The 252,314-nt window shown below is 44.6% G+C and overlaps 8 protein-coding genes and 6 non-coding genes across 16 annotated transcripts; 4 read left to right on the top strand and 10 right to left on the bottom strand.

Annotated features, from left to right (window-relative positions):
- Positions 1-62,207: 62,207 nt before the first annotated feature.
- On the bottom strand, positions 62,208-67,514 carry CMTR2 (cap methyltransferase 2). Of its 2 annotated transcripts, none has more exons than XM_060234939.1 (3): positions 67,326-67,514; positions 66,351-66,443; positions 62,208-64,619 (listed from the first exon to the last, which is right to left on the bottom strand). In XM_060234939.1, the coding sequence occupies exons 2-3, from the start codon at positions 66,395-66,397 to the stop codon at positions 62,318-62,320; spliced, it is 2,349 nt and encodes a 782-aa protein (XP_060090922.1). In that variant the 5' UTR covers positions 66,398-66,443; positions 67,326-67,514; the 3' UTR covers positions 62,208-62,317. The 2 variants fall into 2 exon arrangements, with proteins under 2 accessions (XP_060090922.1, XP_060090923.1); XM_060234940.1 differs by having other exon boundaries at positions 67,397-67,514.
- Positions 67,515-70,282: 2,768 nt separating this feature from the next.
- CEP295 (centrosomal protein 295) lies at positions 70,283-121,544 on the top strand. Its single transcript, XM_060234938.1, has 29 exons — positions 70,283-70,401; positions 71,596-71,796; positions 73,121-73,242; positions 76,525-76,618; positions 78,560-78,673; positions 79,699-79,839; positions 83,595-83,778; positions 85,165-85,308; positions 86,545-86,767; positions 89,105-89,213; positions 89,846-90,064; positions 94,479-94,579; positions 94,859-95,849; positions 96,455-96,457; positions 99,438-99,624; positions 100,497-100,649; positions 101,598-101,816; positions 103,298-103,407; positions 104,571-104,724; positions 104,902-105,135; positions 107,790-107,935; positions 108,701-108,845; positions 109,316-110,019; positions 111,619-111,786; positions 115,084-115,195; positions 118,362-118,562; positions 119,433-119,532; positions 119,799-119,898; positions 121,237-121,544. Exons 1-29 carry the CDS (start codon positions 70,294-70,296, stop codon positions 121,273-121,275), a joined length of 5,526 nt encoding a protein of 1,841 aa, XP_060090921.1. The 5' UTR covers positions 70,283-70,293; the 3' UTR covers positions 121,276-121,544.
- On the top strand, positions 104,199-104,287 carry LOC132569216 (small nucleolar RNA U2-19). The gene has a single exon (XR_009555257.1). It is a non-coding gene; the product is annotated as a small nucleolar RNA U2-19 (small nucleolar RNA).
- A 6,725-nt stretch (positions 121,545-128,269) lies between the features above and the next one.
- Positions 128,270-128,400, bottom strand: LOC132569214 (small nucleolar RNA SNORA18). The gene has a single exon (XR_009555255.1). It is a non-coding gene; the product is annotated as a small nucleolar RNA SNORA18 (small nucleolar RNA).
- Positions 128,401-129,374: 974 nt separating this feature from the next.
- On the bottom strand, positions 129,375-129,450 carry LOC132569209 (small nucleolar RNA Z40). Its single transcript, XR_009555250.1, has one exon. It is a non-coding gene; the product is annotated as a small nucleolar RNA Z40 (small nucleolar RNA).
- Positions 129,451-131,033: 1,583 nt separating this feature from the next.
- Positions 131,034-131,170, bottom strand: LOC132569211 (small nucleolar RNA SNORA1). The gene has a single exon (XR_009555252.1). It is a non-coding gene; the product is annotated as a small nucleolar RNA SNORA1 (small nucleolar RNA).
- Positions 131,171-132,174: 1,004 nt separating this feature from the next.
- On the bottom strand, positions 132,175-132,312 carry LOC132569210 (small nucleolar RNA SNORA8). Its single transcript, XR_009555251.1, has one exon. It is a non-coding gene; the product is annotated as a small nucleolar RNA SNORA8 (small nucleolar RNA).
- A 2,704-nt stretch (positions 132,313-135,016) lies between these two features.
- Positions 135,017-145,030, bottom strand: TAF1D (TATA-box binding protein associated factor, RNA polymerase I subunit D). The gene is made up of 7 exons (XM_060234937.1): positions 144,893-145,030; positions 141,086-141,554; positions 139,684-139,859; positions 139,429-139,483; positions 138,088-138,149; positions 136,010-136,156; positions 135,017-135,082 (listed from the first exon to the last, which is right to left on the bottom strand). Exons 1-6 carry the CDS (start codon positions 145,015-145,017, stop codon positions 136,150-136,152), a joined length of 894 nt encoding a protein of 297 aa, XP_060090920.1. The 5' UTR covers positions 145,018-145,030; the 3' UTR covers positions 135,017-135,082; positions 136,010-136,149.
- Positions 135,637-135,708, bottom strand: LOC132569218 (small nucleolar RNA SNORD5). Its single transcript, XR_009555259.1, has one exon. It is a non-coding gene; the product is annotated as a small nucleolar RNA SNORD5 (small nucleolar RNA).
- A 1,786-nt stretch (positions 145,031-146,816) lies between the features above and the next one.
- C3H11orf54 (chromosome 3 C11orf54 homolog) lies at positions 146,817-165,298 on the top strand. Of its 2 annotated transcripts, XM_060234936.1 has the most exons (9): positions 146,817-146,990; positions 150,969-151,058; positions 153,437-153,535; positions 154,485-154,558; positions 156,112-156,213; positions 158,695-158,871; positions 159,623-159,772; positions 161,386-161,499; positions 163,133-165,298. In XM_060234936.1, the coding sequence occupies exons 2-9, from the start codon at positions 151,001-151,003 to the stop codon at positions 163,304-163,306; spliced, it is 948 nt and encodes a 315-aa protein (XP_060090919.1). In that variant the 5' UTR covers positions 146,817-146,990; positions 150,969-151,000; the 3' UTR covers positions 163,307-165,298. The 2 variants fall into 2 exon arrangements, with proteins under 2 accessions (XP_060090919.1, XP_060090918.1); XM_060234935.1 differs by lacking the exon at positions 146,817-146,990 and having other exon boundaries at positions 150,932-151,058.
- Positions 165,299-168,461: 3,163 nt separating this feature from the next.
- MED17 (mediator complex subunit 17) lies at positions 168,462-188,870 on the top strand. Its single transcript, XM_060234934.1, has 12 exons — positions 168,462-168,739; positions 171,244-171,410; positions 173,987-174,206; positions 175,279-175,415; positions 175,493-175,577; positions 176,201-176,353; positions 177,147-177,277; positions 178,377-178,561; positions 179,753-179,890; positions 183,888-184,005; positions 185,640-185,799; positions 187,031-188,870. Exons 1-12 carry the CDS (start codon positions 168,487-168,489, stop codon positions 187,237-187,239), a joined length of 1,956 nt encoding a protein of 651 aa, XP_060090917.1. The 5' UTR covers positions 168,462-168,486; the 3' UTR covers positions 187,240-188,870.
- Positions 188,871-188,987: 117 nt separating this feature from the next.
- On the bottom strand, positions 188,988-202,307 carry VSTM5 (V-set and transmembrane domain containing 5). Its single transcript, XM_060235192.1, has 4 exons — positions 201,995-202,307; positions 193,961-194,284; positions 192,836-192,973; positions 188,988-189,398 (listed from the first exon to the last, which is right to left on the bottom strand). Exons 1-4 carry the CDS (start codon positions 202,059-202,061, stop codon positions 189,355-189,357), a joined length of 573 nt encoding a protein of 190 aa, XP_060091175.1. The 5' UTR covers positions 202,062-202,307; the 3' UTR covers positions 188,988-189,354.
- Positions 202,308-210,372: 8,065 nt separating this feature from the next.
- On the bottom strand, positions 210,373-218,680 carry LOC132569136 (high affinity choline transporter 1-like). The gene is made up of 6 exons (XM_060235319.1): positions 218,673-218,680; positions 217,730-217,910; positions 215,901-216,044; positions 214,756-214,909; positions 213,113-213,330; positions 210,373-210,918 (listed from the first exon to the last, which is right to left on the bottom strand). The coding sequence occupies exons 1-6, from the start codon at positions 218,678-218,680 to the stop codon at positions 210,373-210,375; spliced, it is 1,251 nt and encodes a 416-aa protein (XP_060091302.1).
- A 15,912-nt stretch (positions 218,681-234,592) lies between these two features.
- Positions 234,593-248,603, bottom strand: LOC132569006 (transmembrane 4 L6 family member 1-like). Its single transcript, XM_060235191.1, has 5 exons — positions 248,425-248,603; positions 242,447-242,512; positions 240,909-241,054; positions 238,531-238,717; positions 234,593-234,726 (listed from the first exon to the last, which is right to left on the bottom strand). Exons 1-5 carry the CDS (start codon positions 248,596-248,598, stop codon positions 234,706-234,708), a joined length of 594 nt encoding a protein of 197 aa, XP_060091174.1. The 5' UTR covers positions 248,599-248,603; the 3' UTR covers positions 234,593-234,705.
- Between the last annotated feature and the right edge of the window lie 3,711 nt (positions 248,604-252,314).

Below are 252,314 nucleotides of genomic sequence, written 5' to 3'. Positions count from 1 at the left end.
CACTGTGTTATGAAAAAAGGAGGGGGAAGGGAGGATGTGGTCAGTTGAGTCACTTCCCATGTTTCAAACCTTGTATGAGGAGGAGGAACTGAGGGAAATCTGTGTTTTAACCCTGCATTCTGTTTGCGAGTTTATAACAATAGCCTTGTTCTCAAGTTATACTGAGTGGGTGTGCAATCCATATGCGCTGTACATTAGATTTTTCCTTATATATGCGTTGGGTAATTATGATGTTACAGTTGGGTGTGGTGGTTAAGTGTGCAGATTCTTATCTGGGAGAACTGGGTTTGATTCCCCACTCCTCCACTTGCAGCTGCTGGAATGGCCTTGAGTTAGCCTTAGCTCTAGCAGAGTTGTCCTTGAAAGGGCAGCTTTTTTGTGAGAGCTCTCTCAGCCCCACCTACCTCACAGAGTGTCTGTTGTGGAAGAAGATGATAAAGGAGATTGTGAGCCACTCTGAGGCTCTGATACAGAGAGAAGGGCAGGGTATAAATCTGCGTTCTTCTTCTTCTACATTCAACTCATGCGCAGGTGAACGTGTGATTGAAACCCTACCTTTATCCTGGTTACCAGTCCCCGGTTTCATTTGTAAAGTGAACCCATGCTGGCTCTTTCTTACAAACAGGTATACGCACACAAGCTGCAAGTTACGTATATGTGTGTTCACCGTAATGTGGGAACAGGACTAGAATCTCCATTGGACAGCGAGAGATTGGGACAAAATGTGGTAGGAGAATTCAGGACGCAGGTTACATTTCAAGCTCCTATCCCAGCTCTACACACGAGCACCGATTTGGAAGGAGACTGGGAGCGTATATAAAAGTTCCATCAAGTCTCAGCCACCTTATAGTGACTTTTTTGGGTTTTCAAGACAGACATTCAGAGGTGGTTTGCCATTGCTGCCTTCCCAGTAGCAGCTCTGAGCTTCATTGGTGGTCTCCCATCTAAGTACTAACCAGGGCTAATCCTGCTTAGCTTCCAAGATCTGATACAATCAGACAGAAGCAGGCTACACCTTATAGTACAGTTGCTCCACTGAGAAACTTAATTAGGGCTTGCGAAGGAATAAGCCTGCTTTGACTTGCAGACCCTGCTCTGCCCACTCCTCCTGGGCATTGCCAACTCCTGGAAGGGATTACTTCTTCCTCCCGCTAGGGCACGTGTGGCCAAACTGCAGCTCTGGAGCCATGTGCATCTTTTTCACACATTCTGTGCAGCTTCCAGAGGTCAAGGAGGAACTTAATGCAGGCTTACTCTCAAGTACGTGTGAGATCTCAGTCAGCCTGTGAGCACTGACCCATAGGTAGGCAAGTATTTCGGCCCTGTGTGAAGTGGGGAAGGAGGGGGAAATAGGCGGGCTTGCAAGCTGTTCTCCACAATAGAGGTCACCTGGAGACTTAGAGCAGGGAAAGAGCGCAAGAGCTGAAGGGACCACTAGAAGGTGGGACAGATTTAAAGAGGTGACACAGGGTTCCCCCTTAGTTTCATAGCTCTTGTAGGAGCTGTATTTACCAGCTTTGGTGTCAAGGCAAAGAGAGATGCATAATGATGCAAACAGTGGTCAGTGATATGGTAAATCCCAATGCATGTAAATAAAAGATAACTCCCTAACCTTTCCCTATGCTGCTCTTATGGAGACTGTTATTTCCAGCTTTTTTTTTTTTAACAAAGTCTCTTTCTAGCATGTTGTCAAGTGCATATATATACACATGTATTTTATTTTTCTGTACAAAGAAAGTATTAAAGGGTTTTAATAAAGGTGTGCATGTAATATTTGTTTATGCCTGCCTTGTGGCTCTCAAACATCTGACATTTATTCTATGTGACTTTTACATTAAGCAAGTTTGGCCACCCCTGCACTAGGGTAACTAGCTGCCATCACCTGCTCTTTGGGTAGGGTTTCCTGCTAGGAGGGACAGGGCTGCTAGCTCCCCTTCCCAACCTATGTCCCAACCTGGTCATCACAGAGACCAATTACAAGTTTGGGGCTCTCCTGAAGAAATAGCCACATGCAAAGTGACAGCTTTCCTCCCAACCCAAGGGCTCCTCTTGCACTAGCATGTCCAAGATGGTAGGGGATCTAGGTGGTACCAACCTCCAAAGTAAAAAAAAAATATTGAAAATATTTGAAACATAAATAAACATGAAAATATTTGAACATATGAAGCTGCCTTATACTGAATCAGACCCTCGGTCCATCAAAGTCAGTATTGTCTACTCAGACTGGCAGCGGCTCTCCAGGGTCTCAAGCTGAGGTTTTTCACGTCTATTTGCCTGGACCTTTTTTTAGTGGAGATGCCAGGGATTGAACCTGGGACTTTCTGCTTCCCAAGCAGATGCTCTGCCACTGAGCTACCGTCCCTCCCCTCCTTGCATGCACACTATTTGCATGCATCCTTAAGCACAGGACTAGATCAGCAAATGGATTTCAAAAGAAAATTGGTCATAAATGCAATCCCATTCCCTAATTGATGTTACAACAGGGCAGGCACTAATAGTCTTTAAAAGTTACAAGGTTCTTATCTACGTCCCATTACCTGGGAGACCACATGGTCAAAAAAAAAGATGGCTGCCTGCTTGCAGACCAGAGCACAGCATCCTCCTCAGCCAAGCATCCCAAGGGAAAAAAGGCCCACCTTCCCCTTGTAAGGAAGTTTTCTTAACCCCCCTGTCTCCACCCATTTTATATCACTTCCTCCATCCCCTTGACCCGGTCCATCCAGGTCACAGGTGCCTCCTGGAAGGAGTAATGTAATGCTGGACAACACATCCAATGACCATGTTAGATTGCACAGAAAAGCCATTGAAATCCACAAACAAAAACAATTTCAACAGGAAGGAAGAAAGTTTAAAAATGAATAGGGCATGGCTTCCAGCCTTGAAAAACACAAAATGCCCTACAGTTTACAACAGCACTACAGATAAGATTAGAATTTCAATCACCAATCCATGTACAAAAGAACCCCTTCAGGTAAGCTCCTCATAGCCCAGGAAGCTCCCACAAGGTAATGACACAGCCCTACCCCACCTGCCAGAGTAGATATAAATTACCTACCTACCAACATCTCAATTTGACCCAGAGAGAACTCCAGCTTTTCTGGATTATGCTTCTGAGGATGCCAGTCATAGTTGCTGGTGAAATGTCAGGTCTCAATGCCAAGACCACAGCCACAGCCTGGAAAATCTACAACAAGCAGGAAGGCATTCTGGGAAATATCCAGGAATCTCCTGGAGACTGCTGGCACCAAATTTCTTAGTAGGTTTCCTACCAGGGTTATTAGCATATGTATACATGTAATCTAGCAGGCCATTGAACTGGCTCCCTGCCACTTTCAGAGAGAGAGAAAACATTTTTAAAATTTGGAAGTCTCCACATGGGCCTGTTCATGTTACAAAGTCCTCGTGTCTTCCAAGTGGTCACCATGCTGACTTTCAATCGGCTATACTCTGGGGGTTCGGTGCTTGGAGCTTAATTTCTAGGTGCACAAAGGCTCAATTCAGATTGGGACCCTGGAGCACAGTGCAAAAACACTTAAGCCCCAGTCCCCCCTGCCACACAGTATCCCAAACCTTAGGTTGTGGGGAGCCCCTTTTTGCCCATTAGAGGAATTTACATGTACTGATGGCGGTGCATAAGTTTTCTCAAGGGAGTCAATAGTGATTTCTGGAATCCCCTGGTCCTGATCCAGAATTGGTCCCTGTACACTTGGGAATTAAGTTCTGAGCATGGAACCCCCAAAAAGCATTTAAAGGACTTTTAAAGACAGCCGGTGTGGTGTAATGGGTAAGAGAGGTAGACTCCAGTCTGGAGAACTGGGCTTGATTCCCCAGTCCTTCCCATGAAGCCTGTTGGGTGACCTTGGGCCAGTCTCAGAACTCTCTCAGCCCCACCAACTCTCAAGGTGCTTGTGGGGAGCAGAAGGGATGGTGATTATAAGCTGCTTTGAGACACGAGGCCTGCTGGGTGAGCTACTCTCTCAGCCCCATCTGCCTTACAAGGTGGCTGTTGAGGGGAGAGAAGGGAAGGCAATTGTAAGCTACTCTGAGACGCATGCTGCCTGCTGGGTGACCTCACAATTTTTCTCTCAGAGCTCTCTCAGCTCTACCTACCTCACAAGAAGTCTGTTGTGGGGGAAAGGAAGGGAATTATAAACCACTTTGAAACTTCTTAGAGAAAAGTGGGGTATAAAAAACTATGCTCCTTTTTTTCTTCACTTCTCCATTCAGATTGGTGTAGTGATTAAGTGTGTGGACTCTGATCTGGGAGAATCAGGTTTGATTCCCCACCTTTCCACATGCACCTGGTGATGTGACTTTCGGTCAGCCACAAGTTCTCTCAAAGCTGTTCTGAGAGCAGTTTCTGTTAGAGCTCTCTCAGCCCCACTTACCTCACAGAGGGTGTCTGTTGTGGAGAGGGGAAGGGAAAGGAGGTTGTAAGCTGCTCTGAGACTCCTTCGAGTAGTGAAAAGCGGGGTATAAATCCAATCTCCTCTTCTTTGTCATCTTCTTTCAGTTGTACACCTCAGCAGAGAAAGAAAATAAGAGGAATGTGGGGTTTCCAGGCAATGGATGCTAGCGCAATCACTGCCACATCTGCACTTTTGCACAAGCGTGATGGGGGCCTCTTGCTGCTGCTGCTGTGAGCAGAAGTGTGTTTTCATGCCCCCTGTGTGGAAGCAGCTCAAGAGAACACAACAGTCTGGTGTTTCACCCTGTTCAGACGAGAACAACCTGCGTTTTTTTGGGAATCGGGAAACCCAACAATATCTGAGCCCCCTCCCTGTACGAGCAGAGGAGGGAGAACACGAGTTTGAGGGTTTCAGAGACTCATTGTCATAATGAACAAACCTAATCTCAGATATGTATAGGAGGATTAGGCGTGAGGGGAACATGCTGGGTGAATATTTATAATATTTCATAACCTGCTTCCTGAACTGACATCTGTTCTTTTAAGTCAGGTTGCCGGGGGCACATTTACAAGCTGCAGGGTTGTTCCTAACTGGGATCTACATTACTGCAATCAACAATAATAGTACGGGTATATGTAGGTGTTTCCAGGTTCACAATCCAGTGTGAGTCAAAGATCAAGACAAGAGGCGGCTGAGTGTTTCAGAAGTGGATCTAGTGTGGGTGAAAGACCAGGAGAAGAGAGAGCTGAGGATTTCTGTTTCCGTACCGAAACCACCAAACTCAGAATAGCTCTGTGTGCGACAACGTACATCAAAAGGCAGTTGTGCGCAACCAGAGTATGGTTCCAAAAGATCATCATGCCTGTAAAGTTAACTGGTTCATGCCTTCCCTGCAGGAGAAATGGGTGGGGTCCAGATGCATGAGCAGCTCATGGTAATTTCCCCTTGAAGCAGACGTGCAAGTGTTTTGTTTTGTTAACGTAAGAATGTCTGTTGAGAAGTGGGAATTGGACTAAATTCAAATATTCATTTTTTTATGACATGAGCTAGAGCAGGATTTGGCCACCCGTGGCTCTGTTCAAAACTGAACATGCCTCCTTTAAGAAGAAGAAATATTTAAATTCAGTTCCTTCAGAGGGGTAGGTGGGATGCTAAAGTAACCACCATGTAAAAGGAAGACGTCGCCCTGTGGGTCAGTAACAACCCGGTGCTTGCATGGGGGACTGCCTTTACCCAGGGCTTTTTTTTTTTGTAGCAGGAACTCCTTTGCATATTAGGCCACACACCCCTAATGTAACCAGTTCTTCAAGAGCTTACAGTAGGCCTGATAATAAGAGCCCGGTAAGCTCAGGGGTGTGTGGCCTAATACGCAAAGGAGTTCCTGCTACAAAAAAAGCCCCCTACCTTTACCTTTTTAAAGGGAATATTCCCCTCACCTGATGACCCATGCTAGCCCAATCTCATCAATTCTTGGAAGCTAAGCAGGGTCACCCCAGTTAGTATTCAGATAGGAGACCACCAAGGAATGCCAGGGTTGTGACAAAGAGGCAGGCAGTGACAAACCACCTCCGTTCATCTCTTCCCTTCACCATAAACTGGCTCTGACTTGATAGCACTTTCCACCACGGAAGGGAACGGCAGGCCAAGATTTCGATAAATCCAAAGGGCAGACGCTTTACAGACAGATGCTTTCTGTAGAGAGATGCTTTGCAGAAAGAGAAATCGCTTAGGTGAATGGTTGCCAGGAACCAAAGGGGGAAACATGCTCTGATTTATGCCAGTGCACTAATGCAATGAGCATAAGGTATTATTTTATATATTTATGACTTATTGTGAGAACTTGTGTTTGCTGCTTCCTAAGAAATGACACACAACAACCAGTGTTTGCATCGTTAATGTTAAGCTGTGGAGTTTGCTGTTAAGCTGTAGAGTTTGAGTTATGCAAATAGGCATTCTTAGACTCACTCTTCGTTGATATCTTGGTCTGAATTTTGACGTAGTTTGTCTCTGTAATTATAAAAAGTTGCTGATTGGCTGTGAACTCTGAAGTCTGCTGTTAATAGACTGCCGAGAAGATGATAAGTGGAGGAGAGGAGGGTGCGCACAGCCTGCAACAACCAACCACAGTTTGTCATTGCATATGAACAGTGCCAGGGATATAGCTATGCTTGAGTCCTTAGGCAGAGTATTGCTTCACATTGCAGAGCCATACCACAACTTCTAAAGCTGGGGTGGCCAAACTTGCTTAACATAAGAGCTGCATAGAATAAACTTCAGATGTTTGAGAGCCACAAGACATGAACATCAGTTGTTTGAGGAAGGAAGGAAGGAAGGAAGGAAGGAAGGAAGGAAGGAAGGAAGGAAGGAAGGAAGGAAGGAACATAAGAACATAAGAGAAGCCATGTTGGATCAGGCCAATGGCCCATCCAGTCCAACACTCTGTGTCACACAGTGGCCAAAAATACACACACACACACACACACGCACACACACTGTGGCTAATAGCCACTGATGGACCTCTGCTCCATATTTTTATCTAAACCCCTCTTGAAGGTGGCCATGCTTGTGGCCGCCACCACCTCCTGTGGCAGTGAATTCCACATGTTAATCACCCTTTGGGTTGTAAGGAAAGCCCCCTACTTTTCATACATATGGACATCGTGATCACCAGTATGGTTGCCAGGGTGCCTGGAGATTTGACTCTCATACATTTGCTCTAAGAAGTGGACTTTGCCCACAGCTTCTAAGGCTTATGTGGCAGCTTTGCATTCTACACCTCTGGATGCGTGTTAGCCAGAACTCTGCTCCTTGTGTGCCCAGTCTTGGCCGCTGCAGTGGAAGAAGCCAGGCCACCATGTTTCCAGCCTGTTTCCATGAACCAAAGGCTAACACCACCAGAATCCATCTTGCTTTCCTGATTCCATCTCCAGCATCTGCTTCAGCTTTTGCATAAGGCGATCAAGCTTATCCAAGCATACCCTGCCAGACCACTCAAGCCTTTTGTCTAACGAAACCCAGAACAAAGACTGCTGCTCAGAAGATGATGAGAAAAGAGGAAGAACATCTCCTGTCACAACTAAGTCTTTTGTCCACACCGGGGATACCTAGGTCAATATTTGATTCCCTATTGTCACCTTCCCAGATAAGCCCACTTAATCCCAAGTACCTAGCCATTTCCATACTGACACCCTTGGAGCCGCCCCAGGCCTTGTCGCAACCTGGAAGTTTCCAGGTTGCCCAGGACGAAGGTGAAGTTCATTGGTCAAAGCAAACACCCAATTGGGTGTCACCACGGGACTCGCCATTGGCTCTGCTAATGTCCAGCCTTCATGGTCATCACAGAGCCTCCCATTCCTCCTCCCCGTTGCCTCCCATCCCCTAAGGGCTCAGGTGAGGCCTTATAACCTGTGGACTAGCTACCCACAGGTGTGCTTCTATCAGCAACCCACCTTCCGCTGCATAGATCCATCCCCGATTCCTGATCAGTTTCGGGTCCTCCCCCATTCCCTCAACTGTCGCCACCAGAGCCTTCCTTGAAGTCTGCGAGAGGTAAATATTACCCTGTCTGTTTATCCTTATATGTTCCCCTATCAATCTATCTGTGTTTCTTAGACCTGTGTGAATGTGTGATTGTTTTGTATTTTTATCTTGTGTGGAAGAACTATTATTCTAAATAAATTACAATTGGGTTTTATTAAATTAGAGTCCTTTTTTATTGAGCAATACCCTCTGGATGGTTGAGCCTGGTATACATTGGTAAAAAGATTCCTAGTGAGCCAGGTGCCCACCTAACTAATTCCCCAACCTCGTTTTGAGGGCATTTTGGCTAACACTGTATCGGCCTTAAAGATGCCACTGGACTCAAACTTTGGTCTATATAAAACAGTGTGTGAGTAAGAGACCTGGGTTCAAATTTCTACCTTTGCCACAAAGGACACTGGGTGACCTTGGGTCAGTAACATACTCTCTACCTAGCCTACCTCACAGGGTTGTTGTGAGGATGTCATTGAGGCAAGAAGGATGATATATGCGGCCGGGAGCCCCTTTTAGGACGGACAGGGTGAAAATGTATTAAACCAGTAAATCACATTTCTCTGCTCTAAGAGCAGCTTCCAACCTTATTATAAAAAGTGCCTCTATTTGGTGATGTTTCTTTAACTGCAGCCAAAACCCGCTCTGAGAAGAAGAAAGATCTCTCTGTTCAGCTGTTATGATGACCTGTCCTTTTCCTTATCGCTGCAAATTTAACATTCAGGTGAAGAAGATTACATAGATTTTATGTCAACAAGGCCTTGTGACACCAGGGCAGACTCAATTATGAGACATCAACAGACCCAGGGCTGGCCTGTTCTCACCAAACACTCCGCAGGGTCAAACTGGATTTTCCAGCCTGATGTCAAACGGCAATAAATGTGACTAAAGACATAAATCTCTTGGCTTTCTCCGTGTACTCAGCTGAATTGCTTGCATTTTATCAACCAGCATAAATCTGATGGTCAGTAGAGAAAGCCTTGGTCCCAGAGCAGAAGGGGAGAGAGAAGAAATAGATTTGATGAAAGAAATAGATTTGATGGTTTCTTGGAAACAAGGGGGGGGGGGGGTTTGGAGCGAAGTGATAATGTGTGACCTGTTCTGTCTGCTGGTCAAGGTCTCCATTTAGTTTTATCAAACTGAGACCAGAAGTAGGGAAATGTGTTTTGTGAAGGCCGCATCCATGGGACCGTCTCATGCGGCCTTCATTAGTCAAAAACTGACACGAATTCCTGAAACTTATGCTCAAGGGCTGAGGGTCATTAACAGGCATTGAAAAGAGTGGAGTAGGGGCCTAGGTACATTTTACATTTCCCTCACAACCTCCCTGGATTCTGGTGATCAGATATAGGGCTGCCAGCCTCCAGGTGGGGCCTGGAGATCTCTGGCTTTTACAACTGATCTCCAGCTGGCAGAGATCAGCTGCCCTGGAGAACATGGCTGCTTGGAAGGGTGGACTAGGGCATTGTACCCTACTGAGGCCCCTCTCCTGGCTCCACCCCTAAAGTCTCCAGGTATTTTCCAACACAAACCTGGCAACACTAGATGTAAATGCCATGATCAATTCCAAGATATACAAGGAAGGATTCCACTTGGAGGACAGGGGCCTAAATTTCCCCCAATCTTGTTTTCCTGACTGGAAACAGTACCAGGGAGCCTCTGTTTGCCCCGTTGGGTAAACTGGGTACATACTGATTGGCTTTCACTTGAGCTCCAAATTGGTTTCCCCAGCGGGGCAGAGAGAGGCTTTTTGGGACAATTTCAGGTCAGAAAACTGCGAGGATTGCCTTGGCTACCCTGATCTTGTCATATCTCAGAAGCTAAACAGGGTTGCCCATGGTTAGTATTTAGATGGGAGACCACCAAGATATTCTAGGGTCGCTGTGCAGAGACAAGCAATGGCCATGCAGTGCATGGGAGTAGGTCAAGTAGGTGGCCGCCTAGGGTGCCACCTAGCCTAGGGTGCGCCGCAAGGTGCTTCCTCTCCTCACGCACAGCATCTGTGCTCCTTGGAGCCTGCCTTCCCCAATGGACAGCGCCTTCATATTGCACTCCTCGGAGCCCAGCAGGGATAAATTATCCAATTGTAAAAGCTGAAGAAGAGCCAATTACAGTTTCTACAAATTGGCTCCTTTTGAAGTTGTATGCTGCCATTCATCTTTCCTACTTTACTTTAACAGAGCCATGGGGTGGGAGCTGTAGCTCAGTGGTAAAGCTATGGTCTTTCTCACATGTGTAAGGTCTTGTCCCTGGCACCTCCAGCTAAAAGGATCAAGTAGTGTTCTCACAATTTTTACTGCTTAATCTCACATTTTAAAAAAATAAAACAAAAAAACCTGTAAATTAAAAATGTAAATAGTTTCAAGTTTCTTCATTTATCCTACAATTCTCTGGGTTTTTTTAATTGGGAGGGGTGTGGGCTAGTGGACGGCTCACCTAGGGCAACAAAAACCCTAATACCGGCCCTGGCAATGGCAAACCACCTCTGTTAGTCTCTTGCCTTAACAATCCTACAGAGTTGCCATAAGTCAGCTGTGACTTGATGGCACTTCACACACATCCAGTAGGTGATATGGAAGACCTCTGCCAGGGACCCTAGAGAACTTCTGCCAGTCTGAATAGACCAGGGGTGTCAAATGTGCAGCCCAAGGGCCAGATCAAATCCTCAGAGAACTCCTATCAGGCCCATGAACAACTCACTGTCATCTGCTTCCTTCTATCTCTCTTGCTTCCTTCCGCATCACAGCTTCCTTTGCCAGGCTTTCTTAATTGCACAGGAGCTACAGAGCAAAGCCTCTATTTTCTCCATTGACTGACCAGCATGTGAAGCAACTTATGACCGAAAGCTCACAATGCCCAGCCATTTCATGTTTTGCCCTGGGTCTTAGGCTCAAAGCACTGACCATGACATTTCTGTAATGAATGTCAAGGAATCAAAATTGGATTTGCAACTTACAGCCACACTCCTGAACAACATACTCAAGATTGCTACAGCAGAGAAATCGCCTCCAGACTTTGATGCAATAATTCAGAGCAAGAGGTGTCAGTCATCAGAAACTGTTAAATGCATGGGCCAGCCCAACAAGGTCTCATTTATGTCAGATCTGGCCAGCCCCGTAGCTAGGGGCCGTAAGGGGAGGGAGCCATGGGGGAGGGCTACAGGGGGAGGAGGCCATTTAAATAATTCAGGAGGCTGGTGACTGTTCCCACCACCCATCCAATGCTATTTGGACCCCACCAATCAGCTGATTTGTGGGCCATTTAAATGGCATGGGAGGGGCAGCGGCTGCTCCTTGGTGCCCCTCCCACCCAATTTAAATTGCACAGAAGAGAGGGGCAGCCTGGGGGTGAGGGGCCCCCCCCAAACTGTCAGGGAGCCAGGCCCCATGGGCTCCTGGTTAGCTACGGGGCTGGATCTGGCCCTCGTAACCAATGAGTTTGACAGCCCTGGAATAGACAATACTGACCTTGATGGACCAATGGTCTGGTTGGGTAGCTTTATACCTGTGACTTGTTTCTCTGTCCAAATTTATGTCAAAGTTGCCTTCTCAAACATCCAATAAAAAAGAAGAGTACTGCCCATGCATTTCACACACCAAAAACCACTCATTCACGTCGCGGACTGTGTTTACGGGAGAGATGTTGTTGCTCTGAGTTGGCATTAATGCAATTATCTTCTCCAACGGGCCCCGCTACTCTCTGCATTACCTAATTTTACCTTTTATAAACTCTCGCTGTTGTTCTGTTGCCATGAGACTTTCTTTGTATTCGGATAAGGGGTGGGTGGGATTTGTATTGTTTTCTGGAACAGCCACTGGCTAGAAAGGGAGACGTGCAAGCTGTTGTCATGGGAAACTTGAATGAGCTGTGCAGTACTATCACTAGGAATGAAAAAGGGGTTGAAGGGTGGCCAACCTGTTTGTGTTGTAATATGCTGCATGTGCTTGTCATCGCTTTTTGCCGTCCATCAAATAAAGGGAACTTTCTCCTACAAGGTTCCCCGGTGTGATTTTTTTTTTAGAAGCAAGCCAACTCTTAAAGGCATCTGCTAACGGTTTGCTGTCTTTAAGCATTTCTGCTTGAATGCAAGTCCCATCATGTTCAAGGATCTGAAAGAAGGAACTCATCAGGCCCGTGGGAATGGATCCATTTGCAACATATTACAAACCCATAAGGTTGGGATGTTGCAGCTGGTATCTCCCCAGCAATTCCAACATACACCTACACGCCCAGCAATTCAACATACACCTACACACAACATACACCAGTGTATCAGGAATTTAATTAATTCTTTGTTTCTCAAAAAAAAAATCACATAGGCTAATATAAGAAGTAGAAAAAGAAGACGATATTGGATTTATATCCCACCCTATACTCTGAATCTCAGAGTCTCAGAACGGTCACAATCTCCTTTACCTTCCCCCCTCCACACACACAACAGACACCCTGTGAGGTGGGTGGGGCTAAGAGAGTCTTACAGTAGTTGCCCTTTCAAGGACAACTCCTATGAAAGCTATGGCTAACCCAACGCCATTCCAGCAGGTGCAAGTGGGGAATCAAACCCGGTTCTCCCAGGTAAGAGTCCACACACTTAACTACTACACCAAACTGGCTCTCCTACACCAGTTTTCTTCAATCAAAGGACTTCTCTAATCTGTAAATGTAAAGGTAGTCCCCTGTGCAAGCACCAGTCATTTCCAACTCTGGGGTGATGTTGCATCACGACGTTTTCAGGCAGACTTTTTACGGGGTGGTTTGCCATTGCCTTCCCCAGTCATCTACCCTTTCCCCCCAGCAAGCTGGGTACTTATTTTACCGGCCTTGGAAGGATGGAAGGCTAAGTCAACCTTGAGATATAAATCCAATATCTACCTGAAACCCAGCTTCCGCTGGGATCGAACTCCGGTCATGAGCAGAGAGCACGGACTGCAGTACTGCACCTTTAACACTCTGCACCACGGGGCTGTACTATGATATATATGCAGGCTACAGCAGGGTGTTTAAAAAAAAAAAGCCCAGCAGGAACCTGTTTGCATATTAGGCCACACCCCCCAATATCACCATTGGTTTGCACAGGGCATCTTAGGTCATGCCCCCTGACACCAAACCATCTGGAACTGCATTCCTGTGCGTTTCTGCTCAAAAAAAAAAAGCCTGCATTATTAACAGCATCATAGTCTCCCAGGTATTCCTCCCTGGCTTCAAATATAAGGCAGGGTTAACACTGAGACTTGGGAATATCGTTTTTGCATGCGTATGTGCAGAAGTTCTTTATTGCTAGCCTCTAATTTTCTATGAAACCATAATTGAAGCCCTAGATCACACCAAAACCACACAGGGCTGCCCGCCTTTATCTGGGGTCTGGAATTCTCTCAAGATTACAATTAAGCCCCAGAATGCAGAGTTCAGTTCCACTGGAGGAAATGGCGGCTTCACTGCGTGGAACCCACAGCATCATGTTTCCACTGAGCTCTCTCCCATCACCAAACTTCCTCCTTCCCAGACTCTGCCCCCGAGCCACAGTTGTCAACAGTAAAACCTCATGAACTGCCAGCTGCTCTGCAGGCATGTGCATAGAAGTTGTGGCATACTGATCTCTATTCTTGATGGGTCTGTCCTTGACTGCTGTGAATTGTATAAACAGCCCACTGAACCATATGCATCTCCTCTCAAACTGGGCAGACTCTCTGGATTGTGTCTTGCAAACCGCTAGATTCAAGTCCAGTAGCATTTGAGAGAATGTGGCGGGCGACTCAGAAATGAACTGCCTGTGAGGAGGAAGAAGAAAAAGATGATGATGATGATGATATTGGATTTATACCCTGCCCTTCACTTTGAATCTCAGAGTCTCAGTGCAGTTTACAGTCTCCTTTACCTTCTTCCCCTACAACAGACACCCTGTGAGGTAGGTGGGGCTGAGAGAGCGCTTCCAGAAACTGCCCTTTCAAGGACAGCTCTGTGAGAGCTGTGACTGACCCAAGGCCATTCCAGCAACTGCAAGTGGAGGAGTGGGGAATCAAACCCAGTTCTCCCAGTTAAGAGGTCATGCACTTAACCACTGCACCAAACTGGCTTTCAATATTCAGTATTCTGAACCATGAGAAACTGAGTCCCACACCAGGAAAGCTGAATCTCCTGATGACCTACACAAGATATGCACACTAGGCATAGTTCTCTTTATATCCCTGGAAACTTGGAAATGTGTGTGCACACAACGCCATGCCAAAGGAAACAGGAATTGTGATTCACTAGACTATTCATCATGGCCGATACCTGACTGGTGACAGATGTTCAAACAAGAAGTTTACAAGTGTCCCTTATCACCATTGTACATTCTTTCCCTGCTTAGTATTCATCAGCTGCCCAGAGCTCAGTGGCGGGGGGGGGGGGGGGTGACAGTTAATCCCACAAGGTTCTTTCGCTTGTTTGTTTGTTCTTTAGGGGGAGAAAAGGCACTTGGTTCTAACACTTGGCTATGAGGTTTAAGAACATAAGGGAAACCATGTTGGATCAGGCCAACGGCTCATCCAGTCCTACACTCTGTGTCACACAGGGGCCATCAGGAGGTCTACCAGTGGGGCCAGAACTCCAGAAGCCCTCCCACTGTTGCCTCCCCCAAGCACCAAGAATATAAAGCATCAACTGCCCCAGACAGAGGCTGATGCCGCACTAACCTTGCTCCATGCCAGGCTTCCATTTCTCTCTGGAGCAAGCTAGCGATTTTGCACCAGCTGCTCTGCACCATCATTTTGCGCTGGGGCAACCTGCGATTTGCCATGCCATGGTGTAAACCAGGTTTACGCTGCGGCATGGCAAATTGCGGGTTGCCCTGGCGCAATATGGCGGTGCAGAGCAGCTGGTGCGAAATGGCTAGCTTGCTCCGGAGAGAAACGGAAGCCTAGCGCAGAGCAAGGTTAGTGCAGAATCAGCCCTAGAGTTCCATCTACACCTTATAGCTAATAGCCACCAATGGACCTCTGCTATATATGTTTATCCAGTCCCCTCTTGTGTTTTAACAATTTATTAATAACATATGGTTACAATATTTAATTATCTCTTTTCTATACTAACCCATATGATATTTCAACCCCCCCTCCAATATTTGACTTCCCTGAAGTTATAAATTTAAATTCAATTATAAGGTACCACTAACCAATCAAAGTTCAATACTTTTCTTTTCTCATTAATACTAAAAAATTGTCCAATGTCTTTTTACTTTCCACTCTTTCTCCATATATCCTTTAAATTTCTTCCACTCCTTTTTGAATATATCTAAATCGTAGCCTCTTAAAGTTTTAGTTAATTTGTCCATCTCACTCCACGATAAAACTTTCACAATCCAATCCCATTTCTCTGGTATTTTTCCCTGTTTCCACAGCTGCGCATACAATGTCCTAGCAGCTGAGAGCAAATACCAAATTAAAGTCCTGTCTTCCTTTGGAAATTTTTCTAATTGTAATCCAAGCAAAAAAGTCTCTGCAGTTTTCTTAAAATCATAACCCAAAATTTTGGAGATTTCTTGTTGTATCATCTTCCAAAACACTTTCGCTTTTTCACAAGTCCACCACATATGAAAGAAAGAACCTTCGTGTTTTCTACATTTCCAACATCTATCCGACATCTTTTTACTCATCCTAGCCAGCTTTTTCGGAGTCATATACCACCTATACATCATTTTAAAACAGTTCTCCTTAATACTCTGACAGGTTGAAATCTTCATCGAATTCTTCCAAAGGTGCTCCCACGTATCCATTTGTATTTCTCTATTCACATTAATTGCCCATTTAACCATTTGAGACTTTACTACTTCTTCTTCTATAGACCATTTCAATATTAGTTTATATACTTTTGATATTAATTTTTCATTATCTCCAAGAAGGACCCTTTCCAGTTCTGTTTGCTCACGTCTAATTCCATCCGATTTAATATCATTTTCCATCTAGCTTTTAATTTGTTGCATTTGAAACCAGTCGTACTTATTTAACTCTTCTGCAGATTTTAATTCAATTTTGTCTCCTTGAATCTTGAACAGTTGATTATATGACATCGCTCTTTCTTCATCAGATTCAGCTGTTATTTTTATTACTTCTGCTGGCACTATCCAAAGCGGTTTTCTCTCGTCACCATATTTCTTATATTTTATCCAAGTGTTTAATAAACTATTTCTGATATAGTGGTGAGAAAAAAACCCGTCCATCTTATTCTTCCCATAACACAAATACGCGTGCCAGCCGAATTTATTCCCATGAGCTTCTAACCATAGAGGTTTTTTATCTAACAGCATTATCCAATCTTTGATCCATGTCAAACAAACCGCACCATGATACAATCTTAAGTCCGGGAGCTGAAAACCACCTCTCTCTTTGGCATCTATTAAAATCTTCATCTTAATCCTTAGTTTCTTTCCGGCCCATACAAAATCAGAAATCTTCCTTTGCTGTTTATTTTTATCCAGTCCCCTCTTGAAACTGTCTATGCTTGTAGCTGCCACCATTTCCTGTGGCAATGAATTCCACACGTTCATCAGTCTTTGGGTGAAGATATACTCCCTTTTATCTGTTCTTAGCCTAAAAAGGTAAAAGGCAAAGGTAGTGCCCTGTGCAAGCACCAAGTCGTTACCCACCCATGGGGGTGACGATGTGACGTTTTCTTGGCACACTTTTTATGGGGTGGTTTGCCATTGCCTTCCCCAGTTACCCCACTGCTCATCAGTTTCATTGAGAACCCATAAGTTCTTGTATTTTGAGAAAGTGAGAAAAGTACTTCTTTCTCTACCTTCTCTATCCCATGCATAATGTTATATTCCCTGCACAATTCCATGATGCATGTCACCCACCCTTTCTCTCAGGACTGTACAGAGGCATGTGGGGGGAGCATTAACAGGCCCAGTGCTAGGGGTTCTAGCGTCCCAGGCCAAACCCCGTGCCCCCGCCCCTTTCTAATGTTACATCACCAGAAGTGATGTCATCGGGCCACGCACGCATCTTGCGAACACTCAGCCTGTCCCTCTCCCACTTCAAAGGGAGGTGAGAAGAGACCGCATCCTTCTTTTATGTGAAAGAAGACCGTGAAAGACCGCATCCCCATGAGTTGGTAAGGACTCGGTGCTTGCACAGGGCACTACCTTTGCCTTTTACCTTTTTAGGCTTAGAACAGATAAAAGGGAGTACAACTTCACCCAAAAAGTGATGAACGTGTGGAATTCATTGCCACAGGAAATGGTGGCAGCTACAAGCATAGACAGCTTCAAGAGGGGATTGGATAAACATATATAGCAGAGGTTGCTGGGCTTCAGAGGGTCCTGGAAACGAGGCCGCCTCCCTCTTTCTTCACAAGAAAGAAGGAGGTGGCCTCTTCCTGGCTTCGTTTGAAGCAGGAGAGGGGCGAGCAAGGAGCGGGGGTGTGCCAAGCCGTGTGCCGTTCTCAAAGAAAGAATGTATGGCCTGTGGCCGCCCCTCACCTGCCCCTACCCCACTTCAAAGGAAGCCGGGAAGAGGCCACCTCCTTCTTTCTTGCCTCTTCCCGGCTCCCTCTGAAGCCAGAGAGGGCCGGGCAAGGGACGGCATGAACGGGGACAGGGCACCCACCTACTTCGCCGACTCCCACGTTAACGTCCCTCTGAACTTGGTTGTGGTGAAATGCATTGACTGACTGATGCTACTGTTTCGCTTTGGAGTTCAGGTTTTCCTGGCCCCTGCCTCTTAGGTGAAGGACCTTCCCTATGAAGAAAGGTTAAAGAGGTTTCCATGCATTCAGCACCACTTTATATCTTTTGCAGCTGTCAGGGATAGAACCCAAGACCTTCATCATTCTAGGCACTTTCCCTGATCCAGAGCTACAGCCATACCTCTTTGACTGTGTCCAAATCCATCAAAAGCATCTTGATCTGTCTCAGAGAGTAGTTTGAAAAGGTTTATTAAAAGTGCTGTTTCATCTAACCCTTCGGTGCCCAGATTACTATATTTATGGGACTTGCTTGAGATAATATTTTATTGATTTATCCCAGGGGTGGCCAGACTCCCTTAATATAATTGCCATGTAGAATAAACGTCATATGTTTGAGAGCCACAAGTCATGAACATCAGATGAGGGAGGGAGGGAGGGAGGGAGGGAAGGAAGGAAGGAAGGAAGGAAGGAAGGAAGGAAGGAAGGAAGGAAGGAAGGAAGGAAGGAAGGAAGGGAGGGAGGGAGGGAGGGAGGGGAGGAAGGAAGGAAGGAAGGAAGGAAGGAAGGAAGGAAGGAAGGAAGGAAGGAAGGAAGGAAGGAAGGAAGGAAGGAGGGAAGGAAGGGAGGAAGCGAAGGAAGGAAGGATGAAAGGAAGAAAAGAAGGAAGGAGGGAAGGAAGGAAGGAGGGAGGGAAGGAAGGAAGGAGGGAAGGAAGGACGAAAGGAAGAAAAGAAGGAAGGAGGGAAGGAAGGAAGGAAGGAAGGAAGGAAGGAAGGAAGGAAGGAAGGAAGGAAGGAAGGAAGGAAGGAAGGAAGGAAGGAGGGAGGGAAGGAAGGGGTTATAGGTGCAAGGAAACTGGGAAGGTAGGGCGATGGGGTGGGGTCTGAGGCAGAGACCCCAAACAAGTGATAATGGAATCTGAATTTCACATCCTAATTTTAACTAGCCACTAAGTAGATTGTTGAATGCAGGTCCTTAGGATATTGTACTTTGCTATGAACGACTGTAGGCTACATTACGCGGTGGGATGTTCATAGCACTCACTGTGCAGCAAATGGGTTCTCAAAGAACTGGCATCAAAAGTCCTCCAGCTGGCCCAGTTGTTCCACGGCTCGCAGCTGTGAAGCGGCCTCCTTTCTCACAACATGAAATCGTTCTCTAGAGGAGGAGGCAAACTTGGTTCGGCAACAATTTTTCAGCCGATTGCTTAAAGTGATATATTTGCCTATGGAAATGAAACAAGACCGGCCTCCGCTTATTTATTACTTTAGCAAGATCAATGCAAATGCTCTCCAGATTTATATCAACAAAGGGAACCATGTACAGGGTTTTTTTTAAAAGGGAAAGAGACAAAATGGAAATGAAAGAGGAAAGTAATTAGATGGAAGCTTGAATATGTTTATAATTTCTCTAAGGTTTTTTTTTTTAACTGCTTATTCTGGATATGCAGTTCTAACCAATATGGCTCCTGTTTCTTTTCTCGCCTTCTCTCCCTGCCCTCGTTTTCTGTAAGGGCTGACTGATACAAACCAGTGCTGGATTAAACCCTGTGGAGGCCCTTAGGCAGTCAAAATCTTGGGGGTCCCCTCACAAATTATCTCAGAGTCTGAGCGCCCGGCCCATGGCCCACGGCCCCCGCTGCAGCCTGCAGGCACCTTCTTAAAAGTCCCTTCTACTAAGCTGCAGGGGAGAGACAGAGAGAGGCAAACTTGGCAACAACGCCGGCAGCCGTACCAGGCAAGTCGGGCAAAGAACAGCTCAGTTGCTGACTGTGCATGCAGGTTGGAAGGGCTGCAAGCAGGGGGGAAACCAAGGGGAGGAAGGCAGCCCAGGGCCCCTAAAGGTGTGGGGGGCCACAGGCCAATGCTTACTTGGCCTAATTGTTAATCCGGCTCTGGTAACAAACATACACCTATATTGCTTAATATATCACTTTATCTGGATGGCCTAGGCTAGCCCAATTTCATCAGATCTCAGAAGCTAAGCAGGGTCAGCCTTGGTTAGTGCTTGGTGAAATAAAGGGAGTTCAGCCAGTTCTAAATCAACCAAGAACACTTTATTGCAAGAAGAAGCAGTCACAAAAAGCACAGGTACTTCACTCATTACATACACTCTGACCATGGTTAACCATGCCCCCCTAGCAGGCAACAGTTACTCCTATTGGCTCACTCCAGAATACTTCATTTCCATCTCTTTGTTACAAGTTGTGGCATGCCTAGCATCCTGATTGGCCAGTTTTTCCAGGATTCAGGATCCTGGTTTGCAAGGAGTGCCTGTCTCAAGCTCAGGCAACAAGAACCCAGTGAGATGCAATACCTAACACTTGGGTAGGAGACCATCAACAAAGTCCAGAGGGTGCTATGCAGAGGCAGGCAATAGCAAACCGCCTTTGAATGTCTCTTGGCATGAAAATCCTACAGGGTTGCCATAAGTCAGCTGTGACTTGATAGCACTTTCCACCACCACCACCAATTAGCAGCTGAGTGTACTCCCCCCCCCTCCCCGTTGCTATATAGTTTTGATGAATGTCTAGCAGAGTTCTGGCAGGATGGAGTTTGAGGGTTGTTTGTAAGATTACTAGCCTCCAGGTGGGACCTGGAGATCTCCCGCTTTTACAACTCATCTTCTGCTGGCAGAGATCAGCTCCCCTGGAGTAAATGGTTGAAGGGTGAACTCTATGGCATTGGACCATGCTGAGGCCCCTCACCGAACCCCTCCCGTTCCTGGATCCACCCCAAAGCCTCTGGTATTTCCCAACACAGACCTGCAACCCTAGTTGTTAGGCGTATCTGCACAACTGGTTTCCCAACCTCTCAGTTCCAGTAGCATCCAATGAATTAAATCAGAGCCCATGCAACCTTGTTTTTGGTATTCACAGGCTCAACAAGTTCGGGGACATCAAATAAAGAGTTCTGAGGAACTTAAAAAGATTGTATGCTGCTTTGCGATTTTCTGGTTAGTTACACACTTTTTTGTTTTGGAAATTGTCTTCAGACCTGCAATCCCTCCCAGTGATTTTATGTCCTTTGGAGCAAAAACCACAAGAGTAGGAACAGATTTCCTCCTTGGTAATCAATTGAGAGAGGAGGAAAGGTGCCTTCGTGTATTCCAGTCTCATCAGATCTTGGAAGCTTGGAAGGAAGACCACCAAGGAAGACTTTGCAGAGGAAGGCAATGGCAAGCCACCCTGCTTCTCACCTTGAAAGCCCCTTGCTGGGGTTGCCATAAGTTGTCTGCACAAACAATTAGTTGAGTAGAACATTGCCATGGGTCGAAAGCTATTGGCTGACAAACAGCAGAAGAGGAAAGGGGGTGGAAATGACTTTTGATGAATACTCTTAACCAGGGCTGTTTTTTTTGTAGAAAAGGCTCAGCAGGAACTCATTTGCGTATCAGGCCACACCTCCTGACACCAAGCCAGCCAGAACTGTGTTCCTGTGCGTTCCTGCTGAAAAAAAAAAGCCCTACCATTAAGTGACATCAATACACCAACATTCCCACTCTAGGACTGGCCAAAACTCCATAGTATAAGTAACCATAAGGTTTTTGTCAAATTAGGATTGCTAATCCAACTCAAGAAATATCTGGGGACTAGGACTTCCGGGGTTGGAAAATGCCGAGCTAAACTGCTTCTCAGAAGGGGAGCAGGCTGGAACTTCTGTTCGGGGTAGTGGAAGGCAATCTAATGCCTACTGCCTACTTTACTCAGTCAGAGATCAGTCCAAGATATGCACAGGAAACTGAGGAGATTTACCTTGGCTAAAAGGGAGTCCCGGGGGGGGGGGGAGGCTCCTTTGAGGCTTTGAGGGATCTTCGGAGATGAGTTGCATTTTCATCATCTGCAGAAGTTTCCAGAGTCATTTATTTGACTTAAGATCGACAGGATCCTAATCTTCTTTGATACTGCTGAACATCTAAAGCTATACAAGACCGGTGTTGATCTGGATAACTACAGAAAAGGTACAGATTGCTATCTTTCATTCCGGGACTAATTAAAGTTAAACAAAATAAAATCAGAAGGTGGGAAATTGAAATCTAGAAAGCTTGGAAGGGGAGAAGGGGCGAAATTTGGACTTTGTAAATTTAAAGGACAGTGCTAAAAAATGGAAAGGAATTTATTGTTTTGTCTACTTGTGGTTTTGGAGGAAAAGTCCCATCATCATAGACTTGCAGCACCCACAGCCAACACAGGAAATACGTCAAGTATCGTGAGATCTCTCTACCAGCGAAAACGGGATTTGGTGACAAGCAAAGCAGGAAGTATCGGATGGAAAAGGGAAATCATTGAAGCAGCCAGCCTACTCTAGGACTATAATATCATAGAAAAACATTGGCAGCCATTGCTAGGAGGCTAAAAATTAAATAAAATTTTTAAAGTGTTCAGGACATTAAAAATTGGGGAGCCGACAGAGGTGACGATTATAAGATAAATACTATTGGACGTTACTGTTAATAACCATTTTAGAAGCCTCTAGAGGAAAAAGGAAAAAAAAATTAAAGTGAGGCAGAAAGTCGTGACCACCATTTTGGAAAAAATAAAAACTTTAAAAATTAATATCTGAGCCCAGGAGGCTCTGAGAACAGCAAAATTAGGCTTATTGAAAAGAGCAAGCCTCACTCTTTTAAATCTGATAGTTGAAATTTAATGTGGTGAGGTCAAAATGTTCAGTGTTTTTGCATGTCAGACCATAAGCAAACCCGTGCAAAGACTGCTTCACTGGAGAAAATGCAGGACCAATTAGATGCCATGGAAGCCAGGATAATGAAAGGGATGAAGGAGATGATAACTGCTTCCAAAAAAGAAATTACAAAAGATATTGAAGAGCTAAAAAAAGATATAGAGGATCTCAGAAATGAGACTGTGGTGACATCAAAAAAAGTGCAAGAGGTGGAAGGAAGAGTGAAAGTACATGATTCCACCTTGTTAAAAATACAAGAAAAAGTGGCAATTCATGACTGCAAATTGATGGAGACCCAGATACGTCTGAGAGGAATACCTGAGGATTAAGAAACTTTTTTGAAAGAATATATAATAAAAATAATTGCAGAATTTTTGGAGGAAGATCCTGAAGGGACTAGAAACATGTATGACTATATGAATAGAGCGAACTCACTATATGCAAAAAAAAAAAAAAATCTACGAAGAGATGTGGTTATAAGATATATGACAAAAGAAATGGTGGGAAAAATCATGAATAAAAACTTTGAAAAGACATTGATAGTGGGAGGCAGCAGAGTAAGAATTATGAAGGAGTTGCCAAGACAAGTGATAAATGACAGAAGAGCATATAAGAAATTGACAGAAAAATTACGGGACAATGAAATGAGGTATAGATGGATAATACCTGAAGGTTTGAGTTTTGAGCTACAAGGAAAAAGGATTACAATTACAAGCACACAGGAACTGCGTGGATTTTATGAAGAACATAAAGAATTTGCACCATGATGGATTACAAATTATTATCTTGGAATGTAAATGGACTAAATTCACCACAAAAAAGGAAGGCAACATTTCATTGGATTAAAAAGCAAAATTGTAATATAGTTTGTTTACAAGAAGTACATATCAAACAAAAGGATTACAAATTTTATGGGATAAGCAATTGGGACTAGAATTTCATTCATTGGCTGAACAGAAGAAAAGGGGAGTGATTTTTTATGTTAAACAAGAATTGGACCCGAAACTAGTGTTTAAAGATAAAGATGGAAGATTTGTAGCGGTAGAAATAATATTAAATGCAAAAAAAATGTTGTTACTGGGACTGTATGCACCAAATAGAGCAAAGGATGCTTTTTTAAAAGACATTATACCACAATTTGATGAAGTGACATATTGTCACGTCTGCAGATTCAATAACGAGTCGATGTAGATACAAAGAAACTAGTTTATTGATACTAGATGCTTGCGGCCTGAGCCAGGGCTTGAAGAGACTGAAACCATACAGTAAATACATTGCATATAAAGAGTACTTCAAAAGCATTCCTATGGGCAGGGAAATTGTGCAGGGGACATTCACACATAGATGTTACTAATACATTCTCATGTTGATTAGGCGTAGTGGCCTTGATGTTTTACCAGGCTCCTAGAACTCCCCTGGGGCCTGAGCTGAGAAGGTTCAGATAAGACTTTTCACACATCACCATTTCAAAGCAGGGAGAGTTTCTAAGAAAGGGAGGGGGAGAACAGCAGAGAGGCACTAGCAGCATTTGGTTCTACTTTGGTTCTACCCAGCATGCTCTTTGGTTGAGCCAGAGTTATATTCAGACTTGACATATGTGATCAAGTTTTGATAATGGGGGACTTTAATGGAACAATTAAGAACACACTGGATAGGTCTGGGGGGGGGGGGGAAATAATAAGAAAGGAAAATTGCCAAAGTTTTTTTTTTTTTAATTGGTCAAACAAGAAAACTTGGAGGATATATGGAGAAAATGTAATCCTGAAGTGCGGGACTATACCTTTTTTTCAGCAAGACATAAAACTTTTTCCAGAATTGACACGTTGTGGGGTACTAAAGATTTAGACCTTATAACAAAGAAAATAGAGATTTTACCTAAAATATGGGCTGATCATAACCCAATAATGTGGATTACAAAATTGTCTAAAAAGTCGAGACGATGGAGATTGAATGAAGATTTACTACAGAATAAAGAAATAGTGACATCTCTAGAAAATTAAACTAAAGCTTTCTTCCAAATAAACGATAAAGAAGATATAGAATTTCAGATGGTGTGGGATGCTTATAAAGCAGTAATGAGAGGAATATTGATTACATTGAATAATAAAGACAAGAGGGCAAAAGAAAAACAGATGCTGGACATTCAAAATGAATAAAGAAAAAAGAAGAGGAACTGAGAAACAGGGAAAAAGAAAATTATGAGGAAGATTACAATATTACAAACACAAATGAGACATTTGTTAAATAAAGAACTGGAATGGAATCTGAAAAGATTGCAGCAGAAATCTTTCGAGGGAGCAAATAAACCTGGAAAATATTTGGCCTGGCAACTGAAGAAAAAGAGAGAAAGTAAAATCATTAATAAAATTGTGGTGGATGGAAGAGAGGTGGTAGATCAAGAAGGAATAAAAAGAGAATTCTTTAAGTATTATGCCAAATTATTTAAGGTTGTTAAAATAAAGAAAGAAAAGATGGAAGAGTATTTACAAAAGATTAAAATAGGGAAAAGTCTTGAATGATCCAATTGAAAAAATAGAAATTGAAGCAGCAATTAATGCAATGGAAAATGGAAAAGCACCTGGGCCAGATGGATACACAGCTAAATTTTTTAAAACCTTCAAAGAGGAGTTAATACCGAAACGTCAGAAATTGATGAACATAAGAATAAAAGGGAAAATACCAAATACATGGAAGGAAGCTATTATTTCGTTGATTCCAAAGGAAGATAGAGATGTCACAAATGTAAAAAATTATAGACCACTCTCACTATTAAATAATGACTATAAAATATATACAAGAATCTTGGCAGAATGGCTTAAACAACATTTGATAAATTTTATAAAGGAAGATCAAGCGGAGTTTCTCCCCAAAAGGCAAATAAGAGACAATATCAGTTGTAAATCTTGTAGAATATTATGAAAGACAGCCAGAAAAGGAAGTAGCATTATTCTTTGCGGATGCAGAGAAAGCATTTGATAATTTAAATTGGGACTTTATGTTTGCTGTAAGGGAGAAAATGGAGTTGGGGGGAAACTTTATAAGGATGATAAAAGCAATATATACTGAACAACGTGCAAGGCTATGTATAAATGCAGATCTTACAGAAGACATGATAATTAGCAAAGGTACAAGACAAGGCTGTCTGCTTTCCCCACTGTTGTTTATAATGACTCTTGAAATCTTACTGATGCAAATCCAAGAAGATAAAGAAATAGGAGGATTAAAAGTAAAAGGATTTACTTACAAATATAGAGCATTTGCAAATGATATAATTTTTATAAATGAAAATCCCATACAAGTCACACCTTTGTTGTTAGCTAAAATACAAGAATATGGGGAATTGGCAGGACTGTGTATTAATAAAGAAAAATCAAAACTTCTATGTAAACATATGCAAGTAAGCAAACAAAAGGAACTGCAGAAGATAACGGGATGTGAAGTTACCTCTAAGGTAAAATATTTGGGTGTGGAGATAACAATGAAGAATATTGACTTGTTTAAAAACAATTATGAGAAGCTATGGTGTAAAATGGATGAAGATATGATAAAATGGAATAAACAGTCATCATTGATTGGCAGAATAGCTGCAATTAAGATGAATATTCTGCCAAGAATAATGTATTTGTTTCAAACTATTCCGATTGTGAAAGACAGTAAACAATTTAATACATGGCAAAGGAAAATTTCAGAGTTTGTGTGGGCTGGGAAAAAACCAAGGATCAAAATGAAAATTTTAACAGATGCAAAAGAGAGAGGAGGATTCCAATTACCACATTTAAAAGTATATCATGAAGCAGTTTGTTTAGTATGGATAAAAGAATGGGTGATGCTGTTAAACAAAAAACTTTTAAGTGTTGGAAGGTCATGGAAATAAATTTGGCTGGCACGCTTATATGTACTATGGAAAAAAAAGGATGGATGGTTTTTTCTCTCACCATTATATAAGAAACAATTTGCTAAATACATGGATGAAATATAAGAAAAAGAGTGGAAAATAAAAGGACATTGGACAATTTTTGATAATGATTAAGTTTTAGAAGGAAGAATAATATTAATCTTTGTTTTTATTAGTTAAGGGTACCTTTAAATATTAGTATTTTAAGTAAATAACAACAGCGGGGGTCAAGTAACGGGGGGAGGGGTGGTTAGAAAGTAATAAATGGGATAGACAAAAAGAAGTTATTAAGGATGCAAGAAATAGATATTGTTACCATATGTTACTAAATAAAATTGTTTTAAAACAAAGAAATATCTGGGGACTTTGGGGGTGGAGCCAAGAGCAAGGTTGTGACAAGCAGGACTGAACTCCAAAGGAAGTTCTAGTCATCACATTTAAAGGGAAAGCATGCATTTTAAATGCCATCCCTCCTTTTGGAAATAAGCAAGGACAGGGGTACCTTCTTTGGGGGCTCATAAAATTGATTTCAGCCATTTTCTCCTAGTTATGTCTTTGACCTGCCCTAAGCTCTAAGGTTATGCTGAGTTAATGCTTTAGAAGTCTGTCCCTGAGCAACAGGAAACCAAGAAGAAGAAAAAGAAGAATAGGTTTTATACCTCACTTTTCTCTGTCTTAAGGAGTCTCAAAGCAGCTTATGATAACCTTTCCCTTCCTCTCCCCACAACAGGCACCTTGTGAGGCAAATGGGGCTGAGAGAGCTTGGAGTGACCCAAGGTCACCCAGTTGGCTGTGTGTAGAGGAGTGGAGAATCAAACCCAGTTCTCCAGATTAGAGTCCACTGCTCTTAACCACCACCAGGGTTGGAATTCTAGCAGAAGCTCCTTTGCATATTAGACCACACACCCCTGATGTAGCCAATCCTCCAAGAGTTTACAGGGCTCTTAGAACAGGGCCTATTGTAAGCTCCAGGAGGACTGGCTACATCGGGGCGGGGGCATAGCCTAATATGCAAATGAGCTCCTGCTAGAATTCACCCTGTCCACCACACCACACTGGTTTTCCTTCTCTGATAGGGAAAGAAATGGTTCCTATGGTACTGAGGGAGCTCTGGGGGGATGGAGGAAACTTCAACCTGTTGCACTTTCTGGAGCTGGCAAGTATGTAATAAAAGGAAAAAGCTCACAAGATCAAAGTGATTTTGTTAAAATGAGTGTTTTATGTGTCAAGCCTACTCAGAAAACTGAAATTGCTTTGCAGGGTAATATGGACAATAATGGTCATTAGGCATCATTGGCCTGTTTCCTAGGCAATTTGCACTCTATACCTACAGTTATATTGTGGTGGCAGTAAGCTTTTTGTTTGTGTCACTTGACCAGAGGTTCCCAAACTTATTTGGCCTAACACCCCCTTTTCAGAAAAAAAAATTACTCAGTGCCCCCCTGGAAATCTACCTTCAAGAAATGGACTAAAAGATGCAGTGACATATTTGCACACAGGGTAAACAAAGATGTTGTAAAGAAGACACTTTGAAGCTTGAAATTCTAAAATTATTTTATAAAATCAACCATAGTAACATTTGCATACACAGAGAATTTTTGAAATTTCTTTTTAATTATTATTCCACCCTCCCTGCAAGTGGGCTCAAGGCAGGTAACAGCAGTTGAAATATAGTATACAATGCATCACTTCCATCATACAGAACAATGCAACAAAACCAATGAAGATAAAATATGCATGTAGCAGTAAACAGGAAAAGCAACAGGCAGTCTGAGTTCAATTCACCAATTAGTTCTGGCTTGCAAAACGTTGTGTTCAGTTAAGTCCTACTTCTCAGTCTTGCTCATCCACTTCTCTTTCAAATAAATTCAGTTCCAACAAACTGGGAGCCTGCAGTCTCCAACTTGAAAAGATATACGCACAGAAAATTGAGATAACAAAGGATAATATTAAAATAAAAATAGGGTATAATGGAGAATTGATCCATGGCTATCTGGGGCTCTGAGAGGGCTGTTTTTTGAGGTAGATGCACCAAATGTTCAGCATAGCATCCTGTGCCGCTACTCAAAACATCAAGTTTCAAAACAGTCGAACCAGGGGGTCCATTTTTATGAGGCCCCAAAGAAGGAGCCCCTATCCTTCATTGTTTCAAATGGAAGGAAGGCATTTAAACAATTTGCAGTCATTTTAAATGTGATTGCCAGAACTCCCTTCAGAGTTCAATTGTGCTTGTCACAACCTTGCTCCTAGCTCCACTCCAAAGTCTCCTGTCTGTACCCCCAAAATCTCCAGATATTTCTTGAGTCAGACTTGGGAACACTATCCCCACATGAAAAGTTGGGAAAAGGCCACCTTTGCAATTTCTTTAATTTTGAAATCATTACTTACCATCAGCAGTGCAGAGATTAGAGTAGTATCTGAAGCAGCAGCTGTTTATCTCTGTTTATCTCAGTCAGCTCCATGGGAAGTAAGGTCAAAGCATGGGATACATAATGAATGAAGCAGGTGACAGTATCCTATAACTTTAAGGCTTATCGGAACTGCTAAAAGGATTGTGTAACTCTTGCATACAGGTGTTTAAGTGTAAGCATGTGAGTATCATGTGAATGCCATTAACCGATGAGCAATGTGATTGGTTAAGGGAGATATAAAAGCAGTAGCCCAATGTCTATCTGGTGTGGAGTTGATCAGACGGATAGAGCGTGGCATGCTGTTGGATTGATGATAAAGGACTGTGACTTGACTATTCTATTTGGACTGTGTATCTGTACCTTTGCCTGGCTGGACTGATTGTAAGTGAATGATTCTTGGACTGTGACTTGACTAAGATATATGCCTAACCCCAATACAACTCTGTTGAACCGGCTGTCTTTGTGACTGTCTTCATTAGAGCGACAACTGAGACTGGTCTGACCAGAGTGGCCCTGAAGGACGCTTCCACTACTACTCTGTCAGCAGCCAGCCAGCAGTGGGCTCCTGGCTTCAGGCAATTCAGGAAACCCTTAACTGCTTCCAGAATGACATGAAAGAATAAGGAAATTTCTTTGAAGAGGCTTTACTACTATGGAGAGAGAGAGAGAGAGGCTTCTTTGATGTAATGCCAGTTGGGTATTGCTTAGTTTTTTAATGATTGTGTCATAGCTACAGGATTGGGTTGGGAGGGCAGACTAGATTGCCATGATGCCCCATCCACAAGTCGCAGAAGCCGCCTGTCAAGAAATTGAGTGTTTCATCAACCATGTGTGCAAGTGTTTGTCTGTATCATTACCTGGAAAATGACAATGCCCAAGTTCTAAGTGTTTGTGTGGGTTGCTATCAGCTTAAGTAAGCCTAGAGACCATGTTCTTAAGGGTAAACACTTGTAAAATAGTAAACACCTGTGAACTGTCAATTCCAACTGACAGGAGGCCATCTAGTTTGACAGGTATTTGACAGGAGAAGATCTAGATGGGCCCAGCTAAATTGGTTGTTTTGTTCCAGTGATTGATTGCACAATTCTAGCACTTTGACAGCCGGTCAGGGATATGTGGATTAGTGAAATATCAAAACTCAAGAAGAGGAGCAAAAGATCAGGGGCTAGGGGTTCCACCATTCTAGGCATGCCCCTCCCCATGTACTCCTAAGTGGGGGGGGGGGGTCTTCACACACTGGCAATTACATAATTGCACCATCCAGAGGCAAGCTGAGAGCCCTGGCAGCACACACAAATGCTGCTGCATCACCACTTTTCTTCACAGGGCAAACATTGTCTGTGCTTGTCAGAGGCTTCGAAGGAAGCCTCCAAAGAGTGCCCCATTTTACTGCTGCCCACTGCTTTTGGGTTGAAGGCGGCTGGGCAGGCAGCACCTTCCCATTGCACTCATCAGCTGTGACTAGTGCAATGGGAAGCTGCTGCCATCCAGATGCTTTCAACCTGAAAGCAGCAGGTATTGGTAAAATGGGGCTCTTTTTGGAGGCTTCCTTGGAAGCTTCCAACAAGCACAGGCAACATTTGCCTTGAAAAGAAAAGTGGCGGAGCAGCAGCGCCATCCGGGGCTCTCGGCTTGCCTGTTGGCTGGCGAGATCGTGCCACATGGGAAGGGGAAGTAAGGGGACGCCCAGCAGCGACGCTGGCAGGGTGGGCCCTAGGTGGTTGCCTAACCTGCCTACTCCCATGTGCTGCCCCTGCAGAAGACACTGTTGTATCTGGGGCATTGCAGTTGACTAAAATCAACAGAAGCAACCACCTGGTAACCAGAGGACTGCAAGAAGCTTGAGGCTCTGAAGAAAACCTTGTGAGGAGAAAGCTGCAGGTTGGAACTCTTCAGAGAAGTTTGTGCAATTGCCTCAGTGCTTCCACTGTCCTGACTTGAACTGTATTGCTGAGAGAGAAATTGCAAGCAACCTTGAGAAGCTGCTAGCTGTAGCAAATATTGGCTAGCATACCTAGTAAGGTTTTTAGTTTCTGTGTTTTGTGTTTGTCTGTACATCTCTATTTTTTTTTTATTCTGTCTTGTAAATAAATTGCATCCTTCTTATATTTTAAGTGGAAGGAGTTCTGGTTCTCATTAGTAGTCTAATTGGGTGAATTTACACTAAGTAGCAGACAAAAGAGAACCCTCTATTTTTGTGAATAGGGATTTTTCTCTAAATTAGAAATTCTGGATACCTCCCAGAAATGTGATGTTTTGACACCTACCACCCTCTCCTCTCCTCATGCTTCCACCACCCCCTTATTTTTATTCACCGCCCCCCCAATTGTACCCAAGGCTACTACCGCCCTCCTGGATTGTTCCAGAGCCCCCCTGGAGGCAATAACGGCCACTTTGGGAAACACTGCACTAGACAGACAAATGGTTAGATTGTCCATCATTTAAACAGTAACAACCCTACTTACTTTCTGGCCCAGCTCAGCTCTGCCCACAGACTTTGCCCTGAGCACTGGACCTTTTGAGTAAAAAAGGAGCCATAAATTGCCTTGCTTTGCATCCGGAGCATGTGAAGCTGTCTTATCCTCCATCAGACCTGTGGTCCATCAAGGTCAGTGTTGTCCACTCAGCAGGGCTTTTTTTGTAGAAAAAGCCCAGCAGGAACTCATTTGCAGATTAGGCCACACCCCCTGATATCACCATTGTTTTGCGTGGGGCTTTTTCTGGGAAAGGCCCTGCAGGAACTCATTGGCATATTAGGCCACACTCCCTGATGTCATCATTCTTTTGCATAGTTGTTATAGTTTCAGTTGTTACAGAGTTTTGATGAACATCTAGCAGAGTCTTTGAGCTGCCCTAAGTTTATTCTGTGTTAATGCTTAATGCAGGAATTCATTTGCATATTAGACCGCACCGCCTGACACCAAGCCAGCTGGAATTGCGTTCCTTTGTGTCCCGGCTCAAAAAACCCCGTTACTCATATCGATTTCGCACACAGCTTACCCCATGGTCACGTTCCTCTTCTCTGCGCAGCGTCTGTCAGATTTACCACTATCTGCGCCGGAGTTACAGGAAGTGTCGCGGCTTTCACGTAGCAAACATAAACCGCTAAAACCCAGTTTACGTTTGCTACGCAAAAGCCATGGCACTTCCTGTAACTCCAGCGCAGATAGTGGGAAATCCGACGGACGCTGCGTAGAGAAGAGGAACGTGACCGCGGGGTAAGCTGTGTGCGAAATCAGTCTCAGACTGTTTATTTATTTATTACTCTGGTTTTCTATCCCGCCCTCTAGTCTTTTACATCACTTACCACCTGATTCTTGTAAGTGGAGATGCCAGAGATTGTACCTGGGGCCTTCTGCCCATCAAGCAGATGCTCTTCCACAGAGCCATAGCCCCTCTACTAAAAAGAGGACCTCTTCTCATGTGAACACACACGTGAACACACATGTGAACATATGAAGCTGCCTTATACTGAATCAGACCATTGGTCCATCATGGTCAGTATTATCTACTCAGACTGGCAGCAGCTCTCCAGGGTCTCAGCTAATGGTCTTTGCTGTCACCTACTACAACACCTCCGACCTGATCTTTTTACCTGGAGATGCCTTGGATTGACCCTGGGATCTTCTGTGTTCCAAGCAGGTGTTTTGCCACTGAGCCACAACCCCTCCACTGGAAGGAAGTGAGACAGGATCTTGTTTTGTTCCCTTTCCAGCTCAATGATCCTGGGGTGGTATCTGGTACGTTCGGTTCTCTCTCTCTCTATAAATGTTAAGTGGCAATTATATTCCCACACTAAATTGGAGCTCGCCCAAACAGAAAAAAAATCTGAGCATGTCTCTAATAAAAACGAGGACATTACTGAAAATGGCAAGAAGCGCCATGCTGCCCTTTCAGTGTGGGGGTAAATATGACATTTTAATAGGTTTCCAACTACCCTATGATTTAAGTAATCTATCGAAGTCACAACCTAGCAGACAATCAGATCTGTCAGTAGACATCAACAAAGATTATTTGCTATTGATCTCGCTCCCAGACTTCCTTGGCCCCATGAAGATCCAACCGTGTTCTACTCTGGTTTTGGCAAAGACAGACTTCCTAAGTTCAGTCTTTGTTCCTTTACATTGAGATTTAAAAGACTCGTGCTATAGTACCAAGCTTTGATTTCTCCCTAGCGTTGCCAACTTCCAGGTGAGGCCTGGCAATTTCCCAGAATTTTGATTGGTCTTCAGAATACAAAGAGTGGACCTCCTGGAGAAAATGGCCGCTTTGGATGGTGGACTCCAGCAGGACTCCTTAATCTTTTCCAACCTGTGAGCACCTTTGGAATTCTGACACAGCAGGGTGGGCAGGACAGCAAAATGGCTACCACAATACAAAATGTCTGCCGCAAAAGGTGGAGCCAACCTCAAAATGGATGCTGCAGCTTACCTTCAGTCAGACAGCGAAGATCCTTGTGTTCTGGTGTGGCAGCTGCTCCCATAGCAGTGTTGATAAAAATCTACCCAGCCAAACAAATCCCTATCGGTCGATCAGGACTCAGGAGCCTTGCAAGGCAAGAGTCCCACCCAGTCCTGCCCCACTGTTATATATTGTGTTGTACTGGGGTCTTGTTGCCTGAGCCTGAGACAGGGACTCCTTGCAAAACAGGATCCTGAAGCCTGGAAGAAGTGGCCAATCAGGATGCTAGGCCTGTCACAACTTGTACCAAAGTTATGCAAATGAAGATTCTGGATTGAGCCAATAGGACTAACTGTTGCCTGCTACAGGGGCGTGGTTAACCATGGCAAGAGTGTATATAATGAGTGAAGTGCCTATGCTGTTTGTGACTATTTCTTCTTGCAATAAAGTGTTCTTGGTTGATTCAGAGCTGGCTGAATTCACTTTACAATACCCACTTTCTAAAAATACTTTGTGGGTGCCAGGCAAGGTGGCTGTGGGTGCTGGGAGAGCAGGATATAAATTTGATTAATTAAAAAAGTGCCCGTGGATATCACGTTGGGGTACCCTACTGTACAGCATAATATCTCTACTGAGCTCCCTTCTCAAATTCCACCCTCCCCAGGTTCTGCCCCCAAATTACCAGGAGTTTTCCAGCCCAGAGTTATCACCCCTCCTTTCCCATAATATGCCCCAAGATGCCTTTCCTGCCCACATTTCCAGTTGTCAAATATCAGTTCCCCTGGAGAAAAAGGTTGCTTTGAAGGGTGGATTCTGCAGTGGCCCCCAACCTTTTTGGCACCAGGGACCGGTTTTGTGGAAGACAATTTTCCATGGACTAGTGGGGTGGGGGTGCTGGGTTTTTGGCTGCCCCAGGCTGCCCCCACCCCATTCCTGTCCCCCATGGAGGTCTTTAAATAAGGAGTTAGGTGAAGGTCTCTGCCTCACTCGGTGGCCTGGTTGCCCACAGGCCATGGACCAGGACTGGTCCGCGGCCCAGCGGTTGGCGACCCCTGCTCTATGGGATGGTACCATGCTGAGGCCCCTCCTGGATCCACCCCCAAAGTCTCCAGGTATTTTCCCACACAGACTTAGCAACACTACTGACTAAGGAGGGTCTCCATACATTTTAACGAAAGTGTCCCCATTCTTGGAGCCGTAAAATGGAGTCAAGGTTTCCCCCCCACCACCACCGTTTTAATTTATCATTCATTTAGACGCTGGCATTTACCTCCAGCTCCGCCATGCTCTTTCTGGCTTCATTAACTGCAGGTCAAATCACATGATAATCATTTTAATGACAAGGCAAGAAAGGAGAAAGGTATCAGGTCGGTTGCTCCGGCTATTGATGGCGGCTGTTATGGAAAGGGCCCGACACTTTGGTGCTGCATTAGGCGAAATAGGCTCTTTAAGGTCTTTATATAAATGAAACGCTCTCCATCTGCATCATTCAGCTCCAGCCTTTTCTATTTTAAGACTCCTTGCCCCAATCTTTGTGTGTGTTTAGCAACCATTTTCCAGCCGCTTGTAAATCCTGCGGTGCTAATCAAAGCTTGTGCGCACCCTCCCTCAATTCATTCCCTTCGTAGGCGCTGGTCCCTAATTGCCCCTATATTTTTTTTAACAGTCCTCCGATATACTCATGCCTCTTCTTATGTCCTGGATGCGTCGTTTCGTTTGAGATTATGTGTTTTTACAGTCAGAAAGCCTGGCAGGAAGGAAAAGCAATCAAAGCCACATTGTCTAGCATAGCGGCAGGAGAACGGCCACAAGCTTGGGTGAAAAGCTTCGTAAGAGCCTGCTTTTATATTTTTTAAAAAATTGCATCCGCATAAAAACAAAACCAGGGAAAGGTCATGTTGAAAAGGACCATCGCTTGTGTTATTTTGCAATGATACCTACAGGGCAAACTGGCCCTCCCTTTGCTGCCACAAAGCAAATTGGGACTCGATTGGACTCCCAGGAGCTTTCTTCATTCTTCAAACAAGAAAGGCTCTCAAATATGTATCAGCTCCTCCATGAATGTTACAGTCCAACTGTCCTACTTGTTGTTCAGTCACACAGTCGAGTCCGACTGTCATGTATTGAACATAAGTTACCAGACCTCATGGCGTTGGCAACTAAAGGAGACCCTGGGGTCCCCGGATGGAGCTCGCCTGAGGCCCCGCCCATCAAGATTTGCGGCGGGGGGCTGTACCGGGCGATGTATATAAGCGGGGCCCGGCCTGCGTGCTCTCTCTCTTGTGCGATGTACTCTGATTAAACTATGTTGCCTTCAAACCGTCTCGGTTCTCAGTACATTACATCAGTTCTCAGTACAGTACATCAACCTCATGGACCAAGTCACGCTAGTCCCTCCTGTCTTCCACCATCCTCTGAAATCTGCTCAAATTCATGCTAGTTACATCAGTAATGCTGTCCAGCCCTCTCATCTTTTGCTGTCCCCTTCTTCTTTTGCCTTCTGTCTTTCCCAGCATCAGAATCTTCTCCAGTGAGTGCTCCCTTCTCATTTGGTGGCCAAAGTATCTGAGCTTCAGCTTCAGCATCTGACCTTCCAGGGAACAGTCAGGGTTGATTTCCTAGGACTGACTGATTGGATCTTCTTGAAGTCCAAGAGACTCTCAAGAGTCTTCTCCAGCACCACAGCACTTGTCCTACTGAGTCGTCTTTAATGTACATTGCAATGTGATCGAAAATCATAACCGCAAGAAAGGAAATTTGCAATGCTGCTTTAATAAGCCACTCTTATGTTCTTAAGATATAACAAAATCTCATTTACTAACCCATGTAATATTCATGAGGACCAGCAGCTTTGCTTTTAAACGCATTTTCTTAAGACCACCTAGGGTTGTCAGCCCCATTTGGGAAGTACCTGGAAATTCTGAGGGCGGAGCCTGAGGAGGGGGGGGGGTTGGGGAGGGGGGGGGACTTTAATGGGCAATAATGTCATAGAATCCAAATCCAAGTGAATTGTTCTTATAGACAGCTTCAAGAGGGGATTGGATAAGCACACGGAGCAGAGGTCCATCAATGGCTATTAGCCAAAGTTTATCGTTGGAACTCTCTGTCTGGGGCAGTGATGCTCTGTATTCTTGGTGCTTGGAAGGGCACAGTGGGAGGGCTTCTGGTGTCCTGGCCCCACCAGTGGACCTCCTGATGGCACTTGGGGTTTTTTGGCCACTGTGTGACACAGAGTGTTGGACTGGATGGGCCATTGGCCCGATCCAACATGGCTTCTCTTATGTTCTTAAGCGACCATATCCCAGCCCTTGTCAAAAACAAGTTCTCCCCAATCAGGCAAGCTCTGCTCACTTCTTCCTTTCTTGGAAGGAACCTCTGTTCAAGCCCCAGGAGCTGGCCAGGAAGGTAGGAGGTAGGGTTGCCAGGTCTGTGTTGGAAAACACCTGGAGACTTTGGGGGGTGGATCCAGGAGAGAGAGGGGGGTTTGGGGAATAGCGAAATATAGAACCATGTGCAGAGGTAGCCTGTGAGCAAAAACTGTGATTTTTTTGGGTATCCAGGTTTTAAAACTAAACCATATGAATTACCTTGATGTCCTGCCAGGGCCAGTCCCATCACTAGGCAAACTAGGTGGTTGCCTAGGGTGCAAGTCTTCTGAGGTTGCCAAAATGGGTGCCTCTCACATGACTCGGTGATGTTATCAGCAATGCTCCCTCTAAGCTGCGGAGTCTTGTGAGCAAAAAAATCTGCTTTGTGAGCTGCTGGCATTAAAGTTGTGAGCTACTGCATCAATTAGTTTGCTCTGGGGCCATCCTTCCTGAGCTAAGACAAAAATGTGTGAGCTGGAGGCTAAAAAGCTGTGAGTTAACTCACACTAACTCAGCTTAGAGGGAACACTGGTTATCAGTGCTGGGTGTGGGGGGGGGGGGCAGAAGTTTGCCTTGCCTAGGGTGTCATGCAGTCTGGGGCCGGCTGCCATGGGCAATGCTGAAAGAGAGCTGCCAGTCACAGCAGAACCAGCAGCTCAGCCCTCCGACAGCACAGCAGCCGGTCCCTCAGAAGAAACTGACAGTTGGCCGCTGCCGCCCTCATTCCCTGCAGTTGAGCGGCCACAAGCACAGAGCCCCCCCGACTCACCCCCGTGGATGACTCGTCTTCAAGAGAAACTTCGCCAGGATTGGGCCACCAGTACCGAGAAGCGGAGGCAAGAGCTAGGCATTCCCTTAGATCTGAGTTCTAACAGGAGCCTGGCTGCTCGTTAATTGGAAACAGCAGTGGCAAGCTATTTAGCTCTCTGCTCTGGGCAGATTCCTCTATGGAAGCAATGCATCTCATCTTGCGAGGTGCATCCACCCCAGCTTGCTTTGAAACCTGATCCTCGGCTTCTGGATGCCCAGCTACGAATGACTCTGCTTTCGGTTGGTGCGTTTTGGACACTGTTTTTTTTATTGGTTCCTGTTTTGATTGGCTGTGACCTCAGACTGGCTTCAGACTCTGTGCTTTGGACGTGCCCTGGTGGTTCTCCCTCTGCTCTTCAACGCATACCCTGTCTGGGATTGGGTCTTGTTCCCTGCCTGCACACCAGGATGTGACACTGGCCCTGTCCTGCAGTCTTCAGGTTCACACCCAACAACAAGGCTTCTGGGTGTTTTCAAAGCCTTAGGTGTGTCGGTCAGCCTGCACTGTCAACCTTTTCTTCATAGACAGATTCTCACCCCTACAAAGGGCCTTTTCATTCTAGGAGCATTTGGTACTTTGTTCTGCAACCTTGTGGCGCAGAGTGGTAAGCTGCAATACTGCAGTCGAAGCTCTGCTCACGTCCTGAGTTCGATCCTGGTGGAAGCTGGGTTCAGGTAGCCGGCTTAAGGTTGACTCAGCCTTCCATCCTTCTGAGGTTGGTCAAATGAGTACCCACCTTGCTGTGGGGGGAAGTGTAGATAACCGGGAGAGGCAATGGCAAACTACCCCGTAAAAAGTCTGCCGTCAAAATGTCGTGATGCGACATCACCCCAGAGTCAGAAACGACTGATGCTTGCACAGGGGCTACCTTTACCTTTTTTTTTTTTTTAATCCAGAAGAGGACATGGGAGGCTATCCCATTACATGGCTGCCTCCACAAAGAAGTCTCTGCTCCAGAACGTAGGTTCAGAAGGCACATTTATTCACATATGTAAAGACATTAGGGTTGGCAGCTCTGGGGAAATACCTGGAGATTGCGTGTGTGGGGGGGTGGAGCTAGGGATGTCATTCCCTGGTTGGGGGCCAGGGACCCCCCAATTTTTCAGGCTCCTGTCTGCTGCTGGCCAGTGTGTGGGGGGGAATCCTGCTTCCAAATGCCACATGCTGACATCACACAGAAGTGATGCCATTATGGTGGCAATGTTGCATGATGACGTTCTAGGTTTTGGTTCTGTTTTTTTTTTTGTCCAAAACTCGATGGTTTAAGGGTGGTTGTACTATAGGAAAAGGAAAGGAAAGGTCGCCTGTGCAAGCACCAGTCGTTTCCAACTCTGGGGTGACGTTGCTTTCACAACGTTTTCACGGCAGACTTCTGATGGGGTGTTTGCCATTGCCTTCCCCAGTCATCTATGCTCCCCCCACCCCCTCAGCAAGCTGGGTACTCATTTTATTGACCTTGGAAGGATGGAAGGCTGAGTCAACCTCGAGCTGGCTACCTGAAAACCCAGCTTCTGCTGAGGATCGAACTCAAGTCGTGAGCAGAGCTTAGGACTGCAGTACTGCAGCTTTAACACTCTGAGCCACGGGGCTCTTTGGTTGTACCATAGAGCATTCCTCAAAGAGCAGTGCATTGCTGTGTGATGTTGCCAATGTGATAATATCACTTTTGTGTGATGTTAGCATGTCACGGCATTCCACCTACACTTTTGGGAAGTCCTTCCACTTCCCCCGCTGGTGCAACCAGTGAGCCTGGCAACCCTTGGGGGTGGTAGGATTTGGGAAGGGGCAGGTCCTCATAGGGTACAACTCTCCAAAGCAGCCATTTTGTCCAGGGGAAGTGATCTGTTTTTTGGAGATCAGCTGTAATAGGAGGCGATCTCTAGGTGCTACATGGAGGTTGACAACCCTAAAAAACATGGGGAGGTTCATACAGGAAGAGAGGTTCTATGAGGTTCTATGAATATATGAAGAAGATCGTAGATTTATACCCTGCCCTTCACTCTGAATCTCAGAGTCTCAGTGCAGTTTACAATCTCCTTTACCTTCTTCCCCCACAACAGACACCCTGTGAGGTAGGTGGGCCTGAGAGAGCTCTCACAGAAGCTGCCCTTTCAAGGACAACTCTGCAAGAGCTATGGCTGATCCAAGGTCATTCCAGCAGCTGCAAGTGGAGGAGTGGGAAATCAAACCTGGTTCTCCCAGATAAGAATCCGCACACTTAACCACTACACCAAACTGGCTATGTGTACACTAGGTGGGAAATTAGCCTTGAGCAGGGTAACGGACTCATGTTCAGTTCACCACTGTAAACTCCTCCACTGGTCTGCCCTAGCAAGGTAAAAAATTAGCTAAAGGTATACTCTTGCAAACACTAACCCAGGAATAAGACTAGGTGAACTCCATAGGACTTACTTAGGAGTAATCACACGCCAGACCATTCTGCCCACCATCGCTCCATCTCCCATCCTTTTCACCCCGATTTGATTTTTTGCGACGGAGCTATTTCCATCCTCTGGCTTCTATTTCCACGAGAAATGAAATATCAGAAACAGGCGGCAATCTCCAGAGGTTCTGCTGAAGTCCAAGCAGATTTAATTTCCCAACCCCAAGAACGCCGCGCAATCAGTTTTGCATAATTGGTTTTCTGGAGGAACTTACACAGAGATGGCATCGGATGTGAAAGGGATTTTCTATTACTTTGCAAGTAATAAGTCTGCAGTTTTGTCTGAACTACTCCCATATTGAGGTTTGAATGCAGGGGTGGGGGAAATGAGCAGAGGAGTCCTATATTTAACTAAAACCTGAACTGAGGGATTACTGCCGCCCTGCATGTCATTTGGGAAACGTCTATTATAGCGTCTCTGCATTTCTGTAAGAATTATGAGTTGCAAAGGGCATGTGTTAGACCAGAATCCAACTTTCATTAAAAATTTGGCATAAGGCAGAATTGGATTATGACTTCCATTTAGGCCTGCCAGTTGCCCGCTTATAGGAGGCAGACTCCCAGCTATGTTTTCCAGGCCTCCACCTTGTTTAATATGCCAGTTTGGTATAGTGGTTAGAAGTGGCAGACTCTAATCTGGGAGAACTGGGTTTGATTCCCCACTCCTCCACATGCTCCAGCTGAGTGACCATGGGGCAGTCACAGTTCTCTTAGAACTGCTTCTCTCAAGAGCAGTCCTCTCAGCGCTCTCTCAGCCCCACCTACCTCACAGGGTGTCTGTTGTGGGGAAAGGAAGGGAAAGGAGATTGTAAACTGCTCTAAAACTCTGAGTGAAAGGCAGAATATAAATCCAATCTACCTCCTCCTCCTTCATGTAGTGGTTAAGTACATGGACTCTTATCTGGGAGAACCAGGTTTGATTCCCCACTTCTCCACATGCACCTGCTGATGTGACTTTGACTCAGTCACAGGTTCTCACAGAGCAGTTTCTGTCAGAGCTCTCTCAGTTCCACCTACCTCACAAGGTGTGCGGCAAAGGGAAGGGAAAGGAGATTGTAAGCCACACTGAGAGTCCTTCAAGTAGTGAAGGGTGGGGTATAAATCCAATCTCTTCCTCCTCCTGCACCCTAGCTCCTTCAGCCTTTCCTCATAGGACTTGGTCTCCAGAACACACACCATTTTCATTGCCATCCTCTGAACATGTTCTAGCATGTCCTTCTTGAATTCTGGTGCCCAAAACTGAACACAATACTCGAGGTGAAATCAAAGCAGAGTAAAGGGATATCATCACTACACGATCTGGACACTATATTTCTGTTGATACAGCCCTAGATCTCATTGGCCTTGTTCACCAGAAATCATAGAGATTGGTGGAATTCCTACAACTTTACTAGACAGTGACCTCACATCCTGGTTTTCACCTAGAAGTGAAGCTGTGCATCATGCGACAGCTTTTCTCCAGTGTCCTGCCCCAAAAAGTCTTCCTGCCATTCCAAATGAATTTTAAAAGCAGCCATGTTAATTAATAGGGTTTTGATATACCGTATTATTTTGTAGATTTCTATCCTATTTTTCAGCCTGGAGGCTCCCTGAATGACTTCTGATCATAAGCAATATAAAAACAGTACCATACAAATTAAAGCTCATTGCATCATAACAAGCCAAAACAACTAGTTTTTCAACATTAAACTGTCCAGTCATCCCTCTGCCTTAGCTGGTTGGTCTTAGATGTGGTATTGAGAACTCCAAGTCTTTCCATTCTGAGGTTACCTTGTTGGGAGTGACTCAGGATTTTAATGGTTTCTGTGACAACCATGGGCTGGTCTTGGTCCCACACATTGTGTAGAGTACACTCAGGCCTTGAATTCAGCAGCAGCTCACAGGAGTATAGCTCCTGAACCTTTCTGACAGTGCCCCTCCTCGCCACCTACCTTGTGCATTGAATAGTAGGTGCAGCTGCATGACAATCCCTGGATTAGGAGAGCGGCAGGCCAGTCAGCCAGCCCCCAGGAACTTTGCCACACTCCCAGCAACCCTCATTAACCCCCGGAGAAGCCTGCATCACACTTTCTCCACTTCTTATGTGGTTTTTGGCAGTGGGTGGCTTGCCGGCCTTTTGAATGTGGAGGGGCAGCGGCCAAGGAGAGCCCATGTGTGAGGCCTGTTTGGGCTGGCTGGATCTCTAGCCAGCCCAAGCAGGCCTCACTCACCCAGGGCTCTCCCTTCTTGCATCTGGTTGCTTTTGGTTGTTTGGTGGGGGGGGGACAGCATATGCTAATGAGTTCCACCACCTCTTTTTCTACGAAATGACCCCTGGGTACATTCATGATCTTGTGCTTTGTTCTGGGCAGGAAGAAGGGAATATGAAGGTGGGGAGACTGAAGAAAATCTCCTTGTCATAGACAGATCACTACTGGCTGGGGTTTAGGTTTACAAGGATACCAAGATTTCACAGGAATGAATAATCAATTAAGGTGATCTGCCCCATTGCCTGATGGAACAAACCTTGTTTTCAGATGGTATTATGTGATTTTCCTGCTGATATGTGCTCCTGTTGATGCCCTGGCGGACCTCTAGAATGAGGAAATTACCCAGGCGATTAACCTGTTCCCTGGGCAATTAACGTGATTGCAATTAGGTGCCCTTTCTCAGGTCTATGATACCAGGTAGCCCCTTGGTTTATGAAGTGACTGCAGATGATGAAAAAGCAAAGGAGGCAGCTAGAAAGACTCAGGATGACTCCAACGTAAAGGGTTGCCAACCTCCAGGGGACACCTGGAGATACCTGCTATTATAATTGATCTCCAAGTAACAGAGACCAGTTCCCCTGGAGAAAATGTCTGCTCTGGAGGGTGGATTGTATAGCATTATACCTTGCTGAGGTCCTTCTCCTTCCCATACCCTGCCCTTCTCAGGCTCCACTCCCAAAATCTCCAGTAATTTCTCAGCCAACAGATAGTAACCCAAAACAAGATAAGCTGGAGCTTATTTTAAAACTTACTCTGTGGCAGTGATGGTGAAGAAACAACATGTCTCCACTACCACTGCCAACCAAACCTACGAGGAGACCGCAAAAGAAACAAGAAGAATGGCCTGCAGTCGTAATTACTGCACAACTGAAAAAGAAATTTTAACAACAAAAAAGTGTGTATTTTTATATAATATCAAAGTGACTCTCATAAACATTACTCACAATGTGAGTAATCAATGTCTTGACCCAAAACAAACCCCGACATAGAGGGGATGAACGTGTCACAAAGACCGCTTAGACGTTCAAATAGAGACCAATCAAACATTCAGGGGGGGAAAGTCTCTTCACAAGCGTCCAAAAATGCAAATTCATGAAGTGTCTCATGTGATCCGGCTATACCATTCCGGCCTGGAACAGGGACCACATATGTAGTTTCTGTGCAGAACATGAAAGATAGGTAAAAACCAAACAAAAACCTCTACAATATGAAAATCAATTTTAACTTGAGACTTACCACCAGTGCCGGCCCTAGGGCACATGGCACCCCAGGCAGGCTACCTGCCCACCGCTGCCACCACCTCCCACCCTCCCTTTGCAGTGCCCCCTCTCTCTTCCTCAGAGAAGTGCAATGAGGCTGGCCCTACCGGCTTCAAGGCAACCAGCATCTACGTGTTTTTCAAAGAGATCGCTGGAGGAGGCTTCTCCTCCCTCCTTTCCAGAACCGGAAGTGAGGGGGGAGTGAAGCCTCCTCCGGCACTTTCTTTGAAAAACATGCAGATGCTGGCTGCCTCAAAGCCAGCCTCGTCGTGGCGAGCTTCTCTGAGGGGGGAGCCAGGTGGAGTGTGGTGGAAGGGAAGGGTCTGGCGGCAGCAGTGGCGGAGGGGAGAGAATCAAATTTAGGCAGTTGTCTTGGGTACCAGGAGTTTGCCTAGTGGGCGAGCTGGCCTTGCTTACCACAGTCTTTTTATAGTCAAGCAAAGCTGGCTTCCCCTGAAGGCTCAAGGAGAGCAACAGGAGATCTAATGAAGCTTACTACAATCTTTTTATACCTCCACATACATGTCAAGCAAGGCTTCTCCTGAAAGCTCAAAGAGAGCAACACTGCCTCTACCATTGCATCTGCACCTTTGGAATTGTTCTGGTTGGGCAGGGGCCTATTGGAGCCAATACTGCGAGAAGAGGTGGGCTGCTTTGCCGCCCCATTGTGGCCATTTTGCTGAACACGTTGTAGATAAAATATCTCAGATCTACTCAGACTTGAACTCTACGTTGGCAGTGACAGGATCTGATGGTTCCAGGGTGGCATCCTGGTCAATTGTGTGAGATACCTTTGGTTTTGTCCACCCTGAGGACACGGACAGGATTCTTGGAAGTTCATAACATACCACCTGCAAGTAGGACCCTTCCCCTTCATTATGAGGCCTCCTTTGACTTTATTTCATTAAAGAGTAGGGTGGCTACCTCCAGGTTGGGAAAGACCTTGGAGATTTGGGGGATGGAGATTGAGGAGGGGACAGTTTGGGGAGGGGAAGGTCCAACCCTGTAGCTAAGAGTCACAGGGGGAGGAGGCCACAGGGGGGCCGTAGGAGGGGGGCATGGGGGTGAGAGCAAGAAGCTGGAGAGGCTGGGGGCCGCCCCTCCCCCTTCCAATGTGATTTAAATTGCTTGTAAGTGATTCCCACGAAAATGGACTTGGTGGGGAAAATTCTGGAAATAGCAGAGCTGGACTTTCTATCCCAGCTGTTGGCTGGGAGATCAAAGAAAGAAGCAAGAAAATACTGGATGAAATTTTATGCCTGGTTAGACATTCAAGACTTTTAAGATTCTCTGGTGTGAACTTATTTCTCCCTTTTTTCCCTGTATTTTATATTACAAAATTGCCTTTACTGGAATTGTCAAAACTAATAGATAACTTAACCAAAAGATTTGTAGTATAAAATTTTAAAATGTTGATGATGTTTAGTATAGAGATAATAATATGGGACAATTTATGTAAAGAAAGTATTGTAGATGTAAGCTTGTATTCTTTGAAAATATCTTTATGCAGAATAAGGTTAAAATGTATTGTGCTCTCTATTCCCTCTATCCCCTACCCTTACTCTTTCTGAAACTAATAAAACTTTTTAAAATTGCTTGTAAGTGCTGATTCCCCTTCTACCTTTCCTGGAGCTCAGTCTGCTGTGATCAACTTCCAATTCCGAAGTTCAAAAGAAGGCTGATTTGTATCTCTGCACTCCCTCCCCATTTCCCTGCTTTCCTGCGTCCTTCCCCAACTTGGAGCAGCAGGAAACACGTGTGGCTTGTACATGCTGGCTGGGCGAGACATGTCCTGGCCGCCCTCCTCCCTCCCTCCCTCCCCATGCCGAAAGGACTCTAGCTGCCCTTGAAGCCTGTACAGTCTAGGGGCCTGTCCTCCCACCCAAGAACTTAATGTTGAGGCTCATGGCGGTGGAAAACAAAGCAGCACATGGAGCCTCCAGCTCTTCATGGCAGGACTAAGGTCTGCTAGGAGCAGGTGGTGGGGTTGCCTGCCCACCTACCCTCCCAGCTTTCGGAATCTGCCCACCCACCCACCCAACTCTGCTCAGAGTGCTTCAGGGGAGAGCTTGCCAGTGCCGCTATCTGCTTCATGTGCTGAGGCAATTGGAATGAGGGGTCCCCAGGGGGAGGGGGGGACCCAAGGCTTGAGGAGGGGGCCCGTAAAATCCACAAGGAGGCTGAGCCCTGTGGGCCTCATGAGCCACTACAGGCCTGGGAAGGACTTTGGTGGGATATAATGCCATAGCATCCACTTTCCAAAATGGCCATTGTCTCCAGGTGAACGGATCCGTCTTACCTGGACATCAGTTGTAATCCCAGGAGATATCCAGCTACCACCTGGAGGCTGGCCACACTATTCAAGAGTCAACTAAAAAACCTTAATAAGATAGAGTTTTTCTATGGTCACTGGATTGTAGGGTAGCTGGGGTGACAGATACAAGTGGGTAGCAACACAAAAGAAACATTTTCTTCAATCAGGTCTGCAAATTCAGTTCTATTAACAAACATCCATGCATTATGTCTGTTCTGAAACACACCATGGGGATTATGGAATAAGTATAAAATTAAAAACGCATTATGGCTATTGACATATAAATGAGCACACGCCCACCCACTATCCCACTGTGTTTCATGCTCCAAGAGAAGGGGCATAAGGAAGGGTTTAAAACAAAATAATATGTCTGCAAACGACATCTAATTTTTCTCCTTTCTAAATGGCAATGCCTAAAAGCTTCTTCTTTAATCTACAGAGGAAAACTATCCACTTCTATTCAACTGGAATTTTATAGTTATATGTATTTACTTCACTTATCACATAATTTTTCCATTGATACTCAAGGCGGATTACAGAGTTATATAATGCTCTTTATTGCTTTGTTCTGTACAATAAACAGTGCATTAAAACTGGATTATAGCTTTCCATATTTTGTTTTCGCAGGCTTTGACTTCATTAAGAACAGAAAAAAAATATTCTCTTTTGCCACAATTTCTCAGCTGTGGTAAAATTATAGGAAAATAATGGCCTTAACAAAGTGAGGGTCAATTTTGTTAGGACTGGGGTCCGCAAACTTTCTGACTTTGTGAGCACCTTTAGAATTTGGACACTGGATAGAGGAGGAGGAGATTAGATTTATATCCCACCCTTCACTCAGAGTCTCAGAGCAGCTTACAATTTCCTTCCCTTCCTCTACCCAAAACAGACACCCTGTGAGGTAGGTGAAGCTGAGAGAGCTGCTCTTGAGAGAAACAGCTCTTTCAAGAACTGTGACTGACCCGAGGTTACCCAGCTTGCTGCATGTGGAGAAATGGGGAATCAACCCAGTTCTCCAGATTAGAGTCTGCCACTCTTAACCACTACACCAGACTGGCTCTCAGTAGGCGCAGCTACAAAATGGCTGTCGCAAGAGGCAGAACGAACCACAAAATCTCAGGGAGTGAGCTAGTATTTGGATGGGAGACCACCAAAGACACCCATGGTTTTGAAATGGAACCAGGCAATGGTAAACCACCTCTGAATGTCTCTTGCCTTGAAAACCCTACAGGGTCGTCATAAGTCAGTTGTGACTTGACTACACTTTCCACCACCAATGGTAACTCTTCAGTGTTTCAGGCAGAGGCTCTGTTTAACAGAATGCCTTTTTAAATTGACCTATTGTTCAAAATATTTCACTTTCACCTGCTGGGGTGCCAGGAAAGGGCACCATGTTGGGGAACCCTTACCCTGGATTAGCTTGTACAAACTTGGCTCTGTAAAAGAAACTTGGGCTGCTTTCACATTACCATCCTAAACCAGATGTTATCCATTGTTGGCCCAGTTGTGTGGGAAGCAATACAGGGATGGAAGTTTCATCCTAGGGTTAGGGTTAGGGTTGTCAGCCTCCAGGTGGAGTCTGGAAATTTGCTGTTACAACTGATCTCCAGCTGGCAGAGATCAGCTCCCCTGGAGAAGATGGCTCCTTTGAAGGGTGGACTCTATGGCATTGGACCACGCTGAGGTACCTCCCCTCCCCAGACTTTCAGATCCACCCCAAAGTCCCCAAGTATTTTCCAACGCAGACCTGGCAACTCTGTTTCATCCAGTGAATTTCATTTTGTTAATAAGCTGCCTTTGAAGCGATCTAGCCATTTCAAACAGCACTGCGCTTTTCCCCTCACCCTTTTTTTTTTGCCACCAAGGCATCTCAACGGCACTGCTGTAGCGCTGAAGAACTATATCAGCCTAGTGCTATAGCACTCAACTTAGAACATTAAAAAAAAAAGTTTGAGTCACACAACAAAAAAGGGCAATGTGAAAGTGCAACACTATTGGAAGTGCTCCAGATATTTTAAACAGCACACTACAAAACATAAGAGAAGCCATGTTAGATCAGGCCAATGGCCCATCCAGTCCAACACTCTGTGTCACACAGAAATTCAGACGCTCAAAGAAGAGGTGAAAACATTACCTCAAGGACAGCTTGACCATGTTTTGCTAACCAGAGGCAAATGGCTTGGAAAAGAAAGGTAAATAAAAACTGTTAGCAGCCAGTTGCTAAAACAGTTGTGTCTGAAATTATATAATTTTTTTTGTTAGCAACCGAAGACCAAAATGGATTATAAAGGGTGTTTGAAAGGGTAAAAAAAACCTGTTACTGGAACACTTAAAGCCATTTGTTCAGAGTAATTCTCTTACCTGATTTTGGTAAGGACATATTGAAATACATTTTCGGCTTTCATTTATACTCCCCTGTAGTGTGCTTTCATATTATGAGCTTCTGTGAGGAAGAACAGAGCAGACATCGCAAATACCTCAGGAAACTTCAGATTTACCTCAGCAAGTCAAGATCACCTGTGTGGAATTCCTCACTTTGCGCCCCATCCCTACCCCATGTCTGCATCCTAGCCGGAGAGTCTGGAAATAAGCAGTCTTGCCTCTGCATTGCTCAAAGGTAATATTATTACAGCTAAAAGTATCTTGCTGCTTTCCAATAGATCTGTTCAGCATTCGTTTGCCTCATTATTTCTGCAGACAGGTGAGAAATCACGTTGCACTAGGAAACCCTAAGGCTAAAGCTGATGTTAAGCAGGTGGGCAGAAGCACAGCCAAAAGGCAGGAACCGATGAAGGCATTAATGACGTTTTTTGTCTGCCCATTGGTGCCCCCTAGGAAATCTTGAAAGTCTGCGGGAGGAAAGAAAAAAACAAAAACCCAGAGATTGTTGCAGTTGGTGCTCTTCTGGATCACATTCACTATCTGGCACCCAAGACAAGGCCAATTTCTGGTGCCCCCCCTCCCACTGATAACATCATCAAGTCATATGGGGGGCACCCAGTCTGATGCCCCCAGAAGGCCGGCACCCTTGGCAGTTCAACTGCCTGTATTAGCAGTCTTTCTTCAAATGAGAACTAGGGTTGTCAACCTCCAGGTGGAGCCTGGAGGTCCCCTGCTGTTACAACTGATCTTCAGACAGCACAGATCAGTTCCCCTAAAGAAAATGGCTGTTTTACAGGGTGGACTCTATAGGAGTGTACTCTCCCCTCCCCTCCCCCAACTGTTTTCCTCATGGCTCATCACACAAATCTCCAGATATTTCCTAACTAAGATAGCTTTGCCAATCGCCAGGTGGGGCAACACAATGGGAAACCACAGCAGATGGGTTTATAAAACACAACAAAACTGCTTGTGAAATGATTCAACCATTCATTAATGACACCTTATTATTACTGAATTTCCAACACTTTCCAGTGGACCTTGGAAGATTGCCCGCTTCAGTTTGCAAAAGACAGCAGTCAACTGTCAAGAAGAAAGCGGAGTTGGCAATGTGATTTTAGATGCATAGAATGGACATTATTGGGACTGTCTCTTTAAATCAGAAATAGTATACAGAATCCTCCGGATGTAATTGTATTATTATTTTGAAAGGATGCAAGAAATGTTGTTTTGATGAATAAGGTGTTGGAAATTCAGTAATAATAATAAGGTATAATTAATGAGTGGTTGAATCATTTCACAAGCAGTTTTGTTGTGTTTTATAATCCCCAGGTGAGGGCAGGGAATCCCTGAGTTTGGAGGTCCTACCTCCACTTCAGGGTTATCAGAAAGTGGGGCAGGGAGGGGGATGTCTGCTGGGCATTCCATTATACCCTATGGAGGCCGATTTCCACAGGGTATAATGGATAATTGATCTGTGGATGAAGTTCTGGGGGGGTGTCTGTTTTTTGAGGTAGAGGCACCAAATTTTCAGCATATCACCCAGTGCCTCTCCTCAAAACAACCCCCAAGTTTCAAAAAGATTGGACCAGGGGGTCCAATTCTATGAACTCCCAAAAGAAGGTGCCCCTATCCATTATTTCCAAAGGTGTGCAATCCATTTAAATGTGATTGCTAGAACTTCCTTTGGAGTTTGGTTGTTCTTGTCACACCTTTGTCCTGGCCCCACCCCCAGAGTCTTCTGGCTCAACCCCCAAAGTCCTCAGGTATTTCTTGAGTCGGACCTGGCAACCCTAATTCCTGAGCAGGAACATATGGGAGAAGACAGTCCCAAGCTTTAAAGGTCAAAACCAACACCTTGAATTGAGCTCAGAAGTGGACCAGTAGTCAGTGTTAATTGCTGTATTATCGGGGTCACATGCTCCTGAGAGGTGGTCCCTCTTGCATTTGGTCCTCCAAAACCAAGCCTCTGAAAAGAACTATCATAAAATCTACCTGGTGGCGATTACCCTGCCAGCTGCCAGGTTGGGAAACAACTGGAGATTTGAGGGGAGTGGAGCTTGAAATTTGGAAAGGGGAGGAATTTGGAAAATGGGGCATAAAGCCATAACAGTTAAGATTGGCAGGTCTAGGTTGGAAAATACCTGGAGATTTTGAGGGTTGAGCCTGATAGGCGGGATTTGGGGAGGTGAGGGACTTCAGTGGAGTATAATGTCATACAGACCATCTTCCAAAGCAGCCATTTTCTCCAAGTGATCTCTGTCGCCTGGAGAGCAGTTGTAATCAATACTCCCTCTGAGCTGTGGAGTCTTGTGAGCAAAAATTCTACCTTATGAGCAACTGCCATTAAAGTTGTGAGCTATTAGATAAATTAGTTTGTTCTGGGGCCATTTTTCCCAAGCTAAGACAAAAATGTGTGAGCTGGAGGCTAAAAATCTGTGAGCTAGCTCACAGTAACTCATTAGAGGGAACACTGGTTGTAATCCCAGGAACTCTCCAGCCAGCACCTAGAGGTGTTCTTACCTTCCTCTCCAAAAAGCAAATGTAGCAAAATTAAGCCTGAATCTTACCATCCCCACAGGAATAAAAGTATATACGTCTTATAATTGTCCCAAAATGATGCTTATGATAGGGGAGAGAGCAATAAATGAAGCGGAGAATAATCAGGCAATCTTCTGTAATGGATACAGTGCCATTAACATCTATAATGCTTCACAGAGCCATATAATAAGATGCGTTCATTTTTTCCAAGATGATGCTGGTTCTTTTTTTTTAATTATATGTTGTGTGGTTGTATTGTTGGGATTTTATTGCTATTTACGCTGCTTATCTTCTAAACCATTTTGAACTCTGGAGAGGTGCTACAAAAACAAGTAAATTAATAAGCAACAATGCTCGTTCTAACCCTACAGCCTAAATACTGTATAGACAGTAGGGGAAAGAGTGAAAAGGAATAGGAGAAATAAGGGGTCGGTTCAACTGAGGGGGAGGATTAAATCAAAGGCCTCATGAAAAAGCAGGTTTGGGGAAGGATTTGAAGGAAGAGCGAGCTCCTCCCAGGTGTTTAGGAGAGTTGTGGCCCTGTAGTTTTGTATTATTTATTCATGAAAGAGGTTGATTAAATTATGTATGATATGGAGAGAGTGGATATAGAGGCCCCCCTTCATCTCCCACAGGATTCAAGAGCATCCAGTATAACTGATGTACATTCAGGGCAGAAAAAATAAACAAAGGTTGATGGACAGCAAATTCTTGAAATGATAGTTGTGCGGTATTAAGATCAACTGACCAAAAACATCATAAAACATACAGCCTTACAGTTTGCTGAAGGGAGGTGACTATCGAAACCTTATACCCCTCCAAATTTTTTGCTGGTCTCTAAGGTGCTTCCCTGACAAGTGTTTGTTCAGCCTCAGCTTAAAGACTGCCACTGAGGGGGAGCTCACGAGAAAGAACTACTTTTCTCCCTTTCTCACAATACAAGAACTTGTGGGCACTCAGTGAAATTGCTGAGCAGTCAGGTTAGAATGGATAAAAGGAAGTACTTCACCCAAAGGGTGATTAACGCATGGAATTCCCTGCCACAGGAGGTGGTGGCAGCTACAAGCATAGCCAGCTTCAAGAGGGGACTGGATAAACATATGCAGCAGAGGTCCATCAGTGGCTATTAGCCACAGGGTATAGATGGATCTCTCTGTCGGGGCTGTGATGCTCTGTATTCTTGGTGCTTGGAGGGGGCACAGTGCAGGGGCCTCTAGTGTCCCGGCCCCACTGATGGACCTCCTGATGGGACCTGGGTTTTTTGGCCACTGTGTGACACAGAGTGTTGGACTGAATGGGCCACTGGCCTGATCCAACATGGCTTCTCTTATGTTCTTATGCAGCTGATTCCACTGTTGAATACTGTAAAAAAGCTTTTCCTAATATCCAGCCGGTACCTTCCCACCCTTAATTTAAACCCACTGTTGCAAGTCCTCTCCTTTGCTGCCAACAGGAACAGCTCCCTGCCCTCCTCTAAGTGACAGCCCTTCAAATACTTATAGAGAGCCATCTTGTCCCCCCCACCCCCCTCAACCTCCTCTTCTCCAGACTGAACTTTCACAGGTCCCTCAGTCTTTCCTCATGGAGCTTAGTCTCATCATTGGCTATTGAAGTGTCCTTGTGCTATGTATTCAGATGGGAGACCATCAAGGAGTGCCAGGGTTGCGACACAGAGGCGGGGGATGACAAACCACCTCTGTTCATCTCTTCCCTTGAAAACCCTGCAGGAGGTTCACCATAAATTGGCTCTGACTTGACAGCACTTTCCACCATGGAAGGGAACGCCAGGTGAAGATTTCAGTGGGACCAAAGGGCAGATGCTTTACGTAAAGATCAGAGAATCACTGAGTTGGAAGGGGTCATGCAGACCAGCCAGTCCAACCCCCTGCTCAATGCAGGATCAGCCTATAGCAGGGGTGGCCAATGGTAGCTCTCCAGATGTTTTTTGCCTACAACTTCCATCAGCCCCAGCCAGCATGGCCAATGGCTGGGGCTGATGGGAGTTGTGGGCAAAAAAAATATCTGGAGAGCTATCGTTGGCTACCCCTGGCCTATAGTATCCCTGACAATTGTTCATCCCGTCACTGCTTCAAGACTGCCAATGAGGGGGAGCTCACCACCTCCCTCGTAGCTGATTCCACTGTTGAACAACTCGTATTGTAAAAAGGTTTTCCCTAATATCCAGCTGGTACCTTCCTACCCTTAATTTAAACCCATCCATGCGAGTTCTTTCCATTGGGGGGACTTTACCAGTGGCAGTTGGGGAAAGGCCTGGCCCTGCATGGCAGTGATGTCACTGGTGACATGGCGATGTCACTTCCAGCATGAACTAAAAGTGACATCATTCCACTCCCAGTGACACAGGACACTCTGGTATTTGGACAACAATTCTGTGGTAAAAAAAAAAATATTGCCCAAATACCAGAGCATCCTGTGTCACCAGTGATGCAATAACATCACTTGCAGAGCACATCAGAAGTGATGTCACTGTCACTATCACCACCACACCGGGCTAGGTCTTCTGCTGCTGCCAGTAAATTCCACCCACAACCCTATGATTCCCTGACTTGTCTCCCTTTCCCTACCCTCCCTGCTCAGATTCTCTGTTTCTTCCATTCCATCACCACTAAGCTCTGTGGTTGCCAACCTCTAGTGGTGGCTGGAGATTACAACTAATCTCCAGGAGACAGATCAGTTCCCCTGGAGAAAATGGCCACTTTAGAAGGTGAACTCTGTGGCATTATACCCTATTGAAGTAGGGTTGCCAATCCCCAGTTAGAGGCAGGGGATCCCCCAGTCTGGAGGCCCTCCTTCTGCTTCAGGGTCATCAGAAAGGGGGGGGGGATGTCTGCTGGACACTCTATTATTCCCTATGGAGACCGATATAATGGAGAATTGATCCACAGGCTCTGGGGGGACTGTTTTTTGAGGTAGAGGCACCAAATTTGCAGCATAGCATCCTATCCTAAAAGACTCTCCAAGTTTCAAAAAGATTGGACCAGGGGGTCCAATTCTATGAGCCCCAAAAGAATGTGCCCCTATCATTCATTATTTCCAGTGAAGGGAAAGCATTTAAAAGGTGTGCTGTCCCTTTAAATGTGATGGCCAGAGCTCCCTTTGGAGTTCAATTATGCTTGGCACAACCTGGTTCCTGGCTCCACCCCCAAAGTCTCCTGGCTCCACCCTCAAAGTCCCTGGATATTTCTTGAATTGGACCTGGCAACCCTACATTGAAGTTGCTCCCCTCCTCTCCCCAGACCTCCTCAGGTTCCACCTGTGAAAAAAATTTCCAGGAATTTCCCAACCTGGACTTGGCAGCCCTTCTAAGCCCTCTTCCTTTCTCCCTTATCCTCGTTCTCCTCCCCACTTCACCTTGCTAAATGCACATGGACCAATGAGGTGGGAAAGGATTATACAATTTCTAGCCAAGTCTCCAAACGTTAGCGATATTGTCAGTCTCTCTAATTCCTTCACATAAGATTCATGGTGGGGATGGATATGTTCCAAATATGATCTGTAGCATACAAAGATTCGGGCTCTTGTTGCCTTGCCAAAAGGGTATCTAACTCAAGTGTCCACATCTGTTAGATTAATACGCTTCCCAATGAAATCAGCCCTGACAGCAGGAAACTCGTCTATTGGAGGAAATAATTTAAAGGATCAAGGAGTAGCTTGTTAAAAGCAATAAAACGCTGGCAGATATATCAATGTTTATTGGCATTCTTTTATTATCTCGGAGGTGAACTGACAAATTAATGAATGCAGCATGCAGGATCATTTTTATTATCCGTGCCTTGGGTTTGACCATAATAAATCGAGATGAATTAAAGCAGGTAGGTGGAAAAAACCCCCCCGGCTTTGACAAATTCAAATGTAGAAATACTCTAGCTCTTCTGCTGAGGATGACCTTATAAAAGCAATAGTTGGCAGCCTCCAGAGGGGGAGCTAGAGAGCAGGAACTTTGCAAACAGCAGTCCCCAACATGGCACGTGGGAGTTTTGCAGTGGCCACCATGAGGAAGGCTGGGGCTGTTTCTTCTTGAATTTTGTGGATAAAATTCAAGGTGTCTTGAGCTTTGGTTTTCTCTCTACCAGCTGACCTACCAACAAAGCAGTGAACTCATCATGGTCAGGTATACTAGAATTACATGCCCTCAACTTGGCCATAGATGCAAACTTTCTTATGATTCTGGGGTTGGCAACCTTTCCCATGGAGAAAAGCTTCCCCTTTCCTTGGAAACTAAACCCAAACATTGTCTCTTCCTCAAAGCGAACACTGGATCCTGGCTTTCCTGTATCTCCTCTAAACAGGAGTGCTTTAGAAGATCTCATTAGGTGTCACCTTTGCGTCTACAGAGAGCATCCCTTCAGAAACACCTGTCCCCATTACAGGAGGAGTTCTTGGCTTGGAATGCCCCAATATTTTGTGATTGGCCGTGTTTCCATTGGCCTCTGATAGGGTTGCCAGGTCTGGGTTGGAAAATACCTGGAGACTTTGGGGGTGGATCCAGGAGAGGGTGGGGTTAGGGGAGGGGCCTCAGCATGATACTATGCCATAGAGTCCATCCTTCAAAGCAGATCAGTTGTAAAAGCAGGAGATCTCCAGGCCCAGCTGTATTGATGCCTATACCATAATTCAGTGGCTCCCAACCTTTTTGGCACCAGGGATTGGTTTTGTGGAAGACAATTTTTCCACAAACTGGGGGGGGGGGGAGCACTGTGGTTTTTGCTGCCTTAGGCTGCCCCCCTGCCCACATCCCTGCCCCCCATGGGAGTCTTTAAGTGGGAGGGAGGCTGGGGCTGTTTCTGCTGCTTCCCCACTAGGTAGCCAGGTGGCAGAAGGCAATCTGCCTCCCCCTACCATTTTAAAAACCCCGCCCAAGCCTGCACTGCATCTTTCATCTGCCCAGGTCCCGGATGGGTGGGGCCGGTGCGGTGCTTCTGCCTTGCTTCGCAGCCCGGTTGCCAGCAGGCCACGGACTGGTACCGGTCCATGGCCTGGTGGTTGGGGACCCCTGCCATAATTGATCCCTAAGGGGGGGGGGGAATCCAAGATCAGAAACAGGGTAATATTACCTTCATTTGGCCAAAAATATCACACAGGAGCAAGCAAACCATAAATTTTATCAGAGGTGCAGGCTAGATTAGGAGGACTTGAGCTTTTTGCCATGCCCAGTAACACACACAGCCCTTTTAAAATCCTGATTAACATTTACACTAAAGACTTCTCGCAAACAGAAAAACCTGCTTGCTACTCTGTAGTTGTTTAGTCAGGTCTAATCTACCCACCATGGCTATCCATGGATTCCAGAATGCACATACACTGCAATGATCACAATCCTGGAAAGTGCATTTTTCTCCTCTTCCCTGTTTTCCTTTTCTCCTCCCACACGGCCCATAAAACTTTCTCGAGCTGCCTTCTCTCCGGGTGCCAAATAACTATCACCTCCTCCTAATTAAAGCACTTCCTCCGTGAAACCCTGTAACGATTACCCGTCTGTGATGGAACAACATGTAGTGCATTTTAAAGGAGATCAATATATTTTTGAGTCTGGGTTTGGCTTGGGGGATGTACTCAGATGGCTATATATTATGGCTACATCAAAGACTGTAAGACTCTTGGCCCTAAAAAAAAAACAAAACCCATTGTATCTTAATGTACTTGGAAAGCCATTCATTTTAAAAGCTGTCCACTTCACCTGTGCTTGGTGCTCAAGAAAGGCTCTCAGAAACTCTCACAAAGGACTAAAATTCTGACATGGAACATTATTATTTTTCATTCCATTCGAAAACATTTGTTATTGAGTCCTGAAGTGTGTCCAAGTGGACATGTTTTAATAGGCAAACTGACTATATTCTGGGTAAGCCACACCTGCCAACAGGGCAACACACACAATTGTTCAAACATCTAAGTACAGTGACAGAGACTGAATTATTGTTGGGCAGAGCTCACAGGACCTGACAAACAAAACAAAAAAAGCTTAGAAACTACAAGCCTGTGCAAAACAGATTATTTCTAGTTCTCCTAAAGGCCTCCAACCCTCTTTACTGTCGAGAAGTCATCAAGATGCTTAATGCCAAACCTCAAAACCCTTTAGGATCCTTGGCCCAACTCACCTGGAGAAAGACCCAGGTGCGCGGCCATGTTGGTCTGAAGCAACAGAACAAAGTAGGAGTCCAGTAGCATCTTTAAGGTCAACAGAGTTTTATTCAGACTGTAAGCTTTGTCTGATGAAGTATGCATGCATACGAAAGCTTACATTCTGAATAAAACTTTGTTGGTTTTAAAGGTGCTACTGGACTCCTTAGTTTTATCGCCTGAAGAAAAATTGCTACTTGACCCACAAAGAGGCAACCAGCATTTCCCTGGACATGTACAAAAGGGCCACAAGAACTAATCAGATGCGGAACGGATCAGCTGCAGAGAAATTCACTGCATCCCCTTCCTAAAAACCACACACTGCGCAGACGCATGATACCCCTGAACATCTCTTTGCTTCAAAGAACACCTGTCTAAATAGAAGTTTACATTCTCCCAGGTGGGAAACATCTGCATGACCTCTCTCAGTAGGTTCCAGAATTGTTTCTCCCCCATATTCTAAATTTAGACGCCCGTGAGCCCCAACAGAATGCAGTGCCAAGAACCATAGTTAAGAAAGGCTCCTGAGCAGCTGCCGGCACAATGGACTGAAAGTTAATTAGCTTATTTATTGCAGATAATTATGCATATTATTATAATTGAGGGAGCATCCCTTTTATGGCTGTGATGCAGTTTTCCCCATGCCTCAAGGTTGATTGGAGTGTTCTGGTTGTAGAAACACGGGGAGGCCTGCGTGAAATAATTAAGCACGTGCTTTTGATTTCTGAAGTTCTTCTCGCCAGCCTTCAGAGACCAAAACTAGCACATTTATGCACAGCTTTTCTTTCCAATGACACGCTTGAACATTGCTCAGATACACTGGCTTTGAAACGGAGAAGACTAGGTGTGAAGAAATGCATATTCTCATGAGAGGGATGCAATCCGCAAAACCACCACTTTGCGTTTTAACAAGGTTTCCCCCCCCCCTTCTGAGTAAAGAACAGGCAGGAAGGGGGGAAAGTCAGTTTGATTGTACCTCAGTCCACCTTCATAGAAATACTAATAAATGTAGCAAGATAGATAATAGCTGGGTAAGCGCTTCCCGTTCCCAAAGCAGGGGACAGCGATTTGGAGGAATAGAACACTAGTCTGCAGGGAAGTGATTCCTGGAGATCTCCAAGAAGCGCCTCTCTAACTGGCACGGCCAGGGTCAGTGGTGGAAGAAACAGATGTTTTATTTATTTATTTAGGATTTATATCCCGCCCTTCCCACAAGCGGCTCAGGGCGGCTTCCAAAAATTGGTCAACATAAAATTAAACACTTTTAAATGTATAGGCAATTAAATATTGAAAACAGTTAAAACCTTAAAACCAATAAACATTCCAGTTACATATAAAACAGATGTCTGGTAAGCTACATTGAGTTCTCATCTTAGCTAGGTGTAGGCTAACCGGAAGAGGGTCGTCTTACAGGCCCTGCGGAACTGAACAAGGTCCCGCAGGGCCCTCACCTCCTCCGGCAGCTGGTTCCACCGTGTAGGGGCCATAACGGAGAAGGCCCTTTCTCTGGTGGATTTCAAGCGGGCTTCTTTTGGCCCAGGGATAGTGAGGAGGTTTTGTGTTCCCGACCTCAGTGCTCTCTGGGGAACGTGTGGGGAGAGACGGTCCTTCAGGTAGGCAGGTCCCAGGCCATATGACAGGAACTCTATGCAGAAGAAAGGAAGTCTCTTTCCTTTGGGTGCTGCATCCAAGAGAGGGCACTCCACTGAGAAGGCTGCCAATGACAGGTGCTCCTCTAGAGCTGGAGAGATCTTCAAGGTAGAGATCTGTAACATCCTAAGCTATAGGAGCCTGTTCTATATTTTAACATCTGATAGGGCAAGTATAGAGAGGAAGACAGGGGATCCTGGTGCTGTGCTAAAGGTATGCTTGTAAACATTTTCTTTTTAATAAACGCTTCATAAATTTTGATGCTGGTCGGTGGTTCTCTGTACCACATAGACCATGCTATTTTAAAAGGAGCTTGTGGGGACACCATCAGTTGGCAAGCAGCTGTTCCTCCAAAGGGCACACAAGACAGTAAACTGTCCCCATGGCAACCAGGAACTGGGCAGTGAGACACACAGAGGCAAGGCCTCTGAACTTGGAAAGGAAGCTGGGAGCCACCCGAAGGTCAGGTGGTGGTGGTAGTTACTGGAGAAAGAAAAGCCCCTCCAGGTGTTAGGAAGGCAGGGCAGGATAGGCCCTGCAGGCCCATTCTGCCACACTATGCAACTGAAATGAAGAACTCACCCTCTGCCATGTAAACTCACTCAGAACCATTGGGCTGGTCACACCCTCTCAACCTATCCTCCCTCACAGAGTTCTTGTGAGGATAAAAGCAGTGCATGAGCCTCAAAGTTGTAAACCTTTTATACAAGCAAGTCTAGGGGTGAGCTCAACAGCAGCCCCTTCTGAGTCTTCTGCACCTGGGTAAAATAGGCCGAAGAGATTGGATTTATATCCCACTCTTCACTCCGAGTGGTTTACAATTTCCTTCCCTTCTTGTCCCCACAACAGACACCCTGAGGTAGGTGGGGCTGAGTGATCTAGTGAAGTCAAGAACTGTGACTGACCCAAGGTCACCCATCAAGCTTCATGTGGAGGATTCAAACCCAGTTCACCCAGATTAGGATCAGCACACTTAATCACTACACCAGACTGGATCTCTGCACCAAACCACTACGCCAAACTGAAGCATCTACCTACCTGAAGGAAGACAACCACTAAGGCTATTTGTCCAACACCATCAGATATTTCAGCCTACTCTGTAGAAGGAACCTTTCCCATTAGATTGAACCTGTGTTCTCAGGCTTGCTTTAAAAAACCCAAGGAAAACCTCAGGATAATCCTGACATGCTTACATTCCTAAATTACATATCATATTCACCCACTTAGGGGACAGACTGTAGCTCAGTTGTAGGGCATTGGCTTGGCATGGAAAAGGTTCCAGGTTTAATCTCTGGCATCTTCTGTTACAGAACCTGGCAGTAGGTGATGGGAAAGACCTCTGAATTAGACCCTGGAGAGCTGGTCTGAGCAGAGAGTACTGACTTTGATGATCAGAGGTCTGATTGAGCATAAGGCAGATACCATGTGTGTTAATCAAATCTTGTAGCAATTTAAGCTGGTGTTGTTGGTTAAGAACCAGAATAAACCAGAGTGACACAGCATAGTTTTATTTTCCAAAGTAGAAAAAAAGTTGACGTTTTAGAACTTCACTAGGTCAAAGTTTTCATGCTCATAATTTCCAGCGGTTAAACAAAAATGGCCGGTTCAAAGGATTAGCCACTGAGCTTTGTGCCCTAAATTCCTAAATACCAGCCATCTTTTTGATAGCTGAAAATTTAAAATAAGAAAACAAATAATTTACAAACTGGGAAAATAAAGAATTTTAGATAAGCAAAGCATTTAAGGAAAGTTATCGATCCACTTGGAACCAGCAGTGGAAATATTCATACACCTGAACATGCCCGTTACACTGGGCTTGCCCTGTGAAAAGGAATTAAACCTAAAAATGAAAGGGGAGGGGAGCAGGGATAAAACAGAAAAGACATTCTGTCCCTGAAAAATTTCTTTGCAACTACTTCCCCTCCACAACCACCTCTTCCATCCACTTCCCCCCCACCCACTGCAAAAAGCACATCTACAGGAGCTGTGGTTAGTGAAAGTATTGCTGAAAGAGGCGGCTGCAGAAAACAGTGGCAGGTTGAGTTAAGCACTCCTCTTTCTACCCACCCATTCTTCTCTGCAAGTCACCACCCACCTGTGCCCTTTTTTACAATTGTTCAGTAACAATCAGGGGTGGAGAGGGTTCCAGACACTCCTTTGCTTCCACACATCTACAGGATTGACCACCCTTCACCAGGAAGTCCAGTCTAAGGGCGGGGGAGAATTATATACTTCTGCACAGCTGCGTTCCCTGCGGGAGAACTTCTAGACCCACACGGTGCTGTAAGTAATTTGAGGCTATTTTTTGGCTTCCCAGCAGGAGAATTCTCCAGAAAAAAGGCCACTTCTGCCACCAGAAAGTCCTCACTGCTGGGTATCCATGTGATACAGAATCCCATGCACGTTTTAAAATGAACTGCCTTGACCTGCTGTTTACAGAGAAGGAAGGGGAAATGGGGAATACTTAACCCTTGACCTGCCAGCTGCTTTTTCTCTCAAAAAACTACCTCTCCCTAACATTGGGGGGTGGAATTAGAAATCATTTGGAGCTTGAAAAAAAAGCGATTCTTGGGAAAAGAAAAAAGCCAGTAAGGAAATAAACCAGCATCCCCCCCACCCCACTCCTTTCTTCTACTAGCTGCTTTTCATTTGGGGGCAGTGGAACAGCATGTAAAAGTGTAGTCTGGTCCAAGCTCTAAGAGCAGCTTAAAATCCTGCCACTTGGACATACCATACATGTTTGTTCACCTTTGCAACAGATTCCCACTACTAATTTTGCATTGAATTCCTAGCCTACATCACTAAGCTTCTGTAAATCTATCAGTACAATAACTATTCTGACAGGCATGGAAGACGCAACTTCTGGTTGGCTGTTAGCACTGTTAACAAAAGAAAATAAGATGCACTGAAGACGTGTAGTATATCTTCCTAGGCATTGTTGCAGCTAAGCTGAAGAAGCAACAGAAAATCAACTGCATATACTCAGCGCAAATAAAAAGACAGCGCAAATTTAAGGACGTGGGTCTGTTCAGCTGCTCTCCACAATGATCAACAAACTGCGGAGAGATGTCAATGTGAACTAGGGGGTATCCTCAAGGATTTACAGGCCTACAGCAATGAAGGTGATGGCAGAAAATGGCTGCCAGATTCCTCACGTGTAAAGCCTGATCTACATTAAGCACTCTGTGTAGCTGTGTTCCACCACACGACAGAACCTACGCAAACCACACCAGGACTCAGAACAGCAAGAGCCGAAAGAACACTTTAAGATGCAGACACTGGCCGTGTAAGCCGAATATTGCCATGGTGCTTATCTTCCAAAGGGGAAAATTAAGGGACTCTGTAGGACATGGGGAGGGGGGTTCCCCAATAAAGAACAAGCTGTAGATTATGCTGATCTGGATTCCAGGTGGGGTTGAGAAGTAGACCTACTACACTGACTCATGCGTGAGAAGTCCCTTTCTTACAATAAGCTTGCAAAGGCTACATCCAGTTTTTTTTTTTTAATGTGCACAAGCACAAAAATTTCCCTGGCATCTCCCTCTACTCCCTTCTTCATGCAGAGGGTGATGAAGGAATGATTGTGTAATTCTGGCTACCCCTAATGAATGGATACAGGTTAATTAAAGCTAGCTTCTCCCCCTACTCCAGCATAAAGCAGGATTCTTAAAGCAGGCTTTAATCCCAGTTTAGGATACCAGTTGGTAGATGCAAAAATGAGCCCTGGGGAAGACACACACGTGTTCGCAGGTCATGGAAACCAGGCTCGACATTCAAGCATCCTTGCTTCTTATGGAAGGGAGAGAAGCCAGGGGGATGCAAACCTGGGACCAGCAGGGTTTGTGTATGCGATTACTAAATGGTGGTCTGCTCAAGGCGTCCAAAGCAAGGTGTGTGCAAGCAGAACTGCAAACCAGCAAGGTAAACATACCAAGGTGTGTGCAAGCAGAAACGCAAACCAACAAGGTAAACGTACCAAGGTGTGTGCAAGCAAAACTGCAAACCGACAAAGTAAATGTACTAAGGTGTGTGCAAGCAGAAACGTAAACCGACATGGCAAACGTATAATAATAATTTTAAAGTCATATTAAAATGGGGAGGGATATTTCCTATGGTTTAAAATAATTTTTTTAAGGAAAAAGACAAGACAGTTTTCAGTCTGGTGCTTACAAGCTAAAGGGGCATCATTTGTTGCAGCTCAGCCTGAATAATCAAATGCAACTGCCTCTTTGCAATTGCCGTGTTCAGGTCCCAGAGGAACTCCAGCAGCAACCCTTTCAGGACATTTTCCATCGGCACAAACTGCAAGATCTGCTGTGGAGAGTCTGAGTCCAGCAGAGAGTTCATAAGCTTATTCACCTGCTGCAGGTACTGGAGAACCAGGTCTGGGAGACCCTGATAGCCAACACACAAGAGAACGGCGCTGGTCCTTAAAGGCTGTGACGATGTGGGACAAACAAAGGAGATGCGCTGGAAACCGTGGTGCAGTATGAACACTAAGCCTGCCATGAAGCGAGTGAAACAGGACAGGATGGGCAGAACAAGGGCGTCTCCCTTCTGAAGCTGGGGAAGCGACTGCAGAAGGCATTCCAGGAACTGCTGCTGGTATTTTGGCTCTCCATCGTGAAGCAGAGAGCACCTGAAAGTCAAGAGAGGCACCGACTCGAGAAGTTTAACTTCCAAGCAGCGCTGACTGTTGGCATCACAAAGAGCTGGAAAGCCCGCGACCAAACACTTGGTTCGGCCACGGCAGCTATCCTCCAGAGCCTCTTCAGGATACTCAATAAGGTGTGACAATTCAGACAGTACTGACGGCTGCGTGACAACGCAGGACTGGCACTCTGGCTGAGTCCATCCCAGGAGGGAGTCGAGGCTCGCTCTGCTGACAAAAGACTTTTCGAGTGCTTCGTTGAGGGCCTTTAGGACCTCACCATCGCAGAAGGGAGAGCATTTCACTCCAGGCAACCTCTGGCCCTCCAAGATGTACCATAAGTGACATTCCAGGTCACACAGTTCCCCTTCCAAAATGCAGCTGCTCCCAGTGTTAGCAAGCGAGTGCTCTTCAGCCCATTTATTGAGGCAGCCCTTGGCCACCTTGTCCTCCCACGAGAGCGATTCCAGCCACTTCCTTTCATTGTACGTGCAAAAATATTTGCTCCTCTGTCCGCACCACTTGGTATTCATGCTGCAGCCAGCGCGAGGCCTCTTCACAATCCAGTTGTTTCTGGCAAGGGGTTTCATCTGGAACCTCTTCAAGAAGAAATCCACGGCACAGTCCCGTAACAGGTTCAGCCTCGCCTGCTCCGCCTCCCCCGTGCCCTCAAACAGCCGGAGGTTCTCGGAAATGGTCTCGACTTGGTGCCTGTGAAAGAAAGAACAGCATTCCTCGTGTACCTTAAGGAAAGATTCCGGAATTAAGTGCTGTGGAAAGAGGGCTTTCTCAACCACCGCTGTCCCAAAGTTTTGCAGCATCTTGGACAAGAGCGAATGGATAGCCTCTCTGCCGAGATAGTGGAGGCAGACCACGTACACTTCCGAATTCCCCGCTTTGCTCGTGGCCGGCTTGAAGACGTGGACCTCTTCAAACGCGCAGTTCAGGAGGAAGAGCAAATTGACTGAACAGTGCTCGAACAATGTGAACATCTTCAGGACAAAGGAGCCCCCAAGGCCAAGAGTCATTAGAGCAGTGACCGCTTCACAGTAGTGTAAGGAGGACACGAGCGCTTCTTGTTCGCCGGGATTTCCTTGGCAGTCAAAGCTCCCGTCGGCAGTGACCAGGTGAACGGTGGCCATGTTGCTTATGAAATGTTGCAGCCCTGTCAGGTGCTTCAGGGTCATGACATCCCCGGTGTTGTCAGGACCAAAATACCACCAGGGCAAAGTGTTGGCGATAAGCCTGTCATCCATAATCATCATGAGAGTATCATTGGCTTCATGGTACGGGTTCAACGTATTGGCGACCCAGCTCCAGTCGCAAGGGATATGGTGAGACTTGAGGTAGTGGTTGAGGCTGGCTATAAACGCCCCGGGAGCTTCACACAGATGGATAGTGTTGAGTTCCCCATTCTGAAGAGCGTCACTAGGAAGCAAGGGAAAGCTGCCCAGGATCTCATGGAATTTGCACCAAGCTTGGGTACACAACTCTACATTGGCAGACTTCTTGACGGATGCAATGATTTTGCCCGCTTTGTTGGTGAAGGAGGTGTGTTGGTGCCATTGGTCCAACTTCTTGTCACTCAACAGGTTCTTGACATTGTTCAGGGAGTCCTTGAGGGCGACGAGGGAGCTGAAGTCCTTGTGATCGCAGGTGAACACCTGGTTGGGATCCGGCAGCTGCCATTCGTTGTTGGGTGGTTTGGTGTACAGGAACTTCTTCTCAAACAGATTTGCCGTTTCAGCCACGATGTCAGGGCTGAACTGGTCAACGTTTATGATTGGCACATCATACATCTTTTTCTGTTTGTTCATTCTCAGACTGAAGAGTGGGGGAGAGAAAGAATGAAGAGAAACCAAAGAATAAATGACCGAAGTGTAAAGCTATGTATTTATTTTAAACATTACTTGCCTTTCTAGCTTATAGGACATCAAGGTGGCTAACAATGTAAATAATAACAAAACGTAACAAAATACATACAATACATAAAAACTGTAAGACCAATAATTTAAAACTGCCAGTTGGCCAAAGAAGTAACCAAATGCCATCATAAATAGAACTGTCTTCAGCTGCCTCTTAAAAGATCAAAAGTGAGGGGGTCAGACACACCTCCTCAGGGAAGTTGCTCCATAACCATGGGGCTGCCACTGAAAAGTCCCTGTCATGACTCCCTACTTGAGCTTCTCAGGCAAACTATGGTCTTCAAACACAGAGATCCCCCTACACAAAGAGCTATCATTTTGTTAAACTGTTCTTTAGAAGATCAGTGCTACTGTGCATCCCTAGAGAAAGTAAGGGCAACAGACTTCCGGTCTCCCTTTACATATGCAGGGTTGCCACTAAATTTTTTATTTTTCATTTCCCTGACTTTCCTTGACCAACATCTGTCAAGTTCCCTGACCACTATTCAAACATAACCACAAGTTAAAAAATGAATAGGTTGTGTTGCATTAATGCAAGGCTTATTAAAATGTTCCATACTACAAGTACACAAGTCTCAACTGCAAAAATATATGTCCAAGTAAGAGATTTAAGAACAGTTTCTTTCAACATTAACTGCAGAAACATCTGTTTTGCAACTGCACCAAAAATTACACCAAGATACAAACTTCAATTCAAGTAAACTCTGAATGCTAACAAGTAGGAACTTTCCAAAGCAGGCAAAGTTTCACTTTCAGGCTCCAGAGAGTGTAATGAGCAGGTCAGCAGCAAGAAAGGAGGTGGAGTTTCTGCAATCTAGGGAAGCAGACAACCCTCACTTGCAACCTTTATGCATGCAAGAAGTCAGGGAAGTGGATGAGAGAGCTGGTACTCTGTAAACTCCAGCAGGAACAAAATTTACTTTGCATGTTGCAGAGTACAAAGTACTAGTTCTCTGTGAAATCCAACAGCGGCAAAATTCATTTGAAACTCTGTGCTGGGTTTAGCAGGAGACAAAACATCCATTCCATACACAAGCATGACCCAAAAACATGCTTATCTTTATATGTAAGTTAAATGCAGTACTAGCAGGTAGGGATGAAAACAGTTAGATGTTCAAAGTTTGCATATTTTGCTAAACGTTTAAAATGGCCTTGCTTTGCAAATGCTACAGGCAGACCTTGGAAATCATGCAGGGACAGAGCTCAACAAACACATTAAGATGGTTGTTAGGGGTGGAGCCGAGAAAAGTGTGGGAAAGGAGCTGGGAAAGGGCATAATTTAGGTTTACTTGTATTCTGCTACTTCTCTATTTCAGTTGCCACAAGAACAGATCATGCTCTTGCAGCAGCAGGTCAAAAATCCACTGCTTGGATATATTTTAATCACAATTTCCCTGACTTTCTCTGACTTCAGACCAATTTCCCTGACCAATTTCCATTTCCCTGACTTTCCAGAAAGTGGCAACCCTGCATATATGCTATGAGGAGCAGCAGAAGGATAAGGATACAAAGATGTTGTCTGTTTCCACCATAGTTCTTGCATTCCTGGAGATCACTCCATGTAAACACATTTACAGTTACGACTATGACACCCCAATGGGGCTGTAACCTTAAGCAGCATCTTGCTCACCTATCAGAGGTTATGCAGAGATTCCTGCTGGCAGTTCTTTTGCACATGCTGTAGATGGATCTCACCTTATTATAGGCACACAGTCCAACACTTCTACAAGAGACACGCATAAAACCATATCACTTCATAGCACTTTTGTTACCCTACAGTGATAGCTTTCCAACTGTATTATAGAGAACACATCTCATAGTATATTTCATCATAGCATCTTAAATCAAGAAAATCAGAAACGCAGCCTTCCCTGAAGGATTGGATTATTCAGTGCGTGCACAATCTCCAGTCATGTGCAATATTCAGTGTGTGCACAGTTTCATTTTATGCGAGGCAACTGAGAAGTTCAGCTTTCTGTACCCAAAATAAACTAACACTAGACCCTAGAACACTTCCCCATTCTTTATACAACATACAGGCATGGAGGGTCTCAACACACCCGCGTCAATAGAAGGGTTCCTTGAGGTGATTCCAGGGACTCTTAGCCTGTGGCACGAAAACTAAAATGCAGCTCAGCAGTACCTTAAAGAGACGACTAACAGAATTTATTCCAGCAATAAATGTTTGTGAGACACAGTTTTAAGGTAGAACAAAGTTCGAGTCCAGTGGCACTTTTAACAACAACGAAGTTTTATTCAATACATCTATAGGTTTTATTCAATAATAAATAAAACTTCGTTGGTTTTAAAGGTGCCACTGAGCTATGCCGTTTAACTTCCCTTGAAGGTTAGAAACTTTTGCATGGAATAAAAAAGAGCAACAACCTTCTACTATGCCAGGCCTCGCTGCAACACAGGCGTCTCTTCCAGCTTCAGAATCAGAGCAATCACAATACGAATGCCCACTTCCAATTGCAATAATAAGAAAAAAAATAATGCCCACTTCCACACTGGTTCTGTGCACTGACAAAAACACATTTCATAATACACCGCCCCACACACCTCCCAGAAATATATATTTAAAGAGAGAGAGAAAGAACTCCACCTTTGTCATAGCTACAAACGGCGTTCCATGAAAGAACAAAAAAAAACCCCTTCAAGCGCACCAAAACCAACCTCTAGCTGGTACGCATGCGCCCTAGCCTCCCTCTTACTATCAACGGGAGCGGGGACAGCTTTTACGCATGCGTACATCCTTTTCCGTTCATCCTTGCCCGGACCTGGGCGAGATTTTGCTCCTGCGAGCTTCCAGCTCTCTTTCACTTCTTGGGGGCGTGGCAAACTTTTCCGCATGCGTATTGTCGTCTTCATTTCCTCCAATGGGTGAGCGGAGAACAGGCCAGTGCCCAAATAAGCGCGGCGCGCTTCGGTCGCTGAAGCCCGCCTGCTTTCCCGCTCCTTTTTTGTTTCTTTCAGAGTTCCACGGCCGCGAGAGCGGCGATTGCTGCGCGCGCAGAGGCGGACGGTTTGAAGTGGCGGATGTGACGTCAGAAGCGGCGGCGATGGCGGCTGAGGGGGAGGATAAGGCCGGTCTCTCTTTTTTTGGTGGGGCTGAGGGAGAGGGGGCTGAAGCCTTGTGGAGTTAACTGTGTATTTGCGCTGGACTGAAACGCCTTTGGTTCTGTGGTTATATTTCACTATTGATACTCTGCAGTGAGTGTATATGCATCCCAAATTTGTTTCTGTATACTACGTTCTGAGCTTTTATTTGTCTTTTATGTATGCGGTTTTTAATATTAATCTTATATTTTTGTGCACAGTGCACAAAAGTGCACATAAGCATTTGCATTTTATTTCATGTTTTAGCTGCTCGACCTTTAAAGGTCCTAGCCTAAAGCACCCACCCAGAGTTTGCCTGTAGTGTCTCTGCATACTGTTACCTTGGACTGCTCTAATGAGAGTCTAGGTGGGGGCAGGGAATCCCGCTTTATAATGATTCAGGGTCATTAGAAAGTGGGAGGGGGGGAGAGGAAAATGTCTGCTGGGAACTCCATTATTCCCTATGGAGACTTATCCCCATAGGAAATAATGGAGAATTGATCAGCGGGTATCTAGGGCTCTGAGGAAAGCTGTTTTTTGAGGTAGAGGCACCAAATTTTCCATATATCATCCAGTGCCTCTCCCCAAAATACCCTCCAAGTTTCAAAAAGATTGAACCAGCGGGTCCAATTCTTTGAGCCTCAAAAGAAAGTTCCCCTATCCATTATTTCCTATGGAAGGAAAGCATTTTTTAAAAAAAGGTGTGCGGTCCCTTTAAATGTGATGGCCAGAATTCCCTTTGCAGTTCAGTTATGCTTGTCACACCCTTGCTCCTGGCTCCACCCCCAAAGTCCCCAGATATGTCTTGAATTGGACTTGGCAACCCTAAATTTGTTATTAGAGTTCTTGGAACGAACTTGCAAAGGGGGGAGCAGCACAAGGAATATTTCGTTATGTAAAAACCTCAAAAGTGGGGGATGTAGAGCAGCAAGAAGTAGGTTGATATACAGCCTTTCTCCCTTAGTTTTGGACTTGTTGGGAGTTCTTCACATGGGGATAGTACAGAAAGGCAGTCTTGCAGCTGGAGTCTGTGCATTCAGTCGCTTTGGGATTTTTCCATTTTGTCCTGTGGTGTGCCTAACTGTAAGAACTTAAACGGTGCCCTGTTTTGTCAGACCAGTGGTCACATGTAGTATTGTATCTTTTTTGCATGCACAGAACCAGCCAGTTACCATGGATGGAGGGCCAACAAACATAGTTGCCAAGGTCTGATGTTGCCTCTAAGCACTAGCATTCAGCAATGTACTGTCACTGAAGGAAATGCCTTCTAGTCATTGTATATTCCTGCATTACACAGAATTCATGGTAGCTAATGTTGGTGCACAAACACAGTAAGTAGAAGTTTTGTGAAAGTAAACTAGCATGGTATGAATCGGGTTGCTAATCAGTGTTCCCTCTAAGTTGCAAAGTCTTATGAGCAAAAATTATATTTTGTGAGTTACTGGCATTAAAGTTGTGAGCTACTGCATAAATTATTGTGCTCTGGGGTCATCTTTCCCGAGCTATGACAAAAATGTGTGAGCTGGAGGCTAAAAATCTGTGAAATAGCTCACGCTGACTCAGCTTAGAGGGAACGCTGTTGCTAACATTCATGCCTACTGCTGTTCTGACTACATTTTTATGCCGTGTGCCATTGAAAATAGGATGGGTCTAGAATGGGTTCCTGTTTAACAATAAAATCAATGTTTTAACCCAAAGCATGCTTACTGCAAAATGAGTTTTATAGATTTCAGCAATGCATGTGTGTATTGATGTTGTTTCACTTTCTAATTTTGAAATGGACTGCTTTTTCTAACATTATTTAACAAAATAAGACAAGTTCTTTAAAAAGCTGCATTTAATTGAATATTGTATAGAAAGCAACTGGCTAATAAAGGAATTCATCTAGTAAAAAGCCGCCCTGAGCCATCCGTGGGAAGGGCGGGATATAAATCCCAAATAAATAAATAAATAAATAAAAATACCACTGAGTGATGTAAGGTTAAAATATAAACACATATTGATAAGAACTTAATGGACATGAATATTTATGTCCTACAACAAAACATTTTGATATGAAATAATAAATAAGCTTTGTACTTCTGAGGATCCCCAAGAGAGACTATAATAAAGTCATTAGTGAAAATTCTAGGCGCCATGGCAACCTGTTGCCTGGGTTAGAGTCAGTTAATCGTTAATTCATGCCCCCACCCCCCCATGCCACGGAGTTTTAGTTCCTTGGGGAAGTAAAAAGGGTATTTTTTGCATCAAAGCAAGAGAGAATTATGTTTTGGGAGATAATAGTTATTTATGAAGAATCACCTCAAAGTGACTTTTTTTTTCTCTTCAACACTGTAAGCTGAGGTTAGGGAGCATCAATTTAGTCTTATCTCAGTGCACTGTGTTAAAGACACTTGTTAACTTTTTTCCCACTTAGATATATATTAAACTCTGTTGTCTTTTACCTTCTGAATACAGCATAATTATTTTTGAAGATGAAAAGGAAGGTGGCCAAAGTTGGAAGGTTAAGACTGAGTCCCAATGAAGAAGCTTTGCTTTTGAAAGAAGAATATGAAAGAAGAAGAAAATTAAGGCTGCAGCAGGTATGTTTTCATTGTGGACAATGCTGCTGTGTTAGGCAATTCAAATGAGACGACTTTGGGGATGAAAACAAGCAGGATTTTTAACAAAATATTGGTTGAGGCTCCTTACCTTGGGTTAATGAAAATTTAGTAGTATTATCATTATGGAAATAACAGAAACAATACTTGTGATATTTTATTAAAACTAGTTGCATCCTTCCTGACTCTTCACTTTGGAATTAAAATAGGTCAGGGAGAAAAATGAAGGGCCCCCAGCAGATTGGTGTACCATTAGCTCTTTAAACTTTAAAGGGGTATTATTTCCGCTGGAGCTGGCTTCTGCAGGCCAGGTGAACTACATAGGAGATAATGATCCTTTAAAATGTAAAGGTCCTTAATGGTCTAATGCAGGGGTGGCCAACGGTAGCTCTCCAGATGTTTTTTTCCTACAACTCCCATCAGCCCCAGCTAGCATGACTAATGGCTGGGACTGATGGGAGTTGTAGGCAAAAAAACATCTGGAGTGCTACCGTTGGCCACCCCGGTCTAATGTAGTTTTCCCACTAAGCTGAGTTAGCGTGAGCTAGCTCACAGATTTTTAGCCTCCAGCTCACACTGTTTTGTTTTAGCTCAGGAAGGAGGTCCCCAGAGCAAACTAATTTATGCAGTAGCTCACAACTTTAATACCAGTAGCTCTCAAAGTAGAATTTTTGCTCACAAGACTCTGCAGCTTAGAGGGAACATTGGTCTAGTGTACCACCATTCAGCTGCTGAGTGCTGGGGGGAAAAATAGGCAGTAAAACTATCTCTGGACTGTGGAGGCCAGGTCTGCAGCCTGTAGGAAAATGTCTAGAACTGGCTCTAGACTTACTGAGCACAAACCCTTCCTGTTACCTTAAAAGTCTTCTTGCATTGACATCCCTCTTGGGATGGAAAAATAACTTGTGAGGGTGCCAGTTACTCAACCTATTGTAGCTAATCACAAACATATCAGAATGTGATAAATAAATCAGTCTGTTAACTCTGTCCACCCTCCTCCTCCTAGCTTCTTACTGCCTGCCTATATTCAGCATGTGCCAGAGTTACACGCTAAGGAGCGAATGGCTTGCTAGTAATCCAAGTGTGCAGTAGGTTCTGGGTTAGGTAGGGACACCAGTTAACAAGCAGGTTAGACTCTTCTGCGAAATATAAAACTCTTGACAAATTTTTTTCTAGGTTAGAGAGCAGGAGAGAAATATTGCTTTACAAATAAGGCAAGATGTTAAGCAACGAAGAGACGAGCAGTTGCAACAGCTGGCGGAAGAACTGAAGGCGGAGTGGCGGAAAGCACAAGAGGAGAAGATTAAAACCTTAGAAAAGCTTTACCTGGCAAGCCTGAGAGCTATAGGAGAAGGGCACAGACAGGCAAAAGAAAACGTAAGCTAATGACTAGTTTGAGACTGTCTGGATCAAGTCTGATAATTACTGAACCATAATTTTAAAAGCTATGATTACTGAAACATGTGATGCGTGAAATGGCCAACAAGGCTGGGAAACAACAGTAATATTTTGCTATATCAGTATACATCTGGAAAGCCAGACTATTCTAAATTAATCTTGTATGTGTTTGCATATGTTGAATAATGTTCATTGATCAGTAAAACAAGACCAGTGTCTCATAGTGGGCAGATGACTGTAGGAAAATGTCTAGAACTGGCCCTAGACTTACTTACTAAGCACGAATCCTTCCTGTTTCCTTAAAAGCCCACTTGCAATGATATGCCTCTTGGGATGGAAAAATAATAAAATGGTAGGAAATTCATCTGTGCTGTGGGCTTTTTAAAAAATTTTGCAAGAGTTCTGATGACTATTTTAAATCTTTGGAGAAACAGGGTGAATAAAATATGGATTTCTACTGCACTAAGCACAAGTTGCTAATTATGTTTTTAAACGAAGTAATTGTTAGAACCATTGGAAGAGAGAAGATGGGAGAAGGTTTGGAGCGCTGAGATTTGGAAAGATGTCACCCCCATAAGGAAAAATAAGTCTTCCTCCATTTCTCTCAGTGATAAATATTTATTTTGATGTATTCTGTGTTTTGGACACTTAGAGTTGGATCCAGCGTCTCCTGTTAAGTGGGTAGAAAACTCCTCACCTAAAAGAGAGCAGTTAAATACAACCCGTTATAACCAGCTTAATAATGAAACAAGAAAAAATTGCATACCTAAATGCATTTGATTTGATTAAATCACACTGATTTCAAGGGAACTTTCAAATAGAATGAGTAGGCTTGCATCTTAATTGACCAGTTTAGTTATAGCCTTAGTGAAACAGTTTTGTCTTGTACCGATGCCATTTTATACCTTATAAGAAGAAAACATTTAGCTGCTTTTACAAGAAATGGCCAAAATATCTGGTCATCTCTAGTGTCTTTGGACACACATGGCCCTCAGGATGCCCTGCATTCTGCTCAACTCTGTAAAGAGCTATGTATGGCAAGACTAAAGGATGTGGCTTCATTGTCAACAAAGTTAGGGTGAGCCTAGGTGGAAAGTCCTTGTGCCATCTGGTCACTGTGCCCAGACTGGTGTGCTGGCAGCAACTCAAAGCATCTGAATGAAGGGGAAGTGAATGTGAGGTTACGTAGTCTCTTATGGGACACACAAACATAACTTTGTTAAGCATACTGTCCAAAATATCTGTTGCTGTTAGAAGTAATTTGGCTCTGTATCAACTAAGTATAGATTATTTTATTTTGAAGAAACCTGATCTGGAGGCTGCAGAAAAGCAAAGGGAAAGGAAACAAAGAGCAGAAAGGAGGCATAAAGAAGCCCTGAAGGAGCAGAAGAACCAAAAACAGAAGCTGCAGAAGGAGCAAACATGGTAATTCTCGTGACTGTACATATAATTAATTTGCTTTGTTATAACTACTGGAAAGGACTTTTGTCATTACTGCACACTTAACAAATCTCAGGAGTTATGTATCCTGAGAAAAAAAATATTACTTCCAGTAGCTTAAGGGACTTCTACAGGTAAATTAGTACAGAATACTGGGAGCATTATGAGGACTTAGAGTGCAGTCTTAAGCTTTTTTACACCATTCAAAGCTCTTTGACTTGAATGGATTTAGGAGGGATATAACTGTTTAGGCAGGTGCTGCAAGTCATTAGTCCTTAGAGCTGAACATATGGCTCAATATTTGTAACTGAATTCAGAGATGATGAACTGGGTTAGTTGTCTGAGACCTCTTGGTTCATCTGTGGCTGACCTGGTTTGGTGCTTGGGCATTAGTTCTGTCCAGTAGATTGGATTACACTGTTGTTAGAGGGTCTAGTTTTCAGAACAGCAGCTGTCATCTGTGCTGAGTAATCTGCTTCCCGATAAGAACTCAGTCTGGGAGCAAAGGTGGCATGGTATAGCTCAGGGGTGGCCAACGGTAGCTCTCCAGATGTTTTTTGCCTACAACTCCCATCAGCCCCAGCCATTGGCCATGGTGGCTGGGGCTGATGGGAGTTGTATGCAAAAAAAACATCTGGAGAGCTACCGTTGGCCACCCCTGGTATAGCTCAATCTTGGTGCTTGGGGGAGGGGGGGTCAACAGTGAGAGGACTTCTGGTGTCCTGGCCCCACTGGTGAACCTCTTGATGGTGCCTGGTTTTTTGGCCACTGTGTGACAGAGTGTTGAACTGGATAGATTATTGGTCTGATCCAACATGGCTTCTCTTATGGTCTAATCTTATCAAATCTCAGAAGCTAGGTGGGACTAGTACTTGGATGGGAGACCACCAAGGAAGAAGATGATGATGATACTGGATTTATATCCCCCATACACACACTCAGAGCGGCTTACAATCTCTTTTACCTCCCCCCCCCCCCACAACAGACACCCTGTGAGGTAGGTGGGGCTGAGAGAGCTCTTTCAGAAGCTGCCCTTTCAAGGACAAGCTCTGCAAGACTGACCCAATGCCATTCCAGCAGCTGAACGTGGAGGAATGGGGAATCAAACCTGATTCTCCCAGATAAGAGTCCATGCTTCTGTCAGAGCTCTCTCAGGCCCACCCACCTCACAGAGTGTCTGTTGTGGGGAAGGCAGATAAAGGAGATTGTAAGCTGCTCTGAGATTCAGAATATAGGGCGGGATATAAATCCAATATCATCATCGTCTTGAAAATGTGTTTTATCTGTCTTACAGTCCACATAGGAATTAGTTATCTAGTGCTGTAGATAGTATCACCATTACAGTGGTTTCATGGGGAAGAGCAGGGGAAAACCAGAGGCAAGGGTCACTGCTTCCCAGCCTTTGTGAAGTTGTTTGGCTATTGCTTGTTCTGTCGAACATTCAACAGAAAATGACACCGGCTTGCCCCTTTTAAGATCTTAACCAGAATCTGACAGGCTAACTTCTACCTCTCTCTCTCTGCCATACATAGACACATCCTAATTCGGCTCAGCATGTGGCCTGACTCAACTGACAGCTGTCCTATTCATAACCAAATTCTTTTTGCACCCAAGTGATCTCGTGATGAAACAGGTTTAGTCAATAAACAGGAAGGATGCATATAGCTTATGGCACAAACAGTAGGCGGAAAGCATACAGGAGAATGCAGAAAGGAGTTAAAATAACACTGCAAGCTAACTCAGCCTGGTTAAGCTAGTTCCTTTGGTTGATGGCTTACAGTTCTTCATAAACTTTGAACCAAGTTGGCCTAATGTAGGCCTATGCCACAAGGGACTACCCTTCCCTTGCTTATAGTCTTCATAAAAGTAACAGTAACTCTTCCCTGAGGATATTGTCAGTTATGTCACATCCCCTTGAATGGATAGGTGCTCTGTTTTGGCTCTAGCTTCTCCTAAGCCAATCAACTGGTTCATTTTCAGGGAGAACCCCCATCCTTTCTGGGGATTTATTTGCTGCTGTGTTCCCATGCTTCCCTGAGGCTGAACCTGCTCTTGGAGCTTAATTAGAAGCAGGAAAATCCTGGTGACTGGGATTGAGTTTGTAACAATTACATAAACATTTTCATGCTAGACATTTTTTGAGTTAGTAAAACATTTCCAAAATAAGTTTTTTTGGGGCACTCCCCGAAGTGCCCCAGTTTTTCCACAGGAAAGACTGAAGGATTGTAGGTGGAGATGGAATGAACTAGTAATTAATTTATTCTCTCTGAATTTTCATAGGTTAGTTTTGGTTCCTTCACATGTGGTTTCAGTCTAGATATTCATCTTAATTATATTGTGGATAGGCTGTGTATTGACCAAAGGATTGATTTTCAGTCTCCATCCCAGTTCATTAGCTACAGACTGAATGTACAACAATTAGTTGAGGAACATGAGCTTCTTGTTAACCTGCTCATTTTGTTTAATTTTATCGGAGTATAATATGTAAGCCATGTCTTCCAAGGATTTTCAGTGGCAGTGAGGATATCCAAGCTTCAAAAAACATGGTTACCATGCATCTGTAGGGGAAATGGTGAGAAGCATGCGTTTGTACAGTGGTATTTGTGTAGCTCAGTCCTAGGTAATCTCAGGTTGGATAGCCATGTTGGTCTGCAGTAGAAGATTCAGTTTTGAGACCAGTAGGACCTTAGAGACCAAGAAAATTTGGGGGGGGGGGGGTGAACTTTTGAAACTCAAAGCTCCTTTAATCAGATACTGCATCTGATGACAGCTTATTCCTAACCACCACCACCCCCTCCAAATCTTCTTAGTCTCTACTGGACTCAAATTAGCAATCCTAGGTAGGTTTTACACAGAAATAAATCCCACTGCCCTCAGTGGGATTTACTCCTATGTTTTTATGTGTAGGATTGTTTCCCAGCTGGTATTTTCTCTTTTACATTTGTCTGAAGGACACAGCTTTCCATTTTCGCAAGGAAACAGAGGATGCCCTAACGCGGCCCAGTAACTTGCTAGATGTTTTTGAAGATATGCAAAGCAACGGCCTCCTTTCCATTATCCATTATCCATCATTTAACATTTGTTTTCCAGCTAAAAGTCATATAGTGCCGCCTGCTAAAGTTTATTCTACTTGAAATTCAGTAAATGGGAGATAAGTAAATATATTGATCATGTTTTATTTAAATTAATTTTACTGTCTGTTTGACTTGGCCCTGTGCGAAGTCCCATTTGAATGTTTTATTTCTTGCTGCCTCTCATCAAACAAAGGAGGGCAAATGCACGGAAGCACGCGTTAAGAGTAGAGAAAGAGAGAGCAGCCAAGATTGCAAGCCTGCCTCCACCTCCACCCCATCCTTTTGAAGTGAGTATTTTCCCTAAAAGCTTTCAAAGGTCCCTGTGATTTAGCTGATTAGAATGGAATATTTTTAATAGAGATTAGTGCCAGCATTTATTTAGCTTAACATTTAGAATCGCTTGTTCCAATATTATAGGGAAATCACAGTAAGAAGATGGGTGCTGCCTGCTGTACATTCATGGACTATCCCCCTGCAGTACTGTTCACATTTAAAGTGTTGGTGCAGTAGCCTGGATGCAGGCACCTTTCCATTTTCAGGACCCTTCATGTAATTCCTCGGGGTCCCCACCATCTGGAGTAGCATTTCATGCAGTGAGAGAGAGGAGGCAGGGAAGTTCCATTCTGCCATTGGAAAATTTAGTCTAACACAGTGAGTGGAACAAACTAGTCAATTAACAATTACAGAGGGGCTGAAAATGGGCAACTTGCGTTGGATCAGGGTCTCAGTATTTGGCTGCCTTCCCGCCACTTCTATTTCAAGCCATGTTCTTCCTTGTCTTTGAAATATTACATGCCCTTGGTAGCTTTTTACCCTTATGGTGTACTTTGTTATGTAAATCTTAAAGGTTTTGTTAGTACAGTTTCATGATATGATAACCTCACCCCATTCCCTCACTCAAAGGCAAAAATTTTCCCCTTCATTTTTTCTTCCCTTCTGATTGAGCAGCCCCTTTCTCTATTTTTGTCTTTCCTGCGAGTCTATAGCTGTCCCTCCCACCCTGCCACTTTATCATATTTTAATGCTGGTTCAGTCCAGGAACTTAAAGGAAGAGACAAGATCCCCCTCTTAACTTAAACTTCTGAAAATGGCACAGGAGAGGCTTTGATCATTCGAAAACTAAAAAATATTTTATTCAAGAGAGGGGGAAAGATCAAGTGAAATCAAGGGTAAAATGTCTGAGGTAATTCAGTAAGAACTCTGAGGTAACTTGGTATAGGCACAAACTCCAGTTAATGTATTTCCAGCAATTGAGAGTTTTAAAGCTTTTCACACAGCTTTTAGAATTGTTGAGCTGAGAGATTTTGGTTTCAAAGTTTCCTAAACACTCCAGTATACTTTCTTGAGTTTAGCTGACTCATTTTCAGAAGGCAGGGATACACTAACAAGTGCTCATATTCCTTTTCCAAACACACCAGATCAGGGATCATGCCAGTCTTCAGAATCACTTCTCACAATAGGGTAGGGAATCACTTCTCACAATAGATTTATCCCTTTTCCTGGCAGTGTGAAATTTTCTACGGTCAGAGCTAAACTCTTCTTAGTCAAGCTTTAGCTCCAGTTCAGTCAGTACTACACTGAACTCTCCTCAACAGTGAGTTCCCAAATCTTTCTGCTCTGATAACGCTAACCAAATTCCTTTAAGCAGCTGTCATTCAAGACTCTTCTCAGTTGGTTACATGTTTATACAGCAGATATGAGCTTTTAAAGTGGCTAAAAGTATGAGCTATGAGACAACATTTAAGGTGAAATCTCACACCAGTAATCAACTCCCTGTATGGCTTTCCTTCACCCCTGAGGGTTGGTTTGGAGATCTTGCAACCACCCAGTAAGTCAGGGATATTGAGCTAATTCATGGATAGTTTGAATATGCTTTGTGATTATAGCAGTTAAGTAACTGGGTATACTCAACTATATTTTCATAGAAATAGCTAGAAAAGTGCTGTCATACATCAGTTAATGCGACTGACAGGTAGAAAGAAAATGTGGATTGCCTCCTAGAAATAAAATTCATCTTGCTTAAATTGGTTTCATGCTTGTTATTAACATATCTCTGCTACCCAAGTTGCTATGTACTTTTAGATTTTTAGTAGGAGCATTTTTGACATTCTGCCTCTAGCTGAGCCTTGCACTATGTGTAGTATAGCGTTGTGCAATTTATTGTTCAGTACAGTGTGCAGTAGAAGATTTACCATTGTTAATAGCTGTTCGTTCTTTGTATGTTTTAGAATATTGAGCTGAAGAGCATGCCTACGGTGAAGGTCTATGGTGGTGACAGTTTTGCGGTTAGTCGTCACCACTTCTTTGACCCATATGTGGATAGAGAAATGGACACAGAACAGGTGATTGCTTTTGAATTTGCATGTGTAGTATTTCCTGCAGTAGCAATAGCCAGAAGGGAGTGTTTTTACTAGGTTTCTGCTGTCGGCTGCAGAAGACCAATGATTTGCATAAGTTTGGTGAGAATCCAGTTCCCTGTCTTCCATAGCCTGGAGAGGTGGCGGTTGAGAGGCGATATGATCACCATCTTCGAGGTGAAGGGCTGTCATATATAGAGGATGGTGCAGAATTGTTTTCTGTGGCCCCAGAAGGCAGGACCAGAACCAATGGGTTGAAATTAAATCAGAAGAGTTTCCGGCTCAACATTAGGAAGAACTTCCTGACCGTTAGAGCGGTTCCTCAGTGGAACAGGCTTCCTCGGGAGGTGGTGGGCTCTCCTTCCTTGGAAGTTTTTAAACAGAGACTAGATGGCCATCTGACAGCAATGAAGATCCTGTGAATTTAGGGGGAGGTATTTGTGAGTTTCCTGCATTGTGCAGGGGGTTGGCCTAGAGGCCCCTTCCAACTCTATGACTCTGTAAGTAATCATGGAACCTGCATATATTTCTAGATTGTGGTCCATTTATTTATGAATTCCTGTCACAAGAGAAGTGCGACATATTCTTTGCAGATTTCGTTCTGCTGCTGAAAGCTTTATACTCCTAAACTGTTGATTATGGCACAGCTTCACCAGTCCTCAGTTACTCTCTTGTGTATGCTTATGGTGGGCAAAGACATGAGATCAGAGTTTCACTAATGTGCTCTCAACCAAGCAAATTATATAGTAATTTGGCTTGTTCAAAGCTAATGTCTTTTAAAATAGCAGCTGCTCTTGTGTGCATTAAGGAGAGATTACTTAATGTAGTAGGAAGAAATTTTTCTAACTCCAGCATCTGGTTCAGGTTGAATTCAGGAGCAGCTGGTATTTTAGGTGCACTTCTCGCATGAGCAATCCTTCAGGCCTGTTTGATTCAATGGCTTGTTGTCGGCTTGTTTTTTGAGGGCCTGCGGAGCTTGAATTGCTAACCTGTTGTTCGTTCCCTGCCAGCCAGATGCTCGGCTGCTTGCGGAAGAGGAAGCCAAACGGCAAGAAGGACTGCAGAGTGAAGAAGAAAGGGAAAAGAGAGAACAACTGGAGAAGGCTCATCTGAGAGGCAAGCAAGCCTTGAAGATGGTTCGCCTGGCACGAGTAAGTAGCGTGGAAACGTTGGATCTTAATTTGAAATGTGAAACAAAAAAAATAATAGTGCTGTACTGGGCTTTTTTTTTTTAGCAGGAACTCCTTTGCATATTAGGCCACACACCCTTGATGTAGCCAGTCCTCCAAGAGCTTACAGTAGGCCCTGTAATAAGAGCCCTCTAAGCTCTTGAAGGATTGGCTACGTAAGAGGGGTGTGGACTAATATGCAAAGGAGTTCCTGCTACAAAAAAAGCCCTGGAGTTGTTCATTAAGAGCAGAAGGAGAACTCTGCAGAATCCCACTTGAGGTCTGCTTAGTCCAACATCTCATTTCCTGTGGTTCTTATGTTGCCAGCCCCTTACCTTCATCTGCACACCCTCCTTCCCAGCCTGACTGCATGTATAAACATATGGAGCAGAGGTCCATCAGTGGCTATTAGCTGTGGGGTATTGATGAAACTCTCTGTCTGGGGCAAGTGATGCTCTGTATTCTTGGTGCTGGGGGGGGGCAACAGTGGGAGGGCATCTAATGTCCTGGCCCCACTAGTGGACCTCCAGATAGCACCTGTGGTTTTTTTGGCTGCTGTGACAAAGTGTTGAACTGGATGGGCCATTGACCTGATCCAGCATGGCTTCTTTTTCTTTTCCCTTATGTTTCTCCAGTTTCTATTGGCTTCCCACCTGCTGTTGTCAGTTTCAAGAGGCTTTCGCTCTCCCCCCCCCCCCCCCTTTGCCAGATTGGGTTCCCTTCCCATCTTCTTGCGCAGAGCTTGCAAAATCCCCTGCTTTGCTCCCAGCTTGGAGTGTTATTCTGTGCTAGATATCAGTCCTGTTGAACTGGCATTACATCTCTTTGATTGCACTGGTATTGCTTAGGATGGCCCCACTGATGGACCTCCTGATGGCACCTGGGGGCTTTTTGGCCGCTGTGACAGAGTGTTGGACTGGATGGGCCATTGGCCTGATCCAACATGGCTTCTCTTATGTACTATACGTGCAGCACTGTGAGCAAGTCCTGCAAGGCACACAAAAAAATGGGGTGGAACTGCCATGTTTTGTGTGTCATGGAGAACCTTGCAGTGGTGAACACAGCAGAGAATCTTGGGACAGCCACAGCAGATTCCTCCCAGGAGGCCTCTCTGAAAAAATAAGGGAGCGCCAGCAGTATTACAGCAATTAAACTATGTCAGGCTAGAAGACAAAGATGCCTCTTCTGGTATTGTCGCGTGCATGATGTGCAGTCACTGACTATTAACACAATTTGAACTTTTAAGTGCCCTGTGACACTCTGGAATCTCCAGTTCCAGTCTTTCCATTCTTCCCAAACTTCCTGATGCATATATGATTCAACTTCATTCACAGTGTAATCTTGAATAAGGATGTGCACAGAACAGCTCACAAAGTAAAGTTTGTCACAAATTTTGGCTGGTTCTTGGTTCACAAAGCTATGTTCATGGTAGGGTGCCTGTCAAAAACAGTCCACAAACTTGGTGTGGTGCCTAGTGGTTCATGAATGAATACGCTTCCAGACAGACTGTAACCACTCAGTTAAACTGTTTACAAAACTCCAAGGCCATGGGGAGAAGAACTTCAGAACAAAAGAATGGGCAGAATTTTCCAGCCTTTAACTGTTTTCTTTTTCTTTTCCCCTATGTGTCTCTGGTTTCTATTGGCTTCCCAGCTGCTCTTGTCAGTTTCAAGAGGCTCCCCCCCCCTTTTTTTTGCCAGATTGGGTTCCCTTTCCATTTTTTTGCACAGAGCTTAAAAAATCCCCTGCTCTGCTCTGTGATTCTGTGCTAGACATCAGTCCTCTTGAACTGGAATTGCATCTCTTTGATCGCACTGGTGCTGCTGGGCTTGCAAACATGCCCCCACCCCTACACCTTCAGTTTTTGCTGCAGAGATTCTTTGGTTTGGCCTTAGTCCTGTTGGGTTTGCACTGCCACCGGTTCTGCTGGGCACATTGCAGTGGTTCTGCTGGGTTTGCAGAAATGCCCGCCACCTTCAGTTTCTACTGCAGAGATTCTTGGGGACTTTGATTCTGTTCTGCCGGGCTTCTTTTTTGCTGTTTTTTTCCTCTATTTGGATTGTCTTAAGGGAGCATTCCTCTTGTTCGTTCCAGATTCAGTCCCTGAAGAGCATACATGCTACAATAAATTTATTCTCCCTTAAAGTGCTGCAAGACTCTCTCTTTTTTTTATTAAGAAGTGGCTTTATTTAGAATGGTCTCATGCCAAACCACAAGTCCACTGCTTGTTCTCACTGCTCTGTAATTTCCTTAAATGTGCATATGTTAAATATTTTGCCGCGTCCTGCATTAGGGATTCATTTTTATGGCACTTTACTAATTCAACAGAAGCTATAAAGCTGAGCTATTAAGGGAGAATAATGTGGGCTTCTCTTCCCAGAATACTTAATGTTGTTGTAACATACCTGATGCTGCAAAGAAGGAAGCTATTAATATTTCATTTTAAGTAGCAATTAACAAACGGTGTCTTCTAAAACCATATAGGAAAATCTTCAAAACTGAAGTCAGTGTTTCATAAAGATCTATGACCTAATAAAACATCTTTAGACTGTAAACCATGTTGAAAAATGGCACATGTCCCTTTTTAAAGAGAACTGCAGGTTACTTTAAAACTGTTTATTTGAAAGAGAATTCAGACTCATTTTATATGTAATAAAACAGATAACTGAACATGCCCTGTGTAATGTATGTTTCTTTTATCTTGTTGCTAATCTAATAGAGCCCTCTATTAGTGTGTGTGTAAAAAACAGAATTAATATGCCCCACTGAACTTGTTTAATGGCAGCTGTGAAGTAAAGCACCCCTGGCTTTCTCCCTCAAGAGTTAATGTGAGTTGTAACAGGCTTATTCGACTCTGCAGGTGTTACTAATTGATCTCTCGGCCTACATAGGCCTTACCCTTAAGGCCAGAGCTGAAAAAGTTGTAATTAGCTTTTCATGAGAGCCTGCAGTCCACAAGTGGAAGGGAGGAGGTCAGGAATGGTGAGGTATTTTCTAGAGGTTTCCAGCAAGATTAGATTATATCATCACCTGATGCTTGGTCAAAAAAAAATATAATGGAGCTAAAAACCTGGAGAAAAAAGCTAGCTTGGCTTCTGATGGACTAAAGGTCCGGTCTGTGTCATGCTTCAACCGCAGTTGCTAGCAACATAGAGAATGTCTGACCGTGGTCTTCTGACTTTTGGATTTTAAGGTTTGTGCCATGTATAGCAAGTCCTGGAAAATATGGTTTGGTGTAGTGGTTAAGTGCGCGGACTCTTATCTGGGAGAACTGGGTTGGACTCCCCACTCCTCCATCTGCAGGAATGACCTTGGGTCAGTCATAGCTCTTGCAGAGGTTGTCTTTGAAAGGGCAGCTGCTGTGAGAGCCCTCTCAGCCCCACCCACCTCACAGGGTGTCTGTTGTGGGGGGTGAGGAGATAAAGGAGATTACGAGCCACTCTGAGATTCAGAGTGGAGGGTGGGATATAAATCCAATATCATCTTCTTAGATAGTTAAGCCATTTGTCTTGTTTTTTTCTGTCATATAATTCTGAAGTAATTTGTTGCTTGTAGGTTGAACTTTTATTTTGATAAATCAAAATCGTGTGCAGCAGTCCTGAGGACCCTTGACAATTCCTTTTTCTTACACTTCTTTAAGCACCCATAATGCACTAAGAGTGGGATCGGTTTACGTCAAACAAAACACCTGGCTTTGAATGGCAGTCGATTAATGGATTGGTCCTGCTGCCTTTTAGGACAGGGAAAAGCTGATGAATGAGCTTGAACGGATGCAGAATATGGACCTGGCACGTCGAAGACAGATAGTTGCGCAGATGCCACCTCAGCTGTTTGAACCGGGCTACAGACGCGAGGAACTGCGGGAAGAATGGCAGAGAGAGCTGGAGTGTGCTTTTGAAGACATGTATACCGGAGAGCGGAGTAAGTTTTTTACTTAGAAAAGTGTTAGGGGTGGGGGGTTAGCTACGGTTGCTTGGAAACTTGTCAAGGTTAACCAGCGAGAAGGAAAATAACAGCTGGCAAGCTTTGTTAGCTAGTCTGCAATTACCAGCCAGTATATTGCCGCAGCATGCAAGCAGCGACAGGGTGTTGAGCACCTTCTGTACTGCTGTTTATTCAGGGCAGTGGGAGATCTTGCACACCTGCCCAGTGCCCCAAATAAGTCCAAGTGTGGCCAGTAGGCAGTGTACCAAAACTTCTGTGGTGCACTCCACCTCCCCACCTCCATGTAGCAAGTGTTCAGGGACAGCTCAGCAGACAAGGTGAAGTGAAGCTGATTCCCTGAAAGTGTTTTTTTTAAAAAAAAACAAAAAACAGTGATTTAGAAACATAGATCTGGAAGGTACGTCAGAGGTTATCTAGTCTGCACAATGTAGGAAATTGATAGCTACCTTTTCCCCAACTCCCACAGTGACCTCTGCTCTGGGTTCAGAGGAAGACAACAAAACCTCTAGGATCTCTGAGCTAATTTGACCTGAAGTGGCAATCGGCATTACCCTGGACATGTGTAAGACAGGGGCCATTGGACCTAAGCACTGACTACTCATCCCTCCCTGCCTTCGCTTTCATGATCTGCCTAAATTCATAGTGAGAAGGTCAGAGAAGTAGCCTGCCAAGCAGCGCTTCTTGGCAATTTCCACTGACTTTATTGGCCCTTTTTAGGAGCCTGCATGGATTTCTTCAGAAGGAAAGGAAAGCCTGCAGAAACAGTGATAGAGGGGAGATTTATCTTATGCCTATGATAACTGCTACAGAATATTCCTGTTGCAGTGACTTCGATCACTCCAGTAGTACTCTAGAGTGAAGTGGATTGCCACTCACAACCTGAGTGCGTTTGTTTCCCTGTTCAGTTTAAAAGCTTTCCTATACAAAGCAATGCTGGTGGCATGTTGAGTTTACTGGAATTGTTTTCCCTAGAGGACTAGGTTCATGCAGTTGTAAGAACTATTTCAATTTGGAATCAGAGTTTGGGTGACACTTCCAATTTTTGTCATAAATGTGTGTAGTGTGAATTCTGGCAACCACTTGTTTGCTTGGTGATTGAAATTTTTGTTGCAAGGTACTAACTCTGACCTAAAAAGAGTAGTTGCCGGTAATAAGGTAAGAGAATGAATTGTTAGTAGTTCCTCTCAGTGGTACCCAGGGTGTAATTTCATTGAGCATCTTGAAGTATATATTGCTTTTCCACTGAACACTTTGTTATGCTAATAAAAACAGTTTTAAAAACTGGGTATCCTCTGGGGTATTTAGAATCAGCAGCACAGTCTCTAGCATGCCCATTTCATGTGACTTAATTCCTCCGCATAGAAATGAGAGGAGACCTCATTCTGCACCTTGACCCACAGCCTTTGCCGACCTTGTCTGATCCCTCTCAGGATGATGAACTGGATCTTTCCCAGGAGCCAGGGGATGCACCATTGAAACAGGGGGATGAGCAGGATACAGAGCCAGGTAATAACAGAAGTTTCTAAACTGGGTTCTTTTATGCTGAAGTTCACTCATGAGCAGTGTTGTGAACCACCTTTATGCAGCAGTGAAAGTTTTGCAAGGAATATTTCTGTAGAGGTTATCAGGGGCGGAATTCTAGCAGGAGCTCCTTTGCATATTAGGCCACACACCTCTGATGTAGTCAATCCTCCAAGAGCTTACAAGGCTCTTTTGTAAGCTCTTGGAGGATTGGCTATATCAGGGGTGTGTGGCCTAATATGCAAAGGAGCTCCTGCTAGAATTCCACCCCTGGGTTAAAAGAATGTTGATGCACAGCTCACTTAAACTCATATGCAGATATTCAGCTTAACTTATGAACCTTACAAACCTCAGTGGGTGGTGTGGGAAGAGCAGTGGAGAGTCAGATCCAGGGGGAGGCCTATCAGTGAGAGAGGATGATCACTTTTGGGAGCGTATTTTACATTTCGGTAGGAATCTTGATCTCATATCAGAATGGCGGATCTGCATTTGTAAATAGTGTAAAATTGATGGGTCATTTGATAACTAAGTTTTGTATGTCTGTAATCATATGTCAGTTTCTTCAAGTAGATAATTTGCACAGGCAAATGACATGTTCACCTAACCTGTTGCATCTGGAAAGGGGAAAGGTTTACAGAACCTGTTGTGGCAGGCGGATTCACACAGGCAGAAACACCAGATGTTTCTCTCTCTCTCTCTCTCGGCTTGGCTTCGCGAACGAAGATTTAAGAAGGGTGCAATAGTCCACGTTTGCTGCAGGCTCGCTGGTGGCTGACAAGACCAATGTGGGACAGGCAGGTCCGGCCACAGCGGCTGCAGGGAAAAGTCTGATTTAGGGTTGGTCCTGTAGCAGTGCGATTCTTCCTCAATCTCCTTTTGTCCTCAAGACCAGCTATGCGTGCGTTCTCAAAGGAAGAGACAGCCTGGTGGATGGTGTGCCTCCGTGCTTTGCGATCTGAGGCTAGGTCAGACCACTGGTGATGGTTGATGTGACAGGTGCTAAGGGATTTCTTTTGTTTATTTATTAAGGGATTTCAGATGTTTATTGACGTTTAAAATCGTCGTTTTGCCCTTTGTTCGTAAAACTCCCAAGACATAAAATGCTCCCTATACTGTTTTAAAGTTTTTTACTGCTGAATTTAATTTTAGATGAAATCAATCATAATCTTAGGTAACATATTTTATATACCTTACATGTTTTCTTATGGATTTTTCTTTTAGGTGCTGAAGTAGAAAAGGCACCCAAGACTCATCCACAATTAGCTTTAAAAAAATTGCTAAGCAAGATCAGGAATCAAAAAGACAACTGGACGGCGAGACATGAGACGGCAGCTCCTAGTGAGACAGACACCATTGAGTCAGGAACGATTTCTAGTAGAGAAAGGAGAGTGTGTGAATCAGAACTTGAGGATGAACCAAACCGTGATCCTTCTTCTGAAGCAGCAGGTGTGCTTTGTCTGATTCTTCCTGCATCTTGGAATTGAACATGATCATAATGATCTTGCAGGATCCAAAGAACCATAAAACAAATCCTGTAATGGAAAGGGGTCAGGTCCATTCCATGAATGGTGATGCCTTCCACTGATGGAAAACTCCTTTTGCTAGAGGAGAGCATACCTGTTAGAAGAACAGGTTTATAGAGTTTCTCAAGGAAGCCTAAAGCTTTCTGGCAAGGGGAATTGCTTTATCAAGCAGGCTTATGATATGACATGGGGTAGGGGAAGAAGAGAAGAGATTGGATTTATACCCCGCCCTTCGCTTGGAGTCTGAGTGGCTTACTATCTCCTTTTCCTTCTCCGCACAACAGACACTCTGTGAGGTAGGTGGGGCTGAGAGGGCTCTCAGAAAACTGCTCTTGAGAGAACAGCTTTGGTGAGAGCTTGTGACTGACCCAAGGTCGCACCAGTGGCTGCATGTGGAGGAGGAGTGGGCAATCAAACCTGCACACTTGACCACTACACCAAACAGCTGTTAAAAATTCCATTGTCACCAGAATGGCACAAGCCACTGGTGTGAGCCTACACAGCCTTCAGGCGCCAGATCTGGATAGTGAACCTATTTGCTATAGCAGTGGTGGTGTTAGAGAAATCAATGTTATATGACCAAACCTGTGGGGACCGGTTAAGACAAGCTGCAGTATTTGGCTCCAGTTGAAGCATCCCAAGTTCTCTACATAGAGCATATTCAGTAGCTTTTCTTTGAGGTTTCAGTAGCAAAGATCAATAAGACCAGGTCAGCTGAGTCCAGGAGGGAAGGGTGGTATATTCCCCAGACAGCATATAACTTGAAAGAAGGGTGATTAACATACGGAATTCACTGCCACAGGAGGCGGTGGCGGCTGCAGGCATAGACAGCTTTAAGAGGGGATTGGATAAACATGGAGCAGAAGTCTGTCAGTGGCTATTAGCCAAAGGGTATTGATGGAACTCTCTAACTGGGGTAGTGATGCTCTGTATTCTTGGTGCTTGGGGGGGGCACAGTGGGTGGGTTTCTAGTGTCCTGGCCCCACTGATGGACCTCCTGATGGTGCCTGGAGTTTTTTTTGCCACTGTGTGACACAGAGTGTTGGACTGGATGGGCCATTGGCCTCTTCCAACATGGCTCCTTTTATGTTCTTAAGGCACTCCCAGCGATGGCACCAGCTTCCTTCCCCAGAAAAAAAGTCTGGATCAAGGAGTGCCCCCAGTCTTTTTACAGAGGCGGTAAATATAAAACTTGTATCATCCACGATTGAAAAAGGATCCCATCTAGAACATCAGCCTCACTATCCTCACTTCTGTCTTTTTGTATTCAATTATAGCTTGTATATTCCCCAGCCACTTCACCACTATATTACACTTGTATTTTGTTTTTACTTGAAAGGATTCTGGACAGAATATCTGAGGTTATACCATTTTTTTTTGTCCCACAGAGTCGTTTATAGCTTTCAGACAGCAGACACCTTTTGGTTCTGTGGTAGAAGTGGAGGTTATTTCACCCTCCCACTGCAGAACCCTGTGCTATTCATGAGGGTCTCTGTACAACCTCGCTCTAACATTTCAAGGGCTTAGTGTGCTGAGAAAGGAGGGAGAAGCCAGGGGGGAGCCCTGGCTTGCTCTGTGCACAGATCTTGTACGCTAAAAGCTAGTCGTCAGTTTGGCTGAGAAGTGTGGGGGGTTAATCCAGGCCTCCCAAATAGCCAATACGTCACAGTGGCAAGGAGAATATCCTGGAGCTTGACCTTTACAAACATTTCCTGGGAATCAGCTGAATAGCGTCGTAATTGAAAGTGGCTCTATTCCCACTCTCTCAAAAAAACCAAAAACTGTGGTGGCTGTTAAGGTTGATGTAGAAGATAAAAATGTTCAGTGGGCTTCCTTAAGATCCATGGACAGAATTCATGCAAATTAATGCAAGATACCTGCTGCCTTGTTCTCCATCTTCTCCACCTGACCTTAGGGATCCCCAGTCCTGCTTAGTCTGACATAGGCAGTTGTTCCTCTTGAAAACCTGTACCCTGAAGATCTTCTGTGAAGATAGCTCCAGGTGGGCAGCTTGGAAATCTTGTTTGTCTTTTAAGGTGCTGTTGCTCTTCTGTCGCAGTCCGACACAGTTGCCCATCTGAAACATTCTTCATTTTGAGATCCTTCAAATCCATTTTTCCTTCCATATTCGAAACTTCCACTCATGTGCATAACTGCCTCAATGATTCAACCTCAAATCAATTTATGGTGGACAGAAAATATTGCTTTGTAATTGGTCATAATGTTAGTAACATACTTTTTTTTTTTTTTTGCATTTTTGTGGTGCCAGAAATATTGGACCAAACTGTTGTTGCTGGAAACGTGGGTGTAAGGCACTCACAAGAACAACCAACCAACACGGGAAAGGAAGTAGAAAGGCAAAAGCAGGTATACTTATTTTTTCCCCCCTTCCAGTCTTGACAGTTTGCATAGTACTAGTGATATCAGTAGTAACGATACAGTAGTTTTTGTCATACATGTTTATATCAAGTAATTCAGCTTTGAAACATTTGCCTTTATTTTAAGGCTAACAATTTCAGCCTTGGCCACCATTTCAACATTAGTTTGAGAATTAATCTGTCGTCTTAATTTTGCTTCAACTTCCCATTTGAGTTGATGCTTCCTTGTTGCCGTTCCTCTCCCCGCCCTGCCCCTTTTTGCTTTTCATGGTGGCCCCCCCAACCAGTGTTCCCTCTAAACTGAGTTGGTGTGAGCTAGCTCACACGTTTTTTAGCCTCTGGCTCACACATTTTTGTCTTAGCTCAAGAAAAATCATCCCAGAGCAAAGTAATTGATGCAGTAGCTCACAACTTTAAATGCCAGTAGCGCATGAAGTAGAATTTTTGCTCACAAGACTCCACAGCCTTGAGGGAGTATTGCCCCCAACCCTCAGGGTTGGGTGTACAAGGGGATGCAGTTGGCAGGGGGAAGTAACAAGCATCTTCCTCAGGACTGTGGTTTGTAGGATGACTGGAGAATTCATCTTGTCCTTATTGCACCAAGTGTTCTTTTTGATTCAGATGGAGTGGTTGGAGTACCAAAAGCAAGAGCAGCTGGCCTTGCTTCAGCACATTGAAGAGCAAAGGATTCAACTTGAGGTTGACTTGCTGAGGGCCCAAATGCAAGACCTGGAGGGAGATGTTAAGAAGGAGCAGGAGAAAAGAGCAGCACCGTCTCAGGCCATTCAGACAAATGACCAGGACCCTGTTATGAACCAGCAGCAGAAAACAGAACTGAAGGTAAAAAAAGAAAACAATCCTTGCTTTATGGGAAGACAGAGTTTATTCAGCATGCTGGAAAGGATGTGAAACAGCATTATCAGCCGCTCTACTGGGCTGGATTTTCTAATTTATTGGCTGAGGAGAGGCAGAGAATAATTCAGTTGATGATCAAGGATTCTTCCTTCTCTGTTTATCACGCAGTGCAGCAATTTGTGTGTGAATAGTTAAATTTGTGCGTTCATGATTAAACAACCTGGTGTCAAAGAGAAAAATAAGTTGCTTGACTAATCTGTGCAGTGATCCATAATTCTCTTCTGTGGGAAGATGCTTAAACGCCAGAAAGCGTATCTGTTTGACAGCAAATAGACCACAAATAGTAATATTGCAGAGAAACTCCAGAAATATCCCTAAATCTGTCATGTGATTTTAAAAAAACAAATCTTGCTCAAAAACCTCTCTTGGGGTTCCCATACCAGGGCTCAGTGGCCGTTGTTTTTACATTGAGAGCTCCCCAATGGTTGATTGGTTTAGAATTCTTTGGTAAACCTGTCAGGTTGGACAGATGACCCATCTGGTCTAGCATCCTGTGCTCAACTGTGGCCTATCAGGTGCCCCAGAGAAGCCCAAAAGCAAGGCCTGTAGTCAACAACCCTCCCTTGCTTGACTGAATATGGCTATCAGAGACATTCTGCCTCTGAATCTGGAGGCCCTATTCGTCTTCCTTGGCTACCAGCCAACAATAGGCCTTTCCTGAATAAATCTTTCCAACCCTTTTTAGAATTCATTGTATCCAGTAGCCATCATCTTGTAGCAGCGAGTTCCAATGAGTCAGTTACCCGTTGATTAAAGTAATACTTGCAGTGAAGTTTCCATTTTTGTCTTTAACGTGCCAATAGTCAGTTTCCAAGGGTGATCCCAAGCTCTGCTCTTAAGAAGATGATATTGGATTTATATCCCGCCCTCCACTCCGAAGAGTCTCAGAGCGGCTCACAATCTCCTTTATCTTCCTCCCCCACAACAGACACCCTGTTAGGTGGGTGGGGCTGAGAGGGCTCTCACAGCAGCTGCCCTTTCAAGGACAACCTCTGCCAGAGCTATGGCTGACTCAAAGCCATTCCAGGAGGTGCAGGTGGAGGAGTGGGGAATCAAACCCGGTTCTCCCAGACAAGAGTCTGCACACTTAACCACTACACCAGACTGGCTCTTAAAGCGAGAAAGAAAAGTTGCTGTGCCTCCAGTCTTCACATCAACCCTTGTTTGCCTGTTTTCTTCTGAACCAATCTTGATAAAGAGTGTGTCATGCATAGTGTTCTTTAACACTAATGGGGTATGTGTGCAGTTGATTTTCACCTGCTTAATCTAAATAAAAGGCAAAGCTGGCGACTGGCATAGCAGGGCATAAGTTGAACTTCCAAAGCTGAACCACCAAAGAGCCAGTTTGGTGTAGTGGTTAAGTGTACGGATTCTTATCTGGGAAAAACAGGTTTGATTCCCCACTCCTCCACTTGCACCTGCTGGAATGGCCTTGGAGTGGCCACAGCTCTGGCAGAGGTTGTCCTTGAAAAGGCAGCTTCTGTGACAGCTCTCTCAGCCCCACCTACCTCACAGGGTGTCTGTTGTGGGGGAGGAAGGGAAAGGAGATTGTGACCTCTCTGAGACTCAGAGTATAGGGCGGGATATAAATTCATTATCATCTTCTTCTCCTTTCCTTGTCTTACTATTCATAGGTAACATAGAAGGAACAGGGAAAGGCAAACTCTTACCAGGTCAGGAGAGCAGTGTGTAGCCTTCGAGAGTCTTGACCATTGATGTTGAAACTTCCTTTGAGAGAAGTTTCCTCCAAACAGTTTGTGGTGGAGCCTGTTGCTCCACTTCCTATTTCTTTCCTCCATGGTAAGAAAGGAAGTCTGGGAAAATGAGGCTCGGGCATGATTGGGGAGTTTGGGCTTAGAGGGAATACAGGTTCTGTGGCCGGAATTGTGTCATTCCTTAACCTTGGGAAGCTTTGGGTATGACACATCTGCATTATCCAGGTTCATCTTTCTTGGTAGTTGTCTGCTATATCCCATTTTTCTTCACAGCCGGAGAGTTGTGCAAGGAGCAATTTCCTTTTTAAAAGGGACATAGATGTCAGAGAGTTTACGGCTTGTGTCAAGGTGACTTCTGTAGGACTGATCTCTCTCGGAAGCCGCTTTTAGGAGAAATTGGAGCGGAAATCACAGGTAGAAGAGTAGCAAATTAAAAAGAGGGTTGAATAGAGGTATTTTGCAATTACCTTTTTATTAGTCTGCCTTTTTCATTGAGGCTCAGGATTACAGATGCAAGTTAGCGCAATTAATAGAAAAAGACATCTGGTAAGTGGAGTAACAGTCCTAAGATTACAGAAATTTGAAATGAAGCATAAGTAGTAGATCTGATACATTAAGTACACCAGGAGGTGGTATTATAGGGTTGAAAACAGGATAGCGAGTGCTAAATTATATATATAGAGAACAGAATATATAACCTATACATATAATTATATTAGTAATACCATAAATGAATCTAATTTTCAACATGGCCCTATCTGTGGGTACTTAAATCCAGAAACTGGAGCCATTATATTTGTACAAACTTGAGAAAAACCCCAAGTGTGCAGACAAATTTGAAATGCTTTTTTTAAAAAAAAAGTTTGTAGTGTTTGAAACCCTCTAAAACAATAGAAGCAGTGCTTCTTGCTCAAGAGCCTGTGTACCCTCTGTGGTTGCTAGGCAACTGCAACAGTATTGCTAGCTTTCAAATTTTGGTTTCTGTCAGTAAAAGTCAGTCTGCAGGGCACTTTCCAGCTTTGACCTTTGAGGGCGCTCTCATGATTCACCCAGGCCTAGCTGCTTGCCACGGGCACAACAACCACCCCATGTCAGCCAATGACGTGTGGTGATCAGAGTTTCAGGCTAGGATCTGGGTGACCCAGATGTCTACACGTTGGAAACTTGTTGGGTAACCTTGAGCCACTTACAAATTCTCAGCCTAAATTTCCGCACATGGTTATTGTGAGAATAAAATGGAAGAGGAGATGATGATGTAGCTCCTTTAGGTCCCCATTGTGGAGCAAAATGATGTATAAATGACATTAAATAATAAATACAGCAAAATGGTGGCGGGGGGGAGGTAAAAAGTAAGTTGGTTGGTGTGGGCAAGAAGGAGAGAGGGAAGCAGGGAAAGGTGAGGATATAGGGGTTGCCTGGAGGGAGAAAGAAAAAACAGTGTGAAGAGAGGAATACAAGAGAAAATGTGGTACCTCCCCACAAGTCCATGTGGGTTCCCCACTGTACAAATGGGCCTGTCCTGATGACTGGCACTGTGCAGCTGGGCCATATTTTTTCAGGGTAGAGGCCCCCAGGGAGGAAGGAAAGAGGGAAAGCAGATAAAGGTAGGTTGGCTGGTGGGTGGGAAGGAGAGAAGAAAATAGGGAAAAGGAAGAAGTTCCGGGGGTATCTCAGGGAAGGAACAGAGGAAATATTGGGGGAGGGGGGAGATGAATGCCCAATGCAAGTCCTTGCAGGGTCTCCACTGGTAATATATATTTATATTAACAATATATGCAGTGTTGTGTAGCCCACAGTCTTGTTCCCTTTATTCAGCAACAACAACCACCTTTTTTGGCATAACAGCATAGATGTGCACAATCAGCAAGGGAGAAAACATGTATTACCACAACATTTGAAACATTTATCTCCTATTTGGAGCACAGCACAGATATTTAGCCACAATTTCAGTAATCTCAGGGTTATGAGTGAACAATAGGAAGAGAGTCTCTTGTGATTTTGAAGAAGAGGATCTAAGTAAATGGCATGAATATCACAGTAAAATGTACAATGCAGGAGAACATGTTCAGTACTGTCTATACCCCTTGAACCACAAACACAAAACCTGTTGGGATATGGATTTTTTTTTAAACCTCCCATACAGCACAGCAGAAGGAAGGACATTAAAGCAGGCTTCTTGAACCATTGCCTTATAATGTAATCCCGCTGCCTTTATAAAAAAGGTCATAAAACTATAGAGTTGGAAGGGACCTCCAGGGTCATCTAGTCCATCCTCCTGCACAGTGCAGGAAATTCACAAACACCTCCCCGTGCACAGTTTTGTTTTCCATAGTTTGCTGAATACCAGGAGAATCTTTCTGACTGTCTCAGGTAGGCCATTGTTTTAGAACAATGACCTGACAGACAATGGGGTGTGTGTGTGTGTGATTGAACTAGAGAAGCAAAGGTTATCCACATCTTGCAGAAATGGTATGAAACTCTGGAGAGCCAACCTCTGGTTAACCCTAGTACTCTGTGACTGTTGCAGGCTTTGAAATAAGACTTAGTGTGCCCTCCAGGACTATTGCAGGAAATAACGTCTTGTGTTGTCTCTGCTAAATTTTCTGAACTTAATTTCTTATTAGTTTGAAACTGTCGCAGGAACACAAGTGGCCAGCAGTTCTAGAGAAGATGATCATATACAAATGATCCGTGACTACCAGCAGCGTCTTCTTGTGCAAAACAGGTACTACTCTGTCAGAATTAAGGCGATGGGGGCTGCCCGTTTGATATTACTTAGGCAACTAAAAAATGCTTGTCATCCCTTCTGATACCAGAATAACTAGAACATCAACCTGCATCTTGGACTTTTAATGACTATAAAATGGAAATGATTTTATTGTATATTTTGTTTTTTTAATATTTTATGCTGTTTTTATTTGTTGTTAGCCGCCCTGAGCCCGTCAGGGGAGGGCGGGATATAAATCTGATTAAAAATAAATAAATACATTTATATTTCTTTTAGGATGCACAAAGAGTCAATTGATGAAGCCTGGAAACGATTACAGGAGTATCAGAACAAGCTAAAACAAAGATACGCATCAGTTTCCGCGGCATTGTTTGGTCCTGCTGCTGGAGGCTTTAAACGCCTAAGTTCTGTCCCTGCACCGTCGTCGTTGTCACAAGGACCTGATGCCTCTCAGAGAGCTGGTCATTTGCTATCTACGAATGCTTCCGTGGAAGATTTTGCACGGGCTGTTGGGTATTCAGAACTTCCTCGGAGGTTGGAAGAGCCCTCAAAGAACAAGGACGCAGAGCAAAGGCTCGATGTGGGCAGTCGGGATTGCATCCAGACAATGGATGCCCAGGTTCAGCCGAGTCCTTTTGAGTCCTCCCAGATTTCTGGTTCACACAAAGAGACAGAAAAAGCGAATCTAGTGGAGACACCAGCCACACAGGGATTAGAATTCCATGGCATTCCAGGATTAGTCATTCTTAAGACTCAGGATATTTCTGCTAAAATGCAGCCTATTCTGCCTTTGCAGCAGGTCCAGCCTGCTTTGCCCACAGACACATCTCCTGGGTCTTCAGAAACCTTCCATCCTTACAAATCAGAAACTTGTGGAGCTCCCGCAGAAGAGACTCAGTCACCAGCTTCTTTAAAACACATGCTGGCAGCAAACAGAGCAGCGTTTGACCAGCCTCACCGCCCTCCTGTTCAGCCTTTGCCTCCCCCTACAGCCAGTGAACCTGGGAGGCCGCAGGAATTAGGAACCAAAAGTGGCTCCTTGTCCAGTTATTCTGATATAGTGGAATTAAGGGACAGGATGCTGGCTTCCTCCAAGAGCATTGAGGCTCAGCAGGAGCACTTGAAAGAGCTGCAAGAACAGCTGGATGAACAAAGGGAGGCTCTTCTTGCTCGGCAGAGAGTGCAGGAGGACTTGCTCATGCGCAAGCATGCTCAGTTGAAGAAACAGATGGAGCAGCAGCAAGAGGCTTTAAAGGTCTTCCTTCAGGTATGTGTGTGGCGGGGAGCAGGCATCCTTCAGATATCTGAAGAAGTGAGCAGTGACTCAGGAAAGCTCCTACCCTGTTACAGCTTCTGTTAGTCTTTAAGATGCTACTGGGCTCTTGCTCTTTTCTACTGCTGCAGACAAACAACAGCTACTCAACAGGTCAAAACTCATTTTGGGGGTGGGGGCAACAGTGGGAGATTCTAGTGTCCTGGTCCCACTGGTGGACCTCATGATGGCACCTGGGTTTTTTTGGCCACTGTGTGAAAGAGAGTGTTGGACTGGATGGGCCATTGGCCTGATCCCACATGGCTTCTCTTATGTACCTACTGTCTTAATGGCCTGCTGGGCTGTTTTCTGGATGGCTTGTTAGATTTGAGTCCAGTAGCATCTTAGAGACCAATGAGAATTTTAGAAGAAGATATTGGATCTATATCCCACCCTCCACTCCGAAGAGTCTCAGAGCTGCTCACAACCTCCTTTACCTTCCTCCCCCACAGCAGACACCCTGTGAGGTGGGGGGGGGGGAGCTGAGAGGGCTCTCACAGCAGCTGCCCTTTCAAGGACAACCTCTGCCAGGGCTATGGCTGACCCCAGGGCCATGCTAGCAGGTGCAAGTGGAGAAGTGGGGAATCAAACCCGGTTCTCCCATATTAGAGTCCGCACACTTAACCACTACACCAAACTGGCTCTCTCTCTTAAGGTATAATCTTTCAAGAGTCAAAGCTTAAAGGAAGTTTTGACTCTCAAATGTGTATACCCTGAAACTCATTGGTCTTTAAGGTGCTACTGGACTAAAATCTAAGTGTTCCACTGCAGACCGACATCTGAAACTTTATCAGGAAGGCGTGTGGATCCTTCCCATGAAAGGCAGCACTTTATTTAGATGCCAGGAGACTTTGGCTGGTATGAGAGACTAGATAGAGGCAATGTAGTATGGTGGTTAGATTGTTGAGTGCAGATTCAGGAGATCCAGGTTCAAAGTCTACCATGAAAGCTTGCTAGGGTGACGTTAGGCCACTCACACTCAGGCTTGCCCACCTGACAAGTGTTTTTTGAGGGGTAAAACAATTGAGGTGAGACAGATGTGTGTTGCCCTGACTTTTTGGAGGAAGCATGGGATGCAAATGAGCTGAATGATAAAAGACTGTATTAACGTAAAGATTACGTTTTTTACTTTTGTTTGTTGTCTAAAGTGGGGGGCAGTCTTCCACTTCAGCATATGGATCCCCTGAGTGTGATAGGTGGCTGATTGCATATACGGGGAGAGCTGGTTCATTCGCCACCAAAGAACTGTGCAGCTGCAGAAATACCACCTTAACTACTGCTCTGCATTTTGAGGGAAGCTGGCTAGCTTTAGAAACTGGACCCTCTTGCCTGGCGAATGGTAAGAAAAATGTAGGTGGGTTTGCTCCTCTACTAATCCATGATTCTGGCTCAGAATAAGCCTCCACATCTCAGAACAGGCCTCCACACCAGCTACAGTTGGATGGGTTTTGTTTTTTTAAGTAGCTCAGCTTTTTCTTTCCTCCCAGGAGAGAAAGAGAGAGTGAGAGCAGCAATTTAGCACAACATCAGCTTGTAGCTGTTAAGACTTTGTGAATGTTTTAGATAGGGAATGATAAGGCAGATTAATTTTGTGTCCCTGCTGGATTGGAGATACAGCACCTTCTGTTGGAAAAGGGTTACATTCTAGCTCACAAAAAACACTGTGAAGGTGTCGGTGGTGGGGGGGTAACAGTGCTTTCCTAGGGAGAGTCATATCGCTGCAAAGCCATTGATTTAGAAAGCTGTAATTCAGTTGAGGTCTTCACTTGGCCTAGAAGTTTGACTCCTGGGGGAGGGGAGCCTTAACAGTAGTGACAAGTCAAAAAGCTTTTATAAAAAGCCAGTCTCTTGCCTTCACATATTTAAAGCTGCATGATCCTATACTATTTGAGAACAGTTAGAGTGTAAAGAGATGCAAAAAGTGAAAGGAATTATTTCTTTTGTAGTCTATATTGTATATTGATTACTATGTTAAAAAAAAAACTTGGTTCATAATGCTACTTTTTTTAGGAGGGGTAATTTTAAAGTCAAGGTCATCTGCTTTTGTATATAAGTTTTCCTTTTTTTACAGGGGTCATCTTAAATTCAAGGTCGTCTTCCTTTTGAGTAAATAGAGTAGATACAAGAGGTTGTTGCATCAGCAGACATTTCCTCACCTCCAGGGAAAGCACTACCATTAGTGAAACAGATCAAAAGGATGCATATAAGAACATAAGAGAAGCCACGCTGGATCAGGCCAGTGGCCCATCCAGTCCAACACTCTGTATCACACAGTGGCCAAAAACCCCCAGGTGCCATCAGGAGGTCCATCAATGGGACCAGGACACTAGAAGTCCTCTCACTGTGCCCCCTTTGGGTGAAGAAATACTTCCTTTTATCACTTCTAACCTGACTGCTTAGCAATTTCATTGAATGTCCATGAGTTCTGGTATTGTGAGAAAGGGAGAAAAGTACTTCTTTCTCTACCTTCTCTATCCCATGCATAATCTTGTAAACCTCTATCATGTCACCCCTCAGTTGACATTTCTCCAAGCTAAAGAGCCCCAAGCGTTTTAACCTTTCTTCATAGGGAAAGTGTTCCAACCCTTTTATCATTCTAGTTGCCCTTTTCCCAATGTTATATCTTTTTTGAGGTGAGGTGACCAGAATTGTACACAGTATTCCAAACCAGGCTGCACCATCGATTTATACAGGGGCATTATGATACTGGTTGATTTGTCTTCAGTTCCCTTCCTAATAATTCCCAGCACAGCATTGACCTTTTTTATTGCAGTTGCATACTGTCTCGAGTTATCTACCATGACCCCAAGATCTCTCTCTTGGTCAGTCTCTGCCTGCTGGGTTGTGGGAGCTGTAGACTGGACAGGCCTGACAAAATGCATGAAGATGTTATGCACTGGAAAATACTTTGCCCAACCCAAAGTCCTATATGGACTCTCAGGCAGTGGCAACGCTGTTGTCATGAATGTACTATTGTATCTTTTTTTCCCCTTGGAGAATTGCAGCAGAGCTATAATGCTTATTTTAAAACACTGCTTCAAAAAGTATCTTGCTCATTCTGAAACATTTCATACACCAGCTCTTGCCATTTGTCCAGCTGCTCCCAATTTCCAGGTCTCTGAAATTCCCCTCCCTTTCCCACAACTGTTACCCTGTCCAAAATGTCCCTTTTCTTCAGAGCATGCTTATAAGCAACAGTTTTACAAACCTATTTCAATCATAGCCTTTTATCCTGGGCTAGTTATTCAAAACGTGCTCTAGGAACTTTGCCGTCATCCTTGAAATCCTTGTGGGGAATGCAGTATAGTGAACATACCCTTTTGCCTATAGGGAGGTACCTTAGTAGCATCTGTAGAGCTGGGGAGGACTCTGTGTCTGAGAAACCCATATCAGGCACAGGAAACTGTAGGACTTGTAGGAGCAAGGCAGCTCTAATCCTGTTTATAACCTTTCTTTTATTTTCCTGTATATATATGACTTATGCTGTTAGAATACCTCCTCCGCCCATGGTTTTTATCAGTCACTAATAATCCAACTTTGTAGGCAGGGCAGTCCAGCACATATGGAGAGGCGACTCCGCAGGCCCCAGAGCCTCGCAGCTTCAGACTGTTGGCAACACTCGCTAAAGAAGCAAACTTTGATGACCAAGAGGAGACCGAGTGTGGCCCTACAAGCAGCCCCACCGAAGAGGAGTTTGTGTTTTCAAGCACGGGTTCGTCACAGCAGATTGGTAAGGCCCATCCTGACATCATGAACGCTGGCATGCTTTCTCATGTAGTTGGATGGAGTGGGGTTTCCTCCTTCCTTTCACACTAACGATGGAAGATTCCTAGAATATTAAGCAAGAACACAACAGATTGGGTCTGTTCTGTTATGCATGATGTTTTTCTCCACCCAAAGAGGTTTCGGTAGATGAAGGGGGCTCTGTGTAACCTTTTAAGTCATCAGAAACCTTTCTTGTGTTGGAGGAAAGTTCTGTCTCTTGGTGGAGCAGATCTGTGGAATCTGACCTGCTAATTCTACTTCACATGAACGGGTTGGAATCCAAAGAATCATACGCTTAAATCTGCACATTTAGGGGCTGCATTTGAATGCTTTGGTTTTTATTTTTTGGCACTCCTAATTAGAGTTCTTAAATTGTGACCCTTTGTGTGTTTTTATGATTGTTGTATTTATTATTGTTTTTATTGTGTTTTTACCATTGTTTTACTTGCATTGTAAGCCCCGTTTAAGTTCTGTAGGGGAGAAAGGCAGCTAATAGGTATTCAAAATAAACAGACAGCTACTTCTGAAACCCAAGGGTACTTTCAAAGCAGGTTGTGATAAAACAGGGGGGTTTGATGTTCAAAGAAAAAGTCAAAGATCCTCCCAGGAACCCTTAAGCTTTTGGGAAGCCTGAAATGGGTGTTTGGATCTCTGTCATTGATCTTTACGGGGCATCACATATTTCCATATTTACAGGTCGGGGTTTAGACCGAGAGAATGGCTTGCCTAAGGCAGAGGCAAGACTTGAACCGAGGATTTCCTGATTCATATCTTGGGTCTCCTTGCTGTTGCACTGCTGCGGTTCCAGGTGGCCTGAACCCTATGCTTACTTTGCAGACCCATTTCAAAGTACGTGGGAAAGAGAACCAAAATGGCGACCTTCAAAACCACCTTTGGCAAAAGTCAAGCTAGGCCTTGATTTGGAACAGCATGAACTTAGCACTATACAGGAGCTTGACACACCAAGGAGCAGCAGGCTTTCTGGTACAGGTAAATGGGTTTCTTTCTCTTCTGGGTGACTTTGCCCTCCTCTTGTTTGCTAACTGACACTGAGCCAGAAGATCTCTAAACCGTCTACAGTTCCTAAGCCAGTGAGATAGTTTCATTGCAGGGTCATGTTATTTTAAAGTAATGGTTGGAAAGTCTGGCCTTGTGCACAGTTTTCTTTGGTTTTCCTGTCCTGCCCTCATTTGCCTGCTGAATAGAGTCTGTTGCCTCATACACCCAGTTTTGTACTAGCATGATTGATCTTTCCTAGGCTGTCATCTTGGCCTCGTGACCTGGTTTACATAGCAACTGTGCTCATCTTCTTTTCTCATCATCTTCCCTCTCCTGTACTTTTGAATGCCTTGTGCAAAACTGATATTCTGATTAGTGTGAGTAAGAGCCAGTTTCTGACTGGACAGAAAGGCCAGGCTTGGGATGGCAGGGCAAAATTTGGGCTATCAAAGCCACTCCACTCCCCCCCCCCTCAAATATTGTTCCATTGGCCAAATTCATTGCTGACTAAAAATATCCCAGAAATGGGGAAGGAGCAGAACTTAAAACCAGGGAAAGATTGGTTTTACATATTCTTAGTTTGTGCAAAAAGATACTATGATTTAGCACCAAATGTGAGTATTACAAACACCAGCACTTGTGGAATGCTAACATTACTGGTTGTCTAGAAATAATTTCTGAAATAAATAATAAAAAGCTAATGTCCTGATTTTAAATGATTCCTAAAACAGAGAGAAGCATCACAAAATGTGGTAACACTACAAAACCTGACAGAATTCAGGAGCTGAGAAATGAGGTTACTTTTTTAAAAAGAGGATTTAAAAAAAATTCTAAGAAAATGAACTTTCTAAAACAAAATACCTTCTAAAGAAAAATACTTAGATTGGTTTTGCTTTTTAAATATGTACTTACTTTGAGTACCATCTGTGACAATTTCAGGTTACAGAGAATCTCTTCCTGGAGACACTTTCTTCACATTGCAGGCTGGCAGGCTTCAGTCTCGTGATCACCCAGATGAATCCCTCCATGAAGAAATCGATCTCTTAAGAATTACAGCGGATGCCAAAGGCGAAAGTTCTAGTGAAAGTCTCAGCAGCCATTTGAGTCAATCATGGCATGATAAATGGTTGACAGATGCAAGTAACTTGTGTGACCCAGGTGGGGATACCTTTGGAATAGGTAAACAGGCTGTGCCATCAGCGCAGCAGTGTTTGCAGAGTGTAATTTTACTTCCACTGCCTCCTGAAATGCAGCCCCTGGGACTCGGTGGACCTTGACATTAGGGGTTTGCAGTTGGGAGGGGAGAATCAGCAAACATCACTTTCCCCTCTCTTGCATGAGCAGAAAAGTGATTTGTGCAGGTGAAAAAGGAGTTAGGATCCAAACCATTATTCTTAAAAACCCTCCAGAGCTGCTTATTCATGGCTATCAAATTCTGCACGGCTGCTTCTGGAAAACACACAGGCTCCAAAGGAAGACTTCTACAACTGTAAGCCAGCCACCAACAACCCCACTCTCCATACTCTTGTATGTTGTATGGATGCTATTCAGGTTGCAGAGTGAGTCAAGGCTCAGGGCAGGTTACATAATAAAAACAGTCAACGGTAAAAACTGTAAAAGATCAATTTAAAATACATAAAATCTAAAATTACAAAGATTAAGATGGCAGATTCCGCCTTGCAGACATGACCTTTTGTCCAGGTCCAGCAGATCTTGTAGCGCTGGGATGGAATGAGGGGGGGGGGGGGGGGAGGTGAGTAACAAGTGACATCCACTGCCTCAGCTGAAAGCCTGGCGAAAAAGCTCTGTTTTACAGGCCCTGCGGAATTGAAGCAGATCCCGCAGGGCCCGGATCTCCAGAGGGAGCTCATTCCACCAGGCAGGGGCCAGGGCTGAAAAGGCCTTGACCCTCATCAAGGCCAAATGGATGTCTCTGGGGCTGGGTATTACCAAAAGTTGTTGGGTCGCTGATCGTAAGGACCTACGGGGCTCATATAGGAAGAGCCAGGCCCGAAGGCATGCTGGCCCCTGGCCGTGCTGACAGATCAAGAAGGATCAGCAGCGCCGACCCGCCTCGATCCAGATGCCTCTGGAGATCGTCCACCAAGGCGACCAACACCGTCTGTATCACTTCTAGCAGCAAGACAAGTTTTGCTAGGTAAAAGTGTGGCAGCAAAATGGGGCCATTCACAGACAGGGTAGGGATTTCTCCATGTTAGGGGGACTACCCAGGTATGAAGAAAAATTTTAGCTGGTGAATTAAAAAGGAAAGAACAAATGGCCCTACGTGAAGTGAGCACTGGTTTGCAGAAATGTGGAATGCTGAGGACAGCTGAATATCAACTGGAAAAATGTAGCGAAAACAGGTGGAGGGAAACATCCTGCTTGAGCCCCTGATGTTTTAAAGTATACTGTCATGGGGGGGGGAGGGTCACGGTACTGCCCCACGAGGCTTATTTCATCCTGCCTGGTACCATACAATATGGGGAAGTAAATATGAGCAAGAATCTATGCAATTAAAGCTTACTGTAGAAACTTGCTGACCCTCAAGCTTGGGTAAATAATGGCTTACCAATGATTGTGTCCTGCCCTGAGTAAATCTGCTTTATTCTCTTTTTTTCTTAAAAATTGACCCCCAGTTCACCCGAGAGAACATTCTTTCACGGATCAAGGTTTCCTACGTTACGCTGCTGATATTGGAAAGCGACTAGCTCTGTATCCCAATTCATCATTTAGACAAAATAATACGGTTAGTCACGCTGAGATTTAACGTGTTTCTCTGCATTTAAAAAGAAACTAGACCTGCTTCCTTTGTTTTCTGATTCGTGTGTTCTTTAAATGCAGTCGATTTGAGACAGTAATTTAAAATTCACCCATAATTGTGGAAGCTGTTCATCCTTTCTACTGCTGTATGGTGTGTGATGAGGACTGAATGGCTTTAACCTTCATTTCCCCCCCCCCCCCATGCATTTTCCGCTGAAGTATGGTTGTATTTTCTTTTGGTTTTCAAAAGCTTCCGGCAGCAGCAACACAGCATGAGTTAATAGCACCAGGTAAAATGGGGAATTCACTGCTGCAGGAGGTGGCGGAAGCTACAAGCATATACAGCTTCAAGAGGGGATTGGATCAACATATGGAGCAGAGGCCCCTCAGTGGCTATTGGCCACAACGTATTGTTGGAACTCTCTGTCTGGGGCAGTGATGCTCTGTATTCTTGGTGCTTGGGGGTGGGCACAGTGGGAGGGCTTCTAGTACCCTGGCCCCACTGATGGACCTCCTGATGGCACCTGGGGTTTTTTGGCCACTGTGTGACACAGAGTGTTGGACTGGATGGGGCATTGGCTTGATCCAACATGGCTTCTCTTATGTTCTTATGGGGGTGGGGTTGACACTAGAGGCATTGGCAGATTCATTTGTTGTCCTTGCGAGTCCGAGTCCAGTACATGATGAATGTGTATTGTCTGCTAGGGGTGACAGAATACTGCAAACTGGCCCTTTGTATTGCTTTGCTGATTCTTCTGAGATCCCCTGATTCAAGAGGCTCTGTGATGAGAATTAGCCAAATCTGAGCACCAAAAAAAGATCAGCAGATCTATATAAGGTGCATGATCTAGAATACCATTCTGGGAAGCAATACAAGCCTGAATGAGCATGTGGTGTGTTAGTGAGGTATGTAGTGACTGAGTAATTTGAGGGGGGGGCTTTGTGTGTGTGTGTGTGTGTGTGTGTGTGTATTGGAGGGAGTCTGTGCTGAGCTGTGATGACTCAAACACATCTACTGACGGTCAGACCCATGGAGGCGTCTACACTTGAGCTGAGCTCAGAATGAAGTGTTGTAAACTTCAGCTACGCTTCCATTCATGGCAGACAGATGAATAACAGCACTTTTTTAAAAATGTATTTCTGCCCTAGGTAGCGCTTAATACAGCAAGGTCCCCCGGAGCGCGGCCATCAAGTCCACAGACTCCAGCGCAAGGGGCAGCTTGTAGCTATTTGTCTTCGTCTACTATTTCTGCTGCCAGCATTGTAAGCAACGAAAAGCTGGACCGAAGCTTTGCTAGCACAGGTACATTTTCCCGTGAGTCAAAAGTATAATTTGAACGGTGATGTGGTTCTTCTGTATCTTTAATGCGATGAAAATCTGATGCTTCAGTTCCTCAACCTTCTGGGTTTGCGATCGGAAGCATATTAACTTCCTTATGCTGAGCTGACTGAACCAGGTTGCTTGTGGTGTATTTTTCAGGGTTGTCTTCACCTAGAAAACAGCTTGGGTGTCTTAGCTCTCCTGCGGAAGAGAAGGCAGACACCACTTGGAGCTCTTCAGCTTTTTCACTGTATAAGCAGGATGCTGCCACTGAAGCTCCAGATTCACATTTTCCTTTTGGAGAAAGTCTTCACTCAGACAGTAGAATCCAGCAGATCATAAACAAATATACAAGAAGTTTGAGCCAGTCTCTAAGCAACTTATCTTCTCATGGTAATGTTTTCAGAATGCGCTGAACAATACGACTCAGAGGGAGAAACGTCCATGTTTTTAAAACTGTTTTCTTATCTTGTACGTTTGCTGTGTTCAGCAGCTAGAAGTTGGGAAATACTGATCTCATCCCCCTGGCATCAGATGCTGGCTGGGGAGAATAGAAGCAGCTGCTTCAACATTCTTTGCGGTTATATTGGCAAAGGAACAACAAGGCCTGAAGTGGTTCACAACCAATGTTCCCTCTAAGTTGCAGGTCTTGTGAGCAAAAATTCTACTTTGTGAGCTACTGGCATTAAAGTTGTGAGCTACTGCACAAATTATTGTGCTCTGGGACCATTTTTCTGGAGCTCAGGCAAAAATGTGTGAGCCAGAAGCTAGAAAACTGTGAGCGAGCTCACACTAACTCAGCTTAGAGGGAACACTGGTCACAACCAGTGTTCCCTCTAAGGTGAGTTAGTGTGAGCTGGTTCACAGTTTTGTAGCCTCCAGCTCTCATATTTTTGTCTCAGCTCAGGAAGGATGGCCCCAGGTCCAACTAAGTTATCCAGTAGCTCACAGCTTTAATGCCACTAGCTCACAAAGTAGAATTTTTGCTCACAAGACTCCAGAGCTTAGAGGGAGTATTGGTCACAACGTTCTCCTTTCTTCCCTTTGATCCTCACAGCAACCAAGTGAAGTAGGTTGGGCCATGATGAGAGTATGCGGCTGGCCCAAGGTTACCCAGCAAGCTTCCATGGCTGAAGAGGGAATTCCTACTTGAGTCTCCCACATTTTAGTCTGATGCTCTAACCACCGCACCACATTGGGTCATGGTGCTGAAGTAAACAGTGGGCTCAGGTTGCCAAGTACTAGACTTGTGCTTGATGTGGTGGAAAAAAGTGAAATAAAGGGACTAATTTACTGTTATGACTCCATACTGTGGGCTCGAGGTGGTAAATTACGGGCTGCAGGCTACATGCAGCGCATGGGATCTTGGGAATAGGAAGAGCTGACATCATCTCGGAGCCCTCAAAAGCAGGCAGACCTCCCAATGTGGTCCTCAGCCCCAAATAATTGTCCAGCTTTAGACTATATGTGGGCTAGCAGTTTTATAGCTGTATTAGTGAAATATTGGATATTTAGGCCTCTAAAAACTTTCTATCCAGGCTTGTTGAACTGAATGAGGGTTTTACTGGAAGACCAGGCATCCTCATATTGTAGCTTGACTTAGTAGCCAGCTGTTTTCTGCTGGCAGCTGGAAAATCAAATTCCTAGATTGATGGGCCTATTATACTGTTAAAAGAAAACTGATCCTTTAAATGTCAGAAATGAAACACTGCAGCTTATATGCTCACTATAGTTTACAACTCAGGGGTGTCGAACTCATTAGTTATGAGGGCCAAATCTGACATAAATGAGACCTTGTTGGGCCAGGCCATGTGTGTACCTATTTAAGGTTAGGTAGCAGAATACAAATTTTATAAAGAACACAGACAAACACAAATATATGTTTTAAAAAACTTAAAACATGCTTAAAACATTAGCATTTATTGGTCTTAAAGATGCTTTCTTTGTATTTCTTCCATGGGATCCAGGGAACTGGACAAAGGAAGCGCTGGCTCTTTCCTTCCATACCCCAGGGGACTGGGAGGGGGAGCCTCAGCCAATAGAAGAAAGAGAGGCTTGGTTCAATAGCTCAACTGTGCAATTGAGAAAGCCTAGCAAAGCAAGCCATTCCTCCCCCTTCCTCCCCAAAGGAGAAGCCTCAGCCAATGGAGAAAATAGAGGTTTTGCTCTATAGCTCCTGTGCAGTGGAACAAGCATTGCAAAGCAAACTGTTATGCAGAAGGAAGCAAGAGAGAGGGAGAAGGAAGCAGAGAACAGCCAGTTGCTTAGGGGCCTGATTCAGCCCTCGAACTGCATGTTTGACACCCCTGGTTTACGTTATCTAAATTAACAAAGCCATGCTTTTTTAAAACTTTTATTGAGCTTTTAAAACTAACTTTTTCATTTTTGGCCACTTTGCCTCTTCAAGTTCTTAATTAAACCTACTAAAATTATTTTAGAGTGGCAATTTCTAGATAACCCACAGTTTTTCCAACCTACAAGTTTGGGTCAGTAAAAGGCGCGACAAGCCCTTCCCAAGGCTGCTTTGGCCTTTGAGAGGGGACTCCTGGGAGCCCGACTGGCCACTAACCACAGGCAGCTTGAAGATCACTAAAACTCCCTGGTAGGTTTTGGGAAAGCGACTTAGTAGAAATGAGTAGAAAAAACTTCCTCCCTACTGCTGACCTTTTCTGGGAGGACCATTTTAGAGAGTTTACCCTGCCTTTCTCCCAACTGGGGGATCCAAAGTGGCTGGCGTTGTTCTCCTCTCCTCCCTTTTTCTCTCATAGCAATCCAGGGAGGTAGGTTAGGCTGAGAGTGTGTGACTGGCCCGAGGTCACACAGTAAGCTTCCATGGCAGAGTCAGGAATCAAACCTCCCAGATCCTGGTCTGTCTCTAGCTGCTACACCACGCTGACTCTCCTTGGCAACTATCCAGAGTACTAAGAGGGTTTTTGGCCTTGTCCTTTCCAAGGGAGATTTTATACTGTTGCCAAACTGTGAAATTTATCCCCCTAATCCCTTAAGTATTTTAAAATGCTTTGTTAATATCTTATTATTTTTTTTAGATCTAACCGTTGGAGTTGATGTTTCAAATACTGAGAGAAACTCTCCTGCGGAACTTTTTCAGCCTTTGCAGCCCAGTCCAGACTTTGATGACTTTTTACCTCTTTCTGAACATGGGTTCTCTCATGGGAGCAAGAGCCTCAGCAAGGTACTTCAGAAGCTATGGAAATTATTTCTTTGTGCATACAGTGTTAAGGTGATAAACTCGTGTAGAACAAGGATCTATTATTTCCTTGTAAACGCAGTTCTAATGCACTCATGTGAGGTTCTCTACAAAAGAATGTATTCATGTGAGGTTCTCTACAAAACAGATGGAAACAAATGTGTGAAGTTTGTTCTCACATCTTACAGAAGTGGAAATAGAAAAGCACAAGGCTCACGACCAGCTACTGCAAAAAATTCTGTATAAATGAGAACAATATATGACTAAAATACAAATTTTACAAATTTACATGCACATACAGTTGCAAAATATACAATGCTGACCTGAGCTGATACAATCTGAGAAAAATGACACTCCGCAAAGTGGATGCAAGTTCCTTCTTGATTTAAAGAGCAACCACTCAATTTTTTCTTGCTCTCTGGAGTGTGGTCCAGCTTGGTTTAAATTCCTTTATGATGGATGGACCTGTGTGTTCCAAATGTCCCAAAGTTGGAAACTCAGGCACAACAGCAGACCGGCAAACAGGCTGTTTCCCACAAGGCTTCGTCAGACACAAGCATGGTTTTGGGACTGCTAGTGATACAATCTCAGTTTCTTTTTGAGTCAAGCATGTACTGCTGGCATTTCCAAACGCTCAGATAAACCATGGAATCTTACAGAAGTGTTCATGGGCAACAAGGGTACAATGTCTTGACTAGCATTTTCAGGATAACACCTCTAATGTTTTTCACATTTTTTTTAAATCCCAAGAGTTCAGATTTATCCAGGAGTCATGAATTACCAGTTTCCAGCTCAGAAGAACGTAGTATCAGCCTTTCTCTTCTCGCTGTAGAAAAACAAAGCAATACTCTGCAAACAAAAGAGGCTGACGAGGAGACAGAAAAGCAAACTGAAGGTAAATCCTTAGAACTGCTGAGTTTTGTAGGAAGAAATTCTGCTGTGGTTGTTTAATAAAGATCCTGTCCCTACAGTAGCAGGTATGCGGTTCTCTACTTAAGAACCTGCCTTGCTGATCTTAATGTTATCAATTCAAGCTCAAGAGGTTTACGTGATGGGTAGTTTTCTGCCTTCAATGAAAATATAGTAATTTCCCCCCTAGCAATTCTGACTGTAAAGATAACAAGAGTGCTAAATGGACCTTATGCAGTCAGAATGGGTTTTTGGCAACAGGGCCAGCTAGCTAGCTCTATGTGGGCTCTCCTGGAGGCATAAGTATATTTTCCATGACTTAGCACCTGGCAATTTGGAAACAATCTATCCTACTAATCAATCTCCATGTTCTTAAATTTAAAAAAAATTTAAAAGGTTTGATAGTGAAATTAGAGATAAACGCTGTCTTTTCTTTTGCACAATTGCTCTGACCAGAACTTTCTAGCATAAAAATGGATGCTTCAGTGTTTCAACCAGATGTCGAAGGCTTTTTTGAATCTCTGCTCGTGAAAAGTTCAAGCGAGCCTAGCCACAGTGCTGACAAATCCATGGACTTCATCACTTCGTCTGAACATGCAACGTTTGAGCAAATGAGCAGATCTATGGAGAATATGTATATCTCACCTGACCGTGAGGCAATGGAAGGAGGGGAGGAGAGGATCAATCCCCTTTCCCCCGTTGAAAGCTTCCGTAGCGCAGCCCTGAGTCCCGTAGAAGATTGTGGCTCATTTTATCAGCTCATTCCTGATAACGGTTTACAGAAAACTGCTCTGGGGATGACACTTTCTGTAAAAGAGGATGTGGTATCCAGAGAAAAGGACCTGTGTTTTGCTGAACTGCCCATGGCCTCAACTGACCCAAAGCACGAGGCAGTACCAGAAACTGTAATTATGAATGAAGACAGAAAAATGAATCACTTTCAAGGTGTTTCATATCCCGTCAGAGAACATAGTTCTCTACAAACTGAGACTCTGCTGAATTCGGCTCAAGAAGCAAGTTCTGAAGTCTCCGTCCGTCCTGTACAAAATTCTGTGCACCAAAGTGGCTGTTTGCTAGATACACTTCAGAGGTCGTCCTCAAGTGCCACTCATGTTAAAAGCTTTGATTCCTGTTTATCGCAGAGCGACATACCAGTCTGGGTGAGTGAACCAAGAACAAAGGGTGGCACATAAGAAAGCAATTTGTTCCCCCTCTAGAGTTACCTTTAGAAACCTTTCATCTTCTGAATCTTTTTTCCAAATTTTGCTTTTCTTTGGTGTATTGATGGCCAGCAGGGCATTGAACTAGACTCGGGATCACAGAGGGGCAACAAAGGGCTTTGCTATGAAGCTTAAAAACTGCCTTTGTTCCAGCTGTGGTGGAGAAGGATTTGTGAGACGGTCTACTTACATGACTTGTGCACTTTTCCTGAAGAATTGTTTGGTGTGGTTTTGTGTTTCCTTTCAGGTGTTTTTTTTTTTTAAGGGATATAAATTAGCGTGGAGTCTCTGGAACAAATTGAATCAAGAAGTACAAGATGTCTATAGCCGCCGCAAAGCTTTGGGTTGGATCTTAAGAAGGGGCGTGGCTCAGTGCAGGGCATCTGCTTTGCATGCTGAAGGTCCCAGATTCAGTCCTTGAAGTTAAAAAGACCAGACAGTAGATGATGTGACAGATCCTCTGCCTGTGACCCTTGAGGCCTTCTGCCAGCCTGAGTAGACAATACTGACTTTGATGGACCCGAGGTCTAAAAAGGCAGCTTCATGTGCCCATGTGATGCAGTTCTGCTCATGGCGACCCTTTCCTATAGCATAAGGATCCTTCCGCTGGTGCAGGAGGTTTTTCTGCCATCTGGAGGGAAGTGGCACTGTTAGCAGACACATCCCTATCAGGGCTATCACTGCCTCTCGCAGGAGGACTGTCCTGGCATCTGCCTTCCTTTTCTTTTCTTTCCCTGTCCATCCTTCCTCTCTGCCAGGGCCTTTCCCTTTCCCTTCGATTTGTATTCCGCCCTTTCCCAAGTGGGCTCAGGGCAGATTACAGCATAATAAAACCAGTTAAAATACAGCAATGAATTAATAAAATGCAATTAAACAACGCAACTCAGTAAATATAGCGAAGGGCAGGGCGGGCTCATATTGCAGAGCACAATATAGTTATCGGGCCAAATATAATAATTCAGATGGTGCATTGTTGTGGGGGAGGATAAAGATGGTGTGCACAGTGAAAATAAAGGACGTTCACTTGTCTCAATCGAAAGCCTGGTGGAACAGCTCCATCTTACAGGCCCTACGGAATGGTAGCAAGTAGCCTTCCATTTTCTTGCCCAGGTCTCCCCCCCTCATTACCTCCCTTCCTTTTGCCCTCTCCTGCCTCTGTCTTTTGTTCTTTTGCCCTCTCCTGCCTCCTTGCTGTCCATCACTCCCTTTGCTTCTCCCAAGCTGCCTTCTCTCTTCTGGCCCAGCAGCATCTCAGGTTGGTCAGCAGGGTCAGGTGGCCACACATCCCGCCAGTTGAGAACAGAATGCTCAAACCAGGCCCAGGGGAGCTTTCACCTCCCTTCTGCAATGGCCAGAGTTAGCAGCCAAGCCTCCATCCCAGCCACCCAGCTGCCTGCACCAAGCCTTCCCAGGGCATTTGCAGACCCTCACTTGCTTTTCCTCCCCTTGCTGCGACCCAGTGAAGGTGGGGGCAGAGGTCCCCACTGATCGAGCGGGGTGTCGTGCGGTGGACATTTCAAATGCATTTTTGTTTTCCAGGAGAGGCAGATGGGGAGGGGCATCATGGAGGAGCCTGACTTGACTCTAATCAGCTCCAATGATGTCAGCATTGCCAGCTCAGACTTGGAACTTCTTAAACAAAGAGGAAGCGGAACAGAAGAAACAGGACGCCTGTCACGTAGGAATCATTCTGAAAGCTGTCCAGAGGTACACTTTTTCAAACGGGGCATTTTCAGATACAAGAATCCTCTAGTTAGCTTAGCAGGCTCTGGAAAATTGAAGCCATCGACTGTGAAACCATTTTTTTATTGTTCAATATCTAGTAAACTAGATTTTAACGTGTGTGTAGTATCTTTCTTGCTGTTATATTCAGCCCTTCTAGGCAGCTCAGGGGAGTCTCTCTCCTTTACACATTCTGTCCTCTCTTCTGAGTGTTCTGTACTCACTTCCTACTGTTTGAGAAACACTGCTGTGCGATGTCTAGTATAGTGACACCAGTATGCGCTACAGTTTCTGGGGATCTCTGGCGCGGGGATTATTGAATGCTGTGCACAGTGCAGTCAGGCTGCTAGAAAACAATGTACAGTGCTGTTGTTTGGGCCTTTCCACTTTTCTTACGGTGCTGTTCATGTTTGAAGAGAAGCTTCTAGCCTTTATTGACCAATGAAGCTGGTCCACGACCGAACAAATTACGAAGGCATTCAATGAGGTGGTTTGGTAAAGACTGTCTGGAGGCTAAAAAGGCTCTTCTCTCAGCATATAAGGCCTTTAAAATTGCTCCTCTAGCTGATACATCAGCACTACACCTCTCACTGGTGGATAAAAAGAGAACTTATAAAATGATAGTGACACAAAAGAAGAAAGCCGACATAAAGGCAACACGGGATCAATTAATACAAGCAGCAAAAGACAAAAATTCCTCCATCTTTTGGAAACTGACCTCAAAATTTTCATATAAGGATTTCTCCCCCATAGATTCCTTAATTACAGCTGACAGTTGGGAGACATACTTTCGGAAGCTATATAACGAGGGCCCTTCTGAATCTTCTGTACAGTGGCCTTCTAACCTCCCAGAATGGCCCCGTTTGTGTGGATTAAATCAAGTCATTGATCAACCGACTTAAGAGAGGAAAAGCTCCTGGAATTGACAGCATCCCACCTAAACTCTTAAAAAAATAATATTGAATGGTGGGCCCCTCTTTTGGCCTCACTATTCATATATATTGACTCCACAGGGCACGTCCCATAGGAATGGAGACAGGCAATAATAGTTCCATTCTTCAAGAAAGGGAGGAGGGATGAACCAGCCAACTACAGACCTATCAATCTGCTTAGTATAGCAGGAAAACTGTATGCACGCCATCTCTTAGATGAATTTAAATCTTGGCTAGAGCACAATAATTTACTGGCTGATGAGCAGGCTGGATTCAGAGAGGGTCGATCTATTTTGGGGCAAAGCTTGATAATGCAACATCTGATAGATAAATATGCAGCCAGCTCTACTGTTTTTTTGCACGCCGTGTTCATTGATCTAAAGACAGCCTTCAACTCCATATTTAAGAAAAAACTTTGGGAGAAGTTAGAAACTACTGCTATCGACCAAAGGCTTCTTCATTTAAAGCGAGCGTTATACGTTAACACATCTATTAGAGTCGGATGCAATAGGAATGGGCGCCTTACTAACTCGATTCCAATAGCAAAAGGGGTGAAGCAAGGATTTGTCCTGGCACCTTTATTATTTATCTTTTATATCAATTATATGATTAGTAGCCTAAACACTTCCTGTCACCCCCCCCCCCACTTTAACTAATAGAAAGGTCCCTGCGCTCTTATATGCTGATGACACAGTACTCCTCTCTAGAACACCTGTGGGGCTCAGAAGAGCACTTCAGGCATTTAGTCTCTTCTGTGATGAGAATCAGCTGTTAATTAATTACCAAAAAACCAAAAATAATGTCTTTTGGGAAGAGAACTAAAAAGAGGGTCTGGTTTAGCAAGGGGCACAGAATTGAGCAGGTAGAGAGGTTTAAATATCTCTGAGTGGTATTACAGTCATCAGGTTCAAGGAATGCCCACCGCGAGCATGTGGCTGCAGTCAGCCCAAAATCAGCCCAGGTCATATTAACATTTTTCCAAACTAGTGGAGGCAATTTGTTCCCGCTGCACTTAAGCTATACCAGGCTAAAACCCTAGCTCAGCTTTTATATGGAACAATATTAGGCCCATCATCCTCTTGCTTTGCTCCCCTGGATTTAGTGCAGTCAAAGTTTATGATGCTTTTATGACTCCCCAGATGTGTTTCCAGTGCAAGCTTACGCTTGGAATTTGGCTTGATTAAAATAGAAGCCAGGGCAACCCTAGCATCTATAAATTATTGGCTTATGCTAAATTATTGCCCTCAAGGATTGCCATCATTAGTCCTTCAGGATGGCTTTCGATCTTCTTGGTTAATAGCAGTCTACAATAAATTGATGAGCCTAGGTCAGGGGTGGCCAACGGTAGCTCTCCAGATGTTTTTTGCCTACAACTCCCATCAGCCCTAGCCATTGGCCATGCTGGCTGAGGCTGATGGGAGTTGTAGGCAAAAAAAACCATCTGGAGAGCTACCGTTGGCCACCTCTGGCCTAGGTCTTCCCCCACACTCTCTCCTCAATGTAGGCTTAGACCAGGCAAAAACCATCACCAGACGAAGGGTGCTTGATACCGAACAGCAATGTGATCTCAGGGAAGTGCCAAATTTTTTGGCACCAGATAATTCTAGATACATTGTAGCACCAGCAGCATATCTCTCATCCCTGGAACCCCCCATTCTTCGTAGAGCATTTTCTCTAGCCAGATGGCATGCACTCCCCTCAGCAGTTTTAGAGGGGAGATATAGAAAGATCCCTATGAATGAGAGGGTCTGTCCTTGTGGAGCAGGGGCCATCGAAACTGTTGAACATGTTCTTCTCTCATGCCGCTTTTACCAGGAGATACAGGCAGGGTTAATTAGTCCCTTAACAAGTAGATGTCAGGGCCATTTCAGTCTTTCTAATTTGGAGATCACTAGGAAGCTTCTTATGGGAGTGAACCCACAGATTACAGGTCCTTGTGCAAGGTTTTTTGCAATTGCATGTGAAATTCGCAATGCTTTATTATGTTCCGAAGCCAAATTTTAATTGCTATTTTATATACCTTGTTTGCTGCTGTTCATACTGCAGTATTTGAATATTTTGTATGTATCTTAGCTTTGTTTTTTTAGCTTTTGTAAATTCTTTCTGATTTGTGCTGGTCGTTGACCATATTAAAATCGAACGAATGAGCTTCTAGCCACACTTTTTTAATCCTGGGTTCCAGTGCATTCCACTGAAGGGCTTTTCTCTTTAACGACATCACTTATTTTCCATCTGTTATTAGCGGCAGAATAGTTTTTTAGTGGCCCCTAAATTCTTTCTCCTAGGCTGTGTCAACTGCAGATTATCCAGACATCACACTGTTTATTTGAGCCAATTATTCTTTTAACAGAGTGGAGAGTTTTTACCTTTAAATGCAGAAGTGAACGACTCTATTTCCACTCAACGTGAGTGTCCTGGTCGAAGTCCCAAAGAGGATTGCTATCAAAACCAAAAGCCAGAAAGTAAGTATGCAGTAAATTCAGAGTAAACCCCAAGAGATAAGGCAGAATGGGTTGGATCCAACGGCTCTGTCCCACTCAAGGCGGTGCTTCCATCCAGCCTGGAAGGTTCTTTCCTTGATAGAGGAACACAGCTGCCAGTCAGTGGAATGAAGTTGTAGAATCCATCTCACCAATACTGAAGCTTCTCATAGCAACTTCCAAATCCATTCGGCTGAGACAAAATAACGGAGATCTTGCTTTGATCTCTCCGGATCTTTGTGATTACATGCAATGTCTTGTACAGAAAGCCACATTTGTATTTGACGTTATTTGGTGGCTTCTAAAAAGCCATTTTTATCCGTCTCTGGATCTCTTGCACTTGTATATGCGTGTCTGTCAATAAAATTTTCTTTTTGTCAGACACATGCCAGAAAGCCACACAGAAGGAAAAATGCTTATAACAACTGAAAGTAGAACAAAAACTGAGCCCATGGGCACCTTGAAGACCAACAGATTTAATTCTGGATACGAGCCTTCATGTGCATGCACAGTTCTTCAGATATCTGAAGAAGTGTGTGTGCGCACACGGAAATCTGTACCCAGAATTACATTTACTGGTCTTAAAGACAGCACTGAACTTTAAACTTTGTAATGCTGCCCACTGAATCTGTCACGACTGAAAATGTAATCATATTGGCTATCAAAAATAGTCATTCCATGCATCATAATGAAGTCAGTAAATAACGTACAAATTGAGATCACTGTGGGCTTTCATGTGAATCCCCATTTTGAACAAACCTCCTTTTGGCCTTATTAGTTTGAAACACCCAGTGTTGGGTACAATTCACTAATTGATAGCAGAATCTAAATGGCATGCCCGCTGTGTTCTGAAACGGAGGAAGATTAGCCTCCATCTTCATGACAAGCCAGGCAGTTGGATGCCCCGCTTGGTCAGCCTTACAGAAAGGTACTGCAGGACAAAATCCTAAGTCAAGAGGTCGGCAGCAGTGTTCCCTCTAAGCTGAGTTAATGTGAGCTAGCTCACAGCTTTTTTGGCTTCTGACTTACAGTTTTGTTTTAGCTCAGGACAAATGGCCCCAGAGCGAACTAAGTTATGTAGTAACTCACAACTTTAATGTCAGTAGCTCGCAAAGTTAAATTTTTTGCTCACAAGACTCCACAGCTTAGAGGAGGGTATTCGTGTACAGTACTGTAATTCCAAATAGATCAGTCGGGTTAGAACGGATAAAAGGAGGTACTTCTTCACCCAAAGGGTGATTAACATGTGGAATTCACTGCCACAGGAGGTGGTGGCGGCCACAAGCATAGCCACCTTCAAGAGGGGTTTAGATAAAAATATGGAGCAGAGGTCCATCAGTGGCTATTAGCCACATTGTGTGTATATATATGTGTGTGTATAAAAAAATAAATAAATTTTTGGCCCCTATGTGACACAGAGTATTGGATTGGATGGGCCATTGGCCTGATCCAACATGGCTTCTCTTATGTTCTTAGTGGATTTGTGAAAGCATTTGGTTTTCTCCTGTCAGTTGAATTGTATTACACTGGACATAATAGCACTCTTCAAAACGAAATTGCATTATAGCGCTGGTTGCTAACCTTTCATCCATACAGTGCCTTCCAAGAACGTAATGTTATCAAATGTCTGTCACGCCTTGAGTAAAAGAAAAAACCTAGGACGTGAAAACATACGTTGCAGACAAGTCAACTCTTCTTGTATATGGTTATTTAGGATTCATGCCGATAGTATGCAAAAAAGTGCCAATTTTAATTTGAGCTTGAATGACACTTTCTGGCAAACCTGTCCTCCCTTGTCTGTCTTGCTCTTAAGAGTGAGCCCTCTTTTGCTATCTTTCTGGAAGGTCACCAAGTGGAAATAGTATCATGTGGAAGTACTTTGTTGTCCTTTTTACCCCCAGGTGTGGAGAGGGGGGTTTCCCCTTTGGTTCTCTTCTTGCTGCGTGTAGCTTTTCAAAGGCATGGGGGAGAAATCTGGAATTGTTTATCTTCCAAGTGAGATGAACGGCGTAAAGCTCTCCTCTGCTGGCAGTCAGAAGCCATTGCAAGTGGGGATAAAACATGTCATTGAGTCAAAACCAGTTATTGTGACCACATCTGCAAGGCATTCCAGCCAGAAGATGAGCAGAAGTGGCTTGCCATTGCCTTCGTCTGCACAGCACCCCCATCTTTCTTGGTGGTCTCCCATTCAAATACTAATTGTGGCCACCTTGCTGACAAGCTTGGACTAAGCTAGGGATAAGGGGCTGTCTAAAATTCCAAAAGTTCTGGATTCCTCCTCCCAAGATTATGTGGTCCCCATTAAGAATCACTCCAGTACAGTCATCTTAAGAGCCGTTGCTGCTCACCATCTCATGGTTTTCTTTACAAATCGCATTTAAGAACGTAAGAGAAGCCATGTTGGATCAGGCTAATGGCCCATCCAGTCCCACACTGTCACATAAGAGAAGCCATGTTGGATCAGGCTAATGGCCCATCCAGTCCAACACTCTGTGTCACAGTGGCCAAAAAACCCAGGTGCTATCAGGACATTAGATGCCCTCCCACTGTGCCCCCCCCCCCCCAAAGCGCCCAGAATACAGAGCATCGCTGCCCCAGACAGAGAATTCCAACAATACGCTGCAGCTAATAGCCACTGATGGACCTCTGCTCCGTATGTTTATTTACAAATTACACATTTTGTGGAACTTTTTGTATTTGTTCAGAACCTGCCAAACTAATTTCAGCCCCTGGCCTGTAACTCTGCTTCTCTTTCCGTGTCTGCAGGATGAAGTAGCAGAACAGGGGCTCCTTTTCTTTGCTTCTCTCCCATCAGCCTTGCCCGGTTTCAGTATTTGCATGCAAATCCATCCCTTGAGTTTCAACCCATTTGCTGTATTGCCAGTTCAGAAGCCCTCTGGCTGATAAAAACACTTGTCATTTTCGCTCTATTATTTTATGTGTGCAAAAGGTTACGTACTGTGCGCGAGTTACTGTTGCCAAGGGAACCTTCAAGTTAGATTACAGTTTAATTAGTTTGTTCTAATTACTGTGTGTTGGTTTTATTGAGGATTGGTGATCACAGTAAAGCTGTTTTTGTGTCTTTACTAAAAGTTGTATCAAGTTTAAAAAAAAAAACCTATAAATCGCTCTTTCTCTCCCCTTCCAGCAATGCTTTTAGAGTTTCCATCTGCCCCCGGCAGCTTACAAGAATTGTTTCTGAAACGGAAGAAAAAATTCATTGAGGGATCATCTAAAAGGCTAGAGAAAATTAAAAGCAGAGAGCAGTGTTCTGCAAAGCCTCCGCTGAAGGCCCCCCCACAGAAACCAACAAAATGTCACAAACCAAAAGAGAACTTGCCTCCCTCTGGTAATTTTCATTAGCAAACAGTCTATTCACTGAGTAAGCTGGGACTTTCCAATGGAGGACAAAAGAAATGGATGTAACTTTTCTGCCCCTGAAATGCTTAGAGCTGCTTTATAAAAGGATGGTTCACCCTGAGCCCCAGGGGCTTATTAAGGCTAAAATCCAAATATGAACAGAGCACTGATGTTGTGTATAGCGGTTAGAGCAGGGTCTGGATTTAGATTTCTGCTCAGCCCCTGAAGCTCATGGGGTGATCTGGAGCCAGTCCCTCTCTCAGGGTAACCTAACTCACCAGGTTCCACAAAGGGAGGGAGGGAGAGAACGTGGAACACCACCCCAAGCTATGTTAAATACTAAGTGAGAAATCATTTGGAAGAATTTGCGTGTCACAAAGTATCAGTTGGATGTGTGAGTTAAAAGTGTGGTTGATAGAATGTAGTTGGTTGCCATGTAATGCAAGTATTTGGTGGAACAGAAACCAGCTGCTGCTTCACAGAAGGCCTCGTGGGTAAACAGTAGCCCAGGTAGAATCTTCTGGGTGTGGCTTGAACCCTCTTAGATCTGCCAGCAGTGCAGGGTTCATAGTGTAGGGGCTTTTTTTTTGCCTGCTTCCACAGCAATGCATTCAGAGGCTACTGATTGATCACATGGGTCAGAATGGGGGGTTGCGGTGGGGAAAGGGAAGAATGCCCCTCACCCACAGAAATACCCTTTTCATCATCACCCCCTCCAACCACAGGATCCAAACCCTTTCCTTGCATTTACAGTTGGATAGGGCGAAATGCATATGGGAAGATTCTGCTGCATCCTAGCACCCACTGAAACTAGTCTCATGGCCTGGTTGTGTTTTGTTGTATTGTGATTGAATTCAAGGAGCAGCTGCGAGTCATTTGAAGAAAGTGGTGGAAGTCAAAGTGTGCTCTGTGGAGGACAGGAAGACGGCAGAAATGGAAATGCATCAGCGTACTTCAAGGTAGTGTGTGACCCTGTGCAGGACAGAAATTGAACTGACACAGTGCTTTTATGAATTGTTTCCCCCCCTGAACTGACATTTTTTTCCCCAAGAGGGATAGGCTGCAGTTTGTAAAAATAGTTTCGGTCTCATCCAGGTTTGCTACTTTAGATATCAAATCACATCTGCTGTTCTGTTGCTGCCAGTCACCCAGCACAAAGAGATGGGGTTTTTTGTTTTTGGCCAGTTCTCTGGTTAACATAAACACTTCTTCACCTCCTTGGCAGATTGTATAATAATCTAAACGAAGTGAAAATCCGCAAGGAAGAGAGAGAGAGACGAGAAATTTATGCCAAAAACCGGGAGAAGGCAAAGGAATTTCAGAAGGTAAGCCGCTGGCAACAGACAGCTTTGCAGCCCCCACCCCCCAGTTGAGGCCTTGAATGTAATTTGTCTCCCTGAACGTCAAGCAAAGGTTCATGGCTGAGGCATTTGCTTTAAAGAGCAGTGTGTGAGAGCAAGCTTGTGGATACAAGAGTAGCTGAGCCACACTATAATCCAACAAAAGTGCGAAGCACACAGCTCCAGAGTAACGTCCAAATTATTTACATCATTAGAGCCAGTTTGGTGTAGTGGTTAAGTGTGTACTCTTATCTGGGAAAACCAGGTTTAATTCCCCACCCCTCCACATGCAGCTGCTGGAATGGCCTTGGGTCAGCCATAGCTCTCTTACAGCTGTCCTTGAAAGGGTAGCTTTTGTCAGAGCTCTCTCAGCCCCACCCACCTCACAGGGTGTCTGTTGTAGGGTAGGAAGATAAAGGAGATTGAGTGGAGGGATATAAATCCAATATCATCATTATTATAAAGATGTGTTACAGTGTCGTGAACTGAACATTAAATACTAAATGAGGAGTCGGAGGAATTACATATCAGAGATTTACCTATCACAATTACACAATAAACTGGCAGTTTAAAAATCCATCTTAGCAGCAATTTCCTGAGAAATGTAGCAAATCTTCATAGCAATCAGCAAAGAGTTGTTGCTGAAGGGAGATGTTGAATACAGGGTGCTGGCTCCTGTTTTGACATTTTCTTCTTCAAGGCCAGCCTCTCACATTTCAGCACGGAGAACACTTTCACTTTCTAGGTGATTGGATAAATCCTGTTTCAGAGGGCAGCCATGTTGGTCTGCAGAACAGCTAGATTCGATTCCAGTAGCACCTGAGAGAGAAAGATCTGGGGGGTATGGCATTTCAAGAGTCAAAGCTCCTGTGGTCATACTTGCTTTTCAGAAATTTGCCTGCTAATTTGGGGAAAGGAAAGTTCCCCTGTGCAAGCACCAGTTGTTTCCAACTCTGGGGTGACGTTGCTCTCACAATGTTTTCATGGCACTTTTTCACGGGGTGGTTTGCCATTGCCTTCCCCAGTCATCAACACTTTCCCCCCAGCAAGCTGGGTACTCATTTTACTGACCTCAGAAGGATGGAAGGCTGAGTCAGCCTCGAGCTGGCTACCTGAAAACCCAGCTTCCGCCAGGGAATATCCTAATTTTGTCTAATCTGTACATTTGAAGTACGTTTGCTACTCAACCTTTTTATTTTGCGGCGCCTATTCACAGTACACATAAATGTGCCACATTTTTTGGCTTTTGGTGCAACATAATTTAATCTTCCTACCAGCATCTACGTATGGAATGGATCTAATCCTTCCTCTGTTTCTCTGCAGAAAACACTGGAAATACTTCGAGCCAAAAAAACACGTTGAAGTAGACAATCTTGAAAATGGAAGTTCAGTACAGGGTTAAAGGAAGAGGTCAACTTTGCAGTAATTTAATTATGTACATATTAATTGCCAGCTTTTGATACTTAGAATTTAAATTGCCTTTGCATAATGGGGCAGTTTAAGCAGATCATCAGTACAGACTGATTTGTTGATTGGTTTGCTTCAATTATGGCTTTTTAACCAGACTGTATATAGTTTAATGTAGCACATGATTTTTACCTTGTTTTAATAAAATTAACATTTGGAATTTGCTTGGCTTGAGTCAACTAGATTAAATACACTAGAATCTCAATTAACTGTTTCCAAATTATGCCAGTTACTTCCCTGAAACTCTAGTTTTACTTCTGATTAACACAGAGCCATGGAAAGTGCCATCAAGTTGCAGCTGACTTACTGAGCCTGTAGGGTTTTCAAAGGAAGAGATGTTCAGAGGGGGGGTTGCAATTGCCTACTTCTGCATGATGGTCTCTTATCCAAATTCTAATGAGGGTTAGAGCCAGTTTGGTGTAGTAGTTAAGAGTAGGGACTCTAATCTGGGAGACCCAGGTTTAATTTCCCCAATCCCTCCACATGCACCTGCTGGGTGACTTTGGGCAAACTAGTTCAGAGTAACTGTGAGCTACTTCATAGTTCTTTAGCCTCCAGCTCACACATTTGTCTCAGCTCAGGAAGGATGGTCTGAGAGCAAACTCATTTATGCAGTAGCCAAATCGCTCGCTCACAACTTTACTGCCAGTAGCTCATGAAGTAGAATTTTTGTTCACAAGGCTCCACAGCTCAGAGGGAGTATTAATAATAATAAATTTTATTTATATCCCGCCCTCCCCACCTCGGCAGGCTGAGGGCAGCTAACAACATCTTATAAAAACCTTTAGATTTAACAATATAAAACATTAAACTTAACATTAAAACCAGTCCAATAAGTACAGTTATTCAGCGGTATAGGTCTTCAAACCGCATTGGCGGATCTTTAATTACCGATCTTCTTAGCAGTCGAAGTGTGCAAGTTTAAAAAGGGTGGTCTTGCAGGCCCTGCGGAACTGATCAAGGTTCCGCAGGGCCCGCACCTCCTCGGGGAGTCGGTTCCATAGGGTAGGGGCTGCGATTAAAAATGCCCGTGCTCTACTATTCTGGTATTTAATCTCCTTCGGCCCAGGGATGGTCATTAGGTTTTTCCCGGCTGACCTCAGTGCTCTCTGGGGTTCATATGGGGAAAGACGGTCCCTCAGGTAGGCAGGTCCTCGGCCATATAAGGCTTTAAAGGTAATGACCAACACTTTGTACTGGACCCGGTATATAATCGGCAGCCAGTGCAGTTCACGTAGCCGCGGCCGTATATGTTCCCGTTTTGGGAGTCCCAACAACAGCCTGGCCACCGCGTTCTGCACTAGCTGCAGTCTCCGAGTCCGGCACAGAGGTAGCCCCAAGTAGAGGGCGTTACAGTAGTCTAGTCTTGAGGTGACCGTTGCGTGGATCACTGTTGCGAGGTCCCGGCGCTCAAGGAAAGGGGCCAACTGCCTTGCCCGCTTCAGATGGAAGAATGCTGACTTGGCGGTGGCTGCTATCTGGGCCTTCATCGATAATGAAGGCTCCAGTAAAACACCCAGGCTCTTTACCTGGTGCGCTGCTTTCAATAGCGCACCATCGAAGGCCGGGAGAGCTATTTCCCTTCCCAGAGCGCCGCGACCCACGCAAAGGACCTCTGTCTTCGCTGGGTTCAGCTTCAGCCCACTCAGCCTGAGCCATGTTGCAGCAGCCTGCAAGGCCCGGTCGAGATTCCCTGGAGCGGGGTCGGGCCAGTCGTCCATTAGTAGATAGAGCTGGGTGTCATCTGCATATTGATGGCAACCCAGCCCAAACCGCCGGGCAATCTGGGCGAGGGGGCACATATAGATGTTGAACAACATCGGGGAGAGCACTGCTCCCTGAGGCACCCCACAATCCAGTGTGCGCCTCCGGGACCGTATTAGTTATGAACACATAAAAGTTTCATTACGTGAGCAAGTAAGTCATGCAACATTTATTTGAAACATTAACAGCCTTTCTTACAGAGCTCAAGGCAGTTTACAATATAAATAAAATACATAAAATAGTACATAAAAACATAATCATACAAAACAAATTTAAAAATCACAATTTAGGACTACGGAAATGAAAGGTTGTGCAGGTTTGTGCCACCACACAAACCTCCTTGGTTACCAAACCAGTTTATGATGTGGTACAGCAGCAGCCCCCCCCCCATTGAGTTGTGGAGAGCTGGCCCACCCAAGGGCATGGGCTGCACTGCTAGATGACTCAGTGTGTGTGTGGGGGGGGGGTTCCCTAGATCTTTACTCCCCAAGGTCTAGAGAGGAGGTTGACCTTGAAGACTGACTCCTCAAGGGCCAGGCATGAGCGCTGGGGGCTAAGAATGTCTCCTAGGTGGGAGAACACTCGCTTACTTGGGACATTAAAGAGACTCATGGCTACGGAGAGCAGGACAGGCCAGGCAGTACTCAAGGGGACCAGATGTAACAGGTATGGAATACTGGCTTGATCAGAGTGATGCAGGAACAGATGCAGCTGACACTACTTGAAGATTCTGGACCACCACTGCAGCCCGCTGGTTTTCTAAGGTGGCTGTTGTGTCATAAATGCCACTCCCAAACTGAACCTGGCCTTTCAAGACGACCAATTCTAGTTTTAATAGCCTTTCCATAATATCTCATGTAAGACAGGAGATCTCGCGTCCCTCCTTGGTGTGCCTTTCTGCTAACAGAGAACCTGTCTTGAGACATCAGAAAAATCTGTCCATCCATGAAATGTCAGGTTCTCCAAATACGTTCACTCTGCAGGTGTCCTGCATGCAATTGGGCACAGGAGAGGAATCAGGGCCCATTCCAACTTCTTCCAGCTTTTTCATAGAAAGTCAGAAACCTAAACGCAGAAGACGTGAAAGCAAATTAAGCCGTTCAGTTTTGATTTCTTTCCTGATACAGGCATCTGTATGAGAAGCCCTCACTGTACAGACCCAGTTTTTTGCCGCTTCTGGGCCATACAAGCAAGAGGTACCACCTACCTCTTTGAGAGGCACCACAGAAGACAAAGTCAAGAGTCATTCTGGAGGGCAAATCGCTATTGCAGGCAATTCAGAGGACGTCCTTTCCTACCAATGAGGTCACAACTGTGGTCCCTCCTTTTTGCATACACAGACTCATATGACTCCCAGGGGTATGTGGGGGAGGAGGGGGAGAATAAAAGTGGGTCCTGTACCTAGAATAACTGAAGACCTCTACCTTAGTAATAATATATTAAAAACCAGTCCAACAGTAAAGTCTAGAAATCAAGAACCCAATCCACATAACTTTTGTTAAAAAAAAAAAAGATTTTGACTTTCCCAGATCTCTCCTTCGAGGTTCATGTTGTCATTTGGTTGGTTATGAAAGGCATGGATTGTGTTCTTGATTTACCTTCTGAAAGCCATCCTCCCCCTTCCCACACGAGAGTGAGATCTCGCAACAATTCAAAAAACAAACACTGCCCCATAGCTCATACTCCCTCTGGCTTCACGAGCGGCTCAGGAAGTTTTTTTTAAGCTCTTCCACTACTTTCCGTGCTTACAACAAAGTAGCGATCGAAGTAATCCAGGTTTGAAATGTGATAGCTCATCACGCCATACTCATAGCTGGAAAGGACGTGGAATGGAAGCGAGCTTTATTCATTGTTGGTGGCACTGCAAGGTCATTAAATATTTTTGGGTTGTTATTGTCACACATCAAAACCATCGCTAGTTGCAAGAGGTACCATTAAAACAAGAATTGGACCTGTGGTTAGATACTTTGATGTGGAAGTGAGGGAAGTCTCTTATTTCTATTTTATTGGTAGCAGCCAAAATGGTGATAGCCATGAACTGGAAAAAGTCTGAACCTCTGCATATCAAGTTTTGGTATGCAAAACTAGGGGAGATTTATGCAATGGACAAGATTTCAGACTCTTCGGACGGATCCAGCACTTCTTGAGTCATCTCTTACCCAAATACATATTGCTAGGACATTTATTCTTCCTTGTTTGTATGAGATCATAAACTTTGTGATGTGGGATACTTCTAGCTAACAGTTAACTGCTCTTTATATACTAAATCGTTGACTTGTTGTCTAGGGAAACGAAAGATCTGCAAATGTATGGCACTTTGTATAAACTGTTTTTATTTTGATTTCTGGCATCTCTGCTGCTGGTTGGTTAATGTAGAAAAATAGATGGTGGTGCTCATTAGCATATGTACCCCCCCCACCAGCCAAAAGCAACCTGATGCAAAAAAGGAGAGCCCCGGGCGAGTCAGGTCTGCTTGGGCTGGCTAGAGATCCAGCCAGCCCAAGCAGGCCTCACTCACCTGGGGCTCTCCTTAGCCATCCCCTATAGTCAAAAGGCCAGAAAGCCATTTGCAGCCCAGAATCACATAAGAAGTGGAGAAAGGGTGGTGCAGGCTTCTCCAGGGGTTAATGAGGGCTGCTGGGGGTGTGGCAAAGCTCCTGATGGCTGGATGCCCTCCTAATCCAGGGACTGTTATGCAGCTGCACCTACCATTCAATGGAGAAGGTAGGTAGGTGGGGAGGAGGAGGGGGGACCCTCAGAAAGGTTCAGGAGCTGTGCTCCTGTGTGCTCCTGCTGAATTTAAGACCTGGTTATGATTCAATACAATTTATTAAATTAAAAAAAAAATGAAATGTGTCTCCTCTGGCATAGATCAAGAGAGCACACTGAGTGCCCCTGATATCCTGCAGAGGATTTCTATTTAAGGTCATCGCGTCAAGAGCCGTTTGTGTCAGCGCCATGCGGCCCTCTTTGAAGTGACCTTCCCCCAAGTGGTCTTAAGCCTGCAAATCCTTACCTTGAGGCCTAAGCTGTGGCTGGCATTTCCTGCTCGTTCCACCAGTGCCTCCTTAAGACAATACAGCGGATATTCTAGCAGTGATGACGTCCGTCAATTCTGAAAAACAGCATCGGCACACGCTGAACAGGGAGCAGCGCTAGAAAGTCAACATTCAGACATACACACAGCAAGAAAAGGGCCCGACGGTGTGCCAGTGGCAGTTTCTGAAGCCCACACAAAAGCCATCGCCAGGAGCCAAAGACCCTGGTGTGTAACATGCAAAAAAAAAATCTCACAAGCCTTGACAGCGACCATAGATAAGATTTTGCCATCACCAGTTGCTAGGCTGGGTTGTTTCCAACAGGTTCGATGCTGCCATAGCAGCAGGTGAAAAACCTGGAGGAGTTGCTTTGCGGCCGCGTCCACAGCATACCACAAACGGCATTTCATAGCAGCCTTGGTAAGCGGCCAGGTGCAATGCAACATGAGCCTTGGTTTAAGGCAGTGGTGGCCAAACTTGCTTAACGTAAGAGCCACATAGAATGTCAGATGTTTCAGAGCCACAAGACAAGGAAGGAAGGAAATGTTAAATGCATTCTCCAAGCTCCAGCTGGCTTGGCAAAGTGTTTTAAAGAGACAAATGCCGTCTCCAAGCTGGCTGACAGGGCAGTGGGGGCTTTGAGAGCCACACGGTATGTGTGAAAGAGCCACATGTGGCTACCCCTGGTTTAAGGGAACTGGTGTTGTAGGAACAGCAAGGTGGGCCCAACATATTCTGCAGATTGCTGTGGTCAGCGGTCACCAGCACTGATATGAAAGAATCTGGAGGATCAGGAGAATGGGAGGGGAGGCTCTCCTTCCTTGGATGTTTTTAAGAAGAGGCTAGATTGCCATCTGACAGTAATACTGATTCTGTGATCTTAGGCAGATCATGAGAAGGAGGCCAAGAAGTCCTTAGTTCTCATGCCCCTTTCTTACATGTCCAGCAAAATGCTGCTTGCCAATCTGGGGTCAGGCAGCAATCTTTCTCCAGGCCAGTTTGGCCCGGGATCCTGGAGGTTTTTTGTCATCTTTTGGACATGGAGTAGGGAGTCACTGCATGTGTGGAGGGGGGAGGTATTTGTGAATTTCCTATGTTGTAAGAACATAAGAGAAGCCATGCTGGATCAAGCCCATCCAGTCCAACAGGCAATCTGCAGAGGCTGCTGGGCCCACCTTGCTGTTCCTATAACACCAGTTCCCTTAAACCAGGGGTGGCCAAACTGTGGCTCGGGAGCCACGTGGCTTTCACACATACTGTGTGGCTCTCAAAGCCTCCACTGCCCTGTCAGCCAGTTTGGAGAATGCATTTACAGCTGCCTTCCTTCCTTGTCTTGTGGCTCTCAAACACCTGATGTTTATTCTATATGGCTTTTATGTTAAGCAAGTTTGGCCACTCCTGCCTTAAACCAAGAATACAGAGCGTCACTGCCCCAGAAAGAGAGTTCCAACAATAAGCTGTAGCTAGTAGCCACTGATGGACCTCTGCTCTATATGCTTATCCAATCCCCTCTTGAAGCTGTCTATGTTTGTAGCCGCCACCACCTCCTGTGACAGTGAGTTCCATGTGTTAATCACCCTTTGGGTGTTAATCACCCTGGAGAGCCTCCCAAGTTTGCAGAAAAATCCATTGCACATCAGTATGTCCCCAACCCATGGATTTAGGTATTTGCAGGTGGGGGCTATTGGTAGCTATTAGTTATATACATATTCATCTTCCCATCATCAAACAAGAGAAAACGTCCTGCGAAAATTTTGCCAAGCTACAAAGCTGATTAGAGGTACTATTCTCTAGGCTGCAGCCCGTGTGGCATGGGACAGGTTTTTTTAAAAAGCTGCTTCAAAAGAACCTTCATGACATGCTACCAGAGCTGGCAAATTATCCTTACAACACGATCCAAGAACACGCCTTCTGCGTTCTTGTGTAGAGTGGTGCATCACACCCAACAGATTTCTTAAAGGTTAAGCCAAGATTTACCTTTTGGAGATTACTGCTTTCAGCTACACAGCTGGGAATCGCAGCAGCATCCAGGTCTACAGAAAAACACATTTTTAATACCCATTCCTAGAAGGCCATACTATTTAAAGTTTTGTCTTGTAGTTTTATCCCACAGAGCTAACACATAGTTCTGTGGGTAAAGCGAAACCACAAGCTTGCTCTGCGAGGCATTTCCAACGATAAAAGCCTACGGCAAGGCCCTATCGGGATAGGCCTCAATCATTACCCCTCTTTCCTGTTCCCTGGGACTAAGATATTAGAAAGCCCAAACCCAACAGGATCCTATTCACTTGGCTACACAAGACACCAATTCTAAGCATTTGTGTTAGCAAACTTGCAATATGTATACATGTAAACCAGAAATACATAAATCCTGTTGCCCAGATCTCTCACAGAGGAACGGTTGGTTTACAGTCAGATGCTGGCACCCAAGAGTTTTGACTGTACGCAACTGTTCTTAAGGAGGACTACAGTCTGCAGAAAGGGGAGGGGAATGACTCACTTTAGAAGGAACATTTTCATACCTTTGTGATCATCCTGGTTTAATTTCATCCCATTTCAGCCATGCATCCTTCCTGAAATAAGACAATCATTAGTTTACCGCTGCAAGAAAACATGCTTTATGAAGCTGTTTAAACATGGAGTCAGGCCGTTCATTTATCAAGGGGGTCTAACCAAGGTCAAGCGTGGCCACTCTAACAGTGGCTCTCCATTAGGAGGTCCATCATCCCCTATCTGATCCTTCTTGAGGTGCCGAAGTTTTAACCTTCCACATGCAAAGCAGATGCTCTGCCACTGAGCCCCAGCCTCTCCCTGGATGAGCTCAAATGACCCCCTGCTCTCCCAAAGCTAGGAAAGGAAAGGTCCCCTGTGCAAGCACTAGTTGTTTCCGACTCTGGGGTGATGTTGCTTTCACAAAGCTAAGAAGACTGCAAAAGACGCATCTGCACTGTGATCTGCTCAGTGTGCTCAGTCCTGCCTTGGAGAACCAGTCGCTGAAACCTTGCTTTAAAAGCACCTGGCTTGGTGACAGACCTCTACTTCTAGGTATGTTAACAGATCAGTCCAAAAGGACACCACATCTTTGCACAGGTGGAGGAGGGACATGTGACAAATCAATTGATCTGCAACAGGCCTGCTAGGCAACGCAAGGAGGGTATTTTTTCCTTTGCTGGCTGGCAGGCTGTTCAGACTGATTGTTCAGAATGGCGATTTCTCATTCATTGTGTTCAGAGCAGTTGAACATCCTTGGCCAATCATCATAACAATTCTTCACTCTTGCGCTGGTCACAGAGGCCATTTCTTCCTTTCTTTTATACAAATAGTGGGTGTGAGCCATTCAGACACAAGACAAATATGTACCGAACCCCTCACATGGCAACGAATAGGGCTTTCACTACAGAGTGCTGTTTTATCTAACTGGGGCATTACTAACTCCCAAAGTTTCTCCTTTTAACACTTTAAGCAGTGATAACCTGTTTCTTACCAATTTAGGAGGCAGATGAGCAACCTGGGTTCCTTAAAAAAAAAAAACAGAAACAGAATTCATTATGATTTATATACAAGCTGAGGTTTTCCACGCCTATTTGCCTGGACCCTTTTTAGTTGGAGATGCCAGGGACTGAACCTGGGACCTACTGCTTACCAAGCAGATGCTCTACCACTGAGCCACCGTCCCTCCCCTAAAGTCACTGGTGAACATATATGAACATATGAAGCTGCCTTATACTGAATCAGACCCTCAGTCCATCAAAGTCAGTACTGTCTACGCAGACTGGCAGTGGCTCTCCAGAGTCTCAAGCTGAGGTTTTTCACGCCTACTTGCCTGGATCCTTTTTAGTTGGGAGATGCCAGGGACTGAACCTGGGACCTTCTGCTTACCAAGCAGATGCTCTACCACTGAGCCACCGTCCCTCCCCCTTCATGGTCAATTGCCAGGAACAGTAACATCTGAACTTCAGTAGAATTAATTTTGAGTCCAGCGGCACCTTTAAGACCAACAAAGGTTTAATCAAGCTAGCTTTCATGTGCCATTGGACTCAAAGTTGTTCTACTGCTTCAGATACCCACAGCTGCTCACCTGAAACTATCTCGTCAAGTCAGGCATCAGCAGTGTCAAAACTTCTAACTATGGTCTTCTCCTCATCGCTGGGCAGAGAACAATTTGCGGGCATCTAAACATAATGAACCTTCCTTCAGGGAGAAGACTCAATGACTTTTGATCTCTTCCCTGTTTGTTACATCAGGCACCCTTATGCTGCACCTGAATTAAAATGCTGTTCAATTCGCTTCTCAAATCTAACACAGATGGACAGCAACGTGACTTTCCCAGGAAACTCCCCAGTGCCCTGAATACACTTGCTAAATAAAAAGTAAAAAATAAAATCAACACACAAAGGTGATAAAACACAATTTAAGAGTTGCCAATGTTTGTGACCTCAAGGCCACACTTACCTGAACTAAAAATCTGACTTGTTTTCCTAATCCTGTTCGTTTTAAATGCTATAGCCGAGCAAATTCAAAATCTAAGAGATTTTACTGGAATAACTGATATTGTAAAGAAAACATGCCATGTGCTTCCCTTATAGGCTTCACTCTTTATATTTAAAAAAAGGCACAGGAAGGTCCTGATGCGCCAACCTTAGCACACACAGAAAACTGTAGATGATTTAATTATAACTTTCAAAACAGCAAAGACTGCCTAGTGCTGACCACACTGCTAGATAACAATGTGTAACTGACAGGGGTTTATTACAGCATAAACTTTTCGCAGGCTTTGCCAAAGGAAGCTCCGGCCCATGAAAAGGTCATCCTGGAATACAAACCTGTCACTTCTTGTTCACTTTCTTTGGCAGGTATTACAGGCCTCATTGTCACCAATGGAATTTATCTCACAATGATGGAAGCTAAACCTGTGTTTCCTGTAGCCTCACTGCTAAGTCCAGACACCAAGAGAGTGGTGCCTGTCCTTGGGATACCAAAATGAGGCAGACAGCTCTCCAATTCTAAAGTTATCTTTCCCTGCTGCTCCTTACGCATGCTGAAGGGAATTCAGGGAGGTTAATTTCATCCGTGTTGCCTCCAAAGACTGTTGTGGTGTGTGGAAACTGCCTCATCAGGAATCCCTGGAAAAAGAGAAGTGTGCTATTGTGAGCTGTAATTGTGCTATTGTGAGCTCAAGACCACAGCACGTTCCCCCCCCCACCCCTGCAGATCCTGTGAGCAAACAGAATTCTGAGACAAGTCCCTGTAATCAGTTGTAGTAAATGACGAGCATCTAGATGGAAGCCCATTTTGTAGTTGCTCTTTGCCTGTGGTTATTTCCTTAGAATTAACCATAATAATTATAGCACGAGGGACCATCATATAACTGAATGGAATCTTAGTATGATAAAGGACCTCATGCTGTGTTACTTAGACATACCTCTTATTCACAACTCAACATTTACATAGGAAGTCAGCCTTTTCTTAATCAGGAACAAAACCTTCTGCTGTAATACTTGTTGGCAAAGCATTATGTAAGGACCGTATGTACTTTAATTATAAAACATAGCAGCCATAGATCACAGTGATTGTTTCTGGCACTTTATTTTGGGCATCAGGAGTCACACCGGTGTGCATGACTGCACCAGACTACCTACTCATACTGCCTTCTAGAACTAAAGACTGTTTAAAATAAATGTCACTCATGGGAATCTTAAGGTACACAACTGGGGACACTAACTGCAAGGAAAGGCAGCCCAGAAATGTTTTAAATAAATAAAAACAAATTATTGTCAAGCACAAGGGGGGGGGGACACCCAACTGGCACACACACAAAAATTCTGAGCACAATAGTGGTTATAAAATACTGGGACAATTCCTTCCCAAGATGCTGTTTCCTGCCTGAATGCACTTTGGGTCTTTGGAGCAATTCAAAGGCCTTCCACAGAAGCAAAGGTGACACTGGCATCCAGTCACTTCGCCTTTCGCCACCTTCTGAGTGGCAGATCTCGCTTGTTTCAGCAAAAATACCAGGTTGAACAAGCACAGCAGCTTGAAACCAACGATGCCACATGCTGAGTTGCTATCGCACTGCTTTTTGAACATGCCACCAGGAGCATGCTGCTGGATGTAGATACCATGCAGTGCCTATTAGCCACATGTTTCCCCCTCAATAAAAAAAAGATCTCAAGAAGAAATACGTAACTTACCTCTTCCTTCCCTGGAACGAGTCAGAAGACCTCCTTTCAAAAGGAATGCTAAAAGCAAGAACAAATTTTGGAAATAAAGACCCTTCATCTTACAGCTTAAGAGATTTTTTTGTAAAATGTGAGCATGGCATCCAGTTACCATCACAAAAAGCCATCGTACATACTAATGTAACCAGGCTAAAAATCTCTATTATCTCATTGCCACATAGAGCCAGGACCTTACAGACCCGCAAGATTCCCAAGTGGAAGCTTCGGCGACTCAAAGCTCTTTGTTGAATCTGACGAAGGCAGCCCTTGCTCTCAAAATCATATACTATGAACATTTTGGACGTCTCTAAGGTGTTGTGCTACTGGCCTCCAGTCTTGCTCATCTACTGCAGACCAATGTGGATACCCACCTGAAACTGTCCAACAGCCAGAGGCCTTTTGGGGTGGGGGGTGGGGGAGAACAAAGCTCTAGGAGCCCCATGGCGCAGAGCGGTAAAGCTGCAGTACTGCAGTCCGAGCCCTCTGCTCACGACATGAGTCCAATCCCAGCGGAAGCTGGGTTCAGGTAGCCAGCTCAAGGTTGACTCAGCCTTCCATTCTTCCGAGGTCGGTAAAATGAGTACCCAGCTTGCTGGGGGGAAAGTGTAGATGACTGGGGAAGGCAATGGCAAAGCACACCGTAAAAAGTCTGCTGTGAAAACGTAACGATGTGACGTCACCCCAGAGTCGGAAACGACTGGTGCTTGCACAGGGGACTACCCTTACCTTAAGGGCCTGATATATGGCACACAATCTGGGAGGGACAGTGGTGGGAAAAACGGGTGGCATCAAAAAACAACCTAGCTTAGGGTGTTCTGCCGCAAGCCTCATGCAATTTCACAAAACCCCTACCCAAGCTGTTGTGAACGTTGCCAGGGTTTTCACAAGCTGCTTATGGCTCTGCCCAAATGAGTGCAATGTTCCTTCCTGTAAGTAACACAACCAATACGAAAATCAGCTGTGGGTTGCAAAGGAAGGGTTCAGTCTCAGCACTTTGCTCCAAGGATTTTTGTCTATGGGACTAGCCAAATCCTGAAGCTGTGCTTACAAACGCTTGAAGTCTTCCTTATGCAAATTCACACTCGAGGAACCATGAAGCCTTTTCAAAGAGCATACACAGGAACAAAGTATTCAGCATCAGACCTTGCCCCGGACACCCCAAAGTTGAGAGATCTGTGTTCTGGAAAACGCCCTTGCCTTAGCAGGCATCCGTCTGGGCTTTGTGCTGTTTCCCTCTAAGGTCTACAGGCAGCATTTTCATGGCCGTGAGATAAACTGACATCACCTCCACCAACTTCAGATGGCAAGTCAAGCTGTTTAAGCTCCTGTTTAACTGCCTGGTGAAAACTCCACTACAGGAACACTAGAGTTATTTAACAAACCTGCTAAGAAGACGACTGCAGATTTATACCCCGCCCTTCTCTCTGAATCAGAGACTCAGAGCGGCTTACAATCTCCTCTATCTTCTCCCCCACAACAGACACCCTGTGAGGTCGGTTGGGCTGAGAGAGCTCTCCCAGAAGCTGCCCTTTAAAGGACAACTCCTGCAATAGCTCCGGCAGGTGTAAGTGGAGGAGTGGGGAATCAAACCCGGTTCTCCCAGATAAGAGTTGGCATACTTAACCACTACACCAAACTGGCTCAAACCTCCCCCTTGTGATTTCTTGGTTAAAAAAACTACTCACAAAAAAACTACATTTCTCCCTCAAAAGACACCTTTGTACGAGTAACTGAAGGTGCATTAATATCTGAAGCAACGTTGAAGGTGACACATGTCGTGGTTAGTGTTGGAACTGAAATAGAAAACTTTGGTTCACTTCCCCACTCAGCCATGGCAGTTTGCTGGCTGACCCTTTGGCCAGTCACACCCCCTCAGCCTAAACCGCTTCATATATCTCAACAAACAACTGGCGTGCTAGATAAAGCTAGCAACTTAATTCCTTAAAATGTAACCAACTTACATGACGGTCATCAGTCAACTCAGCCTCCCTTCCACAAAGAAGGAACAAAGGCACGGTGAAAAAGATGGTCCGTACAGAAACAGTGGCCACATCCCACGGCATAGTAGGGCGTTTCAAGAAGCCTTCTTTATTTCCGTTCAAGCTGGCTTTCTGTAAGCATGCAGGTCTCATTCTTAAAGCGCTCTCTTTGTGCAAAATGAATGTAGGGCCTGGCTGGGTAGCAAAGTTTGGAAAGAATCCTAAGGCAAGTAGTGGGGGACAAGAAGCCCAAGCAGGAGAACTCTGTAGCTCTCCAGAGATGCACCTGACTCCCAAAGTTTGGTCTGAGTTCAAAAGAAGTCTCTTCCGGCCTTCCCATGCCACCGCAGGTATCAGTTGAGGTCTGAAGACACGGTATCACCAGACCAGACCCATATGCTTACGGCTAAGCAGGGCTACCATCCTAGCAGGCAGTTTTCAATTTCACAATGTTGAGAGTTCAAACATCCTCTCTCCAAGTTAACTCCAATTGTGGGGAGAAAAAGAGAACCCCAAAAGCCAGTGGCTGCAAATTGAATGTGAGCCGATCCAAAGCAAGGAGAAGATCTGGAACCAGACCATACAATCGATTTCTTTGAACTCTTCGACGGAACATAGGACCAATGAATATGCAGTTGAATCCTTTTGTATTAGGGCGCTGCTCCAAAATGGTTCAGATGCTGTGTCATTAGTAGCTGTGAAACTGAAAAGCAACACAGGATGTCAACTATATATTCTGCATTAGCTGGAATATCTATAAAGGCTCTTTGAGTACACAGGTGCTTAGATGCCTGCACTGTGTTTTAACAGTCGGCTTCTGCAGACTTAAGAGGGCGATCCCCAATATGTCGCCTTTACTTTCCAAGGTACCTGTCAACACACTTCCTGGAGCCCATTTCTTGTCCCTCAAAGCGCAAGAACCAATCCTGTCTTTTGTCTTACAAGAACAGGATGTGCTTTAGAACAGCCCTGGAGGAATCATCTTTGTGCCTGCACGGTACATCTACTCAAAAAAGCTGCCTCCATTCAAGGATACTTGGCTCGCAACCTCCAAGCATTCTGCAACTGGCCCTCATCTCTGTGGCAGCCATTTTATGGCTCGCTGAGGGGCTCCTCCAATAAGAAACCACTTTGTGGCGGCTACCTATTCTCAACATTCGCAAGGGCTCAACAAAGCTGGTGACCCATTATCCTTAGGGTTGGCTTTCATATACCCCAAACTGATGCCGGAGACGATACTGTTACAGTGCACTCAGTTCAGGTCAGAATGTTAGGTTTAGTTCATTTCTGAATCACTCAGCAGTTGAACAGAACAATCATCACATGAACTGCTGTGCAGAAGCTGGACCGATTGAGCCACACTGCTGCTTTAAGCTGGAGAGCCTATACCCAGAAATGAATGAATGTTTGTATGTAGATAGATACAGAGACAGACAGAGACACTGCAAAGCAGTGCAACACTGAAATTTACAGTGGTTGCTTAACAGTTACTTGGCTCGACAGAGTTTTTCACACACAACTGGCTAGCCCCGAACACAAGGAATAAAATCTTAAACGCAGCTGACAGCAAAAGTTTTGCCATTCGCTGGGAGAAGCTTTTAGCACAAAGCGACAGGGGCAAAACATTTACCTGAACGAGAGTTGAAGGAACAACTGAGAACTTGCATAATTTGACCACAACATTCCAGTTTTCTTGCTCCTTTTAATGAGACCTTGCTTCTCTCCCCAAAGCAGATTATGACATGGAGTGCTCGCCCGTAACATGCAAAATTAGGATCTGTAACAAAGCCATCAATTAAAGCAAGGAAGGACTACATACGTAAGCCAACTCTAATAAAACTCTTGATAGTAATATTTATGGCATGATTGCTTTAACAAACAAAACTTTTAAAGTATCATAGCCATAATCTTTACACTTTTCACATTGTTTGTGATACAAAAACAGTGCAATGAACAGTTTAATCCAATGTATTCCTACAAAAGGGCAGTTACACTGCGAGATTTTAGTCACCACTTAATCAAGTCAATGAGAGTACTGTTATTTAGCAGACTAGATGATGCTCAAAAAACCCTGTGGATTGTATTCAGTCAGGATAAAGTCTCAAATCTAACGCCAGGATTATATCACTGATGGTGGCGGCTCTCAGCCATTTTTGCTATTTCTTCATCTCTGAAAAGATTATCAAACAGAGTTCATTTTTTATGCTCTCCACAAGATTCAGTTCATTGAAAGTTCAACCCTTCAAAGCACTAAATCAAGCCCTAAAAACAAGTGGGAAACGTTGTCAGGTTAATAAAATTAAAGAAGTCTAAAAGTGTGTATTCTATTCTATAATTACAATTTTCCTTTTATCAGTTAATTCTTCACAATGTCCCAGTTCCATAATTACAACTGTAGCAAAACTAAGTTTGAACAGCTCAAAAAAAAAAACAATTTTTTTTGGCTAAGAATTCCAGGCAGGCTGTGCCCAAGGAAGTCTGCACCTGGCTCAGGGGCAATACACTGGACACCCATGCTCTACTACAGCCACCAATGTGATTGAAAAGAAGGAAGCTGGGTAGGAAGTACGAAGTGTACCTCCTAAGTACCTTAACCAAGCAGGAAAGGCGCAATGTGAGGCCAGTTGCGGAGACTGACATGGTGTCTCCGAGCAGGCATATTTCACGTGCGTGATCTTGATCAGTCATTAAGCAGGTTTGCTATTTAGTGGGGAAGCCTTGGCTGAACGGGCACAAGCAGAGGTTTTGTAGAAAAAAGCCCAGCAGGAACTCATTTGCATGTTAGGTCGCACCCCCTGATGGCACCATTGTTTCACATAGGGCTTTTGCAGAAAAAGCCCGGCTGGAGCTCATTTGCATATTAAGCCACACACACACACCTCGATGCCAAGCCAGCTGGAAATGCATTCCTGCTCAAAAAAGTCCTGGACACAAGTATAAAAGCTTGATGCCTGCCGACCATGTTACATCAAATACGGTTGACGAGCAGCAGTGCTGAGGCACTGGACTAGCATCTACAAAACACGCTTATTTGGAGTTTGCCCTTCCTGCCCAATCACTAGACCTGCAAGTGGGTGCTGCTGACAGTGCTGAGCTAGAGCAGTGAGCACCAGTTCCCCTACACCGGCTCTACCCCACTCCCCGCCTCTCTTTCCCTGCTTAGCAGTTACTGTCCTCATCTACGAACACAGATGAAGTTATTTTATCCTAAATCAGGCCCTGGGTCCTTCAAGGTCAGTACCCAGAGAGCCAGCTTGGTGTAGCGGTTAAAAGTAGAAGAATCTAATCTGGAGAAGCAGGTTCGATTCCCCACTTGAAGCTACATGGGTGACCTTAGGCAAGTCACAGCGGTCTCAGCCTAAGACTCAGCATACCTACTAATGATGCCGAAAGAGCTACAGCTTCAGCAGCCACACAACACCTTCTGGAATCTCCTGGCTGTTCCATACATGACACCATACAACAATTAATTTTTAATTGGAACCCAGACTGGCAGCAGCCCTCCAGGGCTTTAGGCGGAGGACTTCCACACCACGTAGCACCTGATCGCTTTTGTCTGGAGATGCTGGAGACTGAACCTGGTATCTTCTGAAAGCCAAGCACAGCCCCTCCCCAATACTCCTCCACCCGTCCTTGCCAAAGCAGCCCCCCTGCAAACAAAGATACAATGCTATCTCCCTTTACAGACACCAAATAGATTCCACTCACTTGGTCTTCCTTTTGGATTTCTTCTCTGGGATTTTGCTACTCAATATGAAACAGCTGTTGTCCTAAAGGAACGGAAGAGAAAAACAAACAGGAGTACTATCAAAGATTTCAGGTTTTCACGGCTGGTAACATCATTAGGGTTTGTAGAATCTTTCGGGATCAAGTGCCGTGTTCTACTGGAGAAAGTTCTCCTTCCAGACGTTTCATTCTCAGCTGCGGAGAACATCCTCAGTGGCGTTGCAGTGGTGTCCTAGAAATAGCAGCTCTCCAGCAGCCCTGGCCCCACTCAATGCACAGCAGCCAAGAAGGTCAGAGCGCCTGCTCCGGCTGCAACGCCACTGAGGATGTTCTCCGCAGCTGAGAACGAAACGTCTGAAAGGAAAACTTTCTCCAGTAGAACACGGCACTTGATCCCGAAAGATTCTACAAACCCTAATAAAACAGAAGTACTCTTTAGAGAACCAATGGATAAGAGGACAGTACTGGGGGGGAGGGGGATTGATTTCAGACCAAGGTTTGTGTGTTGAAATGCATATTCCTTGAACAAGTTCATATTGGCACGACTGCTGAAATGCAAGCAGGTTTGTCACCTCAGTATACACAGCTTAGACACGCTGTCAACACGACCGGGTCATTAAAAAAAAATCCGTTTACTAGAAGAACAAGGGCATAATTCAGATAGCCAGGTAAACTGGGGTGAAGTTGCTGAAATATGTGCACTAATTTGGAAACCTGGTTTTGATTCCCTGTCCTCCACATGAAGCCTCCTGGGTGACCTTGGATCAGTCACAGTTCTCTCAGTACTCTCTCAGCTCCATCTACCTGCCTCACAAGGCGCCTATTGCAGAGAGAGGAAGGGAAGGTGATTGTAAGCTGCTCTGAGACTTCTTAATGTAGAGAAAATTGAAGCATAAAACCCTACTGTTTTTACCATGCCACGGCAATACAAAGGTTCAGAATTTGTGCAATTTAGTTTTCCCTTCTTGCTGAAGGCCCGTCCTACTAGTGCCTCCTGAGAGTCAAAAAGGTGGAGAGGAGGGGAAACATGAAGAAAATCCATCTCTGCCTGCATTTTCTGCTAATGGCTAGATAGAATGGCACCTGGGGTTTTTTGGCCACTGTGTGAGAGTGTACTGGACGGGCCACTGGCCTGCTCCAACATGGTTTCTCTTATGTTCTTATGTAGAAGGCACAGAAACTAGGATCTGATTGAAGTGCTGATTCTATATGGTCCATCTAAGGCTTTCTCCTAGCGCAACTGAAGTAGGGTTGGCAAGCGTTTCGAAGAATATAGCCCAGATGGGCTTTCAGCCTCCAAACTTAAATTCAGTAACAGCTTACCACAATCCTGGCACCAATGTCTTCTGTGTCACAATCTTCATTCATGTTGTCTCCACTGAAACACAAGCACCCAAATGGATTGGCTACCACACTTACTTAAAAGAAAAGCAACCCTGAATTTAAGACGACCCAGCCGCCCCAAACACAAAACACTATACTCCAAAAATCATCTGTACTGCACATAACTGCAACTTGTACATAAGTGTACAACATCCCTGCCCCCAACAGGAGTGCTCTAAACAAGGGATTCCATACTTTGCCTCTTCGATGGGAGAAAGAGGGCCATCGTCATCCAAGTATTTGTGCCTCCGGGACTCCAGAGTCTCCTTTTCTAGATCCTCTGCGGCATCCAGCTTTGCCAGCGATTTCTCAAGGTGGTGCTCGAATTTCAGCTTTTCAATGTACTTGAAGAATCCTTGCAAAGCTTCTTGCTAGAAAAAGCAGAAATGTGTCATGCTGGGTCAAAAGCCAGGAGGAAGCCATTTGAAAGCAAACACATTCCCGCCTGCAGTCATCAAGGCTTCCAACAGTCAGGACCTCAGTGGTATCAAATGCAGTTTGATTATATAGAGAAATAAGCAAAACAGCCCAGACTAGGACTCCCCAACCTTTCCGAGCCACTGGTCACCTTATTAATTCTAACACAGGACAGTGAGCAGAGCCACAATATGGCTGCCACAGGAGGCAGAGAATCACAAGACCTCAAAGGTCAGGGAGTGAGGTTATACAGAACTCTTGTGGTAACAACTTGACATTTCAGGCAGAAGCCTCGTTTATTATGAAACTTGGAACAAACACCTCTCCAGGACTAAACAGGGATATTGGGTTTTTTTTAAATCTCATTACATATACTAAACCCACTTTTGCCAGGTATAGCTATATATCCACAGTATTCCAATGTATTTCTCTTTTAGAATAGTGTATCAGAATGTTCTTTGCACTGACATACTCAAATAAACTGGCTGTTTATCTCATTAACTATACTAACCCATCTTTCACTATATTTTAATGTATTCTTTTTTCTAACGGCAAACTAGAATTACGTTGATATGTGTTACACGTTTAAATCAAACCTCTGAGAAACCTCGGCCCTCATTTTAACCCAGAGACTGAACAACAAAAACATTACAACAGACTCATTTATTGCACTTCACACTCAGGATAACGAATGGGTTTAGTACATGGACATCAATCTGCTTTATGTTACCTTTCGTTGTTGTTTCAGCCCAGTTAACTAACAAACACCAGACCCTAACTTGTGATTCGTTTAATCTGCTAAAAAACATTTCCATGACTCTGCATACTAACTCACTGCCCACTTTCTCTATATTTAGGACTGCTTGCCATTCCACACTATTGTCTGATGAAGCGTGCTTAGAGGACACGAAAGCTTACATTCTGAATAAAACTTTGTTGGTCTTAAAGGTGCAGCTTGACTCCTGCTTTGTTCTGCTGCTTCAGACCAAGACGGCTGCCAACTGGATCTATCTATCAAGATCCCTATTAATCTGCATAGCCAATCAGAAGCTGGGGGAAATTCCCCACCTAGCCCTTCCCACTTCCTAAAAGCACTTTCGGGGCAGCAGGAAAGATACTGGCAGGCACCATGCTGGGGAATACTGGTCCAGCCAGTCAATGAAGCACAACTGCAGCTTACCTCAAACAAACACTCCATTCTCAAGGGAATATGTTTCTGTCCGTAGAGTTTCTGCACAAAAGCAAACGGAAGGTACCCCTTCCTTCGTTTTCCTATTGAGGCCATGAGCCGTGGTCTCTTCGTACGTGGCTCCGGGCTCTTGCGTTTTGTGGCCTTTTCTCTCTGAGGGCGCTTGCGTTTCGTGGCCTTTTCTGTCTGAGGGCTCTTGCGTTTCGTGGCCTTTTCTGTCTGAGGGCTTCTGCGATTCCTGCTCCTGAGCTCTCTCTTTCTGGCGAGATAGTCAAAGAGGGCTTTCAGGTCAAGTTTAGGTTTGGGCAACTTTGGCTGACCGCCATACTTTGCTGAAGATACAGCAGAAGGACCTCCACGCGTTACAGCAGCAGATGGATCCTCACGTCGCCCCCTGAGTCTTGCTGAATTCAAGGTTCTTACTTTTTTTCTTGAGGCTGGCCGAGAACTCGAAGGTGAGCTGTAACACCACAAAAGCAAATTGTTTATCTTTGAAACCACTTCAAATTTTTCTCCCTCTCCTAACATACTAGAACAGGGGTGTCAAACATGCAGCCTGAGGGTCAAATCAGGCCCCTGAGCAAGTGGCTGTCATCTGCTTCCTTCTCCTTATCTCTTGCTTCCTTCTGCATAACAGCTTTATTTGCAAGGCTTGCTCAATCGCACAGGAGCTACAGAGCAAAGCTTCTATTTTCTTCACTGGCTAAGGCTCCCCCTTTGGGGAGGAAGGGGGGGAGAGAGGGAGAGCTTGTTCTACCAGGCTCTCTCAATCGCACAGCAGAGCTACTGAGCTAAGCCTCTCTCCCTTTTATTGGAAGGAAAGAGTCAGAGTGCCCAGTTCCCTGTATCCCGTGGGAAAAATACAGAGAAAGCACCTTTAAGACCAACAAGTGCTAACGTCTTAAGCATGTTTTAAGTCTTTTTTTAAAAAAAATAAAACATTTAGTTGTGTTTGTCTGTGTCCTTTATAAAGTTCATATCTCTGCTACCTGATCTTAAATAGGTACACACCTGGCCCAGCCCGACATGGTTCAGCCCAACCTGACATGGCCTGGCCCAACAAGGTCTCATTTATGTCAGATACAGCCCTCATAACAAATAAGTTTGACACCCCAGTACTAGAACTTGAAGGCATCCAACGAAGCTGATGGGAAGTAGGTTCAGAATGGACGAAAGGAATTTCTACTTTACACATAGCGATTCAAACGTGGAATTCGCTGCCAGAGAATGTAGTGATCACCACAGGAACAAACAGTTTTAAAGATGCATGAAAGATAAGTCTATCAGTGGCTATTAGCCATGGTGACAAAGGGAACCTTTTCAATAGAAGCTCTAAGCCTCTGAATCTCAGAGCCAGGAGGGGAAGGCCTTGGCCTCTCTGCCCTGTTGTTGGCCCTCCAGAAGAAGTTAGGCTACTGTGCAAGACAGGCTGCTGGACCAGAGAACCAACAGGGCTCTCTGATGTTTTTATAAGTCTATCAATGACTACTAGCCATAGTGACTTGAGAGGAACTGCCACATTCAAAGGCACTAAGCCGCTGAATCTCAGAGCCAGGAGATCCGGGAGACCACAAAACAGCAGTCCGCAAAGCAGCCGTACCGGGAGTTTATCAGGTCAAAGTGAAAAACATAGGAACAAACGCATGATAAAATTGCTTTTTAATGTTTACTATGTATGTAGGAATCTTTGAATAATTATACTCTTTACATGTTTAATTTTTTTTTTTTTTGCCAATAATTTTCAGCCGTGAGCCCTTTGGCTCTGTATGCATACACGTATTTCCCACGGCTTCCTCTTGCTGACTGCTTGTGCTTGGGCAGACCTTAACTGGCAGGCTAGCTCTCCCAGGGCCAACCCAAGGCAAACTATGATTTCCAATGATAGGGAGGCCTTTAAAAATGCCCACTTTGACAAGCTCCTACAGACCTGAGGCCAGCCACACTCAGCCTAGCCTATCTCACAGGGCTCCTGCGAGAATAACACTGAGAAGGGGAGAGCAATCCAAGGAGAAGCGGGGTATGAATGAAGTAACTGAAGTGGACACATCAAGTCTTTAAAAACTATTTCCTGGATACAATCCCACTGTACAGAATCATCTGCAGATTACTACTGTATTGCTCTGTTATAGGACAACTGATGATGTTTATAAACCACAGTGAAGGTCTGTGTCTCTGTGTGTCAAGTGCCCTCAAGTCGAGCCAAGGTAACCCTATGAATCAGTGTCCTCCAAAATGTTCTACTGTCAACAGCTGTGCTCAGGTCTTGTAAACTAAGAGTCACGGCTTCCTAGATTGAGTCTCTCCACCTCACGCTGAGTCTTCCTCTTTTCCTGTCACCTTACAACTGCCATTCTGGTTTTTTACAGTGATTCTTTCCACGTGACTTGACCCCAAAGTTTTAGCTTACAGAGAGAATTCAGGCCTGATTTGATCTAGAACCCACTTGTTGGTCTGACACCCTTTCAAATGAATCAGTTTTCTTCCTGTCAACTTCCTTCATAGCCCAGCTTTCACGTCTAGAAAATTTCCTAAGTGTAAGAAAGTGTTACTGGTGACCAATGCTCCCTCTAAGCTGTGGAGTCTTGGGTGCAAAAATTCTACTTTGTGAGCTACTGACATTAAAGTTGTGAGCTACTGCATAAATTACTTTGCTCTGGGATGGTTTTTCTTGAGCCAAGACAAAAATGTGTGAACTGGAGGTTAAAAAAAGTGAGCTAGCTCACACTCTAACACATCTTAAAGTGAGCACTGCTGGTGATCAAGACCCAGGGCTTTCCCCCCCACAGGAACGTGCAGGAATGCAGTTCCAGCTGGCTTGGCACCGAGGGGTGTGGCCTAATATGCAAATGAGTTCCTGGTGGGATTTTTATACAAGAAACCCTTTCCAAGGCCAATATAATTCATACCAAAGTATTTCCCCTTACTATAAATGCGGGTGAAACCTGGAAAATGAACAAAGCTGATTTATTTGAAATGCAGCATTGAAGGGGAGTTTTACAGACACCATGGACTGCCAAAATCTACCGTGCAAAAATGTAATGTGATCTACACAGGCATATTAAAAGTCTTCAGTTTCTCCTAGAAACAGCAGCGTTCAACTTTGGTCCCTAAATACATAATGAAAACTTCTGCATGAGCATCACCACAGGGCCAGATGGAGAGAGGAAGGAGGTATAATGAATGGTGGGATATTAAAATGAGACTCTGATAGCAGAAAATCCATTATACAGACTGGATGGCTAGGGTGTATTAATGACTAAAAAAGCTTACTCTTCCCCAGAGACTGGTTGTCCACCTGCAAATTTCTGAATACTGGAGAATCTTTAATATACACGAAGACTAGTGCGATGGGGAACTTCAATACAGTTTTATGCAGGGATCATTTTGTAGAAAAATAGGTGGAGCTCATTAGCATAATTCATTAACATATGCCATTCCCCTCACCAGCCCAAGCAGGCCTCACCCATCTGGGGTTTTCCTTGGGTGCCCCTCCCCGCCCACAGCCAAGGCCAGCAAGCCACCCGCCACTCAAAATCACATAAGAAGTGGAGAAAGGTGGCATGGGCTTCTCCAGGGGTTCATGAGGGCTGCTGGGGGCATGGCAAAGCCCCTGGTGGCTGGCTGGCTGCCCACTCTCCTAATCCAGGGATTGTTATGCAGCTGCACCTACTATTCAATGGACAAGGGAGGTGGGGAGGAGGAGGGGGAACCCTCAGAAAGGCTCAGGAGCTGTGTGCTCCTGCTGAATTCAAGGCCTGGTTTTATGGAATATATAAATGGGGTCAACAATAGACTCACGGCTCTTTATCTCGGTTATCAGGTGTAGCTTCAGTTGAGCAAGCTTGCAGCAAGCCCTCAGAGGAGCTGCTGGTGCTTGATCCTTCAGAGTCCTCAGACAAGGAGCTTTCCTCTCTATCAGCCATGATCAGCTTCTTGGTTGTGCTAAAGGAAGGAATCCACAATTATTAGTCACCATCACCACAACCAAAGGGAGGTGGAAACAGCTAGAGGGGAGCATGAGTGTGTTAAGGTCTGTCAAGTCACTTCCAACTTCTAGCAACCCTATGAACTAATGACTTCCAAAACATCCTATCATTGACAGCTTTCCTCCGGTCTTGCAAACTGAAGGCTGTGGTTTCCTCTTCTCCTGCTGCCTTCAACCTTTCCTAATACGATGAGGGCAAATATTTTCATATTGTCCCTCTGCTTAATCAAGCCCTGCTCTTGACGTGTCAAAAATAAAGCTCCAACCCTGGACGCATCTCCAAACAAGCTTCACTCTCTCTGACCTATCAGTGCCTACCCCCGACTCCATCCACCAACCTGCCACTTGCTTCAATCACTAAACCAGCAGGGCATTTTTAAGAACCACGTTTGAGTCCAGCGGCAGATTGAAGATCAACCAAGTTTAATTCTGGGCATAAGCTTTTGTGTGTATGCAAACTTCCATCTTAATGCACACAAAAGCTTATGCCCAGAATCAAACTCGATTGGTCTTCAAAGATGCCACCAGACACAGATAGATCCAAGCAGGCAGCCATGTTGGTCTGAAGTAGAACAAAATAGGAGTCAAGTCTCACCTTTAAGACCAACTTAGTTTTATTCAGAACATAAGCTTTCGTGTGTTCTAAGCGCATTTCATCAGTTTCCGGATTCCTCGTCTGATGAAGCGTGCTTAGAACACACAAAAGCTTATGTTCTGAATAAAACTATGTTGGTCTTAAAGGTGCAACTTGACTCTTATTTTGTTCTATTGCTTCAGACCAACACGGCTACCTGCATGAATCCCACCCAAATGCTAAGCACACAGCAGACCCTGCTTAGCTTTATGAGTTCTGGCTAACCTGGGGGCCATCCAGATCACACTCTTGCAAGTTCCTATCCAGGTTACTCCAGTTTAAATAAATGGATTTAAATGCTCCACAGCTTTAGACTGGGACAACTCTGCGTGAAGCTACACTGTTAAGCACACGCTGGAAACATGTCATGGGCACTCTTGCCACTGCCTTACAACAAAAAGGGAGCTCTGACACGGGTTCCCCTTATTTGGCACCATCTAATGCTCTTTAATTTTAACTTGACTGTTTCAAATTCGATTGTATTTTTTGTTGTCGTTAAAACACCCTGATCCATGCAAATTCAGGGAAAGGTGGTGCATAAAATGAAATTATAAATGAAATAAATAAAACGTCATTTTTGCCTGACGTTTAATATAGTGGCCCTTTTTCCTGCAGCAATAGCATCAGGACCTTTGCCTAGCAGTTCAGCAAGACCTTACCTAGTATTTTAAGCAGCGGGTGGAAAGGGGTACCGAAACCCCTAGCCTAGACCTTGGCCTAGTGAACGACTAAGTAGGGAACCATTAAAGTTCGCTTCCAGCACAGCCCTCCCCCCAAAAAAACCCCTCTTTATTTGGGTTTGATGTTCCATTTAAGCCCTTAACACCGATCAAGTGTGGCATCAACTTTCCACCCTCTTAATATCATGGCTATAAGTTACATGAACCCCCTCCGATTCTTCCCTCAGTAGCCCCCACCCTGCCCATATCAGCGCCCAGGCGGATGCCAACGGATCCACAACGCGCCCCCCGCTATTCTAACGCCTTACCCGCTCTCTCGCGCGATTAAACAAGGCCGCAAACCTCCCAGTGGGGCGTTTAAATATATCTCCCGTTCTCGCGAGACTTTGAGGTTTCCTTGGGTCTGTTGGGAGGAAGGGAATAGACGTGATTCGGGCGCCATCTTGAAAAAGGCAAGTCGGATTGTTCTGATTGGCGGCCGCTCTCCAGGCATCGCATGATTGCTTAATATGAGGGGAGGCAACTTCTAACGGAATGGGTTGGGTTTTTGTACCTAGCGAAGGACTTATTCTTGCAGAAGAAGGAATTGCCGTAGAGGTCAGTGAGTTTGCGTTTGCATTACCTTGACAAAAATATGCTATTTCGTTTGCATTCATACCATTATTATTAATGATACTTAGCTGTTGCTTCATGCAGGGTTACTGAAGTCCTGTAAAAGTTAAAAGGGTTTCAGGAAACAAATGTAGGTAGGGTTGTAGCCCTGCAGTGCGATCCTGTGCATGTTTGCCCAACGGGACTTACTCCCACGTAAGTGTACTCTGGGTTGCAACCTTAGAGTGGAATTGTCTAATGCAGGGTTTCCTAAACTTTTCTTTCCCGTAGCCCAGTTATTTTTACACTTCTCCTTTGTGACCCACTAAAATTTGGGGGTGGAGCCAGGAGACTTTGGGGGTGGGGCCGGGAGACTTTGGGGGGTGGGGCCGGGAGACAGGAATTATGTCATTTCTTGCGGTGTCAAGCACCAAGTGATGTCACTTCTGGGGCACACTGAACCAAAACTCCACGTTTTCCTGTGATGTCACTTCCAGAATGTCCACCAGTGGGGCCAGGGCACTAGAAGCCCTCTCACTGTTGCTTCCCCCCTTCCAGCACCAAGAATATAGACAGAGCATCACTTACAGAGAAAGAAAGAAGGGAGAGGGGGCAAAGAAAAGCCTTCCTCACCATCAGATGACCTCAGCCAGCAACAATTCTGCCCAGGGGTCATTTGGTTAAAAAAAAAAAGCCCACTCCCCGCCCCTCCTGGCTGAAAAAACACACACACCCTTCTTTGCCGCCCAGGCCTCCCTGGGCAATCTCCCCAAAAGAACATACTGCAAGGCACAGGAAAGCTCATACCTTGAAGAACACTTCATGGGTCTAAAGTGCCAGTGGATGCCAGCTTTTCTCTCAAACACTGGGAGCGGGGGAGAAGGAAGGAGGCAGCCCAGCTCCTCTCTGCACAACAGAGAGATGGGGGAAGGAAGCCAAATGGAGCTCAGGCTTTGCAGCCTGCGTCAGTCTTCAAGGCTAGCTTTTCTCTGCACAACAGAGAGACGGAGGAAGGAAGGAAGCCAAATGGAGAGCAGCCTTTGCCTCCTGTGTCAGTCTTCAAGACTAGGTTTTCTCTGCACAATAGAGAGATGAGGGAAGAAAGGAAGCAGAGCAGAGGTCATGCTTTGCTGGGGGTGGGGCTAGCTTGCTGAGGGAGGGGCTAGCTTTGTCTTTTCTTGTGACCCGGTAGTGAGGGTTCCGTGGCCCGGTACCGGGTCATGACCCTGCAAATGAGAAACACTGGTCTAGTGGGATCGTTTTATTGTTGGATTTTTTACTGTTTTATTGTGCTTGTGTTCCGCCCTGAGCTCATTATGGGGAAGGGCGGACTATAAATCTACTAAAATAAAAATAAATAAAATAACATTCCGGAGCAGTAGGAACAACCTCTAGGAGAATCGATGGTAGTGCTTATTACAGATTAACATATGTTTGCAGGGGGCGGGGGGGGAGGGTTGTACTGGGCGTCATTTTGTGGACGAGATGGTTAGAAAAATAGGAAATTCAGAGCTGTTGCATTGCATAATCAGCTGTACAGAGAGTAGGGTTACCAAGTCCAAATCAAGAAATATCTGGGGACTTTGGGGGTGGAACCAGGAGACTTTGAGGGTGGAGCGAGGGGCAAGGTTGTGCCAAGCATAATTGAACTCCAAAGGGAGTTATAGCCATCACATTTAAAGGGAACACACACCTTTGAAATGCCTTCCCTCCACTGGAAATAATGAAGGATAGGGACATCTACTTTGAGGGCTCAAAGAATTGGACCCCCTGCACCAATCTTGAAACTTGGAGTGTGTTTTGAGGGGAGGCACTGGATGCTATGCTGAAAATTTGATGTCTCTACCTCAAAAAACAGCCCCCCTCCCAGAGCCTCAGATACCCACAGATCAATTTTTCATTATACTCTGTGGGAATCGGTCTCCATAGGGAATAATGGCATGTCCAACAGTAATTTCCCTCTCCCCCCACCCCTCGGCTTTCTGATGACCCTGAAACAAGGGGGGGCCTCCTAACCAGGGGATCCCCTGCCCCCACCTGGGAATTGGCAACCCTAACAGAGAGGTCCCCCCCAAAGCAGCGTTTTAAAGCATCTGGATTATAAGAGTCTGAGAGAAGAGTGTGTTGGTGGTGAACTGGGAGCGGGGAGCCCTTGGGAAGTATGCAGACTTGCTAAGGACTTCTCCAATTCCGACATGTGTATTGCCTTTTGCTGTTTTCCCACGCAATTGATACTCTCCAGACTAAAGTTATTATTCTTTCAACTTGTTAATTTCACTAATTTGCCAGTTGATTCTACCTTTGTACTATTTTGCATGCTTAACCACTACCCACAAGCTATACGTTGCACTGCTAACTGTACCCCATTTCATTGTCTGATGAAGTGTGCTTTTAGAACACAAAAAGCTTACTTCCTCAATAAAACTTCGTTGCTCTTAAAGGTGCTGCCGGACTCCACCTTTGTTCTATTGCTTCAGACCAACACGGCTGCCCACCTGGGTTTAAGCTTTCCCAAAAAAATCTTGTTGGTGCTACTGGATTTGACTCTAGCTGTTTGCAGAATTAGTGGCTGCAACCAGTACTCCCTTTAATCTATGGAGACTTTTGAGCAAAAATTCTGGTTCATGGGCTACTGGCATTAAAGTTGGGAGGTACTTCATAAATTAGTTTGCTCTGGGGCCATTTTTCTGAGCTAAGACAAAAATGTGTTAGCTGGAGGCTAAAAAAACTGAGCTAACTGAGAGGGAATGCTGGTTGCAGCTTTTTTGCTGATGATAACAAGGTTACCAAATGTCCTCCTTTTTAGAGGATATGTTCCTGTACAGTTGGTCACCATCATGCACATGAACACTCTGAGTGCAATTTCAACATTCGGGAATACAGATTTCAAATTGTCGGAAATTATTTTTCTGTACAATGCAGGGAGAGTCTAGCACTTAGTCCCATGCCAGGATCTTTGTATAGGTCTACAAGACTACATTCAACATTTTTTCAGCTTGCACAAATAAAAAGCTTATTCATTCATATATTCACAAACTATCAATACCTGGTATTAGTACTGCATCATACACAGATTGGTATGGGGCCCCTATGCTTGTGGGGCCCATGGGCAAGTGCCCATCAGGCCCATGCGTTAAGGCAGCCCTTTGTAGGAGTGCAGCCTTAAAGCCCTTTGTGCATCTTGAGTCCTCAGTATGGTCACCCAAAGTAGTTGAGTGGTGCATTATGTAGCTGTTGAACAATCTAGCCAGAGGCACATTTGTTGCAGGAAAAAACTAAGTGATTCCTCTCAAAGGCTAAAAAGTTTGTTTTTATTCTGCCATAGGCTTTCAGAGACGTAAGCAAAATTGGGGTTCGGAACATTATTGAGAGTCAGTTTGGCATAGTGGTTAAGAGCGCTGGACTCTAAACTGGAGAACTGGGTTTGATTCTCCGCTCTTTCAAATGCAGCCAGCTGGGTGACCCTTGGTGAGTCACGGTTCTCAAAAAAAACTCTCTCCGCTTGACTCATCACACAGGGTGTCTGTTGTGGGGAGAGGAAGGGAAGGTGATTGTAAACTGCTCTGAGACTGAGTGAAGGATGGTGTATAAATCCAATCACCACCTCCTCTTCTCCTCCCCTCCCCCGCAAGGGAAAAGGTGGTGATGGGCACAGAGGTCCCCTTCTGCCTTTTATTCTTGCAACCATCCTGTGATAAGGGGAGGCATTACTAGACCAGACTCACCCAGCTACTTTCATTCAGAGTAAGGATTTAATCCCAGATCCTTGGCACTTAAAATCTGACCGCACGACACAATATTGGTTCCCTACAAAGGATTCAAAGGAGACAAAGGGAAAAGTGGGCACACATCCTTGGGTAACTAAAGGGGATTCTGAACCAGTCCATGGTAAAAAGCCATGTGGCCTTCTGTTTAATCCCTAAACCAATGTGTTCATTAACAGACCCATAACCCGTTCTTTGGTGTACTCTGATCTCTTTGTAGATCTGCTATTCAGTTCGCAGATTCAAGTAAAAATGGCCAGAGTTGAGAAGTTTGCTTTGCACATGCCAAGCCTGGAAGAAATTGTTGAGGGTGAGTAACTACGATCTTTTAATACTGCAGGAAATTTAGAGAGGCAGTGGTATACCTGGCCTATTTGGTGCCTGGGGTAAATAACTTTTTAACACACACAACCCTTCTCTTAACTTTTTGTTGTGGTCAAGCCACTGCTGTCTTATGGTGACTCCGTAGGGTTTTCAAGGCAAGAGAGAGAGATGTTCAGAGGCGGTTTGCCATTGCCTCTGCATCAGCCCTGCTTAGCTTCTGAGACCTGATAAAATCAGGCTAGGCCATTATGGAAAAGAGCATTAAAAAAACAAGCGGGAAACAGCAGACAAGCCTAGGGATCACAGCTTTCCAGCCAAGCCACCCAGAAAACTGCTTCAGATGACACAGTGATGAAGTTGCTAGCTCAGTGTTGGGAAATACCTGGAGATTTGTGTGTGTGGGGGGGGTGAAGCCTGGGAAAGGCAGGGTTTGGGGGGGGGGAGAGACCTCAGCAAGGTAGGATGCCATAGAGTTGACCCTCCAAAGCAACCATTTCCCCCCCAGAGAAACTGACCTCTGTCGGAACTCTGTCTGGGGCAGTGATGCTCTGTATTCTTGGTGCTAGGGAGGGGCAACAGCGTGAGGACTTCTAGTGTCCTGGCCCCACTGGTGGACCTCCTGATGGCAGCTGGGTTTTTTGGCCACTGTGTGACACAGAGTGTGTCAGAACTTGTAATTATTGAACTCTATGATTGTAATGCCTGCTTAGCTTAGCTGAATCTATATTGTAACTGTTAGGAAATAGCTAGCCTTGTATCTAGTAGTGTGCACAAATGCTTCGCATTCCAAGCCAACTGGAGGGTGACGGGGAGTCCTTGGGAAACATCTGCCAGTAACCTTTGAAGCTGCCTCCCCCTCTCCTCTCTCATCGATAAGAAGCCTTGGAAACCAAGCAGGGCCTCTTGAGGGGTGGGAACCAGTTTGTTATTGCAACTAGAATAACTTAAAGAATGTAACTGCTGCTGAGCTCGTCATCAGAATCAACTTGCCTTCTACCTGTACTGTTCTCAATAAATGCTTAGACTTTAACCAGAGTCATGGGCCTCGTTTGAAGTTCTTCAAGTTCTGACAGAGTGTTGGACTGGATGGGCCATTGCCCTGATCCAACATGGCTTCTCTGATGTTCTTAATGTTCTCTGGAGGACAATTGTAATAAAAGAAAGTCTTCAGGCCACACCCTACACAGTGAGGTGCACCAATGGCTGGCTTTCCTTCTGGGCCTGCATCACTGCCAGCTGCATTCAGGGCATCTGCTTGGCATGGTCTGGGTTCAATCCCTGGTTTCTCCAGGGGAAAATATCAAGTAGGAAGTGATGGAAGACTCTGTCTGAGACCCAGTCTGAATGGACCAGACTGACCTTAATGGGCCAAGGGGGCTTCGTTTTTTCATAAGCTAGGGAAAAGGTGTCCATTGTTTGAGGCAGACACACCCCTTGAGCTGGCCTTACCAGCGCACACTAACATTTATACCCAGAATAAAACTTTGCTGGTCTTAAAGGTGCCACTGGACTCAAATTTTGTTCTGCTCCTGCAGACCAACATGGATGGTTTTGTGTGTGTTTGTAAATGAGAAAGAGAAGAGAAACAGCCAAAAGTCACCTCTGCAGGGTCCATCTTTGCAAGCGATCTCCCCTTGCCCCAGTCAGGGAGTCTCTGGCCATCTTGTTAACCTACCACTAAGAGAGGAGTGGATGGTTGGTCTGTCATCTTCTGGCCCTGTAAGTCCTAAAGCTTCAAAAGACCCTTAGAGGAGGGGGAGCAGAAGATCACTTGGGAGTAACCGGTCACTCTCCAATTAATTATGGGTAGCTCTCTGGTCTTTTTCCTGGGCTTTTAAGATGACTTTTGTATCCTTCCCTTTAACACTTCCATAGCAGCTTCTCTCACCTTCTATGCAGCCTATATATGCACCTTTGCCCTGGATGCAACAGTAATTGCGTCAACATTTTTGCCTATACGCTTCTCCTCCTCCTTCACACACACACCTTTACTCTAGATTAGGAAGGAGTGGGCTGTTGACTTTTTATCTGTGCATCAAAGCTTCCCCCCCCCCCCCCGGGAAGACTGAGAAGTAACTGTTTATCCCCTGCACTATAATAGGTGGGTGGGGCAGTTGATTTGGAAAACAGATGAGAGGTTTCCCCACCCAAGCACTGCAGATGTGCCCAGAAATGCTGTAATTTTTATACCAAGATGCCATTTTCAAATTGGTTCTACCCATGAAGGTGCTGTTTCTTGTTTGGTGACTTCTAAGGCCCTTGGAATTACCACGAAAAGGAATATAATATGCGGTCTGATTCTCGGCAGTTTGATTCCAGATAGGGCGTTCAGATATTTTTAAAAACACTGTTAAATTCTTCTAGTTTTGCAGAGTGGACTGAAGGAAAACTATGCAGATGTTCAGGTGTCCGTGGTAGACTGTCCCGATCTAACTCAAAAACCCTTCAGCTTTCCTGTGAAAGGTACTGTACCGTTGGCACATTCTGTGTTGCAAACATCCCATAAAATTAAATAAATAAATGGCAACAATTATTTTATTTTATTTATTTTATTTTTTTATTTCATTTGATTTATATCCCGCCCTACCCCACCGAAGCGGGCTCATTATTTAATTTTAAGTGTTTTTTAAAACCCCAAATTCTTATTTAACCAACTTCTGGGGCAATTTGCAATTACCATGGTCTTCATTTAAAAAAAAAAAAGATACCCTATTACTAGGTAGACAACTTATATGAGAGGCAGTATGGTATAGTGGTTAGAGGTTGGACTAGAATTTGGGAGACCCAGCTTCAAAGCCTCCCTCTGCTGTAGGAGCTAGTTGGGTGATTTTAGGCCAGCCACTCTCTTTCATCCAAATTTTCCTCACAGTATGGGGAGGATAAAATGGAGGTGTAAGGTGAGAGTCCCTCCCGCATCCAGTTAGAGGACTTGAACTAAACACTTTGAAAGGCTTTGCTTCTGTAAAACTGTTTAGCAGCAGAGTGCTCCGGGATTGCAAAATGCAATTTTTGGGCTGTATCAACAGAAGTATAGTGTCCAGATCACGTGAAGTGATGGTATCGCTTTACTCCTGGAGCTTACAGTAGGCCCTGTACTAAGAGCCCTGTAAGCTCCAGGAGGATTGGCTACATCAGGGGTGTGTGGCCTAATATGCAAAGGAGTTCTTGCTACAAAATGAGCAACCTCCAGGTAAAAGGATTAGGTCGTAGGTGATGTGAAAGACTTCTTCCTCTGATGCCGGAGGGCTGCTGCCAATCAGAAGGGACTGACCTGGAGAGACTGATGGTTTGGCTCGGTCCAAAGCAGCTTTGTGCGTTTGAGCCTCCATATTCAGTTCTTTTGTATTTAGTATATACATTTTGAAGAATATAAGTTTTATATTTATAAAATGCGTATATTTTATTCCTACAGGCATTTGTGGCAAGCCTCGAATTGCCGACGTTGGAGGCGTTCCATACCTTCTGCCTCTCGTGCAAAAAGATAAGGTGAATGGTAACTAGATATCATCGGTGTAGTGGTTAAGTGAGCGGACTCTTATCTGGGAGAACCGGGTTTGATTCCCCACTCCTCCACTTGCAACTGCTGGAATGGCCTTGGGTCAGCCAGAGCTATCGCAGGAGTTGTCCTTGAAAGGGCAGCTTCTGGGAGAGCTCTCTCAGCCCCACCCACCTCACAGGGTGTCTGTTGTGAGGGGAGAAGATATAGGAGGTTGTAAGCTGCTCTGAGACTGATTCAGAGAGAAGGGCGGGGTATAAGTCTGCAGTCATCTTCTCTCCTGTTGGAGGAAGGGCCACTTAGGTTGGAGGATGACTCCTTAGACTGGAAGAGGACTTTGCTTATTGGAATGGCAGCATACATGGCATGGCATCCCGGACTGCCTTGATCTTATCAGAGCTTGGATGCGAAGCAGGATCAGTACTCGGATGGGAGACTACCAAGGAAGGCTGGAGCTGCTATGCAGAGGAAGGCAAGGGCAAGCCATCTCTGCTCATCTCTTGCCTTCACACGATGAAACTTCACAGGGTTGCCATGTTTCAACTGCAACTTGACAGCACACCTTAGCTTAGGATACAGCCAGTATCGGTTTATGATCATGGCTTCTTCCTCTTTCTTCCATCGTACAAACCCTTGTGCCAGTGACGCTCCTCTGATCAGCAGTTACCTGGCACAGTGCATCAGAGAGTTTAGAATGGTGTTTGCTGCTCTCAGATCTTCTCAGTAGTAATCAGGGGTGGAATTGTAGCAGGAGCTCCTTTGCATATTAGGCCACACCCCCTACTGTAGCCAATCCTCCCAGGAGCTTACAAGGTTCTTTTTCTGTAAGCTCTTGGGGGATTGGCTACGTCCGGGGTGTGTGGCCTAATATGCAAAGGAGCTCCTGCTACAATTCCAACCCTGGAAGTAACCCACCCTGAAGGAATGGTTTGCCAACAGAGCTCGGAAGCCTTCATCAGATTTTATGAAGGCCTTTCAGACCACAGTCCTTAGGAAAGGCTTTGAGTAATTGGCAGCTTGTGTTTTACATCAGGAGCATAAGCTGTGTGTTGATTTGACTCTCTGTTATTTTGTTTTATTGGTGTTTTGAGGACCCTCTTTGTTTTAGGGAAGAGCAGGTGACAACTGATGTCCTGGATAAAATGGAAGTCAGAACAGCAGTCTCCTATCCAGGTCTATCTCTTGTCTGGATCTGCTTATCTTTCACATGTTGTATGCCTTGAGACTGTATCCCATAATAATAATAATAATAAAATTTTATTTACATCCCGCCCTCCCCGCCGAAGCAGGCTCAGGGCGGCTAACAACATCCATAGATATACAATAGAATAAATATACAGGCTTTAAAATAACATTGTTTAAAAACAATTCAGTTCACAATTAACTTAATCTGACAGTAACAATGATGTTCCTGACGCTATTTCTGTCAGTTTACACGATGACGAGGGTCCTTAAGCAAAATCATGTTGGCGGATCCCTTTATTTAATGTGAATTCTCAAAAACACGATGTCAGTGATAACTGAACACATCTTCTTTATTTAGGTTTATGACTTGAATGTCGTAGCAAAAGAAATTCAGCTCCCCGGAGCTTTTTTCCTGGGAGCCGGAGCTGCTTCATCTGGAATTATTGGAGGCAATGCTGAGGTAAGCAACTCTCAGGCTTCATAATATCTGTATGACACCAAGCTGGTGAGCCCATGCTCCTGAAACACTGTTAAAAAGTTCAGGGTCCAGGCACCATTAAGAGCAACAGAGGGAGAGAACAAAGCACCTCTTCTCAGGACTCCCAAGTCAGCACCAGAAACAGGAGGACCTGGTGTCTGACTCAGAGACCTCAAAAGTAGATGAAAGCCCAGATGTGGCCTTCAGGTTGAACAATTTCCTAGCACCTGGATTATGAGGGGTGACATGATAGAGGTTTACAAGATTATGCATGGGATACAGAACGCAGAGAAAGAAGTACTTTTCTCCCTTTCTCACAATACAAGAACTCGTGGACATTCATTGAAATTGCTGAGCAGTAGTTCTAGTAGTTCTGGCTCTACTGATGGACCTCCTGATGGCGCTTGGAGTTTTTTGGCCACTGTGTGACACGGAGCGTTGGAGTGGATGGGCCATTGGCCTGATTCAACATGGCTTCTCTTAAGTTCTTATCTGGCAGAAAAAGAGTCATGGCTTATTCCTGTGGAGATGGTATGCATGCCAAGCAAAGGAGGAGGGAGTGGAGGGACCCGGTCCCTAGAAGAGAGGCCCAAAGCTGTGACTCGGTAGTAGAGCATCTGCTTGGCATGTAGAAGGTCTCAGGTTCAGTCCCCAGTATCTTCGGTTTAAAGATTAGACAGTATGTGATGTGAAAGACCACTGCCTAAGACCCTGGAGAGCTGCTGCCAGTCTGAGTAGACAACACTGACTTTGATGGACCGTGGGTTTTATTCAGTATGAGGTCCATGTGTTCATGTATTCTGAGAGAAAGAGCAGGCTGCTATCACTGCTAATATACAATGACAAGTTCTCCCAAGGCTACCGGGCCCAACAATGCTTACCCTCTGAGGAAACCCTGTGACTATCTGGCCTTTCAGGTGCCTCAGTATTCCAATATTGCAGGTACTTCCCTTATTAGATCCAGTGTATATTTTAATTTTTGACAAGGTAAAAATCCCAAAGAGATACTTTGACCAATTCCCAGGGCTGGCTTTCCTTTTTGAATGTGCTCTCATGCAACAAGGCCTAGTGAAATGCCTCTGGAAACTGGTGATTAATATTAGATCTTGTCACTCGTGAGTTCTTAAAAAAGACTTATCACCTGAATAATATTGTTTTTTTAAAAATCTGCTAGTGGTGCCAGTTTGGTGTAGTGGTTAAGTGTGCGGACTCTTTTCTGGGAGAACCGGGTTGATTCTCCACTCCTCCACTTACAGGTGCTGGAATGGCCTTGAGTTAGCCATAGCTATTGCAGGAGTTGTCTTTGAATGGGCATCTTCTGGGAGAGCTCTCTCAGCTCCACCCACCTCACATGGTGTCTGTTGTGGGGGGAGAAGATATAGGAGATTGTAAACTGCTCAATCTCTGATTCAGAGAGAAGGGTGGGGTATAAATCTGCAGTTTTCTTCTAATAAGTTCAATTCATGATGAGGAACAGGTTATAGTATTAATTTTCCCAAGCCCACAGCCCATTCTTTCTACTGGAGCAGATTTCCTACTCCAGCCTTAATGACAGTTAAGGGATATGTTGACACCAACATGAATTGCTGGCATGGCGAAGTGGATACAAGATTGAACTAGGATCTGGAAGACCAAGGTCAGCCTTGGAGACCCTACTATGGAAGCTTCTGCCATCTTGAGGCTAGACGAGTGGCATCAAGACTGAAGATGGTGTAGTACTTAAGAGTGTTAGACTAGTATCTTGGAGACTTGGGTTCAAATTTGCATGTGCCATAGAAGCTTATTTATTACTTTAAATTTCTATCCCGCCCTCTCCGCAAGCGGACTCAGGGCAGCTGACAACATTCATTTTTACAGATTAAAAACTTACTGGTGACCTTGGGCCAGTCACAGTCTCTCAGCCTAACTTACCTCACAGGATTGTTGTAAGAATAAAATGGAGGAGAGGAGAATGCTTTAAGCCACTTTTGGTCCCAACTAGGGACAAGTGAAGTAAATAAGTAAACCCAAGAAAGAGCCTGCTCAGTCATGGTACCAAAACTTGGGAATTCCCTCCCCAGGGAGATTTGTATGTTTCCCTCAATCACCCTCTTTCACCAGCAGTTGAAGGCTTTTGTGTTTTATCTGCCCAATCCCTAGTAATTTATTTATTATTTTTATTTAATTCCATTTATATCCCACCCTCCCCGCCGAAGCGGGCTCAGTAATGGTTACTGATTCTCCTTCTAGTGTTGTTCATGAGTTTTTAATTGAATTTTTTAATTGCAATGGCATTTTAATTGTTTAATGGTTTGTTTGCTGCCTTGTGGAAAGGTGGCATAAAAACATTTTAAATAAAAGGCATCTCCACTGGACCGAAAACTAAGATAATGGTTGTTGGGATGTGGAGTGTTTGTTTCATTTTACTGCTCAGTGAAGCTGCTTGAAGGTTTATTCACACATGTCTCTTTTCTCTGTCTCCAGTTGATGCCTGTTGTTCGAGTCCAAAAGGAGAACGAACCGGCTATAAATGGAAGTTACATTGCCAGGATTGATCCCAAAGATGGTGGGTACCTGCTGGAGAAGTACAGCACCAAATATCACGACTGTGAATTTGGCCTGCTGGCCAACTTGTATGCCAGTGAAGGCCTTCCAGGCAAGGTATGTGGGACTCTAAGGTTAAATAATAGTTCTGTATCTATAGCTGGCTTATCAGAATGAGGAGAGGAACATGGTGTATGAGAAAGGACTTGCTGTACTGCCTCTCTCACCTACGAAGGTTGCCAGCTCCAGGTTTTGGAAATCCAAGGGTGGAGCCTATCAAGGATAGGATGGGCAAGGAAAGGTATAATGCTATAAATTCCACCCTTCAAAGCAGCCATTTTTCCCAGGGGAACTGGCCTCTGCTGCCTGGAGAGCAGCTGTAATTGTGGGAGATCTCTATCTGCCACCACCCAAGCTCTGCCCTTGTTGTTCTGCTTGGAGGACAGGAGGGGCTCCATTTCTTTGGGGGGCAGATGGGTGTGCTTCAAGAAAAAGAAGATGAAGAAGATATTGGATTTATATCCCGCCATCCACTCCGAATCTCAGAGCAGCTCACAGTCTCCTTCCTCCCTCACAACAGACACCCTATGAGGTGGGTGGGGCTGCAAAGAGCTGTCACAGAAGCTGCCCTTTCAAGGACAACCTTTGGGAAAGCTATGGCTGACCCAAGGCCATTCCAGCAGCTGCAGGTGGAGGAGTGGGGAATCAAACCCAGTTCTCCCAGATAAGAGTCCATGCACTTAACTGCTACACCAAACTGGCTCTGGCAAAGTTCCTACTGCATTTTTAAAAAAGATGAATAATAAATTCTGATTTTGGATGTCATGTTCCTGCCATAAGCTAAAATTTGCATTTTAAAAAAAATAAGGTCATTGAAGTAAAAGCAAACAGAAGAACCGGGGAGCAGAACTTCATATCCTGCATCAGGAAAGCTTTAGAAAAACATTACGGAGACAAGCCCGTGGGGATGGGAGGCACTTTTGTGATACAGAAGGGGAAAGCGAAAATTCATGTTATGGTAAGTTGTGTTGTGTTCTTGGGGTGATGTGTGCTATGTGTCAAGTTCTGATCAAAAATATTGATCCTTTGGGAGCACAGGGGAATCATAGAGTTGGAAGGGACCTCCAGGGTCATCTAGTCCACTCCCCTGCACAATGCAGGAAACTCACAAATACCTCCCCCTAAATTCACAGGATCCTCATTGCTGTCAGATGGCCATCTAGCCTCTGTTGAAAAACCTCCAAGGAAGGAGAGCCCACCACCTCCCGAGGAAGCCGGTTCCACTGAGGAACCGCTCGAATGGTCAGGAAGTTCTTCCTAATGTTGAGCCAGAAACTCTTCTGATTTAATTTCAACCCACTGGTTCTGGTCCAACATTCTGGGGCTACAGAAAACAATTCCACACCATCCTCTGTATAACAGCTCTTCAAGCATTTGAAGATGGTGATCATATCACCTCTCAGCCGCCTCCTCTCCAGGCTAAACATGCCCAGCTCCTTCAACCTTTCTTCATAGGACTTGGTCTCCAGTCCCCTCACCATCTTCGTCGCCCACCTCTGGACCCGTTCCAGCTTGTCTATATCCTTCTTAAAATGTGGTGCCCAAAACCGAACACAATGCTCCAGGGAATCACATGATAGACTCAACAAGGTCTACATTTCTGCACTGGAAAAAAAAGCATAGAACAGCTAGAGTTTTGCTTACTGTGTAATTTGAACTTTTGGAGGGACAAGCTGGATGTAAAGCAGTTGTGGTCAACTTCTGTCTTGGGGGTGCCACCTCCTGCTTTGGAAATACCTGGAGATTTGAGGGTGGAACCTGGGAGAGGGGGGTGTAAGGAGGGAGGGACCTTGGTAGTGTATAATGCCATGCAGTCCACTTTACAAAGCAGCCATTTTCTCCAGGAGAAGTGGAATAAATGTTTTAAATAAGAAGACTGCAGATTTATACCCCGCCCTTCTCTCTGAATCAGATTCTCAGAGCAACTTACCATCTCCTATATCTTCTCCCCCCACAACAGACACCCTATGAGGTGGTGGGGCTGAGAGAGCTCTCCCAGAAGCTGCCCTTTCAAGGACAACTCCTGCGATAGCTATGGCTAACCCAAGGCCATTCCAGCAGCTGCAAGTGGAGGAGTGGAGAATCAAACCCGGTTCTCCCAGTTAAGAGTCCGCACACTTAACCACTACACCAAACTGGAGGGTGCTGGACTAGATAGACCACTAGTCTGATCCAACATTGCTGGACAGAGGGGAGAGGGGATTTGTGTAGTCTGGAGATATGTTGCAATTCTGTTACATCTCCAGCCCCCGAACCCACACACCTGGAGGCTGGCAACCCTATTCTGTCTTGTTGGGGCCAGTGAGTGCTTAAGGTACCATTCTATTCAACCGTGGTACCTGTTCTTTAGTACAAAGTTGTTGAGGGAATTTGATGCATCTCCGTTTGCCCTGTACCATCAAACCTGATGTATTAACATGGGAGAGGCAGTTATATCTAAGGCAAGGCTGCACCAATGAAAGGGACAGTTTTTTTAGCTCAAGAGGAACTTCAGCATGACTGAATTTGGCATGGCAGAGAAGAAAGTACCAAGGATCCATTCCTCTCAAATTCAATAATGTTTCTTTACAGCCAGAATTCTCCACCTGTCCTTTAAACACGGATGATGATGTGAACAACTGGCTCAAGTTTTTTGAAATGAAGGCTCCACTTATCTGTCAACCAGTGTTGGTTTCCAGAGATCCAGTAAGTCAATTGGTTGGTGGGGGAATGGGGATTTTTCCTGATAGGTTGGTTTGGTGATGTTTGAACTTATGAAGCTACCTTTTCCCAAGTTGGCTCACTGGTCCTTCTAGCTCAGTATTTTCAAATCTGACTGGCACTCGGCCTTTTAAGGTTCTCAGTTAAAGAAGGGCCTTGTCCAACTCCTGTGGTTCCAGACTTTTAACTGAAGATGCCCAGGACTGTACCTGGGACCATGAAAAGATGCCCAAGACTGAATCTGGGACCATGAAAAGATGCCCAGGACTAAACCATGAAAAGCAGGTGTTGTATCACTGATAAGAATTTGGAGGGGGGTGTTGAGACTTCAAGAGCTGGCATAGCAGTTATAGTACAAGATGCTGGTCTTGAGTGAATAGCAAACATCTAGCACCAGAAGGAATATGTCTTGTCATGAAGGATTACCTCCACAACTGAGGGCAGCACTGCACAAGTAGAGGAAAGAGGTACAGGATCCAAGCCACTAACTTATATTAAGAAGAACTTAATAAGAGGCCTACAGGATCAGACCAGTGGTCCATATAGTCCAGCATCCTGTCTCACACAGTGGCCAACCAGTTCCTCTGGATAGCCAACAACAGGGCATAGGGGCTGAGGCCTTCATAAGAACATAAAGAAGAGTCCTGCTGGATCAGACCAGTGGTCCATGTAGTCCAGCATCCTGTCTCACACAGTGACCAACCAGTTCCTCTGGATGACCAACAACAGGGCATAGGGGCCAAGGCCTTCATAAGAACATAATAAGAGTCCTTTGGATCAGACCAGTGGTCCATGTAGTCTAGCATCCTGTCTCACACAGTGGCCAATCAGTTCCTCTGGATGACCAACAACAGGGCATAGGGGCTGGGGCCTTCATAAGAACATAAGAAGAGTCCTGCTGGATCAGACCAGTAGTCCATCTAATCCTCTCTCACACAGCCAATCAGTTCCTCTGGATGACCAACAACAGGGCATAGAGGCTGGGGCCTTCCTGTTGCCTCCTGGCACAAGGATTCAGGGGTTTAGTGCCTCTGAACGTGGAGGTTCCCTTCAGTCACCATGGCTGGTAGTCACAGATAGGCCTATTCTCCCTGAGTCTGATCCCCGTTTATTTATTTTCCCCCACAACATATAAACCAATAGAGTAACACGGAAAACCATAAAACAAAGAGATACAGTGAAGTAAACACATTGTGGTACAGTAACCATTAAATATGCAACAGTCGACACTGAAGTAAAAATACTAAGAGGAACTAGAAGGGCAAAAACAAATCCCTTTTTAGAGCCATCTATGCCTGTGGCCATCACTATATCCCCAGCAGCGAATTCAACATTTTAATCATAGGGAGAACAGGGTTTGATTCCCCACTCCTCCACTTGCAGCTGCTGGAATGGACTTGCGTTAGCCATAGCTCTCGGAGTTGTCCTTGAAAGGGCAGTTGCTGTAAGAGCTCTCTCAGTCCCACCTACTTCACAGGGTGTCCGTTGTGGGGAGGGGGGGGGGAAGGTAAAGGCAACTGTGACCACTTTGAGACTCTGAGATTCAGAGTATAGGGTGGGATAGAAATCCAATATCTTCTCCTCCTTCTCCCTTCTTTCTTTCTTCTTTATTTCCCAGGGCTTCGACCTACGCTTGGAGCATACCCACTGCTTTAGTCACCACGGCGATGGGGGACACTACCATACAGATACCACACCAGAGACTGTCGAGTATCTGGGCTATTTCACACCTGCTGAGTACCTCTTTCGAATTGACCGACCCAAGGAAACACACATGGTGGGGCGAGATTAAATCAGCATCAGGTTCGCTTGGAGAGGGAAGGCATCCTAACCAAGAAGTGAGAAACCAAGCATGTTGCTGGCTGTTTGCTTTTAAGTGAAATCACGGTCACAAAACTCTAATTGAAGCACCGCAGCAACAGAGCACTTATCTTTATTCATTTTTTAAAAAAGGCATTTTATATGGATTGTCTTGATTGGAAACACACCTGAAATGAATCTGATGCAAGAAATCAGAAGCCAAATCATTAAATGAGCCATATATTAAGCTTCTGTCCCTTTCCATTCTAACAACTCCTTTAGTAGCAGGCCACTCTGAATGACAGACAAGAAGTACTGTCTCTGGGTTGCCAACCTCAAGGTGGGGGCTGAAGATCTTCTGGAATTACATGTTATCTCCAGATTACAGAGATCAGTTCCCCTGCAGAAAATGGCTTATTTGGAGGATGGATGTGGCATTATACCCTTCTGAGGTCCCTCCCCTCCCCAAACCCCACTCCAAAGTCTCCAGCGGTTTCCAAACCCAAAGCTGGCAATTCTACCTGCCCCCCGTCCATGTCCAGACAGCTGATATTGCCTCCCAGTGCTTTTTTTTGCAGCAGGAACTCATTTGCATATTAGGCCACACACCCTTAATGTAGCCAATCCTCCAGGAGCTTACAGGCCTCTTAGTACAGGGTCCACTGTAAGCTCCAGGAGGATTGGCTACATCAGGGGGGTGGGGCCTAATATGCAAAGGAGTTCCTGCTACAAAAAAAAGCCCTGTTGTCTCCTCATCCACACCAATAATATCCCAAAGAGCCCTTCTGGAACAGACCAACAGTATCCTGTTTCACAGTGGCCAACATGTTTTCTTTTTTTAAAAAATGTTTAATTTAACCTCTCCTTTCTCCCTAGTGGAAATCCAAAGCAGTTTGTCATTCTCCTTAATTTTATCTTCACAATAAACCTTGGGAGGTAATTCAGGGAGAAACCATGTTGGTCTGACGCAGCAGAATAAAGTTTGAGTCCTGTGGCACCTTGAAGAAGTGGGCATGCGCATGGAAACTTCTACTCAGAATAAAGCTTTGTTGGTCTTAAAGATGCCACTGGACTCAAACTTGGTTCCTGTGAGGTAGGTTAGGCTGAGACTGGCCCAAAGTCACCAGCAAGCTTCCATGGCAGAGTGGAGATTCGAACTTGTGTCTCCCAAATCCTAACACTAACCACTACACCACACTGACTCTCTGGAGGGTCAATAAACAGGGCATAGAGACCAAGGCCATTTCCTGATACTGCCACCTAGCACTGGGTTTGAGAGGTTTACTGCCTCTTAAATGTGGAAGTTCCCTTTCATTACTGTGACTAATAGAGCGTTCTACACATAACAGTGTTCAACATTTGTATGTATTATGTTTGTGTAATGTACAATGCTAATGCATTGTTGAAGAAGTGATATTTCGACCCTTGAGGCTAGCAGCCATGATGGACCTATCTTCCACATATCTGCCTTGTAAAGTCAATGTTACGCTCACTGGCAGTGAAAATCCACAGTTTAATTACTCACTGAGTGAAAACACTGCCTTTCAGTTGTGTAGTCAGTCTGTTATCCATTAACTTCATTGGATGCTCCTCAGTCCTAGTTTGATTAAAGGGGGAGAAAAAACACAAAGCCAAAAAGGAGGATATGACATCCTTGTTTCTGTAGTCATTACACCTGTCGCCAGTGTTTTTCCAGATATGACAGAGCTGTTGCTCTGCTTAGAGGACTCAAATGTGCCTTGTATTCACTATGTACCTGTGTCATCTTGTTTTTCTTGTGTCGATAGAGGCAAAACTTGTTGTTTAGTAGCTGCCATTCTGTTACATTTGTGTTACGGGTGAAAGACCAAGGGCAGGAAGCAAAAATAAATGTAACAAGAACATCAGTTAACACTTTTTTTTTTTGCAACCATGAGGGTTTTTTCTAGCAATAATGCAACAGTTCAACAGTCTGATTATCAAAATAAAGATGGTTTGAAACTAAGGGGTTCTGTTCCTATCCTACTTTGTTTCACCCTTTCAAAGCTATCTCAGATAACCTGCAGATTCAGCAGTAGCCACAGTCATCACATTTAAACCCAATTGTACACATGGGATCGTATCTTCTACAACCTAACAAACGCGCCAGTATAAAGCAAGACTCAATACCAAAGAAACAGTGTACAAAGAAATGAGACAGAAGATTCTGTGCTTATTCTTTACATTATGGGTTGAAAGCCCTTTAACCGCCATTTTGGGAGACAGAGCTCTGAGCCTTAATACTCTCAGCCTCAGTATACTCTGAGCCTCAAGACTATTGAGGGTTGTTGGAGAAGGGAGAATTTGTCACTGTCCAAAGTCAAAACTGAAGTGCTCTGGATTTTGATATTGCTTGCCAGATATATTCTTTGCAGCAAGATTTTCAGTATGACAAAGCGGAACCATGTAATGGTTAAGAGTGTCAGATTATTGTTGTACTTCACCAGTTTGGTGGTGGTTAAATAAGTGTGCAGACTCTTATCTGGGAGAACCGGGTTTGGTTCCTCACTTCTCCGCTTGCAGCTGCTGGAATGGCCTTGGGTCAGCTATGGCTTTCACAGAGCTGTCCTTGAAAGGGCAGCTTTTGTGAGAGCTCTCTCAGCCCCACCCACCTCATAGGGTGTCTGTCATGGAGAAGGAAGGTAAAAGAGATTGTGAGCCACTCTGAGATTCAGAGTGGAGGGCGGGATACAAAGCCAATGTTGTCGTCTGCGACTGGGCCAGTCATTAAAAAAAAAAAATTATAGTCTGCCTTTCTCACTGAGACTCAAGGAACAGGACAGCTGTAATACAATAAACAATGAGAATTCCACACATGCGTACACGGCATTAAAACAACAACCTTAGTGGCTCAGTGGTAGAGCATCTGCTTGGTAAGCAGAAGGTCCCAGGTTCAATCCCTGGCATCTCCAACTGAAAAGGGTCCAGGTAATAGGTGTGAAAAACCTCAGTTTGAGAATCTGGAGAGCCACTGCCAGTCTGAGTAGACAATACTGACTTTGATGGACCGGGGGTCTGATTCAGTATAAGGCAGTTTCATATGTTCAACCTTGTTCTATGGGATCTTGTTGACCTGGGATTGAATCCCCACTCTTGACATAGGTTCTTGCAGGGTGACTGACTTAGTCGTATTCTTTCAGCCGAACTTACCTCAAAAGGTTGTTGAGAGGATAAAATGGAAAAGGGAGAATTACGCATATGAAAAAAAAAATTATTGAGAGAGATGGGTACTGGTCACCTATGAAAAAGAGAATTTCTAAGTTGAAATAGGTACATTATACTTCAGTCACCTCGCTAAGCAGTCTTTTAGACAAGCACTTGGGATATTTTTTTCCCCTTTCAGAGACTGCATTCCTGCCCTGTGGAGGCAGAACTTGTCGCTGTCACCAAATTAAGCCAGCATCTCATGCACTGTTATCTGTGGGCTGGTCAGCCCTATGCACAATGGGTCTAACTTTCAAGTAAACCAGGGGTGTCGAACTCATTTGTTATGAGGGCCAGACTGACATAAATGAGATCTTGTTGGGCTGGGCCATGTGTATCATAAACGTAAGGCCAGATAGTGGAGACAAATTTTATAAAGGGCACAGACAAACACAAAGTTTTTTTTTTTAAAACCCTTTAAATAAAACATGTTTAAAAGATTAGCACTCTTGCAGTATTTTATTTAACAGTCTCTGATAACAGAAGAAAGCAAACTTGCTCACAGGCCTGATAGGAGCCCTCCGGATGCCTGATTCCACCTCTAGGCAGCATGTTTGACACCCCTGATAAAGTTCAACTTGGGCTGCACAGGTTGCAGCCCCTTTTCTTTTCTCTTTAGCATCCAGCACTTGCAACTTGGGGGAGGGGTGGGCATGGAAAACAAATGCAGGTGGCCTGGCATGCCAAAAAACTCAGCAACTGCTGAAAACTGTAGAGCTAATCGCAGCTGGAATGCACAAAAGCAACGTTCTAGGTTGGGTGGCCAAGCGGTGGCTTGGGATTCACATGTGGCTCTTTCACACATATTGTGTGGCTCTTGAAGCCCCCACTGGCTCACTTGGAGAAGCGGTTTGTCTCTTTAAATCACTTTTCCAAGTAAAGTCAGCTGGCAGCTTGGAGAATGCATTTAAAGTTAAAGTTGCTTTCTTTCCACCTCTCCCTCCCAACTATTTTCCTTGCAGCTCTCAAACATCTGATGTTTATTCTGTGTGGTTCTTATGTTAAACAAGTTTGGCCACCCCTATTCTAGGGGTTACAGCCCCGTGGTGCAGAGTGGTAAAACCGCAGTACTGCAGTCCAAGCTGTCTGCTCACGACCTGAGTTCAATCCTGGTGGAAGCTGGGTTCAGGTAGTGGGCTCATGGTTGACTCAGCCTTCCATCCTTATGAACTTGGTCAAATGAGTACTCAGCTTGCGGCGGGGGGGGGGGGGAGTGTAGAGGACTGGGGAAGGCAATGGCAAACGACCCCGTAAAAAAGTCTGCAGTGAAAATGTCGTGATGCACGTCACCCCAGAGTCGAAAACGACTGCTGTTTGCACAGGGGACTGACTACCTTTACTTTTTTATTCTAGGGGTTTCCTGCCCAGGCCTGGAAAGCACAAAATCTCGTAAGTTAAGCAGCGTTGGTCCTGCTCAATATTTGGATGGGAGGCCACCAAGGAATTCCAGGGTTGCTAGGCAGAGGCAGACAAAGGCAAACTTGGTCGTCTCTTGCCTTGAAAACCCTGCAGCTCTGCTTTAAAACAAAGTCCGAGTATCGGGGTACCTTTGAGATCAGCAAACCTTAACTCTGAATAAAAGCTTTCACGTGCACGAGCACGTTACGTCACTTGCAATTTGCCTGGAGGGGGGGGAGTTCCCCTTTGCAGTTCTATCCCCGCCCCCTTTTGTATCCCGAGCTCTTCCGAAAAGACCCGAACACTAATGTCGTATTCTCGGCTGCCACCAGGGGACGCTCTTCCCAGGCTTCCCTCGTGCCGCTCTAGCTCGCCGAGCCCTGCGTCCGGAACTTCTCCGGAAAGACCCGAGCACGCACCGCCCTGAGAGGCGGAGGATGCGCGTCTCCCTTTGGGGACGCCGTAGTCCCCGCGCGCATGCTCAGTGAAGGCCTGCCAGTTTTTCCTCACCGTTTCGTTGAGGGAGCGCGACTCCCTGAGGCGGCGACGACCATGTCGGGGGTTCCGTCGGTGCGGATCAGCATCGAGTCGGCGTGCGAGAAGCATGTGCAGGAGGTGGGGCTGGACGGGAGCGAGACCTACCTGCAGCCGCTCTCCATGTCGCAGAACCTGGCCCGCCTGGCGCAGCGCATCGACTTCAGCCAGGGCAGCTCCGGCTCCGAAGAGGACGAGCCCAGCCCCGGCGGTGGCGGCGGGGGGCGAGAGTGGCCTGGGGCCGCCGCCGAGAATGACGACGAGGAGGAAGGTGAGGGCAGCGGGTGGGAGGCTCAGTGGTGGACGTCCAATTCCAGAAATATCTGGGGATTTTGGGGGCGGAGCCAGGAGACTTTGGGGCGGAGCCAGGAGACTTTGGGGGCGGGGCCAGGAGACATGGGGCGGGGCCAGGAGCATGCATGTTGTGACAAGCATAATTGAACTCTAAAGGGAGCTCTGGTCATCACATTTAAAGTTACTGCACACCTTTTAAATGCCTTCCTTCCATAGGAAGTAAGGATAGGGGCACCTTGTTTTGGGGCTCGTAAAATTGGACTCCCTGGAAACATCTCTACCTAACAACAGGCTTTTTGAACCCTGAGGGATTTTTTTTGGGGGGGGGGGGGCATGATGCTATGCTGAAAATTTGGTGCCTCTACCTCAAAAAACAGCTCCTCCAGAGCCCCAGATACCTACAAATCAAATCTCCATTATTCCCTATGGGAATCGGTCTCCATAGGGAATAATGAAGTGCCAAGCAGCCATTTCCTTCCCTCCCCGCTTTCTGATGACCCTGGTGGGGGGAGGGCCTCCAAACCGGGAGATCCCCTGCTCGCACCTGGGGATTGGCAACCCTACCTCCTCCTGAGAGAACCTGGGGAGCTGCTGCCAGTCAGAGCAGGCAATGCTGGTCCTGGAAGAGACAGAGCAATTCCGCACTAGACCTTTAAACCAGGTTCAATTCTGTCCCCAAACTGATTTTCTACACTGGAGTCATAAACTCATAGCATTGGTTTCTATGATTTCATGATTCAAGTGTAGAATGTCAGTCTGGGGACAGGACTGAACCAGGATTAAATGTCTTGTGCAGAATTGGCCATAGTCTCAGGTGGGAAGCAGTGTTGGTCTGAAGCAGCAGAACAAAGTTTGAGTCCAGGGGCACCTTTCTGATCCACAAAGTTCTGTTCCTGGTATAAGCTTTCATATGCAGAAGAAGAAGTGTGCATGCTCACAAAAGCTTATATCAGGAGTAAAACTTTGTGTATTTTAAAGGTGTCACTGGATTCAAAGTGCCTGGAGACTACACTCAGCCTCTGGGGCCTTCATCTGGGTGCCAACTCCTCAAGAGGCTCAGGGGTAGAGCATCTACTTGGTAAGCAGAAGGTCCCAGGTTCAATCCCCGGCATCTCCAACTAAAAGGGTCCAGGCAAATAGGTGTGAAAAACCTTAGCTTGAGACCCAGGAGAGCCGCTGCCAGTCTGAGTAGACAATACTGACTTTGATGGACCGAGGGTCTGATTCAGTATAAGGCAGCTTCATATGTTCATAGGGGTGGCAACTTGAAGAAGGGCTTTTTTGGTGGTGGCCCCCCCCCCCCATCTTTGGAACAGCCTCCCTGCCGCAGCCAGCCTGGTGCCAATTTGCCATCTTTTCAGTGCCAGGTTAAGACAGTTTTCTTTGCAGCGGCCTTTAAAGACCTCCCTGGTTATTCAGGGGTCCAATACGTTTAGCCAGGTGTTTTTTATTTATTGATTTGTTTAGTAGATTTATATTCTACCCTTTCCCATGAAAGGGCTCAGGGTAGATTTACAGACATAAATAAATAACAATTAAAACTAACAATAATAAAAATAATAAAACAGTATCAAAACAAAGCTAATAAGATAAAATACTTTCACTTTGGTCTAGTCTGTTCTTTATTTTTGTAATGTTTACTGTTTTTATCTGTTGTATTTTATTATCTTATATTTGTTGTAAACTGCCCAGAGAGCTTGGGTTATGGATGGTGTAGAAATGAAATTGTTGTTGTTGTTAATAATAAAATAAAAAATAGTCTGAGGGAAGGCAGTTTCACATGTTCATCGTCTAAGGAAAGGGCTTTGGCTCTCTGGAACACTATCTGCTTGGAATGCAAAAGGTCCCAGCAAACCCGGCATCCCCAGTAAAAAAAGGTTAGTAGAAACACCTCTGCCTAACATCTTGAAGAGCTGCTGCCAGTCAGAGAAGACAATAGTGACAAAGGACCAGTGCTGTGACCCATATATATGGTAGCTTTGTGTATATGTTCAGTTGTGTGGGATTTTCCTACTTTCCCAACATGATTCAAAGCAAAATACCTGGTACCAAGTTGGAGGCAAAAGTACCAGGTAAAATGCTCAAGTTAGCTATGGTACACTGAATTATAAGAGCCAACCAAAAAGATTCACTTTAAAAATAAAATCAGGATCTAGTACCTAACTTGGGGGTTTAAATCATGTGAGTTAAATGTAACAGCACACATAAGAAAAATCATGCATACATGAGGGGGATACATATTCACTGTAGCATGTATGGACTTATGTAATGTGACACACACATTCAGGTAATGGTGTTCAAGGAGTAGATTCCCCATCTACTAAAGTCACACTAAAGCAAATGGAGCAAGGAGTGAAATGTCACATCATCCAACATTCCTTCTTTTGTACTTGGTGGAAAAGGAGAATTCTGCTCCAATAATGTGATCTGTGCAGTCTTCACTGTATTTCTTTCTCTCTGTTTTTTTTTTGCGTTCCTTAGGTTTGGTAAAGTTTCAGCCATCTCTCTGGCCTTGGGATTCAGTGAGGAATAACTTGAGAAGTGCCTTGACTGAGATGTGCGTGCTCTATGATGTCCTCAGCATCGTCAAAGATAAAAAGTTTATGACTCTGGATCCAGTTGTGCAAGAGTCAGTACCTCAGAAGCAGGTACAGTGCCCTCTCTTGGCTTCCTCTCTTCAAATAACTGTTGGAAATAATGAAACCACCAGACTGTTCTGTCCTTCTTATTTCAAGTAGGAAGTGATTTATGTAGGTTCCATACAATGACCTTTCTGAACTGTTGATGACCCAACAAATGGAATTGAAACAACGGGTCCATGCAGCACTTAACACAGCACTAGACTTACCTTTAAATGTCTGGAAATGTTTACCCCAAACAACAAGATTCTGTTCATATGTTTATTGGAATTGGCCCAGGTCAGCTAATTCCTGCTTCTCCCCTTAAAACATAACTTCCCAGACACTTTTTGCTGCTTAGAGTCTGTTAATTACTTCCTTTTTGCAAGGAGTGCCCCAGCAGTAAATCCTTTACCAAGGAAAGGAGGAAAAGGACAGGTCCTCTTGTGGATCAAAACCTGGCTGAGTAATAGGAAGCAGAGAGTGAGTATAAATGGGCAGTCTTCGCAGTGGAGGACGGTAAGCAGTGGGGTGCCGCAGGGCTCGGTACTGGGTCCCATGCTCTTTAACTTGTTCCTAAATGATTTAGAGTTGGGAGTGAGCAGTGAAGTGGCCAAGTTTGCGGATGACACTAAATTGTTCAGGGTGGTGAGAACCAGAGAAGATTGTGAGGAACTCCAAAGGGATCTGTTGAGGCTGGGTGAGTGGGCGTCAACGTGGCAGATGCGGTTCAATGTGGCCAAGTGCAAAGTAATGCACATTGGGGCCAAGAATCCCAGCTACAAATACAAGTTGATGGGGTGTGAACTGGCAGAGACTGACCAAGAGAGAGATCTTGGGGTCATGGTAGATAACTCACTGAAAATGTCAAGACAGTGTGCGTTTGCAATAAAAAAGGCCAACGCCATGCTGGGAATTATTAGGAAGGGAATTGAAAACAAATCAGCCAGTATCATAATGCCCCTGTATAAATTGATGGTGCGGTCTCATTTGGAGTACTGTGTGCAGTTCTGGTCGCCGCACCTCAAAAAGGATATTATAGCATTGGAGAAAGTCCAGAGAAGGGCAACTAGAATGATTAAAGGGCTGGAGCACTTTCCCTATGAAGAAAGGTTGAAACGCTTGGGACTCTTTAGCTTGGAGAAACGTCAACTGCGGGGTGACATGATAGAGGTTTACAAGATAATGCATGGGATGGAGAAAGTAGAGAAAGAAGTACTTTTCTCCCTTTCTCACAATACAAGAACTCGTGGGCATTCGATGAAATTGCTGAGCAGACAGGTTAAAACGGATAAAAGGAAGTACTTCTTCACCCAAAGGGTGATTAACATGTGGAATTCACTGCCACAGGAGGTGGTGGCGGCCACAAATATGGCCACCTTCAAGAGGGGTTTAGATAGAAATATGGAGCACAGGTCCATCGGTGGCTATTAGCCACAGTGTATGTGTGTATATAAATTTTTTTGCCACTGTGTGACACAGAGTGTTGGACTTGATGGGCTGTTGGCCTGATCCAACATGGCTTCTCTTATGTTCTTATGTTCTTAAGCTTTATCTGGTATTTTTTCATTTGCAGCAAATGTGACAGTTGGGGTTTTTTTTAAAAAAAAACTTTTTACGCTCATAATTATGAAAGCGGACTTTGCAACCAAGACAAATAGAATATTTAAAGTCCTTCCCCCTCCCCAAGAAACTGATTAAGAATACAGTCAAGTATGCTTATCCTGGCAACAAAGCTGGTAGGATCCAACCTCCTGGATAGTCTCCAATCTAGTATAGTTACTGTTGCTGTCATTGGTGCATAGTAAGTTTATACGACCGCACAGAAATTAAGGAGCAACAGATTGTTAAAATTCAATTGTCAATTGATTACCTAAAGCAGTTCAGCACTTGCACACATCAGGGGTGTGGGCCACAATCCTTTGCTCCTTTACGATAGGCTAGTCTTTTTGGTATCAGCGGGGTTACCCTGCTGAGAAAGGCGTGCATTGGTTTCTTCTGGCAAAGCAGCATGTAGCTTGTCGCTCTGTCTAACCACATGTCTTGTAATGCAGCCTGATTTTGAGGACAGGCTGTGGCCATGCTGTGTTAATGCTTCTGAAAACTGTGAATGTGACACTGCAGCCTTTTAAACTTTCTGCCATGATCCTGTTCATCCAATTAGTATTATACTCTTGTGGAAACTGCATCTTAGTTCTAGATTCTAGAGAGAGAGTATCTCTATCAATAAGACAGATTCAGGTGGGTAGTCATGTTGGTCTGGAGCAACAGAGCAAAGTTTGAATCCAGTGGCACCTTTAAGACCAACACAGTTTAATTCTGGGCATAAGCCACTGGACTCGAACTTTGTTCACTCTTCTTGTTGAGAAGACAATTGGATAATCTCTGAATTAGTTCAGATTCATGGCCCTGAGAACTTGGTTATGCCTGCTCTGACACAAGGAGCCACAAATTACTGACCCCTTACAATTTGGGAATGGATTCCAGCGATAACTTACTCAGACACAAATCACCTTTCTGTAATACTTGAGCGCTCAGTATGGTGTAACAAAAGCAAAATTGCATTTTAAACATATTTCATTTCTGAGTTGTCTCTTGATTTGTAGAATCCTCAAGTTCTGCAGTTGATTTCCAAGAAGAAATCATTAGCTGGAGCAGCCCAAATCCTTCTGAAAGGTGCTGAGAGGCTGTCTAAGTCAGTCGCAGAGAACCAGGAAAATAAGCGGCAGAGAGACTTCAACTCTGAATTGCTAAGGCTGAGACAGCATTGGAAGTTGAGGAAGGTGGGAGATAAAATCCTTGGAGACTTGAGCTACAAAAGTGCAGGTATGAAACTTGGTCTGCATTTGAACTGACACCCATCCCCCACCTCCTGTCCAGGCAAGCTTAGCTCTTTGTGTCTCCTGCTTTTCGGTTGTTCAAAAATACACAGAGGGAAGAGAAAAGAGGATGCTGGCAGTGACAGCCTAGGTACACGGCCGTAGCCAGCAAGGGGCACTGGGATGGTTCCCCCGATAGAATCTGCAGTACCCCCACCCAATCTTCTCCTTCACTGAAAGGGAAGATTGAGTGCAGGTACTGTGGATTCTATAGGGGGAACCACCCCCAGTGTTGCGCTGCTGGCTATGGCCCTGCCTAGGTAGCAGGCACCAGTTGCCGCCCTGCCATTGACACAGTCCACTCCTAGCGGAAATTTTACGTTTAATTTACTAGCTAGGAGGCAGTGATGTGAAGACAAGAAATCCTCGGTTCATATCACCACCACAGTTTGTCAGCTTCTAATTTGCAATCTGCAGATAATAATACTGATCTGCTTTACTGAGTGGTTGTATACTATATCAACAGTGTACACTTAGAACATTCAAGCACCGTGTGAGTTCTAAGCAGGGGTGGAATTCTAGCAGGAACTCCTTTGCATATTTGGCCACACACCCCTGATGTAGCCAATCCTCCAAGACCTTACAAAAAAGAGCCTTGTAAGCTCTTGGAGGACTGGCTACATCAGGAGTATGTGGCCTAATAGGCAAAGGAGCTCCTGCTAGAATTTCACCCCTGGTTCTTATTACTGAACCATATTGTAAAAAGAGTGCTATACATCGTACTTCTGTAGTTATTCAAGCTACTCCTTCAGTGAAAATACTAATGTGTAAAATACAGAAATTTTTGCAGACATAAAAGCTAAATCTATTGCACATATTACAGTTTTATGTAAAACCATTTAGCTAGAAATTAAGGTTTACTGTATTACATTTGGTCCTAGTTTGGCTTTTTGAAATAAACCATCGCAAATATTTTTAAAAGTATTTTCTTCTTCAAATATTAAAAAATGCTTTAATCTTTCACATGGATGTAGTTTGTATGACTTCAAGAACTTGTCTGCTGCAACCTTTTCCATTAGGGTCTCTCTTTCCACATCATGGCACATTTGAAGTAATTAAAAACACAGACATTGATCTGGATAAAAAGATCCCTGATGACTACTGTCCTTTGGATGTCCAGATCCCCAGTGATTTAGAAGGATCAGCCTACATCAAGGTTTGTACACGTTATGCGCTTTTCATTATTGTTTTCATTGAGTACACAGTAATTCAAAGTTCTTTCTTTCAATACAGGTGTCTATTCAAAAACAAGCTCCAGATATAGGGGATCTTGGAACAGTAAACTTGTTTAAAAGACATCTTCCAAAGTCAAAGCCAGGTACAGTTACGTTTTGTCTATAAATGTGAGAACTGGATACTTCTTTATGAAAGAGAACAAAAGAAGATATTTCAGTCCTAGTTCTAATAATCATTTATTTAGAGTATTTATACACCACTTCTTCAGAGACCTGCTTGAGGCAGCTTGCAATAAAAAACCACAATATTAAAACCCAAGGCAATCTGTGATGTTTTCCAAATACAATACGTTACCCTGTATATATTTGTGAGACAGAAGGGCTCCAGCAGTTTTGGCACGTTAATGTTGTAAGAGCAGAACTGCTCTGATTTTCCCTGTTGACAATTTTAAGCAGCCCTTATTTAATGGAAATTCTATGGAATAGTTTATTACAGATGACTTTCACATTTCGTCTCAGCCAAGTGGGTGGTATTCAGGCTTCATGAACAAATTCTGGCTTCTTCAGGCTGTAAACAAGCCTGGTTTATCCATGGACTTGCAAGTTCCCTCACATACGATGCTGACATTGAAGCTTCCCTGATTTGGGCACCTTTATTTCTTGCCCATAATTAGCCCTGGTTATGTGGCCGTGGATGTTCTATGAATTCTTGACAGCAGCAGTTACTTCCCAGTTTCCACTTCTAATACATTTTTTCCCCCTTCAGGAGCTCCTCATTGGCAAACCAAACTTGAAACTGCACAGAATGTCCTGTTATGTAAAGAAATCTTTGCCCAGCTCTCTCGAGAAGCTGTGCAGATTAAATCTCAAATTCCGCACATTGTAGTGAAGAACCAGATCATTTCCCAACCATTCCCAGGTAAGAATTCGAAGGAGATTTAAAACAAAGGATCTGGCAAGCCATTTGCTTTGACAGGCGGAAACCAAGCTGCTGGTCATTGCATGTTTTGGGGGGACAAATGTTCTTTTTTCCCCCAAAGAATTCAGTAGATGCATGTAGGATACACAGAGCAAAATAATAAAATAAATTTATGCTTACTGCATTGTCAACAACGCCGGCGTGTTCCCTGGTCCACAAACTAAGCTTTGTATCCCCACTGCTCCACTTACAGCTGCTGGAATGGCCTTGGGTGAGGCATAGCTATCGCAGGAGTTGTCCTTGAAAGGGCAGCTGCTGTAGGAGCCCTCTCAACCCCACCCACCTCACAGGGTGTCTGTTGTGGGGGGAGAAGATATGGGAGATTGTAAGCTGCTCTGAGTCTCTGATCCAGGAGAAGGGCGGGGTATAAATCTGCAATCTTCTTCTTGTGTCAACAAGGGCAAGGGCCTTCTCAGTAGTGGCCCCCACCCTGTGGAACCAGCTGCCCAAAGACGTGTGTGCCTTGCAGGATCTCCTTAAGTTCCACAGGACCTGCAGGGCTACCTTTGAGCGTTTGTTATCCACTAGAGAGCTAGTATGCTTCAGCTGTGTCTTCATCATGCACACATCCTACCCTGCTTGATAGTGGATAGATTTTTGATTGTTTTATATTGTAAAGTTTATTTATTGTTTCTTTTGTATTGTTTTTAATGGGAGAGAGGGAGCAGGATATGAAATAGATAAATAAATAAACCTAAGCAATGTTGATTTCATTTCCCATTTCTTTGTGTAGGCTTACAGCTGTCTATTTCCTTGTGTCACTCTTCAAATGACAAGAAATCCCAAAAATCTGCTTCTGAGAAGCAAAGTCCAGAGGATCACCTCTATGTCCTTGAACATAATTTGCACCAGCTGATCAGGGAGGTAATGCACTTTCTCCTAGTTGAATGCTTGCCCTTCAGAACCTTCTGTTTTCTGAGAAAGTTACAAATCTGGAGAAAAACTCATCTGTGTAATACTCCCTCTAAGCTATGGAGTCTTGTGAGCAAAAATTCTACCTCGTTGAGCTACTGGCATTCAAGTTGTGAGCAAGTCATTTGGCCATTGCATAAATTAGTTTGCTCTGGGGCCATCCTTCTTGAGCTAAGGCAAAAATGTGTGAGCTGGAGGCTAAAAAACTGTGAGCTGCCTCACACTAACTGAGCTTAGAGGGAACATTGGGGGAGGGGGTGTGATGTCCCACATTCCTGGAGGCACATTAGCAGTTCTTTAAGAATGAATGTGGTTTTGCCTAATAGTAATAACAAGGGTGTAAAAGGAAATTATCCACTAAATGTTTTTGGAAGCGAGGCTCTAAAAGCATCAACAGTCCTCCTGAAACATTGCAGGGAGGTGCAAAAGAGAGGACTTGATCATTGTGGGAGTTACTGATCAGTACGTTTTCCAGAAGCTGTATTGAGGGCAACTGAAATTGCTCGGCAGGAGTTGGAGGGGGGGAGGCACTTCAGGCACCTTTAAAATGCATCCATCTCACTTGGATTCACCTAGGGGGTGTTCGGAGCCAATGGGCAGCAAGGACACCTGACCAAAGGCAGGGTGAGGAAAACCTTACATTTTTCCATAGATGTTTTCTCTCATGACTTTTGAAGGGTGCTTGTAATCAGGCTGTATTTAACTTAGCGTCTGACCCCAGAATTTATGATTTATATAGACAGATCTTTTAAAGTTAAGACTGTATGGTTTACTGGGACAATACCGACCCACTAGACAAAAAGTTAATAGGTGCACTCTGTCAAAAGCTACTCAGCCTTGGTTCTTTTCAGTGAGGTTTCCATTAGACCTTCCTGAAAAACTGTGAAACGGAGAGTGTTTTTATTGTAGTGATTACTTTGGGGTATTTGCCCTGATTGTACCTATTCTATGCCAGCAGAAATGTTTGCGCCATCAAATGTTAGCCCGTCTGACCACCCCCACCCTGCTAACCTGCGGTGGGTTGCTCAGAAACCTCTGCCTTCTCTTGCAGTTTCACAAGCAGACCTTGAGCTCCAACATGATGCCTCACCCAGCCAGTGCCCCCTTTGGCCTTAAGAGGATGAGACTGGCAGGGCCTCAGGCCTTTGACAAAAATGAAATCAGCTCCTTGCAACCCAGCGAAGGGCTACTGGAGAAGATTATAAAACAGGCGAAGCACATATTTCTGAGACGCAGGTACCTTAGGGACATTTCTGCTGTGTAAAATAAACATAGGGGATGCTTCACTTCTTCAGCGTTCTAGTAGTGTAGAAAGCTGCTCATTGCTATCAAAACAGGAGCCATAATGGTGACCTATGCATTGCCTTCCTCTTAAACTAGACAACATTGGTTTCTGCCAGTGTGTTTGTTATAAGGAATGCTGAATTTTTTGGGAGGGATGGTGGCTCAGTGGTAGAGCATCTAAGGGTCCAGGTTCAATCCCCAGCGTCTCCGACTAAAAAGGGTCCAGGCAAATAGGTGTGAAACACCTCAGCTTGTAACCCTGGAGAGCCACTTGCCAGTCTGAGTAGACAACACTGACTTTGATGGACCGAGGGTCTGATTCAGTAGAAGGCAGCTTCATATGATCATATGAACTGAGGTTCCTTATGCAAAACACAGCTATTCTCAAATGGTGGATTGCGACCAGCTTTTATTTATTTATTTTATTTATTTTTATTTATTTATGATTTGTATCCCGCCCTTCCCACAAGTGGCTCAGGGCGGCTTTTGCATTTGGAGAGCCTTGTTGGTGGGTGATACCACTGATGGCTTTGAGTACTGGGGGACACTGCATCAGGAACTGAAAGGAAGTATCTGGTTTAAAACTTTGGAAATGGATCACAGTGAAGGACAGAATGTGTCTGATGGGCCATTTTAAATACATTGGGAGTCCTGAAATTCGTAGAGAAAAATCCAGAATCATAAAACAATTAAACATATATTTGTCTGGCACAAACATTTGTGGCATGCTGGTCACAGTGAGAGAAGCTTGGATGCTGTTTCTTTGAAACTGAAATTTCCACTTTGTTGTGTGGTTACTAATGGCTGCCCTTATCCGCTGGAGATGCTTCATAAATCTTTCCTGCGTTTCTTGTTTTGTCATGTGCTGCGCAGAAGCGGCTAATCGATATGGTGAATAATAGATGCTTAATGCTCTCCTTGGGAATGCATATCAGAGTATCAGTTTCCAGTATAACCTTCATGTGCAATTACCCATAGGTCATCTGCTTCGATACCCGTTTGTCTTAAATGGTATCAATAGCTGCTTGCATCGCAGGCATTTGTATTGGATGTCAATAATCATATCAGGCATAGCCTATTAATTTCTGTGTTGCTGGGGATGTGGGGAACTGATCGTGAGGTTTGGGGATTCCTTCGTTTCAGAACTGCCCGGACCATTGACAGTCTCGCCAGTCGTATTGAGGATCCTCAGATCCAGGCCCACTGGTCCAACATCAATGACGTCTATGAATCAAGCGTCAAAGTCCTGATCACCTCCCAGGGTTATGAGCAGATATGCAAGTGAGTGTGGAGAAGGGAAAATCCGTTTGCTTGCCATGTCCCTTCTGCAGAGTAAAGACTGTGTGCGTTTCTGGGTTAGCTAGTTGATGTTTCCCTGCTATAGCACTTCCCGGGAATATAGAAAGTCCAGATGCCTTTATGAAAATAAGAATGCAGAGAAAGGGCACAGGCTCTTCCAGTAATGGTTAGTGTGCTCATTTGCTAAACTGCAGCTTGGGAGAACGTGGCTCTTTTGCACATACTGTGGCTCTTGAAATTCCCAGCACCCTGTCAGCTAGCTTGGAGAAGGCATTTCTTTCTTTAATCACATCACCAAGTCAAGCCAGCAGCTTGGGGAACACATTTAAAGTTAAAAGTTGCTTCCTTTTCACCTCTCCTCCCTCATGTATTTTCCTTCCTTCCTTCCCTCCCTCCTGTATCTGATGTTTATTCTATGTGGGTCTTTAAGCAAGTTTGGCCATCCTGTGCTAAATCATATCCATTGCGATATTTGTTTCCTGATCAGGAATTTTAAGTCATGCTTTACCTTTTCTCTGCTTTAAGGATCACTGTGCTGAAATATTTCACCCCATGTAAATTAGCAATCATGTTGGGAATGTACTAGTTAGGCGCTGGAGATGTGCATATCCTAGGGGGGAAAAATTGACATGATTTTTGGCAATCAATTGTTCATAAAGGTGATGTTGAACCATCAATATACCATTTGAGCCGAAGCTTGTTGTGCCGGGCTGCATAAAAGAATATGTGGTTTGTTTTTAGCCTTTTAAAAACAGTCAGTTGGAAAAAGGTAGGGCCTTCATCAGTAAATTAATGGCTTCACTGTGTAGGGAATATAGCAGGTATGTCCAACAAGTAGATCGTGATCTACCAGTAGATCGCGGAGGGGTCAGAGGTAGATCACCAGCCCCACTTGGTCTCATGGTTTGCTGGACAGGTGTTTGGGTTTTTTTGATGATTGTTTGGTGTGGTTTATTTGATTATTGGTGCCAGTATGATGAATTCTTATTTTTACTTTTAGAACTGCATGTGTGGTTTTGGCATCATCCAGAGGTCTTCAGTTCCTGTTGATCTTTAATACTTTGGGACAGTGACAGTTTTAGACCAGATTCAGCCAGTGTTAACTTAACACCCCAGCCACCCCAGTATAATGAAGATGAGTGTTCCAAAGAAGAGCAAAACCATGGCATCCTTCAAGGTCAGCAACCTGATTGCAAAGAAATGCAAACCTTTCAATGAAGGAGAATTTGTAAAAGATTGTTTTCTTGAAGCAGCAGACAATCTTTTTGAAGGATTTAAGAATAAGAAAGAGATCATAGCTGCTGTTCAAGATGTACAATTGTCAAGAAACACCGTTGTGTGGCGAATAGAAAAGATGTGTGGAGACACAACTGAACAATTGTTGGAGGATGTTTCAGTTTGTGTTGCTTTCTCACTCCAACTGGATGAATCTACAGACATAAGAGACATAGCCCAGTTACTAGTCTTTATCCAGATGGTTTTTGAAGACTTCAGTGTTAAAGAAGAACTACTTGGAATGATTTCTTTAAAAGGGAGAACTACCAGTCAGGAAATATTCAGCTCTTTCCATTCTTTTGTGACAAAGTGTAATCTTCCATTGCATAAACTTGTTTCCATCACTACTGATGGAGCAAGAGCAATGACAGGTGAGGTTAACGGTTTCATAGGCCTCTATAGACAGCATGACGACTTTCCAGATTTCCTTTCTTACCACTACATCATTCACCAGCAGGTTTTGGCAAGCAAGAGACTCAATACAAAGACTGTCAAGGACATCACTTTCAAAATTGTAAATTCAGTTTGTGGAAGATCACTTCAAAGACGGCTTTTCAATCTTACTCTTGATGAAGGGGTAGTGGAAATCATTTTGCACACAGATGTAAGATGACTAAGTAGGCACAAATTTCTGCAAAGATTTTGTGATTTGCTGAATGAAATAAGAAGGTTTTTGAAGGAGAGGGGAGAAGACAAAGCAGAGTTGGAAGACGAGTGGTTATGTGATCTGGCATTTCTCGCTGACTTTACAGGTGAACTAAGTGGTATGAACATTGAACTACAAATGCATTGGCGAGATTATGAGTACAGTTTAATCCTTCAAGAGCAAATTTAATCCTTCAAGAGCAAATTTGAGCTAATGATGACTGACCTTGCAAACAACACTTTTGATTATTTTCCTAATATGCAGGACCATCTGGGACAATATCCAAATTTTGTTTTTCAGAATGAGAAGTATGTGACAGAAATCTGCTCTGTTATCCAGGAATTCGAAAAAAGATTCTGTGACTTCCAAAGAATTGAAAAAGTTGTGGAGTACTTGTCAATACCCATTCAAAGCAGATATGGACATTAAGGAAACTGCAGCTGCTATCAGTAAAAATTACTCATTGAACAAGGCATCTCTTGAAAACGAAATAGTAACCCTAAAAGATGATATTTTTCTCAAGACCCGTGCTGAGCAAGAATTGTTTTGGAAGCTAGTGCCTAGAGACAAATTTCCCAACTTGAGAAGGTGCAGTGAAGCTATACACTCCTATTTCGGTTCAACTTATTTGTGTTAATCTGCATTTTCCCATCTGAAAATGACAAAGAGTACACAGCGTTCCAACATGACAGATGAACATCTCCAGGATTCCCTGAGACTGGCCCTCACACAATATTCACCCAACTTCAAAAAGCTGGTGGATGAAATGCAGGCTCAGACGTCTCACTAATTAGCAAGAGCGAAATTTTAAAGATTGCGCAAGATCAGCCTGGATCAATACTTGACCTGCATTTAACACAAATTACGCAATAAAAGTTAAAGAAAGTTATTAAGACAGTTAAAGTTATAACAATAAAAATTTAAGAAAAACTGTTTGCAGTTCTTTCTGGATCTTCATCTCTCTGTTTTGTTTTTGCTTATTTTGCTTACCAGTAAATGACAGAAGGTGCATTGTAAATGGGGGGGGGGGGGGGGTAGAACCCAACTTTGGTGAGCTAAAATCTAATTTGAAACTTAATTTTCATGGTGGTAGATCACCAGCAATTTCTTCCGGAAAAAATAGATCACGAACTGTTCGAAATTGGACATGCCTGGAATATAGTATTCTTGACTAAACTAAGATACTATCCAAGATCGCAAAGGAATTTTAAAAAAATTGGCTCTAAAGTTTTTGGAGCAATTGGCAATGGTGATAATGATTTGGAATGATAAAGCTAGTGAGAGACTTTCACCATAGGTCTTAGGTGCTCTCAAAGAGTCAGTTTGGTATAGTGGTTAAGTGCGCAGACTCTTATCTGGGAGAACCGGGTTTGATTCCCCACTGCTCCACTTGCATCTGCTGGAACAGCCTTGGGTTAGCCATAGCTCTTGCAAGAGTTGTCCTTGAAAGGGCAGCTGCTGTGCTCTCTCAGCCCCACCCACCTCACAGGGTGTCTGTTGTGGGGGGAGAAGATATAGGAGATTGTAAGCCACTCTGAGTCTCTGATTCAGAGAGAAGGGCGGGATATAAATCGGCAGTTGTCTTCTCCTTAGAAATGACCTTTTTTCCTTTGTGATTTAATCAGTGTATGTTGGAGGCATAGTTTTTGAAATAATACATACAAACTTATGAATGGAGTAGAGGAGCATCCTGGTGAAAGAAGCATCCAAAGACGTGTGTTTTAACTGCCTGTGCTGTTCCAGGTGGCCTGAGCTGAATAACCCAGGCTAGCCTAAACTTGTCAGATCTCAAAAGCGAAGCAAGGTCAGCCCTGGCTTGTATTTGGATAGGAGACCACCAAGGAATACCAGGGTCATGATGCGGAAGCAGAGGATGGCAAACCACCTCCGAAGGTCTCTTGCCTTGAAAGCCCCACAGGGTCACCATAAGTCAGCTGTGAGTTGACAGAACTCTCCACCACCATGCCATGCCCAGCAAGAGCGTTCATGATTTCTTCTCTACCTTCGTCTGCTGCTCAAATGTCACTATTGCTAATACCATCTTACCGTTTTTCAAAGGTCCATTCAGCTGCAACTGAATATCGGCATAGAGCAGATCAGAGTAGTACATAGAGATGGACGAGTTATTACGTTGTCCCATCAAGAACAAGAGCTGCAAGATTTCCTCCTGTCTCAGGTAAAAACTGAGATGATTTCTTTATGTGCGGTATATTTCCAGAAACGAGCATAGGAAGGAAAAGGTTAGACTAGGACGTTTCACCTTGCTTTTTATGTTTGCAGATGGGCTTTAATTTGGGGGAACATTAAAAACTAATATCTGCCACTTTGAACCTGAGGTGGTTTTAGGTATGAAGGCCCAGGAAGAAAAAAATAGGGAAAAAACAAGGGGGGGAGAATTTAGAAACAGAGAGAGTCCTATGGAATATTTTCACCTGTGGAATTAATGGAATTTTTTTTTAAGGCAAAGTTTTACTGGTAATGTATAATATGAAAATGTGTACAACATTAAACAATGACGGTTCTTATTAAGAGACATGAAGGCAATTAAATGAGGGAAAATGGGAAACTTTCAGCGAGAGGTTCCAATTTCTTCCAAAGATTTTCCCCCCAACTTTTCCTCTAGAAAAATTAGGAAATGATGGGGAGCACTTTAAAAAAAACACTTGGAACTGTAGATGTATGTAACATATTTTCAAATATACATTTGTTTGGGTGTGAATAATTTTGACGGCAGTTAATATACTATAATGTCATGCATAACAGTGCATTATTTTAAAGAGTTCCATGATTTCAGTGTTATGAAGTTTAACTTGATAGCCAAACATAGTTTCTGTTTTCGCCTTCCTGGCATATTAAGATACATGTGCAAAGGCAGTGTAGGGAGCAGCTGATTCCTCTCTCAAGCACTGGATACGTTTGCATTTTTGCTTGTAGAAATCAACTGCATTTGCAGTATGTTTTATACTAAGTTATAAACAATGCATGTTATGTTGTTAAAGCAGTAAAATATATTTTGGTTTGATAGGAAAGTTGGTGTTGCATATATTTCAATTTCCCCCAGAATGTTTGAGGGATTTTTTTCTTGGAAATTCTTTTTCCACATGGCTTCAGAATTTCCAGAAATATTACCACCAATGTTCCCTCTAAGACATGGAGTCTTGTGAGCAAAAATTCTACTTTGTGAACTACTGGCATTAAAGTTGTGAGCTACCACATAAAATTGTGCTCCGGGGCCATTTTTCCTGAGCTAAGACAAAAATGTGTGAGCTGGAGGCCAAAAATCTGTGAGCTAGCTCACGCTAACTCAGCTTAGAGGGAACCCTGATTACCACCTTATTCTGCTGAGTATTTGTTTATTTCATTTATACCTCAGCTTTTTCCGCAGTGGAAACTCAAAGCAGCTTACGTTATTCTCTTTTCTTCCATGTTATCCTCACAACAACCCCGTGAGGTAGATTAGGCTGAGTGTGTGTGACTGGCCCAAGGCCACCCAGCAAGCTTCCATGACAGAGTGGGGATTCGAATCCGGGTCTCCCAGATCTTAGTCCAGCAATCTAAGCATATTACTCCATGCTGGCTATAGAGGACGTGGGCCAGGCTCAGTGCAAGCCGAATTAGAAGCCCAAGTAGAGCAGTAACTGCTCCAGACATCCATGAGCTAGAAAAGAGTCATCAATATGTTAACGGTATTTAATAAAATAGTAGCTTTTCTTGTGGGAGGACAAGAATAAATATTGGCATTTAGAGGAAGCGACAAAAAATTCACGTAGCATGCATGCTAATCTCTCTCTTTAAAATGAACACTTGCAGATGTCGCAGCATCAGGTGCATGCAGTTCAGCAACTGGCCAAAGTGATGGGGTGGCACATGCTCAGCTTCAGCAATCACATGGGTCTGGGCCCAGTCGAGAGCATCGGGAATGCATCAGCCATCACTGTGGCATCGCCAAATGGAGACTATGCTATTTCAGGTTGGTTGTGGAAATAGATTGCCTTGAATCCGTTTTAACAACTCCCTCACTCCATGATTAGATTGCTAATCCTCTCCTGTCAGTCAACAGCTAGCTCGGTTCTCACACATTCTGCATGGGTCAGTTATTCTTTCATTGATTCACGTTTTACACTGGCCTCTTCTTGTAACTTCTTCGTCTTCCTTCTCCCCTCCCCCTTTTGCTGTCAAGTCACGGCTGACTTATAATGACCCTGCATGGTTTTCAAGGCAAGAGATGTTCAGAGGCAGTTTGCAATTCCTCTTTCTACATATCAACCCTGTGTAGTGCAGTGTAGTGGTTAAGCGTGCGGACTCTTATCTGGGAGAACTGAGTTTGATTCTGCACTCCTCCACTTGCACCTGTGGAAATGGCCTTGGGTTAGCCATAGCTATCGCAGGAGATGTCCTTGAAAGGGCAGCTGCTGTGAGAGTCCTCTCAGCCCCACCTACCTCATAGGGTGCCTGTTGTGGGAGGAGAAGATATAGGAGATTGTAAGCCTCTCTGATTCAGAGAGAAGGGCGGGGTATAAGAACATAAGAGAAGCCATGTTGGATCAGGCCAATGGCCCATCCAGTCCAATACTGTGTCACAGAGTGGCCAAAAAAAATTATATTATATATATATAATTATATTATATATAATTATTATATATATATACACACACACACACACACACACACACATACATACACATTTGTGGCTAATAGCCACTGATGGACCTCTGCTCCATATTTTTATCTAAAGCCCTCTTGAAGGTGGCCATGCTTGTGGCTGCCACCACCTCCTATGGCAGTGAATTCCACATGTTAATCACCCTTTGGGTGAAGAAGTACTTCCTTTTATCCATTTTAACCTGTCTGCTCAGCAATTTCATCGAATGCCCACGAGTTCTTGTATTGTGAGAAAGGGAGAAAAGTACTTCTTTCTCTACTTTCTCCATCCCATTTCTCTGCTTTCTCCATAAAACTGCAATCTTCATCGTCGTCTTGTTCCTTGGCAGTCTCCCTTCCAAATATTGTCCAGGGTCAACCCTGCTTAGCTACTGACAAGATCGGGTTATCCATGTCAGGGCCATCTTGGAGTATCAGTTTAGCTACTTGGGATGGGTTCTCCATGTATATGAAGAAGCGAGCTCTGGCTTATGCTAGAATTTGGTCTTTGAGGTGTAGCTGGACTCCTGTTTAATTTTGCGTGTGCTTGCTTCCCTTAGTGCGCAATGGCCCAGAAAGCGGCAGCAAGATTATGGTGCAGTTTCCACGCTGCCAATGCAAAGATCTCCCTAAGAGCGACGTGCTGCAGGACAATAAATGGAACTACCTTCGGGGCCCCTTCAAAGAGGTTCAGTGGAACAAAATGGAAGGGCGCAACTTTGTGTGCAAAATGGAACTCCTTATGGCCGCTATGACGCCCTGCTCGTAGGGTGAACGATATGCCAAGCAGGACATTTGTTTTGGGACAAGATTAGCAAAAGGAAACCATTGAGGTGCAGCAGGGATGTTGCAGTTCTGCATTTTCTTACTTGCTCTTCCTGCTTATGTGGATTTTAAATAGGCAGTAATCCCCATGTATATAGGACCCTTTCAGTATCAAAAGTTTGCTTGTGTGTTTTGATTTTTTCCCGCCAAGTGACAGTTACAATGATGTTCCTGCGATAACCTGTCACACCATACGGATCCAAGATTTTGACGGAAATTTCAAATGCGGCTTGTAAAAACATTGTACAGTTTTCTAGTCTTAAACAGAACCGGCAGCTGAATCTTCACACAGAACTGGCAGCTGAATCTTCCTTTTGTGACATTTAGCACATTGCTTTGGATTATTATTTTGGATACTTTTGGGGGGGGGGCGGATTTTTCTTTTACCAGTGTGAGTGAATGGCGTACGTAACATTCACGGCCAGCAGAAGATTGCATAATGGCTAATTAACAGATCCTAACTCAAGATCCTTTTTGCATTGAGTATTTCCTGTCTCCACAGCCTTCAGAGGCATTCATATTTATGTAAAATTTGCTTTCTGATAAAATCATCTTTGAGGGACACATCTCAGGTTAATGGCTTATAGACTGCAGGAGCTGGCCCACTGGCTGCAGGAAAATACCACCCTGGGCTCAGATTCATGTGACACATTACATCTTGCAAACTGTCATGTAATGTCCATGTAGCACTATAATCCAGATGCGGATGGGGGCCGAGTGAGTGAGAGCATACCTAAGTACCTCATTAAAGAAGTCAGACTTTCCACAGGTCAGAATAGATAAATACCTGGTTGTTTTTCTCATTCACTGTCTTCCATTCCTACAGCCTGTCTTTCGTTTTTGTAGAACAAAGTAGGCGTCAAATGGCACCTTTAAAACCAACGGAGTTTTATTGTGTGCTAGAAGCACACTTCATCAGACAATCAGAAAGCTTGCATTCTGAATAAAGCTTGGTTGGTCTTAAAGGTGCAGCTTGACTCCTACTTTGTTCTATTGCTTCAGGCCAACATGGCTGCTCACTTGGATATTTTCCTTTTTATAGGATGGTGTATTACACAGCTGTTGTCCTCGATGCTTGCTTTTGCTTTACAGGTGGCTTTTTTAGAATTTTGAATGGGCTAGGGCAGTATTTCTACTCTCCGTCGGTTTATTCAGCCTTCATTTATGCATTAACTTGAGTCAGCCTCAAGAAATCTCCATGGTTAGGTGTTTTCTTCCTGTTTCTATCACGTGTCAGATACACAGCTCAACTGGTGTATTCACTTCCCGATCTTTGAGAGGGCAGACTCTAGAGTTTTGTTCAGTGGCCTCTCTCCATCTGATTCTACCTGTTTAAAAGACATGATACAGTTGGGTGCCCAAATCCATGGAATTGGAGTAATTTTGGCCTTTTCAGTTGCCTTAGGCAAAGCAGACTTTTAATGTACCTCCAAAACACATGTTGAAGAATCACCCTTTGCTGTACTGTGTTTTCCTGCTTCTCTGTAAAAAAATGGTATGCTCATTTTGTATGAAGGGTATTGAGTTTGTACCCACTTTTTTACACCTGTGGGAAATAAACAGGATGTTCATTTTTGTCTTTGCCCCAGAGTGGAATTGTTAAATGAGTGACAATGTGTTTTTCCCAGGCAGTACTAAAACCAGTTCTACAAACAAGCCACCTGATCTTTAGAACCTCTTTGACATGAAGCATAACTGCCTTTGTAAATTTATTTTTAAAATTTCAATCGACAGTTGTAGCATTTAAAATGCTGCTGCCCGTGCGCAGTCACAAAATGCTGAGTCACATCCTCTTGAGAACACATAGGCTGCATTCCTCCCTGGGTATTAACACCCTTTAAAAAGTATTCCATCTTTCAGCACATTCCTTAAATAATGGCTTTGAAACAGCAGCAACTTTCAAGCTCTGTGTGGATCAGTCTTTCATCTGAGGTATCTTCCATCTCGCCCCATCCAGAGCATACAAAACCCGTTTTGTGCTCTGGCTTCCTTCCCCCACTTTCATTGTTTTCTTCTGAGGTAGAAAAATTTGACTTCTGTACATTCAAGGAGATCTTTGCTAACATCCTATCATTTGCAGTTCAGTCTCTTCAGTTGCGCTTTCTGTAAATAAGAGGAGAATATGTGGAAGGGATGAATTGGAAAAGAGACATTTTAAAATTAACATAAGCAGGTTGCTTGGGGAGACTATCCTAAACTGAGATTATAGTAAGGTACCTAGAATCACTAAATGCTGGCTTAGAGTCAGAGTGTGTCTGTCTCTGTGTTTTTGTATTTTTATATCTGTGTGTGTGCACCTAGAAGTCACGGTGACTGCCCTCTACTGGCGGCATGGAAGATATTCAGAGAGAAGGCAGAATAAAGCCTGCCCTTGACGCCAGTATTCCAAGGAAGTTTAATTTAATTTAATTTTTCGATTTATACCATGCCCTATCCTGCAATTGGGCTCTGAGCGGCTTACAACATTAAAAACCTTACGGAAACATTAAACAAACCACATCCAGACTAGACAATATCATAATTACAAAATCTGTAAAATTACAGAATTAGCAAAATAGCATCCAACACAACTTAAGCACCTAGATGGTAAGGTGCTGGGGGAAGCGATGACTTCAGGGGACACCTGCTGGATCAATTAAAAGCCTGGCGGAAGAGCTCCGTCTTACAGGCCCTGCGAAACTCGGATAAGTCCCGCAGGGCCCGGATCTCCAGCGGAAGCTCATTCCCCCAGGTGTGGGCCCGGACCAAAAGCCCCTGGACCTTGTTGGAGCCAGTCGGGTGTTCTTAGAACCAGGGATCACAAGAAGATGTACAGCTGACCTCAGGGCCCGGGGGTGGGGGCGCTCATATGGGGAGAGTTTTCCATTCAAGTACTTGCCAGAGTTGACCCTACTTAGCTTCCAAGATCTGACTTTCCTGGGCTATCCAGGTCGGGGCAGAGCTGCATACTACCAATGTATGCAGTGGCTGGCTGGGTTTTCAGTACTTCGTTAACGTTAGTTTTTACACTGTTTTATCACGTTCCACTTTCACGGGAGGGAGCTAACGTGTATTTTTGAAATAAAACAGGCTTGCTTGTTTGCACAGCTACTCAGAAATGATTTCTGCCTTCCTTCCTCACACCTGCTAGCACTGTAAATAGTGACGTTTCTTTGTTTCAGCACATTTGGAGAATCTTTCCAGCCTCTCGGCTTGCAAAAGAGGTTGAGGAAGCAAAGTCGAGGAAGAGAAAAGACTTCTTCAATTGCTTCCAGTTGACTGAATTCTCTGAAATTCAGGCTGTCATTTTTCAAGAATGAATCCTCCTCTTCATTCACCTGCTAAGAATCCTTGGGTAACAAACCTCACCGTAGCCCCATATGAACTGGGAGTGCAATGGACAGCACACCCATTTTTTACATGGCTGCAGCTGCCAGTAAAGATTCCTGCATGTGCAAACAAGGCCAGCTTTCTGGGAGGATCTGCAGGTAACATTTCTCAAGAGGATCCTTCAATGCAAGGGTGTTGAACTCATTTGTTATGAGAGCTGGATCTGACATACGGTAAATGAGACCTTGTTCAGCCGGGCCATGCATGTACCTATTTAAGATTAGACAACAGAGATATAAAGTTTATAAAGGACAAACACAATTAAAGATTGTGCAGGTGGCTGGACTAGATCCTGTAGGTCCCTTCCAACTCTTATCATTCTGTTTTAAAAAAATTAAAGCATTAGCACTTGGTGGTCTTAAAGGTGCTTTCTTTGTATCTTTCCCATGGGATCCAGGGAATTGGGTAAAGGAAGCTCTGGCTCTTTCCCTCCTTTCCCAGGAGACCAGGAGGGGAGGAGTCTCAGCCAATAGAAGGAAGCTTGGCTCAGTAGCTCTGCTGTGCAACTGAGAGAGCCTGGCAAAGCAAGCTCTGCCTTCCTCCCGAAGGGAGAAGCTTCAGCCAATGGAGAGAAAAAACACTTTGCTCTGTAGGTCTGCTGTGCAATTGAGCACACCTTGCAAAGTATGCAGAAGGAAGCAAGAGAGAGAGAGAAGGAAGCAGATGACAGCCAGTAGCTAGGGAGCCTGATTGGAGCCCTCCGAGGGCCTGATTTGGTCTCTGGGCTGCTTGTTTGACACCCCTGCTTTAATGGTTTAGTGGTAGGCAGGAAGCAGCAGAACAACCAGTAAAGGATGAACAAGAGAAAGGCACGTTCAACGTGTGCCTTGGTCCCTTCTGCTATCACAAAGAACTCTGAAGTTCACCCTCTGTGGCCTGGAGCTAAGAGAAAGAAAGTCAAGATGCCATATTGGCTCCCAGAGGAACTCATCTCCGGGCCAACCAGCCGTCTAACTTCAATGGCTTCTCATTCCTGACCCATGAATTCTGGCTAGAATCTCTTCCCTAATTTTGAATGTATGGGAGTTGTCTTAAGGGCCATTTCAACTGTGGGTGTCCAAACTGGAGTGTGAAGAAGCACAATGCAGGAGAAGTTGGACCATGTATTTTTATCACGTACTTATTTCATGTTAATTTCCAATTTAGAATATTTCTTTGACGCCTCTTCAGAGTCGTGCTCAAGGCAGCTTATCCTTAGAAACCGTAGTATGAAACTCAACCCATTAAAAAGACAAGCAGCATAAAATCATCTGTGAAACAGAGCAGGCCATTAAAAGGCTAACAACACAACCTCCCCCAGTTAAAAACCTGTGTAAAAAGCAGGGATTCCAGCCTCCAAGTGGGGCCTGGGCATCTCCTGGAATTACAGCTCATCTTCAGGCTTTAGAGAACAGTTGCCCTGGAGAAAATGGATGGCGTTGTACTCCACTGAGGTCCCACCCCTCCCCAGTATCTACCCCCAAAGTCTCCAGGAGTTTCCCAACCTGAAGCTGGCAACCCAGTGGCCAGGGGGAGACCTGGCAACCCTAGTTTTTTTTTTTTTTTTTAAAGTGCTTTAGTGTGGTGCCTAAAAGTAAAGTAGGTGTCAGGCAAGCCTCAGCCGGGAGGCCATATCAAAGGCAAGGTGTCACCACAAAAAATGCCCTGTCTTTAGTCACCACTCGCCTACCTCTGAAGACTGGGGCAAAGAAAGCAGGGCTTGAGAGACGGATCTTAACCGGCAGGCTGGCACGTTGGCCATTTCTCCAGCTGAGTCCTCAGCTCTGTAAGAGGCCTGTTAATACTCTGCGTCAGGGCTTTTTTTGAGCAGGAATGCAGTTCCGGCTGGCTTGGTGTCAGGGGGTATGGCCTAATATGCAAATAAATCCCTGCTGGGCTTTTTCTACAAAAAGCCCTGCCTGAAACGATGATATCAGGGGGTGTGGCCTACTATGCAAATAAGTTCCTACTGGGGTTTTTCTACCAAAAAAACCGTGCTCTGCAACACAGAGTTCTTGTAAGGAAGGATGATGGAAACTAGACTGTTCAGCATTTGAAATATTATTATATAGGCAAAGCTTCCTAAGGTTGCTAGGTCTCTGGCTGTGGCTTTGATTGAATTGCTGTGAGGATTAAATGAAGAAGACCTATGCCACCCTGAGCAATAACCAAATAAGATGGGCTGTCCTTACCTGTCATTTTATGCCTCTCCTTCTGAAGCAGATGCAAGGATTTATTGCACAACCACATAAGGCAGATGAGAGCAGCAGACACAGCGGTGAGAAAGGCAAAGAAGACGACCACAAAATGCAAGTCTTCATAGCGGATCTCTACAGAGGGAGGAGAAAGACAGCACTGCTGATGCTGGGCCAGGCTAAGATCAGTTCAGCTCAGTAATCATGTGAAAAGGTCTTTTGACTTTCTGAATTTCCCCCATTACTTTCCTCTCCCTAAGGCGAGCAGTGTTCCCTCTAAGCTAAGTTAGTGCGAGCCAGCTCACAGTTTTTAGCCTCTAGCTCACGCATCTTTGTCGTAGCGCTGAGCTAACTAATTTAGCTAACTAAATCTGTTCAGCAGCCAAATCTCTCATTCATAACTTTAATGCCAATAGCTCAAAATTAGAATTTTTGCTCACAAGACTCCACAGCTTAGAGGGAACATTGGCCCTGAGTATACAGGCAGTAAAATCCAGAGGTACAGAATGGATTATACCACGTAAGAACACTGTGGGGGGGCTGGGGAGTCACTGAAAACTTCACCACATAAAAAGAATTCCCCACAAACAGAAAATTGGCACAGCGGGGAAAGAGGGGGGGGAGAGAAGGTGGAACCTCTCTCTTTTTTGTTCTGCTAAGTTTTTTGTGTGAGTGCATATATGTTAGGCTTGGGGATCTCCCAGAATTACAATTGATCTCTAGACTTAAGAGTTCAGTTCACTCTTGGAGCAAATGGCGGTTTTGAAGGGTAGACTCAATACCATTATGCCCACCTGAGGTCACTCCACAAACTCCACTCACCCCAGGCTTAGGGTTGCCAAGTATGTGTTGGAAAATACCTGGAGATTTTGGGGGTGGATCTGGAAGAGGGCGGTTTGGGGAGGGGAGGAGCCTCAGCATGGTACAATGCCATAGAGTCCAGTCCACCCTTCAAAACAGCCATGTTCTCCAGGGGAGCTGATCTCTGCCAGCTGGAGATCAGTTGTAAAAGCAGAAGGTCTCCAGGCCTCATCTGGGGGTTGGCGATCCTATCTAGGCTCCACCCCCATATGCTCAGGAATTTCCCAACCCAGAGTCGGTAACCCAAGAAGTCATCCTTACCATAAACATTCAGTAAAATAGTGCCATAGAATGTTTTTCCAAACTCTTCCGTTACTGTGACCAAGTAATAGCCCGAATCCCTCATTGCCACATTCAGAATCTGTAGAGAACCATTGCTATAAACTTTCACTCTGTCTCTGTAACTGCTGGAGATGTTGGTGTAAGTCCCCGGTTTCCACTCAATGATTTTGGTCGTGCCCCACGCTGCTGTGTGCTTCCACTCGATAACGGGGACTCCCTTGCAGGTATAAGCAACTGACAGCAGGACATTCTTTGCCACTGTGGCATTTAGACTGGGTTGCGGGACATGCAATGAAACTTCTCCTGGAACAAAAAAAGAAGAAGTTTCATTAGGGTTGCAATCTTTCTTTTTGCAAGTCTAATGTTGCCAGCCTCCAAATGAGTTAGTCTCAGTTGTGCTTCTGAAAGCTAACACAAATAAAGTTACTCTAACACAAAAATATACTGGCCTTATCAAAATATATTTATAGCAAATGAAACATCAGCAGGAGAAAAGCCAAATGCTTAACTGTGTGTGTGTGTGTGTATGTATATATGTATGTGTATGTGTGTGTGTGTATAAAGTCCACAGAGGCAATTTCCTTTTTTCTTAAGTCAATTTCATAGAAGGTGCAGGTTCGGTCTCCTGTGAAGCAAATAGAACAAAGGACCACCTTAAGAATGCCAAGGGGAACAGGTGAACGTCAACTGGGTCAATGTAGATACTTAGACGTGCAGAAAATGTCTATTTTTACTGTACAGGAGCTAAACAAGGTATCCAGAAATTCAGAACCTGTTTTCGCCTTCCAGGTTTTCTCAAAGCTCCAATCATGACAAGGCACTTCTCACTAAGAAGAAGAAGAAGAATTTCAGATTTATACCCTGCCCTTCTCTCTGAATCAGAGACTCAGAGCAGCTTACAATCTCCTTTATCCCCTTCCCCCACAACAGACACCCTGTGAGGTGGGTGGGGCTGAGAGGGTTCTCACAGCAGCTGCCCTTTCAAGGACAATTCCTATGAGAGCTATGGCTGACCCAAGGCCATTCCAGCATCTGCAAGTGGAGGAGTGGGGAATCAAACCCGGCTCTCCCAGATAAGAGTTCGTGCACTTAACCACTACACCAAACTGGCTCCATAGCTTCAGTTCAGTAAGATCCTTCGTTTCAGTTTTTTACAGTTCCAGATAGGTTACCAACAGTAATATTCTGTGCAGACAAGATTCACTGGGGATAATCATGCTAAGAAAAGTTGAAGGCAGTAAGAAAAGAGGAAAAAATGAGATGGATTGATTCGATCAAGGATGCCGTGGCCCTCAGTTTGCAAGACTCAAGCAAGGCTGTTAATGATAGGACATTTTGGAAGACATTAATTTGAGTCCCAACATAAGCTGGAAGCAATTTGACAACCCTCAACGCACATACACATGTGCTTCTAGTGTGTATAAATATAATTTTAAAAGTCCTTTTAAAATAAGGCAGTCTCCTAATAAAAACCCAATTTACCATAGTCAGAGAAACGAGATCTATCTGAAGTTAGCGACTGTGTTTTTGCAAGTCTGAGCAGCTAATTTGCTGCCAAAGGATCTGCATTATACATGGGAAGAGAGCAGCAAAAGGCTGCTTGCAATGCCACTGTGCCAGCAAAAAGGGCTGCAAATCACTGCTGCAAAATAGAAATCAATAACTGCAGGCAGCTACAAGAGAAACAGCAGACACCCCTTTTAAAAATTGCAGGCATCTTGTATTGGTTTGTTGGGGGCGCGGGAAACAAACCCCAGATTTAGAGGAACAGCAGAATTCCTTTCTTTAGGACCAACCAAGAAGCAAACAGCCTTTGAGCTGATTGTTCTCTTCTCCCTGTTGAGGAAACGATGCACCAAAGAGAGAGAGAGATTACTGGATATAATGAGACACTCTGCTCTGGAGTTGCGGATTGTTTAGGGTGGAACAGAGGATCAAATTCAATTAGTAGGCTGTGCTTAGTGCAAAAAACCTTCAGGATGCAGCACAGAGAAACATGCCTGCTCTCCCTTTGAAAATGTAAAAGCCAACACAGGATGGAAAATTGGCTAGAGAGCACTTTTTCTCCCTCTCCCAGAATAGTGGAACTTGGGTGGCACCCAGTGAAGTTGATGCAGAAGATGAAGAAGAACGTAGATTTATACCCCACCCTTCTCTCTGAAACAGAGTCTCAGAGTGGCTCACAATCTCCTTTATCTTCCTCCCCCACAACAGACACCCTGTGAGGTAAGGTGGGGCTGAGAGAGCTCTCCCAGAAGCTGCCCTTTCAAAGACAACTCTTGCGAGACCTATGGCTGACCCAAGGCCATTCCAGCAGCTGCAAGCGGAGGAGTGGGGAATCAAACCCGGTTCTCCCAGATAAGAGTCCGTGCACTTAACCACTACAACAGACTGGCTCTCTGATGGGCTATAGATTCAAGATGGACAAAAGGAACTACTTCACACAATGTGTAATTAAGTGGAACTCACTGCCACAGGATGCAATAAGGACCACTGACTATTTTTTTAAAATCCTTAATTCACTTTATTGGAAGACCAGAGGGCCACTGACTATTAAACACTAGGATGAATGGAGTCGCCACCATGTTCAGAGACACTGTACCTCCAAAACCAGTTCCTGGGGAGCAACAGTGGGAGAGAGGCCCTGTAGACCTTCTGGGGGCATCTGACTGGCTACCGGTTCTGATACAGTGGGGCTGGTCTTACATTGGTAGACCAGGAGGACCAAGAGATTAATGAGAATCAACAGGTTCACTCCCACCAACTCTTTCTCTTGGCAAAAGGTAAGGTATCCATCGGGGTAGCCAAAACAGTTTCTGTTTCAGTTTCTCAAACCAGACTTCAAGCAGTCTCCTCCAGAAAAGCCTGCAGTAACACTATTACCATCTGGTCCTACCAGTTTCCCTCTGAAATGGTGATTTTTTTTTTTCTTCAACTAAAGTGACGTAGCCTGAGCCTGGAAGAGGGGCCACTTCACTGCCTCCTTTAAGTCAGCTGGGATTTTGCCATCCTAAAATGAAGCATTTATAATTCCCTGGATCCATAGAGTTGATTCAAAACTATACAGATAGCCCATCATATCAAGAAGCTGCTTGGAATTCAGCTAGCCAGACAGCTTCGAAGAAGAGGAGGAGGAGGAGAAACCATAACAATATTGGGCAGAAATTCAAGAAAACACACATCTGCACACATCTTTATGGCACGTTATCCTTTCCTTTCCCTGCCCTGTAGGGTTGCCATCCTCCAGGTGGGGCCTGGTAATTTCCCGCTTTTACAACTGATTTCCACGGGGGGGGGTGTAGAAAAAGACCAGCAGGAACTCATTTGCGTATTAGGCCATACCCCCTGACATCACCATTGTTTTGCACAGGGTTTTTCCTGTGTTTTTAAAGACCAACAGGAACACATTTGCATATTAGGCCACACCTCCTGACCCCAAGCCAGCTGGAACTGCGTTCCTGCTCAAAAATAACCCTGGATTTCCAGCAGGCAGAGAAAATGGCTGCTTTGAAGGGTGGAGAAAATGGCTGCTTTGAAGGGTGGATTCTATGGCGTCATATCATGCTGAGGCCCCTCCCCTCCCCAAACCCCGCCCTCTCCCAGCTCCACCCCCAAAATCTCCAGGTATTTTCCAACACAGACCTGGCAACCCTACCCTATTGTCAAGAGTGCCTCTTGCCCTGATTTACTTTTTAGCTGTACTCTTACCGTGATTTACTGTGAAGCTGCATGACTGCATGTAACCTCTGTGGGTCCCGCTTAGCTGCTTATCATTGCATATTTGCCTGTTGTGTCTATACCGTATTATATTTGCCATTTCTACCCTGGGAAGATGAGCATTGTGGTACCAAGGTCAACGGTGTTATCTAACTCAGAGACTGAATGCTTTCACTTTGCTGAACTGTGATGGTGAGAACTGAGGGGGGGGGGATGAAGGGGATATAATTGGTGGATATTGGCACTTTGCATTTTGAATGTATAATGGTTGGACCTGAACCTATATCTAGAGAGACTAAGGCCCTTAGTATCAGCAAGAAAGATCTTGCACGGTACCTGTTGCCTATACCATTAATAAACAACCTTTGAATTACCATTAGTGAGAACTGTACACCATTAGCTTAATGGTGAGAACCTTACAGAACTTGACACCTGCTGCCCTGACACAGGGTTGTCAGTCTCTAGGTGGGACCTGGAATCTTCCTTAATTACACCTGATCTTCAGACAACAGAAATCAGCTCCCCTGGAGAAACCGGTTGCTTAGAGGGTGGATTCCAGGGCGCTTTTTTTTTGTAGCAAGAACTCCTTTGCATATTAGGCCACACACCCCTGATGTAGCCAATCCTCCAAGAGCTTACAGGGCTCTTCTTACAGGGCCTAGTACAGGAGGATTGGCTACATCGGGTGTGTGGCCTAACATGCAAAGGAGTTCCTGCTACAAAAAAAAAAAAAGCCCTCGTGGACTCTATGGTATTTATTATACCCTGCTGAGGTCCCTCCTCTCCTGAAACCCTGCCCTCCCCAGGCTCCACCTCCAAATTCCATTAATTTTCTAAACAACCCTAAGAGCGTTTTTTGTAGCAGGAACTCCTTTGCATATTAGGCTGCACCCCCCTGATGTAGCTAATCCTCCTGGAGCCTACAGTAGGCCCTGTACTAAGAGCCCTGTCAGCTCTTGAAGGATTGGCTACATCAGAGGGTGTGTCCTAATATGCAAAGGAGCTCCTGCTCAAAAAAAAAAGCCCTGCCTATAACACATATTTCCGTCTCCTGTTGCCACCAGTGGTGGCCAATTCTATGGCAAAGGGGCCAGAAACTTCCAGCATGCCATCCACAACATATTTTTTTTAAACATCAACCCCGTGCTTCTTCTTGCACACTGCAGCTTCTCCTTTTCATACATTGCAGGTTTAAACTTGTCCATGAATCTCATGTCTCCCAAGCCTGCCCAATCCAAACAGACTCGTCCCTGCCTTGAAAGCAAACAGTCCACGCCTCTCCGCGCACTCCCAGGGGCAGCACGGCATCGTGGCACGAGCATAGCAGGGCCGGGAATACCTCACAGCTCATGAAACAGTGAGAGAATGCCATTGTTCTGAGAGAGGACCAGCGGAATCTTGATCTCCCACATACTGAGCGTGCTGCACTGCAAAGGAATGAAAAAACATGCCGATAGATCCATGTAGGCAGCCGTGTTGGTCTGAAGTAGCAGAACAAGATAGGAGTCGATTGCACCTTTAAGACCAACTTAGTTTTATTCAGAACGTAACCTTTCATGGGAACTGATGTTTGCCAGTATAGTGGTTAGAATGTCAGACAAGTTGTAAGAATGTCAAAATATCATCGGGTATTATAGACAGTAAAAAAAAACCCTTTTCAATGTAACAAAGGGGACGTTGGGGAGAAATATCCTGTCTTTTATATTTGGTTATATCATCGTCGTTGTTGTTGTAATGTGTGTAGTACAGCCAGGAGATCTTAAGATTATCTGGCAGCCAGGAGTTCTAGTTCTTTTGGCTTTATGCACCACTAGGTGGCGAGCTAGACTTGGTTTGTATAAGGCAAGAGATCTTTCAGAGGTGATTTGCCATTGTTTGCCTCTGTGTCACGACCCTGGTATTCCTTGGAGGTCACCCTTCCAAATACTAGCCAAGACTGACCCTGCTTAGCTTCCGAGATCTGATGAGATCAGGCTACCCCGGCCTGGTTATATATAATCATCTCTGATATTCAGAGTTTTGTAGAAAAAGCCCAGCAGGAACTCATTTCTCCCTTTCTCACAATACGAGAACTCGTGGGCACTCAATGAAATTGCTGAGCAGTCGGGTTAGAATGGATAAAAGGAAGTACTTCTTCACCCACAGGGTGATTAACACATGAAATTCACTGCCATAGGAGGTGGCGGTAGCTACTAGCATAGACAGCTTCAAGAGGGGATTGAATAAACATATGGAGCAGAGGTCCATCAGTGGCTATTAGCCACAGCATATTGATGAAACTCTCTGTCTGGGGCAGTGATGCTCTGTATTCTTGGTGCTTGGTGAGGGCACAGTGGGAGGGCTTCTAGTGTCCTGGCCCCACTGGTGGACCTCCTGATGGCACCTGGGTCTTTTGGCCACTGTGTGACACAGAGTGTTGGACTGGATGGGCCATTGGCCTGATCCAACATGGCTTCTCTTAAGTTCTTATGTTCTTATGCATGTTAGGCCAAACTTTAACTTTAAATGCATTCTCCAAGCTGCAGGCCAATGGGTTGGTGGAGGCCTTGAGAGCCACACAATATGTATGAAAGTGCCACATGTGGCTCCGAAACCACAGTTTGGCAACCCCTGGTTGTCTGCTCCAGGCTAAGAATTACTTGGAGATTTGGGGTGGGGGTAGAGCTTGGAGAGGGCGAGGTTTGAGGAGGGGAAGGCTGAGAGGCAGAAAGTGACAGTCAAGGTCACTCACACTCAGAGAGGTTGCATGACAGAGTGGTGATTCAAACCTAACCCTTCCAAATCCAGTGCAATAGTCTAGGTACACTACACTGTACTGGGATGTGTGTGTGTGTGTGAGTGCTCCACTCCAACTCCAGTCTTGGTTGTAGGAACATGTTATATTTTTCTCCCAGGTGCTGAAAAATCTCAGTAAACAGTGAGAACAATTGCCAGAGAATTGGGGGGAGGGGGTTTGTTTTTAATTCCAAGCCCAACTCCACTGGACAATAAAACTGCCAACCTACTGTGCATGGTGCATCCAGTTTGGCTTACAGCCTGGCAAATGCTTGTACTTCACAACACAATGAAAAGGGTGTGGAAGGCTTAAAGCAGAGAAGAAAATATGAGGCGTGGAAAATTTAAGCTGTGACTGTTTCTTCCAGCATCACTTTTGCCAGCCTTTAGAAAAGATATGCTCATCTGGGAAAAGGGGTGGGGGGAATGAAAACCATTGCCATAATAATGCCTTTCATAGAAAGCGATGCTGAAGCCACATTCAGAATTCACTAGTCTGGTTTGCCCATATCAAAAGCAGAGCCGAATGAAGTGCAGGGGGGGGGGTCATTAAAACGATCAAAAGAGGCTGGGGAATTTTCCTTCCAAGGAAATGGTTTGGGGCTATCTAGTTTTTAAAGGAGAAGATGCATGTCAGAAGTCCTTACCAATTAGAATTTGTGTGGAGAAAGTGGACAGAAAGATTTCTTCTCCCATTCTCACAAGAACTGAGGACAGATAGTTCAACCTACAAGCAGTGACTTCAGGCCAGACAACATATATTTCATTCACCCATGGAACAATTAACAGATGGAACTCACTGCAACAAGCTGTAGCAATGAACCATTGCTGCCCACAGCTAATATGGCTAATAATAACCACTGTGATATAACTAAAACATCATGTTCGGAAGGAATCTATGGATACCAGTCGGGGACACTGGTTAGAGAGGGAGTAGTTTTTGGGTGGACCAGGGGTGACCAAATTGTGGTACGGGAGCCACATGTGGTTCTTTCACATATCTTGTGTGGCTCTTGAAGCCCCCACCAACTTGTAAGCTGGCTTGGAGAAGGCATTTCTCTCTTTATATCACTTCACTTAGCCAACCCAGCCAGCAGCTAGGGTAATGCAGTTAAAATTGCTTTCTTTCCACTTCTGTCTCCTCCCTTCCCCCATCTATTTGCCTTCCTTCCTTCCTCTCTTGCAGCTCTCAAACATCTGACATTCGTGTCTTGTGGCTCTCAAACATCTGATGTTTATACTATGTGGCTCAGCTCTTATGTTAAGTGAGTTTGGCCACCTCTGGGCTAGATGGTGCTGGAAATTGGTGTCTGGCCCTATAGCCTGATCCAGCAAAGTTGCTCTTAGGCAAAAACAAACAAACAGGTGCATACTCCCCATTGCTATCTCTCCCTACTACATAAGAAATTCTGTCTGAGAAGAGGTACCTCCACAACGCCAAAACCAAGGGGAAGGGGAGTCACAAAGTTAATGTAGAAAGGGACCCCCAGTGACCTGGGTTGAAGAAAGAAAGACACTTACTCTGGACAGTCCACCCCATGGTGAGGAAGAGGGTCCCGATGCGCAGTAGACCGGCAAGAGGCCGCATTAGAAAGACACCCAAGCTTGTCTGTGTTCATTCAACTGAGTAGCACATCATGAGATGCTTCTGGGGAGGGAGATGGGGAGGGAAGCAGGTCTTCTCCTTTTCCTCCTTCCATTCCAGGGCAGCAGCCACAACTGAACGGATTCCAGAGTTTTGAAATGAATATCTGTGGAAGGTCAGCATAATAACCAGATTCCCTCAAACATGTTCCCTTCCTTTTGCTTTTTGCCTGAGAATCCGCCGGACTGTGAGAAAGAAGGCCGGGCTTCAGCTTCAGTTCACTCCCTCAGATCCACTGATATTGACTGAGGATGTCATTGGCTGAGGTGAGGGAAAAGGGAAAGGAGAAACTACTACAGAGAACAGAGGGAGAGGCAGTGAGACGCACTGCCAACTTTACAGCATATGGGAGGGACAGAGAAGCTGATTTTAAAAGGTTTCAGTTCTGGCTGTGTGATTTTAGCAGTGGTGGCTTGTTAGTGTCTCCCACAGACAAGCAGTGTGGAGTAGTGGGCAGAGTGGCCAGCTAGGAGGTGAGGGTTCGAATCCCCATTCAGCCAGGAAATGACCTCAAGTGAACCCCACTTTTTCTTAGCCTAACTTTACTTCACTCAGGGCTACTGTGAAGGTAAAATGGAGGAGAGAGGGTAGCTGAACCTATATATAGTGCCCCACATTCCTTGGAAAAAAGTGGGGTGAAATTCAACAGATTTCTGATGGCTGTTTATTTTAGAGGAGCTGTTTCTCTAGAAATTAACCCACTGAGGGCAAGTTATCCTGTTGCTAAACTGCACTCTGAAGATAATGCATGTATTGTTAAAGCTACAATCCTATATAGAGTAACTATGGAGTAAGTCCCAAGACATTCAGTGTATACCGTAATTTTATACTATGATTTTTATTTTTATTTTTTTTGCCCTGCTGAGGTATCCTTTTTCATATTCAGACAATGAAATGGCAGTTCTAAACGACTCATAGTGCAACACAGCGGTAGCCAAACTGGCTCTTTCACACGTATTGTGCCCTGTCAACTGGCTTTGAGAAGGTATTTTTCTTTTTAAATCATTTTGCCAAGCCAAGCAAGCCAGTGGCTTAGAGAACACATTTAAAGTTAAAGTTGCTTTCTTTCCACCTCTCCCTCCCCATCAATTTTCCTTCCTGTGGCTCTCAAACATCTGATGTTCATGTTTTGTGGCTCTCAAACATCTGAAGTTTATTTTAAATGGCTCTTGTATTAAGCAAGTTTGGCCGCCCTGCTGTAGCACAATATTCCCCATATAAATCCCTTTAACCCTGGAAGTTTCCTTTAGCAAGGGTTCCATTAATCCCTGCAGTTTTCCTTCTGTTCCTTTGCTTTTGAACTCATTAATGACTGCCAGATAGCTTGCCATTCTTTCAGGACATTCAGTGGCTAATTAGCCATCCCTGTTCCCTCAGTTTATCAGCCGCCCGCAACAGTCACTCATCATTTTGTATGCTACTGTTTATGATAATCATGGGACAATTATGAAATAATTATGAATTGAAGATAATTGGGAAAAAGCAGACAGTGGTTTTGGCTCCCTCTCTTTCAAACACGCACACTGATAATTTACAATTAAATTATGAATGCAGAGAAAGAAGAAGCCGACCTCAAGAGAAACAGGAAGTAGTTCCTTATGCTAGAAAGAGAAGGAAAGCATGAAATTAAAAGGGATGGTTGCCCTAAGACACTTCAATAAAGACAGGCTGAAAGCTTGCAATTGTAGGTATGTTGGTTTCTTTCATGAATCACAAATCAAGTCTATAAAAAGATGTGAGGGAATACACAGAAAACTGGAATTCAACGGATTGCTCGCACTGCATGGAAATAATTGTTGTTACCTTTTGTATTCTTGAATGCTATTATTAGTTCTGACTGTGGATCTTCTGTGCCACTTGCTGGCAAAGGCATTACATTTAAAACACATTCCTGCTGGGTTCAGATCAAAGGTCCATCTAGTCTGGCAACTTGATGTACAACTCTGCATATCCATCTACTGTGCTGAAGATGATCATTGAAGACATCATATTCAGGTCCTACAGAGTCGGCTGTGGGAACATGGGGCCATTTTTCTTCAGCACTACTGGAGTCCTGTGCTGTAGTGCATGAACCGGGCACCCACAGATATGGCCAACCACTATGACTAGGAAAAATTCTGACGTTCTTATCTGGGAACATCTTTACAGGATTCCCTCACACCAATCACCCTTCTTATTGTTTTGCTAATATTCACACACAGGGAACAGGGGTGGAATTCTAGCAGGAGCTCCTTTGCATATTAGGCCACACACCCCTGATGTAGCCAATCCTCCAAGAGCTTACAAAAAAGAGCCTTGTAAGCTCTTGGAGGATTGGCTACATCAGGGGTGTGTGGCCTTAACATGCAAAGGAGCTCCTGTTAGAATTCCATCCCTGGAGAGTACCTCACACATTTGGCATCTAGATGATGATGGTGATACTGGATTAATATTCTGCCCTCCACTCTGAATCTCAGTGTCTCGGAGCAGCTCACAAATCTCCTTTATCTTCCTCCCCCACAACAGACACCCTGTGAGGTAGGTGGGGCTGAGAGAACTCTCCCAGAAGCTGTCCTTTCAAGGACAACTCTGCCAGAGCTATGGCTGACCCAAGGCCATTCCAGCAGCTGCAAGTGGAAGAATGGGGAATCAAACCTGGTTCTCCCAGATAAGAGCTCGCACACTTAGCCATTACACCACACTGGCTCACCAAACTGGTTTTACCTTTCTGGTTCTTCTGGGAGATGGTGGTAGAACCTTGCATTGAGCTTTACCATCTTCTTGAGGAGCTACTGCAGTCTCCTCATCAGGAATTGGATTAAATATGTTCAGAAGAGGCCAGGGTTCAGTGACAGAGCACATTCTCAGCATGCAGAACATCTCAGGTATCCAGGGCTTTTGTTCTAGAAAAAGCCTAGCAGGAACTCATTTGCATATTAGGCCACACCCCTGACACCAAGCCAGCCAGAACTGTGCCTTCCTGTTCAAAAAAAACCCCTCTGCAGGTATCACATGTATACAGGAATAGAGGTATCTCACATATGAAACTGCTGGTGTCTTCAGAAGCAACAGATGCTGGGAAGGACATTCTCTGCCTGAGACCCTGGAGAGCCAGACCAGATGGTGCCGAGTGAGGCAGACCAAATAATTTGAGCTTCATATTGTTTTCGCATGAAACAAAAACCTGGATGAGCATCTGCAGTTTCATGCACAAGCAAGCTTCATCATGACACACAATCTCTGTTTTTGTGAAGCCTCTAAAACTTAAATACAAAGTACTCTCTCTCTCTCGGCTTGACTTCGCAAACAAAGATTTAAGAAGGGTGCAGTAGTCCACGTCTGCTGCAGGCTCGCTGGTGGCTGACAAGACCAATGCGGGACAGGCAGATCCGGCCACAGTGGCTGCAGGGAAAAGTCTGATTTGGGGTTGGTGCTGTAGCAGTACGATTCTTCCTCAGTCTCCTTTTGTCCTCAAGACCAGCTATGCGTGCGTTCTCAAAGGAAGAGACAGCCTGGTGGATGGTGTGCCTCCATGCTTTGCGATCTGAGGCTAGGTCAGACCACTGGTGATGGTTGATGCGACTGGTGATGGTTGATGCGACAAAGTACTAGATTGCTGAATATGGACCATAGTTTCCAGTGGTTTCCATATCTTCAGCTGCATCTATGGGCAGGTGCAAAGCACATCCCCACCACAACTGTAGCTAGGGTTGCCCACTCTCCAGGTTGGGAAGTTGCTGGAGATTTGTGGTTGGAACCTGGGAAATGCAGGATTTAGGGAAGGGGTTTGATTCCCCACTCCTCCACTTGCAGCTGTTGGAATGGCTTTGGGTCAGCCACAGCTCTCGCAGAGCTGTCCTTGAAAGGGCAGCTTCTGGGAGAGCTCTCTCAGCCCTACCTACCTCATAGGGTATCTGTTGTGGGGGGAACGGGAAGGTAAAGGAGATTGTCAGCCGCTCTGAGACTCAGAGTATAGGGTGGGGTATGAATCCAATATCTTCTTCTAGAAACCTTCACCCCTTTGTTTTCCCTTTTCCCTGCAAAGCCACTCTGGTTCAGCAGAAAAAATGCAAAAGAGTCCCTTAAGGGCTAAAAGAATGGGGAATTACATGGAGCAGTGAGCTGCACAGCGCCATTTTGACATAGCTCCTCCATTCCCCATGGTGGTGATGGGTGGAGTATCCAAGCAAATGTCCCACCTACGGAGACCTTGTGGTTTGCTCTTTTAATAGAATCAAAAGAGCTTTTTACTCCTTGGGGAAAGCCCCAGAAGGCTGTGTGTGATGCTCAGGATGAGTGTGACATTATCGGGATGTTCCTATGGGGTTTCCATGTAAGGGGGGAATCCGCATGTGGAAGAAGCCATCGACTGTTAGGGCTGCAGTGTTCTTGCCTTCTCTGCCTGGTGGTTTTTCAAGTGGCGCTGGCAGGAAGATCTGAAGTCATGAATAATAGAACAAAAGCACTTTTAAAAAATGGAACATTTGTCTAAGTAGGAGCCCAAAAAGCCGTAAACTGTGTTAGGGGTTTGAAAAGTAGTGCCCAGGATTTTTTTCTTTCTTTCTCCTTTTGGCAAAGGCAATTTTCTTATGATTTGGCTGCTAATTCTCAAACTTTCAATCTTCAGGGAACCCTTTTCCATATCTGCTTTTCTGCTGACGTGAAATTTTGTACGTTGCGGTGGACTCTTTGAGGAACATTCTTGGGTGCATTTTGGAACTGGCTGGACTTGTTGGGCTTGGCTTAAGGGGAGCTCCGGGTGAACTGACATGTTCAGAGGCAGTCAGTCTCTGACTCTCAGAGCCAGGAGGCAACATCAGGCGAAGGCCTCAGACTATGACCTGTTGTCAGATGCCCAGAGGAACTGGTTGGCCACCGTGTGAGACAGGATGCTGGACTAGATGGACCACTGGTCTGTTCCAGCAGGGCTCTTCTTATGAAGGCCTCTATACACAGCTAAGCCCATCCTCCTTCACCAGACTCCACCCTCCCCAGACTCCGCCCACCAAATCCCCAGGAATTTCCCAGCCTGTAGTTAATAACCCTAACTCCAATTGTCTGTATTAATAACCAGGGCTGGCCCTGACGCTAGGCGATTGCCTAGGGTGCCAACCTTCTGGGGGCGCCAAATTGGGCACCCCCCACATGACTCCATGACATTATCAGTGGGGGGTGGGGGGGGGGCAAAAGTTAGCCTTATCTAGAGTGCCATACAGTCTAAGGCCAGTCCTGTTCATAATCTCTATATTTAGGTCCTGTCCCTGCTTAACCATTTTGCCTATGTTTGGTTTTGAGTGTCATATTCAGTACTCCTGAAGTAAAATCTCTGGGTGGGGGTGTCCTAGTTCTACTGCACATGTGTGTAAATACACACAGACACAAAATGGCTTCTTTTGTGTACTCCTCTGTATTGAACTGACAGACGCTACAGCTATTCTATGTTAAATACAGCCAGATCGGTTGTGTCTGATTAAACTCTTTTTTTTTAGAAAAAGGAAATTGATATGGCCAGTTAAATGTACCACAAGCAGAGAAGAATTGTGTGAAAGGGAGGGGGGAGGATGATCTAAAGCAGTGATTCTGCTATGGGATACAAGGCCAGACTGGCTCTGCAGAAAAAAGGCATCTGTCCCTCCATAAGTGCTTCTTTCTCCAGGGATACTGATCTCTGTTGACTGGAGAGCAACTGGAATGCTGGGAAATCTCCAGGTCCTTGGGTTGCCAACCTCCAGGTGGTGGCTGCAGATCTCCAAGAATTACAACTCATCTCCAGGTTATACAGCCAGTTGGATGTAGTGGTTAAGAGCAGTGAACTCTAACTGGAGAACCAGGTTTGATTCCTCACTCCTCCACATAAAAACCAGCTGGATGACTTTCAGCCAGTCATGATTCTCTCAGACCCACCTACCTCCATGGCTTTTTTGTAGCAGGAACTCCTTTGCATATTAGGTCACACCCCCTGATGCAGCCAATCCTCCAAGAGCTTACAGGGCTCTTTGTACAGGGCCTACTGTAAGCTCTTGGAGGATTGGTTACATCAGGGAGGTGTGGCCTAATATGCAAAGAAGTTCCTGCTACAAAAAAAAAGCCTTGCCTACCTCACAGGGAGTCTGTTGTGGGGAGAGGAAGGGAAGCCACTCCAGGAGTCCTTCAGGTAGTGAAGGGTGGGGTTAAAATCAACTCCTTCTTCTTCTTTAGAGATGAGTTCTCTGGAAGAAAATGGCTACTTTGAAGGGTGGACTCTATGGCATTATACTCTGTTGAGGCCCCTTCCCTCCCCAAATCCCACCCTTCCCAAAGTCCAGTTCCAAATTCTCCAGGAATTTCCCAATCCAGAGTAGACAACGCTGTGGTGATTGGCAACCCTACTCCCCAGGGGCCATTTTCAGGTTATAAGGGTGCCTTTTTTGAAGGGAAAAAGGCAAGGAAAGAAAAGGTGAAAGAGCTCCACCCCATACTGTTATCCGTCTTGAAAAAAGTAGCCAGGGGTGGGGCGCAGATCTGTTAGAAGAGAATGCAATATGCAGTTTGACCTCCTTGCATCATAGATTTTTTATTTATTTTATTTTATTTATATCCCGCCCTTCCTGCCGAAGCAGGCTCAGGGCGGCTCACAGTATAAAATCACAGCAGACAATTAAAATCAATGCATATTATAAAATTACACATTCAGTAATTAAAAACAATCAGAATTAATTTGGTGCTAATCTCTTTGATGTTATGTGTTTTCAATGGCAATGGAATTTCTTCAGTTTCCCTACGATATAGGCTCCATGTCAATTGGAAGAGAGCAGTCTTGCTATCGAGAAGGCCCTCTCTCTAGTGATCTTTAATTTTATTTTAAAACACACACAAACACAGCCTGTCTGTTCAAAGTACAGACTTTCGTGTGCACGCATACTTTTTCAGATACAATGAAATGGAATTTACTAGTCCATTCACAGCCCACAGTTAAGGATATATCTCCTCATCAGTTTCCAATTCTGTCATATTTATTTCATTCACTATGTTTCCCCCAAGAAGAAAACCCAAACAAATGGTAACCTAAGCTTGTTATTCCTGTTTGATGGTCCTTGCATCTGTTAAATATCTTCACAAGGCTTTTTTTGGGCTGGAGCACCCAGGAGCATAGTTCTGACCGGGCTAGCCAGGGCTCCAGCTGGTATGCTGGGGAAGGCACAGGGAGGCATCTTTAAATGCCTCCCCAATGACTTCAATCTTCCCCAGTGTGCCTGCCGTGGCAGGTGTACTAGAGAAGGCATGGGGAAACTGCTGTTGGGCTTTTTCTACAAAAAAAAAAAGCAGCCCTGATTATGCCCTATGCCAGGGGTGGCCAAACTGTGGCTCGGGAGCCATATGTGGCTGTTTCACACACGCTGTGTGGCTCTTGCAGCCCCTGCTACCCTGTCAGCCATTTTGTCTCTTTAAATCACTTTGCCAACCAGCCAGGTACTTGGAGAATACATTTAAAGTTAAAGTTGCTTTCTTTTCACCCTCCATCAATTTGCCTTCCTTTCTTCCTTCCTTGCAGTTCTCAGACATCTGATGTTTATTCTATGTGGCTCTTATGTTAAGCAAGTTTGGCCAACCCTGCTATATGCTAATTTGCTGCCCACCCTTTACCTATCTCTATATCTATCTCTCTATCTCTCTATCTATCTATCTATCTATCTATCTATCTATCTATCTATCTATCTATCTATCTATCTATCTATCTATCTATCTATCTATCTATCTATCTATCTGTCATGACTTCCATTTCATTGTATCTGAAGAAGTGTGTGTATCTTGAATAAGCCTTTGTTGGTCTTCAAGGTGCCCCTGGACTCAAACTTTGTTCTGCTGCTTCAGACCAACACGTGCTTCTCTGCAGGGCTCTTTTTGCGGAAAAAGCCCAGCAGGAACTCATTTGCATATTAAGTCACACCCCTGATGTCACCATTGTTTCACACAGGACTTTGTTTGTAGGAAAAGTCCAGCAGGAACTCATTTGCATATTAGGCCACACACCCTGACACCAACCCAGCTGGAACTGCATTCTTCTGCATTCCTGCTATAAAAAAAGCCCCACTTCTCTGTAAAAAAGCCCAAATTTGGAGTTGGACAGACCGCCTGAGGGAGCTGTAAAACGCTGATGCCTCTACAGAGAGTCCCCACCCACCCCCATATCCACCAAGCTGATTTCCAGAAAGGGATAACAGAAAGATCAGGGCCCTTCACGAAGATCTGAGGAAATCAGGAGGCTCTCTCCACCAATGACCACAGTGTGATGGAATTATAAAGTACTAGTGCAATTGTTCTCCTCCATTACCTCATCATTTTCATCTTTTTCCACGTCCATCTGTTTTTTTCTCTGAGATAAAGAAATAAACACACTGTCTTCCTGTATTAACTGACAAACATCCCATTTCTGAGGAAGGAGCTTTCTCTTAAACATAAAGGCTGCCAGATATGAGACGGAAATGATGGTCAAGAGCGTGAGGAGCATGGTGACCGTCTTAAAGGGGAACCGCTGAACATAGACCCCATCCACAAGAGAACATCCTGGGTAACAGATAAGTGGGGGGATCTTCAGGAAGGCCTCCCCTGCCAACAGCCGCAGCAGAAATCCAAAGAAGAATCCAACAGCTGAGCCGTATGCGTTGGTGTTAGGAATAAAGAGGACGCAAAACAGCTGAGGGAAAAGAAGGGTGTATACCAGCTCACCCCCAAGGAACCAGAGATCAAAAATTGAATTGGAATAAAATGCCAGAGTTGTAGCCAGTGCCCCAAAGGCAACCATGGAAGCTCTCATTACCCATAATACATCTTTCTCGGTGGCCTGAAATTAAAAAGAAAGACAACTTAAGAAGAATTGTGGTTCTGGGGATAATTTCAGTTGCAGCCTAAAACTTGCCACAGATTTTCACTGCTCCCTTTGTTGCTAATGAACATTCTGGGCCATGTAAATGAACCATCAAAATTAAGGATGCCAGCCTCCAGGTGGGGCCTGGAGATCTCATTTTTTACAACTGATCTCCAGCTGGCAGGGATCAGCTCCTCTGGAGAAAATGGCTGCTTTGGAGGATGGACTCTATGGCATTGTACCATGCTGAGGCCCCTCCCCAAACCCCACCCCAAAAATCTCCAGGTATTTTCCAACACAGACCTGGCAACCCTATGTGTGTGTGTGTGTATTTTACCACATGAAGACGGTGTACAAAGCTAGATGTTAGCAGGACTTTTTTTGAGCAGGAATGCAGTTCCGGCTGGTTTGGCACCAGGGGGTGTGGTCTAATATGCAGATGTGTTCATGCTGGACTTTTTCTACAAAAAAAGCCCTAGATGTTAGCATCATGGAGGCCCTGCTTAAGTCTAAAAGGTGGGACTGAGTGAGTCCCTTCCTTGAAGCTTTTTAAACAGAGGCTAGATGGCCATCTGACAGCAATGAAGATCCTGTGAATTTAGGGAGAAGTGTTTGTGAGTTTCCTGCATTGTGCAGGGGGTTGCACTAGATAACCCTAGAGGTCCCTTCCAACTCTATGATTCTATGAGTGTTGTCAAGCAGCTCTGCAGGCTCAGCACCCTAAGTGAAAAAGAAGTTGGGAGACCTCTGAGGTCATCTTCTTGGCATTTTTGCAAGTAGTTGTACAGACCCCTAATTCTTAATAGGGCTGTGGCCTGTGGTCACCAGAGGGAGAATGGGTCAACTCATCCATGTCACATGGTTTTACCAACTGAAACCATCACTATCATGGTTGTTACTAGTAGCCATGAATGCCAACATGGTGCAGTGGTTAAGAAAAGTGAACTCTAATCTGGAGAATCAGGTTTGATTCCCCAGTCCTTCACATGAAGCCTGCGGGGTGACCTTGGACCACTCATCGTTCTCTCAGAACTCTCTCAGTCCCACTCACAAAATGACTGTTGTGGAAAGAGGAGGGGAAGGAGATTGTAAGCCGCTTTGAGAATCCTTAGGGTAGAGAAAAGTGGAGTATGAAAATCTACTCTTCTTCTTTAGGCAAAGAAAGGATGCCTGCCTTTCCCTCCAAGGTTAACGACATGATGGGGGTGGGGCACTTTCAATTGCTGAAACTGTGCAGGTTTACCCTTTCTCCTCCCATCCATGACATATTGTGGTTTTGATCCAAATTAGAGCCCCACAGAGTGATTTGATTTTTGATTTTAAAACCTGACAGGAAGAGACAACATCTCAACTGGCTGAACCCTAAAATATCTATTCAACAAAGCTGGACAGTAGGCTATCAGTTTAAACTGGAATCAAGGCACATACGGAGCTAATAGAATACTCCATTTAATTGGTGGCTTTCAGTTTTTAAATGGTCTGCTCTTGGTTTTGGAAATTTCTTATGTCGCTTGTGTCTAATGGCTTGTTTTGTAAGCTAAAGTTTTTATTTATAAGCCTCCTTGAGCAGGACACTGAAGAGGTGATATAAAAATATTCTACATAAATAAAAAAAATAGAAAAATGTTTCCCATTCCTGAGGCAGTCTTTTCTTCTGAATAAAACTGGAAGCATGTCACTATTCCATTTGAAAAGGTTTACCTTCAGAATGTATACAAACCGTCCACCCATCACTCTCTGTATTTTGACAAACTGCTGCTTTGGGGTCTATGTCATTTGAAGCACTGCCAGATCAGTGACTCAGACAGAGATCCAGTAGAATACTATAGTCATTTAATTATCCATTTGCCTCTGACATAGAGACACAGTAGAATTATTTCCCCACAGAAAATATTCTAGTATAATTTATTAATTTATTTGGGTACTCTTTTCTCATAGCCCCCAGTTTCGGAATTGAAGATGAAGAACATTTTCATAACTGGCTTTCTCCCATGTTAATTAATCATGATTAATTAACATGGGAGATGTAATCATGGAAGATGTAATAATTCCTGCCTTTCTTGTGGCCTGAGGGGAACAGACAAACCCTCCTGAGTTATCCTGGAGTCTCATCACACCTACATCCATGTAATGTCTACATGGATTGGCAGTCTGCATTTCACTAATTTACCTTTTTCCTCAGGATTTTCCTGTAAATATTGTGAGCAAACATGGAGCTTGCGGAGAGCAAGGCGGAATCCCCAGAAGACATCACGGCAGCGGCAATGGCCCCCAAACCGCCAATGGAGACATATGTTGGACAGAGATATTGGAGAACTAAAGGAAGTATGAGAGCTGACTCTCCTCTCTCATTGGGCGTGGGAAGGCCATAGCCAGTCTGGTTCCAGTCTCATAAAACAGAAAGCAAAAACAATATATTAAAGTTCTGCATGGATTTCAACACAGAAGTTATTGAACAGTCTCTCCTGTCACTGTTATCTCCATGAACAGATTAGAGGTGGCCTATGTGAGGCCAACATTTGCACCCCTTAAAATTCATCCTGCTGGCCATGGTCTCTCTCTCGGCTTGGCTTCGCGAACGAAGATTTAAGAAGGGTGCAATAGTCCACATCTGCTGCAGGCTCGCTGGTGGCTGACAAGACCAATGCGGGACAGGCAGGTCCGGCCACAGTGGCTGCAGGGAAAAGTCTGATTTAGGGTTGGTGCTGTAGCAGTGCGATTCTTCCTCAATCTCCTTTTGTCCTCAAGACCAGCTATGCGTGCGTTCTCAAAGGAAGAGACAGCCTGGTGGATGGTGTGCCTCCATGCTTTGCGATCTGAGGCTAGGTCAGACCACTGGTGATGGTTGATGCGACAGGTTGTGGGTTGTGTATGTGGATATGCCCTTCAGGCCTGCGCAGAGGAATTTTTTAGGTGAAGCGCAGTGTGCGCGGTACTGGCTCTACCCTTTCACCTGGGGGTCATCTGCCATGGCCCAGTAAGCCGGGACGCCGGCAGCGAGTCCTCCAGGTGGTAGGTGTTACATTAACGAGCTCTATCTGCCCGGGTTTGATGTTAGAGTTTTTCTTCTCTTAGGCTGGCGAGGTTGGTGGGCCCAGCCTGCCCATCTGGTTATACCGCCGGACAATTCGGTCGCACCATGACGTAGCAAACTCTGTGAAAAACGGGGGGGGGGGGGGGAACCAGCGAGAAGGTGTTGCTACGGATGCAGTAATTCAGGAGAGGCCATTGCAGTGACCATCTGCCAGGCATAGCCAGACAATGACCACGCGGCGTTCACTACACCGGGAGAGGAGAGGCTATGTATTGCGCATACACTTTCCCTGGGGGGGGTAGGATACCCAGAGGGAGCCCACCCACCCCACCCCTCCCCGCTGGCCATGGTACTGCTTATCAAAACCCACTTTCTCAATAGACCTAGCAGGATGTTGTGGTTAGGGTGTTGGACTATGATTTGGAAGAGTCACATTCAAACTTTTCTGCTGCCGTAGAAACCTACTGAGTATTCTTGACACAATTGCTTTCCCTCAGCCTAACTTCACAGCGATAGATCAAGATGGGTAGCTGTTGTTAGCCAGCCAGCCAGCCAGTCACCTTTATTGATATGTACTGTTGTTAGCCTGTTGACAACAGTAGAAAAGAGCAAGAGTCCAGTAACACCTTAAAGACTAACAAATTTGTGGCAGGGTAGTAGCTTTCGTGAGTCACTGCTCACCACTTCATCAGACACAGTTCTGTATCTTTAAGACGCTTCTAGGTTGGAAAGCAGATGTGCCCTAAACTCCTGTTCTTCCCAAGCATTCTTAGGTTTACCTGTGGATGCAGCAACTGCTCCAATGAGTACAGAGGGGATGGCCAGCAGAAAGCATCCTATTCCGGAAAAGTAGGAAATGAGTCTGGCTTGTTTTGCAGAAGAAGCTGAGAGGATTCGCTGGAAGTAGGTTTGCCATGGAATGGCCCCCAGAACCTAAAAGAGAAGCATTTAGCGATGAGATAGATGAAGTCTTGGGAAATTGTTATTATTATTGCTTGTTTATTTATATTCCACCCATTCCCCCATAGGGGCTCAAGGCGGAGTACAACATAAATAATAAAATCACAATAAAATCACAGCAGCATAATAAAAAAAACCCAATTGCAATATTCAGTATTGTATACATAATGTAAATGCATAAATGATCTTTCCAAGCATTTTTTAAAAACAGAAACAGCAGATATGAGAGGGTTTCTTATGAAGGCCAGGTTTACCAATCACCCTATGCTTCTATCAGCCTCGGAAGGAAGGAAGGCACCCTTTTTTGTGGAGGGGCGTGTGTCCTTGTAGGAAGAAAGATGGGTGCCTATTTTACAATGGAATATTTTGAATTCTCACAAGACTACTTTATCTTGTGAGAGCTCACCTACCATATTGATTGCCCTTGCCTGGAACAAGGAGACCACAAACGGTGGCTGAACTCTCACAAGGAGGAGTTTTATGTGATTTTAAAGAGTTCTGGGGGGCGGGGGTGGAATGGAGGGTTTTCTCTTCTGGATCACAGGCAAGGGGGGTGGCAGTCAGGTGGGCTGTTAAGAGGGGAATAGGCAGGGCAGGAGATTAGTGAATTCCCAAACTTGCTGCCTGAGGTAATTACCACAGGCCACATCCTTGAAGAGCGAGTCCTGTATCTGGTACAACAGGGTTGGCTGCAAGAAAGTGAGAAAATGATAGAGCTGCCAAACTCCAGGTGGGGGTTGGAGATCTGGAACTACAACTGATCTCCAGCTGGCAGAGATCAGTTCCCCTTAATAAAATGGCTGCTTTGGAGGGTGGACTCTATGGCAATGTACCCTGCTGAGGCGAGATCCCTCTCTCCCCAAATCTGTACCCCAAATCTCCAGGAATTTCCCAGCCTGGAGTTAACAACCCTAGGTAATGAGCACCAATATGCTATCTAATCATTGGGGCAAATGTTTCTTACCAAATATAAGAAGTCATCCAGCCACCTTCCAATATCCCGTGCTTCTATTTTTCCACCCCAAGGTTCTTGAAATACATTGTGAGCAACAGTATATGAAATGCTTTCTGTTGCAGAGTTTGTCATGGCAAACGGGATACAAATCCACTTGCAGGAAAACAGAAACATCAGAATTATTTCATTGGTTTTCTTTTCACAATTCTCAACTAGATTTTCTGGCCTCCGTAACATTCCACCTTCCTGCATTGATATGAATGGTACCCAAATGTTTATCAGTGGAATTTTATGTTTGTTCACGATGCAGCTTTGGGCTTCACTTCTTTTCTTGGTCATGGCTCCAAGTAGGGTTGCCAACCCCCAGGTGGGATCCCACAGTTTGGAGGCCCTCCCCCCACTTCAGGGTCATCAGAAAGCGGGGGGAGGAGAGGGAGATGTCTGCTGGGCACCCCATTATTCCTTAAGGATTGATCCGTGGGTATCTGGGGTTCGAGGGGGGCTGTTTTTGAGATGGAGGCACCAAATTTTCAGTGCAGCATCCAGTGCCTCTCCCCAAAATACCCTCCAAGTTTCAAAAAAGATTGGACCAGTGGGTCCAATTCTATAAGCCCCAAAAGAAAGTACCCTATCCTTCATTATTAGCTAAATAAGTTGGAATAAGTTGTCAGTGCATAGATTTATACAACAGAGAACTGTGAATGGGAAGGAACATAACTTCATTGTAGAGAATATTTTGTATGCAGAAGGTCCCAACTAAAGAACTTCAAAGAGAGATTTCCATCTTGAAAACACTGAATTGAAATTAGGGTTGCAAAAAACTAGGAGTGAGAAAATGTCCTACCCCTTTAACAGAGGCTTAATGAGATGTTAATTACCTCCACACTATGAAATGTTTCAAGTGCCCAATTCCACACATGAAGCTTCTGTTAAAGGGTCAAGATATTCCCACCCCCTCCAGATTGCTTGTAACCCTATCTGGGATTCATCCAGATTTTCTACACTGTCTCTCATCCAGGACTGAATGGGGATTTAGGTTTTCTTACTCCTTATTAATGCAGTCCTAAACAGAGCTGTACCATTCTAAATGGGGAGGGACGGTGGCTCAGTGGTAGAGCATCTGCTTGGTAAGCAGAAGATCCCAGGTTCAGTCCCCAGCATCTCCACTAAAAAAGGGTCCAGGCAAATAGGTGTGAAAAACCTGAGCTTGAGACCCTGGAGAGCCGCTGCCAGTCTGAGTAGACAATACTGACTTTGATGGACCAAGGGTCTGATTCAGTATAAGGCAGCTTCATATGTTCAAATCCATTGAAATGAATGGGTTTAGAAGAGTGTAAAACTGTATACAATTGCCCTCTAGAACCGTTAACTGCTTTAGCAATACTTGGGATTTCTCACTTATTGTAGGTGTTAATTGACATGACTATTGAATGATCTCTATATTTTCCTTAATTAAACCTGGATTTGACATAACTGGATTTCATCCTTTATGTCCTCCATTTCATGGCCTCTTGACCCTGCTGGATTTTCCCCCAAAACTCCTACACCAAATGTCTCCATTGTGAAGATCCACTCACCTGAAGAAGAGGATCCAACAAAGCTTAATCCGAAGTAAAATTGTGTTAGCCTTTAAGGCTCTAGAAAACTCCTATTCATTTTCACTTATGTTTCAAGTAAGTGCATGTGTGTAAAGTGCTATCAATTGCAGCCAACTTATGATGTTCCCAGCTTTCCATGTAGCTACTCTGCTTAATTTACACGATCGGATGAGATCAGGCTACACCACGCTGCCTTCCCTCTCTTCAAGTAAGTACAAACATGAGAATATCAGAACTTACCAGACTAGCCATGATAAAGATGAGCTGTATTACATCAGTATATGCAACAGAGTACAGGCCTCCCAGCAAAGTGTAGAGAACGACCGTGCATGCAGAGATAATGATAGCTAAGTACCCTTGGATATCCAAAATGACTTTCATGGTGGCTCCTAGGGAAAGGACAATGTTGAACAAATTTATGCTGTGCAGTTTTTATGACACATTTTCTAACTAATCCAACTAACCCATTGGTTTTCAGCATGATCTAGGGCTAGCTTTTTCTTAATAATTTGAAACAGTCCGTTTCACTTCTTAGATTCCCGTGCTTGTATTGCAGGTTGTGGAACTGGGAATCAGCTAGACCAGAGATGAGATTTTGTCCTGATCCCTGGTGCTGTGAGGTTTGGGATTCTGCTCTCTTGTGAATCAGGACTCGGAGAGCTTTAGGTTCAAGGGAAGGCCCATAGTGAGGAGGGAAGCTTTCCAGCAAAGATTTTATGGAGCTGGTTCAAGAGAGGGACAAGTTAAGGACATCTATCTAACCTCAGAAGGTGGAGACACATGAAACCAAGGCCTACAAAGATTATTGTAGTATTGGCTATGCTTAGGTCTAAACCTGTGAACAGGGAGGAGGAGGAGAAGGAGGAGAAGCCTCAGAATGGCTTACAATCTCCTTCCCTTTCTCTCCCCAAAACAGACACCCTGTGAGGTAGATGGGGCTGAGAGAGCTCTGAGAGAACTGTAACTGGCCCCAGGTTCCCCAGTTGACTGCATGTGGAAGAGTGGGGCATCAAACCCAATTCTCCCGATTAGAGTCTGCTGCTCTTAACCACTACACCAAACTGGCTCTCAATGCAATTTCCCTGATCTAAATACTCCCTAGCTGCAATTAACACCAGTAGGGGGAAAACACATTGGAAATCTGATCACAAATCACCTAAATCAACCATGACTTAGTTCTTACCCGTTCATCCCACAAGACAAGAGATATATAGCTACCTAAGGATGCAAGAACAGCAGCAAACCAGAACACATCTGCTATTAAGGATGGAATAAACAAGAGACTTCCCATCATGTTCCCATAAGCTTCCTGGATCGGGTCCATCATTGTCAAATATTTCTTGGATCTCATTGGATTGACAAAAAAGAGCCCACCTGTATAAAAGCAATCAAATCATTTTGGCATGTATTATCTTTTATGAAATGAGCTATCTTGCAGCCAGAGCTATTTTGCAACCATTGCTGTGCCATCAATGTTCCATATATGCCTGGGAGGTCATTACATTCTGCCTCCCAACATCTGTTGGCCATCCCCGGCCCAAGAGATGCCCGCCTTGCCTCAACTAAAAAAACCCTGGCCCTGACCTGGTGGAATCAGCTTCCTACTGAGATCCGGGCCCTACCTGGCTTATTAACCTTCCGTAGAGCCTGTAAAACGGAGCTGTTCCGCCAGGCTTTTATTTTATTTATTTTGTTTGATTTATATCCCGCCCTCCCTGCCGAAGCTGGCTGGTTGAGGCTGCAGGCATCTATTTCTTGATCTGGTTGGCCTCCCCTTTCGGTATTGTCATCTGTGCTATAAAATGGAATAATATCTGCCATCTTTATGGGATAATATCTTGTCATGATATAAGATGGCCAGGCTGGGCAATATTGCGATGATTGGAAATTTTCTGAGTACTGTTGAGCTGTCTGTTTATAAAATGTTTTACTGCTTTTTTATTGTTTTTATGTGTTGTGCTCTGCCCTGAGCCCTACGGGGAATGGGCGGAATAGAAGTATACTAAAATAAATAAATATGGCACCACGTTGATAGTTCAGGAATGACTGGGTGCCTGGGGGGATAAAAATCTTTTGAAAGCTAAGGGAGTTTTGGCTCTCAAAAGTTTATACCTCAAAACTCTTGTTTGGTCACTAAGGTGCCGCTGGTCTCAAATCTAACTGATCTCCTGCAACAACATGACTACCCTCTGATAGTCTATTTTGTGGAAGTTTTTTCCCCTCCTTTTCCATCTCAACATGGTGATTCATGGTAACCATAATGATACCAAATGAAATGAGCAATCCAAGGTAAAAACAAGTATAATGAATGACAAAACAGCAACACAATAAAAACAGGAACAAATCAAAGAAAAATCAAACTAGGTCACAGGTTTGCTGAAATAGCCATATCTTGTTCTGATGCCTGAAGATGGGAAGGAAGGGTGCTTGTTCATACATGCAAGAGAGTGAAAGGGCAGAGTGGTAGAAGAGATTGGACCAGGGGTGGCCAAACTTGCTTAACATAAGAGTCACATAGACTAAATGTCAGATTTTGAGAACTGCAGGACATGAATGTCAGGTGAGGAAGGAAGGAAGGAAGGAAGGAAGGAAGGAAGGAAGGAAGGAAGGAAGGAAGGAAGGAAGGAAGGAAGGAAGGAAGGAAGGAAGGAAGGAAGGAAGGAAGGAAGATAGATGGGGGAGAGAAGAGGGAGGAGAGGAGAAAAGAAAGCAACTTTACGTTTAAATACCTTCTCCTAGCTGCTTTCTGGTTTGCCTTGGAGAACTGATTTAAAGAGAGAAATGCCTTTTCAAAGCTGGCTGATGGAGCAGTGGGGGCTTCAAGAGCCATACAATATGTGTGAAAGAGTCTCATGTGCTGCAGTTTAGCCACCCCTGGACTGGACTATGTTAGACTGTGTTAATTTCAGGTGGGCAGCTATGCTGGTCTGCAATAGAACAGGTAGATTCCAATCCAGTAGCAGAGACCAAGATTTGGTGGGTTATCAGTTTTTATGAGTCAAAGCTTCCTTTGTCAGATATAAGTACAGATTCATCCTGGGGAGTTTTTTGTCTGCCCCCACATCTTCTTTATCTGCACTGAACACTTGTGGACTGTTCGATATACCATAGAAAAGTTCACAATCATATTGAATGAGTTAAACTGGCTTACAGGGCTTTTTTTTGAGAAGGAACACACAGGAATGCAGTTCCAGCTGGCTTGGTGGCAGGGTTGTGGCTTAATATGCAAATGAGTTCCTGCTGGACTTCTGCTACAGAAAGCCCTGTGCAAAACAATGGTGATGTCAGGGGGTGGCCTGATATGTAAATGAGTTCCTACTGGGCTTTTTCTACCAGAAAAGCCCTGCTGGTTTAGAACTTATTGCAGGCTTTAGACCTTCTCAGAGTTCAGCCTCAGGCACTGGATCATAGGTAGGCGGAACAAAGGTATGTGTGATACTCTATCATGACTTGAGGCTACCAACCTGAATCTGTCGTGTGGTGTCACTTGGAATTTTCAAGACTTTAAAAAATGTTAATTATTCTTACAAAATTAAAACGATCTTAATTGCAATTAAAACCTTGTCCACTGGCAGGGGGCAGCCCATCATATTTTAAACAAATAAGTTATTAAACATTCAAGCTTTTTTTTTTTTTTTAAATGACCTTTACCAATCAGAAGGGCCAAAGCGAACCCTGTGGGTGCTTGAAGCCACATTAATCCTCTGGAGGGAAGGTAGACAATTTCGGCTGTTCCGTTGATATAAGCTCCTCCTACCCATGTTGCTAAAAGAAAGCAGTAGAAATAGGAGTGAGATATAAATAGGCAACAGCTGAGTGCTCTTTTCACATGGAAAGCAATTTAGAAGTTATGTACTTAACTTTGCTGTGATTGTGCATAATATTATTACTAAACAACAACAACAACTGAGCATAATCCAGTTCTTCGGCTGTATGCTTACCTTTTCCCTGTGCTTTCTCCAGCTAGATTGTGTCCAGGGTCTGATACTTCTGTTGCAGTTTCCAGAGCCATAAGAACCCAGATCATTACAGAATTGACATTGGTTGTATTGCAATTGACTGTTTTCTTGTAAATTCTGATAATTTCATATTATTATCTTTTATTCGATAAAAGATATGATTATTTGTGATCATTGTGTGATTTTCTTGATGCTCTGTCCCCCCCACCCTTCCGCCACTATGAAGAAGAGTAGCAGTAGAAGACTAGGATTTTTATACTTCTCCTTTCTCTACTGGAAAGAGTCTCAAAGTGATTTAACCATCACCTTTCCCTTCCTTTCCCCAGCACAGGCACCTTAGGTAGGTGGGGCTGAAAGAGTCCTGAGAGAACTGTGACTGGTCCAAGGTTACTCAGCAGGCTTCATGTGGAGAAGTGGGGAATCAAACCTGGCTCTGCAGAGTACAGTCCACTGACCTTCACCACTATACCACACTGGCTCTCCATGTCAAAATGCTATTCGTAATCCAGTCATTCCTCATAAGGAAGGTGCTCCGAGTTTGGTGTAGCGGTTAAGAGCAGCAGACTCTAATCTGGAGAACTGGGTTTGATTACCCACTCTTCCACATGAAGCCTGTCGAATGACCCTGGGTCAGTCTCAGTTCTCTCAGAGCTCTCTCAGCCTCACCTACCTCACAAGGTGTCTGTTGTGGGAAGAGGCAGGAAAGGTGATTGTAAGCCACTCCCAAGACTCCTTTGGGTAGTGAAGGGCGGGGTATAAAACCAACTCTTCTTCTTCTCCAAAGCTTTTGATCACTTAGGGTTGTCAGCTCCAGTTTAAAAAATTCCTGGAGATCTGGTGAGGGTGGAGTTTGGGGAAGGGTAGGGATCTCAGAGTGGTATAACACCACAAATCCACTCCAAAACAGCCATTTTCTCTACGGAAACTGGTCTATGTAATCCGGAAATTTGCAGGTCCCTATTGGACATGGATAGCCTGACTTCAGGAGGGCTTCCTTGCAAACCTGTACTCTTTAGGAAAGATTCACACTTACCAGTTGCGGTGAACAATCCAACCCAAAAGTTCATATTTCTGTTGCCCACAATAGCCACTTCACTGGGGTTCTCTCTTGTCTCCTTTTTGCTTTTCCGGGAGGCCCAAATGCCAGTCGCCAGCGTTATTAGATAAAATACAATGAGACCAACTAAGCCACCTATATTCAAAGCCATTTTCTTCAGATCTCAGAAAGGAGAGCTAGTTCCTGGCATCACCAACGGTTACAGGTCACCTGTCGGCAAGCAGAGGTCCGTGTTTGTGCAGAAGAAATCAATGCAAGGAAGTCACTACTTTACCTCAGCACTGAAATGGGACGGGCGGGCTGGAACCCATAAGCAAATCAACGATGCCCTTGAAGAGCAGGCATGGGAGATTTTGTTCCTCACAAGCCAGTCAAAACATTCTTTCCATAGTCTCAGATTTTCATAAACAGTGAATGGTCAAAAAAAAAAAACAAGTACAGGGAACGGAAGCAAGAAAAAAAGCATTTATGTTCTGGTTTAATCAATTCTACTTCTGAGAAGAAGTCTGTGAGCCTCATGTGTCTGCTGGTCTTCAAGGGCAACTGGTTGGCTACTGGATGAAACAGGTCGCTGGACCTGATTGACCTCTGGCCAAATCTAGCAGGGCTCTTATTTACGTTCTTATTTCTCTCTTGTGACCTGGGCAGCAGGAGAAAGACCTGTGCTGCGTGGGAGACCACCAAGCAAGTTGAAGGTGGCTACACCAAGGCAGGTGACGAGAAGCCATCTCTGTTTGTCTCTTGCCTTGAGAAACTAATAGGGTTGCCGTAAGTGGGCTGCAAGTTTGATAGCATTTTCCACCACCACATTGTTTGTTTGTCAGATTTTTACCAAAGTGGCCCATATGAGAGTTGGTTACTCTTCTGAGGAATCAACCCCACCTGAATTTTAAGCTTACCTTTATTTCTTTTAAACGTCAGCAATGACAGAAAGAATAAAAGCAGCATTCCACCTACTTTTTCACTAACAAAGACTTTTCCTGCCTTCCAGCATTGTGACCATTGAAGGACTCCGGAATAACTGACAAACTCCTTTCAAAAATGTTATAAATAAAATAATATTTAATACATTTTTGCTGGCATAACTGTATTCAGGCTGTAGGTGCCCTCTTTTGTCCCCCTAGCATTTAAAAATTCCCAGTTTAACAGGCCTGTTTTGATTTGATTCCCTTCTGAAGGATGATGTTCGTGAGGGGACTTTGGGAACATCTCTTGGCCTCCCGGTTGCTGACAGATGAAGCTGCCTCGCATGGAATCTGTCTGACCATTAGCCCCTCTCAGCATCAGTATTATCTACTCAGACTGACAGAAGCTCTTCAGATTCTGAGGCAGAGAGGTCTTTTGTGTTACCCACTCCCTGATCCTTTTAACTGGAAACTTCCTCTGCAGATAAATGTTCCTTTTCATTTACATGGCTGATAAGTGTCGATTAGTGTCACAAAAACACATGATACTTACACTATTTATTCCTTTTATTTTTATTTAAAACATTTTATGCCACTTTCCCACCCAAATAGGGTTCCCAAGATGGTAAACGTGAAAGCACTGAAAGACTTGAGCACTGAAACATCATTTAAAATAATATTTAAAATAATTAAATAAAAGCATATTAACACAAAGTTGGAGTCCAGTAGCACCTTTAAGACCAACAAACTTTTATTGAGAATGTAAACTTTCGTGTGCTCATCAAATCTCGGAAGCTAAGCAGGGTCAACTCTGGCAAGTACTTGAATGGGAGACCTCCTTGGAATGCCAGAAGTCAGGAGGTAGGGGCAGGCTTTATTTAGCCACCTCTCTGAATACCTTCCAAGCCCTCAGTAGGGGGTCAGTCACCAGAGATTGCCATGACTTCCAGATGCACACACACACTCACATGAACGCGTGCGCACACACACAAAAATACCCCCCAAAATCCATCATCCATTGAATTTTGGACATTTCTTCATGAGTCTGTTTGGAGTGTCCTTCCAGAATGGAACAACAACAAGAAGAAGATATTGGATTTATATTCCGCCCTCCATTCCGAAGAGTCTCAGAGCGGCTCACAATCTCCTTTATCTTCTTCCCCCACAACAGACACCCTGTGAGGAAGATGAAGATATTGGATTTATATCCCGCCCTCCACTCCGAAGAGTCTCAGAGCGGCTCACAATCTCCTTTCCCTTCCTCCCCCACAACAGACACCCTGTGAGGAAGATGAAGATATTGGATTTATATCCCGCCCTCCACTCCGAAGAGTCTCAGAGCGGCTCACAATCTCCTTTACCTTCCTCCCCCACAACAGACACCCTGTGAGGTAGATGAAGATATTGGATTTATATCCCGCCCTCCACTCCGAAGAGTCTCAGAGCGGCTCACAATCTCCTTTACCTTCCTCCCCCACAACAGACACCCTGTGAGATAGATGAAGAGATTGGATTCATATCCTGCCCTCCACTCCGAAGAGTCTCAGAGTGGCTCACAATCTCCTTTACCTTCCCCTCCCACAACAGACACCCTGTGAGGTAGATGAAGATATTGGATTTATATTCCGCCCTCCACTCCGAAGCGTCTCAGAGCGGCTCACAATCTCCTTTACCTTCCTCCCCCACAACAGACACCCTGTGAGGAAGATGAAGATATTGGATTTATATCCCGCCCTCCACTCCGAAGAGTCTCAGAGCGGCTCACAATCTCCTTTACCTTCCTCCCCCACAACAGACACCCTGTGAGGTAGATGAAGATATTGGATTTATATCCCGCCCTCCACTCCGAAGAGTCTCAGAGCGGCTCACAATCTCCTTTACCTTCCTCCCCCACAACAGACACCCTGTGAGGTGGGTGGGGCTGGAGAGGATCTCACAGCAGCTGCCCTTTCAAGGACAATCTCTGCCTGAGCTATGGCTGACCCAAGGTTATGCTAGCAGGTACAAGTGGAGGAGTGGGGAATCAAACCCGGTTCTCCCAGATAAGAGTCCGCACACTTAACCACTACACCAAACTGGCAAAGAGAATTGACTCATACAGAAAAGCAACACTTTCTTTGAATGTGTGTATCTGGAGCTTACAGAAGTCTTTTATTTAATGTATTTATTTCTTATGGAGTATAATGAGTACTGTGGCCAATGTTCCCTCTAAGCTGCAGAGTCTTTTGAGCAAAAATTCTACTTTGTGAGCTACTGGCATTAAATTTGTGTGCTGCTGCATAAATTATTGTGCTCCGGGGTCATCCTTCCTGAGCTAAGACAAAAATGTGTGAGCTGGAGGCTAAAAATCTGTGAGCTGGCTCACGCTAACTCAGCTTAGAGGGAACACTGACTGTGGCCAGGGCCTTTCTTGAGCAGGAACACACTTCCAGTTAGCTTGATGTCAAGGGGTGTGGCCTATTATGCAAATGATTTCCTGCTGGGCTTTTTCTACAAAAAAGCCACGTGAAACAATGGTGATGTCAGGGGGTGTGACCTAATATGCAAATGAGTTTCCTGCTGGGCCTTTTCTACATAAAAAGCCCCGACTGTGGCAATGTATTCCAGCACACAGTTTGGAAAGTAATGGTTTGTACAATGCAAGTTACACCAGTCCTAACAGCTGCTCAGCCCAACCTTTCCCTTGCTCCTAAAGCTGAGTTCTCAGAGTGGGGGGGGATTCGTTGATTCTCTCCTCTGTTGTAACTTGTCAGTGTTAAAGATAATAGTACTAAATCATCCCAACCCTTCCTTTGTTTTATACCATTCAATGAAGGAAGCGTTCCTATCCACCACGACAGGGAAACTAGACTTATATCTTCCAAGCTTATACTTGCAAAAAGATAAAAGGTTCACTCAGGACACCATGAACTTGGGGGGAGTCACAAGTCAAGGTTTAGATACTGCAAAAAGTGTCAACAAGGATGCATTTGGGGAAACATCTAAATCTGCAAGCCTCCATAGGCAGGGAAAGGTTTCTGCTCTCTTTGGAAGAATCTGCAGGGCCAACTCTGTTAACTCTGTCATTTCCTAACTGTAAAGAGAACTTCGCACGGTTTGATAGTCTTGCAAGTTATTCCCATTTCTCCCAGAACTGCTGAAGATTGATGCAAGTTGCTTCATTCCTACCAGGGCAGAGATTTAGCATGTACCATTGGTGGGATTCCTTCCAATTTTGCTCCCTCCCCACCTAGACTTTGGTGTAGTGGTTAAGTGTGCAGACTCTTATCTGGGAGAACCGGGTTTGATTCCCCCCTCCTCCACTTGCAGCTGCTGGAATGGCCTTCGGTTAGCCCTAGCTCTGGCAGAGGTTGTCCTTGAAAGGGCAGCTGCTGTGAGAGCCCTCTCAGCCCCACCCACCTCACAGGGTGTCTGTTGTGGGGGGAGAAGATATAGGAGTTTGTAAGCTGCTCTGAGTCTCTGATTCAGAGAGAAGGGCGGGGTATAAATCTGCAGTCTTCTTTTTCTTCATTTGCTCCCAGTCCCTGCACACCTGGACTCCCACTTGCTCCAGCAGAAGGAACAGCCAAAAACGGTGGAAGAAGAATAGAACCCACGAATATATGAAATTGCCTTGTGCTGAATCAGACCATTGATCCATCAAAACCAGTAGCATCTCTAGATGGACTGGTGGCTGCTCTCCAAGGTCTTAGGAGGAGGAAAAGGAGGAGGAGGAGGAGGAGGAGGAGGAGGAGGAAGAAGAAGAAGAAGAAGAAGAAGAAGAAGAAGAAGAAGAAGAAGAAGAAGAAGAAGAAGAAGAAGAAGAAGAAGAAGAAGAAGAAGAAGAAGAAGAAGAAGAAGAAGAAGAAGAAGAAGAAGAAGAAGAAGAAGAAGAAGAAGAAGAAGAAGAAGAAGAAGAAGAAGAAGAAGAAGAAGAAGAAGAAGAAGATGATATCGGATTTATATCCCACCCTATACTCTGAGTCTCAGAGCGGTCACAATCTCCTTTACCTTCCTCCCCCACAACATACATACTGTGAGGTGAGTGGGGTTGAGAGAGCTCTTCCAGAAGCTGCCCTTTCAAGGACAGCTCTGCGAGAGCTATGGCTGACCCAAGGCCATACCAGCAGCTGCAAATGGAGGAGTGGGAAATCAAACCATGGTTCTCCCAGATAAGAGTCCACATACTTAACCACTACACCAAAGTGGCTCTCAGGTAGAAGTCTTTCACTTCTATCTGGAGTTGCCAGAGATTGAACCTGAGACCTTCTGCAAGCCATCACTGAGTCATGGATACTCTTTCTGGTTGGACAACCTGGCAACTTTGGCGCTTTCTACACTAGCTATTTAGTTGTGATGTCACACAAGCCAGGCCTCTGCAGATAGGCACAGTGGCAGCTATAGTTCACTATGCTTTGAGAGCAGGAGATGAAGGAAGTTTTTTCTTCAGAGAATATAGGAGTATCGTGGAAGGTGCACTCTTGTGGGAAAAGGCCAGTAAATGCGTGACACTCTGCTTTGCTGTGTGGAGATGCTGGTTAGAAAGAAATAGGTAAAAAAACCCAATGCTTGGAAGTCAAATATTATATCTTCACCAAGATATGACGTATGTAATAAAATGCAATTCATGTATGTAGTATTTTATTCTGTCCTTTCTATATTTGCCATTTGACAGAACTATACGTTCGCTGTAAACCAACAAGTTCTCAGTTGCCAAATAAGCTTCCCTCTTAAGGTGCCATAATAATTAATGATCCAAGCGGAAATGATTGGCAAACAAGCCTTCTTCGCCGAATAAGTTGTAAGTCCAAAGAAGGAAAAAGCGGGACCGGTTTCAGTTCATCCAAACTTCATCAGTCAAAGATTAATATTTCAGCATCTCATGACTTCCAGCTTTTAAAAAAGATCCAACTGTAAAGAACACAAAAACTCCTTTGTACAGCCAAAAACATCTATGACAAAAGCCATACTCACCCAAGCTCCTATACAAAATAACATATTAATGGAAGCACCAGTCCTATCCCGTTCTGGGACTAACGTTCCCTCATTTTATTGCTGATATATGCTTCTCCAAACACGCTATGCAGTCACTACTACATTTATTCTATAGTGACACGTAACACACCTGGTGGTCTAATTACTTCTTAAAGGGGCATTACTATTTTAACCTAAATATAACAAAACGCTAGCATTTATACATTTTATACATTTACAGAAACAGTTTACATATTTTTTTTCATTTACAAAAACAACTTAAGAAATCATAAGAATGCTGAAAGTTCCATTGCCTGATTTAAGCCAAACAGGATCATCGTTTATTTTATTTATTGGATTTATATATAGTTTGAAGATTATAGATCCAGTAACACTCATGATGTAATAAATGCTTTTGGATATCCACCTGGACATATGGGCAAGCCTCAAATTTTTCCAAAACCAAAAATTTAAAGTAATTAGGTAAGTGGCGTGTGTCCATAAAGTGCTGACTGAGAGGAACATAAGCCTTTTGAGCTTTAAGGCGGGACCTATGTTCACAAACACAAGCACGTACTGTTCTAACAGATGAACCTACATAAAGCTTGGAACATCCACATTTTATTAGGTAAATTATCTGTTTGGTCCCAAATGTGGTCCGTGAAGATAATTTCTTTCTAAAATTTGGCAATATCAATTCATCAGTACGCCATGCTAATTCGCACACGGAACAGGATCCTCAAGGATAGTGCCTTTTAAGTTGATTTCTTTGTCCCCCCTGCTGTTTCATGTCTGCACTCACCAGCATGTTTCTAAGGCTTCTTGTTTTCCTTACACCTATTAGTGGTAATTCTTGGGCAGGTGAGTAAGATTAGCCTTCAGGAGTTTTAGCCCTATCCAAATGCATGATAACTTGAACGTTTAACATGAAGGTAATTTACAGAAACGTTCCATGATGATTAGTAAACATATTTGAGAAAGCAAGGGTGAGTAAACAGCCTGTTGTACTGTATTATACTTTATTAGGTTGTCCAGTCAGGATGAAATATTTTTTATATATGTTTTTCAGAGAAATGAGACATACTGAAATGTAGCAATTGATTTTTGACACTACTTACTTCATCATTTGAGAAAATGGTCCCTGGAAGAAGGGCTATTGGACCCAAAATGATTTTGGACCAGTTCTCCAGTTGTTGGACTTTCATTATTATATATAATTCTTTCGGACATTGATCAGAGAACAGTAGGAATAGTGTGTGCTGTGAATGGATATTTTATTGTATGATCTCCTGATTAATGCATATTATGTACATCATTGAAAACACTACAATTAGGATTTGCTAGTAAACAAAGATATCTGTTATATTTTGTGTTTGCATAGAAAGGTGTTCAGTGTTTTTCCACATGACCTGGAGACTGGCAACCGTACCATCGGATTTGTAGTACCTTCGTCTTACTACCAATCTGTACATGGCAACCGGCATGTAACAACTGTTCCCAGGCTGGGTTTTTAAACATAGCTAAAGCATATCAGATGTCTTGGGAATGTCACCCACCTGTGGAGAATTCTTCCTGTCAAGTCCCCCTTTGAGGAGTTCCCAACTCTCTTTGTGTTACACTCCACTAAGGACTGCGTGCCCTTCTGAAGGGTGGCTGCACTTGACTTACTTCATCTGTGTATAAATGTCCATTGTGGCTTGAAACACAGGCAAAAGGCAGATACAAATGCACTCTAAAAATTGATTAAATATATGCCTCATTAAAGAATAAAACCCGCAGCATAAGAAGCCCCACTGGAGTCTTCACTTTGCATTTATGGCAGCTAACCTTTGCCAGAAAAACACTGCTCTCATTTTGGCTTGTACCGAAGGGCGCCACAACTACCACAGCAGTCGGCCTGCATGCATGAGATACAGATTCAGAAAAAAACTCAGGCACAGTCAGTGCAATCCTCTTTGAGAAAGGAAACAGGAATTTGTATGCCAGTTTGATGTAGTGGTTAAGTGTGCGGATTCTTATCTGGGAGAACCGGGTTTGATTCCCCACACTCTCATAGGAGTTGTCCTTGAAAGGGCAGCTGCTGTCAAAGCCCTCTCAGCCCCACCCACCTCACAGGCTGTCCGTTGTGAGGGAGGAAGATAAAGGAGATTGTGAGCCGCACTGAAACTCTGAGATTCAGAGTGGAGGCGGGGTATAAATCCAATATCAAAAAGGAAAAAGGGGGCAATCACAGCACATTGGTCTCCTAGATCCCGGAGCATGATTTATACAAAGAATCACAGAATGATAAGAGTTAGAAGGAACAATATAGGCCATCTAGCCCAACCCCCTGTTCAATGCAGGATCAGCCAAGAGCAGGGGTGTTGAACTCATTTACCACGAGGGCAGGATCTGACACAAATGGGATTTTGTGGGACTGAGCCATGCATGTCATAAAATGTAATACCAGGTAGCAGAGATATAAACTTTATAACATGCTTAAAACTCTTGCAATGTTTTGTTTAAAATGGAAAGGTGGGGGTATAGTGGGATCTGGCAACAGAATTCTTAAAGTAAAACATCAAGAAAAAGCACAAGGATCACAGCAGAAACTAAAAATATAAAATGCTATGAGCCTAGGAAAACATGAAATGGCTGGGCACTGCAAACTTCTCCACAGGATATAATGGAGGACCCAACAGACACTTTCTGATAACCCCCATTTTCTGATAACCCCGAAGTGGGGAGAAGGTCTCCAAATCATGGGATCTTGGGGTGCCTAGCTCCCAGGTGGGGTGCCAAGCTCCCAGGGGGTTCTCCCACTCTGGAGGTCGCCAACCCACCAATCCACAGTGGGCCAGCAGGGGGATCCCCTCCCAATGTTGCTGGTATGATGTAAGTGACATCATCGCACCTGCAATGTCGTGTGCCAGCATCTGGTTTTCCCAGATGCTCTAGCACAGGGGTGTCAAACTCATTTGTTATGAGGGCCAGATCTGACATAAATGAGACCTTGTTGGGCCGGGCCATGTCGGGTTGGGCCAAGCCATGTTGGGCCGGGCCATGTGTGTACCTATTTAAGATTAGGTAGCAGAGATATAAATTTTATAAAGAACACAGACTAACACAATTAAATATTTTTTAAAAAACACCTTAGAACATGCTTAAAACATTAGCACTCATTGGTCTTAAAAGTGCTTTCTTTGTATTTCTCCCATGGGATCCAGGGAACTGGGCAAAGGAAGCTCTGGCTCTTTCCTTCCTTCTCCAGGGGACTGCGAGGGGAGTCTCAGCCAATAGAAAGGAGAGAGGTTTGGCTCAGTAGCTCTGCTGTGTTATTGAGAGAGCCTGGCAAAGCAAGCTATTCCCCCCCCCTTCCTCCCCAAGGGAGGAGCCTGATGACAGCCAGTTGCTTGGGGGCCTGATAGGAGCCCTCCAGGGGCCTGATTCGGCCCCTGAACTGCATGTTTGACACCCCTGCTCTAGCAATTTGGGAGGAATTTCTGGGAAAACTTGTGAGTGATGTCATCATGCCACGCGGAGGCCGTGGGGAACTTGGCAACGCTAGGGGATCCTCTGATCCCAACTGGAGATTGGCAACCTTATTTTCCCATCCAACTCTACGAGAATAGGGTTATGTCAAACACTTTCAAGCAGATGTGAAGAGATTTTATATATAAATGTGAGGCAGTGGTTAGAGCAGTGATATTCATGACACAGGTCATAGAGAGCCACATACCTGTAACTTATTATTTTTGAGTGGTCATCTGTGTAGTCACACATGCCCACCCAACCTTCCGCACTATTGGCATCCCTTCCCTTACTTCACTGCCATTCAAAGTTATTTTCCGCTGGATTTCTGCCTGTCCAACATGACTAAACATATTGAGCCTCTAACTTTGAACCGATAGTTAAATTAGTAAAAACAACTACAAGTAAACCTCTGACAATAGAATCATAGAATTGGAAGGGACCCCCAGGGTCATCTAGTCCAATCCCCTGCACAATGCAGGAACTTCACAAATACCTCCCCCTAAATTCACAGAATCAGCATTGCTGTCAGATGGCCATCTAGCCTCTGTTTAAAAACCTCCAGGGAAGGAGAGCCCACCACCTCCCAAGAAATCCTGTTCTACTTAGGAACCTAATTGTCAGGAAGTTCTTCCTAATGTTGAGACGGAAACTATTTTGATTTCATTTCAACCTGTTTGTTCTGGTCTGACCTTCTGGGGCCACATAAAACAATTCTACACCATCATCTATATGACAGCCCTTCAAGTACTTGAAGATGGTGATCATATCACCTCCCAGTCACCTCCTCTCCAGCCAAAACATGTCCAGCTCCTTCAACCTTTCTTTATAGGACTTGGTCTCCAGACCCCTCACCATCTTCATCGCCCTCCTCTGGAACCATTCCGGGTGGACGTTGTCCTATCATGAAGGGATTTTGAGAGCATCTCTAGGCCTCCAGGATGCTGATAGGGGAAGCATCCTTACATGGACTATCTGACTATTAGCCCCTCAACAACAGTATTGCCTGCTCAGACTGGCAGCAACCCTTCAGATTCTGAGGCAGAGGTCTTTCGTGTTACCCACTCCCTGATCCTTTTTTACTGGAGACTTCCTCTGGAGATGAATGTTCCTTTTAATTTTCATGGCTGACAAGTGTGGATTAGACCACTCACCCAAACATGTGAGACTCATACTATTTATTCCTTTCATTTTTATTTAAAACATTTGATGTAATTTCCCCATCCAAATAGGATTCCCAAGATAGTAAATATGAAAACACTGAAAGATCTGAACATGAAAACAGCATTTAAAATACAATTTCAAATAATTCAATAAAAGAATGTAAACACATAAAACCCAAACATCACAACCAGGGAGGAGGGACAATAACTGCTACTGGGGGGTATGCCAGGTGAGAAAAGTCTTCACCTGATAGTAGAAGACAACAATAGAGGGAGATAGACAACTCTTCCTGGGAAGATTCAATAACATTGAGGAGCAGTAGATTCAGGAAGGACAACAAGAAATACTTCTTTACACAGAGAATGATTAAAAAGTTGAATTCAATGCCAGAGGATGTAGTGATGGCCACAGAAATAGCATAGCCAGCTTCAAGAGGGGATTTGATAAACATATGGAGCAGAGGTCCATCCGTGGCTATTAGCCACAGCATATTGTTGGAACTCTCTGTCAGGTGCAAGTGATGTTCTGTGTTCTTGGTGCTTGGGAGGGGCAACAGTGGGAGGGCTTCTAGTGTCCTGGCCCCACTGATGGACCTCCTGATGGCACCTGGCTTTTTTGGCCACTGTGTGACACAGAGTGTTGGACTGGATGGACCATTGGCCTCATCCAACATGGCTTCTCTTATGTTTTTATGTTCTTATAGCCTTAAAAGGGCATTAGATTCATGGAGAATAGGTCTATCAATGGCTACTAGCCATGGTGACTGAGGGGAACCTTGACATTCAGCAGCAGTTAACCTCTCAATCCCAGTGACAGGAGACCACATGAAGGGAAAGCCTTGGTCTATCTGCCCTGTTGTTGGTCCTCCACAGGAACTGGCTAGACACTGTGTGAGACAGGGTGCTGGACTAGATGGCCACTGGTCTGACCCAGCAGGGCTCTTCTTATGTGAAGGAGTTCTAACATGTTGACACCACAGCTAAGAAGGCTCTTGCTTGGGTTATCAACCATCTAGATTCACATGGCAGAGACAACTGAAGGAGATGACCAGAGTTGACAGGTAGCTTAATACTAGGTCAGACCATTGGTCTCTCAAGACCAGAGGTCTTTCTATCGCCTGATCCTTTTGCCTGGAGACGCCAGAGACTGAACATGGGGAAAAAAGAAGATGCCCCCCATTACATTCCTCTATGACTTTGTCTAACCCTTTTTATAAAGAAACCTTTAAACTAACAGCCCATCACCACATCTTGCAGCAGTGAATTAACATGCTGACCAGGGGCATTTCTTTTGTTCATTATGGACCAGCTGCTGCTCAGTTTGCTTGGACAATCCTGAGTTTAAAGCTGTTTCTTCTTTTTTTTTTGCTTGATAGCAAAGAATCCCCCCCCCCCACATCTTTTCTTTGCTTAATTGCAAAGATTAGATATATAGTATATAATTTTTTGGGGGGGGGCCCTAGATAAATCACACATAACAACTATATTTTGATTCTCTTTATATATATATATATATATATATATATATATATATATATATATATATATATGGATTATTTTGTAGTTCTGAGCACCTAATGAATCTTTGTTCCTATCCATGTACAGAAAACACACACAACCTGACAGGACATGAATGGGCAGGATATTGCTTTTCTCCTGTGTAGGCTGGTCACATTCCTGCAACATCAGTCTGAAAACGAACAAGAGGGAGGGACAAGTTATCTGGTTTCTCTTCAGATCGCATAAATCTTATCTTAATCATGTAAATAGCATAATAAAATGAATATCTGTTGGTTTATGTTTTCGTAGAGAAAATTTTTGCAGCAGAAAAATAGTGATAACTGAAATCAGCATGATGTATCTCAAAAGCTAATGGTTGAAATCTAGATTGGAGGCCAGTGGCACCTTAAAAACCAACAAGGCGGTGGTTTTTTGTAGGTCTCTAAGCTGCTACATGACTCGAATCTAGCTGCTCTGCAGACCAGCACAGCTAATTTCTGGAACTGTTGATATCTAGGCTGTCAAAAAATGGCCAACATTTCCAGAAATGTGTAGGCATTGAAAATTTGAGATGATTATGATGATGATGACTGATGGTGATGACGACAACGATCAGGGCTTTTTTGTGGCAGGAACTCCTTTGCATTTTAGGTCACACCCTCATGATCTAGCCAATTCTCCAAGGGCTTACAGGGCCTATTGTAAGCTCTTGGAGGACTGGCTACATCACGGGGTGTGGCCTAATATGCAAAGGAGTTCCTGCCACAAAAAAGCCCTGATGATGATGATTTATTAGGCTTGATGAAGCCTCATCCTGGCTGAAGCCAGACTCTTGGCGATGTACAATGGTGATTAAAATACATAAATCAATCAATACAACCAATGAAGAAGAAGATGAAGAAGATATTGGATTTATATCCCGCCCTCCACTCCGAAGAGTCTCAGAGCGGCTCACAATCTCCTTTACCTTCTTCCCCCACAACAGACACCCTGTGAGGTAGATGAAGATATTGGATTTATATCCCGCCCTCTACTCCGGAGAGTCTCAGAGCGGCACACAATCTCCTTTACCTTCTTCCCCCACAACAGACGCCCTGTGAGGTGGATGAAGATATTGGATTTATATCCCGCCCTCCACTCCGAAGAGTCTCAGAGCGGCTCACAATCTCCTTTACCTTCCTCCCCCACAACAGACACCCTGTGAGGTAGATGAAGATATTGGATTTACATCCCGCCCTCCACTCCGAAGAGTCTCAGAGCGGCTCACAATCTCCTTTACCTTCCTCCCCCACAACAGACACCCTGTGAGGTAGATGAAGATATTGGATTTATATCCCGCCCTCCACTCCGAAGAGTCTCAGAGCGGCTCACAATCTCCTTTACCTTCCTCCCCCACCACAGACACCCTGTGAGGTGGGTGGGGCTGAGAGAGCTCTCACAGCACTGCCCTTTCAAGGACAATCTCTGCCAGAGCTATGGCTGACCCAAGGCCATTCCAGCAGAACTAAAAACCCTGATGGCATCCTGTTAAAGTGCTACTATTCCTGCTTTCCGGACACTGCACCGGGGAGGCAAGGGGATCCTCCTCAAGGAGGGGAGGGGAGAGATGCCAGCTCAGCAACCATTGCTGTCCTCAGGCAAAAGCCTGGTGGATGAAAGTTATTGTGAGAATAAAACGAGTTAACCCTATTTGTTTATTAGTTTCCTTCTTTTATAGTCCACCTTTCTCTTTGAGACTCAAGTCAGATTACAGAACCCACTGAAAAATCAAACTTAACATGATGCTGGAGTTTGGCAATTAGAGCTCCAAATGTGGTGTTTAGTCCTAAATCCATGTGGAGAGGGAGGAGGAAAACAGGGATATGGGGCAGGGGTGGAATTCTAGCAGGAGCTCCTTTGCATACACCCCTGATGCAGCCAATCTTCCAAGAGCCTCTCTTGGGCTGTGATCACACATGCTAAATAATGCAGTTTCAATCCACTTTTATTGCACTTTCCAACTGGGTTTTATTGTGTGAACTGGCAAAATCCAGTTGGAAAGTTCACTGAAAGTGGATTGAAACTGCATTATTTAGCATGTGTGATTTCAGTCTTGGAAGATTGTCTGCATCAGGGGTGTGTAACCTAATATGCAAAGGAGCTCCTGCTGGAATTCCACCCCTGATCTGGGGGTAAAACCAGATCTCAATTCTGTTTTGGGAAGTTGCTGAAGATTGGGAGGGGCAGAAGGTGGGGAGTGGCAAATTTGAGTAAGGGAGGGAGCTCAGTGGGGATTTGATGCCTTAGAGTCGACTCTTTGAAACAACCATTTCCTCCAGGGGAATTTATCTATGTAGTCTGGAGATAGGTTTTCATTCCAGGAGAACTCAAGGCCTGCCTTGAGATTGGTAACCCTAATCTGGATTATAGTGCTGGGAAAAAGGATGGACGATCACTCTAAACTGCAGAGTCTGCGTTGTGAGCTACTGACGTTAAAGTTGTGAGCTACTGCATAAATTAGTTTCCTCTGCGGCCATTTTTCCTGAGCTAAAAATGTGTGAGCTGTCTCACACTAATTCATTTTAGAGGGAACTCTGGATCACCCGCATTTTTTTGGTTATGATTGTTGTTTTGAGATGTTTTTTGCTTTTGTTGTTGCTTTTTAAAAAGATAACGATCAGCCCAACTATAACTATCAGCTTTTTAAAAAGCTAACTATCAGCCCAAACCGCTGCTTTTGACGATTTAGGGGGAGTCTTTGTGAAAAAGAGTATTTAACCCTTTCCACTCATGTGTCTACCATGATTTAAATATAAACTACATTGAGCTCCACTAGGGGAAAGAGATCGGGGACTATTTAAATTAAGGAGGAGGCATGGAAGGAAAGGTTTAAATGTTCCCTCACTCCATTACTTATTCCACATTAGGGATGCCAACTTCCAGGTGGGACTTGAGGATCCCCGGAATCATGCCTCATCAACAAACTACAGAAATCAGTCCCACTGGGAAAAATGGATGCTTTGGAGGGTGGACTCTATGGCATTGTACCCCACTGAGGTCCCTAACCTCCCCAGGCTCCATCCTGTATGACTTGGGTGACTCCTTCTTTGTTATGTACTGGTGCTTAGTTGCCCTGAGTCTTGTGAGAGGATAGTGTTAGCTGCTCTCAAAAGAACTCTCTCTCTTTCATGTTTGTTAGTAGAGCATTTCTTCAAAGCCTTAGTTGTTTCTTCTCCCCATTGGAGGCAAGATGCAAGTCCGCTTGGTTCATCCAAATCTTTGGGATAGCTTAACTGGGAGAGCCAGTTTGGCGTAGTGGTTAAGTGTGCGGACTCTTATCTGGGAGAACCGGGTTTGATTCCCCACTCCTCCACTTGCACCTGCTGACATGGCCTTGGGTCAGCCATCGCTCTCGCAGGAGTTGTCCTTGAAAGGGCAACTGCTGTGAGAGCCCTCTCAGCCCCACCCACCTCACAGGGTGTCTGTTGTGGGGAGAGAAGACATAGGAGACTGTGAGCCACTGTGAGCCACTCTGATTCAGACAGAAGGGCAGGGTATAAATCTGCGGTCTTCTTCATGATAATTTTACTCACAGATAATTTTACTTCTTCTTCATGATAATTTTACTCACAGCCAGCGTTTAGGCTATAAGGTAGTTTTAGTCATTCCTGTGGCCTCGATATCTGGCTACATTTCACTCTGTGTGTGTACACCCAAGGCCGAAGCTAAGCCTACATTTGCTGTAATTTTGATGCTTTAGTAAAGATCTTCTTGTGAGTAAACCCAGATCTCTCATATTGTTTGTTTGGAACTTCTAAGAACCTATGGAACTCTGGTCAGAGTCCATAACATATCCCCAAATTTCCAGGAGTTTCCCAACCTGGCAACCCTACCCTACAACCTCTACCAGTGGCCAGGGAGACCTGGCAACCCCATCCCTGATCTTCATCGGGGCTGTTTCACATCTTCGTTGAGGCGATCACACCCATCCACCTATGTCCTAACAGGTACTGACCTTTCTTTTCCTGACGCAGGAACCACACGTGAACCCGAGAAGCCCATTGATGACTTGGATGAAGCAAAGGATGGCTTCGAGCATCCCAATCGCCAAGAGGAGGGAAAACAGGACCACGTTCCAAAGGATGATGTTTTCCGGCTTTTTGCAAATGCTCCATGTGGTCTGGTTAAACAAATAGTTATCCCTACAAAAGGGAGAAAGTTAAACTGGGTTTCATTATGCATATGCTTAAATGCCATCAAGCTGCCACCCATTTGTGGTGACCCGAGCAAAGGGCTTTCAAGACACAGAGGTGATTTCTCCAATTCCAAAAAACCTTTATTGGCATAACAATTTTTTTTAAAAGTAGCAGTACAAATCAGCCTATATGCCAACAAGGAGAAACCATCAAAGTACAACAATTTGGAACATTAGGTGTAGTAATAATGATAGGACAATGTGATAAAAGTTTGGAACAGCAATCTCAAATATTACAATAATTAAAAAGGTTATAGTAAAAAGTTTAACTATCTAAAGAGGAATCACAGATACACCTTATTTCTCTCACTCACTCTTCCCGCCCTTTCCTCTTCCCTCTTTTCTTTCCACTAGCAAGAACTCAATGCCTCTATCGGTCGCAGTCTTAGAGAGTTGAAAAAGAGAACTAATCAAATGTGAATGTAGCTGAGTAAACAGCAGGCAGTTTAAGAGGATATGCTGAACAGAGTCAGATTCTTTACAGAGACTTCTGCAGAGTCTTTCCTCATAGGGGATACCCTTGTATCTGCCTGTAACCACAGCCGAAGGAAATATGTTCAGTCTGGCCAGCATAAATGCTCTGCATTGAGAAGGTATTGTTAAGCTTGAAAAGTACTGAGCCATAGAGTTTGTGGGAAGGCAAGACCCAGGAAATGGGGGGAACAAGTCCCCTCTGCTCCAGCTTTTATTACTTGTAAATCAATGTCCTGGATTCTCCTTTGTTCAGAATATATAGATTTCATTGGAGTTGGTGATTTCTCATTACTTTCCTCTGCAGAGTCTGTCGTGGTGGTTTGTCATCCAAGTACTGAGCCTACTTAGTTTCTGAGATCTGACAAGATAGGGCTATACCATGCCTCCTTCCCTCTGGGTTTGATTAGAACACTTCGTTTTTAAAAATCCATCACCCACTGGATTTTGGACATTTCTTCATGAGTCTGTTTGGAGTATGCTTCCAGAATGGAACAAGGTAGGCCCAGAGCACTGATTCATACAGGAAAACAACACTTTCTTTGAAGGTGTATACTTGGAGCTCACAGAAGCCTATAGTTTATTTAATGTATTTATCAAGGAGCTTAATGAGTACTGTTGCTACATATGCCAGCACAAAGTACTAAATCATCCAAATTTGTTTAATACCATCCAATAAAGGAAGCATTCATATCCATGACAAAAGGAAAACTATACTTGTATCTTCCAAGATTACACTTGAAAAAAGATAAAAAGGTTCGCACAGGACACCATGAACAAGGAGAGAGACACAACTCAAGGTTTAGATACTGCCAGGGCTTTTTTTTTTTTAGAAAAAGCCCAGTAGAAACTCATTTGCATATTAGATCACACCTCTGACCACCATTGTTTTGCACTGGGTTTTTTGTAGAAAATGCCTAGCAGGAACTCATTTGCATATTAGACCACACACCCTGATTGCCAAGGCAGCTGGAACTACGTTCCTGTGCATTCCTGCTAAAAAAATAAAGCCCTGGATTCTGCAACAAGTGTCAACAAGGATGCATTGGGTGAAACACTTGAATCTGCAAGCTCTTGTAGGCAAGGAAAGATCTCTGCCCTCTTTGAAAGAATCTGCAGGGCCAACAGTTAACTCTGAAATTTTCTAATTCTAAAGAGAACTTTGGACAGTTTGATAATCTTGCAGATTGTGCCCTTTTGTCCCAGAACTCCTGAAGATTGATGCAAGTTGCTTTACGCTGACCAGTGCAGAGATTTAGCATGTCCCACAGGTGAGATTCCTTCCACTTTGTTCCCTTGCCACCAAAACATTCCATCACTTTCCTCATTCACTCCTTGCACACCTGGACAGCCAAAAAGCTGGGGAAAGGTGGAACCCATGAACATATGAAATTGCCTTATATTGAATCAGAGCACTGATCCATCCAAGTCACTATCATCTCTAGACAGACTGTCAGCAGCTCTCCAAGGTCTTAGGTAGAGGTCTTTCACTTACCATCAGACTGGAGAAGTTGGGATTGAACCTGGGACCTTCTGCATGCCAACCACATGCTCTTCCACTCAGCCATGGCCCTTCCCTATTGGTTGGCCAACCTGGCAACTATAGCCTTTCTGCCTATGGAGTCTACCTGAGCACAGGCTACATAGTAGGCCTCAGTTCTACTCACATGAAGGTGTTGTTCCTGAAAGGGTAAATGTATACCTCGTCGCCAATATCACAAAGAGGACCATTAATCAACCCCAAGGACGAGATGATCACGCAGTACACACTGCCGGAGGCTCCCAACACAGCAAAGAGGACAGGAAGCAGCATCTAGAAGGGGGGAAAAGGCCAGTCTCTTAGCCTTATTAGGAATCTGGAAAGAAAGAAGTGATGGGGGAGGGAGGGATCTGGAGCACAGATATGGTGGGAAAGAGTTAAGCTTTCCTCCAGCACCAGCACCAGCACCACCACCTGCTACTTCTTGGCTCCAAACAATCCTCTCCGGAAACTGCATGTCATTTACAAAACAGAAGCTGGGGTTCTGTTTCTCAGAACATTGAAGGCAAAAGAATTATACCCAACAGGTTGCTTGGGGCTACTCAGGGATCTATAAAGCGGAACTGATAAGGACTTGTTGAAAAAAAAACATTGAAAAAACATCTCTGGTAGGGCTCTGGGTTGGGAAATGCCTGGCAATTTGAAGGGTGGAACATATGAACATATATGAACATATGAAACTGCTTTATACTGAATCAGACCCTGGGTCCATCAAAGTCAGTATTGTCTACTCAGACTGGCAGCGGCTCTCCAGGGCCTCAAGCTGAGGTTTTTCATGCCTATTTGCCTGGGCCTTCTTAGTTGGAGATGCGAAGTACTGAGCCTGGGACCTTCTGCTTACCAAGCAGATGCTCTACCACTGAGCCACCGTCCCTCCCCAAGTGGAGTTGAGAAGGGCAGCATTTGGGGGGGGGGGGAAGGAATGCCATAGAGTCCATCTTCCAAAGCAGCCATTTTCTCCAGGTGAACTGACCTCTGTCACTTGGAGATTAGTTGTAATAGCAGGAGACCTCCACCCATGACCCTGAGGTTGGCAACCCTAACCTCTGGAGAGGAATCCAAGCAGCCTCTGGGCTGGTTTACTGTTCGGAGAGGTGGCTCTAGACAAGTGTCAAATGCCCTTTTCAGACATTACATCCTGGCAGACCAGGAGACTAGCAACCACACATAGATTCCTCCAATGTGTACAACTGCTATGTTGACTGAACAGGGAAACATTAATACTTTGCACATGCACAGACCTTTGGTACACATGAACCGGCCATGGGCAGCAGGCATTCCCAATCTGTGCAGTTGTCATACTTGTCACACTCCCAGTAGGCTTGAATGCAAGGGCTCACTGCAGGCTTACAAGGCTCTTTTTTGTAAGCTCTTGGAGGACTGGCTACATCAGCCTGCCTCTGATTGGCACTGCCTTTGCATATTAGGCTACACCCCCCCACCCAATGTAGCTAATCCTCCAAGAGCTGTAGCTAATCCTCCAAGAGCTTACAGGCCTCTTAGTACAGGGCCTACTGTAAGCTCCAGGAGGATTGGCTACATCAGGGGTGTGTGGCCTAATATGCAAAAGAGTTCCTGCTACAAAAAAAAGCCCTGCGTTGCATATCTTACCCCCACCTACAATTTAAGAACTGATTCCCCTGGTAAAGGAGTGAAGCTGCTTACTCCGCATCTGTTACCGCAACAGCCTTCTCCACCAGCACCCAGCATCATAAATGCTGGCAAGAGTATCTGAAAAAGAGAAGAAAAGTTTGTGTGTACATTTGTTCCTCACTTTTTAGCAATTTGATCCAAAGCTGGGGAGGGGGGTTCCTACAAATGCACTCAATGAAGTTAGGAGTGAACCCAATGCTATTTTCTCAGCTGCTGTCATGCTTCTTCTTTATTAAGGTAACAGTTACCCCTGGGGAAATCTTTCTCTCCCAACCAGAAACAGGAAGTTGGAACATGACAAAGGAAGTGACTTCAGAATGAGCACAGTTGTAATATTCAAGCAAGGGAAATGAAGGTAGGATTGGTGCTCCTGTGTTCTCCAGGCGATAAGTTCTAGAGCAACTAGTTCCGCAGGATTTTGTAGCAGTTCAGACGGAATGAGAAAAAAATAATAAATTATGACAGGTACTTATTGTCTAGTGCCTGTAACATTGTCAACACTTCTACTTAGGCCAATTCCCAGGACAGTTTTGTAACTGCTTTTAAATACTTTCTGGGAAAAGGATGAATGCCAAAAGTACATCTACTGTTTTTTTAAAAAAAAATAAGGATCCAGACAGCCTGCCTGATTCATAACAGCTCCAGGTTGGGAAATACCTGGATATTTGGTGGATGGAGCCTGAGAAGATGGTGTTTAGGAGGGAAGGGGGGGGGGGGTTCAGTAGGGTATAATGTTATACAGTCCACCTTCCAAAGCAGCTATCTATCATCTAGAGATCAGTTGTAATCCCAGGAGATCTCTGTCATATTAGCTGGATCAGGCCCAGGTTCCTCCCAATTCAGAATCTTTCACAAGAATCCAACCAGCTGCTCTGTGACCAATCAGAAACGGAATAGTCTGTTATGATTGCCAGACACCCCCCTCTGGGTGAGGTTTTCTCCACGTTAGTGGACTCCTCCCCACTGCTGGCCACCTGGCCAGTGTGTGTGTGTGGGGGGGAGCCCTACCCACATTTGCCCTGAAGCACAATGCAATGATGTCACCTGCCAATGTTTCATGGCTATGCTCTAGGTTTTGGGCAAAACTCTATAGTGAATTTAGGTTCAAAACCATAGAGTTTTGCCTGAAACCTAGAGTGACACCTTGTGATGCCAGTTTGGTGTAGAGCCAGTTTGGTGTAGTGGTTAAGTGTGCGAACTCTTATCTGGGAGAACCGGGTTTGATTCCCCACTCCTCCACTTGCACCTGCTAGCATGGCCTTGGGTCAGCCATAGCTCTGGCAGAGGTTGTCCTTGAAAGGGCAGCTGCTGTGAGAGTCCTCTCCAGCCCCACCCACCTCACAGGGTGTTTGTTGTGGGGGAGGAAGGTAAAGGAGATTGTGAGCCGCTCTGAGACTCTTCGGAGTGGAGGGCGGGATATAAATCCAATATCTTCTTCTTCATCTTCTTCTGGGAAGAAGACCTCTGAAAGGACCTGGGAGCTCCCCACCGGATCCATAGTAGGACCTGGTAACCCTAACCAGGTCCTTCTGCCTTCTGCCCACCTTGGGGTGACCATTCTAATGTCAACCCAGTTCCAAATAAATTGGTACCTGCCACATATGAAACCATTCCTGGGATTCCTCCTACACAATATCCATTTGCTTTCTTGTCTATCCTTATTCCAAGGGCATTTGCCAGCCGGAATGGACATGCCTCGTTTTCTATTTTCTTGTTTTGAAGTGCTGGTGATCTTTTGCCAGTTGTGGTTAAAATGGAGCTCTGTCAGAAAGCCATGGTAATGAAGAGGAGATGTTCTTGAGATTCACTCAGTGTATTCAGGATGGGAGCTTGCCATTCAACTTCCTGATTGACCCAGAAATTAGAAGCACGAGTTAAGGCTGATGGACTGAGCCATTTCCCCTTTATTTTTATTTTTTAAAAACACAGTACTTTATTGAATGGAGAAACATATGGAGCAGAGGTCCATCAGTCAATCAATCAATCAATCAATCAATCAATTTTTATTTGTATCCCGCCCTCCCCGCTGAGGCAGGCTCAGGGCGGCTAACAACACAAGTCAATAATGTACATTGTACAATATTTAACAATAAAATACAATACAACAATTTAATTAAAACTCTATTAAAATTCTAAAAACAATAAAATTAACTAATATGTTGGTGCTATTATACAGATGGTAAGCTTGCTCAGCAGTCTTTCTTTTGGTTGGTGAAGGCCATTTGGAAAAGGATGGTCTTGCAGGCCCTGCGGAACTGTTCAAAGTCCCGCAGGGCCCGCATATCCTCCGGAAGCTGGTTCCATAGGCGTGGAGCCACAGCAGAGAAAGCCCGAGTGCGGGTACTCTATAGCTTTACTTCTTTTGGCCCGGGAATAGTCAGCAGGTTCTTCCCTATTAGCCACTGCGTATTGTTGGAACTCTCTGTCTGGGGCAGTGATGCTCTGTATTCTTGGTGCTTGGCGGGGGGGCAACAGCGGGAGGGCTTCTGGTGTCCTGGTTCCACTGATGGACCTCCTGATGGCACCTGGGTTTTTTGGCCACTGTGTGAAAGAGAGTGTTGGACTGGATGGGCAATTGGCCTGATCCAACATGGCTTCTCTTATGTTCTTATGTTCTCTTATGTTCTTTATATGTGTTTTATATGCTATCACTGAGCTTCTTCATCATTCACATTTGAGGAATAGATCCAGAGGAGTTAACCATGTTAGTCTGTTGTTGCAAAATAGTAAAGAGTCTAGTAGCGTCTTTAAGACTAACAAATCGTATTGTAGCATAAGCTTCCAAGAATCACAGCTCTCTTTGTTAGATGCAATCTGATGAAGAGAGCTGTGTTTCTCAAAAATTTGTGCTACAATAAAATTTGTTAGTCTTAAAGGTGCTACTGGACTCTTTACATTTGAAGAAGGTTTCGTTCATTAACTATCTATTTAAAATCTTGAACTGATAGATGAACATTTTTCAGAAAGTTCACGTATTACCAAAAACCCCACAATTACCTCATTTAAAAAACAGTATTCATTGTTAGAAGAAAAGATCACTTGAATCTTTTCTCATGCATTCCTTCTTGCAGAGTCACCCTAGACCCAAAAGGATCTTTTGAAAAAAAATGTGCCTTTGATTTTCAGACACCAGTTTTTCTCTTGATTAAAATTAGACACCAACTATTTATCACAAAAATAAAGGTTGCAATTTAAGAACACTTCAGTGGGAGTAAATCCCATTGAATAAAATGGGACTTCCCAAAATTAGGGTAGGGTTGCCAGGCTGCAATCAGCAGCCCCCAGAGGAACTGGAAGTGGGATCTAGTGTGCCAACATACGTACTATTCTACTCAACTATTTTGCATAAACTCTATGGTTACCATAGACTTTTTGTGAAATGCTAGAGTATCCCCATGTATATCTACAGCCAACCCTTAAAAAAAAAAAGGTAAAGGTAGTCCCCTGTGCAAGCACCAGTCGTTTCCAGCTCTGGGGTGACGTTGCTTTCACAAGATTTTCACGCCAGACTTTTTTTATGGGGTGGTTTGCCATTGCCTTCCCCAGTCATCTACACTTTCCCCCCAGCAAGCTGGGTACTCATTTTACTGACCTCGGAAGGATGGAAGGCTGAGTCAACCTGGAGCCGGCTACCTGAACCCAGCTTCCGCTGGGATTGAATTCAGGTCATGAGCAGAGTTTAGGACTACAAATTGTGAGGCAGAGATGTAAAGAGAAACTGCCGGTGCAAATGCTCATAATTTGTTTTGGAGGAGAAGCACACCCTTTCATCACAATGCTATTTTGTAGGTCAGTTAACTATTTTATTTATTTATTTAGTAGCCTTATATTCCGCCCTTTCCCATAACGGGCTCAGGGCAGACCATAACATACATTGGACAATAAAAACCTACAATTCAAATTTAAAACAATACAATAAAACCAAAACAGTAGAAGAGTAAAGCAGAATAAAGGGCATCATTGGCGGAAAGTGCACATTTCACAAAGTACAACCATTTTTGCTCCAAAAAGAAGTGATGGTGTTAATAATCAGATTCAGCACCACAAGAAGGCTATAAAGCATGATGTCACAACAAGGGAGGCCGATTGATGGAATAGTTGGTAGAACAGGATGCCTAGTGCCCGGTTTAGAAGATCAATAGGTGCTCCTCCTCTCTCACTGTTCTTTGTGTACAAGTATGACGCATGTCACTGACCTTAGGCTGTTTTTATTTAGATCTTTACACAAAATGTCCTGTTCTGAAAAAGAGCATAGAGGCACGCCTCTTTTGCTTACATCTTTTTCTTTGTTGCAGCTATTTCCTTCCAAAGTGACATATATAATAATGATACATTTTCTCTGTAGAATTCCAAGTTTATTAGCTTTTGCCCCTTAAAAGGCCGAAGTAAAATATTTATGAGTTGTTTATTAAAAGCCAAACAAACAAAAATGAATGAATACAAAGATGGGCATATGAAACCGTCTTATACTCAGGGGTGGAATTCTAGCAGGAGCTCCTTTGCATATTAGGACACACACCCTTGATGTAGCCAATCCTCCAAGAGCTTACAAGGTTCTGTTTTGTAGGAGCCTGGAGGATTGGCTAATCAAGGGTGTGTGGCCTAATATGCAAAGGAGCTCCTGCTAGAATTCCACCCTTGCTTATACTGAATCAGACCATTGGTCCATCAGGGTCTGTGCTGTCTAGTCAGGCTCTCCAGGGACTCAGGTAGAAGTCTTTCACATCACCTGCTGCCTGCTCCTTTTTAACTGGAGACGCTGGGACCTTTTGCCTGCCAAACAAATGCTCTACCACAGTCCCTCCCCATGGGTCTCAAGTTCAGTCTCCAATCAAAAGTGTTTTCAGCTTCCTGACAGAGCAGTTCCTCAGGGAAACACGCTTCCTGAGGAGGTGGCGGGCTCTCCTTCTTTGGAGATTTTTAAACATAGGCTAGATGGCCATCTGACAACAATGCTGATTCTGTGAACTTAGACAGATCGTGAGAAGGAGGGCAGGAAGGGTTGCATCAGTGCTTAGTTCTTGTGGCCCTTTCTTACACACCCAGGGAAATGGTGATCACTACTTTGGATTCAGGCAGCAATTTTTCTCCAGGCCAGTTTGGCCAGGAATCCTGGAGGGTTTTTGCCATCTTCTGAGCATGGAACAGGGGTCACTGGGTTGTATGTGTGTGGGGTAAGATATTTGTGGCTTTCCTGCGTTGTGCAAAGGGTTGATGACTGTGGAGATCCCTTCTAACTTTATGATTCTAGGATTAATAGTTATTCTGTCCTTGGCCAAGGGGAATTTACAAGAGATGATAGGTTTCTGTTCTGTTCTGTTTTGGTATCAGGTGCTGTGGAGTTATGAGAATACCATAAGCGCTGGCCCTAGACTGTCTGGCACCCTAGGCAAGGTTAACTTCTGGCACCCCCTCTGCACTGATAACATCACCAAGTCACAGCGGGAGCACCCAATTAGGTGCCCCCAGAAGGCTGGCACCCTAGGCAGTCACCTAGTTTGCCTATTGGTAGGGCCAGCCCTGAATACCATTTGAGAGGCATTCTTGAAACAGCTTCACAGAAATACCAAAACACTTGCCGTATAAGTTCCAAGTTTGTTGAGTCAGAGGGCAGTTCGGGAATTTTGATAAAGGGTAGTTGCCACCACCACAAAATGGCTCCCACTCAAGCCAGGATTAATCACCAAGTGGATGCTATGGTGGACAATCGCAAACTCTTGAAGATTCTAAGCTAAGCATCCTCTTATGATGGAGGCAGCTATGTAGGGATGTGTGCTTCCTGTAGACCCAAAGGTGATGCCTCTCAGGTCTTCTGAAGCATCTCCTTCTCCAATAGGAAAGGAAAGACAGAACTGGCCCTTTACTTCAAGAAAGGGATTCTTGGGGAAAAGCAGGTGAGTACCAGGAAATACATTAGTGAGTACCTTACTGCTCTCAGATGCTCTGTTGGGAACCACTGACATACAGCGACCAGGGAAATCTTGTCTTACCAGTATTCCAGCTCCCAGAATGCCATGGAAAAACCAGACCAAGTCAGTGATCCTGTCAGCTTCTAGCACTTGTCCGTTAGGGAAGTAGAGGAGAAGATTAGAGACAATCGCACAGATAGAGAGAGAGAACAAGGAAATCCCAATACATCTGGAGCATTTGCCTGTAGACATCATGTATCACCCCCTGGAAAGTAAATGGGGAATAAAAACAAGAGAAAACATGAACTGAGTGTATAGCCTAAAAGCAAACATAGGGCTTCAGAAACTGGTGAATGCCTTTTTGAAAAAAATTGGGAAAGGACTATGTATGAGTAACACAAAGCTTTTCTGCAAATGTGAGCAGTATCTTATTGCAGTTACAATATTTTTATCCCTTTTAGCTTTATACTAGGCAGCTAACAGAAAGCTTTAAAGCAAACCACTGGATGAAAGATAATACATGTACCACAAAAATCCATTAAACATCAAACAACCGCAAAACATACCAGCCTCCCCCTCTCCCCCAACAAAATTACTGTTAGACAAGAAGAAAATGCATAACAGCAGCAGATGCCTTTACTAGGAGCAAGAATCACTTTTAGAGCATGGGCCCTGATGCGGAAACCCCCTCAGAGAAAGCATGAAATGGTCCTCCAAGGTGTCCCACACTCTTGGCATCCCTGTTGAAAAGTCTCTAGCTCACAGGACCATCTAATGGCTTTCTACTGGGAATGAAGCACAAATAGGGTTGCCAGCCTCCAGATGCTCTGTTCTCCTGGAATTACAACTGATCTCCAAAGTGCAGAGATCAGTTCCCCTGGAAGAAACGGCAGCTTTGAAGGGTGGACTGTACAGCTTCACATTCTAAGCTTGCCAGGTCCGATTCAAGAAATATCTGGGGAATTTAAAGGGACTGCTCACCTTTTAAATGCCTTTCCTCCACTGGAAATAATCCCCTGGTATGGAGGCCCTCTCCCCATTTCGGGGTCATCAGAAAGCAGGGAAGGGGAAGGGAAATGTCTGCTGGGCACTCCGTTATTCCCAATGGAGACCAATTCCCATAGGGTATAATGGATAATTGAGCCATGGGAATCTGGGGAGGCCCTGTTTTTTGAGGTAGAGGCACCAAATTTTCAGCATGCTGAGACACCTTGGACCAATCACAGTTCTCGCAGAGCTGTTCTCTCAAGAGAAATTCTCTCAGAGCTCTTTCAGCCCCACCTTCCTCACAGTTGTGGGGAGAGGAAGGGATGAAGAGTGTAAGTCACTCTGAGACACTGATGAGAGAGCCAGTTTGGTGTAGTGGTTAAGTGTGTTAGGGAAACTGCTCTCAAAATAAAGTTGGGGAATTAGACTGAGAGACAGCTAGCCCAATAGGAATCTTTGTTATCAATTGTATACCAGGCTCAACCGTTCAGAGAGTCAATGCTCAATAAGAGACTCTAATTTAGTAAAAATCAATTGTAATTTATTTAGAATAATATTTCTTGCATACAAGATAAAAATACAAAACATTCACACATTCATACAGGTCTAGGAAAAATAGATAGATTGATAGGGACACATATCAGGGTAGACATACAGGGCGATATTTACCATCGTAGTTCTTCCAGGAAGGTTCCAATGGCGACATGAGAGGACAGGGGAAATGGACCCAAAACTGTGGCCAGAATTGGGGATGGATCTAGACAGCGGAAGGTGGGTTGCTGAATAGAAGCACACATGAGTGGAGTTGGGTCAGAGGTTAAATAGGCTTCCTCAGACCCTTAGGGACTGGGAGGTCCAAGGGAGGAGAGATGGGAGGTTCAAGAAGGCTGGACATTCCTTACTGACACCTAATTGGATGCCTGCTTTGGCCAATGAACTTCACCTTAGTCCAGTGAACCTGGAAATTTCCAAGCTGCAATGCTGCTTGTGTTGGCCCCAGGGTACTTAGACTGGAGTAAGAATGGGAATGGCTGGATACTTAAGTTTAAATGGGATTAACTAGGAGGGTGACAATAGGTAATCAAATGCTGGCCTAGGTACCACCCGGGTTAGACAAAAGACTTGATGAAGACAGGAGATGTCCTTCCTCTTTCTCATCTTCTGCTGGGCAAGATTTATTGTTCTGGTATTGCTGAGCAATTAGGATCAACAGTGGAGCTATTAATCCATTCTTAAAACAGATGGGTTGCTTGCAGGCTCAGGGTGTGTACGTGTGACTTTCCCACTAAGAAGGAATGAGTTCAGCCTGGCAGGGTAAGCTTGGGTCAGGAAAGCAAGCTGGATTCTGCTGTTGTTAGCTCTAGGTCCATGGAGCCAGGCTGGAAACATGGTGGCTTCTTCCACTGCAGTGGCCAAGACTGGGCACACAAGGAGCAGCTGGAGCATGTCTGTAGTTCTGGCTCACACCCTTCAGAGATGTAGAATGCAAAGCTGCCACATAAGCCTTAGAAAACTGTAAGCAAAGTCCACTTCTTAGAGCAGATGTGTGAGAGTCAAATCTCCAGGCACCCTGGCAACCACACTGGCGATCACGATGTCCACATGCATGAAAAGTAGGGGGCTTTTCCTCACAGCAGACTCTTATCTGGGAGAACCGGGTTTGATTCCCCACTCCTCCACTTGCAGCTGCTGCAATGGCCTTGGGTCAGCCATAGCTCTGGCAGAGGTTGTCCTTGAAAGGGCAGCTGCTGTGAGAGCCCTCTCAGCCCCACCCACCTCACAGGGGAAAGAAGATAAAGGAGATTGTAAGCCACTCTGAGTCGCTGATTCAGGGAGAAGGGCGGGGGTATAAATCTGCAATTCTTCTGAGTGAAGGGCAGGGTATAAATCCAATCATCTCCTCCTCCTTCTCCTCTCTTGCTGGTCTTGAAGATGCTACTGGACTCAAATTCACCTGTTCCACTGAAAACCATTATGGCTACCCCTTTAAAGTATATCAATGTCCATCCTACATGGCTGTTATAGACTATTTTTGAAAGCTGTACTTGGTCCATTCAGACTGGTAAAATAGCCTTGGACTCTTAACTCTATAGTCTCTCTTCTGCAATTGGTGCAGACAGAAGAAGGGCCAGACTATTGCTACCCAAGGTGCTTGCAACCCTTACCTTTGCTGTTGTAGGTGCTAGAATTGCCAGGTTCCCCCTGACCATTGGTCGGGGATGGGGAGTTGCAGGGGTGCAATTCTAGTAGGAGCTCCTTTGCATATTAGGCCACACCCCATGATGTAGCCAATCCTCCAAGAGCTTACAGGGCTCTTTTTTGTAAGCTCTTGGGGGATCGGCTACATCAGGGAGGTGTGGCCTAATATGCAAAGAAGCTGCTGCTAGAATTCCATCCCTAGTGGGGTAGGGTTGCCAGATCTGCACTTGGAAACTCCTGGAGATTTGCGTGTGGAGTCTGGGGAGGACAGAGACCTCAATAGGGCACAATACCATGGAGTCCAACCTGCAAAGCATCTATTTTCTCCAGGGGAACAGATCTCTGTTGTCAAGATGAGCTGAAATTCCATGGAATCCCCAGGTCCCACCTGGAGGCTGGCATCCCTGGGCTGAGAATATACAGTTGCCAGCTCCAGCTTGGGAAATACCTGCAGATTTGGTGGGGTGGAGCCTGAGGAGGGCAGGGTTTGAGGAAGGGAGGGTTTTCAGCGGAGCTAGCAATCCAAAGAGCCTGCTTTCCAAAGTGGCCATTTTCTCACTGTCCCCAGGAGATCAATTGTGATAGCAGAAGATCTCTGGCCACCACCTGAAGGTTGGTAACCATAAATCAAACCTCAGGTCTTTTCATCTTCTGACCTGGGCAGATAGCTTGCATCATCTTGGGATTCCTATTTGCTTAGTTGTTGTTGTTTTTAATTAACAAACATTATATTAGAACCTAACCTATTTGCTTTGTGTTCAGGGGGAAAACATCTTGGAAAATGA

This window comes from Heteronotia binoei, chromosome 3, assembly GCF_032191835.1.
Source record: "Heteronotia binoei isolate CCM8104 ecotype False Entrance Well chromosome 3, APGP_CSIRO_Hbin_v1, whole genome shotgun sequence".
Taxonomy (NCBI): Eukaryota; Metazoa; Chordata; class Lepidosauria; order Squamata; family Gekkonidae; genus Heteronotia; species Heteronotia binoei.
Note: the sequence above shows the minus strand (reverse complement) of the source record. Positions and strands in the feature narration are given on the sequence as shown.

Coding starts and splice junctions, on each gene's coding strand:
- CMTR2 (XM_060234939.1), bottom strand. CDS start 66,397: ATGTGCAAAAGAACTGCCAGCAGGAATCTCTGCATAACCTCTGATAG. Junction 64,620..66,350: donor CTCTGCATAACCTCTGATAG/GTGAGCAAGATG, acceptor CCCACTCTTCAG/TCTGAGAATGAACAAACAGA.
- CEP295 (XM_060234938.1), top strand. CDS start 70,294: ATGAAAAGGAAGGTGGCCAAAGTTGGAAGGTTAAGACTGAGTCCCAAT. Junction 99,625..100,496: donor GGGTTCGTCACAGCAGATTG/GTAAGGCCCATC, acceptor CTTACTTTGCAG/ACCCATTTCAAAGTACGTGG. Junction 115,196..118,361: donor TCAAAACCAAAAGCCAGAAA/GTAAGTATGCAG, acceptor CTCCCCTTCCAG/CAATGCTTTTAGAGTTTCCA.
- TAF1D (XM_060234937.1), bottom strand. CDS start 145,017: ATGGCTGATAGAGAGGAAAGCTCCTTGTCTGAGGACTCTGAAGGATCA. Junction 139,860..141,085: donor GAATGGAGTGTTTGTTTGAG/GTAAGCTGCAGT, acceptor TGCTTTTTCTAG/CAAGAAGCTTTGCAAGGATT. Junction 139,484..139,683: donor TCTCCCATCGAAGAGGCAAA/GTATGGAATCCC, acceptor CTTGTGTTTCAG/TGGAGACAACATGAATGAAG.
- C3H11orf54 (XM_060234936.1), top strand. CDS start 151,001: ATGGCCAGAGTTGAGAAGTTTGCTTTGCACATGCCAAGCCTGGAAGAA. Junction 158,872..159,622: donor GTGAAGGCCTTCCAGGCAAG/GTATGTGGGACT, acceptor AAAAAAAATAAG/GTCATTGAAGTAAAAGCAAA. Junction 159,773..161,385: donor AAGCGAAAATTCATGTTATG/GTAAGTTGTGTT, acceptor GTTTCTTTACAG/CCAGAATTCTCCACCTGTCC.
- MED17 (XM_060234934.1), top strand. CDS start 168,487: ATGTCGGGGGTTCCGTCGGTGCGGATCAGCATCGAGTCGGCGTGCGAG. Junction 174,207..175,278: donor CTTGAGCTACAAAAGTGCAG/GTATGAAACTTG, acceptor CTTTTCCATTAG/GGTCTCTCTTTCCACATCAT. Junction 185,800..187,030: donor TGGAGACTATGCTATTTCAG/GTTGGTTGTGGA, acceptor TGCTTCCCTTAG/TGCGCAATGGCCCAGAAAGC.
- VSTM5 (XM_060235192.1), bottom strand. CDS start 202,061: ATGCGGCCTCTTGCCGGTCTACTGCGCATCGGGACCCTCTTCCTCACC. Junction 194,285..201,994: donor CATGGGGTGGACTGTCCAGA/GTAAGTGTCTTT, acceptor TTTTTGTTCCAG/GAGAAGTTTCATTGCATGTC. Junction 192,974..193,960: donor TATTTTACTGAATGTTTATG/GTAAGGATGACT, acceptor CTCCCTCTGTAG/AGATCCGCTATGAAGACTTG.
- LOC132569136 (XM_060235319.1), bottom strand. Junction 216,045..217,729: donor TCTTTATCATGGCTAGTCTG/GTAAGTTCTGAT, acceptor TTTTCCTGCAAG/TGGATTTGTATCCCGTTTGC. Junction 214,910..215,900: donor TGGATGACTTCTTATATTTG/GTAAGAAACATT, acceptor CTTCTCTTTTAG/GTTCTGGGGGCCATTCCATG.
- LOC132569006 (XM_060235191.1), bottom strand. CDS start 248,598: ATGATGTCTACAGGCAAATGCTCCAGATGTATTGGGATTTCCTTGTTC. Junction 241,055..242,446: donor GTTGCGGTAACAGATGCGGA/GTAAGCAGCTTC, acceptor CCCCCCTTCTAG/ATGCTGCTTCCTGTCCTCTT. Junction 238,718..240,908: donor TTCAGGAACAACACCTTCAT/GTGAGTAGAACT, acceptor TCCCTTTTGTAG/GGATAACTATTTGTTTAACC.